The sequence below is a fragment of the Diadema antillarum genome, unplaced genomic scaffold (genome assembly GCF_040938485.1).
Source record: "Diadema antillarum isolate AM-2024a unplaced genomic scaffold, OU_Dant_1.0 seq00000263_RagTag, whole genome shotgun sequence".
NCBI classification, from domain to species: domain Eukaryota; kingdom Metazoa; phylum Echinodermata; class Echinoidea; order Diadematoida; family Diadematidae; genus Diadema; species Diadema antillarum.
In genome coordinates, this window is record NW_027271301.1 from 1,108,473 (window position 1) to 1,386,472 (window position 278,000).

The following is a 278,000-nucleotide window of genomic DNA, read 5'->3' on the forward strand; positions in this document are numbered from 1 at the left end:
ATGTTTTGTTGTAAGAATGAAAACAATGAATTGATTGTACTTTGGATTTTACACTTCTGTTATTTTTTTTCTAACTGAACTTGTCTAAAATACATTGTTCAAATCTCACAATGTTTGTAATGTTCCAATTAGATATATAGACTACACGTCTACCAATCAGAACACACAAGGGGAATTATCTTCAATCGTGAAAATTTGAAAAGACTCAACAGGCATGTCCGTGATCACCTTTCTAAAAGTACTATGATATTCACATTTCTTGTAAAGTGAGAAAAAGATGAACCTTGCATTATCATGATGTTTAAATGATGTGCACTCTTTTATGTATTTACAGTACATGGCTTTGTTGGTGCTGTTGTACTGACACATGCCATGCCTGTAATGTATTTCAAAGTGGTAAATGGAGTGACAGCCTCAACAACTACCTAATTAAATCCTGTCCCTTCCCCCACCCCCATAGAGAAATCAATGACAAGAGTGCAAATTTTACCCTCTTGACCTCTGGGGGCTAAACAGCTTACAGAGACTTTGTTTCACCGAGCAGTTATTTCATTGCCTTTAAGCTCTCCCTTTTCTCAGTGGATCTTCAAATTGATTTGTGTGGCTAGCAAAGATAACTTTGTAGAAATGGAATAGTGCCCTCTATTGATTTTTCCAGGTAAATGTCTATGTGACCACACTGTGTACCAGGGTAAGTTTATTCCATTCAGTGCTCAGGGGTGGTCAGAAAAGTTTTATCCGTTGCTTCTTGTTTGTAATGGGTAGAGAAAAAAGGCACAGATTGGAAGACAAAAAGGTTCTGATGTGTTTGTGGGAGAAATATTTATTGTGGTCCTTGAGAAGAGTTAATATACTCTTGAAAAAAAAACAACAATATTTTTGTAGGCTAAAGGACCTACAGTGTACACTGATCAAAGATGATGACATAGAGGCTCATACAGTGAATACATTTATTCCAAAAATGTATCAATTTAATTCTATTACAATACCACTTGTTTAACAAGTTCACCTATGTAGAATTTATGCATGCTCCTGCTTCCTTGACTGCCCAATCACACATTCTTATGTGTACATGTAGCTGCTGTGTCATCATCCTTGTTCACTGTGATTTGTTATGAAATTCAAAAACATTCCTATTTCTCATCCCAATCACTCTAAATCCTGAATCTCTGTGCCCAATATAACCAATTTATAGATGTTAAGATGCAAAAGTCTAAAAAATTGATTAAAAGTACGTCTTCTGTAGATGTGAAAACCCCTTTCTGTCAGAATTGATATTATGTGCCGGCAAAGGTTTATTCAAATATTTTCTTCTTAATTTAAGCAACAAATGCACAAAATACTGGTCTACACACATCATATTCCACACTTCAAGCTTACAAACATTCCATCAAATAGAGAAAGGGCTACTCTGCTGGAAAAAAAAAAAGTCATATCCGAAATCAACAGTGTTGTCCTTTCTTTCCTGGTTCCTTTTAAAATCAATCCACGGGCATTTTATGGGTTTTGTATTGCATGTCAATTTCACACTAATGCATGGACACATACACACACACACACACACACACACAAAACCCCAAACAAAATGACAACAACAACAAAACAAATCACAGGCACATTTGAATGAAATTACAATGTACATGATTTTTCGATCTGTGTCTTCCCAAGTACCAAAACAATAGAGATGTACAAAGTGATTACTCCAATTCAAGCATTTGTGATTTTTTAGGGATAATTAGGATGGTTGATGGTTATTAAAACAACAACAACAACAAAACCCAGCTGTGTTAGGGAGGAAACTGAAGAAAGCAAAGGGTATGATTAATCCATTAAAGGATGGGCTGATTTTGCTACAATACGCATCTAGACATCTGCCCGAGTATACTCGGGACTCATCCTCAATGGGGTAAGGTCATCTAGCCAGAGATCAATTGCATCAAAGGAAATTTAAAAACAGTACCAGTTCAAGGCAGTATGAACAAGACGGAGCAAACTGACATTGACACTATCATTTTGTCTGCATATCAGCATTTATTGCTTAGATTTGGCTAATAGTAATTGTCATTAAACTCTACAATACAGTCAAATTTTTACTCTTGTGTTGCTTAGGCATTTGAGTGCAAACCTGTCACAGGAAACTGGTGTGATTCACAAGTCCAGATAATGATGGATTTGGCTTGATGTGATTCCAAGCATTCTAATTTCAAGATGACACAAATGCAGTTGTTGGTGGCATGATCTTGTCGGTTGATGATGAGGATGATGGCTCAGTCTGATTTTGGTGATCCTCCAAAAATGCAGGCTTGATGCGGTCCACGCTGGCATTTTCTTGTTTTCCTTTAATGTCAATGGTGAAAAACTTGTCATTGCGGCGTATCACTGCAAAGGGGCCTCAGTAAGGAGGTTGCAAAGGCTTATTCACGGCATGATGGAGAAACACATGACGTAAAGAGTGCAATTCCATGTGGATCCGCGATGTAGAGTGTTGTTTCCGCGTGGGGGTGGGGCTCAACTCCTGCATCAGCTGCTTCAAACGATGACCATGTAGTTTGTGGGGTCGATGAGCTCGTTAGGCTTTGTTGGTGCAACGAATTGGGCTGGTAACTTGAGTGCCATTCCAAAAACGAACTCAGCATCGGAGCATCGGATATCCATCTTGATTGCTGTATGGATGCCTAGTAAGACTAGTGGTAACACCTCAGTCCATCGTGTGTTGTTGTGAGCCTTGATGGCTGCTTAAAGTTGACGGTGCAAGCGTTCACCTAAACCGTTCGAAGCAGGATGGTACAAAGTTGTACGTATACAATTTGTCCCAAGCAAGTTTGGGAGTTCATGGAAGAGTAATGACTCAAATTGTTGTCCTCGATCAGTGGTTATCATGGTAGAAGCGCCAAATACCGCTACCTATCTGGCCACAAAAAGTCCGTGCAATCGTCTCGGAAGTGATAGCCGGGATCGGTATTGCTTCTGGTCATCGTGAATAGCGATCAACACATGTCAAAAGATAACTGTTGCCTTCAGAAGGAGGGAGAGGTCTGACAATATCACTATGGACATGTGAAAACCGTGCATCCAGTAGTATGAACATGCCCAGTGGTGCTTTGTTGTGTCTGTGCACTTTACACTTCTGACACTCAAGGCAAGTGCGAGCCCAGCTTCTGACGTCACGATTAATTGATTCCAGGCCAAATGAATCTTTCAGTGATTAGTTTCTGTGTGGCCCTGATACCTGGGTGAGACATGTCGTGAAGTGCATGAAAAATCATACGACGATCGATGCTTCCGTGGTACAAAGGGGCGTTGATGTCTGTAGAGTCATCGCACCAAATGAGACCGTCATCAGCTGGAAGAGGGACATGCTTGAATGATAGAGAGGGTGATTGACGAATGTCGTCCCAGTCCTGGTCATCCTCCTGTAAGTGGCTTGTGATCAGTGTAGAGTGTGAATGCCCATTCCTCTAACAAGTAGCGAAAATGCCGTACGTTAAGGTAAGCAGTGAGTAGCTCCCTCCCAAACGTGCTGTATCGCATCTCCCGAGGTTTCAGACGCTGGGAGAAGAAGGCGATGGGCTTCCATACCCCATGTGACTGCTGTTGAAGTACACCCCCTACAGCTGAATCCGAAGCATCCACCATGAGACTTGTGGGGAGGTGAGCAGAAGGGTGAACTTACATGGCTGCATCAGCGAGGACCTGTTTCACATTGTCGAACGCTGTGGGCTTGGTTGACCGTCTCGGTAGATCTCTCAGAGCATCAGTCAGTGGAGTGAGAATGTCAGCTGCCTTGGGAATGAAGCGTCTGTAGGAGTTGATCAATCCCAGGAACCTGCGGAGCTGTCGGGCAGAAGTAGGGTGGGGATATTCACAAATTTCCTTGACTTTGTTGCTGAGAGGGTGAATACCGTGCTCATCAACCTGATGGCAGAGAAAGGCAAGGCAGTTCACACCGAAGATGCACTTCTGGAGATTGATGAAAGCATTGTATTCTCAGAGGCCTGAGAATAGGGTGCAAAGATGGTGCTCATGCTCCTTGTGCGTGTCGCTGGCACCTGGCACCACGTGTGGTGATGCGATGTGTAACAGAATGCTTCACAGCTGTGTGGTTGTAATCGGGGTGTGTTATCCCAGAGAATTGCTGGAGAATAGCATCGTATGGTGAACCGCTATCCAAACGTGAAATCACTGGGCTGATGAAGGGTGAATCATAATTGATGCAAATTCCATGTACACTCAATCACGTAGTAGCATCATGAAGTTTGCGATTCTTGATGTCCACAAGCAGATTAAAGTGTGTCTCAGAAAATCTGCACCAATGATGGGCTGACTGATGTTAGCGATGATAAACACCCACCTTAATGTCTGCCGTAAATCTAAGTTCAGAGTAATAGAACGTTCTCCATACGTGGTAATGGGTGAATGAATAACAGCTTGCAATGTAACAGACGCACTGGAAGCACGATGTTTGTCTGAAGTAGTAGGTGGAATAATACTGACTTCTGCCCCAGTATCCACAAGTAAATGGCTGCCAGAAAGTTTGTCAGTGACATAGCACAGGCGACTAATGGGCTGTCTGCTGGCTGCGCTCGTCGCCGCTAGTTGCCGGCCGGCTGGTTTCCAGGTGCCGAAGAAGGGTGACGTTTATGCCAGGAACAAGGGGGAGTACACTTGTATATCTCTTAGCCTTCTCGCCAAAAGACCAGTGATACCAGCATTCACTGTCTGGATGTCGTTGCTGTGGGCTTGGGCTCTTGCTGCGGCTGGACTTGCGGGAACGCGATGAACTGCGACTGCTGACCGTCATTCACCGTGGCAGTAAATGCCCGTATTTGCGCTGTAAGCTGGCCTACCTGTGCGGTGAGGCGTTGCATGTCATCGGGGGCGCTTGCTGTACACACTTGCGGGACCCTCGTCAGTGTGCTAGGGGCTAGTAGTGCTGGCTTTGCTTCCATGCCAGTGACTGAGGACGGAGCTGCCGCCTCCAAAATATGGTCGGCCAGAGCTGCAGCCTCGTTGATGTCCATGGTCTCGCTGATGGAGGCAAGAATCAGCTGCACATTCCTTGGGAGGTGCTGCACAAAGAGGTGTTTAAGCATGCTCAATTCAAGCTTCTTGTTGCCGAGGTGTTGTTGCATCCTACGCAAAAGTTGAGTGTGGTCCCCCAGCTCTTCACTGATTAGGAGCTTATTTAGCCGCTTTTGCTCCGATATTGACATGGGACGAATGAGCTTAGTTTTCAGTTATGTGTACAACTCGGAAGAAGGCGGATCGACAATTAAATCACGGATCTCCTTCGCCACATCTGGTTGAAGCGAAGAGATGACATACGAATAATGCATCTTCTCCCGGAGGATGCTATTGGTATGGAAAGTTGCCTCAACCTGGGCGAACCAGACTGCTGGGTCGCTGGCCAAGAAAGGTGGCAGTTTCAAAAGACCAGCGACTTGTGTTCCAGCATCAGCGCCAGCAGTGGGGTACGTCGGCCAATGAGGTATCTACTGCCTTCGTGTCATCGGGTTGCTCCCAATGACTCATGATGTAGTCACTTCGGGGTCACCAATGTAGAGTAACGGTTAAGGACACTGCGTCTACATAGCGTTATTCTACTCACTGAGATAACGTAGACGTCTTGGCGTAGACTGGAGAATGTCAGGAGTAGGCAAGACTGCTATGCTATGACACAGGCTAAGGGTAGGAGGCCAGCCGCAGAAAATCCCGGGCGAACTGATGTGTCACCGCTGGGAGCAAAACGTCTGCTGGATTAGCATCGCGATGCTAACACGTTAGCTAAAAATAACCATGTGGGTTAAGTCTACAGATATTGCACACTCCCAGTAAAGATCCACGAAAAAGAATGATGCATTTCCTTTCGTGTGGGGAAAAATGTAATCCAGAATATGAATATTCCGAAACACGGCGAAATCAGAACAGCGGCTTGAGAGAGGACAGTCTGTCCAATAAGATATCAGGGTTCGAAATTGGCGATGGTCCGCTGGCCATTGGCCACCCAAAATCACGTTGGACTAGCTAAAAATCATCAAATTCTGAAGTTACTAGTCCGTGTGGCCAGCCAAAATATTGCTCCAGTGTCGTTCCCACTTCCCAGCATACTGTGACGCAAATCGCTGCGTACTCCGTGTGCAGCGCGCGAACGGAGCTAGTCCGTTTGTGCATCCTGTAAAGGAGTCTGCGCCAAGACTACTACATGCACCACCCTGGCACGGTCTCATATATATGGGCTGTGTTGTAGCTTCTCCCTGGAGAGGCTGCAGTGCCAGTGGTGCGTGTTGTAGTCTTGGCGCACGCAGACTTTTTCCACGACCTACAAGGGTTTGTGCTGCAAACTAGCGGACGCCCATGGACCCTGGTGTTTACATCGATCGCCGTGGTATCTGCATGTATACCGATTACCGGTAGTTGTATTGTGTGTCTGGCCAGCCACATGCACATGCTGCTACATGCATTTTGTCCAATGTCTGTTTCTTTTCTCTCTCTCTCTCTTCTTTGCTTCTTCATCCGCTTATTCCCCTACCTCCCAAGTATGAACTGACTTTTTAGAGTGTTGTCTGTGTGATATTTACGATGTTATTGCATCATTTTTCTGCAATTAAGAGGTGAGTTTCTGTTCATGTGTTGCATACTTTGTTTGACGATGTGCAGGTGAAAAGTGTTCGAACTTTGTGTACCGTGGAAACTTGATATATAGTTGTAAATATACAGTGACTAGACCTTCATTCGCCTTTGGAGATCTGATAATATATCTAAATACCTGAAAAACAAACTGATTTTTCCGGTCCCATTGAATTCATTTCCTTTGTTTTGTATTGTTTATTGACTACTGATATAAACATTAGGATTACAAAGAACAAATTGTCTCGGTCCCAAAGGAGCTCGTCATACCCCGAGTTTCCATTGTATTTCGCTTGGCGTTCGGTGCTGCAAACTTCCGCTAGGGCTTATTCTCTTCAATGGTTTCTAATACTGTTACTAGTTTGGTACGATTTCTTTCGTTTAATGTCACTCTATTCATTCCCTTTATATTTCAAAGTATTTAAAAGTGATTATTTAAAGTGTCTGGCACTGTACATGCTTTGTCGTAACGGCGATTTCTCCGCTTTGCTGCAGTATTTCGAAGGAAGTTTGATCCCAGCTGTGTGTGATCTTTTGTAGAGTTTGTGTTGTCGGGATGTTGTTTGCGTAGGTGCAGTTTATCCCGAGTGATCATGTTGGTCATGTTTCTGAATGTTATAGGACAAGGGCCGAATGATCTGAGTGATGGTGACGATAATTACTGACGCTGGTGTAAAAGACAGCTTGCTGAGCATACTTCTTCTTTCCCCTCCGGCCCATGAATGATGAAAAAAAAAATACATACACCTCACAACAAGAACCACTTGCTAGATAGCAACCTTCGTAAAGTTAAATCTAAATGTTCATTAACAGCAAAGGGGAAAAACACGACAGTAAATACAAGCGAAGAGATTGTGTATGCAGTCTCTGGTCTTACGAGAAACTTGACACCCCACCCCCTCTCCCCTTGTGGAAATTTCCACAAAACCAGGTGCCAGACCCCAGCTAGGTGCCAGACGAAAGAATGCGCGCACTGGAATAAACAGCGTGTAAATATAGCCTGGAAATATTGATCGAAGAACTAGCTCGTGAGTTGAGTTCAAGGAATCATCGCAAAGATCATGATTCTATAAGCAAAACATGGTTCTATAGCCTTTCTTTTGACCCATAGTAGAAATATCGAACAGTCGATTACACTATAAATTATAATGGTGTGCGTAATCGAGTATTTTAAATGTTTACTGAACTGTAGAAAGGGATTGATTAATCACTCGATTAAAAACTAAATCACAGAAATATATGAAAGTTCTCGTATGCCGAGACAAATTCACTACCCGGTTAGACAGCGGGAAGAGAATCTAACCTCCCTGGGTGTCAGAAGTTTTCACAAACTCCAGGATCACCCCTTCCCCCTGCCAACTCCAACATGTTGCTCCCAAACGTGCATGGTAAATGCATGGCGTCTCGATGTCACCGTCAGGTACCCGAGGCTGCTTTGTTTTTGTCTTGGATTGGAATATTGATTCATTTCTTGTCATGACATGAGTGTAGTAATCTTTTTGCATGACTATGTAAAAATTTATGATACTCAACTTGTCTTTTTGATGTTTTTCTTTCAGTCCAAAAGGAAGACAAGATCGTATTATGACGTTTCAATTGTTCAAAAGGTCTGCTTTTGATAACTCACAGACTATCAAATCACCCTTGCCTGTTCCCAGGCCCTAGCTCCACCCTCCCTGCTCCACCCAATCCTGCAATCTACACGCGCGCGCAAATTTTGCCATGTGGTTTTGCCAGCCAGCTGTCGGAATGTGCTTTGAAGTTACATGGCAGCCTGGCCTGGCTGGCATGAATGGGTGTCGAGTTTCCAATCAACATAGTACTGTTGTTTTATTCTTTCACCTGATAGAATCATGGAAATCAGGAAGGTGTAGGGAAGAGGTTTTTGTTGTGTGTTGCAATATGTGTGTGTGTGTGTGTGTGTGTTTTCTCGTTGTTTTTTCTTCTTCTTTTTTCCAATGGGATCGAGGCCAAGGTGTGGAAAGATCAGAGTGAAATGAGTACAAGTATACAGTGAAAGGAGTCAGGTAGAGGGGAGATGGAATAACCAATTACCAGAAGCATTTTATATATTGAAGTACCATTATGTGAAAAAAAAAAATAAGGAGAGCTACACCTATTTTAGTGCTCCTGACAAGGTGTAAAGGAGCGTGGTAATAGTCCTAAAAAATGAAACCCTGATTCTCTTTTTCTCTACCTCAGCTGTTTATCAACTTCACTCTCTTTTTTTTTCCGTTAAAACCTTGACATACTAGTGATTTTTTTTTTCAATTATTTATATTTTCTGATTTTTTTTTCTGTTCGGGCAAGTGTTTTACACTAATTTGCAAATCTGCTTGCCCGATTGGGCAAGTGATTAAAAAAAGTTGTGTAGCACCCTGGTTTATAATGGTGCCTCAAAAAGATGCTTAGCTTAAAACAAATCGACCATTAATTAGGCCTGTATTTGTCACTACTGAAACGTTTGTTTGGAGATAAAAAAAGAATGAATAATCGACCTGTTCTTCACTTCTTGTGAATGTCGTGTTGGTGTGATTACGGCGTGCGTGCGTTCGTAAATATCAACATTTCCGAGAAGGCCTGTAGGCTGTATGTCTTGCCCCTGACCCGCAAGACAATTTAATCTGTCACAAAACAGTTACAAAACATAGTGATGATGTATGATGATAATGAAGTAATGATAATGAATATGATATATGATATAATAACTGAAATGTAGGCCTACTTGGGGCCCTCCCCAAATTGACATTAGTCATGCGATTAAAAAACAAGACGGACTAGTCAAAAATTTCTGTTGGCCAGTCAAAAATTTTGCGGACTAGCCAAAATTGAATCTAACTGGTCCGCGTGGCGAGTTAAAAAAAAAGTTAAGCGCGACCCCTGGATATCCACGCAAAATGAAGATAAACAGGTTCCTGTTGATAGTGATACGACTAAACTCTTATAACGTGACTGCAGGCCTATGTGAAATGATGAACATCAAGAAATGACATCGCGAGCACGACCTCAGCAATAGGTGACCATGGCCAAAAAACAAAGTTCATTGGTTACCGTAAAAATACGCTGATTTCTTATTGGTCCACGGTCTTAGTGAAGGTGGGGCGAACATATGAAATGTTGAATGTTGACACTCGCTAAAATGTAACATTGGCATGCGGAGAGTGCTAAATTAAGATCAAAACGCGTCTACCACGCGTGTGAACACCGGAACTTGAATATAATGGAAAACATAGGAAGTAGGTCGTCTCCTGACCATACTGTAACATGCAGTCAGTATGTACAAAAATGCAAAGTCACTACACAGTAATTTAGGAAACTTCATTTTTACGTTATGATTACAGCAGTCTTCATGTCCGACCAGTTTTTCTTGATTTTGTAGTAACCATTTACCTTAGTTGTGACTGATATCATTCATTTGATACTTGGGTAAATTCAGTGGATGAAATTCTAATTAGAATTGGAAGACCCTTTCCCTTTCTGTAAAGATTTACATGTGGTTGTAAGATTTAGACCAGTTGTAAAATAGATAAACAGTCGGTGAACAAACTTGCTTTGGCTGATACAACTCTCCCTCTGGAGCACTACGGATTAGACACTACAAAGTGATTTAACTTTCCCTGGAAGACATCTTAGGATCCTTGGCTTGTGTATGCAGTGATAATGCGCTGAGAAGTGTTTTAAGATGCTCCTCTCTACTAGTAATTATAATGTTCAGCCTCCATATAGATGATTTATCATCTCCGGAGATAGCGTACCCACCTTTTGCTGGTGGATGGAAATAATATAAGAAACGATGAGGAACCCACCTCACCTCATTATGTTTGAACACTTAGCCTAAATATTAAGTGCTGAGTCTTCTCAGTTTGCCTTGTGGGACCATTAACCTGAACTCAAGATTTGGCTCGTGTGAGCAATAGCGCTGATGGATGGTCTCTTTTTTCTTTTTTTCTTTGTTGTGTTTTTTCCTCGATGCAAGATAATGACACTTGATTTTGTGAAGTAGAGACAAAAATATGGCAGTAAGTGTGAAAGTGGAGATAATGGAAAGAATGAAAACTTTAAGGGCTCACTGTTCAAAGGAGAGTTTGCCCTCGTTTTTTAATTCAATTTTGTTAATTTCCTTAAAATGTCATTTTTCATATGCCTTTTATACATGTTTGAACATTTATGAATTCAGAGAGCAGAATATTTGTTTCTCTAATTCTACTTTTGTTCTGATAGTTACAGTTTATTATTTTAAAGGTTTGTTATTCTTGAAGGTTCATATTTCCAAAAATGAAACGAGGTTTACTGACACCAAAGGTTCGTTAATCATCAAATGAAATAAGGTTCATAATTCTTCAGGTTTGTTAATCCTAAAATGAATAAACGTTTGCTGTTCAAAAGGTTCATCAATAAAGAGTAATAAAGAGTGTTATACAAAGACAAATGGCGGGGATGCATGCTCACAACAATTCACCAAATTGTAAATTTTTATTGAGGCATCCATGATACCCCCACATGTGCTAAACATGTTTCCAAACATGTTTCCAATATATCCACACCTGCAAGAACATGTGTATTTAGACCAAGACTTGCTAGTCAGTGTCTAGGACTAATAAAAGTAGCAATAGTGGAGCAAGATTCTTTCATTTTTTTTGTTAATCAATGAAAGCATGCCACTGGCAATGGAAGAGATCATGCACACTGAATTTATAGTACGTAAATAGATTAGATTGGGAGACAGAAGTTTACACTGTATGAAACAAACTGGAAGTAGAGACATTGGATGGATGGTAGCTCTAAAACAATGTTTTGAAAGATTTTATGTTTACAATGTAAATACTGTAGTATTCAATTCAATTCAATTCAACATAAATCAAACGAGAACATGCAGATGAAAAGTTGAAATTGCTCATTTTACAAAACGCATACCGGTACGACATTAAAAAAATACATTTGTTGAAATTAGCTATCAATATGACGAAAACACTGTACAAGTGGTAAAAAAACAATTACAAACTATATAATAACCTTATAAAGCATGGCCTGATTGGGTTTCTAAAACATAAAATGATTAAATTTCAAAAATTGTTTAACATGAAATCTTATGAATCATATACACCACAAAACAGGTTATTATATAAATAAACAGTAGAAATGCCGCTATGGTGACTGGCAGTATGGCGTTGCAGTAAAATGACATGTCTGTCAAGTGCCCCCCCCCCGCAAATAAAAGAGCTCTAGACAAAACAAAATGAAGCAAAAACAAGGCTCAATAATTACAGCACCAAACAATAAAACCTTAACATTTTAACTTGGCCTTTAATCCTTGGCCTTTGATCCCAGACCCCAAAATTGTCAAGAAATCATCGACAAACAGTACATGCATAGATACATATTTTCACTTAGCCTTTCACTGTTTGACCCTCGATAAAATGCATGTATTGAAATTCACAATCAATAGTACTTTACAAAAATATTGCACATTATTAAAAACAAATAATTACAAACCATTGTGTAACTGAAGGAAGCACGGAATAATTGAGTTTCTGAACAATAAAATAATTGAATTTGATTATGAATATACATCACAAACAAAATCATAAATGTAAACAAACTCAAAGATGTCGCTATGGCAAAATGTGTGGCTCTCTCAACAATATGTAATGACAGTTCAAAAAAATTGACAAAACATCAAAACGACATACATTGTATTTATCACAAATGTGTTGAGTGCTCACCCCCCCCCAAAAAAAAAAAAAAAAAAAAAAAAAAAAAACAGGCCTAATAAAAAAAATCCATGTTATTAAAAAAAAAGAAAACAGATATCTAAAGATAAAAAAAATTATGACTTACACCTAACCCTATCACAAATTCATGTGTCAAATTATTTCGAAAAATACAATTTCAGCACCAAACAACAAAACCTTAGCATTCCAACCTGGTCCTTGACCCTTGACCTTTGATCCCATGACCTCAAGATTCCCAAGAGAATCACTGACAGACAGTACATGCGCAGATATATACTTTAACCTGACCTTTGACTTTTTTCAACTTCAACAAAATACATCTGAAATTAACTATAAAAAAAGGAGAATACTTTACATATGGTCAGGAATATTGCACATTGTTAAAAACAAATGATTACAAGCCATTGAGTAGCCTCACTAAGCATTGATTTGTTGAGTTTCTGAAACATTCTGTTCTGGCTCGGGGGATGTCGATACTCGATGAGTTCCTCAGGCTACGAGTTGTGAGTTGAGAACGCTGAAGTGGAAGCATGTCACTGTGGCGGGTAGAGCTAGGAAGGAATTTCCCAAAACTACTGAGAAGGGAATTCCTTCTTTCTGTTAACAATTCAATGTTCATATCACGAAGAGCATCTTCACAGTGGACATGTAAGGGGTAGGTGATGAGGCGGAGAGCTCTCCTCTGCATCTTTTCCAAGATTGGTGCACCACACCGGGCAGCAAATTCAAAAAGGGGGCGGATGTACATGGTGTAAACAAACAACAAATCATCATAGGTAACTCTGTTTCTCATGAGTGAGCACAATATGTAATGTTATATGGGTACTTTTCATTTTATCTTATTTTCTCAAATTTTCTTAGCAGCATAGCAATCTTTGAGATTCTTTGCTGATGTGCTTTTCTGCTATGTGCTGGCATTCAAGACATGTTAACTCATTGTAATAATAAACATACAATGTAGGGTGGCGTTGAAATTGTATGATGATGATACCATCTTGAGAGCTTGTTCATGAATCGGCTTTTGAAGGATGATGCTCAAAATAAACTGGAATGTTTGCTGAAAGGTTAGAATGCCTGTTGAATTCTGAAGATATTTTCCTCTTTGAAAGTAAGTGCACATTATCAAAGAGAAGATTTTTTCTTTTTTCTTAAACATTCAGTTTTTGACCATTAGACAATGAATTGGACCCTTGCCAGTCTTGTCTGTGAAAGTCAAGGGAGTCCACGGCTTGTAAACATTGAGCTTTATATCGTCCGAAGTGACTATTTATGAGCCTGCCCTTTGAAGAAAGTACCCATTAACAGGCAGTGCACTCACTCTTGCTTCCACACCAAATTGGCCTGGAGAAGGTGATAGTTATAAATTCAGACAGAAAAAAAGAAACTTTAATGTGAGTGGGTGGTGCCTGTAGTGTCAGGGTAGAATAAAAAAACACATGATGATTAGTTTTTCACTCATTTTTTTTTAACTACTGAAAGAGGTATAGAATATCAAATTTATTGATTATTTCAAGCAAATATTGACGAATGGATATCCCGATGATGAACTCATTAGCACTGTGCAAAAATTATGACACACACAAATCACACATGTCTACTGAAAACAAACACCATGGTTCTGTTGTCAGAAGAGTTCTTTGTACCTTGTTTGCCATCAGTGGTTTTTTTTTTTTTTGTGTGTGTGTAAGTCTGTGTATCCAAAGATCAGACCAAGTAGCGAGAACATCTTTAACGAATTTCATATTCACTTTTCCTTTGGATGCTCTCTCTTAGCTGATTCTTTTGTTGTTATTTTTCAACTTTTTGCTAAAGTTGAGCTACTACATTTTCAACTTTCAGTCAAATTCTAGTATTATGTCTGTTTGAACTTAGTACCATTTTCAGTGTTCATCCTGTCTTATGTAGGAAGAAGTGCTGCCATTTCTCGACAGACAAGATTTTCTGATTGTTATGACAGTATGTTGTACTCTGTCTCTCACCCTTCATTAAGATGCAAAGTCCACATGGATTTGTCTTATGAATAGGTGAGATTTGACAGGGAAAGCAGTCTTGATACACCAGTCATGTTCCCTGCTGCTCTGTCTCAGTATTGATGTAAGATATTAAAATAATGTTTCTGCAGCATATTTTGAAATGCAAAGTTTGCTAGTCCACAGATGTTTGTGAGATCAACATTGTGCAAAAATATTGCTGCTTGTACATACAGTGCACTCCCGTTACAACAAACACGGTTATAATGAAATTTTGTTATAACGAAGTAAAACTTGTGGTCCCAAAATTATCACCATCAAAGTCTATGGTACAAAATTCGCTTATAACGAACAGGGTTATAGCGAAATGTTCGTTATAACGAAGTGTTTTTCAAGCACAACTGACAAAGAAAGAATAAAGAGATATGCTCCGTTATAACGAAATGCAAATTGCTTTCGAAAATACGTAGCGAAACAAGTATTTATAGAGTCTCTGCATGGGCGAACGCTTCACATCACTGTATGTTCGCTCCGTGTGTCACGCACAGTTTCTGAGGGGAACGTGCGTTTAATATTGTAATACAATAATCCCATCCCATTTCACATATCTTTCCGGTGTATGATGAGTGTTCAGCAAGCAGAATATGTATGCGTGGTTTCCTTGTTTTTGCTATATATTGTATTTGTTCGGTTATTACGAAAGAAAACTGCCGGTCCTGAGCATTTCGTTATAACGGGAGTGCACTGTACATTGTGTTCAAATCCATGTTGGAAACCACCAATGTTTCTTGCAAAAAAAAAGGGGGGGGGGGAGAAACTTATAAGTTTTTTTTTTTTAGTATTTGATCACTATACTGGTCATTTAGTATGAATTTGAAAAACAGTAAATGGTGCCTTACAGTATTGTATAAATGAGCAGATACATCTTCCTAATGATTTTGAGTGCAAAAACTGACACTTTCAGAGAATACTCCCCTTTCTATTTTTACCTTTGAGCTATAAATTCAATGTCACTGTCATATAAAAATTTTAAAGCCAAGATTACAAGTATGTTGGTAGATTACCCCCCTGTATACTGGGTTACGTGCAATATTCATAGAGCCTTGGTGACTGCTGTTTCAGAGGTACACCTTTGTAGTTGTTCCATTCATTTGATTGATTAAAAATGAAATGATCAGTGAAGCTTTTTGCAGCAAACATGCTAAATGTCCGAAAATAGTTCTTGCTCACAGTAATGAGCACTGGCGTAGCACGAAGTTTTAGTCATACAAATATCTGATATAATGTTCACACAACACTCTACGGAGGGATGTGAGAGTTTAGAGTTTAATCTGATGTCAAATTATTTTCACTCTGTCCAAAACCTAGTTTTGAGACTTTTTGGCAATTCAAATGCCTCAAAATGTTTACAGTTGAATGGACTTTGGAACACTATTTTTTTGGTGTAAGTTTCAGATTTTATCAGATTTTTTTTCTATAATTACTCTCACACTCCTGAATGCAGTTTTTGTTTGTAACCCTGCATTGTTTGGCAGAAATTGGTGCACATTCTCTCATGTTTGATTTGGGCCACTAGCATACATAGAAAATGTCATATGTTAGATAAGTGCCAAATTTCACTTTCATATTCAGGACTCCAGGAATGTTCCATTTATTTGTGCCATAGCATTCCAAAGTCCTCATGCATGTTTACTGCTGTAGTGCTGAAAAATTGCAAACTCATGTTTACCCATGACGTGCTACAGAATTTCAGGAAATGCTTTATTTCTCTTACTAACTGCAGAGAAAAAATGTTTTGTTTTAGTTTTACATCTGCTGTTTTGTCAGTAGTCATTTTCTAAGAAAATCTGTGATCAAAGTCAGTAGCTCTTGGGGGAAAAAAAAACACATCAAGTAATATGTGACAGTAGTCAGAATGTTAGAGGCAGACGTACCTCCCTCAGACTAGTGATTCAGACTCTTCAAGGTTTTGTCATTGACATTTAGTCAAAGTGTATGACCATTATGGCTGGAAGTAAACTGTCTGATTAATGACCCTTCTGAAATGCCCTGTACTTGTGTAATGGTGACTCTGAGACTCCAACCCCTGTTTTCTCACTGTCTTTACAACCATTCTAGCCACACAAATAACATTAACTATCTCTCACATCTTGCAAATGTCAGACAATAAAGGGTTATTAAACTCCTTGGCGTCACATGCATTCTGGAGGGAAATTAGAATTTATTTGTGTATTCGCCACTGAGAAGCAGGTTTCATTGAACATCGATGTCTTAGGCCGCTTTCACACCAGTCGAGAAACATAATTGCAATGCTGAATTACAATTACAATATTTTGTCTTTTTCACTGGTCATTCTGCTTTACTGAACTTGTCTGCAAGTCTCCTGAAGGTTGAATTTATATCTCTCATATTTCCTTAGCATGATGCCACCTCTGCTTCATCTGCAAGTGTCTACATGTAGACTTTAACTTCTTCTCAGTACTTTATTTCCTGGTATCACCTTGCCTCCTACAAATAGAGATTTCATTGCCGCAAGTATGAACCAGTGATAAGGAAAGTCGTGCATGATACCATGAAAGGGTATCGAAACAATGTCAGCAATCAATTAAATGTAACACTAATTATACATTATATATATATATATATATAATTCAAATCATTAAACATATCTGAAGTTCTCAACAGTTTTTCAAAATGGAGGAAGTAGAGAAAACAGAAGAGATAAAGAAAAAAACAATTAAGTTTATGCTTAAATTCCATAAGAATGCCTATTAAAATCTATCAGCAAATAGAGTAATGCATATACCCTGCAGTTACAAACATTACACAATTCCACAAATACTTAATGGAACTAAAAAATGATTAATAGCACTGATTTTTTTTAGGTCGATTTCACTATCATACCATAATTGTTGCTCAGATGATAACGTCAGCCTTATGCCAAAAGGCTCTTAACACCTTAGACTTTCTACACTATTAATGCCCTTTTAGCATAAGGCCGATGATAATAATAAGTTTTTAAGTACACATATTGAATCATGTAAAAAAAAAAGAGATGCTTTATAAACAATGCTTACTGCAATAGGTCCAGAACTGCAACAATTAAGCTGAATTAATTTGAATGTAATTTGATTTCATGACTTTTTTCATTCCATAATGATTAATATAAACCTAGTTAGTCTTACAAAAATGTGTATTATAGAACATTGATAAACTTACCTCGAAAAAAATTAGACGAGTCTCTATATCCATTTGTACATGTACATGTTTATAATACAATACTGTTTCCTCTTCATGATGCTTTTCATGATGCAATTCATTTTTCAAGTATAAAATTGTGTGTACTTGTTGAAATATAGAAGGAAATACATGAATAAAAAATATAAAAGAGAAAAAAACAGAACAAGTTTAAGAAGTACAGTAGGTTAAGATTTGAAACAAATGACTGTTTGTAGGTCAAATGGTTGTTTCTTCAACACAGGCCATAACCTCTTCTCTCCACAAATTCTCAATGAACTCGGAACAGGCAGAGTTGATGTTTCCACCTTGCCAGGCATTGTAGTAGCGGGATTGCATGCTGTGGCTATATTGCATGAAGATAGCCAGTTGTTGGGCTTCTGTGGGAGGCAGGAGCTGTTGGCCTATCGAGTGAAAAGAAATCAATCAGGAAATAAGGGTTCACCAGTTGCATCACATTCCAAGTTGTAACAATAAAACTTTACCCAGTATCTACTGAGATTAAACAGAGAAGAAATATACTATCAATGACCACCATACCATGAAATGTTAGAATAGTTGACATAGCTTTACATATTTTGCAAACATTGAGAGTGAAACAAAGAAATGATACTTTTTTTTTCATGATGCAATGCTTACATATATAGATAAAAGACTTTCAAAATGAGAAATTACTCTTATATTTACACTGTAGAGGTAACCATTGTTTTTTTTTACTTAAATCCTCTTGTGCACTAGATGAAGGAAAGCAAAGGTGCAAAGACAACTAGCTGCTTTAAAAACAATTTGAGTTGGAAATAAGTCCTGACTGGTATTTTTTTCTTACAGAAAAATGATTGCAAAGTAGGTCTACACCAGATAACATAGTACATGTGCCTGTTTAGACAAATATTGTTTACCTTCATACAAACTGTTTAAGAAGATTCCACGGGAAAAACGTGCCCTCATTTCCCATCCCTGTCCATAAACCATCAAGCGATGGTCCGACATCAGATATGCATTTTCCATTTCCGGTGATGAACAGTGATTGGTCACTGGTTTTAGTCAATTACCTCACCTCTTGGACATAACACTTCAAGAGAGGAATGGCCTCTGTACTGAAATAGACCTCTATGGCCATATCACCAGGATGTTTTGTGATTCTTTACCTTTTATGAATTATGGAGGAAAGAAATCTCAATGTCAGTCATGTTATGAACATCAGCAATCCTCAAAGGAGAAAAATATGAAATGAAAAATATGTGCTGAAATATTTTCATCACAAGTTATATACTATACATGAATGAATTCAACAAATCTACACATGAAAATGTTGTTATTTGTTCTACATTATGTGAAATTATATAGAGCATATTATTATGGAATGTCCCTATTAACTGAAAGGTTGTCTGGCACAATTCATTGAGAGAAATTATTGCAACCTTTCTTTTGAAAATTTGTGGATTTAGTTATTATGAAGTTGTCACAAGTTGACATTTTATTTCCTTGTACCACTGAGGTCAATACACAATGGCAAACTGTTACGACCAAAATCACACTGAGAATGATCGCACAAAAGAAACAATCAACTAATGTTCAGGCGGTTTATTAACAGTAATATTGTGGGTACAGACTAGTAATCGGCGTCATATCAGTACAACAATGATCAATAGAAACAATTACAAATCGGTAATGGAATCACTTACATGCGTCCAAACTATCACAAAGTCGCTACAGTTCCCTGATAGTGTCCAGATACGATGTTCGATGCACAAATGAATGATCCGCGATGCACCGATGAATGATTCCTGCGACGTAAATCCGGAGGCACAGGTTACAATAGTCCGCGTTATAATTCCAGGGTATGTCCACAATAGATCCACAGTATAATGTTCCCAGCGAAATGTGCAGAATCCAACGACCACGTCCAGTCGATGCGTTGAATGATGATTCACTTTATATTGTCCAGCTAGGAATCCAGCCCGTCACAGCTTTGCCGTAGCAATGTCCGTTGACATTAAAATATGGAGTCCAATGAAAGCACATTAATTCTCTGCAGGCAAAATGTCTCCCAGGCCAAGTATCTCCACAAACATAACAGGTCAGCAGGTAACACAGGACTGACTATTACAAGTCGCTTCAGAGCCAGAAGTGACGTAACTCTCAGAGTAGAGGTGTTGGGTACTCTGCCTACTGCAGAATTTCTCTGGCTTATATACTATCCATTCACCCCCTTCTAGCACATTCTATAACTCTCTCCAACCTACTAGCCAGTCCAAGTTCCAGGAAACCTGGATGACTCACTGCCTAACTATGTACAAAACATCATTACCAAAATTAACTACCAATCACATTGGGCTACAGGGACAGTGCCTCACTCAGCCAAATAGGTTAGCACTTCCCAGAACATTCTGGAAATGGGTGAAATCATTCTAGATTGAGTGAGCTATAATGTATTTCCTGTTACATGCATGTACTGTATAGCTACATTGTATACCACCTAGAAAATTCTCCACTTATCTGGTCAGCCTGTATGTACTATATCTATACCACATAGAATGTTCTCCATTAATCTGGTCAACCTGTGTACATACACATTAAAACAATCATGCATGCAGTACATCATACATGTACGTGTACATAACTACTAGTGTGTACATTTGTGACACCATCCCCCATGGGAAAAAGAAAGCCTTGCCGTAGCAAGGGTTTCTTTTACCTTCACAATTTCTCATTATTATTTACAATGAATGTGAGGTAAAATCCAAGTCAAGCTACAATAATCACATACTATCACATGCCTTTTGGATAGCTGTATTAATTCCATGTTATCTTTTCATGGATACCATTTACAATGATATTGCTTGGATTCTCGGAGCTTATACAATCATATCAAACTGTTTTGCACACATTAATGAATATGCTTAACACATACACTGGAAATGATTTGCGGTGAAAACTTTTCACCTTTGATACTCTCTTCATGTTACACTCTTGACAGAGCGTCGGCAATTACATTGTTTTTGCCTGCCACATGTTTGATTTTGAGTGCATATGGCTGCGTCATCATGCTCCATCTGAACAACCTGTTGTTCTTCATTTTGAACCGGTCTAAAAAGACCAAGGGGTTGTGGTCAGTATAGACCGTGATCTCCCCTTTGCTATTTGTCAAGTACACTTCGTATTGTTGGAGGGCAAGGATGAGACTGAGAGCCTCCTTCTCAATTGTGGAGTACTTCTTCTGGTATGTGTTCAATTTTTTGGAGAAGTAGCTAACTGGTCGTTCAGTGCCTTCTTCATCTTCTTGGAGCAAAACTGCTCCCACTCCTACATCGCTAGCATCTATTGCCACCTTGAATGGCTTTGCGAAGTCAGGAGCTGCCAAAACAGGCTCATTAGCAAGGACTGCCTTTAGTTTCTCGAAGGCTCTTTGACACTCATCAGTCCACGTGTACTTCGCCTTGCCCTTCAGCAGGTTTGTTAGGGGGGTGACTACAGTGCTGAAATTCGGTACAAATTTCCTGTAGAAACCAGCCATGCCCAGAAATCTGAGCAACTCCTTCTTGGATTGGGGGATGGGAAAGCCTAGTATAGCCTCTACCTTGGCTTCTCTTGGCAATACTTGTCCCTGACCGACTACATGCCCGAGATACACCACTTTGGCCTTTGCAAATTCACTCTTTGCCAGATTAATCACCAATCCAGCCTCCCTGAGTCGATCAAAAAGTTGCCGCAAGTGTGTAATGTGCTCCTCCCACGTGTCACTGTACACTAGGATGTCATCAATGTATACTACACAATTGTCAAGTCCGGCAATGATTTGGTTTGTCAGCCGTTGGAAGGTGGCCGGAGCATTTTTCATGCCGAATGGCATTACTTTGCATTGGAACAAGCCATCTGGTGTAGCAAAGGCAGAAATCTCTCTGGCTTTGTCGGTCAAGGGCACCTGCCAGTATCCCTTAAGAAGGTCTATTTTACTGACATATGCAGAATTTCCGACCCTGTCAATGCAGTCTTCAAGTCTAGGAATGGGGAAAGAATCTGTCTTCGTCACGGCATTCACCTTTCGGTAATCTATGCAGAATCTTTGAGACCCATCCGGTTTGGGCACCATGACGATTGGGGAGCTCCAACTGCTTTTACTCGGTTCTATTATGTCATTGTCTAGCATGTATTGAACCTCTTCCCTTACTTTTTGCAGTTTGCTTGGGTTTAGTCTGTAAGGGTTCTGCTTGATAGGGTCAACATCTCCTACATCAACATCATGTACAGCCAGAGGGGTGCAGCCTGGTTTGTCTTTACACAGCTCTTTGTACTCATGTAACAGACTAGTCACATCTTTCCTCTGATTTTCAGGTAGGTAGTTCAGTGCCTCATCTACTTTCCCTAACATCTCTGAGTTAGACAACCTGGCACTAGAGGGCTCACTTCCATTCTCATCTCGAGCTTCTCCCTCTTCATCTACTTCTTCTACTACCACCTGAGCTACGCCTACCGGCTGACTAGCCTTTCTCTCATAGTACTCTTTCAGCATGTTTACATGACACACCCTCTGATCTTTGCGTCTGTCTGGCGTACTGATCACATAGTTCACATCATTGAGTTTCTTTTTGACATAGTACGGGCCACTGAACTTGGCTTTCAGTGGTTCACCTTGTATGGGCAGCAATACAAGAACTTTGTCACCTGGGTCGAAAGTTCGGGCTTTGGCATTTTTGTCTGCCTTTCTCTTCATGGAGTCTTGTGACACTTTCAAGTGTTCCCTAGCTACCTCACAAGCCTTTGAAAGCCTTTCACGAAACTTTGACACGTAGTCAAGTAGGTGGACCTCATCATCCTCAGTCATGAATTTCTCTTTGATGAGCTTCAGTGGGCCCCTGACTTCATGACCGTACACCAACTCAAATGGGCTGAAACCCGTCGACTCATTTGGGGAGTCCCTCGTTGCAAACAGCAGGAAAGGGATGCCCTTATCCCAATCCTCGGGATACTCCTCACAGAATGCCCTAATCATTGTCTTTAGGGTCTGGTGGTAGCGCTCCAACGCACCTTGGGATTGGGGATGATAAGCTGACGACTTCAGCTGCTTCACACCCAAACGATACATCACCTCTTGAAATATGCCTGACATGAAATTTGACCCTTGGTCAGACTGCACTTCCTTGGGCAACCCATACCTAGTGAAAAACTGCACTAGAGCATCTACCACAGTCTTAGCAGTGATATTTCGCAATGGAATAGCCTCTGGAAACCGTGTAGACATATCCATGATTGTCAAGAGGTACTTGTGACCCGACCTAGTCCTAGGCAAAGGTCCAACACAGTCAACTAGAACCCGACTGAATGGTTCTTCAAACGCAGGTATCGGAATCAATGGCGCCGGTTTCACTGAATGCTGTGGTTTACCAGTCACCTGACATGTGTGACAAGTCTTGCAAAACTCAGCCACATCCACATTCAACCCTGGCCAATAGAAATGCCTCATGATCCGATCCTTTGTCTTTCTGACGCCTAAATGGCCGCCAACAGGTAACTCGTGAGCAATCCTCAAGATCTCACCGCGGTAACTAGGAGGGACAACAACTTGACGGACCACCGTCCAATCCTCATCAGCTGGCCTATGGGGAGGTCTCCACTTCCTCATCAAAATGCCATCTTTGACATAATAGCACTCAGGGACCTTTTCAGCCTCAGCCTCAGAACACGCCGTCTGAGACAAGCCTTTCAACTCAGAGTCTGCCTGCTGTGCTTCAACCAAGGAAGACTTGCTAAACAGCCCATCACTGTTAGCCTCGGAGCCTAATACAGCAACCCCATCATTCAAATCCTTGAAAAAGGTTTCTGCCAACCAAACACCGGAATTCTCCTCCACATCAACAGAATCCGCATCATCTTGAACAGCTCTACGAGCCTGAGACCTAGTCACAACACAATCTGGGAAAATCCCAGGAAACTCCTCCTGCAACTGCTCAGTTTCAGCAACCACCACTGGTTTATCCGAAACAACTGGAGACGCAACCACCTTGTCCCCAGCCAAGTCATTCCCCAACAGGAAGTCAATGCCTGCCATGGGCAACTCAGGAACAACTCCAACAGTCACAGGACCAGAAACGAGGTCACACTTCAAATCCACTCTATACAGTGGCACTGACATATAACTGCCATCAACAGTCTGAATCAAGACTTTTGCATTTACTGCACTATCTGGTGGAAAAGTCATACCACCATCCACCATCAACGACTGAGAGGCCCCCGTATCCCTCAGGATAACCACTGGCTTACCTGCCTCACCAGAAGTACATGGGGTCACCTCACCATCAAACAAAAAGCTACGATAGCTCTCATCCACCTGCTTCATCCTATCTTTGAATTTGGGAGATTGACTTTCAACGGCCTGTGTTTCACTGAACGGGACACTGTTTTCGGGTAGGACACTTTTTGACATGACAAATCCCATGTCCTTCTTTGTTTTGTTTTGCAACTTCCAACACTGGGACTTTACGTGCCCTGTCTTGTTACAGTGAAAACATCTGATGACATTTGCACTTGTACTGGACCCTTTATCAGATTGAGGCTTTGGTGCCGATAAAGTTTCAGAACCCGTGCCTTTTTCAGAACCAGCATTCTTTGGATTGCTCGACTGAATTTTGTCTCTCTTATTTCCAGAGAAATTCCTGAAAGGTGGTCTGTTGTCATTTCTGTGGGTCAGCTCATACTCATCAGCCATCAAGGCTGCTTTATGCAAACTTGTCACTTTGTGATCATCCAAATGTGACCTCACACTGAAAGCAACACTCTTTTTGAATTCTTCCAAGAGAACAACCTCACGTAGGTTATCAAAGTCCTGATCCACTTTCAGGGATCTGTACCACCTATCAAACATCATTTCTTTTTCACGAGCAAATTCAACATGTGTCTGGCCTGGTTTGCGGTACGAATTTCTGAACTTGTGTCTGTACGCCTCTGGCACCAACTCATAAGCATTCAACACTGCTTTCTTGACTGTAGCATAGTCACGTGATTGCTCTTCAGAGAGAGATGAGTACACATCGGCTGCTTTGCCGACAAACACACTTTGAAGGAGCATGGGCCAAAATTCCTGTGGCCATTTCAAACTATTAGCCACCTTCTCAAATGACACAAAGTATGCATCAACTCTGTTTTCTTCAAACTTTGGCACCAATCGAATGTTCTTGGCCAAATCAAATTCAGAGGGAGTCCTTTCACGATTTCCAACAGTCTGTGCATGAGTCAATTCCATCTCACGCAATTTCAGTTGTTGCTCCATTTTCTTCTCTTCAATTTCAAGTTTCCTCATTTCAATTTCTCTTTCTCTCTCTCTTTCCTTCATTTCCATTTCTTTCTCCTTCAGTTGCAATTTAGCAAGCTCAAGCCGTGTTTGATCTGAAATTTGAGCTCGATCTGGAGTGTCAATTTCTTCTTTGAGCTCCATGTGACCAGCTACCAAGTCAAGAATCTCTGCCTTTCTTACACCTTGTGGAACATCTACACTTAAATGCTGTGCAATAGCAGTCAAATCACATTTGCGTAACCTTTGCAAATCTTTGAGGGACAAATCTGTCCTCTGAACAAATGCCTGAACATCCATTGTACTGATTGACATTGTCACAATGTATTACACACAATATACAATTGAACTATCAACTCAACTGGTATTTTGTCTGTACCAATATTCTGGATTCCGGAACGTTCCAAATTCTAAATTTTGGCTTAAATTCACTTCCCGGACACAAGCCCCCAATTTTGTTACGACCAAAATCACACTGAGAATGATCGCACAAAAGAAACAATCAACTAATGTTCAGGCGGTTTATTAACAGTAATATTGTGGGTACAGACTAGTAATCGGCGTCATATCAGTACAACAATGATCAATAGAAACAATTACAAATCGGTAATGGAATCACTTACATGCGTCCAAACTATCACAAAGTCGCTACAGTTCCCTGATAGTGTCCAGATACGATGTTCGATGCACAAATGAATGATCCGCGATGCACCGATGAATGATTCCTGCGACGTAAATCCGGAGGCACAGGTTACAATAGTCCGCGTTATAATTCCAGGGTATGTCCACAATAGATCCACAGTATAATGTTCCCAGCGAAATGTGCAGAATCCAACGACCACGTCCAGTCGATGCGTTGAATGATGATTCACTTTATATTGTCCAGCTAGGAATCCAGCCCGTCACAGCTTTGCCGTAGCAATGTCCGTTGACATTAAAATATGGAGTCCAATGAAAGCACATTAATTCTCTGCAGGCAAAATGTCTCCCAGGCCAAGTATCTCCACAAACATAACAGGTCAGCAGGTAACACAGGACTGACTATTACAAGTCGCTTCAGAGCCAGAAGTGACGTAACTCTCAGAGTAGAGGTGTTGGGTACTCTGCCTACTGCAGAATTTCTCTGGCTTATATACTATCCATTCACCCCCTTCTAGCACATTCTATAACTCTCTCCAACCTACTAGCCAGTCCAAGTTCCAGGAAACCTGGATGACTCACTGCCTAACTATGTACAAAACATCATTACCAAAATTAACTACCAATCACATTGGGCTACAGGGACAGTGCCTCACTCAGCCAAATAGGTTAGCACTTCCCAGAACATTCTGGAAATGGGTGAAATCATTCTAGATTGAGTGAGCTATAATGTATTTCCTGTTACATGCATGTACTGTATAGCTACATTGTATACCACCTAGAAAATTCTCCACTTATCTGGTCAGCCTGTATGTACTATATCTATACCACATAGAATGTTCTCCATTAATCTGGTCAACCTGTGTACATACACATTAAAACAATCATGCATGCAGTACATCATACATGTACGTGTACATAACTACTAGTGTGTACATTTGTGACAAAACTGAAACTATAACTTACTGTTTCCAAGCTAACATGAATAACATCAAAACAAATCTAAATATTTGACAATTCTTGGGCAATTTATACATCGGTAGGTGCATTACAGGTTACTATACATGGGTTGAAATAAGGGTGGGTAGATGGATGCATACACATGGACATTGCATTGGCTAGTAGGTCCACTTTTTAGAATTGCCTTTTTTTTAAATTCATGTGAAGGTCACATTAATTGATATGAAAATATTAATCTACATTAGATTTTGGTCCTCACATAAATTACTGCTTAAGGAGAATTTAGTGGCAATTGAAAGTGAAAGAATTTGGTCGCTCACAATTTGAATTTACACTTACTTTGAAAACAAAAAATAAGAATGTAATAAATGATATACTGTAGTACAGTTTCCTAGAATTTTTACACATAGCAAAAGTAATGAAGTGTGTATTGACCTGGTAACAATAGCGTCATGGAAATTCACACACTTAAATAGCAAAGGTTTCAAAAGTGACCTGCTTACATTGTCTTATAGGTGGAATGTTTATTGATTGATTTAAATTTATTTCCATTAAAAAAAGAAATTTGACACAAATATAACCAAGTTTCAGTGATTATTACATTCATTTCTATAGAATAATATTTGGCTAATTTTTATGAACTAAACTTATTGAAACAATAATATGTGTACGTGCACTAATAATATTACTTGCAACACTTGGAGTCATAAGAGCCAAAGTATAGGAGACTAAACCAAAAGCATCGCCTGTATTAATTGGCCCCCCCTCCCCCCCCCAAAAAAAAAAAAAATAATAAAAAAAATAAATAAATAAAAAGTTGTCACATTCCATCACCTCTGTTGATTTATTTCATGGCATTGTAGGTTCTGAGAGCTTGTGGAAAGTATTTTATGTAAAATAATGTTTTTGGATTGATCATGAAACTTTCCACAACCAAGCACAGAAGTGGCTTTTACAGATCAGCAGATGTCCACATGCAGACAACAATACAAAGAAAATATAAAAAGAATTCCACAAAAACTAATTTTCCATAAAAATTACACATTCCATCAACTTGATACTGACATATGTTAATGGTACCGTAAACCGGGGTGGCTTTGGACAAATTTGAACTATTTCTATTGATATCTTCATTAAGAACAAAGGAATTCTGGGGTTAATGTGGGGGTTAACAAGTACTAATAAAGAGGATATCATGCCATATAGAGACTTCTTCAGTTTATTCTATTTCATGTTAATTTTTTTTGGTTAAAGTTTGTCCAAAGTGCCCCCGGGGTTCGGGGCAACTTTGGACAACCATATAAACCTTGTCAATATACCCTGCAGGATTGTTGTTTGTCCAAGGATTAATTCTCTATGGGGGAGTTTAGACTACTAACAAGTTTTTTAAAAAGTTTTAACAACTCTAACATGTATAAATGTTTCATAACAAGTTTTGGAAAAAGTTTTAACAACTCGAACATGTTGAAATGTTTCATAACAACCAGCAAGTATCAAAATACATGAATGATTTATACATTGTGTGTGGTGGTTTTTAGAAGCAAAATTCTGCAGTAATGAACATGTGAAGAATTTAATTCTAAAGAGGCATTCACAGATATTTGGTTGCACAATTTTTTTCAAGATACTAGTAACAGAATTACTGGTACCCCTACATTTGAAAATCTGAATTTTCAATAAACCTAAATATTCATAATAGTTTCAAACAAAAATGAAAAAGGATGCTACTTAAACAAGGCACTGCATGAATTTTCTTGCAATTAGGATAGTCATCAAGTTTGATCACATGGATAAGTGAGGTATTGTACATGTACTATCATTGAGTTGTCCAATTCTACATATGTTAATTTACTATTTAAATGGGTCATGAATCACTTTCAACTCATTTTAAAGAATAATTTGGGGTTTTACCCCAAGAAATGCATGTACACATGAGGTTGGCCAGATTAAAGTACCGGGGTATGTACAATGTAGTTCTACAAGAAAATTTTGTGATTTCCTTTGAATGTTGTTCATTGTAACTTCAGGTCAGTTTGAAATGTTTGCAAAATAACACATTTTTATTTCCAAAAAAAAAATGCATTTGGAAAGAAAGAACAAGACCGTGTCTACTGGAAACACAAGGCTTTTCTTGGCCCTATAGTTATCACAAAAGCAAAACCAATGTCTATTGGAAATACAAGGTTTTCTTGGCCCTAGGAATCACAAAAGTAAAACCAACTACAGGAAATATTTGCTTAAATTCTTGGACCTAGGTTCACAAAATGAAAACCAATGTCTACTGGAAATCTTGTGTGCCTGTGTGCCGATTGTTCAGTCTGTTACACAAGTCCCTCTTTAACGTTAAATTCTGCACATGCTTTCCTGATCCACATTCCATTTTTGCAAGCTTTCACAGCATCTTTCATGCTTTCTTCTGGAAAATTTCTATAGTCTCTTGACCCAGATTGTCTTTTATATGATCTCCCCGTCCTAACTAATTATCTCATCTGTAAAAGAAAGAAAAAAAACATAGCGCAGCCGTCGAACATTGGTACTTCTTTGGTGTCCAAAGTCACCCCGCAAGTGACCCCAAATCCAGGGGTGAAATTGGACATGACCTTTTTTGAAATTTGTAAGGATGGTCAGGTATCCTGAGTATACAGGTGGGTTCATGACCACTTCATGTTCACTATCCAAGAAATAGGCTTGAACTTTCATACTTCTGTATTCCTAGAGTACCAAAAGTTCAACGGCCACAAAATTCAAGCATTCCATGGACCCTGCAAAGAAAAGCTCCAAAAACATATAAGGTAATGCAATATACAAGAGAAGTGCAGTCATTCAAATATTCACATATCCCCCTTTCATAACCTACAAAAATATTTTCAGAAAAATCAACAGCAAAAAAAATGTAAGTGAAATAATCTTTTTTTTTGAACTGTCCAAAGTCACCCGCCTGTCCAATGTCCCCCCAGTTTACGGTAGTAATTATTCCCCCTGCTTTCTGAAAGTGGTTAGTCAAGCACTCTTTCATTATGCTTGAAAAGTGAATGCATGTTGAATTTTCTTTATATTTTCCTTATATTGTTATCCACACATGATGTCATAAACTCAACTAGAGTCCTTATCCATTGGTTCCAACACAAAAACTTTTAAAATTCATTACTTTTGCATCGATTGTCCAATTTCCCTCAAACTTTCACTGATGTTCTCTACTAATGTTGCTACTTTCAGTCAATTCACATTTCTCTTTAGGTTTTGTTTTCCTTCAAGTAAGTGGAACCAAACTTGATAGGCACAACTTCATTCACACACACGTACATATGCCGATAAAGAAATATAAAGCTTCCTTCAAGAAATGAACACATCAGAAGGTTCTAATACGTTACCTGCTATCTGCTGTCGCACTTCTACCTCCCATCTTTCTATCACCTTGGCCACGCCTTCCTTGTAATCCGACACTCTGTCCAGAGTTTTCCTGATGAAGTCGTCAGGAAGATCAGGGAAATAGGGCAATCCCACGTGGGAAAGTAGGAACTTTCGAATTCTGTGATCGTATCAAAAAATTTGTGCTTTGTCTTAGGGGCCATCTGTATAAAAACAGATATAGTAGCATGAAATTATGAAATGAGATTTGTTATCTAAAAAAATGAAAGTTACAATAAAAAGCTAAATACTTTATAGAGGATGGACATTTAAACTTCTACAAGGCAATAGTGTAATAATAAAGGAGCAGAAATTATTGACATGAAAATATCATAATCACTTAATCATAGAATGTAGGGGAAATTTCATCAGGAATGTCACTGTTTAATAGCAAATACTTTAACTTGGAAGCCTGTGTTGTATTGCCTATTATCCCTAAAACTTGTACAGTCCAACTTGATAACAGTAAAGCACATACTTTAAAAGAATGTTATTAGGAAACAAAAGAGGATACATCAGGATTATTAGGCTCCTAACTGTTTGAGTTTGAGATTGAGTTTTGAGTTTATTTATAACAACATACGGATATGAAAGTTGAACACATAATGGTAATTTGACACTACACTTTTGTGTTAACATCAACATTAATACACAGCACACATAACTGTCTAAACATTCTGAAAACATCTTGAAGATATAATGGATAATCTAATCTGAGTAATCTAAAGCTGTCTTATCAAAAAGTTGATCAAAAAATTGATAGTAGTATTGTACACAATGATGTTGCTAGAAGAACCAAGAGAAAGCACAGGTGCTAGTAGGTGTTGGTGTTGATCTTTTCTATTTCACTTGAAATGTACTTCAGTAATTCTAACATCTGAGAATCAAGGTTGATATAATCATGTAATCTAAAAAAAAAATTGATGAAATACCTGAAAATGAGCAGAATCAACAGCAATGTTTGAATACTCAGCTATGACACATATTGTTTAAATCCTGCACCATTAAAAGTTGGCCCTCAGTCTGTTCAAATACTTACCTAGAGGCATTATAGAATAACCTTACACCAGATAAAACAAATTTACCATCAACCTGTACCTGTGAAAATTTGGCAGAAATATAAAGCTTCATTCAAGAATTGAACGCATCAGAAGGTCCTAATACGTTACCTGCTATCTGCTCTTGCACTTCTGCCTCCCGTTTTTTTATGGCCTTTGTCAGGCCTTCCTTGTACTCGGACACTCTGTCCAGAGTTTTCCTGACAAAGTCGTCAGGAAGGTTGGGGAAGTATGGCAATCCCATGTGGGACAGGAGAAATTTCCCAAACTTTGTTACCGTGTCCAGGTATTTGTGCTTTGTCTTAGGGGCATACCCCTTGTCTCTCATTTCCAGTGTGATGCTTGACGAAAGAAGAGCGTTATTATATAAATTTCTTTGAAATATAAAGACAGCATGAAATTATGAAATAAAATTTGTTATCTTCAGAAATGAAAGTTACAATGAAAAGCTAAATACTTTATAGAAGATGGACATTAAAGCTTCTGCAAGGCAATAGTACCATAATAAAGGAGAAGAAATTAGTTCACATGTAAATATCATAAATACTAAATCATAGAATGTAGGGGAAATTTCATTAGGAATGTTGCTGTTTTAGCAGAAACTTTAACTTGGAAGCCTGAATTGTTTTGCCTGTTATCACTCAAACTTTAGTATGGTAATAAAAGAGAAGAAATTAACAACATGAGAATATTATTATCACTAAATCAGAGAATGTAAGGGAAATTTCATTAGGAATGTCACTGTTTTAGCAGATACTTTAACTTGGAAGCCTGCATTGGATTGCCCATTATCCCTAAAACTTGTACAGTCCAACTTGACAACAGTAAAGCATATGTATACTCTAAAATAACGTTATTAGGAAACAGATGATACATCAGGATTAACAGGCTCCTAACTGAGTTTGAGTTTGAGTCTATTTATAACAACAACATACGGACAAAAAAGTTGAATACATTATGGTAATTTAACACTAAACTTTTGCGTTAATATCAACATTTATACATGTCACACATAATTGTTTAAACAATCTAAAATCATATTTTGGATAATGGATAAATGATTAAGTAATCTAAAACTATTTATCAAAAAAGAGCTTAATTAAACATACAATTGATGGAAGTTATAAACGTACTCAATGAGGTTGCTAAAAGAATCAAGAGATAGCAAAGGTGCTAATAGGTGTTGGTGTTGATCTTTTATTTCACTTGAAATGTACTTCAGTAATTTGTGACATCTGAGAATCAAGGTTGATGTAATCATGTAATTAAAAAAAAAAAAAAAAAAGACTGATGAAATACCTGAAACGAGCAGAATCAAAAGCAATGCTTGACTACTCAGATATGACACATACAGTTTAAACCCTGCGCCTATAAAAGTTTGGCCCTCAGTGTGTTAAAATGCTTGCCTAGGCATTAGAGTAGCCTTACACCAGATGAAACAAATTTAAGCAAATACTTATGTCGCAAGGGCATCAGAAGAGGAGAACATGTCCTCCAGGCCAACAAGTCTCTCAAAGGATTGAAGGATGGAGTGGTGTTGCTCTGCTGTTTTCACAGCACCACTGTCACCACTACTTTTCCATACCAAGTGAGAGAAGAAGTCGACTATAACCTTTTTGTTGGCAGTGTCAGCTTTGAAAAAACATATGTGGATCCCGTAACACTTGGCAGTTATAGTCTTGTTAAGTCATACTGTACAAAGCATTGAAGATCTTCACCTGATGCTTTTGAGAGATAATTATATGCCCATATCAAGAAATTGACACTGCCATTGTTACATGATATAAACTAAAGTCCTCTATTGTAGTGCTTCCATTTCAACTTAATGTTCAGATAGAGATAATACATTAAGCATTTTTCACAAAGTTTCATTGAATCCTCCTCCATACTTATGATGTGAAATTCTGTGAAGTTCCTTTATGACATAGATGAAGTCATTTATCAAATAAGAGATTGAGGTATTGGCACAATTGGACGTGATCTGTTGCATATCATTCTACAATTCCAAAAAGTCATAAAAAAGACATCCTGGTTATGTTTGTGCACATTACTTCTCACTATTCTAACTTGTGAACCTTTTCGCAATGTTATGAAAAAAAGAGCCACATTACAAATTCTGAACATACAAGCCCTGAACGCTGACCTCAAGAAATTAACATTATTTGTTAACACACAGCCCTAGAATTGTTATGCACACATCATACATGTGATTTTTATTTATGAGCTACTATTGCCATTAACTGTGATTGAATTCCCCTCTTCCTGATCCCTGCTCAGTTTGGTCAAAATCCCACCAGCCATTTTAAAGATAAAGATGATAAATATATGGGAAACTACTCATGAAAATTTGGAATCAATGGTCCACATCTTAGGAGTACTTATGGGGGCTAGCTAGCACCATTATTTCTACAAGCCATGATTTTCCTCACTATTGCATGATTCTTACTAAGCTTGGTAAATATCCAGCCAACAAATTTTAAATTAGAAATGCCACTAAAGTGACTGTATGACTCTGTCATAATACTTGCATGGTTCTCCCAGACAAAGTGAGATGACAGGTTTTACATAATTGGGAAAAAAGGATTAAAAACAAATAAAATGACATAAAATTAAAATGATATAATGACAAATGTTGTGTTTACTCCCTTGAACTAGGTTTTATTTGGATGGATAGCTAAATGTTTTACGAGGGCAGGTCAAGTGGCATTTGAACATTTTCCTTGACCTTAGACCCCATGGCCAAAATCATCCCTACAGAACCATTGAGCAGTAATGTGTGTATATATATATATATATATATATATATATATATATATTTATTGTAGTTCCGCGTATTGGCAGTACTAGAAATAGCACTAATAAAGTCACAACAGAGGAATGCAGGGAATGCATTAATAGCCAATCTTGATTTTAATGAATTATCCAAATTTTCGAGGATCCTTCCTCTTCATCAGGGATGACAGTGCAAATTTTTAAAATGATTATCAAGAATAATAATAATTATTCTTGATGCTTTGTCCCATGCATGCAATTTAAATAATTATTTGCTTTTGTGAAATAATGTGTAGTATAAATTTAATTAAAAGGGAAGTAAGGCCCAAAATTAGTGTAATCAAATTAGAAAAGAGAAGAAATTTCCCTATACAGAATGGTTCAAAAATTATGAAAATCAGCTAAGAAATAAGGAAGATATGGCATTTTTCAATTTCACACATTTTCAGACAACAGTTCTTGTCCAGTCTTTATGAACATCCGATTGATGTCATTCCCTCACAATATTTTTACACTTTTCATTAAGAGAAATGACAAATATCTCAAAATCTAGACAGTAAAACTTACCATCGACATGTAATACAGGGATATGGTTTCACCTGCATTTTTTTGCAAGAAAAAAGAAGTTAAAATTACACGTACAATATATTTCTGAAAAATTGTGAGGGGATGACATGACCAGCTTACTTATTTGAATATTCATGAGGACTAGACCAGAAATGTTTTCTGAAAATGTGTTAAATTTCCTTATTTCTTACCAGACTTTCCTATTAAATTTTTCCACTATTCTGTAGGAAAAATTTACAATTGAATCCGAACTGTATTACATATAACAGTAGGGATCAAGATGTATGTAAATTCACCTTAAAACATTAATAAGCTCAAATAACAATTAACATTCTAAACTTACTTAGCTAATTCCTTCAATATCAATTGTCTCAAATGGATTTACATAAGTACATTTTCATACTGCATTTTGGTGGACAAAATGTTTGACAAAAGAATTTACAAATTCCTGCTTAATTTATTGAATTTTAAGGATCCATCTCAACTGATGACAGGGGACCATCTCAAGAGACTGTTCAAGTGAGATGGACCACTAGACTTCTTAATTTACTCTGATGTCACATTTTCGTAACAAAGCGCTATGTCGAAGTATGCCATCTGAATTATATATGTGACCCTGCACCTCAAAACAAACAAAAAGTCGCCAGACATGAATTTTTAGTTACGACCATATTATGAAAGAGCATACTTTAAGCTTTAAAATGATGTATAACTTATAATGATGTGTAACAAAAAACAGGAAGTAAACCACCAGAGTAACAACAATGAAGGGATTATCAAATTAAACTGAAATTAAGCATGCCTCATTAGCACATTCTGTCCATAATTAATGTCAACTTTCAAAGCAGTAGCACTATCCTTTCAAAAGTTATTAGAGTTGAAAGTGAAGAGTGTAGACAAGGTTTTTCACAAATGAAAAAGGGATTCTAAAGACACACCTAATCACACTATTCTACCAAAAATGTTCGAGATAAACTGCTAAAAAACACACTTTCCTGCCCGTTTTATGACACAAAATTTTAGCATAATGTAAAAGAAGACCCACTCTTTCAGAAAATATGAAAAAGTCAAGTTCGGCTAGGTTGACCCATTTCACTTAATTTTCAGTCCTCACGCAAAATCAGTGTGTGCAACTTTATGTTCGTTTTGAGGTGCACAGTCACATATATAAGAATGTCTTAAAGTTTATATTGATTTCACATGAATGCTTACGGTGCCCATCTCCACTGAATCTATCCTTCCTCATGGGTTCAAGCACATACTTTGGCTGGAAAACCAAAGTTTTTTTTTTTCTTTATAGAGAGTTTCATAAAGTGCATAGCCACAACGTCATTGTGAAAACTAGCAACAAATCACAGCTCAATAAATGCGATGGACGATGGCTCAACAACAATGTGGGAGTGATCAAAATTAGGTAATCTTTGTTTCATGGCAAAAGTATTCAGGAGAACTTAAACTTTCTTCGTTCAATTTAAATTATAGCTGTATGCCAACTATCTGGCAATACATTCTTTATCATCAACGTGACATATATACAGCAAACAAGCCAAAGACAAACAATAAATAAATTGAAACTGGCAATTTATAAAACTTGAAATATTGTTTAAATGTAACAATGCAAGTGCAAAAGTGAGGCACACACATAATTCAATAATCAAGATTCAAACATTATGCATGATAGTACCTTTAAAGGAAACATTGCTGCATTTACTTTCCTTATTGTGTTATTTTGAATTAAGTATGGACAAAAAACTTAAAAGAAAACTTTACTACGTACTCATCAGGCCATGGCAGATATGCTTCTTGTGTGCATGGATTTGTAGCTCAATGTAAGTACAAAAGTGAGGCACACGTAACATGACTCAATATTAAGGATTCAAACATTATGCATAATGGTACCTTCAAAGGAAACATTGCTGCATTTTACCTGCCTTATTGTGTTACTTTGATTTAAGAATGCACAGATAGATTAAAAGAAAACTTTGCTGCACATCAGGGCATGCCAAATATGCTTCTTGTGTGTGTGGGTTTGTGGCGCAATGTCGGAAAACTTTACTAGCACCATATACACTGACGTGTTCTTGAAGTTCGTAGCTAATGCCCAGACCGAAGCCCTCACTTGGGATTGTAGCAGTACATTGTAAAATATGCTGCCACAAACTGATAGAATGCTTCTAGCACCCAAGCATATTCGACAATGAAGACATAGTGGGCTTTAAAGAGTCTGTCAAATTCTTGCTTCCAGTCATCTCCAGCCTGGACTTAGTATGGTCTTGTCCAGGATGAGAAAGTGCTAAATGTACATCTTGTCACTACCTAATATGACTAGGTAGGGCTTGCTGAAGGTGGCATCTTTAGCATCATTGAAACTTCGCGCTTCTCGCTCGTGATGTGTGTTTCGCGCAGGTGAACTTGGCGTTTCCCGTTTGCTAGGGCTTTCAGGCGGGAGAATCTCCAGATCAGAAAATGCTTGGGATTGGAGTCTCTGCATCAGCAAGGCCTTGAACATTGGTTCCTACCTGAAAAGAGATTAAACACGTATAGTACTAATATATCGAACTAAATTTCACTTGAAACGTGTGAGCAAATAACAAAGGCTACAATTATATCAAGTAAACTTTGCATCACGTAGAGGGAAGTTCAGTTCTCAGTGAGAGGGCACTCTGGAGGGAAAATTATTTTAAAATACATTTTTACATATTGATCTTAAATACTAACAAGATATTTATCACATACCTTTTAGTTTGTGATGTAAATATTTCTGATATATTTTGGAAGATTTTAAAACATTTTGTCTTATCTAGTAAGCCTCAAACCTTGAAAAAAAAATCCCAGAAATCAGATTACTTTTTTGACATCATCGGGTTGGGGCCTACTGAATATCTACATGTCCCAGACTAATAAGATGTTTGATGTACACATTATTACAAGTCAATAGAAGTCAGAATGCATTTTTAATCCTTAATTGTCCTTTAACAATTTTAAAAGAAAACTGTCAAAATAGATACACAATATTCATTGCTGAATGTTTTAAAGTTTGTTTGAGAAGAATCGCTTCAAAAACACTAATATATCAGAAAAGAAAACTTTGAATTTCTCACGACAGCATGAGAAATTCATATTTTTGAAATCAACTTGTTACATGCAGATTCTACACGAGTCTTGCTCTTTAAGATACAAAGCTCAACGAGACATGAAAACTCGTCACATTGAGGACGAGTTAGGTGATACGCTTGTGGTCATCAGATGACGGTCATCTGCGATCGACAAAGAAAAGAATGTGATATAGGCACCTTGAAAATATATTGAGCGTGCATGCCAAACCGTTTCTGTAACCACTCGGCCACGGGTCATCCACGGAAATGGTAAGACAAAAAAAAAATACACACAACAATGTATAGATATAACAGGGGGAAAGTCAATGCCCACTCAACTATTAAACGTGGCCGTGTGAACATCTATTGCATTGCTAGACGGAAAAGCGGCCTTGTAACGACTGAGGTCGCTATGCCATTTCTGGCAACTTGGGAAAAATACGTCCCGCAGACATAAAACCTATAATCGGCTGGTTTTTGATACCTTGCCTTTAATCACGCACGTGTGCAACCTTACGTCTCTGAGACGTCGCCTTTAACCTCTCAGTCATACGTCTCGACGAGAAAATATGAGGAACGTAAACTTATATGTGAAAGATGACTCAGGAATCGTTTCGTCCATCTTCCATTCTCATTTTCAGTTTTATGCTGCAAAATACTCAACCTGGTGAGAAGATTAAAAAAAATAAAATAAAATGTATGATTACTGCAGCTTATTGTCTCAGCTACAACATACTTAAGTTTCAGAGGAAAGCAAAATCAAGTGAGGTAAAGGTGCTCGAGCGTTATCGAGTCAATGCATGGATAAAAAACAAAAATCCCCTTTCATAGACATAACGTACAATCTTCGCTGATTTCGATATCTCGCCTTTAACCATACCTTCTAGCATGATGACGTCATCAAATTAGAAAATAACGATATGGACTTGAAAGTTGTTCAATGTATAATATATTCATCGTACGTTGTCAGTGTGCTATTGACATGACGATCGATCTCAGGAACATGAGGCAGCTATTAGTACCTGTATGAAATTATTATAGGCATGGTTATCAAATTCCCCTAAAATTTCCTTATAATTGCTTTATTTTTACACACAGTTAAGCTATCCCTTTAAACTCGTCACAGTTTAATTAGAATCATTAACATCATACATTAGTACCATATTCAGTTCCATAGCTGATCACGTTTGCTAATTAATTAAGATTAATTGTCTAGAATGTGTCATATGGCCAACCTGTATACACACGTACACACACACAATGCTAAATGTATGTATCAAACCTCTGTAACACAACTTTGAACTAACTGTAGGAATTATCGCTGTACTTATCATCTATACTTTTTATCACTATCTGAAACTCCACAAAAACCACTAATTGACAAATAATCATCAATACAGAAGACTGACTTAAAGGAACAATTCAAATACCTTTTTTACAATGTATAGCTTGTTCCATGTATAAATCAGCACAAAGTAACCACGACTACATTGTGTTACTGAATTGATATGAACAAATTTCATTTTATTACAATATTTTAAATCAGTTTGAAAAGCCCAGCCTGCAAAATTTTGCAGCAGTCGAAGTAATGCAGTCTCCAACGCAAAACAAAGGGATACTATGTGAGTGTGTGCGTATAGTTGTGTTTACATGCGAACGTGATTTCTACATGGACGAAGGTGTAGTACTCCATTGAAGAAAAAACAAAATAAAAAAATAATTATTTTCTTTCGTGCTCTTGTGAGGTTCGAACCCGTACGTGTGCAACCTCACGTTTCTGAGACGACGCCTCTAACCACTCGGCCATACGTCTCGACGAGAAAATTAGAGGAACGTAGATTTATGTACGTGAAAGATGAATCAGGAATCGTTTCGTCCACATTCCATTCTCATTTTCAGTTTTAAATTGCAAAATTGTCAACCTCATGAGGAGATTTCAAAGAATAAAATGCATGATTACTGCAGCTTATTGTCACAGCTACAACATACTTAAGTTTCAGAGGAAATGAAACAAAATCAGCTGAGATAAAGGTGCTTAAACGTTGTTAAGTCAATGCATGGTTTTAAAAAAACTCACCTCCCATAGACAATACACGTAAACTTGTCCGATTTTGCGTCTTTACCTTTAATCACAATTTAAGGTATGATGACGTCATCAAATATCAAAAGCATGATATGGACTTAAAAGGCAAATGTTCAAAGTACAACATATCTGAATTTGGGATAATATTGAGCTTAAACAACAGAGATACGAGTAAATCAATGACAGAAACAGTACCTCAAAAAAATTAATTCCACTTTTTTGATTTCAGATGATGATATGATGACGTCATGAGTTTTCCTGGCAATATTGGTACTTGAAACGTTATTTCCAATTCATATGCTTTTGTAATATGCAATAGAAATATAGGGTCAATGGACGATTTAAAGAGCTATGCCGAAATAAACAAAGACATGTTTTTTCACTATATTTGCAGAAAGACGCGCGCGCGGAATTTCAACTTTGACGCCAGTGCATTTCTTTGTTATAGGTCAACATCGATCGGAAATCAATGGATATTGTTACTCAAAGTATCAGGAATCCAAATCAGTCAAAAAAAATGCATTTTCATGTTGGTTACGCCCTCTGCGCGCGAAATTGCGCGGACGGACGCGCACGCGAGAAAATGTTTGAAACGCTTAAAATTGTCTGAAACTTCGAGATTTCCCATTGGGAAGTCGTTTTGAGCCTTTTAAAATTTTGACGCGCGCGTACGCGCACGTAATGAAGACCTGGATAACTAGCGTTAAAAAGTAAGATAGAGCGTGACCTGAACTTTATGTCCACCGAAAATGATACAGAAATGATATCCAGTTATGAAGTTATGATCGATCATGTGACAAGGTCCGAAAATCACAAAATGGCGCCTAGATGACGTCATAGATATGTTACTGTCATGAAAACCTTATTGTGGCTAGATTTTGTCATGAGACATGTTGACTGAAAATGTCATGTTATTCCGTAATGTCATTGTTGAGATATTGACGACACAAAATGTGGCAGAAAGAAAGAAGAATAAAAAAAAAGAGAAATTTTGGCAATCACAATAGGTGATACGCTGATAGCGTATCACCTAAATATTCTTCTCTAAACATGAGCTGGTACTTAGAGCCCAATGAATCATCCATATTGATAATTCTCAAAATTTGAAGCTTAATGATTTGATCATAAACTGATTTCAAGTCTACAAACATAAATCATCACTGTACTTACAGGCACATTCTACACCAGGTAGTGCTGGGCATCCCCTGGGGAGCATGAGAGGTCCTCTCCCTTTCTTCTACTTGTGGGTCTGTGAAGCATCACAGCAAGTAGTGACAACCCACACAAGTCCTATAGAATGCAACACAATACAAATGATTTTTTTTTTCAACTTCAAGTATTTCACACATTATCTTGAAAATAATAAATATGATGTATTGTATCAGCTATGACAATCTTTAACATTCAGTTTTTGATTTATTATCAAAATTAGTCTATGGAGAGCAAACTCGTACACATTTACCTTCCTGGAAGGTGTAATAGCAATGAAGCATGGACATTTGAGTCTTACTATTACACTTTTGACAGAAATTGTTCCAATAATTAACCATGGTTTAATGAAGGACCTGATTCATTGCCACAAGATCTATAAGGACTTACTGTTTCCATCCATACGACGTCTTCATATCTTCTTCCGATGTCTTGCAACCTAGGGTAGTCACGCTTGGCAAGTGCAATATTCTATCGACGTAAAATGGCCCCCATCTCTTCACCATCTCATCGCACTTTTCTGGGTACAATTGGGCAAAGTCCGCATTGATCTGAAAATAAACAAAAAACTGTGAAATATCAGTGATAAGGAAGTGGAAAATGAAAATCAGAAACTTTTGAAAAAAAGAAAACAATCATGCATCGGGGGTATAAACAGTCACCATAGCAACATTTCTAGCTTTTTATGTAATGAATTATTTCTTATTGGTCTCGACGATTGTTTTTCATGCTGGGGAAAAAAAATGAGACCAATATCTCTGATTTTTGTGAGAGATGATATCGTTAAAATCAATTTTCAGAAATACCAGGTATGTCTTGCATATCTAAACACCAAGAAGGGATAGTCCTGAGAGAGTTTGTATCTCTCGGAGTACAAACTTATACAATTTTATTATAACAGGTAATTTTCATTTCCTTTACCTTTAAAAGATATTAAAAGTAAAAAAATAAAAATGCTTCACATTTGTAAAACTTCACGACATTCCCTCACTGATGTATGTGATGCCTAGTGCATATATCTCAGCCAGAAGTGTAGATCTGTACAATTTCTTAGTCTAATACTAGATCCTTCTACTCAAACGCAGATCATCACATTGATCATGCTACAAACAGAAAGACTGGAGTAGAATATCTTTCACCAAGTGCGAAATCTTGTTCCATTGCACGAGTAAATTCCATACACTATTTGTTTCATACAACATCTTCAACTATAACTGACGTAGTTCCAGAGAGATTCTTGAATTCAGTACAGAAGTGACAATCATTAGGCCTAACGTTAGGTGTCTACTAGTAGGCCTATTTTCATGGAATGCAAATGAGTAGCACATTCACATTACGTAGGGCCTGCGCGAAGCCAAACGTATAGCATTGAAGTTGTTTACTCCAGTAAAATGAGTGCCAGCTGGGATGCGCGCTTATAACTGTTGAGTGCACACGCCAAAGGTAATTGTTTATGGTGACATCAGACTCAGTAGTCGTGCAATGGAACAGAAACTGTTTAACACGTACTAGATGTATATGGGAGTCAATGGAAATTGGTGATGTCAGCCATGCGATATCCATTTTTGCTCAAACAAATGACTTTTAAGTAGTGAACTAGTCTGAACAACATAGGTCTAAGTACCAAATGATCCAATGCATGTGTTGTTAGGTATTCACATTATTCACAAGCGTGTACTACTCTTGTTACCATGTAACCAAAATGTGAAACAAATTGAGATCTAGTAGAGGTCTTTAAAGTTCAAAGCTTGATGCCACTGCACTGGCACTGCCATAATGGCGCCCTAAACCCCGGGGCGCTCATCGTGTTCGGGCTGGTCGCAGCTAGTGGCGCCCATACTAATGTTAAGGTATAGAACCTCTAGACCCATCTAAACAGTTAGACGTCTAACGTTAGGCCTACCGTCATACATTGAGCATACATAGGCCTGTAGAGGACAGGGAACAAGTACAATGTACATGAACATGCAATAAGTAACATATAATAACTCTAAATAAAACATGGAAACTACAAAAGACCAGGGTCGTGTCAGGGTAGTTCCCAACAAAAAGAATAAGAGGAAACAATATTGCTTTACAATCAAAACATTACAAAAAACAGACGCTCACACACACAAAAATACATTTTCGTTATAAAATTAAGTAATGGTGATTAGTCATATAAACCTCTAGAAAACAAAAACCACAAAATTATCTATAATCATCGTGTATTTCATAATGGCGACTCTAACCATCTAGCAAATATCTTTTAAGATTCTTCTGAAAGATATTTGTCGTTGACGAATTTGTAACTGTATCTGGTAAAGAATTCCATAATGAGGGTCCAGTGTGTCTGAGTGTGTGCATTTTGTAGATCTTTTCTACTTTAAATAAATGATATTTAATTGTTACTATTTCGTGTGTTGTGACTATGAATCTGATCATTAGATTTAAACATACCAGAAAACATCAAGGCAAAATTTCGTTTGGTAGCAAGTCCTATTCATTTTGAAATGTTTTTTACTAATTTATTATTTAGAGAACATATACATAAGAATATTTAACCTTTAAATTGATATATATTCAAAACATTCATTTTCAAACACACAAGGCATTGAAGGCACTTTATAATGCAAGTTTGTACAGAATCAATTTGCTCTTTTTTGAAGGATGAATGTGTCATGTAAATTTGATTGATGAATATTTGCCCATACAGCATTACAATATTTCAAATTTGATAAAATTAAAATGCTATATATAACAGAATCAAAACCTTCATTGATAAAATACCTTTTAGCCTATTAATTACTCCAATATTTCTCGAATTTCTTTTATTCATCATGGCTATTTGTTTTTTCCAATTCAAATTGTAGTCAGTATAAACCCATAAGATTGTGTACATTCTACTTCAAACAATTTCACATCATTCATCTTTACGTCACAAAGTTAAAAATCTGAAATCTTTTTCTTACCTTTAAAAAGATACATATAATTTGATTTTTTACTATTTACAATCAATCTGTTATCACAAAACTATTTTGACAAGTTAGATAACTCATTATTCAAATCATTTATGAACACATTTAAATAAAAATGAGAAATTAATAAAGTAGAATCATCAGCATATAAAGTGAATTTAACAACACTTGAAATATTACATATATCATTTATAAATATAAAGAATAACAATGGCCCTAATATGGAACTCTGGGGGACTCCACGTAAAACATCACATCCATCATATAAGGTATCTTTGTATAATTTAACTTTAATTGTGTCAATTATTCAAATAAATTCTGAACCACTTTAATGGAAGACCTCTAATACCGTAACAATCAACTTTTGAATCAATATTTCATGACTTATTAAATCAAAAGCTTTAGACAAATAAGGAAAACACCAATAACATGCAAATTATCATTTAATGCAGTAAGAATACTATCCTGCAGATCTACAAGAGCCATTTCAGTTGAAAAATTAGTGCAAAATCCATATTGAGAAAGTCACATAAAATATTGTTATGTGACAAATGGTTATATACATTTTTTTAAAGGATTTTTGAAAAACATAGTAATATTGATGTTGGTCAATAATTATTCCCCTGCCACACATTGTGTGAAGGGGGTATATAGTTTCTTATGAAATGCTTATCTTCTTTTTTAAATACTGGAATAATTTTAGCAACTTTCAATTTTATTGGAACAATTCCTGTTATTAATGACAGATTAAATACATGAGTTAAAGGCTTCAACAATAAATATTTATTTTCGTAATCAAAGCCAGTGGAATACTGTGTTCGATAAGAAAGTTAGCCATTAGAGTTTGGGCTCTAATTACAGAGTAATCAGTTCTGTGTTGAAAATACTGTCCAATGTCATGGCTACTTCCAGTACATTCGGCTATATCAATGTGTTTCTTTCTCTTTAAATGGGCTTGGATATCATACGCTCCCTCTTGGGCAATGTTGAAGTCGCATGAACACACTTGACACCATGCGGTAAAATCATCCTTTCACGATCGAATGATGTATTGCCATTTCACAGAGTATTCTGAACAGAAATGTTGCCTTATTTTGGCAGATTTTCCACTCGAAGTCGATGCCATTTACTTTTCAAGGACGTCATTTTTAACATCGAAGTCTTCATATCCGTGGTACTGCAGATTGAAATGGTCCCAAAATGATAGATACGCTGTTATGTTGCACACATGAATACTACCTAGAAGCTGCAGCATAACAACACGCAACGTCACAGACACATTACACGTTGGTCGAGTATCACGGCGGCAGCATGGAGCTGTTAGAGCACTGCACTGTGAAAAACAGTATGCACAGTGTTCGAGCTTACTGTTCGGTACCAGTTTGTTGTTTGTACCCACACATTCAGTCACCTGACTGTGTGAATCGCACTGCTGCATACAAAATAATATCCACTTTTATTTCAGATCCCAAATCGAGAGGTGGCTCTACAGCAATCGATGATCGTTACGCACGATAGTACATAATGCACACCAAACACACACAACATGTTGTAATATACACACACTGTGGAAGAAAAATGTAAAATTTATAAAGAAAAAAAATAATGCCGTAATTATAAAAAAAAAAAGTGATTACTGAGAAATCATAATGGTTGGCATCTTTGTAATATCACATTCAAATTCAACCAATTACATATCATGATATGAATGTAATTATACTTTTGTTGATGTTATACATAGCATGCATGGTGTCTTGAGCTTTGAGCTGCTCTTCTGATTTTGTGTGTTTGGTTGTGATGTTGGTGAATTTTCCCATATTACATAACAACTCTGAGAGACAAGTGAACCATTCCACTTTCACACCCAATCAAAAATTGATTGGTACTTATTGTACAACAACAAATGTATTGATTCTGAAGAAATAGATTGGAATAGAAAGTTCATGCTTTTTACTTTGTAATTTTTAGTGTTCTCTCATTCCCAATCACCAGGATTTGCTCATAGGGAAATATGATTAGACTTGCAAAAGTGATTGATCAGCAAACCCTCAGTAATGGACAAATACTGTTATGATGGGGCCATTGGCCACTTGTGCAAGGCAAAGACAGTTCATGACCCTTGTCTATCTCTGGCATGCTGTATAAGGACCACGTATAACCAGTTTAACAGCGTGAGGTGAGCTAGCTGATGATTCATCTCATTTAGATGGCCAATACATTTTACAGTACTAAATAAGCAAGATGTCTCTCAGCTTGTGCGGCTGATGACTTGGTGCGTTTGATGAGAATGTGTCCATCTGTATTCATTGCAAAAGAGTGTGAAAACATTGGCCCATCCTACATCATGCTTCTAAACTACTGTGGTATTATCATCTTGCTTTGCTCATCCCACAGTAGTTCATATTTAGGATGAATTGAATGGACAAAATGTGCCCTGGATTTTTTATTCTCCCTCAGTTTCTTTGCCAAGTAATTTATAAAGGGGTTCTCAATGCAGCCATTATCAAGCCCCATGCCTCAAGCGTTGACCTGATATGAAGTATTGTAGCTTTCAGGTTGCGTTTAACATGTCCCGAAATGTGTGCCATTTTAGGATGAACTGAACAAAGAAAACATGTAGTACTATTCATGCTATTGTCTCTCACAATCTTCTTTGCGAATTGAGGTGCTCACCTTGCACATGTAGATATAATGAACCTTCCAACACTCAAAAACATTGACCTGGGACAAAGTATTGTGCCTGTCAGGTTGAGTTAATCATTTTATCATGTTTGTGCCTTTGTGGAGCTGTGATTTTGGTTCAGAGGCAGTCATTTAAAGCTATCACTTCATGCAGTGTATGCGGCAGTCTTTATTTGTCATTGATTACAGGTTATTAGCCAAGCCTGCCTCATCCCTGCCCGAAGGCTAAGTGGCTGGGCTGTGACTATCACAGCTTATTGAGTACCCCCTGCTTTCATTCCTCAATTCTTCTTCAAATTGAGCTTAATGGATAGTTAAAGAATTTTGTTTACCGGTATCTGCCTGGTGGAGAGGGATATACCTGCATGACATCCTAGATACATCCTGCTTGATCTATCTATGTGTGTGAGAGAAAAAAAAACTGAGAAAAATATAGGCAGGAGATGATAAGAGATGGAGAAAGGGAGGAGAGAATATAGGCACTAAGAAAAAGAGTTTTCAACCTGTGAAGTGTCATAAAAGTTCCTTGTCAGTCTTCAGATGATGGGGAAATTGTTTTAATCAAGGGCATGCAGGCTTGGCAGTGCCAGTAATTTCTGAGTCTCCTCTCGTCCTGGCTTGTTTTGTCTATCCTTCTCATCCAGTGGAGTTGTCGTGCCTGACAGTCCAAATTGGTTGACAGATGTATGCCCTGTGTACGTTACCATGGCAATAATGATAAACAATCAGCCCAACATCGCCAGTTATTTTTAATGATTTTGTGCGTGGCGGTGGGAGGGGGTAGGAAGACGTGACAGAATCTATCTACCCTAGAGTCGAGATCTTCGGGTGCTTAGAGGCACTTTACCTATTTTTTTTTTCTTTTTTCATGCACTGAAGCATATCAAAGGAAATCAGGTTATACGAATGCATTTCAGGAGCACATGTAAGTTCTCCTTCTTTCTTTTGTTTTCTCATTTTCTGTTTGCTCAAACTTTAAGGTAGATCTGTAAAGCATATGATGTGAGCTGTGGTAACTGCAAAAAGAGCCCTATCTCTGTGGATAATATTTCATTGGAGGTGAGGGTGAGTATCAAATATTGTTCCTATAACAGGTGAATGCAGATATTTATAGCAGCAATATATAATGGCAGGAATATTTTGAATGGGAATGCCTCTACCACAAAGTGTCAGCTGAGTAGTTATGTTTTTGGGTTGTCCATCTGTCCGTCCTTCCATCCATAATTTATTTGTGGACGACATAATTAACTAATTAAGAACTGTTTGGGGTATCCAAATGAAACTTGGCCTGTATGTATGAGTGGACAAAGTTGTGCCTATCAACTTTAGGTTGCACATGCTCAAGTTCAAAGGTCAAGGTCAAATTCTTAAAATTTCACTATTTCGCCCACTGCAATGCCTCGAGGTTTTTTCTTGAAACGCAGTGTATACACATATTACCAGACAGAAATTCTCTCAAGGGAAAGTATTGGGTTATGGAGTTGAACGTCTAAGGTCAAGTGATCTGCTACAATTTCATGCTTTTCTCCATATCGTAGAAGTGGCTCAAGTTATCTTCATGGCATTTTGATACATGTGTACTGCCTGACAGTGATTCTTGAGAGTTTTGGGATCATGGGATCAAATATCGAAGGTCAAGGTAAATTCTCAAAATTTCACTGTTTTCCCCATATCAATTGTAATACCTAAAGGTAGTTTTGATACATGTATTACCAGATGAAGATTCTCTGGGGAAAGTTTTAGGTCATGGAGGTAAAAGGTCAAGGCTGAAATTATACATTTTCTCCTTAGAGTACTACTCAATGTGTAAATTTAAGAAAACTAGGTATACATGCATTACTACACAATGATTCTGTGTGTCATTGGGTCAAAGGTCAAGGGAAAATGTTCAAATGTCACAATTTTTCCCATATTTACCTCCGCCAAGGGAGGAGGTTATGTTTTCGTTATCGTTGGTTTGTTCGTTTGTTTGTCCGTATGCAAAATAACTCAAAAAGTTGTGCACGGATTTTGATGAAACTTGCTGGAATGGATGAGAATGACATAAGTAACGAACGATTAACTTTTGGTAGTGATCCAAGAATTTTGGGGGAATTTATGAAGGATTTTTAATATTTTGGCAGGTAGCTAGGGTCAATGAACTTGGGAGTTCAGGCTGCGCGTATTTGAGGTTTGCATGCGCGTACTAAAGTGCGTGCTTTAGTTTCTGCTAGGGCGAGGCGTGTGCAGCTGAGGGTTTATGACATAACAAAGGCTTCTATACTGGGAAATCGGGCGACTTTCAGCACACAATGCTATAGGTATGTGTATGGGTCACTGATACATGTATCTCTATGAAAGAACAAGATAAGTGGTGGGAATGATCTGTATGCTTGGCAGAGGTCTGTGCTCTCAGGGTGCTTCTCTAGTTTTAGAATACAATGTAGATTGAAGTACACTTGTAGTATTTTCTTAAAAATTGATGTTACCAATTAGTAATCATTTGAAGAATTGTGGGCTATGGGGTCAAAGGGCAAGGGTCAAAGGACAAGGGAAAATGCTCAAATCCCCAAATACCTACTCTCTTGAAACATTTTAGCCATTCATTCGATCTAGTTCAAGGAGAGTAAACACATATGTCACAAACATGTTTGTGTAAACATGTTTGTGACAAACGTGTCATTTTAATTTTTGCCGATTATGTGAATCAGTCGTCTCACATTGTCAAGATGTACTCAAGACCTATTAGGAGAACCGCGCATAATGGTAGAAGAATACCAGTTGTAATAGCAACATTTCTAGTTTGTTCATGTTTTTGTTGCAGGATGTGATTGAACCTTGCTTCTATATATATCAAAGTTGTCACAGAACTCCTTTCTTGTTTAGCCATGGGGAATGACAGTGTTCTGTCAGTGTGTTTTTGGTTGTTTTGTATTTTTCATTACTAATGTTGGCTTTTCTTGACTGTACAATTGATTATTGAGCTTTTCATCTAAAAGCATACACTCAATAATGGAATGACGGTTCACATTCATCTCACAAATTGTTGCTAAAGCCGTCTTTCTATAGATTAATCAACTTGTTGCCCTTGGCTTGATGACTGTGACATTGTTTGCAAATCACTCAAGGACCTTTTTTTATGAAGGAAATAGTACAGAATGATAAAAACCACCATATCTTGTCAGGGAAGAGAGTGTCATTACAATAAAAACATCGTGAGGCAAAGGTTGCCCGTCAGAACAACACCATAAAAGTTAGATTTCCCTCAGTGGTAATAGCCAAACAACTAATTGTATAAATGCTAGTCTACTTTCTCCTAAGTTTCAAATGTGCATCATGACCTTGAACCTTAACAATTATATCACTTTTAATGACTGGCAAAGGGGAATTATCCTGCCCTTTAATGGAAATGATCATCATGAGGATTGCTACAATATCAGCGAATACTGTATGTGAGGCTGATGTCATGATGCAGTAAGTGGTGATAAAGAGATCTGGAATCGTGCACAGGTTATATGTGGGTCGTTTAATGCTGCAAGAGTACTAGTTATTAAGAGAAGAATTTGATCACTATAGAGCCTTTAACCGAGATAATCAGAAACCAGTACCTAGGTTTCAAAGAGAATAAAAAAAAAAACCAAACAAACAAAAAACCCACCGAAATTGTATACTGCATACTATCTTATTGGTATTATACGTAGCTCTTGTTCTCGGCACTTCTTGTTTTTATAATCAAACAGTCTTTTTAATCATTATAATGAAGCACTTGTGCACTTGTTCAGTATCAATATCCATACCTTATTCTCTTTCTTTCTTTTGGTTAGTTCTGTGTGGTATTAAGTTGCAAAAAACCATTTTGTGTAACTTCCATTCTTTATAAAAAAAAGCTGGTTGTTGTTGTTGAACCTGTTCTGCAAACTGATATGTTGCTCATTATGACGGAAGAAAATTGATGTGATACAAGGTGTGAGGGGACAAACATTTACGACATGCTCACTCGCATTACACTGGCAGGCGCCTACACCAATGTTATTGCACCGGCAGCTATCCAACTCCATGTGGAGCATTTCCAGGCCTCCATGAAAATTGACTTTCTCGCTTGCATGATTTTCAATATGCTAGTGTGCCAGGATCCATTGGGCTTGGTGCCACTGTTTAGAGCCAATTTGAACCGGAGATGGGATGGGGAGTGAAACATTAATATTTGAATTGGTCTGAAAAATGGATTAATTATGAAATCACTTCAGCTGCTACATTGTAGATGACCCCCCCCCCCCCCTCCCCCCCCCCCCCCACACACACACATACCCTTTGGTAGTTGTGAAGAAACTTTGGAGCAGTGCTTACAATCTCTCTATTATTGTGTGTGTATGTTCATGAGTAACAATGCTGTCTTGTACACTGTCTTGTACATTATTGTAATGACGCAGGAAATTTACTGCAGCAGACACACCAATGAACCTATGGTTTGTCACTGTAGAAGAACAGCCTCGGTTCAACAAGCAAACAAACAACATTATGAAGGCAAAGTGCAACATCATCAAATTCAATTGGTGTGAAATGAACACATCTATCTCCATCTTATACAAGAAAATGATACAATGATCAAAACCATCAGGTCCAGTCATTTAACAATATAAGAAAGATGTGTTTCAAATTGTTTATTACTGTCTCCCTTAAAGAAATCAAAACTCACTTTATAAAGAAGAAAAGCCAGTTCTCCGTATCTACACACAGCATACTGTAGACCCTTGGCTCAAACTCACACTTTGTATTTCCAATAGCCTGCATGAGCACTGCTTCCAATAATACCCGTGATTTGAATCAGGAAATACCAATTATAATAAATGGCATATGCCTACATTCTATACTGTACTCCATCAACCAACTATCCCTTGCATACTTTGCTACAATATGACGCATTGCTACTTTGTCCATTAGGTTCTTCCACATGAGAACCAATACCAGCAATGCACATTATCAAAAAAAAAAAAAAAAAAGGAAACAGATGCACAGATAATTATGCATTTATTCATATAAGCACCCCTACCAAATGAGAAATCTCACACCATTACTAACAACATGTTACTTAACTCACAAACATGATATAAAGAAACAATAACAATATAAAGAAAATTCCACAAAAATTCTTTTTTTTAAATGAAAATTTCCCATTCCATCAGTTCCCCCTGCTTTCTGAAAGCGGTTATTCAAGTGCTCTTTCATAATGCTAGAAAAGTGAATTTTTGTGGAATTCCCTTTATATTTTCTTTATATTATTGTCCACTCATAAGTCATAACCTCTAGTAGTCTCCTCATCCAGCGGTTCCAACACCAAAAATTTAAAAATTCATAACTTTTGCATCGATTGTCCGATTTTCCTCAAACTTTCACTGATGTGTTCTACTAATGCTGCTGCTTTCACTCAATCCACATTTCTCTTTGGGTTTGGGTTCTCTTTAAGAGATGAAAAGTTGCTATCAAAAGTTACTAGATAAGTCTATGACACTTACATTCAGTGGTGATGAATTTTGAACTGTAAAAACTGCCTTTCAACTCTACAGAAGGTGGTTCAAATGCCATCTTTGTCTCGAGAAAGTCTTCATCACTTGCCCATTGATTGTTCCACACAACCAATTGTCTGGCTGTGCAGTGTGTGTATTGAAACAGTGCATTCAAAATACTTTATACACACACACATATTTGTATTCCCAGCCCCCAACTGTGTGATAGCCAACCCCAAGTTCATAACAATGTGAAAGAAAAAAAAATTGGTATTAGTCTATGATACTAGACCCCAGTTTCTTGTCAACTGTACACCACTACACTATACTTTCAAAACAAATAATGCGCAATCAATGAGTGGTACTCTTTACCATCTTCTAGAGACATAACATCCACAGTGCCCTTTCACAAGCCATGGTAGCGAGCTCTATACTGTGCAGTGAGACATAACAGAAGAAGAAAAAACACACACGAATAAGAAAGAAAGAAAAAAAAATAAAAGATCTACCCAATTTGCCTCCCCTCTCCCCATAAAAAGAGATGCAGTTATTTTGTAATACAGCGTTTTCTAATACCCCATCTCAGGCTGAATAAGGTATTGAAATGTGAAATTTGGGTCGCAACCAGGGCCGTGTCTTTTTGATTCATCTTTCTCACTGAAAAATGTCAAAACGTGGGTCATGATCACTTGCAAAGAGCTAATCTGCGCATGCATCAAAATTGATCCGAGGTCTACCTTGTACCCCCTAAGCATGCCCTTTCAAATTTTCTTCCTCTTAATGGAAGTTCTTTCCACCTCAAAAATTTTCTTTCTTCCAAATGTTGATCAGACTTAAAACTCTCTTCTTATTTCCAATACACTCCTATGTCACTCTCGGCTATCAATAATTCATTCAAATAAACTGAGAAATGTTACAAAATCTATATATATACCCATTGATGAAAATTCTGAATCAAATTTAACAAATGTCATCTTTAAAAACAACAAGTAATCAGAATGATTGCCTGCAACATGTACATGAATATGTCCAGAGACTATAGAATATATGCCTGTTCCATTTATACAGTGACACACCACAGCTGGCAAAATGCAAAGTAGCAACACACGTTGTGCATTGTGAATAAAATTGTGACTTTTTTGTGGTCACTGTTCAGACCACAACTTTGTGTCGTTTTGCAAAACTGACACGAATCATTGCAATTTGAAATCAAGACCTAGATTTCACAAAGTACTGCTTCACACTGTAACAATTTTGAAAGATTGGTCATGATAAGGATCACAATCTGAAATAATCTGTTTCTTTGAACACAATGGGGACGTCACCATAATGAAAGCTTTCACGTAAGAGATACTAAATTTCAGCATATAAACAATTTTCCTGTCATTTATGCTACATTAAGATGAGATAAATATCTCATATCAGTGGAAAGAGGACACCCATTCTACGTGAGAGTTGGCTAATGATGCATCTATTAAGTGTAATGACCCCGGGGTATTGTGATATAACCACCTTTTATTGTTTCTTTTTCATGCAAAAACATGTTGAAATGAGAGGGAATTATGAATGAGGTATTAATCTCCAGATTGTACCCACCAATCATTTTGTACTAAACTACATATTGGTGTAGCAATTTAATGGTAAAACTTAATTAGGCTTTATTGATGTGTCCTAATGAGAAAGCCATTTGGCAGAAGTCCAACCCTTAAAATCCGCTGCCTCTTGGGTCATTCTGTGCTGATGGGTTATAAACTGTGAAGTCTATAGCTGAGAAGCAATGCCCTCATTGCAGCCATGAAAGGTAAGAGCAATATAAAATGCTGTCTTGTTAACAATGGTGCAACAGCTTGTGATGCATCTTTCCTGTTTTTTTTTTTCTGTTATGTTTTCTGGAGAAAGTGTGGTTAATTTCTTGATCAATATTTAAAGAAGCAAAAGTTTATTCATAAACTTAAGTTTAAATGACCCACCAGATGATTAATTTCAATGGACAGGTACCTCTGACCCTTGACAGCCAGCAGCCCCCCCCCCCCCAAAAAAAAAAAGATAAATTCCATGGCCCCTATGGTTACCAGTTTTTGATGATTTTTTTCAATCATTTTTTTAATGTAAGCAAGGCGTTCAATAGGCTCTCTATATATAGTCCTCCATGAGTATTGTGCTTGGAGTGGTAGCTCAAGAATTGCGATTAAGGTCATACTGCCCTCACTGGGCCTCCTCCTAACAAGTTCATGGTGCAAGGGTACAGCAGAGCGTTTCTCCACTTCACTTTGTGTGACACATTGAACTTACTGCCCGTGGAGCTCACTACCTGTGAAAAAGACGTGAAAACACTTGACAGGATAAGGAAGTAAAAACTCCTCGTCAGGTTACTTGTAGCGACACAAGAGTGCTGCCCTTACGTCTAGGGGGCAGCGACGATGGCAATCAGTCTGCAGTGTCTTCCTCTCAGCTCAGCTAAAGAAGTTTGATAAGAGTTTGGGATTTGCCTTTCTCGAGGGGGATCCTCTAAATCTGGAATAACATGTTTATTATGCCTCTGCGCGAAGGATGCTGGAGGCATTTTATATTTTCAGGTTGTCTATCTGTCCATCCCACCTTTCATTGATTTCAATTTATGAAAAAGTGTTTCAGTAACAGATATTATTGGTACCAGAGCCAGGTATGCTACATGAGGCGCACATATTTTGAGTAGACTAGGGAAAAATCTGAACTGAACTTTTGCTAGACATTTTCAGCTGTAGGCCTAACATTGATAAAGAAAATACAGTGGTAATGTAATTTGATAGGAAGGATAGATATAGGTGGGCACATAGTATCCATGAAATGATAGTGAAGGTAAAATATCAGAGTCAAAAGTTACTGTATGTTTCAGAGGAATATGTAATTGATAGGTCATAGTTCAAGGTCTAAAGTCAAGTTCTTTCATGAAAACTGTCATTTTCCAACCATATCTTCAGCTAAGAGTGTGCCTTGGTAATATCATAGGGTACTCAAAGAATGATAGAATAGAATAAACAACCAATTTCCTGAAATGGCAAGTTTGAAAGTTCAAAAGTCACCAAAATTTAGCTAAAATATTAAGTGGTGGGTAGATTGTAATAGATTTAAATCCAATAGTGACTTTATTTACTGAAAGATAACAGTTGGTACTTTCTTTGTGCTGAAAGGGGCATCAAAGGTCAAGCCTTCATGTGTTATCAAGATCAGCGACTTTCATCAAAATGTAAATGAAGGGCCATGTCCTGCATTCAGATAATAATTGCTTGCTAAGTGGCATCCTAGTGGACTGCTCACAGCAGTTGAATTGCTTTAGTTCAAGTGAGCTAAAACATCATAACTTTTTGTTGCATTTTTTGTTTATTGAGTATCTCTCACCTCCAATATACAAATACAGTAATGATTGGCTTGCATGCTTATTTACAGTAGATGGTAAAGTAGTCCTAATAGCAATGTTTTAAAGTACCTGTAGGCATCTTCTACAACTCAAACGTGAAATGCTGAATTCTCTATGCTAGCCATAGCTTACTCTCTAAAAAAATTGAGTGAAAATATTCACTCTTAAAGGAGTGAATACAAAAAAGAGTGAATTTAGAGTGAAATTGGAGTGAATTTTGAGTGAAAATGCTCATTTTCACTCATTTTGGAGTGACCTCAGGGATCACTCGAAGATTTAGGAGTGATCCCTGCGGTCACTCCAAAACGAGTGAAAATGAACATTTCCACTCAAAATACACTCCAATTTCACTCTAAATTCACTCTTTTTTGTATTCACTCCTTTAAGAGTGAATATTTTCACTCGATCTTTTTTAGAGAGTATACATTGCTGCATTGTGCACCTTTTTTTTTGAGAGAGAGAGAGGGTGTTGCTCTTGGTATAATATTGTCATGTTACACATGCTCTAATTTGTCAGAAAAGATAGTGACTTTCTTACATATTTGCTCTCCGGCAGTCAGATGCAAGGATTTCAGGAGCTTATGACAGTTTGTCAGAAAAAATATCTTACAAAATGCATGATGAAATGCCTCCAAGAAATGTCCAATTGACTCTGCCTTTTTTCCACCATCCAATTCCCAACCCAATGGAAGACCAGAAGTACATGTAACAGTCATTATCACTTCTGATGATGGTATACCCACAGTATTTTTTTTAACATGTAATGATTATACTCTATACATTTTTGTGTATTACATTGTAATTGCAGTAATTGTTATATTTCTGTATATGCAGTTCTATGATGATTTCATGCTGTTCAGCATTTTTAATGGTTTCCCATTTCATTGTGCCTCATTTCATGTCAAAGTGCTGAAATTACTAAGAAATGAGAGTAAATGTTGTACAATATTTATGGACTTTGAAATTTGCACAGGGTATACATGATATCAAATATCGCATTTTGCTTGGAGAACAATAACAGATTATTGTATTTTTACCAAAATCACCTTCCCTTGTGTAGTCTAGATTGGCTTCAAGGTGTACATATCTTTATCAGGATAGTGTGTAATCCACTTTTCCCCTCATGACACAGTTCCTCATTCAGCCTTTAGCAGATTGCTTCTGGCATCATGTGTGGTTGTTAAAGGCATAATTTACCATTTGCTGATGAAACTAAACCCAGCATTAGTGCTTTAAAATGGTTCTAAAATGTGGGTTAGGGATAGAAACAACCACTGTAAAAATTTGAATCCATATTATCAATGTTAAGTGTTATTAAATACACAAAATGTGAACAATAGTTATAATAGAAATGTTTCCACACTAAACCGTCTACAGTTATGGTTTATTAAGAAAAATACTAATAGATATCTCCTTGTGTTTAGGCTTTATTGCAAAAATTTTATATGGTGGGATGTTTTGTGATACAACTAACCTACACATATGCATCAAATGTGATATCTTGACAAATCTTTAAAATCACTGCTCCCAAAGGTAAGCTGGATCTTTAATCTCCCCAAATCATAATCCATCTCATCTACTTCCCCTGTCAGCCAGTCAGCTTGATACCCAATGGTATTTTGCATGCAAAGAAACCCTCAAAATTTGCTGTGAAAATGAACCTAAGAGGCAACGTTCATGATAAGTAGTTTCTGACCAACCTTGACCAATATTCCTACTTTTGCTCCTAACTAACTGACACCAAAAAAAGAATTAAAGCTTTTTTATTTTTTATTTTTTTGCTTGTTTGAGAGCATGAGATTGACCAATGCTGGATGTAATTTTCAGATTCCTTTAAAGGCAATATACTGTATTCACTCATGTGGTATGATGATGGTTGTCACCCAGTAAGGGTTTCCTGTAAGTGACTTTTGATGGAGGCAACCTTGGTGAGTTCTTTGTAGATTTATTTCCATGCGACGCAGAATGCTGCGTTCTCCGGAGGGGCTAAATGTGCCAAGGGGAAATCAGTCTTGGAGGAGAAAAAGAAAGGGAACATCCCAGAAATGCAATTACTTTGAGAGATGTAGATGCGCAGAGTGCAGATGAAGGAGGAGGTTATGTATCCATGGAGTATGAATGACCTGGTTTCACCAACACTTACAGTAATTTGTTTAGAGCACAGAGCACAAGCTGTGGTATCTACCGATTGTGAATTCAGAGCAGGAATGGTAATTGGTGAGGCGACCTTTTCAGTCCATTAGAGGTGTGTGGGGGGGGGGGGAGGGTAGGGGAGACACTGGATCACAAGTGTCCTGTCCCTAAATTGAACTTTAATTTGTTCCCATCGGATTCAGAGAAGGATAGTTCTCCGGTGATCGACACTCCATTGGCAGTTGTTCAGTATGTGTGTGTGTCGGAACAGGGAGGTGGTCAGATGCCTGTGCATGTAAAGCATTGTTTGTTGGGGCTAAGAGAACTAGGGGTAGGGTAATAGAAAGCTCTGGGGTGGAGTTAGTGTCGGGGGATCTTGTTCAATGAAATTAGTACTGTACATGCTAACAAAGAGGAAGAGAGAGAGAGAGAGAGAGAGAGAGAGCAGAGTTGGTCTGAGAGAGCACTCACAATAGTCCTGACACAGATATTTCCTTCCTCTTCGCCACACTTATCTTGTTTTCCATCCTAGGCAATCGGGAGGAGAGGTGTTTGTGGTAGAATTCTTTCATCGTTTGATTGCACCAGGGACAACCATTGATTGACTTGGGTTGAGATGGCTTCTGTAAAGGAGAATATCTCATGAGGTTTGGCTTCAGGTGGTGCTCTTTCTGAGCAATAAATCATTTTGAACTGGTCTCCCAGTAGGGGGAAAAAAACGTACGCACATATTGTTAAGTTATTTACAATTAATCAGCTGCTGTTTGCCAAATTTGTTAAGGCAAGAAATCAAGTTGAATTCAATACTGGAAAAAAGCAGACTTCATTTGTTAAGAAAAGAACAATTTGTGTCTTGTGTAAAGAGTGTACCTTAAATTTTTGTGTGGATGGTGCAAATACAGGCAAGGGCAATTACTCTGTGAGTACTGTGAACTCTGGGGATAATGGTTTCTTTTTAAATAAGGTTTAGAATTAGTTTCTGTTGGGATATGTGTGCAAGCAGTAAATTGGCAACTAATTTGATAGCTGCTATCTTCCATGTCCACTGTCATTAAGCTCAAATACACTTGTGAGTTTAACTTACAAACCATCTGTTTCTTATGTAACATTATGTGGTGTGTTCCATGCAGAAGAATATGTACAGTTATAGCTGAGACCCATACCCGTTGCTTCAACCTACCATAATGAGTTCTATAGGCATTATACTGTTTTTTTTTTCTTTCTAGATATCAATTATTTTTTGGCAATACAAGCATTCAATTAATTTCCCCTTCCCCCATAATGGAGTGCCGCCTTTGGGAAAGATTGATAAAATTGTGAAACCCGAAATTATAATGTAGAAGCTGAATTGTTCGCTCTGTGGAGGCGTGAATGAGATGTGAATCAATGGGAATGGTATGTGGATGAAATTTGAGGATGATGGTTTATCTTGTGGTGGAAATATTATCTGCTCTTTCCGTATGCTCTCTGCTCACAGGGTGTTGGCATGACATTTGCACCATGCTTTCGCTCCTCAAATTAACGTGCCATGACAAGTACGCAGGTATTCTGTTCGCAGTGAAATGTAAGCTGAAATATTGATGCCAGCACTTTTTTTTTTCAATTACAGCAATCTGTGCTTGTGCGTGTTGATGGCAGGGAGGTGGTGTTCATGTTTTATCTTTGAGTTTTTTGAACTGTATAGCATTTTTATTGGATTTGTTCTTGTTTACCTACTTTGCAGTTTGAAGGGAAATGTATGAATGGGGCTGGTTTGTTAGTACTACTGTAAAATGATCCAGCTCACTCTGTCCTGTCATATTTTATTTCCAGGAATTTAGAAATCAGGAATCAGGAGCTAGTTGGCATCTCAGAAGTAAAAGAATGCATAGTTCATTGTAGCCTTCAGCCTCATAATTCACTCTAAAAGTGAATTATGAGGCTGAAGGTATATTGAATGACAGTCAAATTGCTCTGACCCATTTTGGACCCAGTAAGTAGTAGTTTGCTTGATGATAAAGCAGCTTTATTCAGAAGAGATATGGATTGTGGCAGATATACATATTTGAATACATTTACCTTCCACTTTCACTTGAGAGATGTCCCTGTGTGCTGTCACATTCCTCTGACTTTATAAAATGCATTCACATTCTGCTGACACTGTAGAATGTATTCACACTGTGCTTACACTATAGAATATATTTACATTCTGTTAACACTATAGAATGCATTCTCATTCTGCTAACACTAACAGTACAAAATGCATTCACATTCTGCTGACACTACAGAATGCATTCACATTCTGCTGATACTAGAAAATGCATTCACATTCTGACACCATCTTCATGCATTCACAGCCTGCTGACACTGTAGAATACATACATTCTGCTGATACTGTAGAATGCATTCACTTTCTTCTGATACTCTAGAATGCATTCACATTCTGCTGACACTCTAGAAGGCATTCACATTCTGCCTACATGCATGCACCAAAGAGATATTCATGATATTCATAAATTCACATTCCACAACAAATAATACAGAGATGTTCTTGTGATATGCCATCACATTAGACCGCCACAACTTAGTGCTTACTTTGAATGTACCTATATTAGATGTCTGATACCTTTTGCCATGCATAGCTAAAAGGTGTCATAGAGTTTACACTTTCTTTCTATGTGTAGATTTTCTTGAACTGTAATTTCTGGTTATAGATTTCTCAATTATTCATTTCTGCAGCTACTTATCATATGTTGCATTTTAGGAAGTATTTTGCCAAATGAAACTATTATGAATTTAAAAACAGTTATATATGACTGTATATCTGTGTAGTTTTCCTTCCTTATACAATTTGGAGGACCAGACTCTCAGATTCTGGTGCTGCCATCATAGGGAATATATATGTTATATAAATTTTGGTTGGACTGAGTGAATTGGATCAAGTAAATGCAGAAATATTACAGTAACACATCAGTAGACTTTGAAAAAAATCAGACAATCTATTCAAAAGTTATAATTTTTTTGTTTTGGTGAGATCTACATGTTGCTGGAGAGAGACACAAACTTGTTCCTAGCTTAATCAATTTAGATGTATTACCGATTTGAATTAAGCATGGAGTGGCTTGGAAATATCCTGAAGCTGAAACGAATGGTTCAATGTAGAACAACAAAGGGCTCAAATTAAAGGGAATTCTTAGTGTAACAATGAATAATAACAATTTTAATATTACCACAGTAACATTTTTTTCTGAAACTGGATGGGTTGATTGGTAGAGGTTAACACTGCAAAAAACCTCAAGGTGATAAAGGTTTAACATATAATTGACATTTGAAGGTCAAACCTGCTACCTTCTGCATCGTTCTCACTTTGCTACCCTCTGGCTATATATGATGCATCACGCGTTACCCCGGCTTACCGCGTTGTGTAGTGCCACCTCACATCCACTCAAGGACATCCGCACAGAAATGCATGCACTGTGTGTGCGTGTACATAGTCACTCCCATGCCACTGCATGTAATACAATGCATGCATGGCACGCTGTGCTAGCAATAGCGTGTGCTTCAGTGCACTGCAGTGTAGTGGCTAGCGCCGCTAGCTCCAGCACTAAAGTAATTTCCACTTTTTGGCAACCCAGGGTGCAACCTTTTTAAAAAAATAAATAATTCAACAAAATGGCTGATTTTCATTTGGTACCCCGTGATACCATTTATGTCATCATATCATGATCAGCACCTTCGTTGTGAGGATAAAAGGTTACTTTTTTTTAAAATCAAAAGACCCATGTGACAAAGTTTTCTACTTGATGAGTGGTCATATTTTGTGACGCTAAGTTTGCGTACCTATTGGTACAGGAACTCCCACAATGCAGTGCAAATACATTGAAGAAGCAGCAAACTCTGATGAGATATTTCTCATGCCTGAAAATTTTTGTGATAAGTCTGTCGTGCCATGTAATGCTGCAACTCTATATGAGAGTATCCCTCAAGGTTGTTGTACATGTATCACATCAGAGATAGTATTGCTTTTTATTGATGTAATGAGCCGATTTCATATCCATCGATGTTGGGTTCAATGATTATTTTTACGGTCATTTTCACCGCGTGAAATGATTTTATAATGAGGGACATGTTTTCTTTTGGGGGTATATGATATCCGGCAAATGCTGGCATTGGCAAATGTGGCATAGTGTGAATGGCAGCCTTGTGGCCTGCAAGTGATTAATTTTGTGGCACCCTCTAGGGCTCAATTATCAGCGTACCATTCTGAGAGACTTTGTAAGTCCTTTGCAGACATCAACTTTGCCAAATGGAGTAAATGGCCCATGTGAGCCCCAATTAGAGGGCATTGGATGTCAATTAATTAGGCATTAATGGGCTCCAAATGAGTGGCATGTTTATGACACATTTACATGTGTATGCTTGTGTGCTTGTGTGTGTGGGGGGGGGATGGTGCATTTGCTTGTGAACTTTAACAGGGTAAGTGTGTTTCTATTGTAAAGGCTTTTGTTTATGATGAAACAGTGGAAGGTCACATGATGTACATGGAAGAACAAAGGTAACACCTTCACATTGCAGTTACCAGCAAAATGCAAGTAGTATCAAAACAAAATTTAATACAGCAATATAGTTTTGAAGTACTCAAAACATTGCTTTGCACAGATGATATTTAGAGCAGAGCTACTAGTAGCAGATTAAGGGCATTTTAAGCCCACTTTTGTCTGTTTTGGTCCAGAAATAAAAGGAAAATGGGTTGCTAATTTTCTTAAATGACAACCACTGAATTATTTGTTATTTTCCTGGTCCAACACATGACATTGCAATTTAGAAATGTACTGATTCCCCAAAGTGTTTAAAGCCTGAAAGATCCTTAGATGATTGTAAAATATCACATTGATTTCAAAGTGGTTGATGACTTCACCGTATGAACATAATATTAGAAATTTGTCTCAACAAAAATGAGTGTGTTTCTTAACTCTGAGGATGAGCTCATTTTGCTATAACACACATTTGTCATAGACACCTGCCTGAGTATACTCAGGACTAGTCTTCAATGGCTTTCAATAGTTTTATAGATGTGCTTAGTGATGAGCAATCTGAAATAGAGTATTGGTTTTGTTAAATCTAATGAAGACAATGATTGACTGAATGTGTAGTCACAGAGAATAGTGTACTTTAAACTACTAAGTGCTTGTAGACAAAGCTCTCATTGGAAAGATCAGGAAGAAAAAAATAATATCCTGACTAGATGTGACTTTAATAGGCACTCATTTCGAGTGTATGATTGTATAACATTTGTCAAATCTTGTAAAGTTTTTCTGATTGAATATATGTCTAGTATTATGTGTAGGCATAGAATCAGTTTGTGAAGCAAAAAGTGGCTATTTTTGAGCCTTGAGTTATATTTTAAGTAGTCTCTACATGGCAGGAGTGGAGGTAGTGGAATTTTGGGTGCTGTTTGGGCAGGAACAAGTAGAGTTTCACTTGATGGATAACTGTTTCATCCAATATAGTCCAAGTGAGGTGATTAATCAGTTGAAATGAGGAGAGCCGGTCATTCCAAAATGAATGTTGACAGATATCATATGGCACTATGATGGTACTCCACCAAACACTCTATGGCCTAATTTCTTTCTGATGCGCATCGTGATTCCAATTTTGGCCTGTCTGTTGAATTCAAAGAATAATCTGTGAATACGCAGTCAGATATAATGAATTACCACAGTTACCCATATCTAAGCTTGCTTCTCTTTATAGACATGTTTTAGAATCACAGCCACTGTTCTTTATTACTCATGCACTTTATCTTTTTTTTTTTCACATACAGTGTAGGAATTACAAGGTATTTTATAGGGGCATTCCAGATGATTTTCATCATTTCACATCATGTAGTATATAAATCGACAACTCCATGTATAGATTTGTGGAATTTGTTGTGGTCCTTGAGCAGAGAAACAACACTTTGAAAAACCCTTAAACAAATTACACTGAACAAGGATGATGACATAGGAGGCTCATATATTTTAGAAGTGTAGCATTGTAATTCCATTACAATACTGCTTGCTTGCGAGTTCACCTGTGTATAATCTATGCACGCCTTCATCTTTTGTTAATTCTGCTTCCTTGAGCCCCAACTCATGCATTCTTATGGTGACTCTGCCATATGTCATCATCCTTGTTCATTGCAATTTGTTCTTGATTTTAAAGATATTCTTATTTTTCATCCCAATTATCATACATTCTGAAATTCTGCCCTCAGCATAACTAATTTATAGTTGAAAGAAAGTTATTATTCAGAGGGGTGAAGGCTCAGGTTTGAGTTTCTTCAGTTTGTCTCCCTCTACAAATGAAAATTTGTTAAGATCGCAACTGCTTATCTGTAGATTAACAAACATGTTGGAAAAAAGGAACCAGTGGGACTTGAACCTGTCATCTACTGCTTTCCGGGCAGCGACACTACCACTCCCTGGTTGCCGGCAAGCTGCGAGATACCGACATTGTTATGTTAAGTAGTTGTATTTGTTCTATGTTCATCGTGTCACTGCTGGCAACCAGGGACAGCCTGTAGGTGGTAGTGTCGCTGCCCGGAAAGCAGTAGATGACAGGTTCAAGTCCCACTGGTTCCTTTTTTCCTACATGTTTGTTAACTTACAGATCAGCAGTTGCGATCTGAACAAATTTTCATTTGTAGAGGGAGACAAACTGAAGAAACTCAAACCTGAGCCTTCACCCCTCTGAATAATATCTTTCTTTCATTTCTCCTATGCCTTGTCCGCCTTGGACTACTTAACATAACAATGTCGGAATCTCGGAGCTTGGGTATTTGTTCCATGTTCATTGTGTCACTGCCGGCAACCAGGGACAGCCTGGTGGAAGTGTCGCTGCCCAGAAAGCACTAGATGACAGGTTCGAGTCTCCACTGGTTCCTTTTTTCCGACATGTTTGTTGATTTACAGATCAGCAGTTGCGATCTTAACAAATTCTCATTTGTAGAGGGAGACAAACTGAAGAAACTCAAACCTGAGCCTTCACCCCTCTGAATAATATCTTTCTTTCATTTCTCCTATGCCTTGTCTGCCTTGGACTACTTAACATAACAATGTCGGAATCTCAGAGCTTGGGTATTTGTTCCATGTTCATCGTGTCACTGCTGGCAACCAAGGACAGCCTGGTGGTAGTGTCGCTGCCCGGAAAGCAGTAGATGACAGGTTCAAGTCCCACTGGTTCCTTTTTTCCGACATGTTTGTTAATTTACAGATCAGCAGTTGCGATCTGAACAAATTTTCATTTGTAGAGGAAGACAAACTGAAGAAACTCAAACCTGAGCCTTCACCCCTCTGAATAATATCTTTTTTTCATTTCTCCTATGCCTTGTCCGCCTTTGACTACTTAACATAACAATGTCGGAATCTCAGAGCTTGGGTATTTGTTCCATGTTCATTGTGTAAGGGTGGGATTTCACGGAGCACGCGAACGATTTGTGAAGGACGCGAATGACAAAATCCAACATTCGGAAAAGTTTTTCTCCGAATGTGTTCCGACAATGAAGCCGAAAACTATTCTTGCGCAATTTGTGCAAAGTTTCCACGACGTATGTGCGAATGTCGTGTGTCTCATTGCTAAAGTACAGCATGTTACGTACACGAAGAACACGCGACGGAAATGCGAACAACAAAAAATTTTCAATAATCATGGTAGAAAATGTACCCAAGGAGAGGTAGAAACTGTCTTGAGTTGATTTTTTTTTCTTTTCCTCTATTTCTCCTTTCTTTTTCTCTCATTTCTCTATCTTGTGCTTGCCTACATTTTGTTTTCCCTAGGACCTATCTCCACTAGTAAAGCATTTGATTTTTTTTTTTGCAGTTCCTCCAACACATAATCTCTATAGAAGTCAAATGAAATTTTACATACTTTAGATTAATTTTAAGTGTATTCTGCGATTTCTTTGTGTGTATCAAACATGGAATAATTCTTTCTCTTTGCTAGTCTTTAATTAGGTGATCCGAGTATCCTTCGGATCACCTTCTGTATCTGTACTGATTCTTTCTTTATTTCTCCTCAAAAGTTGTGCAGAGGTTAGCTCAGAAAGTGCATTGCCTATCAATGTCAAAATTATACCATATATGTATCATGTCCCAAAGACGACGGGTCAAGTAAAATCGTAGTGATCAGTCGACCGTGACGTCACTATGACGTCATTATATGAAAACACATTTTCAATCATATCTCATTAATGGAAAGGAATTTTTCAATGAAATTTACGTCACGTAAATTTCAATTCAAGGGAATTCTACTCATGTTTTCAAAATTCATCGCATTGTTAAAACGTGCGCGTACGCGCGCGTTGAAATATTTGTATGCTCCAATCGAACTCCAAATTATTTTGCATACGTTTCAGACCATTTGGAGCATTTTTTGAAAAATTAAAAAAATTGGACGGACGCGTACGCGCGCGCACATATACGCACGCACAGCTCATATGCAATAGAAATTTCCCGTTTTTTTACACTTATCGGATGCCTGAAATGTCAACGAATATTTCTACCAAGTTTCAAGTCAATCCGACTCAATATGACGTCATACGGGCCCGTCAAAGTTGAAATTCCGCGCGCGCGTCAATGGCGATATACAGTACAACTATGCCAAAAAACTGTCAATTTTAAATCCGATTTTACTCGTCAGGATGGACGGTGACCCTCCATTTTCTGTACATATTTTGAAAGCTGATGAGTTGTACATGTCATTTCATGGGGTGGCAATGCTGACAAAATGATGAAAAGATATCAAATTTCTTAATAAAGTAAAAAAAGTAAATTTTCAAAATGACGTCATCAAATTTCAAGTTCATTCGAGCGTATCTCACTAGTCCTTTGTCAATTTTCACCCAGATTTCAGTATGATGTAGCTTATTTAATGTTCTTTCAAACATAAAATTACAATATTTTGATTGGATAACGGTATCACCTCGTAAAAATGGATTAAAAGTAATCTTGTCAAATTTGACCAGTTTACGTGTTATCTCTATGGGAGTGCAGTTTTTCTGGAAATGAAAATTGACATGACTATCTTTATCGAGCACTAGCTCACTTAAGCTTCGGTAAATTTCTCCCAGATTTTAATATGTTGTAGCTGAGACTTTACGCTACCGTAGGTGTGCCCTTTGTTTTTTCATACGATGTCGGAATCACGTCAAAAAATTGGGTTGAAATTCAGGCTTATCTTCGATGTATTGAGATATTTCTTTCTTTCTGCAACTTTCTTTGCAATAACTCAAGAAAAACGGCCTCTATCACTTCCATATTTTGCACATGTTTAGTTCATGTCACGTACATTATTTCATAAAATAACAACTACTTGATCGGACACCATCTTGGGTATGTAAAGTAGGGTCAAAGGTCATAAGTGTTTCACCCTGTATCTTAGTGAATACATGTCCTTTCTTTCCCATATTTTGCACACGCAAAGACCATGTTACAAGAATTATTTCACAAAATAACCACTTTTTACTCAGATGCCATCTTGTTGTTGCAAATTGAGGTCAAAGGTCATATGTACTTCTTTTTGTATCTTCGTTATGACGTGTTATCTCTATGGGAGGGAATTTTCTTTAATGTGAAAATTGACATGATTGTCTTTATCGAGCACTAGCTCACTTACCCTTCAGTGAATTTCTCCCAGATTTTAATATGTTGTAGCTGAGACTTTGCGCTATCGTTTTATTTCATTTGTTTTTTCATACGATGTCGGGATTACGATAAAAAATTGGTTGAAATTAAAGCTTATCTTCTATGTATTGAGATATTTCTTTCTTTCTGCAACTCTCTTTGCAATAACTCAAGAAAAACACGCCCTATCACCCCCATATTTTGCACATGTTTAGTTCATGTCTCGTACATTATTTCATAAAATAACAACTACTAGATCAGACAACATCTTGGGTATGTAAATTAGGGTCAAAGGTCATAAATGTTTCATCTTGTATCTTAGTGAATACCTGTCCTATCTTTCCCATATTTTCCACACGTATAGACGATGTCGCGAGAATCATTTCACAAAATAACCACTATTTCATCAGATGCAATCTTGGGAGTGCAAAGGTGGGTCAAAGGTCATATGTATTCATTGCTGTATCTTCGTTATTCAGTGTATACAGAATTTGGTACCAAAGATGGCAGATATGACTCCCTTTTCTAAATGAGAATGCAAACATCACACGGCCAATGTCTCTAAACACAGATGAAACTTGTATGGTCATGCCTATTGCGATCAGGACTAGAATCATTGATATAAAAAAAAATCGGATCACCTTAATTTGTCAGTGATGACAAATTACAATCTCTAGTTAGGTGATCCGAGTATCCTCTCGGATCACCTTCTGTATCTGTACGGATTCTTTCTTCTTCTTCTTCTTCTTTCTTTATTTCTCCCCAAAAGTTGTGCAGAGGTTAGCTCAGAAAGTGCTATGCCTATCAAGTTCAAACTTATACCATGTATGTATCGTGTCCCAAAGACGGCAATCGAACTAAAATTAAAGTGATCAGTCGACCTTGACGTCACTATGACGTCATTATATGAAAACACATTCTCAATCATATCTCATTAATGGAATGAAATTTTTAAATGAAATTCACGTCACATTTATTTCAAGTTATGCGCATTCTACTCATGTTCTCAAAATTCACATTTTCTCTTGATACGCGCGCGTACGCGCGCGTTGAAATATTTGTATGCTCAAATCGAGCTCAAATATTTTTTGCATACGTTTCAGACCATTTGGAGCATTTTTTGAAAAATTGATAAAATCGGACGGACGCGTACGCGCGCGCACATATACGCACGCACAGCTCATATGCAATAGAAATTTTCAGTTTTTTCACACGGATCGGATGTCCGAAATGTCAAGGAATATTTCTATCAAGTTTCAAGTTGATCCGACTCAATATGACGTCACACGGGCCCGTCAAATTCAAAATTCCGCGCGTGCGTCAATGGGGATACACAGTGCAACTATGCCAAAAAACCGCCAAATTTAAATCGGATTTTACTCGTCAGGGTGGACGGTGACCCCCCATTTTCTTGATATATTCTAAAAGCTGATGAGTTGTACATGTCATTTCATAGGTTGGCGATACTGAAAAAATGATTACAAGATATCAAATTTCTTAATAAAGTAAACAAAGTAAATTTTCAAAATGACGTCATCAAATTTCAAATTCACTCGAGCGTATCTCACTTAAATTTCGCCAATTTTCACCCAGATTTCAGTATGTTGTGGCTTATGAAATGTTCTTTCATTAATATAAAAACAACATTTTGATTGGATAACGTCATCACCTCGTAAAAATGGATTGAATGTATCCTTGTAAAATTTGACCAGTTTACGTTTTATCTCTATGGGAGAGCAGTTTTTCTGGCAGAGAAAATTGACATGACTATCTTTTTCGAGCACTAGCTCACTTATCCTTCGGTGAATTTTTCCCAGATTTTAGTATGTTGTAGCTGAGACTTTGAGCTATCGTAAGTGTGCCCTCCATTTTTTCTTACGACGTCGGCATCACGTCGAAAAACTTGGTTGAAAAATTGCATGTGGCTTCGATGCAGCGTCATTTTGCTTAATACACAGGGCCTATGGAGCATGAAATAGGTCATTGCATAGCGCATCCGACTCGTAATCCTAAGGTCCCTGGTTCGATGCTCACCCCTGCCAGTTTTTTTTTTTAATTTTTTTAAACACTTTTTTTTCTTCTTTTTCTTTAGTTAGTCTGAATCTCCTTTCCTAACTTTATCTTTTTCTGATTTTTTCATGCTTCTCCTTCAAATTTCTATAAAAATAACATAATTTTTCTTTGTTTTTCTTTCTTTCTACTACTTTCTGTGCAATAGATGAACAATAACAATGGCTATTAATCCCATATTTTGCACATGTTTTTTTCATGTCACGTATATTATTTCATAAAATAACAATTACTTGATCGGACACCATCTTGGGTATGTAAATTAGGGTCAAAGGTCATAAATGTTCCATCCTGTATCTTGGTGAATACATGTCCTATCTCTCCCATATTTTGCACACGCAAAGACCATGTTACAAGAATCATTTCACAAAATAACGACTTTTTGCTCAGATGCCATCATGTCTGTGCAAAGTGGGGTCAAAGGTCATATATTCTTCTTTCTGTATCTTCATTATGACGTATTATCTCTATGGGAGTGCAGTTTTTCTGCAAATGAAATTTGACATGACTATCTTTTTCGAGCACTAGCTCACTTATGCTTCGGTGAATTGCTCCCAGATCTTAATATGTTGTAGCTGAGACTTTGGGCTATCGTATTTTACCCTTCGTTTTTTCATACGATGTCGGGATCACGTTAAAAAACTTGGTTGAAATTAAAGCTTATCTTCAATGTATTGAGATATGTCTTTCTTTCTGCAACTTTCTTTGCAATAACTCAAGAAAAACAGCGTCTATCACCCTCAAAGTTTGCACATGTTTAGTTCATGTCACGTACATTATTTCATAAAATAACAACTTCTTAGTCAGACACCATCTTGGGTATGTAAATTAGGGTCAAAGGTCATAAATGTTTCATTCTGTATCTTAGTGAATACATGTCCTATCTCTTCCATATTTTGCACACGCAAAGACCATGTTACAAGAATCATTTTACGAAATAACCACTTTTTGCTTAGATGCCATCCTGGCTGTGCAAAGTGGGGTCAATGGTCAAATATACTTCATTCTGTATCTTCGTTACAGTGTATACGGAATTTGGTACCAAAGATGGCAGGTCTGACTCGCTTTTCTAAATGAGAGTCCAAATATCACACGGTGAATGTCCCTAAACACACATGAAACCTGTATGGTCATGCCTAAATTATGTATTTGTTGCTGAATCTTCGTTATCTAGTGTATAAGAATTTGGTACCAAAGATGACAGATATGACTCCCTTTTTTAAATGAGAATCCAAACATCACACGGCCAATGTCTCTAAACACAGATGAAACCTGTATGGTCATGCCTATTGCGATCAGACCTCGAATCATTGGTTAAAAAAAAATCGGATCACCTTAATTTGTCAGTAATGACAAATTACAATCTCTAGTTAGGTGATCCGAGTATCCTTCGGATCACCTATTGTATCTGTACGGATTCTTTATTTATTTCTGGACAAAAGTTGTGCAGCGATTAGCTCAGAAAGTGCTGCACCTATCAATTTCAAAATTATATCATATATGTATCATGTCACAAAGACGACAGATCTAATAAAATCATAGTGATCAGTCGACCGTGACGTCACTATGACGTCATTATATGAAAACACATTCTCATTAATATCTCATTACTGGAACGGAATTTTTGAATGAAATTTACGTCACATATATTTCATGTCAAGCGGATTCTACCCATATTCTCAAAAATCATCTACACCTTAAGACGTGCGCGTACGCGCGCGTTGAAATATTTGTATGCTCAAATCGAGCTCAGAATTTTTTTGCATCCGTTTCAGACCATTTGCAGCATTTTTTGAAAAATTGAAAAAATTGGACGGACGCGTACGCACGCGCGCATATACGCACGCACAGCTCATATGCAATATAAATTTCTCAGTTTTTCACACGGATCGGATGTTTAAAATGTCAAGGAATAATTCTACCAAGTTTCAAGTCAATCCGACTCAATATGACGTCATACGGGCCAGTCAAAGTTGAAATTCCGCGCGCGCGTCAATGGCGATATACAGTGCAACTATGCCAAAAAAACCGCCAATTATAAATCCGAATTTACTTGTCAGAATGGACGGTGACCCCCCATTTTCTTTACATATTCTGAAAGCTAATGAGTTTTACATGTCATTTCATGCGGTGGCAATGCTGGCAAAATGATTAAAAGATATCAAATTTTTTTAAAAAGTAAAAAAAGCAAATTTTCAAAATGACATAATCAAATTTCAAGTTCATTCGAGCGTATCTCACTAACCCTTTGCTAATTTTCACCGAGATTTCAGTATGTTGTAGCTTATGAAATGCTCTTTCATTAATGTAATAACAACATTTTGATTGGATGACAGCATCACCTCGTAAAAATGGATTGAAAGTAATCTTGTCAAATTTGACCAGTTTACGTGTTATCTCTATGGGAATGCAGTTTTTCTGGAAATGAAAATTGACATGACTATCCTTATCGAGCACTAGCTCCCTTACCCTTCGGTGAATTTCTCCCAGATTTTAATATGTTGTAGCTGAGATTTTACGCTACCGGGAGTGTGCCCTTCGTTTTTTCATACGATGTCAGGATCACGTCAAAAGATTTGGTTGAAATTAAAGCTTATCTTTGATGTATTGAGATATTTCTTTCTTTCTGCAACTTTCTTTGCAATAACTCAGGAAAAATAGCCTCTATCACCCCGATATTTTGCACATGTTTAGTTCATGTCACGTGCATTATTTCATAAAATAACAACTACTTGATCGGACACCATCTTGGGTATGTGAATTAGGGTCAAAGGTCATAGATGTTTCATCCTGTGTCTTGGTGAATACATGTCCTATCTTTCCCATATTTTGCACACGCAAAGACCAAGTTACAAGAATCATTTCACAAAATAACCACTTTTTGCTCAGATGCCATCTTGTCTGTGCAAATTGGGGTCAAAGGTCATATGTACTTTTTTCTGTATCTTCGTTATGACGTGTTATCTCTATGGGAGGGAAATTTCTTTTAATGTGAAAATTGACATGGTTGTCTTTATCGAGCACTAGCTCTCTTACCCTTCGGTGAATTTCTCCCAGATTGTAATATGTTGTAGCTAAGAATTTGCGCTATTGCCAGTGTGCCTTCCTTTTTTCATACAATGTCGCGATCACGTTAAAAAACTTGGTTGAAATTAAAGCTTATCTTCTATGTATATAGATATTGCTTTCATTCTGCAACTTTCTTTGCTATAACTTAAGAAAAACAGCCCCTATCACCCCCATATTTTGCACATGTTAAGTTCATGTCACGTACATTATTTCATAAAATAACAACTACTTGATCGGACACCATCTTGGGTATGTAATTTAGGGTCAAAGGTCAAAAATGTTTCATCTTGTATCTTGGTGAATACCTGTCCTATCTTTCCCATATTTTGCACACGTATAGACGATGTCGCGAGAATCATTTCACAAAATAACCACTTTTTCCTCAGATGCCATTTTGGGAGTGTAAAGGTGGGTTAAAGGCCACATGTATTTGTTGCTGTATCATCGTTATCTAGTGTATACAGAATTAGTACCAAAGATGGCAGACATGACTCCCTTTTCTAAATGAGAATCCAAACATCACACGGCCAATGTCTCTAAACACAGATGAAACCTGTATGGTCATGCCTATTGCGATCAGGACTCGAATCATTGATAAAAAAAAAATCGGATCACCTTAATTTGTCAGTAATGACAAATTACAATCTCTAGTTTCTTTTGTTACTATAGTTGTTAATAATTGTTTGATGTTTAGATGTATGCTTCGATGTTTATTTGTAGAAAACGTATAGGTCATACATCCCCCAAACGTGTGCTAAACATTGGCGAGAATGTCTCAAAAGGTACGCGAAAAGTTTGCGATTACGTCGTAAAATGATCGGAAAAACTTTGCAGATTTCGCGTAACATACGCGAGACATTCTCCAAAGTTTCGGGGTCTGTTTGGGGTTTCACGAACATTTTGCGAACATCGCGCATATCTTGCGAAGGTCTTGCGCATATGACGAGGCTTTAAAGACACTTTCAAGAACAATTCACAAGCAAATCACGACCAAGTGTGCGGAAAAGGTTCGCAAAAAATTTCAAACTTTTTTGAAATTCTCGCCGAAGTAAAAACGACATTCACGAACAATTGACGACGCTTCCGAACCCTCACGTTGGTTTTGCGATCTTTTGCAGACTAAAATACAAATGCTGGATTTTGCCATTCGCTTCCTTCGCAAATCGTTCGCGTGCTCCGTGAAATCCCACCCTAACTGCCGGCAACCAGGGACAGCCTGGTGGTAGGGTCGCTGCCCGGAAAGCAGTAGATGACAGGTTTGAGTCCCACTGGTTCCTTCTTTCCGACATGTTTGTTAACTTACGGATCAACAGTTGCGATCTTAACAAATTTTCATTTGTAGAGGGAGACAAACTGTAGAAACTCAAACCTAATTTATAGTTGTTCAAATGTAAAAGTCTGAAACTCATCCAGAGGTCTCCTTTGATATTTTCCTTATTTATTCATTTTTTAACTGTACTGTAACAGCTGCATTTTTTTGTAAGTTACACAATTTGCATTCCTGGAAGTTGTGAGCCTTTGAGCAAGTGTCAAAATTTGCAGAACTCAGGTCTTTGTTTTAGATGAAGAGTTCTCATAATGCTGTACTAAGTTTTTATCTTGATAGACCTCAGATAGCAGTGATTTCTGCCTTGTGTAAATGTATCTGATATGTGGACTTGTATGAAAATCTCCACAAACTATTCAGTACTTATTAGTATGCTATCCTGTGAAATATTTTACAGTGGCTAATGATCTTATATGGAATTTATTGATCATAGTGTGTGCTTTTGTGTAGCTGCATGCAGCCATATATGCATGTAGGGACATTTGTAGGTAAACTATGTATATAGTTGTTTTAAAACATGATGTCGATCACTCACGTGTAAATGCCATGAATGTGCCCAAAAGTGCAGTGTGAAGAATTTGTTGATTACAGAGTTAAGACTTTACCGAAGAACCCTAAGTCTGAAGGTTATTTGTGTCATCAAAAATCATAAACCACTTTTCTGTTCTTTGGCGCTGTATTCTCTTTTGTTTGAGACCTTTGTTGTTCATTTACATTTGTTGTTGTTGTTGCTGAATATTAAACAAACCCCCGTAACTGCCGGTTTCTAATAAAAGCAATTTCTTTATTGATAAATTCGTCTCTGCTTTTGTGCGCGTTTAATGAATTTTAAAACTTCCATGCAATTTTTCTCCAATATGAAATTCAGAGGTGCCCATTTTACATGAAGGGTTAAGTGTTGTGCTATTCCCAGGATATAACTGACCAAAGTTTGGTGAGTGCTAAGCACCAACAACAACAACAAAAATCTTGTGACTAAATACACTGTATACACACTGATGCTTTATACTTCTTAACAATGTGTCAAAGACACTATTTATCAGTGAGTTATCTCAATTTAAAAAAAAGAAGAACTTGGCAGACGGAACGATATGATGATGTTCAATTGCAAGAAAAAAGCACTCCAGCATTCAAAAGTTTTTATGATTATGCTGTCATCATCAGATAACACCGAAGTAAGCATACTGAATGGTTGCCGCTTGTACCTCTAAACTCTTGTCCTTCTAACATCTTCTTCTGCTCTAAGCTACAAATAGAACTACCACTCCTTGATCTAAGGCTATACTGTTTTTTTTTTCTTTGAATCACTGCACATAATCCACAGCATTCTCTGTTCCAGCTGTTTAAACTTTATTTTTTTTTTGGTAGTTTGTAGAAAACTACATATCTCCAAATATAAGTTATGAGATGCGACAAGAAATTTAGAACTCACTCTTTGCTTGTACTTAATGTTTCTTGTCACATTCCTTGTTTTCCCGTTGTCATGTGTACTTCACCTGCTTTTATCTCTTTAGTTTTCTTTTTATTTTGTCTTCAGGCTTTTTTTATGTTTCTGCTGTCTCTCTACCCCTGCCCCCACTACTTTTCCTGTCACTGTTCTCTCTCTAGAAAGTAAGAGTCCAGAGATGCAGAAGCACGCCTTGGCATTGAAAGGATTGGCATTGGGGTGGTGGCGTGAAAATGGATGCCACTCTGCCGATCGCTGGTATTGATTACGACGTACTCACAAACATCCTTGGTAGTCCCCGGCTCTTAGGAAATGCCTCCTATTCTGATTGGATTATTTTTCTGCATTCCTTTGGTCTCGCATGAATTTGGATTCAGGCATGTTGTGCCTTGTTGGCTGTGGTATGTAGTGCTCGTCTTTGTTGTCTTCTCCTGGCTGTTTTTTCAAATAATTCTGACAAGGACCGTGGATGCTCTTGAAGGGTTACTTGCCTCAAACTCATTTTGTTGAACAAATTTGAACAGAGATGGGCAGAATTAATTGACAGCCTGTATGGGTTATGTTTCAAAGCAGTCAATCCATTATCTTAATGTAACATTTATCTGATTAATACCCTCAACCTGCAACATGAAAAAAAAACCACCCCCCCCAAAAAAAAAAAAACACACACACACACACCTTGAAACCTAAAAAACTATTGTAACTATATGCAGAAAATGCACAGGAACTCAAAGAATTCTTTCAATGGTAATGCCATCCTCAAGCGGGAAAGTATCGAACAACACAGACTTTCTGTGGACTGAATTCATCAGCTGAAACATGAGTACACATCTTGGAGGACACTTTCCTTGAAAGGATGGCAATGCTTACATGCATGTGGCTTACTTTCCCTTTGAGAGATCAAGGCTTTAGAAGAGGACTAGACTTATCCTGTGTGGCTGCTGTGATGTCCTTCTTGATACCTATGCTGCATTCAAAAGTTCCCCAGGTGCAGTGTGATAATTTATTCATGATTTGGGGGAGGGGGGGCTTATCCTTCATGGTTAGAGGCTATGGCCTATGTGTTAAACACAATGTCTTTGAGCATTGTGCCATTCTTGTATGGGCCCCCTTAGGGGCTGGCCGGACTAAACTGGAACAGAAGCTGTATCGGGCTTGTACGGAAATCACAAAATCCTAGTGCAGCTGCTGTTCAGTCTATGCAGCCTCTACGCAGACATTGTGCGGAGCCCTTGCAGAGCTTCAGGAGATGTTGAAGTGACCGTGATCAGCCTCCAAAGCGTGCACTGTGCGAGGGATTGAACACTGCCACCTACAATATGTCTACGAGCTGTGGACGTAACAATTTTTTTTTTCAAATCTGTACAACTTCCCACTGAACAAAAGTTAAGGCTTGAGAGCCCTTCAGTCTAAACAAAAATCTCACTGCCGCCTCCTAGTGCTCTCTGCCTGGGGGCTGTACAGTATGGGAGGTATACGGGCAGCATACAGGCTCCTTAGACCCCGTTTACAGTGCGAGGCTCTGCCGCGGCCGAGCCCGCCTTCATTTCAGTGTAAACGCGTAAAAGGCCAAATGCGGGGCCAAAATTGGCCGTGCATTTGGCCACGCTCTGGAGGTGGTCTCAGCCGCGGCCGAGCCTGGCCTTTTCTCAGTGTAAACGCAAACTGGGCCAAATGCATGGACAATTTTAGTCTGGCTTCCAAACCCTCTGCCCGTACTATTTCGTAATTCAGGATATTAACCCCCTCAACGTGGAAAACTAGTATAGTTTAAGGTGGTTTTGTCGTGCAAAGGATTTTTCCTTCGGCAAAGGCCTTGTTGCCCGAACGGAGACTTCGTCGCCATGGAATCCAGTTGGCAAAGGGTCTGAAAACCAGACTATACCAAATTGCGTTTGTTTACAAGCAGAGTGCCACTACGACAAAATATTGAAAGGTTTGAATTTAAAAGTGTGGCCGAGCCCGGCAGTGTAAACGGACAAAATTACGGGGCTCGGCCCCGCAATTGAGGCTGGGCTGGGCCGCAGCTCGGCCCAGCCCTGCACTGTAAACGGGGTCATAGACCCTTTGTAGACCAAATGTGAATATGGCATTACATTAATATCAACTTGGAAGGACTATAAGACCTGCATGTATGGCAATGGAAAGAATAGACTGAATGCAGACGCTAGCTTTAAATACAATATACAGTGTACCCTACTAGCTTAAAAATCAGAAAGGAAGAAATAAAGATACGATGGCTCATGAGAATGCAGAGGAAAATGAATTATTCATAGAGCAAAAACTAACATCTGACATTCTCCTTTAGCACCCTCTCTACAGCAGACATTGTTGCCACTGTCTATTTTTGGGAACTTGATGAATGCAGAGTGGGATGAATGGTCATAAACGGGATGGAATAAATCTTGATTGAGATTTGTTTACGTTCTGACTTCAAGTGCCAATTTGATGATCGTCAACACACCGTATGGTGATCTGTATCTCTGATGTGTCTTGTCAGATTTTCCTTGTGCATTTCCCCCCTCCTTCAAACTTTACTGCACTTTTTACTCATCCTCATCCCTATGTATAGTCTGATCAAGTATTCATGATGTATTCTTCTTTTCTCATCAGTCTATTATACCTCATACTCACATATGGTAGGTGACAATAAAGAGAAACTTGTAGGGAAAAAAAGTGATCCAAAAATGTTTAAGCAGTTAGCTGTATATTTCTTTCTCAAAATGTCTCATGAATTTTAGGTTTTTCTTTAAAAATCATATTAAGTTTGGAAATAAACTCTTCCTTAATGGAAATATTGAATGTTTGTGGAGAAGTAACTAAGAAACCCAGAAAGATTCAAAGGGTCTAAGTTGTCGTGAGTGAGGAATATGTTTTCTTTGAAAGAAATTTCATCTTTATATCTACACTTCACAAACTAGCATGACATATGTTTGCCAGGAGTGCTACATTAGAGTAAATCCTGAAAGAATTGTTGTATGTTAGGCATGATCCTATGACTTGCTTTTTGACAAGACAGATAACCAATGTTCTCAGTTGACTTAGGTCTTTCATAGGGGTTAAGTCAGAGCAATATCCTTGTTTCTCACCTTCGTTTAGGTCTATGATCTCGCCTGTATCAATAGTGATAGTAATAGATGTAGCTAGTTTTTATATAGTGCATTTCACACTTGTTAAGTATTGTGTTAGCATGTGACTATGTGTGCATGACACAGGGTTAAATATCATAAAAGTGATGTTGATTGCAGCTCCACCTGTACAATAAATTGGCCTGCATGTAATTTTGTATTGTTCAAGCACAATGTATTTCACACACATGCTTCAAGAACAAGATATGTACGTGTCTGTACATAAATCATGGAGCTCCTTACTTTTTGATGATACCCCCCCTCCCCCTCCCTTGTAAACAACCATGTAATTTGGGCAAATGTCAGAATGAATTCAGGGCAATCCTCTTTATCATATTTACTGGCTGTAATGTTATAAATTTTCTGGTCAATGGAAGAAACTGAATGTTTTGTGCAAAAGTGATTGCTGATGCCCTTTAACTGTCTCCATCATATGGAGCCAGGTATCCTAGTTCTGGGAGCTGGCAGATTAATCAGTTTTATCGCCGTCTGTTCATGCCTTAGCGGTAGACACTGACTGCACAGATGGTCTTCATTGCTAGATGTACTCATTCTTGATTCTTCAGAGATACATGCATTACATTGGGGGGGGGGGGGGTGGTTTGCCAGGGGGAGTCAAAATATGAACGGCCACTTGTCTCTCTCACTCCCTCAGAAACTAAACACACTTCTGCCATAAATATGCCCCGTTTATCGCTCCAAGAACAATTTCGCAGATGATAATCTGTCACAATGAGTGTCTGCCTCTTCTCTAAACATAATTTCCCCCATGCAGGAAGTTCATTTGCTTTTTTTTTTTGTTTTTTTGGTCAATTTTCCTTTTCAAAGACTCACACGAAATCCAGGAAAGGGAGAAATATGTGTGATTGATGAAGAGCTTATATGATAGATGTTTGAATCAGGAAGAATGGCAGAACTGACCAATTATGCATGCTGGTGGATCACTCACTACCACATCTTTTTCGTCTTGTACCGGTGATTCATCAAGACAGATACTCATAGAAGCACAACATGCTCTTTTTTTTTTTTTATTTCTCCCCCCCCCCTTCTTCCCAGTTTAAAGGAGGGAAGGAAGTGATGGAATTTGAAGGGAGCATTGCTTCATTACCCACGCCGATGTAATCGGCAGGGGGTTATGTAAAGGGTTCCGTATGTTTGTTTGTTTGTTTGTTTGTTTGTTTGTTTGTTTGTTTGTTTGTTTGTTTGTGTACAAGATAACAAGAGAACGGGTAAACGGATTTGCACGAAATGTTCAGGGAATGTTTGGATAATGACAGGAAAGAATCGATTAGATTTTGGTGATAATCGGTTGACCCTTGCAAATTCTGTGTGACCTTGAAGTTTTGACCCCATGGTATAGTGACCACTCCGAACATTTTCCGTTTCTTTGCGATTTTCCGCTACCATACAAATATGGCGCGCCATTTGATCAATAATGCCGATTAACTGTTCATCGCCGAAAAACACTGTTTATCGGCGATAAACACTGAAAAAACACTGTTTATCGGCGATAAACAGTGTTTATCGAACGAAAAACACTGTTTATCAAGTGATAAACAGTGTTTATCGAGAAAAACTATGTTTATCGACCAAGTGATAAACAGTGTTTATCGAGGAAAAACTATGTTTATCGATCGACCGATAAACAGAGTTTTTTGTGATAAACGGTGTTTATCGAGAAATATTCAGTTTATCAGTTGATAAAGGTGTGATAAACAGAGCTTCATCTTGATAAACAGAGTTTATCGCTCGGTAAACAGAGTTTATCGCTCGATAAAGTGTTTATCGCCGATAAACAGTGTTGTTGGTCGATCGGCGCGCCATATACAAAAGCGTATCTCCCAAACGATCCGACTTCGCTGCATGCAACTCTGTTCGTAAGACGATCCAACTTCGCTGCTCAACACCATTCGTAAGAATTTCGAAATTTACGTTTATTTGAGGAACTATGTCCTTCTTGATTTATGAAAGTTCGGGGTTCGCTCTCCGTCGTCACAAACTGTCCCGTATTTGGTGATTTTTCAAATTAACATTGATTCTTTTTTTGTTTGTTTGTTGGAGGAGCATTCCTCAATCATGAAATAATTTTGCTCGGTCCCAGTCACACTGCACGATATGCGCACTCATTGTCAATGCGTGTTCAAGGCCGGTGAAAATGCATCGCGCTCTACCCTGTTGGCGCAAAATTGCATCGCGGACGTTGCGGCGCTCGTTGGTGACCGAATACTGGTGCAGTAGATATTTGCATTCAACCCTTGCATTGAATAATTGCCGTAGGGGGGTAATTGCCCAGGGGGTACGTAAATTTTGTTTTTCTTTTTACCCACGCCGATGAAAATCGGCAGGGGGTTATGTAAAGGGTTCCGTATGTTTGTTTGTTTGTTTGTTTGTTTGTTTGTTTGTTTGTTTGTTTGTTTGTTTGTTTGTTTGTTTGTTTTTTGTTTGTTTGTTTGTTTGTTTGTGTACAAGATAACAAGAGAACGGGTAAACGGATTTGCACGAAATGTTATGGGGATGTTTGGATAATGGCAGGAAAGAATCGATTAGATTTTGGTGATAATCGGTTGACCCTTGCAAATTCTGTGTGACCTTGAAGTTTTGACCCCATGGTATAGTGACCACTCCGAAAATTTCCCGTTTCTCACTTTGCGATTTTCCGCTACCATACGAAAACATAAACTCCCAAACGATCCGACTTCGCTGCTCAAATGTTCGTAAGAATTCCGAAATTTACGTTTAGGCCTATTTGAGGGACTATGTCCTTCTAGATTTATGAAAGTTCGTTCTCCGTCATCACAAACTGGCCCGTATTTTGATGATTTTTCAAATTAACATTGATTGTTTTTTTCGTTGGAGGAGCATTTGCTCGGTCGCAGTCACACTGCACGATATGCGTGCTCAATGTCAATGCGTGTGCAAGGCCGCTGAAAATGCATCGCGCTCTACACTGTTGGTGCAAAATTGCATCGGGGACGTTGCGGCGCTCGTTGGTGGCCGAATACTGGTGCAGTAGACATTTGCATTCAACCCTTGCATTGAATAATTCCCGTAGACACTAATCATAGGGGTAATTGCCTAGGGGGTACGTAAATTTTATTTTTCTTTTGCGCTTTTGTGGATACAATCGTACCATCAAAGATCGTACACTCATACGACCTTTGATATCATCACACTCTCGGCTTGCTATAATCAAAATATCCCGCAAGAAAACGGCATATTTCTCGATTTTTAGCGCTTTTTCCGCGACCCGTCGCGTAAACAATACTCTTAAAACTGGACTTAATTCGCGCGCGCTTGGAAAAGTTCCGATTCTGCACTTTTGACTGTGGAATTTGGGATTTTCGATGGATTTTTGGAGGAGACTTGAGGACTTTCCTGTACGTGAATGAGTGTTAATACCGTATGTGTAATGATGTGATTTGCGTGTGATGTGACTGTAGAACCAAAGATCGTACACTTCAGTGTACGATCTTTGGTAGAACTCACTGGCTGGTGATAAAGCACACTGGCAATTAAGTGGCCGAATTCTGGTAGATGACCGAATGCACACTGGGTGATTTCAAGTTCGGTGCTAGTGCTAGTGCTAGTGCTATCTCAGCACTAGCACCGGCAATAAAACCGAACTTGAAATCACGTCGGTGTTGGGAGTTGACCTCAAAATTATGACGTATTTCCGGTTGCTGGTGCTGGGCTTGGTGTTGAATGTCGTCTGCTGAACCGAGCTCTGCCGATTGTGTTAGCGATTTACGTGCTTTTTCACCATTGACTAACACTAGCCCCTAGGGATTAACATTTTCGTCATTTCAAGTTCGGTGCTGGTGTTAGCGTTGCCGTGCGAGACTCAAATTCACGTCCATAATAGATGCACGTTTTACGTGCAAAGTCTATGCTAATGCAGTGGTCGCCCACGTAACGTACACGAACACTCTCGACATGGCTTCATAAATCTGAGCCTGGGAGCAAAATTAAGATAGTTGTATTTTGGGGAGTGGATGAAATTTGTGGCATTTTAATATTTCTTCCCCACTATGTCCCTAAAACTAAGCAATTTTGGCTACATCTTTTAATATTTGACTGTAATCACGCGCAATCACTTTTTTCGTCGCGCAATTCCCGCGGAGCTCGCGGTGCTGTGATTCCAACACCTAGTGCTGGTGATCGATAATTTTGATCGGTATCGCCTCGTTAATCTGACCGTCGGTGTTGGAGCTCAATTTAACGCTGTTATTCGGGGGCTAGCACTAGCACTAGCACTAGCACCGAACTTGAAATCACCCATTATGTTTACCCCGACTTTGTACTTAGGCGTGGGTCTGCCGCCTTTGACGGCCCCTCTCTAGTTGTTGTTTGTCAATCGATTTTGAAGTTTCAGACCTGATTTGGGTATTTGTCCGTTGAGTTTATAACAATGAAAGCTTCAAAATATTGTGCACAAGCTGCATTAACTTTTGAGGCTGCTTTCCATCAATTGATACGAGTGGTTCCCATGTTATAGGAAACATTTTTTTTGGGGGGGGGGGGGGGGTGTAATACAGCTTGATTTTGCAGTCCTTGGATAAAACAAACCATAAATGTTGTTTTTTTTCTCCTGTCTTTTAGAGGATTCTTCATTGGCCCAGAAAACATGATTATGATAGTAACCAGCATCTTTATAAACAGAAAGTGTATGAACATTGCATCCACATGCAGTAAACTTCACATACTGTTCTCTGGGGAGCATGGGTATGTTTAAAAAATACCACCGTACAATATTATATTCTATTGAGCTAAATTGAGACTTGATCAATGATCTGTTTGTGATCTTTTGAAAATGTTCTCTCTTTAGAAGTTGTCTTTCGTAAACTGCTGTAACCTCAGATGTATTCATCAAGTGTCATTGCTCAAGGCAAATAGAACTGTCATCAAGCCATTTGTGAACAAAAATTTGCATTACACTTCAAGTGGATTCCACTTTGTGCAGAGATGCAGGGATGAAATCTGAAACTTAAACTGCTGGGAAAAGTCTGGTTCTGTGTGATCAGTAAGAAAGTATCCTTGGTGAAAGATTTCATGAAATGTGAGTCCAACAGACCCATCAATACTTGATACCCGCCAATCCAATGCGATCCATGGTGACTGACCGAGAATCGGTACCCTGTCTTTGAGAGATCAGTGGGAGATTACATGTCGCAGTGCTGCCCTTTTCTCTGCCGTTAATAGCCGCAATCAAGTCTCACTTGTCTGCTACTCTCATGCCATGACCACAACCACACGCTGAGTGACGACATTGATTGCCACACAGTGAAATTGATGCAATTATCAACCAGTCCCCGCCAGCCGTCTTCGAATGGCTTTTGGCAGTGAGAGGCTTTCCTCGGCCAAATCAGTCAGTGTTTTTCAAAGCCGGGACTATTACGGGTCATCGCCTGATTGCATTGTGTTGATTAAATCTCCTCTGCAAGACTGATGTTATTCAATTTGATGAAGCATGATGACTTCACAGTGTATGCATTTTTCATTTTTTTAATGTGTTTTTCACCTCACTAACGCTGAATCATTTGGCACAAGCTCAAAAGTTTGCTCGCTTTAAGGGATGCCAGCAGATATTGTGCAATTTTCTCAATTTTTTCAATACTTCGGAGCTACTTTCGGTATTCTTGATGCTCCAACAAGCACGCTGCTTGTCAAAATTAATCCAAAACAGAATGAAGGGGTGTTTTTCCCTTGTTCTTTTAAAAATGTTTTTGAAGGAGCCTCACGACCTTTATGTCAATTAAAGACATAAAGGTAAAATAATGAAACAAGATATATTTAATAATCAAGCAATGGAGATATTTTGAAGTACTGGTACTTGTTATCTTGCTGAAGCTCTTTCTCGATTTGTCGTATGCTCCTTGTAATCTCATGGCAATATATCAAATTCAACAGCTAATAGTATTACTGATCTACTCCAAGGCCTTCCCACATATTCCATGATAACATTTAAGCTTATAAAGTAAAAATATAATGATTGATTGTGTCGAAGGCCATGGAAAAGTTCAGGAAAATACCAATCAAGTGGGAGTGATCATCAAGTGTATGATGATCCAGTTTATCAACAAAGTTCAGCAATGCTACAATTGTACTGTGCTTACCCCAAGAGCCAAATTGACAATTTGTAAATGTGTAATGTAGTTTCAGAACATTATTCATTATCTCATGAATTATTTTTCTTTTCAAATATGAGGATGATAATGAAAATGCTTTATTCTTATGGACATTCAACCATTCATCCTTTCTGAAAATTGGAATTACTTTAGCAAGTTTTATTTGATCATGGAAATTGGCATATATATATTACATACATAGGCTAGTGGATCAGCAGTAGAGGGTATAAAACCTTATAGAATAAATTTATTTACCTCATCATAACCACAAGGAAGATACAATGTTAATAATGTCAAGCCTATTCATAAGAGTCAAAACATAGACTTAGGGTTACACTGACTCAAGAATCTTGCAAACTTTTACCCATTTGTGAGAAATAAGAATTAGAAACATTTGCAATATTTACAGAATCATTCATTATTCAATTTTTCTTCATCAGTATCTGAATTTTACTCAGGATATTTAAAGCGTACTTTAAACCATGGCATACATCTCAATTATAGCTTAGAGTAATACTTTTTCTTTTCCAAACATATGTTATAGTAAAGGTTTTCTGTATGATGTGTAGCTGTTTATTGACTGTTCATTTTTCCACTTGTGATAAAGTTGATTTTTTTTTTCTCTTTTAATTGCAAGAAGACCTGAGTGTGAATTTCATTGGAGAATAGGAATCCTTTCATAGTTTGGAATCATATCATCTAGAAAATGATTAAAGTTTGTCATAGAGTAGAAAGACAAATTAATATCATCACTTACTCACATGTGACTAATAAGTACAGTGCTCACCACTTAATTTGGAGGGGTCGGGAGTTTAGTTTTTCTCCCATTTAAACGGTGCTCCTGCTTAAGCGATGGCTGGTATTGGCCCCCGCAAACCACACAATATGAAGCCCAGTATGTGGGCATTACACTAAACCACGCACAGTTATCAAACCCGCCAATAACCACAGCTATATGGGTACACATGCGCTATTACATGCAGACACAAAACGGTGATAAGAAAAGGCACAGCAGTCTCACAATTTTGGCAAATGCATCATCGGAACAAACCTTTATTCATTTGATCCACAAAACCCTTTTGTAGAGTTCAGAGTTCATATCAAGTCAAGATGCCTATGACCATATTAATGCAGAGAAAGAGGCAGCTATGCTAACTTCCGCATGCTGTTTAACATGCTGACAACATACACATTATGACGACACTGATTGCGACAGTCCCATGAACACATTTTTCTCATATTTGTGCCCCCTTGTTATGCTGTCACACACAAACAAGCGCACTGCATGCATACTACTCAAACAGTGAGAGTATGGGCCGCACGCGGGGAAGCTGACTCTCCACATTGCACTTATGGGATGGTACGGTGTAGAATCTAAGTGCATGAGTAGAAGCTGATGACGCTCGATAGATGCTGCCTCTAGCTGTGCTACATCTCACTGCCTAACGGGAAACATTTAGACTGCAGTCGGCATAATCTGTCGGGAACTGGTTAGAAAGTAATCCTTCTGGTAAGGAAATGAAATCCCTGTAATTATTTCTAAGGACTATTGATTATCATTTTTATACATTAATGGCGGACAATGGAAGTGTTTCAGCCAGATTTGTCCCGATAAAGTGGTTCATTGTACCGATTAAGCAGTGGAAATTACACATGAAAAATTTGCTACATCAAGTTTTGTTGCACTTGACTGGTTCCATACTGAATTCTGAAATGCCCATAGATTTAATACGCAGGCCGCCAGGTTCCCGTACAGAACAGGTTAAGTGGGGTTCCTGCGAAAGCGGTTCCCGATTAGTGGGTGAGCACTGTATTGTCAAGAGCTGCCTACCAGTGATTAACAGTAAGTCTGAAGCAACTCCGGTCCCTCTTGTTGCAGTCGAATCATTGGAATGTGCCTTCCAGTCGCCTCCCCCCCCCCCCCCCATCCTGTCTCTCCCTTTTTCTCGGTCTTTCTTGTTCCTTTTCTTTTGCTGGGTCGGTAGAATGGGGTTCAAGTAATAAGTCTCTGTTTAACACTCATTGGCCATCAAGTGTTACCTGAAGAGATATCTTGAGATAGAGGGAATGATACAGCTCGGATGCAATGGAGATATTTGATCGGCACGGCCTGAGGCTGAACATTTGGAGCGGTAATAAGTTGGGGGTGGAGTTATGGGGAAGTGCACTCAATTCTCTCTGGATGTAGTTCTGGTATGCCACCAGTGACACAGGGATAATGCTGGTGGAACTTGGAGAGCAGTCGTGGTCATTCCTTCTGTTGTCACAGTCAGTAGAAAGGAATGGAATTAGGCATAACATCTATCTCAGATAAAGGCATATAGACAGATCTTCTGTTTTTTTTTTCCAGATTTCAAAAACAAAGTTGAACATGATTTTAGAATATAGAATACCACAAAAATGAACGTTATTTGATTGAAAAATGAAAAATTTGATGCATGTTCACAAACTGAGACTTAAATATTTTTAGCGAAGATCTCCTGTTCATAAATCAGAGTCTGAAAATATTTTAGAAGGAAACTTTATTTGTAATTTTTCAGGAAGTTTGTCACTATTCTGTTTAGAATGTACCAACTGTGCAATATGCAGTCATTTTTAGGTAGGGCCTACATATGGGTGATAGAATATAGCACTACGAGTTATAGACAAAAAACACAAACAAAACAAGTACAAGTAGCAGCGAACAAAATGGAAGGTAAAATAACTTAAAATCCCAGAATAGCATGTCCTCCATGGCCAGCAATTATCCCTCTTGTTCTCAAGTTTTAAAAAATCAATCCTGCCTCTTCAGTACCAAAAAAGCTCCAGTTTTCCACTCTCTTCACGGAGTTGGCACGTCGGACAGACCTCCGGTACCGTCGTTTTTTGTGGCAAAAAAAAAAGCGACTCCTCTCTCATCCTGTCACGTAGGGGAGCTGTCTGGAATTGAGATGGAAGATGCCAGGATAGAGATGGAGTGAGAGAGAGGAAAGAATGCATCCAAACATAATGAGAGGAAGCCAGGAAACAGGACGTGAAATGTGGGGGGTCCTCCCAACAACTCCATTGACGAAGAGGCTGATGGCATGGTTTTCCCCTGTAAGGTGTGCAGCGGTGGTGAGGAAGGCCACTTAAATGGGGGTAAACAGTCCCTCGGCAGTTTCCTCGTGAGTTCTCCGGCATTGAAGATGTTGCCTCATTTGCCCATTGGGCCTCGAGATGCATTTTGATTAGATGGCCCAGATCCTTGTTGCATATTTTCGGCAACCATTAATGAGGCAATCATGCACTAGGCTGAGCTGCGCCAATCTTGGTGAAGGTTGGTAATTTGAATACATTAACACCAGCAAAAAGAAGAAAGAAAAATGCTTTTGCTCTGTGCGCGAGGGGCACTGTGTCTTGGAACTGGAGATGTTAGGTCATGAAAGCTATTGCTGTAGTAGAGTACACTCAAGTGATGTTATTTCCTGATGCAAGCTGAAATTATGTGATACAAAGTCATCTTCACTGAAGTTCCCAAGTCTATCCTGTGCAGATATTACTCTGTGACATCAACTCATTCCACACCAACCATGTGTAATGTGAAAGATATGTTAAGTAATTGGTATCAAATTTGCAACCACATTCATGAACAGACAAAGGCAAGGTACAACAATCCCATAGGAGTACTGTATGTGCTTTGTAAGATGTCAAAGTCTTTGTGAATGTATTGATATTGAGCTAAAAATGAAATAACATTGTCACATTTATAGTTCAGCAAAAAGCATTTCTAATCTTAGAGTGGAGAGAATGAAAGAACCAAAGACATGCATCTTACAAAGAAAAATGTGTTCCACATTGCTGATAAGAAAGTTGCATGCAATATCGGGGATATATTTATATATTTTTTAAAAGAAGAGCAATTATAGGCTAATATCTACACACATGTATATAATTATTAGGGTAGGTGAGGATGTAAAAAGTAAGATTCTAAAGGGTTCATTTGACACAAGAATAGTAGTGTTCAATAAAGTTGATGTGTGGATGGCTCTTACCACCACACCAGGCTGTCTGTGCCATCCAGACAATTTCCAGGAAATAGGCTATCATTCCTTCTCCATTGGTACTATAGCAGTATCATCCTGCTGGCTTGCATCCATTAGGGCCAAGAATTTGTTTTCAAAGATCCGATAGGAGAATGTGATGGCAATATCTCTCAGCCGTCATGTTGCTGTGAACGATGACTTACTACAGAGGTTTGACTTTCTGTAGGGGGCGCTCCCTGCTTGGATGATGCCTCCTACTTCAAGACATAGTCACAGTCTTTATGATATAGTAATTAGGGTAATGTTCTTCGCATGTTTATAACACTTTACCAGCTACCTCAAGATTGCATTCTGATTAGACATGTCATTATAGATGTCATCATGTCTCATTACTGAATTGTGGCATTTGTGAGTGACTGATATTTTGTTGGCTAAGAACCAGAAGGGCGATATCGTAATTTTGGGGGGTATTGAGTTATTGGTATCCCGTTGTAGAGCTTAACTCCTGTACAATCTCGTGTCAATTTTGAATTATTTTCATCTTCAGTAAAATGTTAAAAATCAAAACAGCAAGGGCACTACTTTACCCAATATTTGAAACAATGTTTATAGATATACCCACTTTTTATCAAGTAAATGTTTTATTTCATAGAAATTGATTGTTCTATTCTTATCTATGATCAGATATTAGAATGCGATAGTGCCCTTCTGGTTCTCAGCTGACAATATATCTTTTTTTTTTAATATATACACACAAGTTCAGTGGTTTCTCATCATCTGGTCTCTTAGTTGATTCCGTTTGAGTCATCCCATCTGTAGATTTCACTTAGACATCTAGGTATCTGCCATGCCATCAAGGTGAGAGAGTAATCCTTTTTCTGACAGTTTTTTTTTCTTGTTATTTTGTTTTGCTGTAAAATTAGTTTCCAATCCTTGATCTGCCTGTAACTCCAGTTTTGTCAGGAACTCATAGGTTCTGTTTGGAAATGCTTCACTATGCAGTCAAGTACTCATTTGATTCAAACATAGCTATGACACCGATTTGTAGAACCCTAGCTTCACTTTGACCTACAGACTTTAGCTTGATGTTTTATGTGAGGAATCAACCAGAAAATAGTGAGAGAGAAGAAAAAAAGACACCTTGTATTGTGCATAGATCCTTGGCTAGTGTGTCAGATATCTCCTTCTGTATATTTTTTTTTTTCTTGATTAAAAATGTTAACATCAGATTCTTTGAAGTTGGTATGTATGGATGGCCAGTTTAAAACACAGTAGCCCATTGATGATCCAACTTACTCTCTTTCTCTTGCCCACAGGAAAGGGAATGCACTGCGTGACAATAACAGTGCAATATACCCGTCCTGTTGTGATCTGGCCCCTAACTCTGATGTCATGGGTATCCAATAATGGCAATGCCATAACATATTGGATATCAATCCTTTCCCATCTCTTATATCTTACTGGCCCTTACAAAAGTCATTTTTTTCCCTTTTTATTTCTAATAGTACTGAATATAATGGTGTCAGAACACTGTTGTAAGAGAAATGTGGTAGTTGAGGTGAAATGTCTAAACAGTTCTCTTTCTCATTCCTGTTTACGGAGCAGCCTGGGTGTGTATCAGAGTCTCCCAATAATCATATATGTGTGTACATGTATGTGTGAATAATGCACTGTGCGGTAGGTGGTTTTGGTTTGAAATGGCATAAATTTATATCTTGGAGGTATGCAGCCAGGATGTACCAAACCAGGTCGGTTATCATAAGGTTATATCCAGTTTGAGTGCTGCATGAATTAGTCTGCACTCTCTCCAAATTGTACATTTTTTGCGATATGGGGCTAGAACACACACCACCCCCCCCCCCCCCCCCCCCGACAATAACCCCAAATACATTCGGCTGGACTGTAATGATCGCAAAGTCTATCCACCGCCAAAAAGTGCAGTGAGGCAGAGCAGAAATCACCAGGGGGCATTGACTTTACTCCCAGCGATGGCCATTCTGTCGATGATTCCCGTACTCTGTGTTTACGCCTCGCAAATGACGTTGCCGAGAGACAGCGTGAAATGCTAGCATGTTTGTCCCGAAATCACCTTCGCTCTCTCTTTCGTGCATTGATCGCGTCCTGTCTGAGTTTCCCCCTTGGAGGTGTCAAGTTCCTCTGTTGTATCACAACATTTACTCATCACTTAGTGATTACAGCACTGGGCTACCCCCATCATACTGTCTGGCTGAATAAATTGTTTCCTCAAATGTTGACCAAGCAGCTACGTTTGGCAAACGTTGACACTGAAATCATAACAAAGTCCTCCTTGTGCAAGAAACAAAGTCAAGAATGTGCTGAGTAGCAGAGAAGTGGTTGTTATTGGCTCTGTAGTTGATAATTGTACGATAGATTGTGCAAATCATTGCTGTACTTCCCAATATGTTCCAAAGAAACAAAAAGATAATCGACTCTTTATTCTTTTGAGGCTTACACCTGGCTGAATTCTTGCAAGGAAATTCATAGACTTTTACCTTACATTCACTTAAATTACCTGTCTTGATGCACAGGCAATTGAATCTAGATATTTTTATCCCTTTCTTTCTTATGCGGGCACTGGGGATGAATCTCGCCTCAGAAAAGACATGTTGAGTGATGTCGAATTGAGACTGTTTATCTGTCTTTTTCTAGATATTTCTCAAATGTCAGCATTTGTAGTGCTTCATAATTGTAGTCGGTTGCAGACATTATGGTTTTGTTTTGTCATGGCCATTTCCATGGCAACTATTTGCTAAGAGGAGGCGTTCTCTCGAAGTCAGCGCCATATCACTGCAGGGATGGTCGTGGATGTTTTTCTTCTCTCTTTTTCAGAATCGGCACAATCTTAGCTTAATTGCTGCCATTTAGAGAAGAAATGTGTATCTTGGAACAATGTTTCAACCTTCATTACTAGCGTCACACCCTCTGTTATGCCTGTGCAGCACAAGACTTTGCCAATTATAATTCTCCGTGGATTTGGTCGCTCCTTCCTCTTTGTAGCGAGTTAGAAGTTGTCTTCCCTTATTAGCTCTCCAGAGTAACCCACATGTTTCTTCTTTTGTCTTCCTCCATCTCTAGTTATATTAACTGCCTGTTTTTGTGTTTTTCTTTTTCTTTTTTAGGGAGGGGTGGTTCTTTTTTGTCTTCCTTTGATGTGTTCAAAGGATTGTCATCCCTCTTTTTGTCAGGATACAGGAAAGATCTGTGCGCTTTGACTGCTTGGATATTGAAGCCCTGTGCTTAAGTAGTTGTCGCAGACTTAAGTAGTCTAATGACGTGGTATATTCTCTCATATTCTGTTCTGTCACAACAGATTGACAAGAATTACATTCACTTACAGCTAGTAAAGGTCATGGGATATATCTCTGTATACTACAACACACAAGCATGCGCACACACACACCCTCACACTGTCTCATAAGAGTTGAACCTACATGAGTGTGTTCATATCTACAGCTGATCATGTTCATCTCAGGTAGATGATTCACTACAGGTGTACCCAGTTTCATGACAGTACATTTAATTTTCTCCTTTATTTCAGAATCAGAATTATTCAAGTGAGTGATCATGATGATATTCTCACAAAACACTTTTCAATTTTCAGTCACTGTAGACACTTGTCTATTCAGCTGCCCATTTACTTGTTTGTTCATTTTTGTTGAGTTATGTATTTCACAGAAATGTCCTTTCTAATTCCTGATGGACTTGAGATTTATAACCTTGTCCACACTTGAGGTGTATGAAAATGATCTGATGATTATTTCAAATCATCATTTTTTTTTCCTCCAATTTCCTGTTTTGTCATTGATAGGTGGATCAAACTGGAGAGTACATACAAAGTGACTGCAAGAGACGACACAATCCAGGTAGGTATGTTCACACTCCTAGATAATTTCTGGTGTATATTATCAAAGATGAACTGTTATACAATGCACAAGGATGGATGCAGTGTACACAGGAGAATGATGAGAAAATAGAATACATTTTAAGTGTCCTTGCTGTTCAGTATCGATACATATTTTATGAAAGCCATCTAACATTTATGAACATGGTTGTCAAGTGAGGCTCATTGAGGACGGTTTGATTTTGCTACAGCATGCATTTTCCATAGACGCTTGCCGGAGTATACTCAGGACTCATCCTTAACGAGTTAACAAGCACTCACAACATTTCAGAAATACTTGTTATCTGTGGTGCCTCTCTTAAAGCTAAAACATAGTTCCCATAAGGGCTGAATATTTATTTTCCACCATCTGGATCTTGCTTGCAATACACTGAAAGGGTCTACCAAGAAACATACCTGGGTGACATGATATGTCAGGATGGTGAGTTGTTTTGGAGTATTTGAGATCAAAAGCGTAGAATGAATTTGATCATATGAGTACATGAATTTTATTCCAGAATGGCCATCCCTGTTCAGCATTGTGGGGAGGTAGAATGATATGTGATAATCAATCTTGCCCTTGCAATCATAATCTGTATGCCATTCATTCTAGTGTGGAAGATCAATGGATACTGCTGTGGCTCGATTTGCTGATTATTTATAATCAAATATGAAAAATATAGCAACCACAACTGAGAAAGTTCTGAGATTGTGGACTTCTGGCAAACCATTTTGACTAATATTTTGCATTTTTGTTGTTACACTACTGAAATCGTGTTTTTATTATATTGTTATTATTTCACCCATTATGCATACACATTTTGGATCAATAATTGACAATTTTGGAGGCATATGAGAGCTTTGTTTTAAAACAAGTTGTACTGCTGAGGCAATGACAATTATAAGGCAATCTAGGAAATCAGTGCCTGCTTATATTGCAAAGGTTCCCCAACGCTTTTACAATAATGGTAATGGTATTAATTTTACTATTTCTCAGCTGGGTTTTTCTGGTTTTTATTTTTGTGAATCTTGTGAGTCGAGTACTATCTAACAACACAAGAATATATTAACTCTGATTCAGACATAAATGTGACATGCACAGGTACATTTCTCCATTTATTACTGTATTCCATGATTGCATATTCAACCACTCACAAAATTGTTGGGAAGTCCATTTGCGAAAATTAGACTCTCTATGTATGATGCCGTATACAGTGGTGAATAGGACTCTAAATACTTGTGAACAGAAGGTCTGGGAATCAATCCTGCCCAGTGCATTCACCCCTACACAAGACTTTCTCCCCACATAGTATATGTCTGTCTTTACCTACATGTTTATGTAGGTACATGTACCTGGATATGCTGCGTAATAATAATGGCAAGACCCTGTGGGAGAGCTATGCTTTAAAAAACACTAAAAAGAGGGTATCCTGGATAAATGAAACTATGTTACTACTAGTATTACTACTACTACTACTTCTCCTACTACTACTACTACTACTACTACTACTACTACTACTACTACTACTACCTACTACTACTACTACTCCTCCACTATTACTACCACTACTACTACTACTCTACTACTACTACTACCACTACTACTACTACTGCTACTACTACTACTACTACTACTACTACTACTACTACTACTACTACTACTTCTTTTACATACTAGTTACTACTACTACTACTACTACTACTACTACTACTACTACTACTACTACAACAACTACAACTACTACTATTACTACTACTACTGCTACTACTACTATAATTCCTTCTATAATATATTATTATTATGAAAATATTGTAAAAGGCATGAAAATACCTGTCTTTTTTCACTCACTTTAAATTTTCATAAACTTATGCAAGTTATATGTTAAAACACCACCCACTATCCCAATTCTTCAACTTGCATGGTTTCATTAAATTAAAGATTATATTTAGAGTCTGACTCTCTGATTTGAATTTTTTAGTTAAAAGAAGCAAAATGAATGCAGAAGTTGAGCATGACATAATTGAAATTCTGGTATGACCTTTTTAAAATCATGATTTTGTAAAGGGAAAAAATTGTCTGCGGCACTTCAAAACAAAAGTCTTGGTTGTATGGTTTGATGTCTTACTATTTTTGGCAGCACTCAACATTTGTTTGCTGCATTAAAAAACAAGATTCAGGGATTGCAAAACTGAGGGGGGGGGGGGGTGCTGCAGTCCCCACCACACTGGCTTATGGCTCTTAAGGCAGACAGAAAAAGAAAATATTGAAAAGATTAAAAAACATGAAAAAATGACTTTCTGAGAGTTCGCTTCACGATTCTTATCATTGAAGGGGGAAGGGAGCACTGTCCCTAGACTCAACCATAAGCACTCCCGTAGATACCCCAAGGCCACAGGTGCCCCCCCCCCCCCCACAAAATATTTGTCAAACCCATGGATTTACTTTCTTCCAAGAAGCGCTCTTACATGACTGCTCATTATTTCTCAATGGGGATATGTTGATCTTATTTTCCAGGCATTGGGATTGGTGCCAAGTAATAATCAGCAACATCTCAATTTTTGGTCAATCATGCAAACAAATATTTAAATGATTGAAAGTTTCTTTTAAGTCTGAATGAGACACATTGATATGTGAATGCGGCAGCCCTTTGCAGATATGTGAGACTCAATGATCGAGTGTAGAGATGTGTGGAAGATTTTTTTTTTTTTTTTTGTGCTGCCAATGGTTTACAGGGCAGTCCTATAGACTCATCTGCTAGCATCTTGCAGCTGGATGTAAGCAAGCCTGGTAGGACTATCACATTACCACCAAATTCAATCTTGTGGCAAGGCGCTCTCAGCAGTCCATTTCACCCACTACAAGGCTGACCTAAAAAGCGGTAATTCCTTTAAATCTCCCTCCAAGCTGGAAGCTGTCGCTAATCATGTGCGGTTGTTTGTGGCAACTGCAAGTGATATGGGTGGGACTAAAGTCATTAGTGGGGTGTTGTTTTAAAGTGATTTGCAGGGAGACAGATTTGCCGGAATGGCAGAGGTGTGATCGCAGATATTAATTACTGACTTGATCAATTCTTTGATGACGTCAGGAAAACATCTAGACTGAGCTTTCCTCTCGCTTTGCTTTCAAATTGATATGCATCTCTGTGGTAATAGAATGCTAAACTTGGCATTGGTATTTGATCAGTGAGCTAGAAAGTATGTGTTTGGTTGAAACATTCTGTTAATACATGTATGTTATTGTTTATGTTTTTGCCAATGGAAGTGTTTTTGCTGTTTTCACTGATAATGGTTTTGTGTTATCTGATGATTTTTTTTTCTAAAATTTCCCTCTGTGTCTGGAGGGTAATTTCCAGCAATTCTTTCTCTGAATGTGACCATTCATACTTCACATACACTGTAACATGATGAATTCTCCTTGCGCTGCTGTTGCCATCTTTTTCCCATACTCGGCCTAATTCTTTACACACATGCATCTATTTGTGTGTCGTTCATCTGTGCAGCGCGGGCTGTTATCTCTGCTGCATAGGATCCAGTAGACATCAAACGTCAAACCATAGCAGATGTGTTGACAGGATAGAGGGGCGTCATGTTCTCAGGCTGCAGTGTAGCCATGATAAGAGAGTGCATCCATGATGTCATGCGATCCGCTGCTGATTTGGTCCACCGTCTTGCGACTAACGGGGAGTAATCCCTCTCGGTACTCCCATTTTCGTGATGAAAAGTACTAAGCCGGGTACGACAAGTGCCGGATGGTGTCCAGCCATTTTAAGTTTATGGTGTTAAAAATAGTTTGAGAGTACACTGCAGGATTCTTAACAGAGATGATTGAAAGAAAGCTGTGCATCTAAAGGAAAGAAAGAAATCAGTATACACTGTGAGCACCATGAATTCATAGATGGAATTCAACAAGGCTTATAATATTGTGTGTGTGTGTGTGTGTGTGTGTGTGTGTGCGTGTGTGCGTGTGTGCATGTGTTAGTAAAAACTTTATCTCAAAGCATAATGTATGATAGCAATGATGATAACGAGAAGCTCTTTCACCTCTATTTACATCATGAGATTGCTTATAGTCCCTTTTTTATTTGATTTGAATTGATTTCTTATACGTAATGGCAAAGAGATCAGTAAATGCTGTCTGCAAGCAACCAAGGGACCTTTGGTTCTTCGTCCCCTCCCAAGAACTCTAAGCATTAGGGATAAAGTGCTGTGCATTATCACTGCAGCCATGGGATTTGAGCCAGGCACCTCATGACTGGTGTGTAATGCTGTATATACCAAAACAAAACAAAATACAAAAAAGCAGCTAAGCTCTGGAACTTGAGCAATTCTACAGGAATGCAAGTTAGGGAATCCCCCTTGCAGAGGGTGAATGATCTTCTTATACTGTGTACCACATTCACTCGCCTGACGTCCTTGCCCGAGTCGACAGCTTGCCAACTTTGCATATTTTGCTCAAACACACAACCATGCACAAACTGACCGATAAATTGCAATATACCCAGTACACTGAAAGCTTCATTACAGCAAAGCGTGCAATTTTCTCTACAAGTTTCATGGACTGGATTTTGGGCAAGTTTGTATAAAAAGTTGCATGACTTTGAGAACAGATAGATATTTTCAAAAGCGGTTTGTGCATTCCGGTCTCAGAATAATGTAGCTCACATGGGGTTCAAACCATGGCACACATAGAGTGAAGTAGATGTTGTTACCAAATGAAAATGCAACTTTGTATCAGTATGGCTTTGAAATCATTGCTTTTCAAGGTGCATTACTAAACATCATTCATTTTTTTATATAATTACAGTCATTTCTTCTAAGGAGGAGTTTTGTACACAGACTGATCTGTAAATATGCCTTACAGTTTATATAGCCAGGTTCAACTCATTGATAGTAAGAGCCGGGACTTCTTACCTGCTGGGTTACTTTAAATTGATATTTTCACACGGTTTATTTTCTGTGCTGAGCTACTCAAAAACATTTGCGGGTTCTTGAGTTTGCGCAGCCCGAATGCTTTATACTCGTATGTTTTCATTCAATTTACGTAAAATGCATGAAAATTGATGTGGTGTGTGATCCAATGCACGGTCTGCTTAGAAACTGCTGCATTCACATATGCACTAAATTGAATGATACTAATAGCACTTTGGCACATGTAATACACACAGACAGACAGACACACACAACACACACACACACACACACACTTGTACCATGGATTAAAGTTGCACTGACGAAGAGCGCAATTAAACCTGTTCAAAATATGCAGAGAAAATTTGCGAAGATATTTTTGCAGGTTATAGAACTTGCGCTATAGCCAAATGTAGCGTGAAATACACACACATGTAACACAAAAAACATAATGTGCCGCAAATATTTAGAGCTGCTTTTACAGTAGTATTTCTACCTTTGTTTAATCCTTTCTCATGACAGTGGGGTGCAGCTTAGTTCTGAAGATTTGAGGCAATACAAGAAATGCTGAACACTGATTCTCTCAATGAGAACATCTATTTGTGATGTATCAACAAGTAAATAGGAAATTGTCAAAGGTCTTGCACGTCTTTCTCTACGTATGAAAATGAAAGAGTTTCAGATTTTTTTAAACATTGGGAAATGTATGTAATAGCATGTCTGTATTTAAGGTCAATGTTTTTATGTAACATAATGGCTTTTACCCAAATTGCCATTTGAAGAAAAATTTGGAATTCCTGGAATTGTCTTACACTGTAGCAATAAAATTGTATCTGATTCCCCCGCAATCAGAGTTGTGCATGCATTGTTCTGAAATAGTTCTGACCTTGCTCGGCCTAACAAATACGGTTATCCTGCTCAGGCATTTTATATCTGTGACCACATGTGATGTGGGGATGTGGCGCACAGCATGCGAGAGCTGTGGTGTCATAATTGCGGCCTTGTTTGATTAGGGCGACCTTCACTGCATGAGCCAGGGGAAAATGCGAGGAAAATTGGCCGGCGTAATGAGCCCCGTTAGATAGAATAATCTGTAAGATAATAACCAGTCCTTGGTTGCCAGTTAATGAAGTATGCACAATTAATGACCAATTTTACTTCTTTCCTGTTACCAATCCCTGATATTTCTGATTACCAATTAACCTGATTATTTACCCCCTGCGTAGATCTCTTTTTTACTTTCTACACATGTATGCGGTGCGATAGAGTCAAACCATGCATGGGACTCAGTGATTTGGGAAGCCTCTTATGTGGATGAGTTAAATAAAATTGGCTCTTTTGTAAAACGTTTTAGATAGTTGAGATTGAGAACTCTTACTTTACCAGTATTTATTTTGAGTTTCTTGAAATTCAGAAAGCACTTTGGTTTAAATAGTCTACTTATAAAATCTGAGGTGAGAAGTTCTGCACTAAGAATTATATTAGTATATAAAATAAAAAGCCAAACCTCTGGAAAGGAGTCTCTCTTGCACTAGGAATGTATATCAAGCTATTAAAAACAAATGGAATTGATGGGATGATAGGATTTTACTTTCCATCATTCTTTTTTTTTTTTGGTATGAAGTTTAAAAATGACTTTCTCTATCCTGTGGTGTATTTTGTTTGTGTGACAACTGTGGCAAGTAACATGTTTTCAGGGATCTGATTACCAAGGAAACAACGTGTGTGTGAAGCAGGCATCGAATGCCCTCATTGAGATGGCAGTTAAAGTGTTAACTTAGGATACTGATTCCAAACTGTTTTCTGTTATTGTTTTTTATTCCATCATTTGCCCAGTCTTCTGAGGTTGCTATGGTGATGCTTTTTGCATCCTCGCAAATTATCCCACGATAGTTTTTTTTTTTTTTTTCAATAAATGAATGATGAAAAGTGTAATGATATCTACCTGATATTCTGGATTCAGGTAACAACACCCGGTGATGATGACACTGAAACTTAAAAAATGTATAACTTTTCAACAGATTGATTTTCCTCAAACCTTGCTGCTGTCTTCTGGTAATATTGCTGCATTCACTCAAACCATGTTTATTTGGCTTTCATTTTCCTTTGAGTGGGTGCCAGACTGCTAAGTAGGAGGTGAAGAAAGCTTGGCATACTACATGCTCCACATGCTCTCTCTCTCAACAGTTGGTTATTGGTTGGAATATACAGTATAAAAAGGGCCATTTTTCAAAGCAAGCCTAAGATGAAAAATTTCTGTGCCAAAGGAGCGTAGAGAGAGAGAGAGATGTGGGTTTTTTTTTCTGTCTGTGTGTGTGACAGTACACATGTTTATGAGATTTGATGAGTTTCATATACTGTACCTACATGTATATATGTGACCCTGCACCTCAAAACAAACAAGAAGTCGCCAGACATGAATTTTCAGTTAAGACCATATTCTGAACGAGCAGACTTTAGGCTTTAAAATGATGTATAACTCAAATCAAATGGACTCTCCTAACCTATCTAAATATTGGAAAGAAAGCACAAACTCAGGAAAAGTGTGAACTGAGAAAAGAGGCTCTGAAGTACAGTGTCTATTCAAGCGCTTAATCTTTACCAAACCGTGCTGGCTGTGCGATGAATGGGACAAAAAACAGGAAGTAAACCACCAGAGTAACAACAATGAAGGGATTATCAGATTACACTGAAATTAAGCATGCCTCATTAACACATTCTGTCCATAATTAATGCCAACTTTCAAATCAGTAGCACTATCTTTTCAAAAGTTATTAGAGTTGAAAGTGAAGAGTGTGGACAAGGTTTTTCAGAAATGAAAAAGGGTTTCTAAAGACACACATAATCACACTATTCTACCAAAAATGTTCCAGATAAACTGCTAAAAAACACATTTTCCTACCCGTTTTATGATACCAAATTTTAGCATAATGTAAAAGAAGACCCGTCCTTTCAGAAAATATGAAAAAGTCAAGTTCGGCTAGGTTGACCCATTTCACTTATTTTCAGTCCTCACGCAAAATCAGTGTGCGCGACTTTATGTTCGTTTTGAGGTGCACGGTCACATATGGTATATTAAGACACTCTTCTTCCATTCTTTTGTGGCGTTTTGAGCATGGTTGATACCACCTGTCAGGTGTGAACTACTGTAAAACAAAACATGAAATTTTCGCGATTTAGAAGCAGTGGTCTTTTTTGCAGCTTGAAATTTTCACGGGTTGCCTCTAACATTCAATGCATATAGTGTAGATGAGAACTTTCGCGTGCATTTTAATTTCGCAAAACCTAACCCCCGCGAAATTCATGAAATTAAAATGTATGTGAGCATTCCTCATTTTACAGTATCTATTTGATGTATTTATGTGTTATACCATAGAGATTGAATATCCTTGGAGGGGATTTCCCAGCAGACCTATTGATTTATAGGGATATCATTGCAGAGAAGAGCAGCGTAAATGAATGGGTAGTCATGACTAAAGGATTGCAAAAAGGATTTTGCATCATAGGATTTTAAAACCTACATATTGAGAGTACAGTTTGGTCTTTACAAGATAGGATACTGAAGACACAATGAAAGATATAGATAAGGAGCAAGCTGTACAGTGTAGCTGGAAACCTATGTGATTAGAAAGAAGGTTCAGGAAAAAGAAATATTTGTACCAGAGAAAGCCATGACCAATACCTGCACTGTAACCTGGCAATTAAAGGATTCTTAGTTACCTCATATAAGCCATGAGGGTCATCTTCAATCACCTGAGTTCAGTGTTTAAGGGGATGGTATAGTATTGGTAGAGTTGAGGATTCAGCATTTAACTTTTTTGGGAGATACATGTACTTAGAATCCACTTTATGAAGTGTTTAAGAGCACACAATTCTGAGAGGAATTCAAACTTTGTGAGATGAAAATCCATTTTGATATGGTTGAGATATCCAAAAACTAACACAGTAACAAAGTAAAACAAAGTAATCCTAATAAAAGTTGGGTCCTACCTTTTATTAGGATTGTTTTGTTTGGGATATCTTGGCCATTTCAAAAGCAATTTTCATCAAATAAACTTTGAATTAATTTTAGAATTATATGCTCTTTCTTATTTCATAACGGGTTTCTCATTATCTCAAAAACATCATCATCAAAAAACATAAGAAACCTGAAGCCCCATCTCAAGCGAAAACTGTACCATCCCTTTAATTGTACTTACCACTTCTCATACCTCATCCCTATACTGTACGAGCTAAAATTTTCGCGTACAGATATTTTCGGGAATTGCTACTTAGAGGACATTTTCGCGTGTTGTTAATTTCGCGGTTACGAGGGTCTGACTAAACTTAGTTAATCGCTCGTTGTTATTTTCGCATGTTGTTATTTTCGCGGTTCGAAGGTGATTCACGAAATTCGTGAAAATAAAACCACCGCGAAAATTTCAGCTCGTACAGTACTTCTCACAAAGTGTACTGTATACACCATGTATAGGGTCACCTGAGAACCAGAAGGATGCCATTGCGTGCTAAGGTTTGAGCGTAGATTAAAGGAAACAATCAATTTCCATGAAATTAAAAGCTTATGTAATCAAAATTGGGTAGATTTATGAGCATTGTTCCAATATCGCGTAAAATAGCTTCTTTGTGGTGTGATTTTTCAAATTTTACTGAAAATGGGAATAATTTAAAATTGATACCATAATGTAATGGAGATCAAGTTCTACAATGTGATACCAATAATTCAAAACAGTGCCCCCGAAAATTGCAATAATGCCCTTCTGGTTCTCAAATGACGATACATTCAATGAGTCCAATTTTACATGAGTTGGGATTTCTCAACAATATTGTGAGTGGTTATATTCACAATCGTGAAGTACAGCAATCAGTGGAAGAACATACATAAGGCCCCCCCAAAAATTGTTGTATTGGCGTTACCCGCCCGACCCTAAACCCCCCCCCCCAACCCTGAACTTTTCAACAACAAAAAAGAAGGAAATACATCGTTTGTGAATTATCAAAGACAACAACAACAACAACAACAGCTGGTGTCGGAAAATGGCCGCGCAGTACAGCGTGTCAGCGACCGGCAAGTCCGGTTCAAAGATTTTATTTAATATTATTCGGAGAATCAATTTGTCTGTGGTGCTGGGTGATTTAGCCCAGGAATTTGTTCGTTCGTATTCTGACCGCCATGTCGTGATGGCTGTTAAAGTGGGGAAGGCGGAAACAGGTCTGTTATAAATTTCTAGGGAAAATCTTCTAGAGATCAGTCTAATCTTTTCTTTCTTTTTTTTTTTTTTTTGGGGGGGGGGGCTCTGACCCCCTATCTATGGAAGAGTTTTCAACAGACCCCCTCCCCCATCTACGAAAGAATTTTCAATGGACACCCCTATCTACAGAAAAGACTAAAAAACACCCCCCCCCCTCCTTCATAAATTTCTTGGGACAAATCTTCCGTAGATAGATGTTGAAAACGGGAACACACATGCCGTCTCCTATGGGTTCGAGTGGGGGGCCAAGGTGTTTTTCCATGTCCAAAATATGATTCTCTTTTAATATTTATTGCTTTTAGACCGGTGATATAACAAACTTTGGATGCAACAGACCCTCTCTATTGAATGGGGTTTTGTTAAATATAAGTTTTACACGTAAAGTACAGGTAGCAAAAAAAAAAAAATCCGCCCTCCCGACCCTATTTGAAAATCTCATGTTATGCCAATACAACATTTTTTGTCGAGCCCACCGGAGGCGTTGGGAGACTAAGGGATCGCCTGCGGCGTCTGTCCGTCTTTCGTCCATCCATCCGTCGTCTGTCCGTAACGCTACAAAAACTTGAATAACTCTCTACTGAGGATTTCAATTTCAATCAAACTTCTAGGGAAGAGTGGTTATACAAAGTTACACATTTTACCAAACATGAAGGGCACCTCAAGGTCAAAGGTCACAGGCAGAGGTCAATGAACTTTAGGGCTGAATGTTAAGTTTTTAGGGCGTGTTTCGTTTATGGCTCGTAACTTTTGATGTATCTGTCTGTTTGTGACCAAACTTAGATGGTATAATGTCCCTTGGGAAGTTGAAGGTTACCACAAGGTCAGAGGTCACAGACAGGGGTCAACAAACTTTTAGGGCCCAATGTTAAGTTTTTAGGGCGCGTTTTGATTATGGCTCATAACTTTTGATCCCTTTGTCCGTTTGTGACCAAACTTGGATTGTAGATGTCCCTTTGGGAGATGAAGGGCATCACAAGGTCAAAGGTCACAGACAGGGGTCAACAAACTTTTAGGTCCCAATGTTAAGTTTTTAGGGCGCGTTTTGATTGTGGCTCATAACTTTTGATCCCTTTGTCCGTTTGCAACCAAGCTTGGTTGGTAGATGTCCCTTGGGGAGGTGAAGGTCATCACAAGGCATAACTTTTGAAAGGTCACAGAAAGGGACAAGGTCAAAGGTCACAGAAAGGGGTCAACAAAGTTTTAGGGCCCATTAAGTTTTTATTGCACTTTTCGATTATGACTCATAACTTTGATCCCTTTGTCCGTTTGTGACCAAACTTGGATGGTAAATGCCCCTTGGGGAGTTGAAGGTCACCACAAGGTCAAAGGTCATAGGTGGGTCAATGAACTTCTGGGAGTTAGAAAAATATTAATTTCTTGTACGCGAATGGGCGAGACACAATTTGGCACTTGCCTTGTTTTTGTTTTTTTGGCCTCATGGCGTGTAAGGTAGTTGGGCCTTAAACAAAGAGAGAGTGCATGCACATGCATGGTATTTAATCAGGGACCTTGCATTTCTGTTTCAGTGGCGTGCTATCCACTGTACCAGCTCACTTCTCTACCTTTAACAGTCGATTACAATTCTATTGTAGATACCCTGGGAACCTGAAAGTGAGCTGTATGAGTTATTAAGACATACAAGTCTGATCTGTTCCCTCTTGAATTCTTGGTATTGCCAATTACTGGGTGCCATACAGCAAGCATCACTTAAGATGCATTATGGGATAGCTCAGGGGACAAATTTGCATCCGGTTTTGGCTGCATATGCACTCAGGTCACGTTCCATCTATGTCCAGGGGTATTTTTGAAGATTTCTTCGCTTTCCATCATGTGACCAGCACATTGAAGCCTCGCAGTAGTGAACCATAGCTCTAGTGACCTTATATCAGTAAAATCTGAAAGTTCTACCCGAAGAAAAAAAAGCAATGAGGGAAAAGCAGACAAAATTGCATTGAATTGCATGGGAACTGAGACACGGGCAAGATCACAACCGGAAGCAACAATGCCCCAGAGAAATCCCACAGTGCATCTGTGACAGGGCTCTGCAGCAAGAGCAGAAGTTGCTGTTGTTGTTGTTTTTTTTTCGCATTGCCGATACCGAGAATTCTGATGTTTCTCATGGTAGCCATTCGTTGGCTCTTGACTTGACCCTAAGGTTTTGCTAGCATCGTAACACCAGGGTCGTATGTCTGTGGATAATTAATGCGTAAGATGCTCCGAGTCACTCCTGTGTGTAAAATTGGCAAGATCAATTAGAGTAGAATGGCCCATCAGTTAGATTTTGAACCGTCTCAGCTCCCGGGTTGTCCTTGCTCAGGGGTTTTTAGTCTGACTCTGTCAGGCATAAAGGACAGATTCGCTAATCGGGTGGTGAGACAGCTTCTCAGTCATCACTCACACTGCTAATCTCTCCCTTGACAACTTCCATGTTATCTCTCCCACTCTTGCTCTCTCCACCAGTTTGTTTAGTCCCACGTGAGCTGGACGACTAATATGCCTTCTGTAATTTGGCCTGAGAAATGGAGCCTGTCGCTTTCTGCCGGAACAGATTCCCTCACGAAAGACGGACATGTGACAGCGTAGAGGTGATTTGTGTACCGTGTGTACTGATGCATGATGAAGATAGGGACAATTTGGTGCATTAGGGAACTGGCTGTTTAGGTCGTTTCAAGTTTGCATGATGTTCAGCGCTTGACTTTTCTCCAACCACAGTGCAGTCACCTGACCTAAACAAAAGAAGTGATGATAAGTGATACGTGCCAAGTTGCACTGTGTCTTGAGTTGGCAGATAATCAGATATAATAAGATTTACTTTGAATGAGACTCTTCTGTTATGCTGTAAATTACTTTTATCTCCACCATGCTTAGCTAAGTGAACTTCCCCAACATTTAGAATGCATACGTGTGGCAGGCAAATAGTGATACAGCCTACAACTAAGCAAAAGAAAAGATTCCACTTTTAATTGTGTTAGCAATGTAACTTGAACAGGTTTTTAATTTTTTTTTTTCACTATGGGCAGTGATGCTAACCAATATCACAAAACAACCACAAAGTTGTACAATTAAAAAAAAATCACACACACATGAAGAGATATCTGCAATGTGAGTATCTAATTCTTTGATCAAACTATACAAGAGATTGTGACATGAAAGCAAGATAATTTCAAGCAGAGGGATGAAGGTTGAGATGTGAATTTTCTTCAATGTGTCTCCCTCTACACATGAAATTTGTAAGATCGCAACTGCTAATCTATCTATAGATTGTGACATGTTTGAGTTTTTCAGCACTGGTGTCAGTGATATCTTAACAACACTAGCACCGTGATCAATCCCAAACTTGAAATCAGTGAGCAGGTTGATCTCAAAATCATGCAGTTCTAATAGCTGGTGTTGGGCTCAGTGCTAAATATCATTTATTGAACCAAGCTGCACTATTCGTGTTGGCTATACACCATTGTAGTTATTTGATTTTTCTCCCTATTAGTAAACACCAGCCCCTAGAGATTATCAAACTTGTGGTTTCAAGCTTGGTGTTGGTGTTAGCATTGGAATGCTTGTGCATGTACTGTAAAAGTGGATATTTTTGGCGCGACTAATTTTTTGCGCTCTGCCAGGTAAGAAGAGTTTCGCGTGTTTTTAATTCGGCGGAATCAAGACAACAACTACTGGAATATATGGCAAACAAAAATATTCGCGTGCTATTATTTTTGCGCAAGTTTCTGGTTGCGTGAAATGCGCAAAAATTTCAGCACTGCAAAAATTTCCACTTTTACAGTACATGGGAGACCAACATTCACGTCCATGGGTGCATGTCGTTCCCACTGACATCCAGTATATATGTATGTGCATCTATGCCTACGCACAAGTCACCAGAAGTATAATGTGATGTTAACAGATTTGTGGCATTTTAATTATTCTAGCACATCACGTATAATAATGGATGCATCTACTCGTATTTTGCTTGAAGCACAGCCACTTTTTGATGTATTGTGCGATTCCTACACGACTTTGCCGTTGTATGAAGATAGACACCAGTGTTTGGGATCGATAATTATGATTGGTATTGCCTGCATTAATCTGACCATCAGTGTTGGAGCTCAATTTGAGGCAGGTGTTTGATAGATAGCATCAGCACCTTTTAGCATCGTGATTTGCTGAAAATGGGTTGCTGGTGCAGCTTCTGGCAGTAGCTGCCACCAGGTTGTGAGGTGTGTGTGACGTTCCAGGCACTACATGGGGATGAGAGGCATGTAAGCTTGATTTCATATGCAGCCTCAGCACAGCTAGTTTGATTTCTCTCCGTGGTTACTGGAAGCCTCCTCCACCTCTGCACTACTAAATATTCACACCTGTCATCTCCACTTGAACTGTAAGTTGTAATTTTGCTCTGTCTGCAGTATCCAAACCATTTCAGATTTTCAGTGTACAGCTGTTATATCATGCCAAATAGGGTATTTCATTTTAAGTCAGGTAAAGGTGCATAACAATGTGACATGTATGCAGGATACTCACTTTTGAAATAAAGTGGAAGATTTGGTGGGGTTTTTTTTCCAGACAAAATATGAAAGGAAATATTTGAAACTGTCCAGGATTTAAATGGCAAAACATTTTCTTCTAATTAGATATGACAGTGTCCCTGTCATGTGTGTGAAGGCTTAATAATGTTAATTTTTGCTGAGTGTTGTTTCATGAATAGAGTGATTCAAGGAAAAATCTGATTATGAAGTAGTAGGAGAATGGTGTAATAATAATAATGATAATAATTAGACAAATTTGTATAGCGCAGCTACTATGTGAATTTATATACTCTACTGCGCTGTGATGTAACAGAGCTCCTGACATTGTTACTGATTAGACACACGAAAAATAGATAACAAATTAATCAAAGGCTTCTGAAAAAAGGTAAGTCTTCAATGAATATAATGGAAGTGTTGCAAATAGTATTTTTTTTTTGTGGATAAATCATACAGATGTGATATACTGGTTCTTTGCAAAGAACATTTTTTTTTTTTTGGAAATTCATGGCAGGTATTACATTTTCTGTTTGGGACAGTACTTTAAGATCTGTCGGAAATTAACTGCTGTGATAGAGATGAGCTGAGCTTGTAGACATCTCGTATGATTTTATGCATCTCGTAGACTGCACCTTGCAGATTTATCAGCTCTCCAGATTTACCAGCTCTCCTTTCAATCTCCACTCACCATCTGGCCCCTCCTCCCCTTCAGATTTGGACTACTAGTGTAAGTTGTGCCTGCACAGCACTGGAAAAGATAGACTTGGTAAAGTAATATAAATGGTGATGAAAATCCCTTAATACTGTTCCTGAGACTGGACAGTGGTGAAACCCTGCGTTAGAAAAAGTAAACTTAAGGGGGAATTCCGGACCACTTGAAAGTTAGTCTGTCAAGAAAGAGTAGAATTTCATTATAAGCAGAACAGTGAAAATTTGGTTAGAATTGAATAGAAGAGTAAAGCCTCTCTTACATCCCGCCGTGCGTGTTTAGAGATCGTGCGGACTCGGAGTTCCTGTCAGTCGTGGAGTTGTCGCAGGGTGAAAATTAAATCGGAGGGGAAGTATGTAGTAAGTACTTAATGAGTGGGTGTGTCTTGCTCAAAAAGTGAGGCCCGCAAGTGGTCTGTATGCCTTTTTGGAAGTAGGAAGAAGTAAGGAGCACGTAAGATCTCCACTTCTGTCGCACACAATGAGTGGGATAATTGTACGTGAATTACAAGTGAAGCGTAAGTTTTCAGAAATCGTACTTACGAAGTAAGAGAAACGTAAAAGAAACGTAAGGAGCACGGAAGTGTTAGGCAAGACAATCGTGCGTCAAATTGGAAGAACCCACGGATAATCACACTAATATAAAAGGGTACATGCACCGAGTCAATTCATCAGTCATGTGAACTCACTGCAGAAAATGTAGATGCAGAACTGAAAGTGCGCTGTCCGTATAAGCTTTTATATAGTAGCACAATACACCTGAGCATGTCTCAACATAGTACTTCTGACGCACTTTTTATCGTGCTGATCAAGTTCGTCATCTGAGTGTGACGTACCTCACAAGTACGGTAGTAGTACTCACCACGCATTTGGTAGTAGGTAATACGCACGGAGGAAGTGCGCTCACCTCCCTTTTGTTAACACAAACATTGAAAGCAAGTGGAAAGTAAGAGCCTCTTGCGTGGTAAGTACGCCTTCGTGGGAAAATGCCCTTCGAAATTGTTGCATGTTTTGCCTGCATTACACGCACACCTATCGAACTTACTCAGTACTTTCCACTTGCGTGCATCTCACTATTTGGCCCATTTTTGGCATGCAAACCACTCGTAGGAGCACGCACGACCTGATGTAAGAGAGCCTTTAAGTAAGTTTGAAATAGTAAAGTTTTGCTAATTTTTACAAAACAGTTTGAGAACATTCAATATGAAAATAGAAATGATTGAGTTGATTGTGTAATTTCCTCACATATTTTTTTTTTTGTACACGAACTCTTGAAATTTTCATTTGTGTGTGTGTATATATGTTTAGAGGCAATTATGCTCCAGTCTAATATCTATCTTATCATTTGAACTCAATTTGTTAAAATGGGCACCATGCCCCACCCAGGGGGCCCCCAGGGGGGCCCAAACCCCCCAAAATTAAGGAATCTGTAAAAATCTTCTTCTCTAGAACCAGAAGTGATAGAGCTAAGTTAATACTATGAGTTAGTACATTGATGACTGTAGTTTCAAGTTTGTTCATGGCAGAATCAGGGGTGCCCCCCTTGGGACCCAGGGGAGGGGGGTGGGGAGAGGTTCTAATGGGGCCTAAATTGTACATTTTCATCTTCTTCTTAAGAATCCCATGACCCATTTTCACCAAACTTGGCAGCTAGCATCCCTAGGGGGTTAGGAACCCAATTTGTTAAAATGGGCACCATGCCCCACCCAGGGGGCCCCAGGGGGCCCAAACCCCCCAAAATTAAGGAATCTGTAAAAATCTTCTTTCTAGAACCATAAGTGATAGAGCTAAGTTAATACTATGAGTTTGTACATTAATGACTGTAGTTTCAAGTTTGTTCATGGCAGAATCAGGGGTGCCCCCCTTGGGACCCAGGGGAGGGGGGTGAGGAGGGATCCTAATGGGGCCTAAATTGTACATTTTTATCTTCTTGAGAACCCCATGACCCATTTTCACCAAACTTGGCAGGTAGCATCCCTAAGGGGTTAGGATCTCAATTTGTTAAAATGGGCACCATGCTTCACCCAGGGGGCCCCCAGGGGGCCCACACCCCCAAAATGAAGGAATCTTTTAAAATCTTCTCTAGTATCAGAAGTTATAGAGCTAAGATAATACTATGAGTGAGTACATTAATGACTGTAGTTTCAAGTTTGTTCATAGGAGATCCAGGGGTGCCCCTCGGGGAGGGGGGGGGGGGTGGTTGGGAGGTCCAAATGGGGGCCTAAATTGTACATTTTCATCTTCTTCCTGAAAACCTCATGATGGATTTTCGTCAAACTTGGCAAGTAGCATCCCTAGGGGATCAGGATCACAATTTATCAAAATGAGCACCATGCCCCACCCAGAGTTTTTGAAGTTATTCAGCCAGAAATAACATGTTTTATATTTCTTATAGCAGGAAGATATATTTTTGTCATTTTATCTATTGTATGTGATCAGTGGAAAATCATGAGTTGATAACATCATCAGGTGGTGATATCAGCAGCTTTCTCATTTGCATATTCAAATCATCTGTTTAAGAACTGTTTGGCAAAAATTAGCAAAAATGTATATTTTCATAACTTCTCTAATTGTTATCCAATTCAATCAGATGGTCATTGTTATGCCTCCGCCACGAAGTGGTGCCGGAGGCATTATGTTTTCGGGTTGTCTGTCCGTCCGTCCGTCCGTCCTTTCCTCCGTCCGTCTTTCCATCCGTCCGTCCGTCCGTCCTTCCGTCCGTCCGTAATAAATTTTGTGGACAGGGTAACTATTAAAACCTTTTAAGGTATCCTAATGAAACTTGGCATGTATGTGTATTAGGGGGTGAAGTTGTGCCTATCAACTTTTGGGTGCACATGGTCAAGAGCAAAGGTCAAAAGGTCAAGGTCAAGTATGTAAAATTTCACTATTTCCTCCATGTCTATGCAATGCCTGAAGATATTTTCTTGAAACTTAGTGTATACATGTATTACTCAATTAAGATTCTCTGGTGAAAGTTTTGGGTCATGAGGTCAAAGGTCAAAGGTCAAAAGGTCAAGTTAAAATATTAAAACTTCGCTTTTTTCTCCGTACCTTGGAAATTGTTCAAGGTATCTTCATGGAGCATAGTATATATACATGTACTGACTGGCAGTTATTATCTAGAGAATCTAGGGTTCATAGGGTCAAAGGTCAGGGGTCAAAGGTCAAGTGCAACACTTCAAATTTTACTATTTCCCTCATACATATATTTATGTAATGCCAGCATTTTTTTTTTTTTTACACTTGGTGTATGCATGTATAACCTAGATTATCTGGAAATTTTCTTTTTCTCTTTTTTTTTTTGGGGGGGGGGGGAGCGGGGGTTTGCCTCAAAGGTCAAAAGGTCAAAGATCAAGGGAAAGTGCTGAACTAACTTTTTCCTCCATATCTCAGAAGTGGCTCAAGTTATCTTGAAACTTACTACATATTTATGCATGTTCTGCCTGACAGTGATTATCCTATGAATTTTAGGGTCAAAGGCCAAAAGAAAATGGTAACAGTGTACTTTCCAATACAGAAATTACACTTTTTCTCCATACCTTGAAAATTGCAGTATTCATACACTTATGAATGGGTCAAAGTCAAGTTTAAGTCCTTGAATCCCCAAATACATGCTCTCCTATTCATCTAATTAAACCTAGGTAAAGGAAGGTGAACATTCAACACATTTGTGACAAACATGTAATTTCAATATTTTGCCAATATTGTGAAAATGTAATCATACATTGTCCACATGTACTATAGACCTATAAGGAGAATCATGCATTATGGCGGAGGCATAGCAGGCGCCTTAGCGACATTTCTAGTTTTTCATAATGGTTTTACTCTTTCTATTCTATTCTAGACTAACTTTCAACTGGTCCAGAACTCCATAGAGAAACAACAGACCAGGGATGGGACAAAAGAAGAGGGAAAAGAGGGTGAGAACTAATGAGAGAGGGATGAAGAGGAAGAGGATGAGAATGAGAAAGAATAGAATGTTAGGAGAGTAGGATCTGGAGAAGGAGAGATAGTAGAGAGGAATTTTGAATATATGCAGAAAGAAGAGAGCCTTTTAAGGCATAGAAAAATATGAATGACAATGAGAAATAAAGCACAAGTTAGATTTTAAATGTGTAAGCAGGGCACATTGAAAGAGAGCACCACATTAGATTCAATTCATTGGGACTGAGTGATAGTATGATAACTCGTGTGTCTTAGTGGCCTGGAGGCATCCTCGTTACAAGGGGCTGTTTTGATATGTGTAAGCATTGGATGGTGATGCACTGAACATTCCAGAGTGTGAGGAGTCATTCATCATCATTGTGGCACGATCGATGTGGTACGAGGAAAATTGTTTTTGCATGCAGAGATTGAGACTTGTGCCATAGAACTTCCAAGCTTCAGATATTAATGCCATAAATGATGCAATGCATATGTGAATGATTGTTGTTGTGGACATAGCTGTACCCAAAAGTTTTTGAATGTAGATGATCAGCAGCTGCATGCGTTTTTTTTTTTTTGGGGGGGGGGGAGGGTAGGGGGGTTTCAGCTGATAGAGTCCAGAGAAATGTGCATCTCGCTGGGATTGGATTACAAGAACTAGGCAGAAGTTCACAGTGTCTGGAAGCCCTTTGCATAATACATAACAGCTAATTTGACGAGACTTAGGATGGATCACGAATCAATGGTACGATGGTAGCCACAGAAATGTCAAAGCAATGTTTGTCATGCGTCGAGAAATGCTAAAACTGAAATGTGAAGCAGGACATACCATACAGAGGGGAGCAGACAATTTCATTGGCCAGGATGGGTAGGTAAGCAGGACTCAACTGGGTTAGTGTAAATACGGGAAGTCTGCGTCATACATTAGGGGCCAATTACGATTTCACGAATCTACCGCTGTCTTTAATAGAAGTAGTCTCAGAGATCACTGTGTGCTGCTCTTGTTGAAATGCCTCAGACGTCTCCACGTCATATTTACTTTTTAATGAGTGTAAATGTGATTCTTTGCATTAGTGCCTAATCTCAATGACCTGTGTGGGACTAAAGCTGAGTTTTACACGGCTTTGATAGTTTATTTCTCTCTCTGCATGTAAAATTCTTGTACAGTTTCTTTTTCGTTTTTCTTTTCAGTGGACTTCAGTCGACTCAGTGTATTCTGTAGGTTGCAGTCACCATGCTGTCACATGTATTACGTGAAATATGTGCTTAAGGCCTTAAGCTAATGCTGATGGATGTTTCCTCATAGTATACCATGGAACTCAAGAAAGTAAGTAGATGGTTTGAGAGCTTCCAGGGAGAATGTGAGGGAGAGAGAGAGAGAGAGAGAGAGAGAGAGAGAGAAAAGAAAGTAAAAAAGCGAGAAGTGGGGAGAGAGAGGGAGAAAAAACATCTGTCAATTTCTTTTGAAATGTGTGGATTTATTTTTTGTTGGATCGGTTGAGGTGACTCGACTAAGCATCATAGACCTTTGGAATTTAAATAGCTTTCTCAAGATATGAAATGCTTGATATCAAGCTGTTTCTACAAGCAGGAAAGTCTTGTGGGTTTGTTTGTGATTGGATCATTGTATGTTATTGGTATGTCTTATTCTATTCTTCCTCTGGTCAGATAGCATAAGCCTAGAATAAATGCTTGTATATATATCATAAAGAAGTCTGCAAAGAACTTCTGACGACTATGATAGATACTACTTTATGAAGACAAGATTGTTATTTCTTTGGATAACATTGTTTTCCTTATCTTTCCCCATGGAAAAGTGTTTCTTTACTGAATGCTGCTATGAAGTTACAGGCAACTGGAGCTTAGATAGCTCCAGTCGGTAAACCCTGGCTGCCTGTGGTGGAGTAATTCATCAAACCAGGGAGGTGGGCCACCTCCCTGATCAAACATATCAACCTGTCCACGTAAAAGATCCTGCTTCATTCATTCATCGCAAAGAGCAGGGTGTTAAACCTGGTGAAGTGGTACCACCTTACATCCAGCTGGACTCCATGGAAGACCAGCTTAGTGTAGCTGAATATGGGCTATCCAGCCATCTTCTCAGGTGGAAAGTGAACAAACAAACAAACAAAATACAAACAAAACACTCACTGAATAATAACTGTAGATGGTTTAGTCCAGAAGCATTTTTATTATAACTTTTGTTCACATTTTTTTTTTCAAATTTAACAATACTTAACATTAATTACACTGATCCAAATATTTACATCAAGTTGTTTCTATCCCTAACTCATATTTTAGATCTATTTTTAAGCACCAAAGATGGGTTTTGTTTCATCTGCAAATGCTTGATAATGCCTTTAAATATTAGCTCATTTATAAGTTACTCATCATAGATGATAAAACTAAAACTTCTGATACCAAGTGCCACTCGATGTAAAAACACACTGAAAAAACAATAAGTCCAATGTGTGTCGGACTGGTCATGTTTGCCAGAATCACCCATAGTGAATGCGCATTGGATTCTTTGTATTTTGAGACAGTTGTAGTTTGTCTTAAATAATTTACTGCTTTGAAAATCAAATTATCAGCAGTGACGACAGCATCTAGTTAAGTGTCTTGAGTTGAAATGTAAAGAGAGAGGAAAGAGAAAGAAAGAGAAGGAGGGAGAAGTATTACCACAACCACACATCACAGTCAACTTGTGTTTATTGACCCTGTGGCAAGACTCTGAAATTGTTTTTGAAAGCCTATTCTAGCACCTGTTTAAACAAGACCAGAGGAAATAATTCATTTTTCCCTATAGATCTTAATTAATTCTCCCTACACACAGTCCCCTGCCACTTGTATGCCATTACCTGTTAACAAAACATGTGTTGCCCTGCGCGCGGCAGACCAAAGGATCCTCTACAACGTGTGCAGAGAGGTACTTTGTCAGTGTCAAGTGGATAATGTGCAATTCCGTCCCCGCAGGTACACCCCAAAACACAATCGCCCCACACGTGCTCCCTTCGCACCCCCCTCCACAAGCCACTCCAAGTTCATCAATCTTTCACTTGTGCCCTCTTAATACATTTTCCCCCGATGACCCCGCAATCACTTATCAGCCCCTGCTGACATGGTATAATTATAGTGTCAGAGAAAACACTGGGAGACTCCTTTTCTCGCTTTTCTTCTCTTCGGCTGTCTCCTTGCTCTGATTTCTCCCCCATGCCAGCTTTGAAGGCTTGTCGGTACACCGGTGCCTCTCCATTTACTCCCGGCCATGCATGGACTGGAGCACCCCTAGAGTTTGCAGATTTAACATCAGACAATATTGGGCTGGCTGCGCGGCATCCCCATCCGGGCGGCCATTGCCCGTGTGTTGCCCCCGGCAACCGCCTCTTCACAACATCCTGTGGGTGGCCACATGCACAGACGGCATCTCACACAGCCTCTGAGAGCTCTGTCTCTCTCGTTTCCCTTCTTTCCTCTCTCCATTTATTTCCTTCCTGTGCTGCTCCGTTCAGCCCAGCATATCTTCTTACCCTTTCTATATATCACTCATCTTATTCACTTCATCTCTAGCATACCGCTCTCTCTTTTGTATCTACAACTCCCTCTCACTTACTTTCCTTCAGCAAAAACCCTCTTCTACCACCTTCTACCACCCCATTTTGTTCATTTTTTCTTCTTTCCCATTCTTCAGTGCAAACCAGGTGCTGAGCTTCATCGTGACAGATTTGTTGCATATCATAGAGTATAGAAGCTTCTTTCCTCAGTCTTAGTTATAAAGACTGCACTTTGATAGTACTGTTATGTTATTTCATGAAATATGGTTTAGAGAAATCCGCAGTCTGCAATTCATTTTGCCAAATAGTAGAAATGTGGTTGTTTACTCCAAAGACAGCATTGTTAAGTTTTCAAGCCAGTCAAGTTGGAGGAGAAAGTTTGTAAGTGAAGTCTAGTCCAATATCCAAAAGGAAAAGTTTCTTCTGATTTGCCTCATGATAACAAAGTTACAAAATTTATATGTGTCACATATTTTCATGAAATAGATATCCTATCATATGAGGTCTCCCAAGATTCCCATTGTAAATATTCACCAAATGTCGTTTTTAACATGATTCAAGAAGATGCACTCAAATCCAATGCAGTCAATTCTTTTTGGTTTTCAGTGATGTAACAACAGAGAGAGTATTGAGTCATGGGCGGAGGGGAGACTTTAATAGCTGAATTAATGACCATAGAAATGTCGGGAGTTGATGATGTCATTAGTCCTGTCCAATTTCTTATACATTTTGTAAATGTGACTAATATCACCATGTGCAAAAGCATGCAAGACATTTAATCCTTTCTGTGCCAGGGACTTCAGACATTGTGTACAACGCTATGGGGTGTCTGTGCCAGTCGGCATCCAAAGCACACCAAGGCTTAAAGTGATGTTTGTATGACATTAGTGAATCTTTAATTCTCCTTTGTATGGCTTTACTTTTTGTCGAGCCCACCAGAGGTGCGAAGAGACTAAGGGATCGCCTGCGGCGTCTGTCCGTCCGTCGTCCGTCCGTCCGTAACGCTACAAAAACTTGAATAACTCTCTACTGAGGGCTTTAATTTCAATCAAACTTGGAGGGAGTGGTTATAAAAAGTTACACAATTTACCAAACATGAAGGTCACCTCAAGGTTAAAGGTCACAGGCAGGGGTCAATGAACTTTAGGGCCTAATGTTAAGTTTTTACGGCGCGTTTCGATTATGGCTCATAACTTTTGATGTATATGTCCATTTGTGACCAAACTTTGATGGTAGATGTCCCTTGGGGAGATGAAGTTCATCACAAAGTCGAAGGTCACAGACAGGGGTCAACAAACTTTTAAGGCTCAGTGTTAAGTTTTTACGGCGCATTTCGATTATGGCTCATAACTTTTGATCCATTCGTCCGTTTGTGACGAAACTTGGCTGGTAAATGTCCCTTGGGGAGTTGAAGGTCACCACAAGGTCAAAGGTCACAGGGGGGTCAATGAACTCTCGGGAATTAGAAAAACATTAATTTCTTGTACGCGAATGGGCGAGACTGCATTTTGGCACTTGCCTTCTTTAGTTAATGTCAACTTTGCGCATGGATTGATATTTCCCTTTAACACTTTGCTTCCAAAATTCAGCAATATCATACAGAGCAAAGAGGAAGTAGGTACAACTGGAAAAGCACTCTGTGAGTGCAGACCTCCACCAAGCAGGTTTTTCCACCACTGATCAGTGATTGCCACTCATGTCATGCATGCTGAAAATAGCCCACTTTCCCAATATAAGCCTCTTGTTACGTCATCAACTTTCAGCTGCGCGGTGCATCGCCCTAGCCCTAGCAGAAACTAGAGCACACACTTTAGTGCGCGCATGCAAACCTCAAATATGCGCAGCTTGAACTCCCAAGTTCATTGACCCTACCTGCCAAAATATCAAAAATCCTTCATAAAATTCACGGTTCACTACCAAAATTTAATCATCAGTTACTTGTGTCATTATCAACCTTTCCTGTAAGTTTCATCCAAATCCATTTTCTACTTTTTGAATTATTTTGCACACAGACTAAAAAACAAACAAACAAACCAACGCCAATGAAAACATAACTTCCTCCTTTGGCGGAGGTAAAAATCCAGATAGGCATAGTGAGAGTTCCACGAACATTTTCATTCCTCCATGTTTACCGGAAGACAAGTCATCAAAAATTACCATCCACAGGTGCCAGCTTCACAGAAGTAAGGAAGGCAGGCCAGGAGGGGGTAAAAAGCCTTTGAGAAACCGTTCCTCACACTGATAAAGAGAATAGATGGCTGGTCTCATTTATCAGGCAAAAGAGTGACAAATGGCTGCCTCCATCTATCCCACTGTCCATTTGTCCCCAAACTGTGTGTGCTCTGCTCTATAGTGCTTCTAGATGACAAAGCACTCATTGCACAATATTTGTCATCCTTGCATCAACCGTTCTTTTTTTTCAACTTGCTTTCACTCTCTTTCTCTCCCTCTCTCATGATCTCTCTCTCTCTCTCTCTTTCTCTCTCTTTTTTGTTATCTGTACTATATGTACTGAAGAGACTACCCTGTAGAAAGAAGACAATAAAAAATAAATAAATCTCCTTTCCTATCTCTCACTCTCTTCTTTTTTTCTGTGTCCTCTTATCCCTTCTCTCTCTTTCTGTCTTTCTATACTTTCTCTTTCTTCTATTTTTTCATTCCTTCTGTCTCTCCGCACACAGTTTACACTTCCCACTCATTCTCTTCTCCTCCCTCTTCTTCTACTTGCAACCTTGCATCCCATCATCCCTCCCCCCCTCCCCCCCCCCCCCCCAAAAAAAAAGGCTCACATATTAATTGTATGGTATGCCTGCAAAGTACACATTTGGTGTCACCGACGTTGATTTCCTTATTCCAAGTACTTACCTTAAATTGTTGAGAACAGACTGATTTTGCTACAACATACATTTCCCATAGACACTTGCGCAAGTATGCTCTAGACTCGTCCTCAACGGGTTAAGGAATAAAACTTTTGTTATGAGAATCTTAGATTTGCAAGAACAAAACTAAGTGAGTGAAGTATTTCTACAATTGTTGTTGCTTGATTTGATTACAGAGACTTGGCAATAAAGTAGCAGTAGCAGTGATACATGGAAATACTCTTTCACTCAAATGTGTTGATTTCCCTGTCTAGTTGCTCTCAGCATAGTTTGGTTGCATCCATTGCTTCCATGTCTATCTCTTCTTGATGTTACATTCTTTGGAATCTTCTTATATATACCCAACCCTTCTGTGTGTTTGTAGTCCTGTTTCTCACTTTATTATTGGTCTGCCTTCTGCCTACCTTTTTCTGCCTTCATGAGTCTCCCCCTTTTGTCAGTTAGATATCAGCACCAAAGATACAGTGAAAGCTACTCCTCTTGTGAGCACAACTTGCTATATTGGATATGATCTACAGCAATATCCATGTGGATGTGTAGCAGATAAAAGGTTGAACCACATTGATGCCACTATCGCTGTCTGAGCTTTGCATCCAAGTTTATGACTGCTGTTTAAAGTAACAAGACATCTCTTTTCTCTCTCTCTCTCTCTTTCTCTTGCCATGATTTTTTGGGTTATGTTTTGTTTCCAGGTGATTTTGACAAGAAAAAAAAAAGGCAATTTCAATTTTCATTAGAAATACAAGATGGATATCAGCTCCCTAAACGTTGAGCACAGTCGACTTCTGTCTTGTTATGACATGAATCTCTGTTATTGTCACAAAGGCATGACACATTCCATTTCAAGCCACTTATTCTCAGTTCAATTTCTTGAGGATGGTTGAAAGATCTTGAGTTTCACTGCCAAATCCCAAGGACTGCTGTTGGTTGGTCCTTCGTAGGCCATCCATGAATTTGATATTTTTCTGTATTCATAGAATCTACTTTGGGTGATTTGGCGATGCCATGATTGCAACCCCTGGGACAAATGAAGCCGCTCTGAGCTGATTCGCTGAAGTGTGCTTTGCAGTGTTATAGATGGTAGGATGAGATGGTTGAAAGTCTGTTATCAGAGCAGGTCCAAAAGTTTGCCGCGAGGGAGCTATTTGCGTGATGGGACGTAGGGCTGTGTCGCCATAGTGCCTTGGGTCTCATGAAATATGTATTTGGGACGCACCACGTTTCTGATTGTTTTTTCCCTGTTGCACCAATCTAAAATGTCAATTGTTTACTGTATAACACAGATAGATAGATTAGTTGTAGTAGATGCAGAGATAAGACGAACAGAAATGAATTATATCTGTCTGTATGTGTGTGTGGGTGTGGGGTGTGTGGTGTGTGTGTGTGTGTGTGTGTGTGTGTGTGTGTGTGTGTGTGTGTGTGTATGTGATTGCTTGTATATTTGTGTACGCCGTTAGTCATACGTCTGAAGTAAGTTGTATATATGCATGTGTGTCCATGTACGAAAGATGCACAATCATACACTTATTGACTATACTTTATGTGATGAAGGACCCATTCCACACCAAGGTTTGCAATTATAGGAAATTGAAAAAAGAAGCCCTCCAAAACCCAGTTACCACAGTAATAACAATAATACCAAAAGGGTATCCGTTGCTTCCTGGCTACTGCTATAGCAGCTGCAATTATTGCACTTCAGAACATTTTAAAGCCTCATTGTTTGCTGTGGTCTTGAAAGAAAAAGTAGGCAGATAGACTTAGTCTTTTACATCATTCACTTTTGTGTGTGAAAATATTTGATGTTATATTCTGCAAAGATATGGATAATATCTCGGATGATAAATAGTGGATGAAGAATTCTTACCTGTCATTTTCAGAAAGATAGGGATTATATCAAACTCCAACAAGGTCTTCACCTTTTTGTCCCATTGTCTCAGAATTACTTTACATGGTGACACCCCAGCCCCCTCTCAGTGATCTCCCTTACCCAATCTCCCCATGCTATAGCACATAGAGCTCTCTGTAATAAGTCTGTTGATTCATGTTCACATCAGTACTGCTCTTGCTTGAATAAAGTTGAGCTGTAATGGGAGGAAAGATTGTATAGATTATACAGCCCTTGTGATAATTCCAAGGCCACATTGTAAAAGGGATTTTTTTTTCTTTAATTCTGAGAACTTGCAATGGTTTATAAGATGCCTCCTTTTTTTCTGTAAATAATCATCTTGCTCCTGCAATCAAACAAGGAAATAATTTCTTGTTACTTTCCTGCTAGATTAACAACACTGAATGAGTAATGATATTGTGTCTTGTTCATCTAATGAAGATATGAAAATATTGTTATAATCTCATCCTTTAACAACAACCAAAAAAAAAATCTAAATAGAAAGGAAATAAGTTTTGATCTCGATCAAAAACCCTCAGGAACCATTCATATCTATTACTCGGAACAGCTCGCCTGCTGTGAGCTTAGCTTAGCTTTAACTTGTCACCCATGATTTCCACCACATGTTTACTGATTGTGAAAGACAATTCACTTTGACATGAATCCTGTAATTTATCACTTGGGGAATTCCACTTTGATTAACCCCTGTCGGAGAAAGGAGGGGGAAAAAGTGGCAAAGCCCCTGAAAATCCTCGTAAGGTAGAATGGAGACTTTTTAATCTCTTGTTTTTTTGCCTCAACGTCTATATTCTGTAGCCCCAATTGGTGATTTATTTCTCTGAATAGCTGTGCGCAATATTCTCACAGGCCATTTGATATTGTTAGCCAGAAATGGGATTCATAGGACTAGTATGTATTCCCTCCCTGGTCAGGCAGATGGGTTCATATTTGACTTCTATCACATGTCAAATATTGTTTCTTTTCACTCCACTTGAAACTTTGGAGGAAATTGGATTTTTGTGAGTCACTTGAAGTTGGGAACTGGTGTCATTGTGTGTGCATTCGGGGGGGGGGGGGGGGTGGATGGGAGGGGAAGGGGCTCTATGTAATAGAGTCAAAAGTGAAATGTAGGGTTATAACCATACAACTAGGATGACAAAAGCAGAGAAGTCCTGTGGTCTTGTAACACATGTGACTTATAAACATGTGAAATTGAAGGTTCAAAGGTTCTGCTAAGGCTTCACAAAGCTTGCTGAGCCCGACATGCAACTGGCAATTAGTTTTCAATACTCAGTGCATGGTAGCTGTTAAACCAGAGATTTTAGCATGCATGAAATTTTCACGAATTTTGCAAGGAACCACGATTTTCGAAAAATTAAAATGCACACAATAGTTCCTATATTCACTATACATTGAATGCCAGTGGCATTTTGTAAAAATTTCATCCAGCAAAATAGGCCATCAGCTGCAATTCTCGAAAATTTTGCGGCAAATGTTGCTGGTTTTACAGTATAAGCTTGGGGCTATGAAGTCAATTTCTTCAAGCACTTGTCCAATAGTTGCCTACAAAGTTTACTTTCCAGGGAATGTAAATGTTGCACATTTAGGAACTGGACATGAGTGGTATACAACTACAATTGTTGAAGGTATAATGATAGGTATGGGACCATACTTTGGAAGAGTTATGGGGTAAGAAGCTGTATTAGAATCGTTTTAGTAGCATTGAAATGAACAAAAAAATGTTTTGCTCCCAAAAGATGGAAAAGTGGGCTGAGAACTATAGAACGGAGGATAGAGTGACCTTTGACCTGCCTGATGATGAGGTTCAAATTTTGTGCAAATTTGACATGATTCATAATATTTAAGACTACCCAGGTTAATGTTTTAATTTCTCTCTATTCAAACCTGTAAGAGGCTAATGATTGATGTTTAGCAAACACATTTATATCAAAACTGTCTTTGTCAGAATGCCATTCACTTTGTATGGAACTTTATTATCAAGGGAATCCGTATGACATTACATTTCAAAGCTCCACATCATCTGCACGCATGCACTTCATGCATAGCATTGAGGTTTAATAGGATTTTATCGTCTTTGAAGAAGAATGTGAGTGTGCCCATAAGTTTCTTCTAATTTAGAAGAGGAAAGTAAATATTACGGCTGCTTTTGGCTCTCAAATATGTTTAACTTCTATTCACAATGAATGTTGCATATATAGATTCACTGATTGGATTGTGAAAGAGAGAGAGAGAGAGAGAGAGAGAGAGAGAGAGAGTGTGTGTGTGTGTGTGTGTGTGTGTGCAAATGTGATGAATAATGTTTACCTTGTGTCATTCAGCATGCAGTTAAGGGAGAGTTGGCTGCATTATATGAACGAGGAAAGAACAGAGAAGTAAGAGCATTCTTTTTTAATGTGATAATGATTTGTGTAGCTTCCAGCAAGCTCTATCCTAGGTTCACAGATCCCGAGTCATGTATGTGAATGTTTAATGTGTCCTGCCCCTACCACCAGCCATTTCTGAACAAGCTTATGTCTTTTAATTTATGATGCAGGAACGCAAGACAAAATTGGCCTAAAATATCCTCCTGCTCCCTCTCTCAGTTTCTGTCTCTCTCGTTCTCATCTCATAATTCTTTAACATTTTTTTTTTCAAGAATCTGTATGATTTTGTTTTAATCACTTAGACAGGCATAAATATTCTCTTTGTACTGCATAAATTTGCTCTGGTTGGTTAAGCCCTCATTCCACTGACCATCTGAGGCTCATCTGATCCCCAAAATGCAAAAATTTTGGCATTCTGATTAGATCCGATGAAATCTGATCTGACATGCTCCAGAGACTCACACAAAGGCTCTTCGATAGTGATACCGTCGCCAAAAGAGCCCCAGGAGCAAGACTTGAGTTAACCTGTCCAATGACTGTTTAATATTGTCAAAACTCAACAGACTGTTACAGGACGGCGGCTGGGCACACCCGATAGTCGCACAACACGAGTCCAACACACATCAGACTGACTTGACACTTGTCCTACACTGACACAACTTGTGACTGGAAATGGCATCCAGTGGCAAACTAAGCTCTGAGCTTAGTTCCTTCATTAGAGGATCTTGCCTGACATGTCTCATACTGACCTGATTGTCGACCAACAAAAGTCAGATTTATCAGACTGCGATACGATACACTTCGGTAGGTAGCTGGAAGCAAAGAAAACTTTGCTTCAGACGAGTGACTGATGAGAAAAAAATCACTGTGGAATGGGGTATTAACCTCTGAGTTTTTATCTGAGCTTGTAGTTGGTGGGATCTTTTTTGGCCAGGAGCAGCTGATGTATAGATTTGAAGGGCAAGGAGCAGACACACAGATCCTCTCTGGTGATATTACATGCTGCAGCTGTGAACTTCCTCTATTTGCATTCGAGTGTAAGCCATACCAAGAAAAAAAAAACTATACTGTATGTATGTTGGACATTGATTCCTTCATGTCAGATATATGGCATGATATGAGAAACTGCAAGCTATGATGCCAGAGTGGTACATAGCATTTCATCGCAAGGACGACACGGCCTCCTTGAGATTTGCAAACAAGAAGTGGAATGACATGTAGATATAAGCCAAAAGTATTATGTATTAATGTAGCATCGGAAATTGGTACAAAAGGTGCTCCGAACATTACGGTTTCATGAGAAACTCTCATTTGTGTGTTTGTTTTTTAAAAGAAGAAGCATGTTTTATTGTGATTGCAATTCATTGATGATTAATTTTAGGATGAGATTGAACTTGGAAATTTTATGGACTTAGGTTAATCTTATATCAGAATATAAGTATGTTTTGTTGCCTCTGTGAAAGAAATTGTGTCACACACAAGGGACTAGGTAATTGCCACCAATATGACCCCAGCCAGGAGTAGAGAAAGAAAAGGAGTTAATGAATACATGACCATTTGTCTTCACAAATAAACTATCATGACCTGACTGGCTTGAATTTCAAAACTTTAGAAGTGTTGGGTAGGGAACAAAGGAAGGGAGAGGGGTGACAAGTTTCAAATCTATCATTGTGATGAAGATTTGAAATTTCTGGGAAAGACAGCAGATATATTGGAGCATATTCACTGTGTGGTGACAGCCAGCAGGGATCAGTGTAGTGAGACCTGTATTAAGAGTGGTAAGGATGTCTCTTTTTGCAGTTTTCTGCAGTTTTGTAGTCATATGGTTGGTTTTTTTTTAAAAGTAAAAGTATTTGCGTATGACCTTGTAGCAGTCCATGGTCATGGTCCATGGTCCTTATGTTCTTCCAAGCAGAATGAAGAATTAATAAGTAATTGATATCAGCTCCATACTGTTTTTTTCTGTTTTTTCAAATTCGTATTTTACATGGATACAGTGTTGTGTTTATGAACAGTGTGCAGTTTAATATTTGATGCTAGAAAAAAAAAAATCCACAAACCCTAGAGCCAGCTTTGGGCACTGTGTTCGATATGTGTTTCAACATGATGCACCTGGCCAGGTTGGGCTACATGGCTGCCATATTGGTTACATCGCTCACCGTGCACCAAAAACTTGCTGGCACGTGCTCTTACAGGAAAGATAATCCGACGAGCTGAGCGGGGAGAAATATTGCGGCACTTAGCGAGACTTAATGCTGTTTGCAGTGGAGTGGTGCTGGTAGGATGGTTTTATGTTTCCAATGTACTATCTCTTATAGGGGGGGGGGGGAGAGGGATGGTTGGAACTGTCTCACTGGTGCCAATGAATTCTGGTTTGTGGGAAGAAAAAAGGCTGCAGTGGGATTTATGGGCAACATTTAGAGGATTAGGGGATGAAAGCTATTACTGTGATCATGAATTTATGGGAGACTTCACATTTATGTGCCTTTAGTAAGGGAAGCATTCACATTTTATAAAGATCCTGTGTGAAGAAGAGAAAAATGATGGTCTACACCAGTCCTCTCCTGTGTCATTATACTGTCCCATTTTTCCAATATTTAGACAGACATTATCCAGTTTGCTCACTCTTTTTCTCCCGGCTCTGCCCCTGTAAAACAAAGAAATGGATAATTTTATTGCCCTGAGTCATGGTCATATATTATCCTTTCACTTGTATGCCCATGTGCTAGAAATCATGTCTTGCAGGTTGATGAGTCCCCACATAAAATCTGTGACCCTGCATCACAAAACCAACAAAAAGTTGTTAGACATGGATTTGAAGCTAAGGACAGAGTCTAACACAACTCAAGTGGACTCTCTTAATCTACACTGTATTTAGACATACGAAAGAAGGCACACACTATGGAAAAGTGTGTAAAAAGTTAGAAAGTGTAGCATCTATTCAAGTGCTTAATCTTACCAAGACGTGCTAATTGTTCAGTGAATGGGACAACCCCCCCCCCCCCCAAAAAAAAAACAAACAAAAAACAAACAAACGGAACAAAAACGGAATGTAAAACACCATGGCAATATTAAACAACAAAGGAATTATCAGGTTAAGCTGAAACTAAGTATACATTAACACATGCTGTCCATGACTAATACTAACTTTCAAAACAGTAGCACCATCCTTTCAAATGTTATTAGAGTTGAAAGTGACGAGTGTGTAAAGGATTTTTAAGAAATGAAAAAGGCCATCTAGGATATACCTACTTAGACTATTTTACAAAAAAAAAAAAGGACACACCTTCCCATTCATTTTATGATCCCAAACTTTGAAATAATGTAGAGGAAGAATTATTCTTTCATAAAATGTGAAATACTTTGTCTAAGTTGACCTGTTTCACCTTAAAATCAGGGTGTGCGACTTTTGTTGGTTTTTTTAAATGTATGGTCACATATACACGTATGTTGCTACACTTGTCCAGTGAAAAAAAATAAAAGTTAGGTTACCTTTATCTTCTTCTTCTGTTTTTATCCTTCTAGTTGATATCATGAGATGTGGTTATCATCTTATTTATAACTTATTAGCTTGTCAATTGTTCGTTTTACACATGAATTTACTGCCATCAAAACATAGATCTATGGATCATCACAGTTCAATCTTACACTGACTCTTTAGCCAACTTTCCACCATTTTTGCTATATATGGTAAAAGTTTTCTCAATTAGTATAAAACCAAGTGTTCAGTTTGTATATTATTATCAAGGCTTTTATAGATAACACTTCATTCAACAAACTAACTTTAGCCTTGTGAGAAAACAAACCAAAAGGTCGGTTTTCACGCAACATTCAGGTTGGCTTAGATACAGCTTCATCAGGAAGGCAGTGTACCCAAGAGGTGAGAAGCCTGTGTATATATATTCTTTGTATTTGCAGCACGAACTTGTGTGATCTGAAGCACGTAATCATCTTTAATTAATACCCCAATTCCCCTGTTCTCCGGCCACTCGAAAGTTTTCGCTCCAACTCCCACCACCTGAGCATCTCCTCCCAAAAGTGCCGACTCCATCCTCCGTAATGAGTCCAATCACATTCCTCGCCTCTGTGGTCACACACTTCTCCCCTCTCTCTCCCCCTCCCTGATTCCTCTCACACACACACTCCTTGTCAAGTGTAGTCTGTCGCTACGCCAGCCACAAGTGTGCTTGACGAGCTCCCCCTCAAAGACTCATCGTCATTCATCCACTGATGGCGAAGCGAAGCGTGACGAAAGTTCCTCGCCAGAATATCAATATGGCTGTGCTGCCCACTTCAGGGTGGGTGTCTCTTTAGCAGGTGCTTTCAAGGCTGGAAATTTGTCATGAATTTTTCATGTAGTATTTTTTTTTTCATTTCTTTGTCATTCTTGTACTTTTGTTTGATATATTTGAACCAAGCTAAATATGAATGTATATATTTGGCATATTTCACTATTCCAAAACAGCTTTTGAATACATAAACATATATTGTGGTTAGTTTTCCAATATTTTTCTATTTCAGAATATGTCTTTGTATAGTATTCTCTTCTCATTTTTTTTTTTTTTTTGGTATTTCAACATTTTACTTTGTGCCAAAACATAGCATGAATTGATTTTCTTGATGTTGTTATAAACGAAAGAGAGAGAGAGAGGGGGGGGGGGGAGAGAGAGCAAATGCAGTGTATATGTTGCTCAAGAAAATGATTTTGAACTCAAAACAACCCATAAATTAGATGAGCCATTTTTACCACATTGTGTGAAAATTTGTAAGAATCATGTGAGAATAGTACAATCTTCACAATATTTTCTCCTGCACTGTGCCTTCAAGAAATCTTTCTAGCACCGAAAGAATTTCAAGGCTGCAAAAAGCAGTCGCTCTCTACGAGGTGTTAGCCACTCCATCTGTGCTATTTTTGAAGACTGAGCCAAGAGGAAATCGAAGACTGAGCATTTGAGATTTGTGGATAGATCGATGCATAATGGCGAAGCGAAACAGTGCCCTAGTTTGAGTGTGTTTAACAGTTACAGCCACATAGCCAAGTACTTCAAAGAGCATAACATTAGAGTAGACTGGTTTGCTAACATATTCACATTTTATTCATGCCATATACATTAAAGGAAAACAAAGCCTGAATATGAATATGGATTGAGTAAAGCAGCATTATTAGTGGAAACGTCACTGAAACTTTGAGGAAAATCGGACAATAGATTCAAAAGTTATGAATTTTTAACTTTTCACTGTTGTAGCATAATGGAAGTGCATTTGACTTAACCTTCTTCCAAGTTTTTTACTTCTCTCAGTTATGCAAAAAAAAAATGTTGCCACACACACACACAAATTTACAGTATTAAGAATAGGTGTATCAGATCACATAAAATCTTCGTAATCTGGGCAGTCAACCAAAGATTATGTGTGTGTGTGTTTATATGTGTGAATGTGTGACCATTGGATGGCATGGTGCAGTTCTTTTACTGTTTGTTTTGTTTGCACCATTGATTTTCACAGTAATTCTACACTGGCTGACAGTGGGTCTTTCATGTGCAGTACTCCTAAAATTGATGACATGTTATGGCAGGTGTCTCCCAAATTGGATTTATCTCACTTTCTTTGATGTATTAAGCTGTATACAGTGTTCATGACTGCTCTTATACGCCATGCTTTGGCCAGATAAGTCCTTACTTGTTGCTGTTTAGCCAAGGAATGAACCAGTTTTGTATTTGTGATGAGATTGACAAACCTGCCTGCATGTATGATATCCTCAGTAATGGCTTGTTCCCACTCTCTTGTGATCCGGCAATCCAGCATGATTGGGCCATTAGTTTTGTTTATTTGCATCACAATTTGCACCTTGATTGAATTCATGGTCTGAATCGTGGAGTAATCAGGGTGATCATACCAGATCTTGTAGTCAGTTGGGCTTGTGATTATAGAAAAGTTTTTCGCAGTTCAAAAAATTGTCTACAATCAATGTGATTGCCACGACTGGCCTCAAGATCTGATCAGATCTGAAATGATTACTGTTATTACTCAAGGATTCAGACCACAGTGGTACAGATTGTGATAGACATACAATGTAAATGAAAATTCCATGCTCAACTAAGGCCCAATTGTGGCGTGCTTAGTGGATCACACAACAGTGGGAAAAGGCCTTAAATATTTTTTATGGCAATTGTTGCAGATGGAGATAAGGGAATTGTTTAATTATTGGTCTTATAAACTCCAGAACTAGAATGACCAGTGTATTCCAGTTTTAAGCATATTTCCAATGAAACCAAACACTTTCACAAATACTTTGAGCAAGAGCAATTAAAAAGGAATTGACAACTTTATATCATGAATGGATTATCTTTAAAACATATACATAAACCTCAAAAAATGTGTTTACATTGACGATGAATATATGTTTTGGTTTTCTTTGGCTGGTGAGGACTTCTTTTGTGAGAGAAATGTCAGGTAATCGACATGACACTTTAAAGTCTTGATCACAGAAGAATGCTGCATCAAAAACTAAATGTTACATTACCAAGCTTGAATTCTTCCTTCCTATAAGAGATAAAAACTTACTGTATCATGCAGATGATGCAAGATGAGGTCTCAACCATGTACAGTGGCAATGTTACTTCTTTATTATACAAGTTTATAACAGGGTGAGAAGAGGAAGGATGCATGCAATGGACCTAGCAACCTTGCTACATCATGCATCTCTTCCATGCATCCATATCAGGACAGTTATCCCCCCCCCCCCTATACATACCAGTTACGAATATGTTTAGAGTAAAGATTAGGGTTAGGGTTAGATGTAGGGTTAGAATTTGGGTTAGGGTTAGGATTTGGTTTAGGATTAGGATGAGGGTTAGGGTCAGGGGAAGGGTCTGGGGTACTTGTCCAGAGGCTAATTGTCCTTAGAACCCATGCATCCTATACCTCTTCTGACTTTTGTATAGTGGTAAAAGTTTGAAAGAGAGGTGTGAAATAAGTAAAGCACTGCTTCTTTGGGACATACATGCCATAAAGGTACATAAAGTTCAGGATTTCTAGCACATTCAGAGAAACTTGAGAGAAGTCCAGAGTTCACAGTATATCACATAGTTTGTAAACATTTCAGAAGTTATTCAAATGATTTGTGTAAAGTGTAAGCTGACTTCGTGCTAGTTTTGACCTCTTCCATACCAGTGACAGTGAAACAGCCATGCCATTTGTGACCCTTCTTGTAGATTGGTAGAGATGGATACAAATTGAAATTGGTTAATATATGACTTTATGACTCTTGGACCCCCTCTTTCTTATTCTTGACATATCCATTAGTAACTAATAATCAGAATACAAAAGTCAATCCATTTTTACATTTATGCGTCTCATACTAAATATATCACGTCGGTGCCTTTGAAGAAAAACCCCAGAGAAACAAAAGCAAAGTTGTATGAAATGTCACAGACTTTGGAAATATGACTAAAATAAGAAAAGATCAAAATTCTGACCTTGGTCATAAATCAGGCAGTTGAAATATGAATACTTTGTGTAGTTGGATTTTTTTTTTGACATGTTACAGACATGCATCCTTTTTAGGGTTGGAAATGAAATGGATCTGTGCCAATCCAACTGAGCTTGGCGTCTTGTGACGAGTCGAGCCATTACCCAGACTGCTTTTTAACCCCTACTGGATTCATGATTACTCTCCGTAGAGCGACTGAGGAGGTGTATATGCAGATTTTGATTAGTCTGCAGAGGTTTCTCATAGCAGCGAGAAGAGATGAGGGCTGACGTTTGATGCAAAGGGAGCGTTGGGGACTATGATTGGTTAGTGAATGTTTTATGTCTTCTTCCCATGTGAATTATGCTACAGTGAGTAAGGAAAAAAGCTAAGGATTACCGGTATCTCCTGACAGGAAGCATGTTGCTGTTAGCAAGATTACACTCTTCCAAAGAAGCTCAAAAAGTTAAAAGAGAAACAAATAACAGCACAAGTTTGATAAGGCCATTGTGCTTGAATTCATCATGAATGCTACTGAACTTGTAACTATATCAAAGTATACAATATCTTGACACTTTCACATAATGTATAGTCGTTGACTTTACAGTGATCAATCAGCTCAACTTCCAGATTAAAATCTTCCTTTCTCTATTTCTTTCTCAGTGTCAACTTTTGACATGAAGGTGAGATCTAGATTAAACTGCATTATTCCATCTGTCAAGAAAAGGAGAGAATGTTCAGCCAGATATTCCTACAGGTTAGTCTGAACTTCAGGTGCGTGTGAAGGCCATAATTACTTTGCTTCAGGTTACCGACAATTATGGACGTTAAAGGGCCGTCCAAAATGACAAATAATAGCAATTACTTTCACCCTCAGTATATGAAAAGGAAAGAATGCTGCCACAGGGGAAATCACAAACTCTCATGCAGAAGGTTAATCTATCTATGTAATCAGTGGTCTCAACCAGAGGCTGGGAAGGTTTAATTGACTGCTCGACCTGACACGGGTGCTGCCAATTATCGCCCAAATTCCTTGGAAAATGAAAAAGGCAAACGTCTTGAAGACTGTCCTGGACAGATTGGATTAGTCATCACGAGGAGAGGTATTCAAGATAAACCAATCACTCACAACTTGATAATGGTTAGCACTCACATGATTTGTGTATCATCCTGTAGAAGCATCTGCTAAAAAAAAAAAAAAAAAAAAAAAAAAAAGCTTGCATGTTAGCTCAAGTTTTAAACATGGAAGGAAGTAGGGGCGTGGAGACTGAAACATATTTTGGGATGTCAATCTTAACTTGGCAACAATTATCCCTGTGTCAGCATTGTACATTTGTGGCAGATTGTCTATTTATGACCCTGCATCACAAAACTTTCGAAAAGTTGCCGGACATGAATTTTCAGCTAATTGCAGATTCTAAAAGAGCATACTCTACTAAGCTTCAAAATGATGTATAACCTAATACAAATGGACCATCCTAACATGCATAGATAATAGAAAGACAGAACATGCTTTGGAAAGTATTGAACACTTCATGCGCCATGGTGTAAACCCCCTGTGTGCCACATTATTCTGAGACTAGAACATAGGCATGCTTTAGGAAAACATTCTGTTTTTTCCAATTCGTATGACATTTTACAGATTTTTATTAGACTGGACATGTAGTGAGCAAACTTGTAGAGAAAATGGCAATCTTTTCTGTGATGCTGATTTTATGACAAATCTTTGATTATTTTTCTTTCAAATGGCCAGTAACTACTACATGTATATTGTAAAGGCATGATTTTTATACACAAAAAGTGACAGAAACTTGGAATTTACTTGCAAATCTGATTTACTCGCAAATCCGTTCAATATTTAATCATTACATAATGCAAGTTACAAGTGACAGGAATGGAATCGCGAGTGAAACTTTCACTGTACTATCGCATTTGGTGATTTATCGATCATTTGGTGGAGTTTGTACGTGAGGGCAAAATGTGTGAACTTGACTCGCCGTCGACTGAGTGGGGCGTGCGAATGTGGCACTTAAGAGTTCATGAGAAAAGAGGCTTTGACGTTTAGGGTTTATTCAAGTGCTTCATCTTACCAAGCTGTACTTGGTGCAATGAATGAGACATTAAAAAAATACAGGATGTAAAACTCTGTAGCAACCACAATGAAAGAATTATCAAATTAACCTGAAATTTTACCCACTCTGTAAGCACACTCTATTTATAACCAACTTTCAACGCAGTAGCATTCAAACTTTATTAGACTGAAAAGTAAAGAGTGCGTACAGGTTTTTTAAAGAAATAAAAAGGGGCCTCTAAGACATACATAATCACACACAAGTCTACAAAGCAGTAATCTAGAAAAATTACAAAAACACACAATTTCCCTTTTGTTTTGTGATCATCAAAGAGAAATGCATATGACAATCTTTCAACTAAAAACTGACAGCAATGTTTCCAAATTTTCAGGTCCTTTTAGTGCCTCCCCTCTCTATTAAAAAAAAAAAAAATCCACCCTAAATGGCTGTACATGGCTCCTAATGTCATATCACTGCTGGCAAAAAACAAAAATTTTAATTAAATTAAATTTTAATTCTTTTTTGAAGAATTTTGATCTGTCAGTCCCACACATTGTTTAGGAGATTACTGCAATGCAAACTTTATGCTTTTGCTACTAATGTATGACAGATAAACCACTCATTAAAAAACCCCCAGATACCATCACTATTTCCAACTAAAAAAAAAAAATTCTTGCTGACTCCACAGAGGATGCATTTGTAAGATCTTTTGCCGCATCGACACTGTAAAGTAAACAATACATCTTTTGGTGCAATTGATATAATAGAGAGAAAAATTTCACTGGCCCCTGCTTGCACCCAGTCACGACCACTCTGCTTGCATGTTGATAATGTACCTCGTCTGTACCTACTGTATATGTGACTGATGCTTTACTATTATCAATTCCATACAGTGGACCCAATGATTATAGGAACAATAAGCATTGAACATTTGTGTATCATTACAATGCACAAAATGTGAAACTTGCACGTGGAATTTCCATTTAGTAAATTGAATAAATGCCATTTGTTATCACTTGGTATATCTCTTCATGAAAATCATACTCATATGCCATGGATATTTCATTAGCAGGTATTTCTAAAGCAAAGGCAGATAAACAAGTCTTAACCTGGCAGTTCCCCCAAGAAAAAGAGGGAGGGGAAAATCCCTTTGTATTCCAAACCCAAATGTGAAGCCGGCTCCGACTGACTGACGTCACTGTTACATATTGAATGCCTGTAAATATTTTGTCTAGTACTCTGAATGACAGATTTAATATCAGGTGGAATTTGGTCAGCTTTTCACTGTCATTTTTATCATATATTCCTGCTTTTACTGCCTTGGAAGAACCGTCTCAGTTAGTCCATAATGGTGTCAGTGCTGATGACATTATAAAACTGTAAACAACCCTCTTGAACTTGCTGCTGCTGTTATTTTTGGTTGAGGCAGCTAGGATGCATAAAAACATCAAGATAAATCTTTTTGTGCATGGATCACCATGAAATGATGCATGTAACCTTTACTTACTGAGAATACAGAATTTATTGGATACAAAATTCATATTTCTAGACATTTCGTCCTTTCTTGGAAAATAAAAAAGTGTTGAGAAACTGTCGTTTCTCATGTGTCTAGAATGGGTAATATCAAGGCAGCTTTAAAAAAAAAATCTCCATCATGGTTTAAAAACTTCCAAGAATGAGGTGTATGAAATCCACCTTTTAGATGACCTGCTGTAAGGCACAAGATGTACGTTAGGCACAAGATGTTGTCTTTAACTCAATTATTTATTCTTTTTTAAAATTCATTCTATACTTCAGGGTTGGCCCATTCAATTTTGTAAAACTTCTTCCATTTATGTAGTAACTATGCCTTCTTCTATATCATTGCAAACCAAGAGTCATTTTTTGGGGGTCAATTTTTTGTTGTTGTTATGACAGAGCACAATGTGAATATTTTCTTCTATAATGGAAATGTGAAGTAGGAAGTGTTGTTCGTGTCACTGATCTAAATTTTTAACTCCAAGAGTTTGTCTCTCATGGATGTAAAGTACTGATCATGATTTGTATGCATATGTATCCCGACTTGACGCTAACTTTTTTTTCTCAAGGAGCCCATTGAGGCCACTAATATCTTTGAATTCAAAATTTTGGTGGCCCGAAATAAAAGGAAACATAACGATCCATTTTCAATCCTAGTTGCCCAATCGGGCCACCGGATATTTGTCGGTCCAACATCAATTTTTGACGGCCCCGGGGCGCTAAACCACCTTTAATGTTGAGCCCTGTATGTGTGTATGTATGTATATATATATATATATATATATATATATATATATATATATATATATATATATATATATATATATATATATATATATATATATATACATATGTGGAATGAGTCTTATATTCCAGTTTGAAGTGTATCTTTGGCAAAAAAATTAATTTAGATATGTGAAAGAGACACATTTCAGTAATCCATTGCACCATCTTTAAGAGAAAATGGGTCATTAATTAGTGACATAATGCATCTCAAAGTTTCCAAACACACTGTGTCTGGGAGATTCAGGAACCGCTGTGGTTCCATAACCCACTGCAAACAATAGGCTTTGCTGTAGTCTTGCCTCCCAGACCCATTGTGTTTAGAAACTTTCTGATGCATTATTTCACTAATGACCCATTTTTTCTGAAAGTTGGTGCAATGGACTACTGCAATGTGTCTCTTTCACATATCAAAAAAAAAAAAATTGGGGGCAAAGATACACTTTAATCTTTCATAGCATATCATTAAAGCTTGACTCATATAATGGCTTAGCGCAGACCTGGAAGCATATTCAGTATGCTGACATGAAAAAAAAGGGGGGGGGGGGGAGTGCTCAAAATCATCCCTTGAGGGAAGGCTTTATATTCACATCATGGAGATAATGACATGATTATTACCTCCTATCAGAGCCATGCATCAAAACATCCCATGCCTGTCTGCATGTTATTAATTAGCTGCCTTCATTTTCCCCCTAAAAACCTCTTTATCTCAAAATAACCTGCAAATGTTTTTTTCTCTTTTTCCCATTTTCCCATGAATGGGAAATAAATGCGATGTGATTCTGCCAGCTAATTAATCATCCATTTAGGTCAAACCAGAGAAACCAGAGGCCATCTGGATGGGGCTTGGTAGACCTGAACATCCGGAAGAGTTGTTGGTGGAGAGGCCCCATCAATTACAGTAGAGTGGGAGGCAGAATGTATGAATATCTATTTTGGAAACACAAAAACAACAACTAGGGTGGAGAAATGGATTGGTGGCAAGGGGCGTAGGAAGCTGGAGCTCAGTGACTGTATGGACAGCATGCATTATTGAGCATCTTCATCTGGGCATATGACTTCATGTACAGCAATATGTGAAGAAAACTAGAAGTGGACTCTCCTAGAATCACAATGCATCATAAGGGAAAACACTGAGGTCAAATGATTTGTAATTTATGTATTCAGAAATTGGCTGCTAGAGAGTGGAGGCTAATAAGACAGTATTTCATCACTCCACACATGCTGACAGACATTCACAGTGAAATGTATATATTATCGCTGGGGTGACATGATCTTGTAACTCTAATTTGGTGAAAAATGACTTTTTTAAATTAATGGTCATGATAATCAGTTAAGTATGTCCTGGCCAAACCCTAGCTGTCTTGCCGTCAAATGAAGCCACCATGGCATGTCAAAGGAAAGGCTATCACATTAGATATAGTACTTTGGCTTGCATGACTATTTTTTTTGCTCTCCTAAACATTTGACATTTTTGAGATACGAGGTGTTGTCACCTCAGCAACGATAATTATGGTTTTAGCTCACCTGAACCGAGTAGCTCAGGTAAGCTATTGCAATCATTCGCCATCTTGTATCATTCATGTTGTTCACCATGCTTCATGTATTGTGTGGTGTGCAGTGCTCGTCATGCATAAACTTTTTTTTTTCACATTTTTAATTGGGTTTTGACCAAATTGTGCAGGAATCATTAATGGAGAGAGGGGATCAAAGTTTGTACAAATGATGGTGGTGCCCCCTTTTAGGGGGCTGTCAGGTCCAGCCCAAATATACAAAATTAGCAAGTTTTTATAACTTTTGACATTATTCCTCATTCTTGAACACTGGTGTCCAGACTTTGTGCAAACTTGGCAGGAATCATGGGGGGGGGGGTTGTAGTTTTACCAGTTGTGATGGTACCCCAGCAGGGCCCAAATACCACAAGCTAGGATGGTGTTGCCCAAGGGACTTGTAGTAATCTAAAATCTTTTGAACTAATTTGCCTCACACGAGCACTAGATCTGTGGGTCTCTTTTTGTTCTTATAACTTTATAAGATAAGACGGAAGGTTTCACATTTAAACTGAATACACCAATGCCTGTATTCAGTGAAAGTTGAACTTTGACTATCACACAGCACATGGAGGACTACACACATGTGTACTCGCACAACACCCCCCCCCCCCCCCCCCCCCCACACACACACACACAACCACATACATTTGCAGTATTCATTTTCTGATGCTTTCCAAATTAACCAGGGTCGTAGACAGTGCCCAGAATTTGAGTAGTTGAACTCGCAGAACAATGTCTAAATAAAGACTGGGGCATTGAAAGTAAAAACTGTTGTAGAAAGTCAAGGTCACAGTGAGATTAAATCTTATATCACCAACCAGACGTTTATTGAGGACGGACTGATTTTGTTTAAACAGGCATTTCCCATAGACACCTGCCTGAGTATTCTTGGGACTTGTCCTCAATGGGTTGATCAGGACATCAGACGTGTGTGTGTGTGTGTGTGTGTGTGTGTGTGTGTGTGTTGCGTGTATGTGTGTGTGTCTGTGTTTGTTTGTGTGTAACTATTTAATGCTAAAATATTCATATATTTCAAATGTTGATAGCTGCATATTTGCAATAATCTCTTGGTTCTTATTATTCTTTTCCCAGTGCATAAAATCCATTTGCATTTTGACAGACTTTATTTACATATTTTGTGTACTCCACATAGGACTTGTCATTACACCTGTGCAAGCTGATCTGATACACAAATTGACAGAGGGCTGTGGTGAGTATGCATTTTTATCAACCTTTAAAAATTTGAATTTCCTCATCTGCCTGACTGAACTTGATTATGATTGAAAAGGTCATTGCTTTTCAGGATGAGTTTTGACATCTTGTCGGATGTTTGGCATGGAAATTTTGACCACCATTACCTTTCAAAGATACACCAGATGTTATCGGTATGAACATTCTCTCTATATATTTCTGTATGTTCTTATGATGTTACACTGCTTCCCTTAGTATTGTCTGTCAGCTACCATCCTAATGCACCACACCCCTGTGCTGCTTACTTTTCTGTTACACAGTACTCTGTATTCCTTGTAAACTGATAAATGTGTAGTGAAGGATAGCGAGTGATATTTGTTGTTGTTGTTTAGTTGAAATAAACTTGTTCAGGTCACCATGGTTACTGCTTGTTCGTGTCATGTGTAGGGATACGTCATTTTTACCGAGCCTCCTGCAGGCAGCTTAGGCATTATATTTGCCCCTCCTTGTTCCAAATATAACTCCTGTGTAAATTATTGAGTGACTCTTGACTATCTACCATCAAACAGACCCTGTACTCTCTTTCTATAAAGTTATCTCTCTCTTTCTATCTCGTACTCTCTGTCTCCAGTTTTGCCTTCCCCTTAAAGTTTAGTGAAGTCATTGACATTTTGACTTTGAAAGAAAACTCCTCGGCGTAGACATTACAGCTCACTTCTAAGGCGTGGAGGGAGTTAAGTGCAAGTGTAGACATTTGCAGGTGTTTTGACATCTCCTGTTCGACGTATCTGTGACACGTCGTGTGGTGTTTGGTTTGCACCATCTGCGGTGCGAGGAGCCCAAAGAGGTCCCTGTGTCCGCCTGTGATGAGGTGGCAGTGTTGATATTTTCCCTATTTCTGGTGTGCATGTTGTGATACGGCAGCCAGGGAGAGCCTAAAATAAACAAGTGTGCCATCCGTTGTGGAGATATGAGCATCACCGGTGCACTCGGGTGGAAAACCAAGTCAGTTCATATCTCAAGTAGATAGAAAAGAGAAAGAGATCGTCTAATATTTTGCTTTTGATTTAAATTTAAGATGTTGCCAAACCTAAAAAAAGTTTTCTCCGCTTATCATTACATATTGTGAATGAGAAACTCCCTTTTCAAGCCTAGTTTGGGAAAAATACATTTTTTTTTTTCTCTCTCTCTCCCGATAAGAAAGAAATTCTCCAGCTGCACTTATGTGAATTAAATTTGTGCTTCAAGCACAAGTTTTGACCACGTGTGTGTGTGACTGAAGTGGTGTTTGCCCAGTGTCGACCTGCATGTGACTCCAAGAAGGAAGAAACATTCAGGAGGAATATCATCCATCATGTGCCTGCTGCAATAGAGTTTTGTTTGTTTGTTTGTTTGTTTGTTTATTTGTTTGTTTTATTCAATCATGGGTTTAAGGGTCATCAATCAGCCAAGTGGCTATTTTTCAGAGAGGCTGAGAAAAAAAAAATCAATTCAAACGTAGAGGTTTTACAGATATCAACAAAGAAGCAAAACACAGCATAACAAAACAAAGAATAAATATACTTTGAAAAGAAAAATATGATGATATAACAACAATCATCTAAGGTGTTTAACTTCTTCATTTTGATATGTACTCTGAATGCATGTATGAAAAAAAAAGTGTGGCATCATCAATTTGCTTGATGTTGGGTAGCTGTATTGTTACAAGCAGAATCAGAAGAGAGCAAGACACACTGGTCCAATCATGGTGTTGTCTTCCTCAGTTAATTGCTTTCACTTTTATCTGTAAGTCAGAATTGGATTTATGTGCTTGACTTCTGAATGGAAATTGAATTCATACAAAGAGTTTTGTTTTTGCAAGTGATTCTTGTAGTCAGATACTCGCTGTCAGTGGACTGAAAAATAAATGAACTAGGTTAAATTCCACTAGCAATGCAGCTCAACAGGATATTTTCAGACAGCTTAAAATATATTATATCTTTATTGGATATTTACAGACGATTGAGTTTCTGGGGCTGTGTTCAGTCAGCCACGAGCATAGACATGACTGAATGAAAGGCATCTTGGAGGTTGCAGAACTTCACTTCGGAAGAAGGAAAAAATAGTATCTAATACTGGAGCGATTCATAGGCATGAGTGCATTAGCAGGAATCATACAGACAGCATTACTCTCAAAACTTTGATGAATTCATAGACGAGAGGCATGTATGGCTTCATGTAATTTAGACAAATGCAGTGTTACTCTAGATGGTTTATGCATGTATGACAGAGAAAAAGCCCACTCATTTTTTTCTCTTTATTTATCAGATTATGACATTTCAAGCTAACGTGTTGGAACTTGCCGACTTCCATTATGCTCATATACAACACACAAACACAGTGCAGAAATATTCCAGAGTGCACAATATGTGTGAGTGAATCATTTGCTGCGGAAAGTAAAGTTCCGGCAAAAAGTGTGCATGATGCAAACCACAAACATGCACATATCACAAACTTCCCATACAGGCCGATTACTTAAGTTTCCTGTGATGAAATTCAGGTAACGCACAAGTCCTTATGCATAGGATGCAAGGTTTCACAAATTCTTGTCTTGATCTGCTAGGCAGGCATCCAATGGAGAAAATTTCCATTACATGTTAATGACAGGAATTTCTGTGGGCCATTTTACAATTTTGAGTTGGAAGCATCCAATTCTGTAGGATTCTCAAAAGCAAAGAGCCAGGTGAGAGATACGTGTGTATGCATAGAACACTGCAGGGAGAAAACCTACGCAATTACAGAGAGCTTTACGGTTGCCTAGGTTACCTATTTTTATTTTACAAGAGCGATTGCTAGAAATGAGCTTCATGCAAATTGGAGATAAGCTAGAGGTCATTACCAATGCATTTTTTTTCTCCCGATATGACAGTCCGTGAAAGATGAATTTTCTATGACTTGACTAGGTGATTGTTTGTGCCTTTGTCTTGTTTTCATGCAATGCTAAATCACTCATTTGGGGGAGTTTTTTTAAACATTTTTACGCAGTAAAAAAATTCAAAACGGCCAATTTACAGTCTGTGAATGGCATTTGGGCGTCTGTACCTTTCCTGTCAATTAGAATTGTGCTTGCCGGTAAATTTCAGTCAGATAATGTCTCAACCCATTGTTCATAATCACAATTTCAAAGGTGGTATTATTGATTTTCATATTAAGTCGATATTAACTTATAATGTTATAAGTCTTTCACAGCTTACATATTTTGTCATAAAAATATATTTTCAAAGATGCTTGGCTCTTTCATTTGAATTAAGAACATGTAGGCCTTAGAGGGGAAGACCGCTTTGAAAACATATGTTTGTGGGAATAGAAGAAGAAAAATTAGATGTACAGGAAGATGGAAGTTTGATATAAAACTGTAAAGGTAGCTTGGCAGGAATGAGGGAAATTCCATGGCATTATGTTATCCACTATCTATATTCAAAGGAGGCATGATTTTGATGGTCATTATCTTCAATTCAATTGCTCAATTTGCTCCCTAAATTGTAACGTGTGTCCAAACCATGCCTGGGCTTGTGTGAGCTAAGTCAGTCGATGAACAGAAGATCTGTCAGTAGACAAAACCTGAAAGTGTACTGCCTTTGTGTGTTGGATTTTTTAGAAATACAGGCAATGCCAGTCCATGAGAAGGCACCATTGGACCGAGTAACCCCTACTGCAAGCAGTCTTGCCCCATGCACCCACATTTTTGTTGGTACCGTTTTGCATTATCAAAATCATAGTCAGTTGATATTCAAGTACAGTTTGGGCACTGAGTAGTTGTTTTTGTTGTCTTTTTTTTAATCAGCAACAAACACTCGAACACTATTCATGATTTATGATATTGTAAAGGCTGCAAACTCCTGATATTTCAATGTCAGGCTAAACTTCTATTTCTCTGTACTGAAAGTTGTTTGTTTCTTTTTTTTCACACAGCCCACAACCATGCCTACCGTCCTGGTATATCAACAATCTCAGATAGGGAGTTTACACTGCAAATTCAGCTTTGAATTGTCTTTTTGTCCACTGTAGTATGGAATACACTTTTCTAGCTGCTTGGTCACCTGTGCTTGTTCAGTTGTTGCAACAAAAAAAAAAAAAAAAATGGGTTACAGGAGATAATATTGTCTTTCTTTGACTTTCTCTGTATGTATTATTTTTTTCTCTCTCATTAAGTAGAGATTTGAAATGACAAGCTTGTAGCAAAGTTATCAAACACTGCAAATTCTGCCATGAGGTCAAAATATTTTTGGCTTGACTGACATCTCAACCCCATTCTTATTAAGTTGGGATGTATCAACTTGCACTTAAAATGGCCAAAAACAGAGAAAATAATAATAAAACATGGTTTATTTTCAATCATAACTTCAAAAATGTTCTCTTTTACATTAAAAGACATGTATCACTGGAAATGTTTTAGTTTGCTCTATCTGATGATGGACTTAATTTTTATGCCTCCGCCAACGAAGTGGCCGGAGGCATTATGTTTTCGGGTCGTCCGTCCGTCCGTCCGTCCCGTTTTGTTTTTGTCGATATCTCAAGAACCGTGAGGTGGTTTTGCATCAAACTTGGTATGAGGGTATATCCTGGGGGGATAATACTTCGTTTGGATTTTAGGGTCACGGGGTCAAAGGTCAAAGGTCACAGGTTAGTTTGTGAAAAAAAGGTTGAAATTTCATGGTTTTCTCCATATTTCGCAAATGGTTCAAGGTATCTTCATGGAACTTAGTATATATGCATGTACCAATGGGCAGTGATTATCTAGGGAAGTTGGGGGTCATGGGTCAAAGGTCAGGAGTCAAAGGTCAAGGTCAACTCCTCAAAATATCACTACTTTCCTTATATTTATGCAATGCCTGAAGGATTTTTTTTTTAACTTGATGTATGCATGTATAACCCAACATATATGCAGTGGGAAGTTTCTTGCCACAAGGTCAAAGGTCAAAAGGTCAAAGGTCAAGTGAAAGTGCTAAATTGCACTTCTTCCTCCATATCTCAAAAGTAACTCAAGGTGTTATCTTGAAACTTACATATTTATGCATGTTCTACCTAACAGTGATTCTCTTTGGAAATGTGAGGTCAAAGGTCAAAGGCCAGGTTTAGATAATACTGTTTTACCATTTGATACTGAAATTATACTTTTTCTCAATACCTTGAAAATTACTCAATGCATAAACTTGTAAAAGGGTCAAAAGTCAAGTAAAAATCATCAGTTCCCCCAAATACCTGCACTCTGACGTTTTAATCATTCATCCAATTGAACCTAGTTCTAGGAAAGTGAACATTCAGCACATATGTGGCAAACCTGTCATTTTAATATTTTGCCAATTGTGTGAAATTGTCATCACACATTGTCAAGACATTGTACTATAGACCTATTAGGAGAACCATGCATTATTGCGGAGGCATACACCAGTCGCCGTAGCGACATTTCTAGTTAAGTATTGAAAAATGGCACTTAGCCCATTTTACGATCAAAGTCTTCATATGTTCACAGAGATATGATATGAAAGTCTTCCTGCTCAAAGTACTTAGCTTATAAATGTAGATAAAAGAGGACTTTTATGTGAATATTTGTATGTGATAAGAAAATATAGAACAGGTTTAATTTTCCGTTAAACTGTGTTATAAGACAACTTTTTTAACCCCCTATCAATATGTTCCCTGCAGTTATGCAGCGAAGCAGCTATCTGTCACATTTAAAAAAAGAGGGAGCTGACTTCTGTTGACAAGTGGCGTAGATGCTCGTGGGTTGTCGGCATCATAGATCACCGTTGAGATTAAGACGCATTGCAAACGCCAGCTAAACGCAAAATGTTGTTCCTGTGTTTGCACAATGTGTTGCCTGATGAATGTGTCTTGTCACATGCCCATTAAACGTGCCCCATTCCATGTTCGTTGCTGATAGCTTCCTCACCCCCATTTCACCCCACTCCTTTTCCAGCTCCACGCTGCTCCTCCAGATGTCAAGTCTGCCCTGACTCCTAGCAACAGAGATAGGCCTCTTCTAATGGGGCTGTAGAATACAACAGAAACAGTTTTCTTTAATTGCATAATGATTATGTGTGTCACTCAAGCTTAATAAGGAAATAAGCTTTTCATTATGTAATTGAGCCATCTCTTTTAGTTAGTTAGCTTGTTCAGCTGTTATAACATTGCATGCCTTTGTTCAATGCATGTTGAAATCAAATTAACATCAGTAAAAGGAAGTACCCATAAAACGTTAGCTGACATTCTTCTTCTAAGTGCTTTGGATTGAAGGACATGGATATTCAGCTGAATGTCTCTGAACAGGTCTGGTAGATATTTCATATTTACTGTTGTCTGATGCTGAAGATGTTATGCAGACATGAAATCATGAATAGGTATTGTTTGTTTCATTCAAAGAAGGGAATGAAGAAATCATTCTATCAGATGCTTGTGTACATACAATAATGTTTGTTGAAAGGAACAACAGTTTTGATATTGCCAGTAATACAGTCTTTAAGCAATTTATATATTGATTCAAAATCATTTGGATTGCTCAATAACCATTTGCTTTAAGTCATGATTATATTGCAGACATCAGTGTGCTATTAGCACACTTTACAGACTAGCCTTGGGCAACTAAAGGTTGGGCAGGTTATATGTAAGGGCACTGGCCTGTTTATGCATGGGGCATTTTTCCAAAATCTTAGTTTGGCAAGTAGGTAAAATATCTTTTATAATGCCTTCATGTATACTCATCATATCATTATTTCAGTTTATTATTCATTTTTGCATATTTCACATTTCATATGATTTGACATTTCATTTGATTTCAAGAGAGAAGTATAACACAAAATAGTCAATTTGATTTGAAAATAAACAAATATATAAGGAAATGTGAATAATGTGTAACATGAGGAAGTGAAAGTACTTTCAAAGTTATTCATGTTTGATCCAGGGATGGTCCCATTGGGGCCAGTTTTTATGTTAGCTCTTTTTGAGTATGCATAGTCAGATATTCTACAGTCTTGGCAGATATTTCTGCCAGAATACTGTAAAACCAGAAATTTTTGCGTGCATGAAACTTGTGCAGATTTTGGGAGGAAATATGAATAATGTGTAATATGAGGAACCTTCTAAAAAGCAGGAGTGTGTAGAATGTAGGCTCATATCATGCAGGATCATATCAGGAGCACATCAGACATGGAGAGGGCTAAATCATCTTTACCTGTCAGTGCAGCTACCCTGTGAATTTGAAAATATCACACATTGAACCAGATGTGACAGCATGTGTAGCTAAAAAGACTATCCCCCCCCCCCCCAAAAAAAAAAAAAAAAAAAAAAAAATCCCTGTAAGTTTTATCTTTCCTCAGAGACCAATTTGTGACTGTCATGATGTAAGAATTGTAGAATTTTACAGTACTCACAATACATTTAGAATTGCCATAGATATTATTGTAATATATTCATTGTGGTTAGTTTTGTTTGATCCTTCTCTGTGCCTACTGATAAACCATTACTGTGGTTTTTTTTCTCTAATTGGTGCATATAACCTGAAACTCACTGACATTAGATAATCCACTTCAGCCTTAAAGTAGCTATTGTCTTCCAGTAGAGCACCTGCATTATGTTGCCATAGTGACTTGTCTAACTCTTGTTACCAGTAGAGTTTTCATTTCTTTAGTTTTGTGTTATAGAGGGAGGGAGAATTATATAAATGTTGGTGAGATAGGCAATGTACTGCAAGGTGCATGGGCACATACATGTAGGGGTAAAGTGGCTTGGCTGTGGGGCAATAAGCTTACAGTGTATGACAGGCAAGATTTCTGTGCAGTGTGTGTGGTCATTATTAATACATCGGATGTGACAGTGAGTTTATCATCATGCCCTCCATCCAAGAGTGAAATAGATTCCTTTCCTCAAACCTGGATTGCCCAGAAAATGACCTTCTCTTTGTCAGTCACACTAGGATCTACAGGCGTATTTATGTCTACACTGATAGGACAAAGCTGAAAAAGTAATTTCATTGTCTCGATCCATCAATTGTATAATAAATTAGGATACGTTGTTTGAAAGTTAGGATACCTTCCATTTGTCTTCTGTTTTTATTAGCTCATCTGAGTATGTCTATACTGATTGGAGAAAGCTGAAAGAGCAATTTCATTGTCTTGATCTATCAATTGTATAATAGATCAGGATGCATTGTTTGAAAGTTTAGGATGCCTTTCATTTGTCTTCTGTTTTTATTAGCTCACCTGAACCGAAGGCTCAAGTGAACTATTGCGATCATTCATCGTTACATGCCCAGCATGCATTGTGCCTCATGAGTAAACTATTTACATTTTCATCTTCTTCTTAAAAATCTCTTGACAGATTTTTCTCAAACTTGGGTCTCAAACCCCCAGATCAAGGGATCTTTAAAAACTTTCTTCTCTAGAACCATTAGTGATAGAGCTACATTAATGCTATGAATAAGTGCATTGATAACTGTAGTTTCAAGTCTGTTCATGGCAAGGGGGGCCAATGTTTTACATTTTCATCTTCTTCTTGAAAATGCTTATTTAAATTTTCACCAAACTTGTCAGGTATTAGTGCTAGAGTGATAGAATACATATTTGTACAAATTTGCACCATTCCATATTTGAGACCCCAGGGGCAATATGTGGGAAGGGGAGACAAACCCCCCAAATTAAGGAATCACAACAAATCATCTTCTCTAGAATCAAGAGTACAGTACAGTTAGTAGAGATTAGTACAATGAGTCAGTTGATTGGTGTCTGTGGTTTTAAGTTTGTTCATGGCAAATTTGGTCTAATTTTCCCATTTTCATCTTTTTCTTGAAAGCTCATCATCAAATTTGTCACCAAACTTGGCAAGCATTATCACTAGGGTGACAGGATATTTACAGAGTATCGAAGTGTGATGCCATAGCCATTCATTGCCATGGAAGCTGGTTCGAAACAACCTCACCTGGCCCAAATATCTGCGAGCACAAGGTTGCTTACCATGCTCAAACAAAAGATTGTGACATCATCAACACTTTGATACTCTGTTTACACAAATTTGCAGCATGTCGCCTCCTGGAACCCCCAGAACCCAAACGTTAGAAAATTTCAATAAAAGATAAAAAAGAAAAGTTACAAAACTTCTTTAAGTTTTTGTCTACGCAATGCATTGAATGCCAGTGGCAAATACCAACAGTATCATGCCGTGAAAAAGGCCATCGGCTCCAATTTGCAAAAGTTTTGTGCTACAAAATAATGGGTCTGGTTAGACTCACCCACAGAAATATACCATATATTAAGAGAAGTGCTGCACCTACAAAAAGTTTTACTCTTTTAAACATCATTGCTTGACAAAATACAAAATTCAAGAAACCAAGTACCTGCCATATTTACTTCCACTCTGCCTTAGCAATCACATAGTGGTGAACCATGAAGACTTTTATTTCAAAATGTGCAATGTTAACCCTAGCCTGATTTTGATTAAGATACATCCAAGAATTGTGCGAGGAGAGTTTCCAAATGCCTGAAAAAGAATTTTAGAAACGTCTTTGGGGATATGATTGAGTATCGCAGCGAGACTAAAAGTCATCATGGGTGTCGTAGGATTATGAATAATGGCTGCCTCAATCAGACTTTTGTGCTGATGGCATCATTACTCAATTTACAAAGGCAGATAGGATCTTGCATCCATGCGTGATGAATAACTGAAGACCAAGCCATATATAAGAAAAAGAAAATATGTCAATTTGATTATCATTGATTATCAAATCTTTCATGCATCATACATTGATCCCTCCCAGGATAATTCAAACTTAAAATTTCGAAATATTGACTTCAGTGTGTGGCGTCTTCAGAAAGTGTTTGCATTTTATGCTTTTCATAGTTTCACAAATGTTGCTAATATATTGGTCATAAACAATGAAATGATCCAGTCAGGGCCAAGCTTAACTGTTCATCACTAAGGGGTGAGGGTTTTATCAATTGACATGAGGCTTGATTTCACAGTGGTCAAGGCTAGCATTTAACCACTGGTGCAGATGTTGGTAATTTTTGACCTGAGGTCTGGAACATCTTACATATTAATGAATAATGATAATGATAATGATGAGGGTAATAAGGCCTTAGTTACCCAGGGTATAGCCTCTTCAGTGTTGCCACTACTCTACCAGAGGGCCCTGCCATTATTTTTACCCTAGCATTGCCACATACCTGTTATACACCTGGGTCGAGAGGGACATGGTGGGTAAAAACATCTTGTCCAAAGATGTAACCACTGGGTGGAAATTGAACTCGGGGCCCTCCGATTGGGAGTCGATAATCAAATCCACTATGCCACAGCACCATCTGTGAGGCAAGATAGAATATTCACATGACTGTGATTCAACCATCTGTGACTGGGCACTGGCCAGACCTAAGATTGACCCTAGATGTGCTCAGCCACTTTGCTTAAACTTCCCATGCTTTTTCATCAGCATTTACTGGTACGTGATAATTCATCCAAAACTTGACCTAGTCAAAGATCAGCTATAGCCCACTCAGATGTAACAATGTGTCTCATTACAACAGGACGGCCATGATGATACAGTAAGGATAAGGATTTGCATAATCTCTACTGATTGGCAGATAGTTTTGAGACATCTGTGCCAATCAGCAATGGATGCAATCCAGTACATGGATTTTTCCATTTGTGTTCAATGCACAGAGAGGGTAAAAATGCAATGAGTTGGTATCTAGTCAAGGGGATGGGGAAGAGTTGAATTCATGGAATAAATTTGTTCTAGGCCTACTTTTTAAGCCCTCTGTTTCATTGTTCACAATCTTTGGCTACTCTTTTGCTTTCAAACAATCACACTTTAAAAAAGGGGTGGGGAGGGGAAGAGAACTTACATGAATCCAGCCTCTAGTGGTATGAGGAGAATTGCTTGTGACAGGCCAGGGCCACCAAGGACAAAAAGATACCAACTTCAAAGCCTAGATAAAAGCCTATATGATAATGTGTATAAATTTTCCTATATGCAATGCCATACCATCTCACTCCAGAGTATGACGAGATACAAAGTTAAAGTATGGTTACATTCCCGTTTTATTTCTCTGGATGCATCGCCAAGATTCTGGAGCGCAGCACTGATGCGGCTGAAATTAAATTCTGACAGGGAATAATGCTTGCCAAGTTCTTGCAGCTTGTGTCAAAGTCAGATCAAATTGTCGTCACAATACACCATGAATCGTGCTCCCATTTTGCTGACAATTTTTGTTTAAATCCTTGTGAGTGCATCAAATGCAAGCAATGTCGAATATTGTTTCTTGTTTTATGATATTGATACCACAGAGTGTCCTTGTGCACTGCAAAAAGTGTTGTCCTAAGATTATGAATACTTTATTATTTGACAATATAGTTAACATCAGATAATTATTGTAAGGATTTATTCAAATTGCAGACTCATTGTTGGGATGATGAATATGAAAATGTCAAATTGAATACATGGGTTTGACCATCACAAGTGGCATATTGAAATATGTATTGGAGGAAATTCATCCCAGTTGACAGTAATTGTAAATGAGTGTTTTGTAACAGAAGCTTTTGATCAGTTCAGTATATCATCTAGCATCATCCTACAAATATGAACTGTATAACAGAGCTGCCCAGTCTTCCTGGCTCTAAGAGAGCCTTCCAGAAAGCTTCAAAATCTTCTCATGTCTAGATGAGAGACTATAAATATATGTCTGATTTTTGCATTGCTTTGCCCATTTCAGTACATGTGACATGCAAATACCCACATAAATAAAGGACTTTCACTGATTTCAATGAATGAATGCTGGCAGCCTTGGTGTGATCATTGAATGATCATCAAGTTACTAATCTGGTGTCCGTACAGCTATTAATTGTGACCCGCTACAACAAAATGATCCGAAAGTCGGGGGAAGACAATTTTCTGAAAATCAAATGGCAGTATTCCCTTACTCTTCTACTTTAATTTCATATATAGCACAACTCATAAAAGTACTCGGTTGCGGAGATATCGATGATCGTCAGTGCTTGTCAAGTGGTTGAGGAAATCAGAGTTTCGAGAAAAACGCCTTCAAAGTTTTCCTTCTGACGCTAACATGATCAAGGGGAGGCGAGACATTTTTTTACCGCTTCACGATAGAAGGCATGCTCCTAGCGACCTCCGCAATGTTCATTCAAGCTTAGTGCCAGCGGTCTACGCACGATCAATCAGTAGTTAGGATGCCACGCACTGACCAATAAGATCACTCCCTCGTTGCTATGGGCGGAGTCTAGCTGGGGCACTAAATCCAAATCTTCAGACACGTTTCTCTTACCACGTTGAAAGTCAGAAAATCATGGAGCAGAAAGACACTTATATCTTGCCTTTCCTTTACTCATTTAGCTTCGAAATTGTAACAGATGATAGACAAAACATTAGACTACAAAATTATGCCGAAAACAGAAATCCGATTTTATTGATCAATTTTGATGATGTGACTTCAAAGTCGATTTTCTCGGCTCAGCCATCAGCGACTTTAGGATCCTTTGATTGTAGCGGGTCACAATTGTCCTTTATTCGAGAAACTTTCACTTTGGAGTAGATTTCCCCTTTCATTATTTGCAGCCATTGCCTCTACCATTGTGTCTATCAAACTGATAATGTGAGCTTTTCTCAGAAGTTTGCTTCTGCACTTTAGTTATTGTCTACTTCATTGACTTCGATTACTGTCACACTTTTGCCATGACAGTACTTTTAATTGCTGATGAAAGTGAGGACTCGGCACAGATTTGTGCATTTGGTAATTGTAAAGAGAGGTCCAGGGTTTCTAGAGCTGGCACAAGTGTCATCAAGAACCTTGCTAAAAGCATGGAAACTCTTCTACCCAATATTCCCAATGCAGCTAATGGTCATTAGTAAAGGGCTTTTTACACTGAGCACACACTGGATGATTTACGAAGGAAGCGAATGTCACAAAAATGGCAAAGTCCAGCATTCAGAATCTTATTTTCTTCATTAGTTATGTGTCCCGACAGTAGAGCTGCCTGTATACCATTTTTGTGCTGTTTTGCATACATTGTTCTCACTACGTATGAGTTGTTTGTTTGTTTATTCACTCTCCATCTGAGAAGATGGTTGGATAGCCCATATTCAACTAACCATATTCAACTACATTAAGCTGGTTTTCCATGGGGTCCAGTTGGATGTGAGGTGGGACCACTTCACCGGGTTAAACACCCTGCTCTTTGCGATGAATGAATGAAGCGGGATCTTTTACGTGCATGAGTTGTTACTCTCTCATACACGGGACCTCCATTTTACTATTCGAGGGACAGAGTGTTTTGCCTCTTGCTAGAGGGGACGGTATGCTTACACACAATATTGCTCAGTCCAGACTCGGGTTCGAACCCGGGCCGCGTGATTGTGAGGCAGACGCACTACCTACTGAGCCAACTCACCGCCCATTGAGTGAATGTTCTGTGTACCATTGCTGAACAGCCAGTCCACATAAGTAAAGAACACATGACTTCTGTATTCATGACCAGTGCAAATGTTCCAAAAATCAGACAAGTGAAATGTTTCCCAGGGAGGTGATAGCTGCTGTGAGTTGTAGTCAAATTTGTTATCTTATTTTCCTTCTTTCTCTCTCTTTCATTTATCTGTGTTATTTTTTTTTTACTCATGTTTGCCTTTGTGTATCATGTGTGTATGTTGTTTTTTTTTTCCTGAGAACCTACACCCGAAAGCATCTACTTTTTTGTTGATTGCCCTACACATTATCCTGAATGTCAAATATGAATATGGTGTATTCTATGAAGTAGACCCATACTTCTGTAACTTAAGTCATGATATAAAGTTCATTCTTTTACAGGTTTATGGATTAAAAAAAATATTATTGTTTGATGTGTAGATGAATATTTTGATTGCAATTTGTAGAAAACCTACCAAATAAAATGAATTGGACTCAGTATGACATTAGACATGTCTGCCGTATACTTATTTGGGTCAGACGTCAAATAGTACAGATTTCTCTCCAAACATGTACCAAATGTTTGTATGTCTGCAAACAGTTTGCATATTTGTTGAGAAATGAACAGATGAACTTTGCTGCATGACAAAGCTTTCAATACATTTTTGAGAACACATTACGAGCATATCATGGTCCAGGATGCTCGAAACATTCACAAGAAATTTGACTTTTTTTTTTTTTTTTTTATTCCTGCGGAACTAGAAACCATGCCCAGGAATAGAGGACGATTCTTCTGCACCCTCATGCTGGTTTGATGATCTTTTGCAGCCTAAAATATGAATATGTGACTTAGCCATTTTTTGACATTTGCATCCTTACAAATTTTTTTCGCATACTTTGTGAAAATGAACCTTAATTTAATCATTTGTTTATAATCAGCCATGTACTTACTTCAAGTGGAAATCAGTCAAGGAGGAATAAACTTGAAAAAAGCAAATTGGAAAATCTCCAGTGACTCATTATTCATTATATATTCTTATGGCATGGTTTTTCTGCCTTGTGTATGTTATGTGTGCATACGTATGTTTGTAGTTGTGCTTTGTCCAATTTAGGGGGTCTTTCCTGCAGCATTAGATCTCTGTGTTTGCAGTTGTGGTTTGGTACAATTTATGAGGTCTTGCGGTGAATTTTTCTCTGTGTGTCAATGTAATAAGGACAAAACATCAATCAGTGTTCTCAAATCCAATTATTATGGCTCCCTTGAAAATTTAGTAATCTATATTTTGATGCCGCTATCCAGGCAAGCATTTCTGTTCAATGCATCAAGGGTGGTTAATATCCAGATTGGTCCAGCTTCGGATTACTTAAGGCAGTTTCAAATCTAGTTGTTCTTGCTTCCTAACAAGAAAGAGAGGGGGTGCAAGAGAGAAGGAAAGAGAGAGGGATATCTGCTTAGGTTTTTTCCTTGTAAATCTCAAGTACTGTAAATGCTCTCGTCAGTAAAACACAAAAAATGATTCATGATTACAACTTCAAATACCTCCAGACTGGACACACTACAGTTTTTCAGGTATCTCGTCCACATGGGGTATGTAGACATCAGAGGAGGAGACAGACAGACAGACAGACTGACAGACAAAGAGACAGAAAGAAAGAGAAAAGGAAATAGAGAATGGGAAAAAGAAAGAGAGGGACATCATGGGAAGGACTCTTTAACAGCAAGCCTAGCACTGCTGATTGAATGGTGGGATTGAATGGTGCATCTGTAGGTAAGATTTTAGCCAGATTGAAAATTTATGGTATGGAAGTCAGTGCGTTCTCCTTTTTCAGTCAGTGCTGAAAAGTGCTGATATTTCTAGGACACTATTTCTATGACATTTATCAGGTATTCTCTGTGCATAGACTTGCCGCCAGATATTTGCAGTTGATGCTGAGCTTTGCCAAGCAATAGCATAGGTTCTGATTTGGTCCGAGTTACGTACACCAATCGAGCAAAGAATCATTCATGCCACTTGATGACAGTGTACTTTGCAAACCTATCCACATCAGCATAATCTCATGATTTATTCATATTTCATCAATGTGGGTGTACGGTCTGAAGTAATTGGGCTGTTTTTTATGTACAGCGACAGGTGCCTATATCCACTCCATTTGCACAAAAGTTCATTATACCATGTTTGCTTGTGTGGAAGAGGTTGCACAGAATCCAATGGCAGCAAAAAATGGGAGGATATTAAAATAATTTGTGAATCCAAACCATTTTTCTTCATGTCCTCATCCTGTGTGGCGGGGGCGGGTGGTCTTGTCACGTCATATGAAAAGAGGGCATTGATTTTTGTTGTCCTTGTAAATATGGTTTCTCAATTTCTCTGACTCCTGAGGATAGGAAAGCAGCTGCAGAGGGCATTAAATCCCTAATTTCTGCTGCCATCTTGTTTGTGCATAATGGCAATGGTATTTGGCGTTGGCAGGCTTGGAAGGGTTAAGTTAAACTCATAACATACCCGAAAGTCTTTGGAAGATAAAGATATTTGGTTTGGTTCTCCGTGGCAACCAGCTTTCCACCACTATAGTCTTTGTCATCAATGAACTGAATTATTGCTCACTTGAGATAAATAACTAAACAGTATCATGCATTTCGATAGAGATACTAACATTGTGACCATAAGTTTCATGTCACCCGCTGCATGCTGATTTTCCATATTGAGCAAGAGCCATCCATTTTATCATGTCTCAGCCACTTCAGTCTTGCATTTGATTGACCGATTTTCTTTCTTCTGCACATTTTGGATAAAGTTAATTGAATGATAGCAATACAGTATTAGAAATATTATGCTATTTGATTTAGATTATGTCTATGTTGAGAGTAACTAGTTAGCTCTGTGTATTCAAAATTAACCCGTTGAGGATGGTTGATTTTGCTACAGCACGCATTTTGCATAGACGCTTGCCTGAGTAAGCTGGGGACTCGCCCTCAACGGGTTTCTAGAAATTTGTGTTGCAGAAGGCATGCTGAACACAAAGATTAAAGTGGTTTGTTTATTCATTACTCACAGAAATGAGAAGGAACCCTGATTTTGCTTGCTTCTCATGCAGATAAGAGTATATCAGCAATCTGGCCAACATTGAACACATCCACAATATTCACAAAAAAAGAAGCAAATCTTTTTTTTTTTCAAAGCACCAAGAAAGTAACAATATTGGGAGAAAGTTGCTTATTAGAAACAAGCTTTTAAAACCAAGCCAAAGTTGTTTGGTGTGTTTGTGTATTAGTTTCTTCTTTTTTTCTGTCACTGTAAGTGATGTTGCTGTCACGTGTAATATACATGCTTTTTTATCGAGGTGAAAGCAAAAGTCAGAGGCATCCATGTTAAGAGCATGAGCTACAGCCTTCATTTGGAGTATAGCTTTTGAAATGATGGGTAATCCATACATTAGTGGCAAGCTGTCAGAAGTTATGTCAGCATGAAGAATTAGATATATGATCTCAGTGCAATCATGAGTGAGATAATCAATTTCACAATGGTGATCATGGAGGAAGCAGTAGAATTAAGATGATTTATGTAGGTCATCCTTCTATGGGGGGAAAATGCATTTCGTTGCCTGCCTGACAGAAAGGCCCTAGTATGAAATTTTGACCAAATAATTGAATTTTGGTATGTGACATAATTTGACAGTTTTTAAAGCTCTTGCATAAATATGTAACCATCATATTCTTTTTTTTGGGGGGGGGGGGGGGGGGGGGGGGGTGGTGATGTTTCATTTGCGAAAGCCTTAACCCATTGAGGACGAGTCCCGAGAATACTCGGGCAGGCGTCTATGGAAAATGCGTGCTATACCAAAATGAGTCCGTCCTCAACGGGCTAATGCCCTTCTGCCGGGCAGGTGACGATTTTAACCTGGGAGGTACATGAAAATATGTATCCTGATATCATACATAACAGGCCCTCCTGCATGAGAGAATATGAGCACAGTGTCTTATAGTAATAGCAAGGACCAAACCTATTGTGCACATCCAAGGAGCTGTACTGATGGTACCATTGATACTATTATATAAAGCCACTTTTATTCTCACTTTTGTTTTGTTTTATGTTTTTTTACAAGCTGGACATTAATAACGTGGCAGAGATTATGATAATGAAGACCTGGGATGGTATTCTGAAAATCTTCCTAAGTTTCTTCCTAAGTTTCTTCCTAAGTCAAAGAGTTAGGAAGTGCCTAGGAAAGACAGAATCGGTATTCTGAAATTTCTTCCTAGGCACTTTTTAATGCAAATTATGCCATCCTTATCCCCGCCCGCGTCCTTTCTTAAGCCAATACGAAATGCCGTATCATAAGGAACCAACCAATGAAAATCGCATATTTCTGTATAACATAGAGTTAAATACACATGTGTGCGCCATGTCCCCTTTCTCATGCCCATTTCATGCATCAAAGTACACATTGCGCGCAGTGAATGACATGCGCCTATCACAATGTTTGCAGCTTGCTATATCTTAATAATGAACCCATTTTATAAATCTTAATACGTATTTGGGACAGGGGTGGAGCTTTCCTCGATATCCTCCTAAAATTCTTTCCTAAGTGCATTCTAGAATACCAACTTCTTCCTAAGTCAGAAATTCCCATACTCCTGCCCCCTTTCTAAGTTTCTGCCTAAGTTTAGGAAAAAACTTAGGAACAGACTTAGGAAGAAACTTAGGAAGATTTTCAGAATACCACTTAGGAAAAAATCCTGACTTAGGAAGAAATTTCTTCCTGGGAAGGATTTCAGAATACCACCCCTGGAAGTGAGACATATAAAGTACAGTTCAACACAGTTATGATATGCCAGGAATATTTTCTAACAGTAAAATTGGTTTGACTTGAAAATTGTAGCTTTCCTCGTTTTCATTCCTTTATTGTTCGCAGTAGGTACGTAATCCAATTAAAGTCTAGATGGATTATTTTACATGCATGTTATGTCATTGTGAGGCACATTTCAGCAATGTACTATAGGTGTATCATTTAGCCTCTTTTCTCCTGAACACAGGATCACTATGCAAGTTTTGTAGTCAAAGGGGATGAAAATCAACAGGCAGAGTAAAGTCGTGGGACTGAGGTGCAAATTGAAATGAAGTGAATTATGTAATCAAGGCTGGACATGAAAGGTTTGAAGTTACAATTTCATCAGGCCACAGGGTGGATAAATATTCAGATGTTGTAACCGTAATGGAAATCATGCTAGTGTAAAGGAAATGTGTGTTTGTGTTCAATGCCGAAGGGGGAGTTAAGTTTAAAGACAGACTTGAAAGTTGTGTAAAATTATTTGTATCCCCTTGGAAGATCGTGTGTACACACCAAAAGAGGGTATTATAAACTCACTGGTAATTGTGTCTACATTGCACACACAGCGAAAATGGTATTACCTACCCTTAATTAATCTGGCAACATGTTAATACGTGCAAATGGGAGGTTTTTGTCATCAGTGCGGTGCTAAGTGCTCTGCAGTGTGCATAAAATGGCATCTGACCATCTATAGTAGACACTGGAGAGAAAAAGGAAACAATTTTCCACGTATGTACTTTGGTCACTTAAGCACGTACCTAGGCGACTGTGCTTGTAGACAAAGAGGAATACGCCGTTGTCATGGTGATGTCATATACTCACCCCAGAACAGTTTCCATGGATACCATACTGGAATGAGACTTCTCCCTTTAAGTGTTTGTCCAAACAGGTGAATGCCCTACTGGTTGGGAGTGTATCTCACTTGACAGAAAGAAACAAAAAGAAAAAAAGCTCTGCATGCAGCCCCTCTGTACGAGCTGTAGTGTAACTGAGACAATTGGATTGGTGTGAAACTCACACCCTCGCCTGACGTCTTTATTTGTGCCCCTCTAGGTTCACAGTCAGACCCTTCCAGTAAGTTGAATGAATTATGAGACTAGTAAAACTGTCCTTTCCTCTTAACATTTGATATTCCTTGCTTTCCGAGCAAAAAATCAATAAAAAACAATAAACAAATTGCCTTGTGGAAATACCTAAAATCATCTAAGATGCTGTATGATGCATATGCTGTAGCTTCATTATCTTCAACTATCATTTGTGACTGCCCCGATCAAAACACACTAAAAGTAATTCAAAGTGAATTATCTGTTTTTTGCCTGCTTTTGAAGGGCAAGCTCTGAGCTATAAAGTATGTAACTAATTAAAACTTGACTGTATCAACCCCTTCAAAAAGTGAATGAAATAAGAGAGTTTGGAGATACAGTTTCATAGAAAAGGGAGAAAAGAGGATTTAAAGATTGAATCACTCAGGTGTGTGGTGCAGAAACTGTTCACATACAGATATTTTCGCAAATGAGGAGGTCATGCACATTTTTTTGTGAGATGCAAATTGACAAAGGGGCTATCGTAAAATGCACTATTATCCCAGTACATGGCAACATTTTTACGCGTTATATTCGCGGTCCAACAGTAATTGTGAAATTCCAAAAAATTCAACCCTCCTCAAAATAACAGCTAATACAGTACTCTCCCAGGTAAGCCAACTTTAAATGTAAGTTGTCCAACCCAAATGACATGTTCTGGTTCGTTTTACAGAGAATCCTAATCTGCAACTTTTTATGGGTTTTGAGCTGGGCAGTCCCATTTGTGATTTGTTGTCATGAAATAAGCCTGAAAAAGTCTTGACATCAAGTTTGCACTTTTTAGGTGTTGACATTTGGAGCTGTCAGATGATTATTGCAAAATTTGTCTCATTTTAATTTCTACAATCTACTACTGAAAAAGCTTTGAGAAAAGCTGGTTAGCAGATGAACTTAGTTTTAAGAAAATGAGCTTTAAAGTTTGATGCAATCAAGCAAACTGGAGATAAGCCATTCAAATACAGTCGATTTTATCAAGCAAACCAGAGATAAGCCATTCAAATACAGTTGATTTATTCAAAGCACCATACAAACATATTTCACAAAAAGCCCAAAATATGTATTTCTGAACATTTTTACTAGTATATTTTTATAATTTAGACAAAATATAAGTAGTTAATCCATCAAACTTTTCATTTTTTGAAAAACCCTAATGTTCACATTTTTCACCATTATCAATATATATGTCTGAGCTGTATGGTTTGTGACTATATTGGTATAACGTGACAGGTTACATTCAGTTAATGAGACCATCTATAATCTCCATAAAAACATGACAAATCAACTGAGGAAGCATGCTCAGTCAGTTACTGTACTCTTAAAGATGTTCCATGTGGGGGGGGGGGGGGGAGGGGAGGGGAGGGGAGGGGGAATAGATGGTCACCCAGTTTATGAACCCATCAACCACTGGGAGTGATAATGATGATGAACCAGCAGGGAGGTCATCAACTAATGGAAAACAGGGAACATTGGATGAGGTCTCTCTGTAGTCTGACAGGTCAACCACCGAATGGCCACATGTCTAGATTTGTTTTTTTTTTTATTGTGGGGGGGGGGGGGTGCATCAAATTTTGCTATTATATTTCATGCGTAACTTCTTATTAGTTAGGCAGAAAACACAGTAATGAATAATTATGATAATAATGATTATAGTGAGGAAGGTTGATGCTGTGTGTTAGAGCTTTTCACCAATGTATCTCACCATCACAGTTGACATTCGGCATTTAAGACGTAGATTTCTGTTAAGATTTATCTTGAATGCAGTAGCTAGACCAACCTGTCCCAGTTTTGAAGGTGCAGCTTTCCAATTATTCAGAGCAATGATATAAAAATTGTTGTCCATCAATTGTCTGTAAATGGTCAACCTGAGGATTTGTGTGATTCCTTTAGGGTCTTACTTTGCACAGATTGGATATGGAGTCCCATGAATTGAAATGCAGTTATTTTTGTATGAATTGCATTGATGATTAATTTCTTACTATGTGAATGAATCTGAGGTATTGTATATTGCTCTCTTGGAAACCACTGAAATGGATTTTAAAAAAAGCATGAAAAAAAAAAAGATTATCCAGGAATTCTTTTTTATCTCTCTATCTGTGATACGTTGGCCTTAGGGGATGTGTAATGCCTGATTATTTTAGTCTTGGGAATCACAATCAAATTAGGGGATCGTGCTGTCGACATTTTGGTCAGTTAGTTGGGTTGTTCATGTTGCCCTACATTTCAGTTGTGCAAGCTCGTCGCATTTCATGCATGAGGTGATGTGTGTGTATTGCCCAATTTTATATTGCCCAATTTTCTTGGTGATGACATTCCGAATAATGTGATGACATTTATGAATACAATCAGAGAGAAAATTTTAAGTACATTTTTACCTGCATTACCAAACAAACTACAATTATGACAAGGAAGAAAGATACAGGAACTCATTGCTGATGACCATAACTACTTGTGTTAGGTCAGTGTACTCAAGTTACTTCATATCTACTTTAGATAAGGTACCAAACACGATGTACATTAAAATATCCAACATCTGTAACCGGAAATAGAGATGCTTAGACTGAGGGGACACAATATGAATCTTGCTGTAATGCTGTCAATTGAATGAAAATGAATGTATAAAGTATATGTCTGTTCTTTAGACCTATGGGGCACAGTGTATCACAGCCCTTGAATTCTTTCTCAACAGATAACAATCTCTCTGTAGGGGACACATGATTGCAATATTTGCACAACAAAGCCCATAAGGCCAATAAGGCTGGGTATTATTCGATTTGAAAGGGGCAAAAATGAGATTCTGTGCATGAGTTGTGTAGCCCAAGGAGCTGTTTGTAGACCTGCTGGCAGTGATCTTCTCGTCCGCTCGGATACCGGGTCAGAGATACCAATCAGAATTGATGAGTTAGATTTGACATTCTCATCATCCTGATACATCATAGCAACGGGAAATGTTTTCATTTTGGTGGACCTGCCCTGCATTCCTCCTACAATGAACATAAATGGAGAAAGAGAGAGAGAGAATGGAAAGAAATGCAAAGAGAAAGAAACCCTTGGTAAAATCACACTCATCCCATCATCCCATCTCGGTCCTTACGTGTCTCGTTGCCATGGTGATAGGCTCGTGAGGGATGTTGTGTTAGTTCTGCGGAGGGCAGTTACATACATTTGTGTTGCTGGAGTTCTCTGGAGTGAGACATGCCTGCCGCTGTGTGCCGCTATCCCATCGCTCTTTCTCTTTCCCACCAAATCGCCCCCTACCTGATTTCATCTGGCTGACTCTACCGGGGGTGCAACCGGCTGTGCTGTTGGGTAGCACAGCGTGGCGAGGCTCACGATAAGAGCCAGCAAAGGGGGATTTGAATACCAGTGGCAGATGCATTGTGCTTGTCATCTTGGTGAAAGCAGCATTCATAATAGAGGAAGGACACATTTTTATGTTGTCATCTTATTGTAGCTGCTGTTTGGAGAAAAAAGAAAAACTCCCCAGTGGCTGTTTGGTAAAAGTGGGCTGAAATACAGGAAATACCTCCACCTGAAGACCCCACTGTTTGGACGGTTACTCTATTTTCTGAGCTGCCAAGACAGTGAACTTCTCTTGCAGCGGCATGAGTGCTGCCTCTACACTTCAGGAGGTTACTAACCTGCTCTGTAAGTTGCTTCACCGAGATTTCCCCCTCCCCTCCTTCTCATGTTTTTGCCATTAGACTATCAAAGTTCTTTCATTGATGTATTCTTGTCACGTAACGATTCCACACATCACAGCTATATGTGGAAACATCAGTTTACATATTCTTATTGTGTTCTTGTATTTTACATACATTAATGATACTTCAGGGAATGCAGCAGATAATGAAAGGGAAAATAGGTAATCAAAGTATTTGGAGCTTTGGATCCTTTCTGTCTTGAATTCGTAGCTTTAATGTTTGAGATTTATATACAGAATCTGATACAGGTGTGTCCAAATCAAAGCTCCTTGGTTATTCGCAAGATATCGTACCAAATGTAATCACAGTCAGTGTTTGCATGGACACATGGGATATATCTCTTTCATTATTGGTGTTTAGTCAGAGGACTTTACATTTCAGGTATACAATGTTTTATAAGAGGGCTAAAAATGAAGAAATATGTGTTTAATTCACAGTGAAGAGAACACTGGGCAGTTTCCAAGTAATAAAGTAACAACAACTACAGAGTGACAGATTGGATAAATCTGCAAAGTGGGAATTTGTCTAGCTTTGCAGTAATTCCATGCAATTCAGATTAGATAACTAGAGCAGGAGTGATTCAATTCATTTGGGTGGATTATGTGTGTTAAAAGTACGACAATGTACCAAAAATGGCAAGATTGCTTTTGAATGACAATCTTCAAATATGTGAACAGCAATAAAGTAGGGCAAAATAATACATTTCATTACTCCTGAGTGATATGCAAAGTGATTTTTTTTCCCTTCAAGTGTTTAACTTATTTTTTCATGAATGTTTCCTTGAAATTTATGAATCTTGCTTTTCTGTTCTGGGAATGAGAGGGAGAAAATATTGATGCATTTTCTGTATTCAAGCATACACATTCACCAAGAAAAGGGTAAGGAAATTGAAAAAACAAAAACAAACGAATCACAAATCCAAATCTGTTGTTAGTTTGGTGTATAACATGGTAGACATTAGGAAGTCACAATCTTATACTAGATTGGTTAAAAAAAGAGATTGCATGCAAAAAGAAGTGCTGCTATAAATGTTTTTGTGTCTGTCACTTCCTTTGAAATCGCAATTTTCTAGGTATCATGGATGAAAAGTGTATTTTTTGCTTTGCTCACTAAATTGTTACCTTCAGGACAGCTCATTTGACTAGTATATCCATACAACATGTTCAAAATTGAAGGGAAATTCCATTCTGATGCCATATTGCTTTGTATGAAAATAGAAATAAAAGAGGTAAATGTGAAAATTTACAAAAGAAATCTCAGACACACAAAGAAAGTTATGATCTGTTAAAGTTTAGAGACCAAGGTAAGTTAGCAACTCTGTCTGACATATTATTTGAGCAGCAATCCATTTGGTTTGTACACAGAAATTTACCAATTTTCATTTTTGTCCCAATAAGATTTTACTTCAGACGTGTTCTTGGTATATGGTAAGAGTAATCTTTGCGTGTCCTCATCAACGAATAAATACTATGTCAAAATATTTGCAAGAATGAAATTAAATTAGAGAATTTCTTTGTATACAAATGAAATCAAATGGAGAGCTGGTCAAAAATTACATCACACAGAGTTGTCAATTTTTTCTTACTCTCTCAACATAAACAATTCATAAGTCTGGATTTTCCCTCCAAATTTTCACTGATCTGCTTCTCTGATATTTTCATTTTCATGTAATGCAACATAGTATGAGGATGGACTTTTCCTTTAACCTGTTGAGGACAAGTCCCAAGTATACTTGGGCAGGTGTCTATGGGAAATGTGTGATGTAGCAAAATCAGCCCACCCTCAACAGGTTAAGGATTCTACCCACAAGGAGTGAAAGATATTAAGAGAACATGCTCTTTAACTGCAAAAAGGTGGTCATGCTTGTTAACAAATCCTCACAACTTGCAATAAAAGTTGGTAAGAGAATAGCAATCATAGAGTATAGTTATGAGATTCTGAGTCAACACACATTAGCTGCATTCTTTATTGAAGAGTAGAAAAGAGATGTACAATCCCTAATGCCCATGTTTACCCATTATTTTGTAGGTTGGTGAGGTCTAGTCGTTTAAGAGCCAAATGTTCATTTCCTGACATAAATGGGATATTATCACTCCAAAGTGTATGCTGTTAGACATGTGTCATGTCTGATGATTTAAAAAAAAAACACATTTCTATAAAGTTCCCCTTTTAATGGGAAACGTACAAGGGTGGAGAATGCCATTAAATCATTATTCTCTCAAATTTTATGACTCACCAAGCTGGGAGGGAAAAAGCAATCTGTTTTTATGTCTTGAAATAAGACCATAGTAAGAATATTAGAGAAAACTTGCTGCACAGATCTGCAGATGTGCAGATTTATGTTTTAGAATTATTCTCTGTTTTATCAATATGGGTCTGAACAGGACAACAGGAAAAGAAAAAAAAAAACAGAGCATATTGATGTGTTCAATGAATTCACAGTAAGATTTTGCAGATAACTCTTACATGTATTTTTTGTTTTTGTTTTAGTTTGTCAGTCTGTGGCTTATTTATGATTTAGGAGACATCCACATCAACTGACATTCAGATTTTGCAAGGACACGCAAAGTCAATATGGCATATATATGATATTATGAGCAGAAGTAAAAGGGAAAATTTATTCATGAAATGCCATGAATAAATTCATGTTGATCAGACTGTACAATCCCCCTAGATGGCAGGAAAGTTTGTCAGTGCCATCGCATCTGGGTAGGTATGCAAGGCTTGATGGAAAATAATTGCTGTCGTATTTTAGATGTTGAGGACTGCTGTACATTCTCCTTTCAGAAATGAAAATGAGATATTAGCTCAAAGCAAAAAGATATTTCTCCAGGTACAAATTTGCCATCTTCCGTAAGTTTCAGCTCCGTTCTGCTTTGTTGTCTTGCCAACAGAGACGTCATAGGAAATCTGAAACAGTTGTACCCAAACTGATCTGCCTTGGACCTAGCACTTGCTTATGTTCTTTCGTAAGTGAATGCACAGCCCAGGCTATATGGTATGATGTATTGGTAACCAAAATTATAGCAGCTGTAGATGTTGCCAGATATGGCAGCATGACAGATGTGTTTCTTATCTGATCATTTCCAGAGCAACTGTATTGCAAGGTGTGATTTCTTGCATAATGAGAGGAATTATCCTTTCTTTTGACTTGATCTGGGACATATCTGCATGTACTATGCCAAGAAGCAAGTCTATATAATGTTATAGAGCCATAGATTGCAAATTAACACTGAGATGAATATTACCTAGAAGTATCAGTTAACATTGTTTTCAGTAGAGCAGAATTGTAACCCTAACGAAAATGCTACACCAGCATACTGTAGTTAGCCTTAAATATTTAATGCACCGGTATTATATAAACTGGTTTCATGCATCACACATTAGTTCAAGGCCCATCATGCCAATCTGATATAAACACAGTGTTCTTGGTAGATAGTTTCTTTGTTTTTTTTTGTGCATGTGTTTATGGCTGTGTCATATTGAATCTTGAATATAGGCTGATAGAGTTGGTGAATAAAATCGTGGTAGATAGTACTTGTCAAATAAGTATGTATCTCTGACATACGTTGCCCAGTACGCTTTTTCAGGGATGTGTTTAATATGATGGGAATTCTCAGTAATACAGTACAAATCAGTTTTGCCCATCAACTTTGCAAAAAATTTTTGTCAAAAGTCTGGTATAAGACTGCTTGTTGGTTGCATTTCACATGATCTTTGTGCCATTACAGATAATGAGAGATTCCTGTTGCTATGATACTGGAGGAGCATAGCATCTTTGCAGGCTTATTGGGGTAACTTAGGGATACAGGAATTTCTGTCCAGAAGGCATCCCTCCTAACATTTCTTGTAAGGTTTCTTTACGTTCATATTTGGATGATGTATGTCAGCAGGATTTGGACATGGTTTTATTGACGAACAAATATTTTAGTAAAGAGAGAAGGACAAAAAACAAATGAAATGTATAGCGTGTGGAAGTATTCATCCCTCCCTTTTCTTCTTTTTCTGTTGTATTGTAAATGCTTTTCTCAGTGTTTCATTAGTATCATCTTCTATTATCTCAGCTAACTTGTAGTCTGGACTAGGTTTTAAAGATCAGTCTTCATTCATACTTTATTTGTCCATCCTATAAAGGACAGTTTATCACATTGCAGTGGTAGCTTTGTAACCTCCAGTTTTTGCAAACTTATACCCTTACCTGGTATTCAGTAACTTATGCTCCTCTAGTGTTGGATGGTCTATAATTCTTTTTTTGTAATCCAAAAAAATGTAGAAATTATATTTCACTTGCCATCTGAATCTCTCTCTAATATGAACTGACTGTAGCAAGATTTAAAAGACAAATGCAGGCATGTTTTTTTTTTTCTGTTAATCCTCAGACTTTAAAAGTGGCATATAAAATTTTTGTTTTTTCATGTTACCACGCAGCTTGCAGGTTTGGATAATTGCTTCCTATTAACTGATTAAACTGTGCAAAGCATTTCCATATGATCATAAATACAGGAGTAGAAATTTGATATAATATGTGATGCCGGCTAAGTGTGTACGTGTGTATAATGACAGAGCTTCAGCCATGCATGTAATACCAATGCAGTCTTAATTTGCTTAGCAGGGGGGAAAAAACGCGGAAAGATAATGACATCAGCCGAAGCAGATACAAGATAGCTTCTTCTACTATTGTGCGTGTGTGTTTATATGTGTGCATGAGTGTGTGTGTTTGTGTGTGTGTTATGTGTTTGTATGGAAAACTACTCACGTATGATTGATGTCATCACAAATGCATGGCGCTGGGGCACCTCTGTACTTTTTTGTTGTTATTTCAATCTTTGCATGCATGCACCTCCTCTCATCTACATGTTGTGTGCACATATTCGGTGAATGTAAAACAACAAGACATTGTGCTATTAAATGAAAATGCCTCTTATGTTGTATAGTAACTGTTGTTTTTGCCCCATTCCTTTCAGTTGTATCCCCCTCAGTTTAGTCATGTCATGTTGTTCTGTGTCTGTTGTTTGTTTCATTTTGTCTTAATTATTTTTGTGTTTTTGATGTACTTACAGTAAGTATTTTCAAAGAAACTCTTGAGTGGTCCACAATCTACAAGCATTGCTTTTTAGTGGACCCCTCAGTTCTCTTTTTTCCCCTCTAAACATAACTTTGTATTTTCCAGTATGTATGCATATCTTTATTAGTTTGTTGACTATCGTTTTGTTCTATGTACTTTGTAATGTATATAAAACACTTGTTTATGATAGAATTCCTTGATTTACTTTGTGTTATGTTTTGTTGGAAGAAAAAAAAATGAGAATGAAAAAAAAGATAAATGAATAGAGTAGTGCACACTTACAGAGAGTCTGTTTGCTTATAGATACAAAGAGAAATGAAAAAGAGATACAGTTTATAGTAGTTGGCAAAAGCCTAGCTGTATTTCCTGCGTCCGATCCTGTCATAAAGTTTGATTCTATTCCCTTCAGAAAACCAACCTCTTATCATGAGTTGTTCTCAGTATGTCAAGGTTTCAATGGCGAAATGAATCAGTAAGAAATGACCAATTTGGCAATAATTTAGAAAGCTACTGCTTTTGTAAAACATAGCAACACTAGAGGGTAATAATCAAATGTATGGGTGAGTTGTCAACAGCGTAATTACCATTGACTTTGTGAACAAAATTTCAGTAAATATTTATTTTTCCCAGATTTATATGAACATTACTATCTCAAGATTGGACATTGTTATATGACAAGGAAATAGGTATTGCATGCTATATCTTCATTCCAGAGAAGGAGACTTTATCTGGTGTAAGGAAGGTTGAAAATACTAAAATCTCACTATTTCTCACAATGATCACTGGATTTCAAAAAGCTGAAACTTCCCTACTCCTTGCCCAGTTTTGTTTAAATTTTCAATGGTTCATTTGCAACTCATAGCAGCTCAAAGTAGCAAGAGAGGGGGGCCCTCACATTTCTGTCAATATGTTTATTTGGGTGGGTTTCTGTCATGTATGTCCATGTGTTGGATGTGACTTAATGAAAATGGGTGTTTTTCTATGCATGGTTCATATCATCCCTTTTTCACCATACTCTGCAGTGTGATGTCAGGTACGAGTGTGAAGTTTAATGCTACCTTCAGTTAGTACTGCAATACATTTCTTGGTGCTAAAAGGTTAACTTCACTAGATGATGGCGGGTGATGAGGATGTTTTGTAGATATGTTTGCAATTATTGTTTGCAGATATACAAAAGAAATGACTTGGTGCTGATAATCAACTGCTATAGCAACTGCAATTACAATGAATTGTGAACAATGAATTGTGAAGGTAGTTTAAACAGATGTTCTAATGAGACTGCACAAATATGCTTGATAATGAGATTAGATGTACTGTGTGTGCGATATATTTTGCATGGTTTTTATCTTTACAAATTTGAGAATTGGATGCTATTCACAAATTTTAAAACAAGCAAAAATATTGATTGTGATCCCAACATGAATGTGACATGCATGTGTACATTTCTCCATTTATTGCTGTACCTTACTATCATGAATATAACCACTTGTAAAAGTCCCGATTCACAAAAAATTTGACTCGCTAGATATGTGGCGTATACAGTGTAGTTATATCTGCAAACTATTCCATAGAAGACACTCAAACAAGCTTGGACCTACATGTATGGTATGACATTTTCTTTTAAAAATTCAAACCATCGTGTATGGTAAGAGTGCACGAGCTTTCCAACCTTGCATGGCCAAATTCATGATATTTAGCTTGAAATATATACACGTTTCATTTCTATCAGAGTACAACTTCAACAATTCAGTGATGACGTCAACATTTATAAAGTGTTCTCATGATTGCAGAGCATGGCAATGGCAAGACCTAGAGTTTTACAGTAAACTTCTCTCACTATTGACACCGCTTCCATGGATCAACATCTCTGCCTGAATTAGAAGTAGGCTGGTTCAATGATCCCACAGCCTGCAGACAGCCAGGCTGCATGATTGTTGTAAAGACCCTGGAGTAAAGGATCCTGCCACCTGCAGTGGTGATACTTCTCAAATAACACAGTGGGCTTTGAAGCAATTCTACATATTCCCTATAAATGTAAACATTTTGTCGCTAGCAGTCGGGTCCGTATGCTGGCGGTACACTAGGTGCAAATAATGAGGTTATGTCACGCACTCATGCGCAATACACAGAGGCTAAGCGAGCTCAGATTTTCTGACTTGACTTTTGCACTTCCGGTAATTTGGAGGTGATGCAACTTATGCAGCAGGCACATGCAGAGTATATGTGCATGCATGATAGTGATTACCTTTTCTCTTATCATATTCTGTCTCCTACTTTTCTACCAATTTTCATCATGAATTCAATTTTTTTCATTGTAGGTCTAAAGTCTAAAACTTGAAACGTTTTGAGGTGCAAGCAGCTGCAATGTAGGACATGATGTAAGAGTTGTGCAGCCATACTGAAAACAGAAATCACTTCATAATAGCAATATGTTTTCAGAGCTTACAGCTGATATTTCTTTTCCCAAATACACAATTTGCTGAGAAAATCTATAAAACTATGGTAGCTAGGAGGTCGAGATAGTGCTCAATACTTTTTAATTCGTGACCAAATAAAGTGCACGCTGTACACCGGCACAGTGTATTACAGTCAAAACATTATTATGGAAATTAGTTAGCACCACCACTATAGGAGTTTTTACATTTACATATGATAGCGACGGTTTCTGTTAAACATTCCTGTTAGCTACAGTATGAAAGAAAGCTCTGATGCAGACAGTTTTGCTGCCTGTAAAGGAGAGCAGAATTTGACTTTGAATTTGGATTTGATTTTGAAGGCCCTTGTTTTACATAACTACTAAGGAAGTTCTCTCCCAAGGATTAGACACTGAGTTTAGAAGAGCCATGCTTTTGCCCCAATCACATAATGCTCTACTTCTGGTGTTACATCCAAAAAAAGTCCTCTATTTTTTCTGCTGATTCCACAAATCCCTTCCCAGAGGTGAAAATTTTCCCACATGGTCTGTGTCCAAGCTACATATAGTTACGTTCACTTACGGATAGTTGCATTGAGCTGTGGTTACTTGCATAAGCCTGCATCTGTGGTGACTCCCAGCAAAATTTTGAAAATTTCAAAACTTTGCAAGCTGGGCGCCATAATTTTGTCTTTCACTACGGATCAGTTACAGACAGTTACGTCAACTTTCAACCCTGAGGATGCCTGCGTCCATGCTGCGTCCACTTATCCGTATCTAACCGTGGTGCACATAACTCAACGTAAGCAACTGTGTGACTGGAGCATAAGGGGCACACCGACTGCATCCAGGGGACTTGAACCAGGGACCTCATGATTGATATCCCCTGATCTTATCCACAGAGCCACCAACAATCCTCTGCCAGAGTCTCTGTGCTTTGTGCACACAATCTGAACATGTAGTCCCATTCTTGCATATCTGTGTATGTATACTCTCTCTCTAGCTGGGATGAAGGTTTACGTTCTGCAACCATCATCCAAGGGAAAGATTATTTTATGTGCTTTTGTGAAGATTCACTGCTATCATGATGACCTTTATGCAGACAAATATACGTCCACGTGTTTGTTTGTTTGTTTGTTGTTGTTGTTGTTGTTTTATTTCAACCAACATGTACTTGCAAGCTATGAATGTTTTTCATAAGGTTTACATTCTGCAACCATCATCCAAGGGAAAGATTATTTTATGTGCTTTTGTGAAGATTCACTGCTATCATGATGACCTGTATGCAGACAAATATACGTCCTCATGTTTGTTTGTTTGTTTGATTGTTGTTATTGTTTTTTTATTTCAACCAAAATTTACTTAATGATGCAGACCGATGCAGCTTATGTGTTTTCTCTAGGGAAATTACTCTCCAAAATGCTTCTGATTAGCTATTACTTGCCAGCTGGCACATGCACTATGATAGAACACTCTGCCACTCTGTCTGATATGTTTGCATTTTCAGATTACTTTCATCCACCCATCAGAAGAAATGGTCACTTACCATCATTTTTTTCTTCCTTTTTTTTTTTGTGGTTACTTCATTCCAGGAAAGTGGCATGTCTGTAGGCCTGTCTAGAGACAGGAGACAAAATGGTGAGACTTCAATGATACAAGCAGCTATTGATGCCTTAGTCTCGTACGTCTTTTTTTCTTCTTCTTCTTCTTTTTTTCTGTTGTTTCAGGCTACTTTATTGTCCAGCAACATAATTGACCAGGTCTGGGAGGCATGACTTTTGCGGACATGTGCACAACTGCAATAGAAAATTGGAATGTGCTAGAAAAACTCATTTTGAACACCGCTATTCAATCACAACGCAAGGCAAGCTGTCTGCGTGCAGAGGGAAGCTTTCATTGTATTGAATTGAATCACTGAAAATGCACTGGTCTGACACTTCAGACACAGTGAACAGTTCCAGCTGTTTATTTTCAAATTTCACATCACATCAAGTCTGTACATGTAGTACTTAACAAAAAAAAAAAAGAAACAAAAATATCAACAAGCAAATTAGCAAAATGCAAAATATAATGTAAGGTTGGTCATTACAAGAAAGTGTGTCAGTATATGTACATAAAAGACCATTCTCTATACTCTCTAAAAACAAAGTCGAGTGAAAATATTCACTCTTAAAAGGAGTGAATACAAAAAAGAGTGAATTTAGAGTGAAATTGGAATGAATTTTGAGTGAAAATGTTCATTCTCACTCATTTTAGAGTGACCTCAGGGATCACTCCAAAATCTTTGAGTGATCCCTGAGGTCACTCCAAAATGAGTGAAAATGAACATTTTCACTCAAAATTCACTCCAATTTCACTCTTAATTCACTCTTTTTTGTGAATATTTTCACTCAATTTTTTGTAGAGAGTAGCATGTGAAATATAAAGGAACCGCAAAAGCAAAGCTTGTAACTGCATGTTTCAGGGGGGAAAAAAAAAGTATCAATGTAAATTCGTTTTGCAATGGAGAAAGGACACAAAGTACTAATGACGAAACTATTTTGAAAGCTAAAACAGCAAGGTACAAAGAGCAGAAGAAGTATTGTAAAAGAAAAGAGAAAGGAGAGGAAAAAAAAGGAGAAAAGGAAGAGAATAAGTATTGTTTATAAAAGATAGCACAAAGTTACACTGGTATGCGAGCATGACCTGTCTTGTGGCATGAATTGTGTTGTGGCATTTGGTGATTTATCAATCATTTTTGGCGGGATTGTGCATTTGAGCAAAATATGTGAACTTGGCATACCGTTTACTGAGTCAGAAGAGTTGCGAAGGTGGCACATAAAGAGTTACCATCTTAATTTGCCAGTACTGAACACCCTGGGTTCATTGAATCTATTATCTCAAAATCTTCTCATTTTCATTTTTTTTTTTTGTAAGCATCATCTCATTGTTGTGCCTCAGTATATTCTCAGATAAAGGTGGTGTCAAAATATTAATGAGAAAAGATAGCACATGCATACCAAAAAGGAAAGGCGGATTAATGGACAGCTAAAACACAATGGCTGCATGATAGAGTGATGAAAATGAACTGCATTGGAGATGAAAATGAATGCTTAAGAATTTAGATGACATTGATGATCTACAAAGGGAAAATTGCTGCAGTAACAGAGCAATTTCAATTCCATTATCAGCTTTACTACATTTCTGTTGCGTGGTGAATTAATTTGCAAATTTGTGAAAAACTATTGATGAATTAATACCAACCTCATTTGTGGTATTTCTGTTGAGCAGTTTTTGTTTTTGTTTGTTTGTTTTTTGTCTTTTGATGATTACCATGGCTCTTGGTGATGGATTCTTTTTTAATGGCGTCCAAGTTTGAGTTCCACAGAGCCTTTGATGTGTTTTTGAGACAAAAAAAAAAAACATGTCACTAAGTGCTTTCTATAATACATGCACGAGGAAAACTACAACTGCAGGTAATCAGTTTGTTGGAAATGTTTTTCTCATAGATCTACTTTTGTTCCAATGATGTTCTGAAACAAAATCCTTCACTGCAACAGGGGTTGCTAATTTTCATACCATTATACTATATGCCATCTATTGAACAAAAAAGAAAATAAATCAAACAAAGTGTTAGAAGTTTCATTTAATTCTGCATAGTCCATTGTTTCAATGTAATATTAAATTCTACATCTACGTAGACCATTATGACATAGTGATATTAAATTCTATGTAGACATAGACCATTATGTAATGGTAATATTCATCATATATTCTTAGAATGATGCTAGTCTCAAATTTGGAAACTAGATGATTTAAAAATATCAATGATATCACAAATTTCAAAGTTGTTACAAATGCACAGTTATTTCATCTGAAGGACACAGTTACATTATTCTCTTCACATGTATAGATTTAACCCCCCCTCCCAATTAAACTTCTGCTATCCATTCCAGTTAAGTTTCTCTGGTCTAGAGTTCACATATAACTCACTATGTAATTCTAGCTTTGTCTTTGGCTCTCAGTGCCAGTTGTATTCCTACCAAAGAGGGGACTTGGCTTATTCAAAGAGTTTTGATCACCATATGGACTTTGTACTAAAACTAGATCAGACTCACTTTAGCAATTGCTTAGCAGCACCTTCCGCTGTGGATATGGTTTCATCGTTTCATCAGAAGAGGTTAAAGGCTCCGTACCGTATCTGTATTTATTTCTTTTCCTGGGAAGAAAGCCATCTCTCTGAATTTGATACAGGAATGAAACCTGAGTGGGGAGTTTTATTGCATTTGGCCGTAACTGCCTCCAGGGGCACGACCAAACAGAGTCGCCGATGTCAGCATATCAATACAAGATGACTGAAGCACAAGATATGCTTTGAAGCAAACACACAAACCGTTTGATAGGGTGTTACTTTGTAAGACTTCATCTACATCTACATCTGTCACACGTGAAGTTTGTAAGGAGATCCTTGGAGAAAATGTTGCAGCGTATGAACCTCATTTAATTGAACAAAGTCTACTTATAGTATCTTCCAGAAATGTTTATGCTGTAGAGTTTATCCAGTTGTTCCAAATTCATTATTATGCATGAAACCGTACTAACTGTCAGCATTCGTGGCCCTAGCTGTATATCAAAATTTTATGCCAGAAAATCTAGACCTGTTTGATTGCTTGATTTTTTTTTCTTTTTCTAGCTTTTTCTAGCTTTTGTTATTGCTGTTGTCTTTCTTATATTTGATGAAGATTAAGCAATCCTGCTATGTTTTTATATAGCATTTAAGTTTGTGTCTACTGTATGGGTATCCTTGTAGTTTTTTCTGCATTTATTGCCTCTGACAGCTCTTGATGAATTAATGCAATTTGCGTGGATTAAGTAAAGACTTGCATGCAGGTGTGATAATGACCCATTTAGCACTTTACAGTTCATTATCTTGACCTAGTTTCAGGGGATGATGGATGCACTTAATCAAAGAAGAGTTGAGGTCTGAGAGTTTGCAACATTGACTGGCTGATAGTCTCTTTTCAAGTCCTAGCTATGACACGTTGGGTCCATTTATTTGAATTACAGATGACATCATCTTCATTTTTCCAATCAAACCAGATGGATAACATGGGTAACTTTCATCGATGAGCAAACTATTCATTAAGGGATCATGATGTAGTCAAGACTATATCAGGCCAAAATTCACCAAGGAAGTTTAAATAAAGTCCATGGCTTTAATGTGATAGGTAGGCATACTCTTGCGCATGCATGTGTCAGCATGCATTCATTATGTAATGTCTGTTGATATATGTGATGTGTCATGCACATTTATGCAGTCAAAATTTGCATCAAATGGATGGACTAGACTAAAACGACCATTGTAATTGACAGCCCATAACTTTACCTCATTTAGCATATATCAACAACAACGACAATGATTACTGCAAGTTGTATTTTGGAAAATGGCAGCATCAGCATTATTGGAAATATGTGACCCGCAACAATGGTTTCAGGCAAAAGTTGCAAGAGCAAATTCCCTCCTAGGCGGGGTACAAAGATTTTGACCATTATTTTTTCAGAATTTGGATTTTTGCGGAAATAGAATCCTTGATTTTTTTTTATACATCTACACTAAATTTCATAGCATAAGACTAAGTTTTTCACATCGAAAATGGAATTATAAGCACCCTATGTTGGATGGCACTTCTCAGTTTCGATCTTCTTTCGAACGCCACGCCAATATGCCCAGTGTTGCTACGGCGCGGCACCTCGCGTGCGATTGGATAGTGCGTAGCACACATTGATGTAGTTCGGCTTTCGGAGATGCGTCTAGCAACGTTTCCGAAATGTTTTGTCCACGCGTGCATGCTCCATTGTTGTATGCTACAATAGATAGCAGTACTCTCGCTCTGTAGTGTATGCTCTTCATATGGCTTTCTATCCGAGCTTTTCTACCGCGCAATGTTTGACAACGGAAGTGAAACAAAAAGTGAATAGCAACATTAGGCAGCAACTTCCAACGTGAACACAGATACGATAAGGAACATGATTTGAACGTATAAGAGTCGCAAATCACCACACAAATCGTGCAACATGCGATCAGAAACTCACTTTTAAATTGTGCTTGTAGTTTATGACAGCAGGCTGACTCAAAAGACAGCAGAAGAGAGGAAAGGAGCAGTCATAAATGACCAACAGGCCCTATTCAAATACTAAACGTCAAAAATTGCACCAAACTAAGTATAGTTGTGTTTGTTTGTTTGTTTGTTTGTTTGTTTGTTTGTCTCACAATGCAGCACATGTACGTCTTGAAAAATAAGACAAAACAACAGGTAGCGTGACCCTTGCCGTCTTTCTGCATTTGAAAGAGTCCCAAATGATGAAATTTGCAAGACACATCAACCGCAATGAAAACGTGATTTGTAAAGATGTGGGTACGAATGCGCCATCCGCTCCTGTGACGTGTACACACGGGCATAGCGTGTGGATGCATTAATTGTTTAATATGTGCATGTACACACCACAGAACTCCACAAACTCTCTGTAGAGTTCTGTGGTACATACCCATACACATATTAACCAGCAGGCTTGTAATTATCGTATCTGCCATCTTGAAAGATGTACTTGGAAACAAACCCGAGTGACACGCATTGTGTATTCGGCTCCATACACTGAGTTCCGAGGAAGGTACCCGGAAAATTTGACTCTCTCAGTGAGCCAATCAGAAGCTGCTGTGGTTTCTATAGATGGAGCTTAATAACGATTGGCACCATCGTACGGATGGGTGATTCTCACCTCGCATTGCCGCTGGACATTGTCTTCGAGCAAGAGGTGTATCTTCAAAGCCTGTTTTCTCACAATTTTGTCAGGCTAACAAATCAAAAAGTGTGTTATATTTTGCTTTATATGACCACTTGCGGCGCCGGAGAATACAAGTGTTTTATATCAATGCAAAGCTTAGGAAATGGGCAATATGATTCAGTGAAAAATTACATTTTGAAAATGTTGTCGCCGGTCACATATCATGTTGTCTCTATGTAAAAGTGATAGCCTTCATTCAAGGCTTAGGAACTATGAAATCCGCAAAAAAAAATAATATATTGAATTTTTGCTGTTGTCTAGCTATACATAATAGACAGCCCAGGAAACAACACATTTGGCAAACTAAGCCATAATTGAGATGAAATCTATAACTCAAATAGCATTATAAAGTATTATGATGCATTTTCAAAAACAATGTTTGCCAAAATTGGTGTGTGACACACTCTTTGTTAGACCATAATATAATATGAACTGGCCTTGAGGGGGATACGACATTTATTGCCCGAACTAGAATTGTATTGCCCGAGTCGAGGACGAGGGCAATACAATTCTAGTGAGGGCAATTAATGTCGTAGCCCCCGAAATTAGACAGTCCATATCATTATTATTACCGTACCTATTTCAGGCATCTTGAGTAGCAAAATAAATCATCACAATGTCATTGTTTTTTACAACTTCCCAATTTACGATAACAATTTTCCACTTGGCGCCAGCTCAAGCTCTACACTGCACTGTGCGCTGCATCCCTATACACAGCTCAGGTACGCGGCGCTTGTATAACAGCCAAAAGGGATTGTCCACTATTTTTACGCGTTAACCGATGGGAATTTGCCTTCTGTCGCGAAAATCGTGTATGCGGCATGCGTAGAAACAGCAAGGCGCACACAGTAACAGCGATCGTCCTCTAGTTTTACATTTTAACCTATGGGAATTTGCCCTTTGTCGCGAAACTACTCTGCAAAAAACTGTCATCAACAGCAAATTTTCCTCACTGGGAGCTCAAGTACCCGGATGCTATATTCCCCTCGTTTTTAACATGCAAATCCCATAGGCATTTGCCAAAGCGGGAAATAAGGAAAATATTTGCTCCTCTTCTCCCTGCTGGCGTGCAATCCCGGGCGTAAGATGAGGGGAATACAATTTCGAAGAACCACATCTAAGATGCGTGAGATGGGTAATGATTCATGTTATATCTGAGTCAGATTTTTTTTTTTTGTTACAGAGCACATAATCGAAACTGACCCAGACTGTCCAAATTGTCTTTTCTGCAGTCATCTTGATTTGTGGATTTTTTATATCCTGCATGAAAGTAAAATAGTTAAGATTCTTTTATTTGTTTAGTGCTTAAAAAAAACTTTTAAAGCATTTAATGAAACTGCTGACAAGATTCCCATGAAATAACATTTATATCTGTTTAGCAGTCAATCTATGAGGAATAACTGCAATTTCAAAATATGAAACTTAACCCAGCTTGCAATAGGAGATTGTAAGCTTCAGAAAAAAAAAAAATCAATATGGAAGAGAACTCCAGTGTAGGAGGCGATATGTATAGAACTCGAGCCAAATCCATCCAATTTTGGGAGCATATTTGCAGAGATCTTGATAAATGGCAATGCTATTTATCACCAGCATTATCGTGGGGAGCTAACCATTTCATTTGGTTTTTGCAGCGAATTTGGTTATCATCTTTGTAGTTTTAGTTATCGCGGTGTAGTTTTTCTTCATTTCATGCTATCCAGGGGCATTGTAAACGTCAATTCCAGATTGGATTGGATGAATAATAAAGCCATTAGGACTTGTACATGAAGTCTGCATAAGATCGCTTCTTTTGTCATGTAATATGTATTGATTGATTTGCCCAGTGTACAAATTGTAAAAGGCTTTGCTTAATCAGTGATGCAGATAACCCATGTTTAGATCACATTCATGTCTGGCCTTGCGTGTAAGTTTTCAAGGATTATCGTGAGGAATGAGGATAAATGGGACATGTTTAATAGCAAAAGATTACTGTTACTTGTACTATGTAGTAGTGTCTGCATGAAGCACAAGAATTTGGTGCATTTGTTGGCCACAATGTGGATTTCTTTTTTTCCTCATGAAGAATTGAAGCATTTTTATGTGTGTTTCCTTCACATGAATTTGATATTGTCGGTGAGCACTTGCCAGAAGGCGAATATTCTGAAATGGCTTTTGTCATGCAAGGGAACCGCTTGCGCAATTTTCCAAGTAGAATTCAATTTGCCGGTAATGGGGGCAGTGTAGGCAGGCACATGACTTGCCGTGATCCGAAATCTCCCCAAATGAATATTGATGATCACTTGGTGGGAAATTAGAGTTCAGGGTAAACGCATGTACTTTGTGCTGCCTCCAGATGAAACATGACATGATGGTCCGGTGTCAAAACTTGTTGGAAGTCATTCAGTACTGGTCTCCACAATCATAGCGCGTGTATCTCTCCAATGAAGCCAAAAGTACAATTTTATTGTTCTTTTTCCCCTCATATCAAGGACACCACTCTGAAGTGAGACTCTGAATTAGTTCAAACTGCACATTAGATTGGTTTGGGTTGTTTTCTTTTTTTTTCAGCCATAGTCATTACTTTGACAAGATTTCACAGTGAATACATTTTTTTTTTTTTTTTTTTTTTAGTCTTGATGGTGTCTGGAATCATGTTTTTTTTTTTTTACATAACAGATACAGATCAACATTTATAAAAACAATTCATCAATAATCAATGAGGAAATTAAGATGCCACAGCTGAACAAAATACAAACTCTGTAAGTTTATCAACTCATTTTTTTTTTCCGTGATGCACATAAAAAAAAAAGAAAAATTATCATACCCACGCCTTATATCAACACGTATGCTAGTCGTATTTGGATCTCTGGTTGAAGACAGGGTAGACTAACTTGAAGCCAGTGATTAACTACTGTGCAGTATATCTGACAAGGAGACTGTCACAGAAACAAGTAGCACATTAATGTTAGGCTAAACTCCTTCTATTATGGTTAAAGTTGTGTCGTTAGCATCTGACGATATTCCTGTACAAATTTGAAACTTAGAAACTCCATCCAAACGACATTGTGCCACACAGTTGTGGTACACATGCACAGAAAAATGGAACATCTCTTGTCTCAGCCATCATTTTTCTCTTCGGGGTAATAAGACAGATGATTGTTGTCTGTCCCAGAAATGCAAAGGTTAAGCACGCAATTGGTCAGTTGTTCTAGGTTCAGTGAAGGGGGCATAATGGGGGGAAATAAGCATGATAGCACAAGGATCTTTGCTGTTTTCCAAGTGCTAGGTGGCTAGTGTATTGACTTAGTGTCACTGTGTATTTGGTGTTCTGATCAAACCATCAACACACAAAGATACTTGATAGCGCTCTGTGAAGACATCCACTGAAGACCCATCATGTTAAATATGGACAAACTGAAGACCTTATCATCAGTGAGATGCACGAGAGAAACAAAAAATCAAATCAGATATGGACAGGCAAGTGTCAAGATGTTTGTTCCATGCAAACTCCTCATACTCATCAACCACATTAAGTAACCATGTGAATTTCAGTGGCAGTAAAGAAATTGTTTGAGACAAATCCTGTTAATTACGGCAAGGGGTAATTTGTAGGCATTTGATCAGTTGATGCTCTGTACTCAATAAGGAATGTGACATGAGGAAGGAGGCAGCTAGTCTGCTTTGGAATACATGAGATGTAATTATGTGCTGATTAAAAGCCAATCTTCATTTGGACTACCTCTATGGAAGATTTCTGGGTACTGTTTGCATTTTAGCTGAGAGAGAAGTTGTGTAGATGGTGAGCCATGCCATACATGTGTTTTTGTATCAAGACTTAAGTGACTACCTCTTGCTGAAAGTTCCTTCCCATGGTAAGAAGGTGAGTGGTCAAATGTTTTGTTCGGGCACTTAACACCTCTTGTTCATCACACAGGGTATCTCTGTCGCATTAATGACCTTTTGACATCTAGCAGGTAATCAACTCCACAGTGTGCTGCGCATATACGTGGGTGAACGTCGAATGTTTTAGGTAGCATGTATGGGCAATTAGCAGCCTCGTGTGTTTTTCAGGGTGCTGACAGGGAACTGTAATTGCATGCGATACTCGTGGGGGGATTGCAAAATTCATGTCGACAGGGTAAGATCTCTCCTGAAAGTTCTTTGCACTTTGCTATACTTCTGGCAGTCGCCCTTAGAGACAGTCACCATCTTCTTTAGATGCCATTGCAGGAGCTTGGCTCATTGTTACTCCAGGCAATGATTCACGTAGTGGATATGCCAATGCCTTCATTTCATGATGGTGCTGTAAAATTTACAAGTTATTTGAACTTGGTTTGCAGGAGATGTGACTGGTATGTGTGTGCTTTGGTAGTGTGACAGCGTCTGCTTGCGCCAAAGCTGAATGAATGCTTTACACCATGTTCTTATTACGCCTAAAGGTATCAAGGCTGTGTCATCCAAGAAAGTCATTTGTTTTGCTGATGTACCCTAACACACTTTCATTTTTGAAGCAAAATTATCAGTCTTTTAGTCTGAGATTTTTAATCAGGCAGATGCATCTGCTGAAAATCAAAAGGGTTAGATTGGTAGCTATGACTTCTGAGACTCTTGATTGGATAGATGTATCTATGGGAAATAAATTGCTCATATTGGTAGCCTAGCCTGTTACACTTGCAGTCATGCTGGTATGTTCTAAGCATTTAAGATATCACTTTGAAATGGCAAACCTAATGTGTACTTGCCACCACCATGCAACATATAATTTATATCTTTCTGTTAAGTCTTTTTCTTTTGCTGTTGCTATGATTCACTTTGTCTTCCCTTCTTCTATACTCCTGTCATAATATCAAGTGATTCTTTCTTTGCATTAACACCTGCATGTGTAACATCTCCATCTTTAAACCTTTATAAACATTCCTCCAGCTACAGAGACTCCAACTCTCCCGTTTTCGACGGGAGATCTCCCGACGAAAACCCATTTTTGCAAAATCTCCCGTTCTCCCGTTTGAGATTTAATTTCTCCCGCCCTGGCTCAATGTCTCCCGTTGGAAAGGATTTCTTACTTGTATTGCTATCGTATGTTGCAAACATAAGCCTTAGATAGCACCAGAGAGCATCTGTAACCCTAGGAACTTCACGCTTTGCACACATAAACTTGGAGTCTCCCGTTTGCTAGGGGTTTCAGGCGGGAGAATCTCCAGATCAGAAGGTGCTTCGGGTTGGAGTCTCTGCAGCTATGATTCAAGTGTTGATTTGTGGATTGACCTTAACAACAAAAGACTTTTCATGCATCATTTACTAGAGTATGTCTGACCCAGGTTCTGCTGTTTCATGACAGGAGAATAAGATATTTGGGGTGGAGAATGTGGATGTGACAGTAATATGAGGAGGAGCCAGAGGGAGGTCTAATTGTGTGTTAGCTGGAACCCAGAGGAGTAACTTAGCACTTCAAAGCCATTGCCAAGAGTTTGGCAGACATGGGATTTGTGTGTGTGGTATTAACTTTTCATGTACTGTATGCCATATATGATTCCACAGGATCTTGTAGTGCACAAAGTTTGAGGATGATCAAAGTAGGACAGGCAGTTGGATTAGGGATGAGATGTTTGTCATGTGTGGTTGAGTGAGGTCGGAGGAATTCTTTGAAGCGAGATCTTTGCCATTTGTCACATGTCAGCAATGGCACACAGGGACCCAGCATTCTAGGGAACTACAGATAAATGTGTGTCAGTTTGATATACTCAATGGATGAGTCATAGGCATCAATCCTACCTACATATAGTCCTATTGTTTCCTGGTAGGCATGAAGTTATGTATGTTGGATTAAAGTGAAAACATAGGGGTTTCTGGTTTGTCCCCATGTACATTGTAGGGTATTCAAGACAAAAGAAAGAGTTTGTGCATGTGTTTGTGTGTGTGTGTGTGTGTGTGTGTGTTTGTGTGTTTGTGTGTGACAACTTTATTAAAACTTTATCAAGTAGTCATCAGTAGCATTGATACTTGGGCAGTTTTTAACAGAATGTGCTTAATTTATATTGTTATTACTGCCTCCTTCCAATTTCTCAAATGAAGATTTACCCAATATGTGTACATACAATGTATACATATGTAGGCATGATATCCACAGATACATGTATATCAAGCATATCAAAATTCAACAGATAATCAGAAATAAACATAGATTGAAATCTTTTCCCGAATCTCAGTGAGCTATAATGTGCAAGCTGCTATTGGATCACTTGATAAAAATGTTTTTTTCGCATTTCTCTTCGCTGTAGATCCTAGCACATAAATCAACTTGTATTTTTATTCTGTGGGGTTACAAGGTGAATTGATGTTGTGTGTTTCAATGCAGCATCGTGCAATATCTGTACAGTGCCTCAGAACAATGAGTGTTTGGGGAATTTCTTGACATTTACCTTGATGTATTCATTTGTCAGCATCCTTCAGCAACTGGCTTAGTGCAGGTTCTTCCAAAAGACATATAATGTTTCCCTGTAATCCTGGTTCTTTTCAGCGGAAGTGAGCAAGCTGCGGAGGAGATGTTGGATAATGCCGACGGCTCTTTGCACAATGCTTCAGGATGTGATCATGAAATGATTATCTCTTTCCAATCTGCCTTTCCATCTCCGCCCCACCCCCACCACCACCTGGACATCGGTCACATGATACTTCCTTATTAAAAGCTGCAGCGAAAGAAGACTATTTATCTTTGGTTGAATTGTGAGGGCAATCTCTGAGAGTCACTCAATAGGAATATGATATGCATCAGTTTGCAACATCTGACGTTGGTGTATTTGAACCTATGAGGCAACTCATGGACTGCTGATGACATGGTAGCATGACCCCACCACAGTCCCTTTCGCCCCTCCTCCTCCTGTCTATACTGGTATTTAACCCAAACCTCCCCCACTATCTTTCGTCTTTCCCATCCCTATCTCCTCTATAGTTTACTCTGCCCACCCTTCCTCTACTGTCCCCATTCCTTTCTCCCCCTATATCTATTCCCATCAATCCATCCCTCTACTTATGTCTCCTATCTGTCCACCTTCCCCAACCCCACCCACCCTACCCTCTTATCTATGTCTTGACTGTGAGCCCCCCCCCCCCCCCCCCCCCACTTGATCTGTAATGTGTGGGCAGTTAATCCATTGGGAGGTCAAGGTGCTTTCAGTTTCTTCACACCTACCTCACAAATAAGACCGCCAAATACCTAGTGAAAAAAACATTGCAAGGACAGACCAATGCTTGTGATGTATACTTTATACGGCATATATTTAGTGAGTCTGACTTTTTGCGAATCGTGCTTCAAGACAAATTTGCGATTGTGGAGCATGGCACTCAACGGAGAAATGTATGCGTGCACGTCACATTCGTATCGGGATCAGAGTTAATATTTTCGTGTGTTTTTAAATTCATGAAAATAAAATCCTCACAAAATATTTGCCATACTAGTATACAGTAGTCTTGTCTCCTATAAGGAACCAACATTCCATATTTGATTCAGTGCAATCAGAGTTAGATGTGAATGTAGAGGTTAAATGTTCTCATTCAGACTTTTATAGCAAAATCTCCCTTCCACCTACTTCTGAGTGTCTACAAATGCATAGACTCACATATTGTGATTTCTGCTGCCTTTTCATTCATCACAATTGTTTGTTACACTGACAAGAAAATCCATACTAACAATCTCAAGGTCTTCACATGGCATAAAATAATAACTGTAAACATCACCTCTCTAAATGTCCCTCCTACTTTATTCTTAACTTCTTCTTTTTTGCAACTTCCTTGGCAATATTGTCCATTTTCATTCATTTCTTGTCTAGTCTGCCACTTTGTCTCTGTCATGTTTAATGTCATTTTGTCTTAGAAAAAAAGGTTATTTATTCCTACATCACAGCCATTACCCAGGTGGTTCTTGTTCAAAAGAAGACACTTTAGTGGAATTAACAAATGTTAAAAAAATGAAATAAATGAATATAAAGTCTTCTGAGCAATGTTAATATCATCCTCTCTAACATACAAGTGCAATAAACTAAAGATATAAACTGAAAGCAGAAATATTGTATGAGGGGGATAAGAGAGCTCAGAAAAAGATTCAAAATGATGCGATAGATCCCAACTTACGCTTGTTATCATTTGAGATTTAAAAAAAGAAATGAAGGTTAAAAGCTTAAAAATAAGCCAGGAGGGGAAGAGAGAAGGAGCTACTTGGATACAAAGAAAGAGAAGGATCAAAGTCTCAGATTAAGATGAAAAGAAATGGAGAGACAAAGGAGGCAGAAGTGAAGCAAAGACAAACAATGAGTGAAAGCAGCTGAAGGTTATAAGAAGATGATATAGTAGACATCACAGAGAGAGAGAGAGATGGAGAAGGAGGAGACTGGAAGACAGTGATGAGTGAGAGAAGAAGAGAGAAGACTTGTCTAGAAGCATGCCTGGTGTGGTAATGGAAGATGGAATGCTCATTGTTTGTTTTCACAGTGACGGTATACGAGCCCATGTGATTGCGAGGTGGCTTTCATTTCACGCTTGAGGAGCGAGTCGTAGCCACGACCGGCTACCCGTGCGGGCTTTATGAAAAGTCGCCAGCTCCGCCGTTTTGGCCGCCTTTAAGGGAATTGTGTGAATCGTGTGATTGGCATTTTTCATGTATCCTGCAGTATCACGATGTTGGATTTACATTACCCCTTGCCATATTACTGAGGTATGGAAAATGATCCATTTGAATATTGTATGTATGAATGTGTGTGATAGCACATATATATGTGCATGTGTTTGTGTGTGTTTGTGAGTGTGTATGATAGTTGATGGGTAGGTGGGAGGTTGGGTGATATCTTTCACTTGTGTGAAGCTTCGGGCTGTTCTTGACAGGTGTTAAAAAAGTCTTTTGATTTGTGGAATCATAAGGGATGTTTTCATAACACGGTCTCAGACGGTGATTCTTGTTTCTTTAGCGTGCATGAGTTTAGGCAAGCCCAGGATATGAAAGAAGAGATAATAGACTTAGCAATAAAGTATGTCTGTCTCAGTCCTCTTCTCTCTCTCTCTCTCTCTCTCTCTCTCTCTCTCTCTCTCCCTCCCTCTGTCCGGTTTCCATGGTTACCCAGATATTCCCTAAGGTAACAAGCAACACCTACACACCCTAATGCTGTCGTTGCTGGGCTAAGCATTAATCATGTGTGGGAAGGAGGTAACGTTACAATTTTCTGGATTTCACGACTCCGGATATTGAATCATATTAATTTACATGTACAAGGACACATGATCAGAGTTAATGGTTAGGATGATAGACAGAATATGCTGCTGGTGATAGCATTAATGGAGTTGAAAATCATAAAGTTGTAGCTGTCAGAGATGATTGCCATGACGAAAGAAACAGCCAAAGTAATGAGTGTAATGTTGATGACATTGATAGTGGTAATTACATGCATGACAAGTGACAAATGATCATGAGTCTGATTGTGGTGAAGGATTAAAAAAAAATCCAAGCATCTTGTGATACTGATAAGCCACTGCAATTAATGAGAACTACAGTTTGAGTAATGTGTACCCGCGTGTTGTTACTGGATTAGCACATGTGACCGTGCATCACAAAACCAACAAAAAGTCGCATGCCCCGATTTTATGTCGGAACTCAAAATACTGTTGGTGAAATGGGTCAGTGTGGTCAATCTTTAGTTTTTTATGTTTTCTAAAAGAGACATTCTTCTACATGATTGTAAAGTTTGGAATCATAAAGTGACTGGGAAATTGTGAATTCTGCACTTTTCCTACAACATTTTATTGTAGAGTAGTGTGATTGTGCCCTATTTCATATCTTAGAGACCCTGTACACACTCCTCATTTTCAAGTCTAATAACATTTGAAAGGGTGGTGCTACTGCTTTGAAAATAAGTAGCAATCAAAAATAGAATGTACTCATACGGTGTGGAAAATTTCAGCTTTATTCTGATAATCCGTTCATTGTGGTTTCTGAGGAGTTTTGCATCCTGTTTTTACCCCATTCATTGCAAATGAGAATTAAGTGCTTGAATAAATCCCTTGATTTAAAAAGCTTTTCCAGAGTGTGTACCTTCTGTCCATAATTTAGGTAGGTTCGGAATGTCCATTTTTGTACTGAGTTACATATGATTTTAAAGCTTAGAGTCTGCTCTTTCAGAATCTGCCCTTAACTTAAAATCCATGTGTGGCAAATTTTTGATGGTTTCGTGATGCATGGTTACAAATGATGTTTGGCTGAAAAATATGAGCAAATGTTCATAATATGCTCACTACTCACCCTGATGCCTGTAGGCCAGTTGGCCTGTTACTGTAAAAGTGGATATTTTCGCGCGAGTAATTTTTCGCGCTAGGCCGGGTGAGAAGAGTTTCGCGTGTTTTTAAATCCGCGGAATCAAGACATCACGCACAGGATTATATGGCAAGCAAAAATATTCGCGTGCTTTTATTTTCGCGCTAGTTTCTGGTTGCACGAAATGCGCGAAAATTTCAACACCGCGAAAATTTCCACTTTTACTGTAGTTGACAGCCTCTTTATCAGCATTCTCCATTGTGTTCTATCAAGGCCCAAGGTCTTGACTTCCAAGTTTCCTTCCACCCTTTTGGGTTATCTCCATGTTTTGGTCCTCCCATTGTTTTCTGGGGTGGCCAATTGGTCTTTTTGCTTCTTAGGTTTCAAATTGCACATTCGCTTTGTATGTTCACAATATAATCGAGAATATTGATTGCTTTTATGTATTGCAAGGAGTACTCAGTGAGTATTCTGAGCAAGTTGGTGATTTTTTTTTTTTAAAGGGATATGAGTGTCGATGATGCTGAAGTGACCTACATTTTCACACGAGACATGTATCCTGTATGGTATTGGAGGCAATCAGATAACCATGTATCTTGAGTAAAGATGCAAAGATCCTTGAGAACTGGAAAGACAGAGAGAGAGGAATAATCAGTATTTTGAACGTGGGAAAAAACAACAACAACAACATAATGATGAGCAGAGCTGATATGCCAGAATCAATACCCAGGGGAAATGCGGGTCGCTAACTGGATCGGTAACTGTGTCAGCCCTTCAGCTATAAAACAGCCACGGAGGAGCATCGGGCTCTATGTTTTGCCAACAAATGAGTCCACCGATCGGATCTGGGAGGGCTTTGTGCAGAGGTTGCACTGGGTGGCCAGAATCCAAGCCGAGGGAAATGTCTTAGATTTTTAGACCTTTGCTAAGACAAGTGAGGTTGTCTTTGATTTTTTGTTTGCTGACTTCTTCACCGAGCTTGGTACAATGGACTTGATTTGGAACAGAATTCTCACATTGCAACTTGTATCTACAATAGAGAGGGATCATGGTGAAGGTGCGCTCAACAGTTATTATGAAGAAATTTGTACAAAATTGTTTTTAGAAAGTGATGCATTGGGTGTGTTTGGGGTTTTTTAGGGAACATATTACATCTGTTTAATGAAGATGATAAAGACAGCAACTGCAAAAGCCATTTTCTTCTTTTTGAAATTAAATAGTGAAGTTTACAACCACTATTTGTGTAAATAGCATGGAGTAAAGTGACAGATATTTTTACTGTTTACTACAATGTATCTTCTGCTTGAAATCAGTCAAATGGAGATATCACTCTGATATTACATGTGGTCATTGGTATAAGTTGAAGCTGATCATGTAGGAATAAGCTTGAATGATGTGAAAGGAAATGATTGAAAACTCGGTAAATTTTCTTATGTTTGTCCATATTCTGTAGTTGGATCAGCTTTATTTTCAGACATATAACTTCACTCAGAAAAAGCAAACAAACAGAATTTTGTAAGTTTGTCATGCATTGTGAGACTGAGGTTTTCATAGAACTATTAACTATGACAGGTGATTGCAAATGTGAATTTCACATTGACAGATAAATTCTGACAGTTTGATTAAAGTGAAATTTTGTTTTAATCCGCACACCAGCTCTTTCAATAGTTGATAAAGAAATTTCATAAACATGAAACATTTGTTTGTGTTGGAAAAGCGTTAAATCATAAGTTAGTTAGTGTTTCCTTTTATGCTTCTTATTGCATTAATGTGTATGATCAGGGCTTGTATGCAAGCTTTATTAGGCATAATTGTGAAAAGAACATGCAAAACATATAAGGATGTTCAGTAATGAGAGAGCAATATGACATTATTACTTTTCTGTCTGTTAAAACCAAAATTTCCAAACATTTCAGTTGACAAGTGCTCATGATTAATTACCAAGATTCTAAGATGGTCAGAGTGTGCCTAATACAGAGAGAGAAGTCAATTCCTTAGCACATGCAGGGAGAGGAAATTGAAAGACATTACCATGGCTGCCCATCAACACTGAAATTGTCTCATAAATATCCATATTTGTGATCTGTGGACAGTGTGCCATGAGCCAGTTGTAACACATCTTATGTGTTCCCTTTTCTTTTAAACAATGTGGCAATCTTGACAGTTTTGCATTGTGAGCATGTTTCATGTGATTTTGAACAACATTGTTTTATATAGATTGTACACTTACTAATTTTCTTTTACCACTATTCTGTCATACAGTTGAACCTCTGTTATCCGGCCTCCCTTTATCCGGATCTCTCTATTATACGGACGCAATCTCGCCGTGATTTAAAAAAATAATAATTACGGGAGGAAAGGGGGATTCCCAACTCCTTGAGATCTCCTACACAAACACACATGAATTACATATACTTGATACATTTCTTAATGTATTATTTAGGTAAATCATCCCAAGAATTTATAAAAGAAAATGATTTCATCCTTGCAAACACGAACCTCTATTTTGGGGTCTGTTACTGAGTGTAACAATGAAAAGGTTGCAGTATACACATTACTATATGTGGTACTACAATGGGCTACATCAGTACATGTGTATGTATATGTACATGTTTAAAGCATTGAGTCTCCCGTATCCGGCCACATCCCTTATCCGGATGAGCCCCGGTCCTGACTTGTCCGGATACAAGAGGTTCGACTGTATATGGCGGATCAAAAAATTAATCCTGTAGTGATTGATTTAAAGAGGTTCTAGGGATTTTATGTATTTTCAACTATTTCAGAATGTTGGCTTGTTCAATACTCCATCGTATACTATTTGGAAAATGATGTCACTGCTTATAAAAACATTTTCCAAATAGTGCACTATATGAGAAGTGATGTCTTAAATTCTGACATTGCGCGCTGCTTCACATCCACCACAGGACTTCTCGCCTAATTTTCCCTTCTTTTGTTTAAATTTTATTCCAAAAATGAAACAAATATGATACTCTTCCCAGTTTTGAGTCTCTGGGTAAAGCTCTCGGCTTCAGTGTCTCCAAAGGTACTATTTATTTTGGGGCTGTGCCCTTTAGTGAATGTTACTATTTTGGAGACACCTCTGCCCATAGTTGTAACCAGAAACTCTCAAGGCAAAGTTTATTTGTATACTATAATGTTGCTTTGTCATAATTGTGATATTTAAAAAAAAGTGATACTGGATATATTTCATTTGAATTTGAATTTTTATGCCTCCGCCACGAAGTGGTGCCGGAGGCATTATGTTTTCGGGTTGTCCGTCCGTCCGTACGTACGTCCGTACGTCCGTCCGCTTTCGTTTACGCGATAACTTGAGTAATATTTACTGGAATTTTACCAAACTTGGTCCAAGTATGAAGTATGATGGGGCAACGATTTGATAAGATTTTGGGTGAAATCGGCTAAAGGTCAAAGGTCAAAGGTCAAGGTCAAATCATGAAATTGTATCCGTTTACGCGATAACTCAAGACTGTATAGAGCAAATTTCACCAAACTTTGTTGGAGGATGATATTTGATGGGACAATTACTTGATTAGTTTTTCAGTGAAATCGAACAGAGGTCAAAGGTCAAAGATCAAGGTCAAATCCTAAAATTTATCTGTTTATGTGATAACTCAAAACTGGATGAAGCAGCTTTCACCAAACTTGGTCCAAGGATGATGTATGATGGGACAATTAGTTGAGTAGATTCTATTGACATTGACAAGAGGTCAAAGGTCAAAAGGTCAAGGTCAAATGCTAAAAATGTTGCTATTTCCCCCATATCTATGCAATGCCCGCAGTTATTTTCTTGAAACTTAGTGTAGACATGTACTACTGCGTAAGGATTCTCCAGAGGGAGTTTCATGTCATAAGGTCAAAGGTCAAAAGGTCAAAGGTTAGGTGAAAATGTTGCAATATCACTTTTCTCGCAAATGGTTCAATGTATATCTTCATGGAACTTGGTACAAATGCATGTACTGACTGGCAGGGATTATCTAGGGAATTTAAGGGTCATGGGTCAATAGTCAGGGGGTTCAAAGGTCAAGGTCAACTCCTCAAAATGTTACTATTTCCCTCATATACTAGTATATGCAACGATTGCATTATTAGTTTTAAAATTTAATATATGTACATGTATTACTTGATGGAGATTCTCTTGGAAATTTCCAGCCAGAAGGTCAAAGGTCAAAGGTCAGGTTTGAATAAAAAATATATATATTTTGTACTGTAATTACACTCTTTCTTCATACCTTGAAAATTATACTCAATGCATAAACTTATAATAAGGTCGGTCAGAAGTCAAGTAAAAATTTTCAATTCCCCAAATATGTGTACCTGCACTCTTTAATAGACAATTATAGCAAACCCAGTTCGTGGAAAGTGAACATTCAAGATATTTTTGACAAACCTGTTATTTCGATATTTTGCCAGTTATGTGAAACTGTCATCACACATTGTGAAGACATCGTACTATACACCTATTGGGAGAATCATGCATTATGGCGGAGGCATCAGTCGCCTTAGCGACATTTCTAGTTATATTCTTTATCATATTCAAAAATAAATAATAGTGTGCAAGCATTTGAATCAGCTGAAATCCATGGTTATTTTATCCTGGACATTCTATATTTAGCACTATGCAAAAAGTGCATATTTGAGTACTGGTACCCCAAGTATAGCTACAAAAGTATACACCTTCTAATGTACTGGTATAGCTGTAACGTGAAATGTCTATGCGACTTTCTTATGACTTGTGCTGCCTCTGCATGGTGACTTTTAAAGGCATTAGTTACCATTTGCAGATGAAACAAAAACCCAGCTTAGTGCTTCAAAATAGTTCTAAAGTGTGATTCAGGGATAGAAACAACCAATGTAAAAATTTGAGTCAGTATAATCAGTGTTAAGTATTGTTAGATATACTAAATGCGAACAATAGTTTTTAAAAAAAAATGTTTATAGACTAAACTGTCTACAGTTATGGTTTAGTGGGGAAAATAGTGATATCTCCTTATAGTTTAGGCTTTATTTTGAAATTTTTTGTACTTAAGGATGTTTTGTGATACAATTTACCTACACATATGCATCAAATGTCATATCTTGAACACTTTTCATATCACTGCTCCTAGTGGTAAATAGTACCTTTAAAGTTATATGTACATAAACAACAGCCCTAGATCACATTACGGTATGAATATCAACTAATTTGTTTTTGTCAAAACACTATATTTTATTGATGCTCAGAGACTTAAAGAACAAGATGAGGAGTGTTGGGATCAGCCCAGCAGTTCATCGAAATTTAGAGTGTGATGAGATCTCGAATTTGATAAGTAACACACTGATACCATGCCCCCATCAGCTGATGAGGTTTTATTGAAATTGGGTGGATGTGGAGGTGGAAAAAAATAGAGCCCAATTGCCCTCAAGCTCCAGCAACCAGAGAATTAATTCATCTAGTCAGGTGACTCACGCTAGGCACTGACCTGCACGTTTTCGCGATTCTTAGCAAACACTGGACTTGGTGCCAGCATGGAAACATGGTCAGCAAAGCCTGGGTTTAAATCATGGACGAACGGCTTGTGTCTTACCTGTGTCATTTCCTAGAATTGATGCGAGCTGAGGCAATATCTAGCCAAGAGGGACAGAAGGGTCAGTAGGAATAGATGATGCTGTCAAAAATTTATGATGTGTGTACTTTGACACAAGCGGACACAAGTGATACATGTTTTATTAGAACACTATTTGTGTTGCCTTGACATAGCCATCTAGCCATCCATATTGGAAACATGATTGAATTTCCTCTTCCCAAATCTCTAGTTTTTTGCCTTTCTGTCTCCCAGTCATTATGGTTCACATTTGTGGCAAGTATATTGCATTCTTTCCCTTCTTCCATTTGTAACCAATGTCTGTCAAGCCAACTCGATATCTTCGAAGTACACAATCTTTACCTTTGATATTTTTCGTCAGTATATAGAGCCTATATTACATCCAAGGTGTGTTACACAATCGGTTTTTTTTTTCCCATCCTTCCCACCACTCTCATGCTACCCAAATTGTGAGAGTAATGTTGCAATGAAAATAGAAAAAATATTAAATCAGGTTCAAACTTAAAACCACTTCCAGATATGTTATTTTGACAGCTTAAATTTAAAATCAATCTGATCATAAGATTTCTGTACGTCTTTTTGTTTTTTGTTCACTCTTCCTTGAAGCATAAAAACCAACAAATTTTAGCAGCTCTTTCCATTAGTGGTAATGACGTTTATTTGACATGAAGGGTACTCTTGCCTCAGCTAAACATGTTTACTATGATACATTCATCTCAATATACCTTAGTAAGCAATGGGAGAGACTATGGTTTAATCAATGCACATGGTTCAACCAGCTTCAGGTATTGACACATCCAACAGTCATGGCATACCCTTCTTTCCTTTTTTTTTACATCAAACAAAAGTTGAAATGATGAGTAAATACTTGATTGTGTTTACCTCATTTCAGCTAAAGTTTAGTACGGGGGAAACTTTTTGAACTATTTGTTCACTAAGTGATTATGCAAACTCAGAATTTTAGGTTTTTTTACTATGGTGTAAACTCAAAATGAATGCCTTGTTGATATTTGCATCCAGAACAGTAGATTAATACCTTTATTTTTCAACGTCAGAACATGTAGCTATGGCTTCAGAGGAAGGCATATTCCTTTTATGGGTTAGGTGAAGTGTATTTCATTTTCCACATTGACTCTGGCTCTCCTTTGTCACACTGCAAATTACCTTCCAATATCATGTTCCTGCCCCCTCCCCCCCCCCCCCCCCCCCCCCCGGGTCCATTATTGTGTATTCTCTCCCTCTCTGTCTCTCCTGACCAGCTATAGATGAGAGTCTTGGTTCGGTGGAAAGATTCACCCGTCTTACGCCAGAATGCTTTGCAGAAGAGGCAGTGACCTATCCATTATCATGGCGGTGTTTTCTTTAGTCCTCCAGTGGAGATACAGCATTTAATCTGTGCAAAAATATGTCCTGTATGCTTTACTCCTTATCAAATTGGTTCATGGCCTATAGGCCTGCACGCAAGGCTGGGTATATTTTCTTTGTCTCCTGCAAGATGAGGAGACACGGAAGTTCATTAATAGTCTCTTTCTTCATTTCTTCTTCTTCATCTTTCTCTCTCTCTCTCTCTCTCTCTTCCCCCATTTTTCATGGTATGTAGCTGCAGGGCCAGTCTCTAAACATGTCCCCGCAATATGCAAGATATTCATTACCTGTGATTATAGAGGTAGCTCGCTGATATTGGTTGCCAAGATTGCTGTAATGGGGGCACGGAGCACAGGTTGCCCTAGTCCTGCCATTTTATCTCGAATTAATCTGCTTGAAAATAAAGGAAATGCACACGTGTGAGATCAGTTTCCCAATCTTCATGATCATCGTAATTCAAGGCATTTCTGCAACCACCTCCTCCCCCACCCCCCCCCCCCACAAAAAAAAAAAGGAACCTATGTTTCCTGTTATTCCTTGCATATTGGCTCATATAAAAAGTAGCAATTTAAAAGATAATGTGATTAGAAATGTGTTTAATTCTGATAGAGTAATTTCTGTAAGTTGAAAAGCAAACAAAAATCACTTTTCTCCTCAAAATATTTCATGATTCATATTCGGCCAATTAAGTAATGTATGTTTCCAAGGAGTTTTCTAAACAAGTTTTGCTCAAATTTTCATGTGTTCTTGTAATCTGAGTAGTTTATATTATCATATACGTTGTACGTATTCTCTTATTTATAACACACCAATAGTTTTGTTTAATTGACAGTTCACACAGCATTTCTATGGATTTCTGTTTGCAGTGTATAGTAATCAGCCATGATACTCCCTTCCATATGTGAATGCTTCATAAGTCATGTGAATGGTTCACAAATCTGTAACACTATGGTTGTATTTTATACTAAACTTCTCTGGCAAAAAACAAAACAAAACAAAACAAGAAAAACAGTTTTACATTCCATTATAAACAGTAGTCATGATCACAAACATGGTTTTGAAACATTGGGTTTTTTTACACATAAGGAGGTGCAATTCAAAACTGTGTTTCACTAGAAACAAGGTTTTGAAAGTAAGCATATTTTACACTTTTTGTCATTGCTTTTGCTATTATTGATTAGAGGGTGTTCCTCAGATTAAGATCCAGGAGAGACACTCAAGGATCAACTCATCTATGATTGCTGGAAACCAAGCAATGAAAAAAAAAGGCTAATGACTTCTTCAGTTGATTCTGTCTAAAGTGTACTATTTTATCAGTTGTATACATAAAAGAATCAAACTTTATCTGTGTCTGTTCCCCCTTTTGCAGGGTGAAACTTGTATGGTTATCTGGCCGGCTTGGGAGGTAAAAGTACAGAGCACCACTCCATCTGAGAGGAAGATTAGGGGCAACGTCTCCATTCTGTAAGCTGACGACATCCCTGTCATTTTCAGCACGAGGAGTTGAGGTAGAGGGGAGCGCAGTGTGGATGAGCAAGAAGTAAGGAGGGGCGAAACCCAACTCTGCCATCCTTCCAGCTAGACCAAATCCTCATCAGCAGCAAGTGTCTTGTCTCATCACTTATGATCGCCGTCTCACTCCCCCTTTTTTTTCATCAAGTTGACAGTAGAAGGTGGTGAAGACAAGCACAGTGTGATCTAGAAATTGGAGAGCACTTTAGCATGTCTTAAATCATTGCGTACGTGAGATACTATACAAGCCAAGGAATAGAGTGCAAAGGTATGTTGGAGTGATGTGATAACGAGCAAAAATGTGAGCAGTGTAGGGCGGAGGGAAAAAGGACATCCAACAGGGAGCATTAAAGTTTGATCTAGCCATAACTCAGTCAGGAGCTACAGGCATCCTCTCTCCCTACCAACCCAGCTTATGTTTGCAATGCAGCAGGGGGTAGCAAGTATACTTTATCACTCTCTGCCAGCTAGTGACTTCCTAGTAGCTAGAGAAATGTGAATATCAAGAGTTGCCACCAACTGTGTTAAGTGAGATGCCTGAGTGTGAGCAGGGAGACAGGTAGACACAACCAGTCGACAGTAAATCACTTGACACGCCGGGGCGGAAACACGGCAAATACATTCCCCTTATTCCTGCTCCCGCTTCTCTGGATTTGTGCGTGTACATGATTCCACGAAAGGCACGTGCGTCGCCCCCCTGCTGAAATCAGACTTGCACTCCCGATGCGTGGCTCAGTCAGCCGTGCCCATTAAACCTGTGCACTGCCGCTGAGTGAGCCCTCGACTGCTTTTACGCCAACCTAGTGGACTGAGTAGTACCCTCAGCATGGAGCAGGAGTCTCCGGCCGGAAGATTTGCCTAACGACCAGAGCTTTGATTGATCAATGATGCAGCGGAGCTGGATGGTATCGGTGTCAAGGGGGAGATGGAGGCGGTGGAAGAGGGCTTGGACGATACTCAGTGTTCTCCTCCTCTCCCTCTCCCTATTAGTGGAAGAAGTCATGCCAGCTTTCATCAACACTACAGAACCAGTTGAAGGTAAGGCTTCCTCGGTTTTAAGGACAAGTTCACCTTCATAGACATGTGGATTGAGTGAATGCAGCAATATTAATAGAACACATCAGCAAGAGTTTGAGGAAAATCGGACAATCCGTTTAAAAGTTATACCTTTTCGAAGTTTCTGCTTAGTCGCTGCCGGATGAGAAGACTACTACAGCTTGTGATGTCATATGCGTACAATGATATAAAGAAAATATAAAGAAATTCAAGATATTTTCATTTTTCTTGCATAATAAAAGAACACTTGACTTTCCTCTTTCAGAAGGCAAGGGGGAATAATATTACCCTTATTATACGTCAGTGACGAGTCGAGGAAATGTGCACTTTTATCAAAAAGTAAGATTTTGTGAAATTCTCTTTTTATTTTCCTTATATCGTTGTACGCATGTGACATCATACATTGTAGTAGTCTTCTCATCCAGCAGTGACTGTGCAGATACTTAAAAATTCATAACTTTTGAACAGATTGTCTGATTTCCCCAAAACTCTTTACTGATGTCTTCTACTTATACTGCTGCATTCACTCAAGTCACATGTATTTGAAGGTGAACTTGTCCTATAACTTTACCCAAAACACTATGTAGTCTTAACCATTTATCAGTTGTGTATTCTGTTTTTGTTTCATTTTAATGCATGCAATCATATGCATATTCAATCTGTTTAACCAGCAAAAGGATAATGCAAATCTAACATGCTTGTAGAGTATGAGAACATTCACAATAAGACATGGGCAATTCCTATTGTTACTTCGTTAAATCTCTTGTAGCTACATAAATGTCGGTCTAAATTTTTGTTCATGTGATTGAAAACTGTGAAGTATAAATTTTGATACTAACAACCCAAACTCGCTTCTTTCTTTTTGCTCTGAATTCTCCCTCCTGTGTCTTATGCTCCTGATATGGCTAGGATTTGTTCGCCAAACCCAAAAATATTTTGAAATTATGCATCAGTTGGTATAGAATGCAGGTATTTATTGCTACTTGTTGTTTATTAGAAGAGATGAAACAAAAACAAGTTTAATTCATTTATTTGTTGTGAAAGGGGAAGAGAAACAGTTATTTAATACCCACAAATTCATTGATATTGATGCTTGGATATCTGACTTGAAAATCCATTGGATTTCTTGTGTGTGTGTGTGTGTGTGTGTGTGTGTGTGTGTGTGTGTGGATCAATATCATCTGGTGTATTGATGAGTTAGTAATGCTATGATACAATGATATATTTAATGTGATGCGCTCCTATCTAGCATCACAGGGGCGGAATTCTTTTATGATGTCACACCTTGCTTTATGTATTCATATGACTTTCTTGTAGGGTGAAAGGGTTGCCTTTCTTTTTCTTTTCTTTTTTTTTTTGGGGGGGGGGGGCTACGTATTGCAAAATATATTACCAAGACAATGAATGTCATTTTCACACTTCAAGCAAATTTAATTGTAATGTTGTAGTGGCCCAAGTGAGATGTGTGAGTTAGATTAGTGTCGATTTTAAAAATGGACAGGTCCAGAGGTTTGAACTCTACTGGTAAGCTTTGACATCAAACCTGGATACGTATAGAAAGCATAGAATAGCAAAAAAGGGGGAAATCTTGTATATCATAACATTCTCACAAAGGCTGTGTGAATTTGTGTTCCATAAGAAGCATGGCATTGATCACTGGGAATATACAAATCTTGTGCTGATAATCTATATCAAATGCAGATTTAATAATTGAATCCTCTGACTAGCTTTAGATGGAGATTGAAAGCTACACACTGGCATAAACTATTTTCAAGCAAAACTTGTGTGATGATGCTATATACCACTAGACAATTCCAAAACAGTGTCTGAAAGGGATGACAATACTTCTAGTTGAGATGGGGATTCAGGTTTTAACTTTTTTGTGAGATAATCAGAAACCACTTATATGAAATATTACAGAGCTTATGATTCTAAGAGCAATTCAAAGTTTATTTGATAAAAATGATTTTTGAAATGACTGAGATATCAACCAAAAAAGTGGTCCTAACAAAAGGTGGGGGTCCCACCGTTTATTAGGACCATTTTTTTCTTCTTTTTTTCCCTTGTAGCACAAAATGGCAAAAGCTTAAAGACCTGAATAATAAAGATTCTGATAGGTCTTTTTGTTTGTCTTCAAACATCATCATTCAGCATGTGTACGAGAGGACAGCAACTTTTATGCCGTGCACACCCATATACATTTGATGATACAGTATGTATCATGACTATGAAGAGTCACTTTATTGTCCAAATCTTCACGGAGGAACCGCAATTGCTGACAAACAACAGGTGCTGATAACAGAATTAGTCATTTGTTGGTCAGAAGGGTTTAGATCATGTATAGTAAGATATTTCCCCAAATAAAATGCTTTCTCTCAATGTGAAAAGTGACATACTGATGATTGCAGTTAGTGAGACAGAAATTTGTTGTGATGGTATTGGAAAAGACTTGAGCAATGAGCAATGAAGTAAAACAAAAGTGTACTTATGCAAAATGACAGCTTGCATCTTAGAGGGCAGTAAGTGAAATTATTAAAGTTTGGACTGTCAGAATGTGTTTTTGCCTCTCTGCTTCAGAATACATGACAACTTCAAATGTATGACATGACAATAAAGACCATCACAGATCTTAGCAGAATTCCAATGAAGTTTCAGAACAGAGCAGCATGATAAGTACTCCTTTAGAAGCTTACATGATATACCCTAGTAGTCTCTTCCATGTGTTTTCTGTCAAGTTCAGCATAAAGACAAATTGTAAAACAAACAGGTGGAAATGAGACAGTTGCAATATACAGACTCTTTATCAGGGGGTAAAGTGATGGTGTCATAAAGTGATCCAGCACTTAATACATTACCAAGCTACATTCTAGATGTCATCATTAATGATTTTTATTCCTATCTGATGGCTCCTAAGAATTTTGACCTAATGGAAATCATATCTAAATGTAGCAGTCAAATGGACTCCTAGTCATTGTCAATCGATGTGTTCCAACTGGAGCAGATGAAATGGGCAGCATGAATTCAAATATACTCTGTTAAGTGATGGATACATGACGTGCATGGTAAATGGATACATGCAAGCATTGTATATCAGTATATGAAAAAGACAAATGTACTCACTGAAAGGTCTCAGTGAATTAAGCGTGAAAGTGCTTAGAGAATTTTTAGAGTACTTCCCGAAAGTTTTTTTTTTCTTTAATTTTTTTTTTCCACTGTGAAGTGAAGTGAAGTCAAACCCAATAGAATGGCAAAGGAGTGAGTGATACTGACAAATACTATGATTAGAAAGTTTTAGCCAAGAGAATGTGAACAAGGTCACCATAATGAGCAAATAAAAGGCCCCCACCAACCCCCCCCCCCCCCCCAAAAAAAAAAGAAGATAGATAAAAACACTTGGAAACAAAGAACATACACACCAAAAAACAAAACAAAACAAAACAAGAAAACATGCTGGCCTTGGGCATGGTGGTCATGTGATCAATATTTCTTGTTGAACCTAGAAATCATATAACTCATTTATTCATCTTTAATGTAATCTTTCATCTATTCATTCCCAGTCCACTTCTACAAGGTCGCGGATGATGCATAAGGTGGAAATGACCATATGAAGGGTCAGTGTGTCCAGTACCATATTGTCACATGACTAGCTAGATATGGCTGTTGTGGTCACATGTTTGTGACATCACCTTTCTAACATCAAATGTCAGTTTTTCTGCTTGTCCAATTCATCTTCAATAGAAAGATTTTTCATGTCTCAGGATTATCTAGGATGGTGTGTTCTTCATATGCGTCATCAAAAAGCATAGACAGTAACAACCTTCAAGTGAATTCAAGAAGGATCATCTTTCTATACAATACAATGAAGGAGAATTACACACTGCTACCATTGTAGTCACCTGACCAAAATGGCTGTTTTTGTGCAAAAGTATCATTATGAGTGGGACCTTGGAGCATTTTGGATTTTTCTCTTAAAATTTGGCAATGTCCACTTTTTCTTTTAAAGGATTCTCACTGATCTGCTGCTGATTGACAAGACTCCTTTCATTGAAGGAAAATCAACATCTGGTTATGGTTTCTTTTAACCCCATCCCTACCAGATTTTTAGATCTTAAACAATTTCATATGGTTTCCATAGACAATGGGTAGTAGGACATAAGTGAATAACACAAGCAGTGTTAAGTGTAGCTTTCATGGTGCAATCTAGATCTACCTCTCATACATACCTCTTAGATATTTGATATCTAGTTACTTTTCTAGAATGTATACATGTAGCATTTATGACACCTTTTTTTTTGGGGGGGGGGGGATTTCAGTGAATATGATAAAGCATAGGATAGTGAGCAAGTAATCTGCTATATGTATCTAAATGATTTCCAAATATCATAGAGAAAAGAGGGTGCACCCATTCAAAATTTACAGAATTCTTCTCTTCCCACTTTGGCATATGATGCAATATCATAAAACATATTTGTCTGTGCCTCAGTTCATTTACCAGTGTCTGATTTGATCCCTGATCAAGAGATTAATAGTATTTCCTTTTTTGCACTTACTGATTTTACTCATTCTGGCTGTGCATGCGATGGACTGCTTCCCTTTGCCAGAGTAAGCGTTGAGTTTGTCACTACACCCGGGCATCGCTCCAGCTTTTATCACCCCTATGCCTGGTGATCCGACGCTGAAGTCAGGTTATGCAATTCTGTTATCAATTCTGACTTCCTCCTCTTCTTCTGAGGCCGACTGCCAAATCTGATCAAAATTTGCATCCGCCATCAGCCATCGAGCTGATATTGGAGGAGTTGCAGACTTTCATGTTAAAAGCGGCCAAATTGACCGGCAGTCTACCAAAGTTAATCCGCCCTTCCTGGCACGATGAAAACAACTTCTGTCGGTGATTTTTTTATTTTTGTCTCCCCAGTACTTTATACTCTTTCACATTTCCTGCACCACACAGGAATGTGGGTTCAAAGACTTAATGAAAATGTCATGGATTATCTAAACATGATATCATGATGTTGCACGCACAGAGTTTCTTATGTGCAGATAACAAAATATAGATATGACAGGGGCTAAATTGGCAACAAGCAGCGGGAATGAAGGAATGAATACCTCAATTTGATTGTTTTTGAAGGAATTCATCATGACATGCCGAAGAATAATGTTCCTTGAATCTACATTTTCTTCCTCACTCTTTGTGATTAAGTAGTAAACTTTGGGCAGTAAGGGAATATGGATAACCCATAGATGCCATCTAAAAAGAACATTGTTTGGTCTGAGAAAAGAACCAGACAGATTAGCTGATTAGATCAGTATTAACCTATCAGTTTCTCAATTGCTGTTTAGCAGTTCTTGACTTACAATAAAGCTTTTGGTTTTGGATTACTAAAAGCTGGAAGGTACATGTACAATGTATGTAGTGTTCATGGCTTCAGAAGATAAATATAAGAAATCCATTTTGCAGATTTGGACATCATGATTTATCTGAGGTTTATCAGAGCAGATGACGATTGATGTGAAACACTTTTGGGATTGAAAGTGAAGTAGCTGACTGGATCAAGATACATCTAGGCATTACTCCTAGACATTTTTCAAAGGGACTACAGTGTAAGGGTATGAAGAATGTTACTCTATTGACATTTGAAGTAGTAAACTGAACCACCACAGACCAACTTTTGCATTATTTGATAAGCCTTTCCATGCCTGAAAGATGAATAATCATAAATGGGATGGGAGGGAAAATGATGATTAATGACATCTTTGACAGTTTTGAAGGCAAGCAAGAGAGACACATACATGTACTCTTGCGTTATACTCGTGGATTATATGATAGTATATAGTGGGACAAATATTTTGATGATGTTTTGATTTGTACAAAATAGAAAAACGACAACCCAACCCCCATGTGACATCATGCTTTAGTAGCTACGTTTCACTTTTGAGTCAAGTATATTCTTAAGAGAGAGAAAATCAATGATATTTGTTATCCAGTGTATTGATGTACCATGTATATTGAAATCAAAGCACAAATCAGTACGTACAGTATACATACACATGCATAGATTGGAGTGTTTTCTTTATGAGCATAAAATGGAGTGCTATTTTGTAGTTTGAAGCCTCAGTGGTAGTTAAGATCAGCCGGCTATCTTCTGAAGATAGTCAGACAGGTGATAATGGAATGGCTCATCAGTGGACTATGAATATTGCCTACTTAGAAAGCATTAGGTGATTCTGATTCTATGGCGGTATATTGAGGCCCATCATGACGTTGGTTTGGGCATATAATGTGACGATTGATGATGTGGCCAAGGTCACCATTATACAGAAGCCTTTGACTGCTGCCGCATTGTCGGCATGAAAACAAACTCACATAATATCATATGTGCATATATATGGCACCATAAAGGGAATATGGTATTCTAGCTTTGTAGAATAGTCTGTGCTTTTTGTTTTCTCTAAGAAGTTTTGAGAACCAAATAATCATCATTGTTAGGATGAAGTTAGCTATAGTAGTCAGAATAATGCTCACATCGAGACTTGTGCAACATGCAAAATCTCTGTGCATTGCACTGGCTGAATTATGAAGGATGACATTGCATTGCTCACACACACACACACACACACATCACAGGTAAATCAATGGTAAGATGCTAAAAGTTGCTGATTATGTATTATCAACACTGCTCATGAGTATTAGGGACGTTGTAATTGGCAAAGTGAAGGTGACTAAAAATCTTAAATCATCTGCTCGATATTCATGAAAACATGCACTCTCTGAAATTCTTTATTTTTTTCAACATCATTAAAAGCCCAGCTATAGTAGTGACTGTATACAGAATTCCCATGACATAGCAAGTTATTTCTACCGCTATAGAGAGGTTTGAAAATTATTTTCAAACATCCTATCAAATAGGTTACATTCTTTTGAAACACATGAAAAACTAACCAGATTATCTTTGAAGTCCAGATGATGCATAAATCCTCATCAGTGACAGAATTTCCTTAAATTGATATTTAAGTAAATGCATTGTTAACATTAGTCTTAAGATGATGATATTTGTGCAAATCTGCAGACTTTCTGGGTCATGTCATTCATTCCCTCGTTTCTGTTTTCCATCTCCAAATCACGAGCCGATAATGTCCGTCTTTCTTCTAGAGTATGGCAGGAGGTTGAAGGATGGAATTGAGGATTGGCAGGCGAGTGGGAGTTTTGCAACGCTGCCTGTTTTTCCAAGCTCACTGCTCCCCAGAAAAAGTCCTCCGGCTCATGGGGGTCCAGAGGGAGAGCTGAGGGTGTGGAGAGGTGCCTTGGGTACCTGCCTTTTGAGCCAGGCCTGGGGCTTTCTTTTTAAAAAAAAAACTTCACAAACAACAAAACAATAATAACATAACAAGATGTTGTCTTATGAAATTGAAAGCAATAGCAATAGCAAAACATACTTGGCACTTCAGCCTCAAACAGGGAGGATAAAAAACAACAGTATTTTGTTTTGGATTTTTTTGACTGAGATGCCACATTTAGCACAATAACTTTTTAAATCTTTCTTATTTCATTTATTTGTTTCATTATTGTGACACTTATGATCTTGGGATGCCCGAACGGGGCAACTTTTTGTTCTGGCTTGTTACACATTGTCCAAACTGGTGTCTTGGTTGGCCCTTTTGATATACTGAATATGCCATATATTTAGCAAGTCTAAGTTTTGCAAAACGAGACTTCCCGACGATTTAGCGGGTGGGTAAATTCGTAGTCCTGGAGTCCTGTACTGAAAGGAGAAGTGTTATGTATACGACACATTCATATCGGCATTAGAGTCAATATTTTCGTGTGTCATCAATTTTGCAAATAGCAGCTGACTCGCAAAATTCACAAAAATAAAAACCTTGCGAAATATTCGGTTGTGGGCAACTTTTGTTAACCCTTTATAAGCTATGCATGCACAACCTATGCACAAACTATAGCCATCCCAGCGTGTGGGCAATGCAGGGCAGTACGTGTGGAAGTACACGAGCCAGTTAGAACAAGTCTCGTGACCAAAAAAGAGAAGAAAAACAAGTGATCACTGCAAATTGTCTTGGAAGTGAGTACAAATGTGTAAACATTATGTAAGTATGGCCTAAACATGACGTGCATTGCGTGTTCTGAAGATTAGGCATTTCGTATTTACTATTCGTAAATTCAACATGACCAAAAACGGACTACGTGCCACTAAACAGCTCACACTGGCACGGCATAATGCAGGGGCAGTGTGAAGCCAAATTCATGCAAGTGTCAGGGCAGCTGAAGATGATTCATGTTCTCAAATGAGAGAGAGAAATTTCATATGTAGAAATCATTAACCTTTGAAAGCATCCTCATTGTCAGACAGCATACGCTAGAAAATATTTTATTCTTAAAGTTCTATGATAATAGTAATAGTGTATTTTTGCTGTAGATGAAAATGCAATTCCAGACTTGGTATTCTTAAAGTTAGGAATAAAGTTGCCTCAGAGTCACATATGATAAGTTAATGTGTGGAAGTCCTTTTTCCTCAATTAGTCTGCAAGAAAATTTGAATAAGATATCTGCATGATTGATTATAGTTGTAAAAATCCATGAATCTACATTTCTTAATCTGCAGTTTGTTGTGTCCAGATTTATGTAAAGCTTTCCTTCCCATTAATTTGTGGAACACAGGTATTTCTTGTGTGTGTTTCTTTGTAAATCTGTTGCTATTGCTTCAGATTATGTTGGTGTTTTTGCCTTCTAGTAGAACACATGATCATGTAGTGTATTGATTGTTTCCAGCTGTTTACTGGGAAATGGTCTTTGAACTTTTTTTTTTCATGTGGCTGAGACTAGGTAGGAAATGTAAACATGAGATAAGTTTCACACCCATACCTGCTATGTAGGGCATGATCAATGATGGTGAGCTCCATACCCTCCCTCTCTGCTTTTCCTTAACATCCCACTTTGTGAACATGTGGGGAGGATCAAAGAGAAGAAAATCATTTCCTGCATCGGTACCACTATTTATCAAATTTGAGCATTGTCTTAAGGGATGTATAGTTTTAGTTGAGGAGCTTCAGGTTTCCAACTTTTTTTGTCAGATAATGAAAAACCTTTCATGAAATATGAAAGACCATGCAATTCTAAGAGGAATTCAAAGTTTATTTGATGAAAATTGGTTTTAAAATGACGAAAAGATGCCAAAAAAAACATTATCCTAATAAATGGTGGGACCCACCTCTTATTAGGATCACTTTGTTTTACTTTGTTTTGGGATACTTTAGCAGCTTCAAAACCAATCTTTATCAAATAAACTTGGAGTTCCTCTTAGAATTATGTGCTCTTTAATATTTCATCAGTGGTTTCTAATTATCTCACAAAAAGTTAAAAGCTGAATTCCTATTTCAACCAAAACTATACTGTTGCTTTAAAGGAGAATTCCCAGATGATTTAGACTTTACAGTGTACATGTGAACATTTATAAATTGATTATACTGGGTACAGAGTTTCAGAATGTCAGTGATTAGGATGAGGAATAAGAATGTTTTCAAAATTCGTAACAAATCACAGTGAATGGGGATGATGACATTGCAGCTTCACATAAGAATGCATGATTGAGTGCTCAAGGGAGCAGAACAGAAGAAAAAGCATGCGCAAATCCCACACAGGTGAACTTGTTAGGCAAGTGGTATTGTAATGGAATTACATGACTGGAATATGTGAGCCTCCCTATGTAATCAACCTTGTTCAGTGCATTATGTTTGGAGGTTTTCAGAGTATTGGTTTATCTGCTCAAGGACCACAATAATTCCCCAAATCTGTACATAGCACTACTGATTAATGTTCTGCATGATGTGAAATTAAGTGAATTGTTTGGAATACCCCTGGAAGGTATATCTGCAGTATATCACACCCTGTTTAAGGAGATACTATTGGTACTGGCATAGATAACTCTCACCTTACACTGAGTATGTGTGCTTTGCATTTATTCTTTTTTAGCAATTCAGATTTATTTCTTACAAATGATGATGAATTTTCTATATATATGCTGATAACATTTTATGATTTTCCCATAAAGTTGTCAATTTAAAGTCATTTTATTAGATCAACAAGTAAGTGTTATTGCATTAAAAGTGATAAGTGAATGTTTATATGGAAGCTTTGATTGTCATTGACGTCATCGTAGCCAATATTTTTTTCACAACACTGGATTACAAAATGTATCAACATTAAACGTTATACTTCAATATTCTCATATATGAGAAGTTTTTGGAATGGACACATGCACATGACTTTGTTACATTTTTTTTTTGTCACCGTAAGTTTTAGAAAAAGCATGTCTATTGGTTAGTTGAAGAATGTGAAAAATTTGTAACAATTTCTCCCTTCAGCTGAATTCACTTCTCATACATTGTGTTCTAGCTTTCAATATGTATAAAAAAGAAAGGGGGAAAACTGGTCAATAGAATGAGATGCTTCCAAAAATATCATAAATGACTTTTATAATTAGTCTTCACTCTTGCAACTATGCAACGTTAAAGTGTGAGTCTAAATATAGTAGAGGGGTAATTGATGGATAAATGGTGATTGTGGGATTTTCTATTTTGATCTCTTCTGTGCTGCATCACTGCAGTATGATTGAATGGCATGCTCTCTTCAACTTAACTCATTTAAGCCAGAGAACAGTCTTAATAAGAACAATGTCAGAGAACAGTCTTAATAAGAACAATGTTTGTTAATGATTGATTAAACATTAAATATGAATGCAGCACACTTTGGTATTTAGTGGGCAAACTAAGAATAGAGTCAAAATTCATTTTTTTTTTAAAAAGAGATACACCAGTTTTTGAAGGACCATGATGGCTTACTTCTACGTGTAAGAATATTGATATGTGGACTGGATGGAACTTATTATTTGCAGGACTTTTCAAATATGTTTTGCTGTAAATAAAACATTTGTCTGTACTTCTGTCAAATCTTTTTTTCTCTGTCTGAGATAGGAAATTCCTACACGTAGCCAAGCTCAGCTGATATTTTTCTGATTCTGCAAAACTCTTCTTGAGATTTAAAGAAGAGACAAGTTATTTCCATGGAGTGCTTATGGTTTTTGAACGTCTGACTCAAAGAAGAGGACTCAACAACAGATTGTTGCATTGCAAGTAAAGTTTTTGTTACTAGATGTACCAAAGGTGTGATGTTCTAATATTTGTGGGATAGAATGCTAATGAGCTAACAGGGGGCAAGTAAAAATGCTGTTACTTGTGGTTTGCAGATAATGCAGTTGTAAAAGATGCAAGACAACTACCAGAGACTGATTTTGGCCAGAATTCTTAAATATTCAGATTCTGCTATCAAGAGATGTCTTTTTGAGAGATCAAATAAGAGAAATACAAGGGTAGGGCAAATAAAAAGAAAATGGAAGAGGGAGAGAGAGAAAAAAAAAAGGAAAGAGAGAGAAGGAGACAGAAGGTCTTGTGAATGGGGCAAAGTTCCTCTATTTATAGGCTATGGGATGCACACACACAAAAATGAAACATGAAATGGCCATTAAGTGTGACTTCAAATAATTTGGAATTCCTGAACAGCTAAAAAGATGAAACTTGAATAAGAGAGAGATAGACAGAAAAAGAAAGAAACTACAAAAGAGAAATAAAGTGAGTGAGGGAGAGAGAGAGGGGGAGAGAAGGGTAGAACTGATGTAGGGATGGTGTCAAAAGGAAATGCAATCTCCGGTAGAATCATTTAACAAGATTCAAAGATTGATCCCAAGTTCCTCTAAGGGGTCAATTTCCACAGGAAATTGAGGGAATCCAGGAGAAACATGACAGAATCCATGTCCGACTCTTCACCAGCCATTTGACTGTCATGGTCCCTCGCCTTTTATGGAAAAAATTTCTCTCGCTTCGCCCCTTCCCCTCCCCACCCCCACTCCCACACATACACCAATGCATACACTCCCCCACCCCCCCCCCCCAAGCTCACTATCACCAACACCATCCCTTCAAATACATGGCAGTTCAAACATGCAAGCGAGGTGACCAATAGGGGACTTCTGAAAACTCACCAGGGTATCTTTGTATTCAGACAAGGCAGTGATAGACAGGTTTTGAGAAGTTTGTTTGTTTTTGTTTTTGTTTTGTTATTTTTTTATTACTGGTATTACTGTACGTATACGCTGTTAGTTTCGCGTACAGATATTTTCGTGAATAACGAGGTCATAGACATTTTCGTGCGATGTTGTTTTCGCGAATCGATGCCGTCGCTAATGTTAATGCTCTATTAACACGGTGCATAGAGACATTTTTGCGTGTCGTTAAATTCGTGATCCAACTGTGATTCACGAAATTTGTGAAAAGTAAACCCTCGCAAAAATAACAGCGTATACAGTACTTAGTTGTCGTTTTGTTTTGTTTTGTTTTGCTCTGGTTTGTTTTGTTTTTTTGAAGGGCGGGTCTATGTTGAGTGGCCTTCTTGCCTTCTTGTCTGTGACAAGGCATCTGGGTGATTTTTCTAGCTTTTTCATACTCAACAAAGCACCAATGAGGTAAATTTTGAGTAGCTACCTTCTAGCCTTCTCATCCTAAAGGAGACATCAGGGCAAGTTTGAACAAGTCTTCAAGACAAGTTTTAAGAACTCACCTTCTCACTTCCTCATCTTTAAGCAAGGTGCCTTGTTGAGCAGCTGCTTCAACCAGTTTCTCCAACTGCACTTTGAAGATCCTGTACCTTTGCATCAGTGCAATACTAGACAGGGAAAGGTCATGCCTTGTAATGCCACACAAATTTGTATGCTTTGCATGGATACCATTCCTTTCCCATGATATAAGCCAAAAGGTGACATTATATCTGCAGTTTGTGTGGTGTGGTGGTGCCAACATAGCCTTTCATTGCCCCAGTCACCAATCTTTATGTTTTCCCAAGTTCAATCAGATGAAGTGAGAACTTTGCGCTATTATTTGACTAGTTTCAGACAATTATTGTGTTATGGCTACGGCTTCAAGTGGTAGCACTGTGAGCTAGGATTTGCAAAACTGATGTCTTTGTAATCTGTATGATCATATATCCTTCTTGTTTTAGGAGAAATGAGAACTATCTTAGGTCACAAGAGAACATGAAGGCTGAGATTTTCTCCCTCATGATATTTTCCAAATGAAGCAAAATCATCGGACTGAAAGTTTCTGGCATTTTAAGGATAGACTCAGTTTAGAGTACTTAGGAATGTGTCATTTCCTAGTCAATACAAAACTCAGTCCATTGATTTTAGATATTTCTTGACATTTTTAACTCAATCAACTGAGAAACCAGCCGCCTCTTTGTCTGTCTTCACAGAGATCTCCAACAACACCTGTGGCAAGTAAAGGAAGGACTATAAACTTGATATAGCGATGGTTGCAATCGCTTCTCAACATTTTCCAATGTTCTCCCTGAGGACCCTCAGAATAAGAAGAAAATGATTGATTTTCTTTTGTGTGTGTTTCCCACTCCTGTCGATGCTGTAAACTTTCAAGCATTGATCAAAGGGATGTGGTGTCGGTTGAATTTCAGCCTGCGTGCGGTGTGAAATCCGTCTAGCAGTTGTCGCTATTGATTTTTGTACTGCGTGTCCCATTACTGCCGCAAACCAGGAGCGACAAGGCAGTGTCAGATTCTGACGAGGCCATTACCGGTCAAGTGGATTACCCACAGCGGCACGTGGTGCGCATTCCAATGCGAAACAAAATGTTTGACACTTGTTTTAAATACTCTTCAGCGAGGGGCTGGCACCATGAAATTACATTCAGGAGGAGCGCAGCGAGAGAGTGGGGGAAAGGGATGGTTACCTTGTGACATGCGTGAAAGGAGAACGTGAAGCAGACTAATCAAGAGAAGATTTAAAAAAAAAAGTCAGTTGAGGTGTTTCTGTTGACTTCCAGAGAGAGTGAAATTGAAATATCACAAAAGGACATTGCCACTCACTTTAAACACTACCAGCTTCTTCAAAAGTTGTTTGTTGAGATGCTTCTACTTCATTTTCTCTTGTGAAAGAGTGGGATTAAAGTTTATGAGTGTTGTTGTTATCTAGTAGGTGGAATTTATATTTCAAGGCCAAAAATCCATCTGGTGATTGTACTTTATCTCCACAAAGTTTGTCTTATTTTGTTCAAATTGGATTTTCAAGATTGTAAGATGTTTTATCAAGTAAGGTCCATTTTACTGGTAGAGATCTGAATAGGTTGCAGAATTTTACTGAGTTATGATGTACAAGGTTTTAGAATGTATGTTATTCTTTCAGGGAAAATCCTATGAGAGAGTAAAAACAAAAACGAAGCACAGAGCTATTTTAGAAAAGAATAGACAATAAATAAAGTTACAAAATTTTCAATATGTAAGAGTTAGTAGAAACCAGACAGTTAAAGTGACAGTTTATGTTTGGGAGCAGTGATTCCATAACATGTTCGAATTTCCACATTTGATGTATATTATATGTATGGTTCAAGGGGATGTAAACACTGACAATACATTGATATTGATATTGATAAATTGAAAAGTCCAAAGTAAGAATTGGGGCTCCTACATTTGTTGCCTATTTCTGTTAACTGTTGTTTGACTATACCTTCTATCATAGGCTACTATAACAGTTTAGCAGTTTGTGTGCAAATATTATTTTGAAATATGAGTGTTGACTTATAGTAAGCACACAATGTTTCATACCCAGTCTGTTCTCCATCAAATATGGCATGTTCGTTACTGTTTGCTGCAAGGCACTATGCTATCCACAATTTCTCATTGCATCTTCAATTTGTGCATATGAAATTTATGTTACAATAATTATGTCACATGCAATTTTCCACACCTGGCAATGTAAAATGATGATATCATACAGCTTGATTGTTCTAGACCCAGTGGTCAGTTGTGATTGAAGTGATGCATAGTCAGCCCTGTTTAAACAAAGATGTTGCAATTTTTTCCAGAATTAAAAATTCCTTCAATAAATAATTAACTTCTATTGTCCTATGAAGGGTCTTTAAGACATTGATTTAATCGAAGGATTGATTTTGTGGGCATATGTGTGTGTGTGTGTGGAGGGGGGTGGTGTACTGTATACGCCAATATTTTCGCGTACAGATATTTTCGCGAATCGCGGTATCAGTGGCATTTTCGCGTGTTGTTAAATTCGCGATTGATACTAGTAACGTTAGTAGTAGGGTCTACTGCCAAGCCCAAGAAACACGTTCAAACACTTGCCAACGTACTCGTAACGTTTTTCCATTTGCATTGTGACTTCCCAAACGTGACAATAGAAAAGACACAGTAGAAGATTTATAAAATGAAACAATTACGGGAACTTGCAGTGAGAAACTCACACACGGCATTCACAAGTACCTACCAAATGTTGCAACAAAATGTAGATGACAAATTTTCAGAGCTGCGCTAGCGCTAGCGAAAGTTTTACATGCATCCCTTGGCCTCACCCAACCACGTCGAGCCGGTGTTCGTTCGCGTAGGCAAACGTAGCACGTAACTGCGACCAGCAGCCCCGTGCGCATAGCGTATAATGGGGCTGCGGACTGTAGCATTCAGGATCATGACAGGGGAATATCGCGGACAAATATCAACTTGAAATCAAAAAATTTTTCAATGTGAAGACTTACTTGTAAGGATGAAGTATTGAAAACAGGGTTCGTGCAACGTTTGGTCCTGCCAATAGTCCCTTTCTGTTCAAATTGATGACTTAATGTGACTCGGTCCAGAGGAACCTGGGAGAGCTACACTGAATTGACGGCCAGCGCATACTCACACAGAAATCTGTAAATTTGTGCGCATGTGATGTGTGCACATGCGCTGGCCGTCAATTCAGCGTGGCTCTCAAGCTCTCCCAGGTTCCTCTCAACCGAGTCACATTAAGTCATCAATTCGAACAGAAAGGGACTATTGGCAGAACCAAACGTTGCACGAACCCTGTTGTCAATACTTTAACTTTACTGGTAAGTTTTCAAATTGAAGAAATTTTTTGATATCAAGTTGATATTTGTCCGCGATTCTACCCTGTTGTGATCCTAAATGCTACAGTCCGCAGCCCCACGGCCATAGCGTACGTACTAGTAGGAGCGTGTGTACGTACTGGCCGGTGTAACCTAGCCGCGTTGGTCTGGCCAGCGTTGGATGCATTTTGTCATCGATTTGTACATAAGGTATGACGGGGTAATATTTTCGCGTGTTTTTAATTTCGCGATCGGCCCGAAACTCGCGAAATTCGCGAAAATAAAACCCTCGCGAAAATAACCCCGTATACAGTACTTGATCTGTTGCTCCAAATGAGCAAAATCATGTCAGGATATGGGGCCTTAATCCCACTGATAAAGTGCAAAGACATTTGACCACAGGGCTTGATGTCAGTCAACCTCATACCACACTTGATCCACCATCCTCTCAAGGTGTCAAACTGGTTTAGCTTGAGATGGAAAACCTGTCTTGGTGTTGACCCCAAAGATTTTGTCAGGCAATCCCTCAAAATGCTGGCAACCATGCAGTCTGTAGTGAGTCGGTGTAGATACACCACCACAGCTTTAAAAAGAGCTTCTTAATTGGCAGCCATTGCTTTCTCCCCATTACCTCAAGCAGGCTGCACCCTGCATCAATATTTCATACTTGTATTAAATTGTACAGCAACCCGTAATAAAAGTGTTGCGCTTCCCCAGATGTATAGTGCATTACAGATGTGGGCATGTTAATGCTGATGTAACATACGACTATTTAATGATAATTACCTCAGTTATGTCAGACCTGATTTTAACAGGAGTAGAATAGCAAATGGAACACTTTATCTGCATAAACAAGATTAACCTGAATCTATAAAAGGAAGAGGAATTGACAGTTATGAGAGAGAGAAAGAGAGAGAGAGAGAAAGAGAGAAAGAAAGAGAGAGAAAGAAAGTGAGGGATGAAGAGAAAAACAGAATTCCAAATGTCATATCAATCTGTCATATTTCATCATCAGTCTGCTTTTTGTTAATGGATAGAGATTACCTTTTTTTATTAGAAGTATTGGTCATGACAAAGTAGAAGTAAATGGTACAGTCTTATAGAAATATTAGACATCTGTCAATGAAGTAAAACACCCATTCCAAGCAATCTTTGTGCTCTTCTTGTGATACAACTGATTATACATTTTGCATCCACTGATCATGTCCTTTCAGAAAATTCTGGATCCAGATATTAAAATGGTTAGCCCATGAAATAAAATAACAACTGATTACATGAATACAAATAGCTTAAAATTATGTGCACAGTTCTTGTGCTGCTATGATCCAGACCAGAACAGCTCAAGATGAAAGCACGATGCTAGAAAGCATTAATAATAACACATAATATATTCTATAACTTGTCCACATAAGCCCTGTCAACAGTCACTTGACTCCCGGCATGGGCAGTGTGCCGTGTATTTCCTAGTGTTTGTGATATGTGCTGATAGAACCTCCTGAAAGAAATCTAAAAAAGAAGAAAATTTTACTTCACAAATCTAAAAAAAAACACCTGTTGATACCTCCATGTTAAATTCAGTTAAAAGTTTTGTTTCCTTGAAGATGAAGGGACACTGCATTAGGTATGCTCCAGAGAAGAATGATCTTGATGTTACGATGATGGTGGTGGTGGTGATGATGACAATGGTAGTGGTGGTGTTGGTAGTATTGTTGGTGAGGATGGTGGTAATGGTTGTGAATGATGGTAGTAGTGCTTATGATGATGGTGGTGGTTGTAGTGATTGTGATTGTGATGATGATGATGATGATGATGATGATGATGATGATGATGATGGTGATGGTGGAGATGAAGCTGGTGGCCATGGTGATGATAATGATGATAGTGGTGGTAGTGGTTGTGATGATGATGGCAGCATTGGTGATGATTTTTATTTATTTATTTATTTATTCATTTCCATTCATAGGGTGGATAGCCCTTTCAGCTCAAGACTGATTTCCAAAGGGGTGGTGGTGGTCATTCAGAGTGATGGTGATAGTTTTGGTGTTAATGATGGTGGTAGTGGTAGTGATGAATTCCACTTTCATAGTAATGAGGATGATGGATATGATGGTGGTGGTGATGATGATGCTTACTCCTGCCCATACTCCTCAGGGTCAGAAAAAGTAGGGATGGGTTGTAAGAGGTGTCTTCAATGAGAGAATAGGGTGTCATCTTTCATTCCTGAAAGTGGAATTCATTTACAAATCCCATAGGTGGTGGAGATAGCTCTCTCACTCTTTGATTGCACGTCAGGGGGCTAGTCACGATTGTTAAAAGGACTGGAGTAGAAATATGAGACATCACACTCATCTACATATTCCAGACAGAATTATGCCCTTTCTGGTTCAATGACTGATGACTGATATCTGCCATAGAATGTAGTATGTAGATTTGCATGCATGGAAGCACTTTAAAAGAACATGAAGAAAATGGGGGAAAGCTCTGTCATTTTTTTTTTTTTATTCTTCCATTTGTCATGAAATGATAATTGGAGGGGGACAAAAGAAGTTAACTTGTTTGGCAAAACATGCTTGGAATATTGCAGGTTATATGTTGTATCAAAGCATGCTACTAACCATCAAACACAAAATTTGTTGATTTGATCAGTTGTGTTAGCCTTTCAGGATGCAAACAGTCAGGATGTAAAAATGGCCAACAGTTCTGGTCTCCAACATTACTAGGTATGCTACATGCCCAAGGATGATTCACCTGAACATTTACACCATATCAGAAACCAAGAATGATATTTTATCAAGGTATTCTCAGTTAGACATACAATTTTCTCCAGACCCTAAAGCCCTGCTGATGTTGTTCTGAAGATTTTTCATTAGTATCTGGTCATGTGAAGTGCTCATTCCCATTTTCATTTATGTCTGGTACCTTTTCAGACTTTTGTACTGTTGTGCTAACTAGCTGAGATGCAATTTCCTTCATTTGAGAGAAATATCCATACTTTCATGACGTATAAATACAGGGTCGAGGTTAGGTTTGCATGTACAAATGGCTTAAATTCATTTTATGTACTAGTATTGATATTATCCCCTCCCCCCTTTCTCTTATCCCTCATTCAGATTTTTCCATCAGGCTTGTACATGGCAATGTCCCCAACGAGGGTCTGCTGCTAGTCTATGTCCAAGGCACCTGGGGAAAAGTTTGCGGCAGCCAGTGGAGCAGGACCACTTCCAACACTATGTGCCGCCAGCTGGGCTATCCCGATGCTGCCAAGAGCCCGGAGCTCTCCCAGCCTGACTGGGCGAGAAGCTATCCCATCATTCTTGACAAGGTGGAGTGCGTGGAGAATGACATGCATCTTTCCAGTTGCCAGTTTAACGTGTCCAATGGCCGAGATTGCAAGCATGAGAAGGAAGTGTACATTCACTGCAAGCTTCAAGAACCAACAGGTGTGTATGAAAGACGGCGTCAGAGGTCATACAGAAAACTGAAAGTGATGGAGTATAGATTGGATGAAGCTGCAAGTTTGCGCTGTATCATGTTTCACAGAATATGCATCTGTGTTGTCAAGGAGGAATGATTCCATAGTCATAAAATAAAGCTGAAAAACTGAAAATATGTGCCAGTATCAATTTCTGCATGATGGTAGTATCCTTAGAGGAACTTCACCCACAATCCTGTGTATGTTTTGTTGCTGTTGTTGTTGTGGTGGTGGTGGTGGTAGTGGTGTGGTGTTGTGTTGAGTTGTGGTGTTTTTTTTGTGTGTGTTTTTTTGTTTTTTTGTTTGTTTGTTTGTTTTTTTTTTTTGGGGGGGGGGTTGAGTGACACGCCATGCTGTGTGTAACAGATGATCAGTACATCAAAAACATTGGAGAGACCATGTTTGAGATGTACAACTCTGTACCTGGTACTCATTAGGTCTTCAAACATTTCTGGCTTGCAGACATCTGGTGCTGTCCCTTTATCATCTTCAAGTTCATATGCATCTCATAAGAGCTTGAACAAGGGATAGGGAATGTGGACAAATTAATCTCCAATAGCTTCAAATGAAGAGGTTCTCGCACTTTACCTTCTTTGCTTTAAAAAAAAAAATGAAGGGTAGGTTGGGCAGACTGCCACATTAATGAGAGGGAAAGTGATTGCAGACATCTCCCATATTCCTGACATGCCCTCTTTTGTAATGTGACCTGTTGTGGAGAGTTTTCTTGTTAGTGAATGATTTCGTATTGTGTGCCAACTTGAGAAGGACTGAAACTGGAACTTGGACCACATGTTAGGATCGATAAAGTTAAAAAATTACTTCCACTTGAATTACAAGAAAACAAAAAATTACTTCTCTTGCCTTGAAAATCACCCAAAATCCCTAAATCACCCTATGCGAAACTTTCATATCTCCCTAAGAAGTGTCAATTTGAAGGCTTCCTTCGGGGAGAAGCCAGTGACATCGCAGCAAGCCTCCTTCATGTGCTGAAGGGTTTCAATATGTATGTGAGCAAAGAAAGTGGTTGGACAGATGTAGTAGGGGTCAATCAAAAAAGAGGCAGATCCTCATGATTTACGCAGGTGTGTATCCAGTTTAAGAAGTGTAAGAGTTGCAGGGACACATAGCCTACAGGCATGGACACCCAAATTTTCTCCTTCTATGTGGAGTGAATCTTGAAGGAGTGAGTGATTACATTGTTTGAACAGCTGTCTGTTCTGCAATCATTGCTTCCCTCGAACATATTGTCCCTGGGTTCCGTTACATGAAGGAACTTTTCACAGTTAAGGCGTTGCTATATTCCCAGCAATGGGTAAACTGATTAATGTTGATGGTACCACTGGCACCACTCTCTCCTTCAGTCATTAACCCATTGAGGATGAGCTGATTTTGCTACAGCATGTTTCCCATAAACACCTGCCTGAGTATACTCTGGACTAGTACTCAACAGGTTAACTCTGTATGTGCCGTTGTGTAAACCCTCTCCATGCCATATCATTCTGAGACAGCAACGCAGTCATGCTTTGGAAAAACATTCTGCCTTTCAAATCTGTGTAACTTTTTAATACATTTTTGTTACCCTGGATATGCAATGAGCAAAATTATAGAGAACATGTAAATTGTATGACAAATCTTTGATTGTTTTGCTTTCAAATTTCCAGTAGCTACATTATTGTAGAGGCATGACTTTTACATACAAAACAGTGACAGAAACAAGAAGTTACTCGCAAATCCAGCAGGGAACACCGCTTGATAGTCGATCACCACATACGATAATAATAATAATAAGATAACCACATAAAATGCAAGGTACATTTGACAGGAATGGAATCGCAAGAAATGCTTTGATTGTAGTGTTATCAATTGGTTTGGGCAGGTTTGTGTGTTTGAGCAGAATATGTGACCCTGCACCTCAAAACAAACAAAAAGTCGCCAGACATGAATTTTGGGTTAAGACCATATTCTAAAAGAGCAGACTTTAAGCTTTAAAATGATGTATAACTCAAGTCAAATGGACTCTCCTAACCTATCTAAATATTGGAAAGAAAGCACAAACTCAGGAAAAGTGTGAAGTGAGAAAAGAGGCTCTGAAGTACAGTGTCTATTCAAGCGCTTAATCTTTACCAAACCGTGCTGGCTGTGCGGTGAATGGGACAAAAAACAGGAAGTAAACCACCAGGGTAACAACAATGAAGGGATTATCAGATTAAACTGAAATTAAGCGTGCTTCATTAACACATTCTGTCCATAATTAATGCCAACTTTCAAAGCAGTAGCACTATCCTTCCAAAAGTTATTAGAGTTGAAAGTGAAGAGTGTGGACAAGGTTTTTCAGAAATGAAAAGGGGATTCTAAAGGCACATCTAATCACACTATTCTACCAAAAAAGTTGAGATAAACTGCTAAAAAAAAAAAATACTTTCCTGCCCGTTTTATGATACCAAATTTTAGTATAATGTAAAAGAAGACCCGCTCTTTCAGAAAATATGAAAAAGTCAAGTTCGGCTAGGTTGACCCATTTCACTTATTTTCAGTCCTCACGCAAAATCAGTGTGTGCGACTTTATGTTCGTTTTGAGGTGCACTGTCACATATGTGAACTTGGCATGCCGTCGACTGAGTCAGCCAAACATGGCACCTAAAGAGTTAAGGAGTAAAAGTCTGTCATGCACTCTGACTTCTATTTTGCTTATTATGAAACATTTTCTGTACTGGACACTCTGCTTCTGGTACATTGTTTTGGTATGTATGAATTGCCTGCATAATTATACAGTGTATAATACAGGGCCATAGACATAAATGGTGTTTGGTGGCTCGATGGCCCTCGGCCACTAAAACTTGATGTTGGGTCACCAACTTTCCAGAAAGGTTGAATATGGTGGCATGCTCGGGTACTTAAGATTAAAAATTGGCTGTTTTCTTTCCATCTATGGTATTTGGGCCACTTACCAAAATACCTCACTTTGTAATATTGACAGGATTACATTTTGCAAATCAATCGGAATAATGCAGTGATTGTTGGTCATGGCTTTGTAGACATGTTTTAATTCCTAAAAGTGTTCACACACTATTGTTCAGAGTGAAGCATACCTATTCCTCTACATGCACATCATTAAGGTTGTATGTAATCCAGGCAGTAAGACAGAGGAAAGGAATCAAGGAAGAAATTTGCAATCCCTGCAGTATTCAACAATGTCCATTGCATTGTCATGCAACTTCATTGGGGGCCTGTGTGGAGAAATGATACAGATGACTGACATTTCCTGAAGAACACTCCATCTTGCCTGTTTGAATGTACCCAAGGGTGTGCGGCATTTATCCGGAAATGAACGCCGTATTAATTCATCATCTCTGCATTTCATTCATTATCCACAGATATCTCACAATATGTCTTACATGCTTCTTTACTTCACCACAGCACAATTTCAGACAACATTGATTGATGGAAATATCTTCAAATTTAGCACAGTTTTATTCAAGGACATGGCTTTCTGTGAACATGTGATTCAGTGTATAAGTATCAACAGATTTTCAATGTCAGTAGATGTTATTTCATAGTCATGTAGATAATAGTATGATTACATATTTCAATGTGAACAGTTCAAACTCATGAGCACATTAAGATGCAATTCAGTAGGATCATTTAAAAAGAAGCATAACTTAACAATTTCCAGAATTTTTCACCCAGACAGTGAGGGAATTTTAAATTTTGTGCATGTTTTCATGAGGCATTGACAGTGGTCACAATGACTCCTAAGTTAGATGGGATGACAATCACGTCATAACCTCACAAGTCTGTTGACCTTTACTCCAATGTTCATCACATTGCCACTTTGTGAACAGGCTAATCAACTATCAAATGTCATGTTCCGTCAGTGAAGAGGCAAGCCAGTCATTAAGAAAATCAAGGTATCACACAAAAATGTCGCAAGCACTCCTCTTCAGTAACCAAAGGCATGGCAACAATTCTTAAGCACTGGCCTCCTGTTGCCAAAACACCCAGAGAGACATAGAGAATCACTCACATGTAAGGCACCTCCTAACCTTTCATCCAGTCTTCCAGAATTGTTTAGATACTGACCCTCCATGTAAAAAAGAAAAAAAAAAGAGAAATGTGAGAAAACTGGGTTGAGAGCTAGAAATGGATCACTTCTCCTGAATCTGAGAGTCTGCCATTGATATATAAAGCCTTAAAAGTGGACGCTGTTTGTCCCAGGTTTGAACCATCGGAGAGTCACTATCATACACTGAGTAAAGGACTTTGTAACAAGAGGAGACCTGTTTTGGTGATAGATATCTTGTCCAAAGTGGAGCATGAAATGGGCGGCAGTGAGCAGAGGACCTAATTCAAACTGACCAACGGAGGCGGAATGGGCTAAAAGTTGTAGGGTAGTAGAAGTGGTATTAATTCATTCTTATTTGAAATCTTATCACCCAAGGTAATGATATAATTCATCAAGTTACAGGAACATATACACCAGACAGACACAGAGGTGTCAAGAGAAGAGAGTCTGTAGGACAGTTAGTTTGACTTGTTTAGTGGAAGTTACAAGTGGCTTGTATCCCAAGAAGATCAATGAGTGTAGTGTGCAGGTGGCATAAATGTGCAGAAGGATCAAAGAGAAAATGTTGCAAAATGAGCAATAATTTTCTCTGGGTATACATGATGATGTTTGGACAAATTGGTGATTCGAATTCATTTTCTTAATTATTTACCACATAAACTAGATTTATTGTAAAAAGGCATCTGGATATTGCAAACACAGAACTGATCATTTCTGTTGTTAATTAATGGTGGAAAGTTTGTCTGAGCATCATCAAGTATACCCAAAACCTTAATATTGCTGTGAGTCTACCCATTGGATAACAAATGCTTGTGTTTACTGGTGCATAGCTGGTGCTTGCTTGCATTGCTTTGATGTAACACAGTCCGCTTGAGATCAATCTACATCTTGTAAGCGCAGTCAGTCAAGTGCTCTATGATGGCATGAATGCTATTAAATGTGACATTGTTTCATTGATTTTGCTCATTATATTGACAAGTATATCAGAAATTGTACAGTTGGATAAGGAATTGCTCAAGCTTCTTAAGAGGATAGGCCTACCAAACATGATGGCTGTTATTCTAATATAACAGAAATATTGGAAATTTCACTCTCTAAGACTCTCATCCAACGTTAGCATCCGTGAATGTAAGCCCTAGTTGATGAGACAGGACAATATAATATTACCCCTACCTCAACCTAGGAAAAGATAGAATTAGAACACAGGAAGACATTGGAAGAGGAAGAGGAAGATATTGGGAGGATTTTATTGAGAAGTAATATGGAGCAATTTGGACTGTATGGCAGTGACTTAGCCTGTGGCATTGAGAACATTGCTTAGACATTTGCGATTAATAGGATAGTGTGGCAGAGAGGGTGGACTGGGTGTCATATCACCATTGGTCTCTGGAGAACCAGTGAATGAATCTCTTGAGGTATTGAGCATTGGGAATTTGCCCTCCATAAAATCACTTATGGTATGTACAGGGTACAGAGTCATAGAAGGGAAATATACTCCAAGGGAAAGCAGTAAAGGTGTGAGAGAAACAGACGAACATATATGGAGGAACAAGGAGTGTATAGAAAGTAAGGTATGGTGTTTGATACCTAGATATGATTCAGCATGTCTCAGCTAATGAAATAAAGAGAGAAAAAAAAACAGAGAGTAGGATAGGCATAGAGACATATAGAGTGAAAGAGAATACAAATATGGCAATATTTGTGAAGATTGTTAAATAATTTTTGTTTTATGCATTGTTGCTTTCAGTGTAAGTTTAAGGCCGAAGACATGGTGGACACACCTTGTATCTCATTTTTAATCGGTTATTTTCATTTCTTGGCTTCAGCTTTCCATGATGCAGTGTGTAGCATCTCTATCTCTCTATATATACAAGGCTTGACATAAGCGGTGGCCCACGGCCACCAGAGATATATTTTAGGCCACCACTTTTTAAGAAAGAATATGTTTTTGTGACCCAATTGGGCCATCAAAAAAAAAAAAAGGTTAGCATCGAGCCTTGGCTTATATATTACAAAATTTTTCTATCTATCTCTTGTGATTTACATTGTGAACAGCCTTATTCTCGTAGACAATATACTGCAAGCAGTCAGTGTATGTGAAGGCTTTAGGGCAGACTAATATTTGGAGTGAAACACTTTTAGGGTTTACTAATGAATTGCAGAGTGGCTGAGCATTTCTTGTTATATCCCAGCACTGGGGCTGCTTTAAGACAGGAACATGGTGCACTCTCAATCCTGAAAGACATCATATAATGGTTTCAGAAATGATGATGACAACCGTTCCCCCAGCAGTGCTGTTTCGCTTGGAGGAACTTCGCTTGAGAGCATTCCAGGGTTCTTTCAAGTTGCCGCAATTTTTCTGTGACATTGCAAATGTGTCTATCTCGAGGAGCTCAACCATTCTCCTGCTGATGTCCTGCTGTGGTATTTCGGCAGGTAAAGATCTCATCAGTACCATCTCATCAACATGCACATCACTCTTGTAGGTTTACTAATAGATATCAACTTGTTTGTATGATGCCGTCATATTGACTATTTGTGACCATGCATCACAAAACCAACAAAAAAGTAAAAAATCAAAATAGGTGAAATAGTTCAACCTACATGTAGTCAATCTCAAATTTTTCATAATTTCTGGAGGAGCAATTCTTCTACTACATTATTCCAAAGTTTGGGATCATGAAAAGAAAGGGAAATTGCATTTTTTACTAGGTATGTCTTAGAGTTTTCTTATCGTTTCTTAAAAATCATTTACACACTCTTCACTTTCAACTGTATTAACTTGATAGGATGATACTACTGCTTGTGAAGTTGGTATTAATAGTGAATATAATGTGTTCATTCTGATTCAGATCAATCTGATAATCCCTTCATCGTTGTTGCTAGGGTGTTTTGCATCCTGTTTTGTTTTGTTTGTTTGTTTGTGTGTGTTTTTTTGTCCCATTCACTACACAGCAAGCACAGCTTGGGAAGATTAAGCACTTGAATAGACCCCAAACTTCAGAGCCTCTTTTTTTCAGTACCAGTACACACTTTTCCAGAGTGTTCTTTCCAATATTTAGATAGGTAAGGAGAGTCCATTTCAGTTGAGTTATACACCATTTTCAAGCTGAAGGTGTGCTCTTTCAGAATCTACCTTTAACTAAAAAGCCATGTCTGGCAACTTTTTGTTGGTTATGTGATGCAGGGTCACATTTGATTCACAGCATGCCATCATACCCAAGGTTACAATGTTGTATAGTGCCATCTTGTTTCTTAAAACATAAGGCTACAATATTGTATATACACTGCTATCATGGCTGCCAAATCAACAATTGGCAATAGCAATTTATGCCTGTTAATTGTGAAGTGTGTATCAGTACATTGATAATGATAATGATTTTTTATGACTTTCTCAAAAAGGGTTATTATGATTTTGGACAGTAATTCAGACAGAGGTCATTGTAATCCACAAACTACGTTCATGATTACTTATTTTCAAGTGGTGCATGGTGCTGCTGCAGCTGAGCTGCAAATGTATGCACTGCCTATACTGCCACTAAATAAGTAACCAGTAGCTGTATATTCCTTTTTCAACAAAATGTATTTGAATAATGAATTCACATAATGTCCATCTGGTTATACAAATACATTTTGTTGAAAAACGAATGTCACAGCTACTGGCTACTTATTATTCAGGTTACCCATTGACCTGAAGAATATATAGTTGACATCTTTGACATTCCTTTTTGTTTTGACAATCCATAATTGAACATTCAATGTTACATAATCCCTACCTATCAAATCAACTTCAGTTTTGTAAGCTCCAACAGACTCACCTCTCGCAAAATTGGAAGGCTAATTCCTGTCATGCGCAGCCTAATTTTCATACCCTTTACAAAAGTAAGCAGTGCTCATTCAAGCATGAATTATTTTTAGACTTTTTGGTGTCATATGAAAGTTGAGTCCATAAGCTATCCATACATATAAACTTTTTCCCCCAGAATCATATATTTCTTATTAGGCAGCCATTTCAAAAGTGTATAGTTTTTTTTTAAGACACACAGTAGTGACAGTGTATTAGTGTTATACTGTTGAGGATACCAATAATCAGAGAGAAAACAGAAAATTATTAAGTTACTGGTACAGGGTTTATTTGATGTTTAGCATTCATTTATTGCTGTATCACTAATGCAATAAAAATCTTTCATAATGCACTAGAAATTGTTTTCACCAATTTAGTTAACCCAGGGTAAAATGCTAACAAAAACAGACAAAAAGTTATTTGATAAAATGGTGGATTTTTAGTTGGTACCCCAGGGTACCAAACGCTGCATCGTTTTCCCATTTAGCACGACAGTAAAGTAAATACAGTGTTACTTTTTTTTCCGGATTGATGTTCTGCAAAAATATTATACAATTTTTTTTTCCGGATTGATGTGTTTAGAAACATCAGTATTAAGCGCTATATAGATGTTATTCATTATCATCATCATTACATAACTACAGAACTGTACACTCACATTTGCTGGTACTGTGATTTTCCATTGTGCCAAATTATGATAAAAAGGCTAATAGCAGATTTGAAAATGTTTGAGATCTTCAAATTCTTATGTTATCCTTTTTTTTCCTTCTGTAAGACAGTTTTCCCACTATGCCAATGGCAAGCATTATTATCCCAGTATCCAATATATTTGTGATATGAAAGTGGAACATCATTTTTTTCCCTTCACAAATACATCTCCCATCTCCTGTTTCTCTTGCAGCATTCCTTTTCTATCCCACCCCCCCCCCCCATTACGTTTCCATGGTGACATCTCATATTTCTTTTTAAAAAATCATTCTATGCAGTCAATATCCTCTCATTGTCTCTAGCTTGTAAATTCTCCCCTCCCCACATGACCAGGTGTTCTGGTCCTTTCCCATTATCCAATTTTTATCCCCTACCTTTCCCTCTCATACAAGAGATGGTCTCTGCAGATAACCCCTTTTATGATAACATACCATCAGGTGAGGGGCAAAAGAGCATTAAGTCTGCATAGAGTAAGAGCAGATCAAGCCTTTCTGCTCTCCAAACTGATGACATGACTGCAGTGCTGCAGTTTAGTCTGCCTGCCTACTAAAATGTATTATTCATACAGGGTTTATTTTGAAGCGTTTCTGACGTCTAGATATAAGGGTCGTGCAGCCTGTGGTGGTGTATCATGCACCCTGACATTTTGAGGAGAATACACACCCCAAAGAGAACCTGTTTTCCTGAAGAACACAAACAGACAAAACAAAGGCACCACAAAATAAAAGCTCCAGCAAATAAAATTTTGACCAACATTTTTTAAGAGAACATATTGAGTACACTGAATATCAATGGGGTCAATTAACATGATGTCCCCTGGCTATCCTGAAATAGATCCCTCGCGTGCTTAACTGTGACTCGGATGACATAGCACTCTGGTACTCTGCTTTTAGTTTGGTGCTGAAAAAGTCAAAACTTCATGTTTCTAAAAAAGAAAAAAAAATATTCATGCTTTAAGTGTCCCGTAATGGAATTACAAAGCTAGCCATTTGAGATGATATACTGATGTTGTAAAGGTTGTGACTTCCTTCACATGTGTCTGATTTTTATCAGCTTTCCATTCATTATCTTCATTGCTGACATCAGAACTTTTTGAGTCGAATTAACTTTTTCTTTTTCTTTTTTTTTTTTGGTGTGTGTGAGTTCTCCTCTCATCAAAAGTACAAGTCAGACAGTGATGGGTTCTGGTCAGGACCATGGGGTAGTCATAGAAGAGACACGTTTGGTGCTCAACGAATACGACTCCCTTTTATCATCATGTAGTGAGAGGCAGGAGTAGTTTTACATCCGGCCTCGGCAGCGGGGAGGAAAGTTCAGCTCTTTGAACTGCTTCAGGACCGAGTGATAGTTCAATATCTGGAAGGCAGACAAACTAAATAGAGCTGTTTATTCCGTGGAAATGACCCTGAGTGAATGATAGGCTGGCGTTCAATCAATCCAATTCTTGAGGTGAATATATTGCCATCTCTTTGTCGCATTCCTGTGTGAGGCTAGACTTTGATGAATCACCCCCAGGAGACTTGTTCACAGTTATATATCTTGCAGCTGATTAAAAACTGCCACCCAGTCGTAATTCAAGCAATTCAAACCAATTTCACGTCAGTCGCAAGTGTTGAAATGTCTGTATGTCATATGGGAGCTTTCACTGATTGAATTTGCATGGCTTTTCAAAAATGTTGAGGGCCAGGAAACTAATTGCACGAGTGTGCAAGTGAATCATGTCAGCCAAATCAATTTTAGACTTGCATCTTTTGTTTTGAAATGTGTAATGTTGCACCCCACTGCATGCGCATACCCAAATTTAAAGTGGAAGTTCTGTGGTGAACTGTGTCCCATAGTTGTGACCAAAATATCTGAACCGTGCATGTGGAGGGAAGACAGTGTCTTTTGTTAGTCGATTAGTAACATGGAAACATACGAGTTATGGTCAATCTAGGGCAAGGTATATTTTAGTATCTTTTGTTAATCATATTAGTACCTAAGCAATATGATTGACAGATGATGTCACTAGCAGTATTTTTGTTTGGAAGGGTTTTTTGTGGCCTTATCCAAGTCATCTGAAGAAAAGTTGTTGAAAAATTATTGTAGTATGTGGCACATATTGAGATATTCATTTTGCCATGTAAGGGATGTTGAGGTATCATGAATTAATACAAGTCAAAATTTGCATTATTTATTTAACTACTATTTCTATTCTACTATTTTGACAGACATGGTGAATGAAATCATTGTATTAAGTGCTTCCACCGTTTGATTTGTGCAAACTGAGAGTGCTTTGTTTGGTGAATGCAGACTCAATTCTTTTCTTTCTGTGCCAACAGATCCTCCACTCTACTCTCTGCGATTGCAAGGTGGCCGCACACCAAGCGAGGGCAGGCTTGAGATATTCTACCACGGCATATGGGGAACAGTATGCGACGACTACTTCTCAGCAGCCAGCGCCTACGTTGCCTGCCGGGAACTGGGCTACCACCAGGCCCATTTGCAGTCCAAGACCTTGCCCACATTCACCTTCAGCGCCGGCCACAGCCCCATGATCCTGGACGACGTCCGTTGTCATGGCAACGAGTCCAGGCTGTGGGACTGCGACCACCTCTCACCCTGGATGCACAACTGTGATGAGAAGACGGAGGTTGTTGGCATCCGATGCATTGCTGAGCATTCTGTTCCTAAAGGTGAGGAGGCAAGCAACTGAAAGAGAGATACATGAGGGGGAGGATAATATTGTCTTTTTTTGTGTTTCCGGAGTCTCTTGATGTGGTAATGTGTTAGAAGTGCGTGACCTTCAACCCATCAAATCCTGTCTTCTTCAAATTGGCAAGTCTTTAATTTTACTGCATGGCCAGCATATTGTGAAAAAAAAACAGTAGATGGAAAGTCTGGTCAATTTCATTAAGTCTGCACAAAATCAGCTTAAAAGAAAAAACATTTTCTTCTGAAATATTATTTCAACTTTAAGGATCATGCAGTTGTAGAGGCTTCACTATGAAAATATGGCTATGATGAAAGTTCTTATGGAATACATCAATTGGATAATAAGAGAATTAATAAAAAGATTTAATGGGTTAAAGTGATTGATCATGACATCTCTTGTTCAGTTGTTTTGTTCAGTAGTTTGTCTGTAGTTAGCCATTTCCAATCATATTATGTCAGATATCTTGAATACATCCCAATTTGACCCTGTTACAGTATCATGTATTTTCAAACGTGGAAAATGTATTCAGGTGTGCTAAAGTGTGTCATATGTATATTTAAAAAAATGTATTTCTCATTTTCAGGGAAGAATAAAATATTGAATCTATCAGATTATAAGTTTGGTTCTTCATTGTATTTTTAGGAGCCACATGATCTTATCTTGAGTAGACTGTGTGATCAAGGGGAGAACATTCTCTTCAATTTTAAAGACAATTCTGAGATAGTCTAATAGGAATACTGCTAACTTTTGGTAATTTTACTTACTCCTAATGTTATGTAGCAAGAGTAATGCTGAGCAAAGGGAATCAGGTGGAGATATTATACGGCGGTGTATGGTGGAACGTTTGTGCTGATTCTGACTGGGATAGGCAGGATGCCACTGTTGTCTGCAAACGACATGGCTTCTTGTACGGGTTGCCAGGGAAACCAACGGGATGTCTGGGGGGCGTTGAGACCTGCCACGCCAAATTTGGACAATTTCGCTGCAAGGGAACGGAAAACTTGCTTGAAGAGTGTGATTATACCATGGAAGACACAGGAAATAAGTGGTCCTGTGGACATCGCTATGCTGTGGCAAAGTGCTTGAATTTCACACTAGCCAACCACCAAAGCAATCTTACGGACCTCCACATATTCAATTCCACCCTGGTAGCACATGTCAAGAAGCAGAAATACTTGGGTAAACGAAATTTGCTTTTCTGTATAACTCCCAGGAGATCTCCAAAATATATATGCATCTCCCTACTTCCTCGTGAAAAATGAGTTAGATTTCCTTTGCCTGCAGCCATCAACAAACAAGTCTTGAAACAATAACCAGAAAAATGTGTAGCATGGTAAGATAATAAGATTTTCTCGTTTTCCACCATCTCATCAGCATGAAAAACAGGGGGGGGGGGTGATTTTCTCCCCCTTTGAAGACGAGACAAGAACACCAATCTTCTTAACTCATTGAGGATGAGGAGATTTTCCTGTAACATGCTATTCTCACAGACACCTGTGCAAGTACAAATTTGTATGCTCATTACTAATCTTCGACAGGTTTAGACATCTTCCACAGGGGTTTACTTTTAACTAATGTTTGTATTTTTTTCAAGTTGATAACCAGATTATAGCAGTAACAACTAGCATAGCATAGTGAGCATCTTAACATTCCCAGCTGAAACATCAGAAATGTATGTATACTGATGATTACAGTTTGTATGAATAGATTATTTTCTTCATTACATTATTATTTTGACTTCCCCTGACTCACACTGAGCACTCGCCCTTACCAAGTGGTCTGATCACCTCACCTATTATGATGGTTTCAATTTTGCCTTGGCTCAGCACCACCTTAACCACGTTTCCTGTGTAAAATTGCGTGCTTCGCTTTTGTATGAACTTCTGTGTGCCTACCTTTGGCATTATATGTTACTGTTAACAGTATAGAAATGAAATGAAAATAATTGTTGTTTGTAGAAGTTTGCAATATATGTGAGCACATTTTTCAAAACATTCATGTTAGACTATTTCTGGACTTTGACAGAGGGGGATGTGAAGCTGGCTAATTCAGTGGAAGACCACGAAGGCAGAGTGGAGATTTTCCACAACAACAAATGGTATACAGTCTGTGACGATGGCTGGGACATCAATGATGCCAGGGTAGGTTTACTCGATCCTCCTAGTGAGGATCTTCTCATTCTATTTCCAGAAAGAGATATCCACTTTTTAGTCTGATTTCTTCTTCTCTTTCTTCTTCGTCCTGCCTTTTTTTCCCTTCTTGTTCTTGTTCTTCTTTTTCTTCTGCAACCTCCTCCTACTCCTCCTCTTCTCTTCTTCTCCTTTTCCTTCTGTTGAATTTTTTTTCTTCAGGTCTGAAGATGTGACTGAAGATGTCTTGTGTGTGTGTGTGTGTGTGTGTGTGTAAATGGAATGCTGTGGAAGTGGCTATTTTTGGCTAAGTAATTTTTCGCACCCAGCCAGGTAAGAGGAAGTTTGCGTGTTCTTTATTCCACGGAATCTGGACAAAAATTGATAAAACATATGTCATGCAAAAATATTTGCATTCTTTTATTTTTGTGCTGGCTTTTGGTTGCGTGAAATGTGCAAAATTTGCACACCATGAAAAATGTCAAGTTTTACAATACTGTCTGTGGCAGATTGTTATTCCTCTCTCTATTGGAATTGCCTTTTGGAACAGAGCTATCATGCTAGTGGGCAGACGTTCATTTGTGCCATTCTTTCCATCTAGGTCGTGTGTCGTCAGCTCGGCTTCCAGGATGTCCTCAAAACGTGGTCACAGGGCACCCCGTTTGGTCCCGGCATCGCCGACATCCTCCTGGACAATGTGGACTGCAAGGGCGATGAGTCCAACCTGCTTGAGTGCGACCACAGCGGGCTGGGCGTCCATGACTGCACTCACATGGAGGATGCTGGGGTCATCTGCAAGGCAGAGGGTGTCTCTGCCAACCAGTCATCGGGGCCAGGAAACCGTGAGTTCCATCCCCCTCACTTTGTAGGTTTTGATGTGGTTCTTAGTTTTGGGAGAAGAATTTTATTGTTCTGTATTGTATCACAAGGGCGGGTGGCATGGGCATATCCAACAATTGTGAGGGTTCTTCACCTGGTAGCACTCTGCGTCAGATTGACTGTCAAATTATATGATTCTAGTGGGTTTTCTGTGAGAAGCAGAAAAATTCTTGCAGGATTGCCCATTGTCCCAGCTTACTGCTTTTTGCATCTTGCTGATACAAGCAGATTATTATTTTTTTCTTTTCATTTAATTAGTGTTGCATCATGGCTTGAACCAGAAATTTATGTGAATTACATGTGTATATTCATAGTGGAATATGCTATTATTTTAGGCATGGATGTGAGATATCATATTCATTTTGGTTGGTGCGAGGATGAAAAAATATAAATTGGGAAATATAGAGGAGAGATTATCTTCTTTTAGAGCAGGTGGCAGAGTTCATGTTTTGTATCATCTATGGCACAGTATTTTCTTGTAATATCAACATATTGTCCCAGTTTCTAACCCTAGTACCATTGACACTTTACTGTACCTTGTGTGCTGATTGGCACGCAGCCAAAGTGCATTCATTCAATTGACACAAATATCTGGAAACTAACTGTCAGTGAATGAAGAATATGGGATTCCCCTAATCCCTATTGAATCATCATGACACTTATATTGGAATGATGCATGTTGTTACACATAAGTGGGCTTGCTGAATTTACAACTAGGGCAAGTTTGGAGTGATTACTGAATGCTTATAAATCAAAACAAGATTTAAGTTAAGCTACTGTAAGTGCCTGGCACATAAAGGGTTGGGATCAGTTATTACATTATATTCTTGATGTATGTATGTATATGTGAGCAATTGTGCAATGTGTAATTTCTCAGCTGTGATATGAGTTAATTATGACTGCAGATTGAAACAATCTATCTTATCATACACACGAAAAAGAATAAGTAGAAATAAATAAAGGTTGTATATTGATGGCAGTGTGATACTCTTTGAGCTCACAAAGAAAGTCAAAATGTTTCCCGCTTTCCATCCTCAGAGCTACCACCCGGGGCAATAATTGCAATATCCTTGATATCAGCATTCTCCTTCATCATCATTGGGGGCGCCCTGCTCCACTATGCCTGCAAGTCATGTGACAGGCGCTTCGAGGAGACTGCCTCATCTCCGCCGCGCTCCACACCAATGGTGGTCATGATGGTCCACTCATCGCGGGCCAGGCCCACCAGCGGGGGCTTCTCACAGAGCCGGCGCTACGACGCCCTCCCATTCACTATCTGCTCCAGGACTTCCATAGCCAGCAGCACCACCAGCCCCGTCTCAAGCCCCGTCTCCCAGGACGGGACCATCTGTGAGGAGCTGGAGGCCCTCAGCGGGGGCGGGGGACCGCCCTCCTACGAAATCGTGCTGCGACACCCAGATGCCTTTGCCCAAATGCTACAGAGTGAACATTTAGCACCGCCACCATCGTATAACAGCGTCTCACAGCAATGACGTAAGGTACTCATCTGGTCAGTCATTATCATCTTCCTCGCCTTGGTTACACTCCCATGGATTCCTCTTCTCGGTGCTTGAGCACCTATCAGTTTTTCTAACAATATTCCTGCTTGTTTGTTTGTTTGTTTGTTTTAATATGAAGTATTTGGTGATGTATGTGTCCTTTCTGTTTTATTTCATTAGCATTGCTTTTTAGAGAGTAAACAGTCTGTCAGGAGGCTGTTTTTAAGAGTTCTGTTACTGACATCATATGTTCATTGATAGATGTAGGGCTTTGGGTAAAATTCCTCTTTTGTCCATAGGAGCTACTATTTTGACATTTTTCTAGTGTACATCAAGATGAATGCTTTTCTATCTTCACATCTTCCTCTCCACTTATCTTATGAAGCGATACGTTGGCTCTAAATTATGTTGGATTTTTTTTTTTGACTGACCAGATGGGTACAAATGCTGAAAAAAGAAGTTTCATATCGACAAGAGTTTTATAAATTATCTCGTGGACTTGCCGCACGTCACAATAATTGTGTATATACATGAGCGATTTTGTCATGCAACGTCTTGGACGATGTATATAACCTTTTTTTGTAATCCACTCAGTGCTGGAGTTAGAGCAAACTCTGGTACATACATGTACACATCTTTGTATAATGTACTATTTCTGTTTTTCTTTCATCAGTTATTTAATGAATATACATGTATACATTGTGACAGAGTATTTTCATGTTAAAAGTGCAGCAACGTTAGAAGGTACAAAAAAACATTGGTTTCCTGTACTTTGAAGTATATCAGAGGAAGTACTTGTGTGATTGTGATGAGTTGTAAATTTGCCACTATTTGTTCACGGTTATGATTTATGACTCATTAAATGATTATGAAAATCAAGTTAGGCCTAGATATCCCTCACAGTTATATACAGGTAACTATTGGGACAATGGACTTAGATACCACCGTCCTTGATACTCATCAGCAATGCTCAAATTCATAAACTGAAAACTTAGATGCAAATGTGACTTCTAGGTTTGTCTCTTCATTCTAGTTTTAATGAGAGCTCCCCCCCCCCCCCCCCCCCCGTTTTTTTCCCACTCATTTGCTTTCACTTTCTCCTAATACCTTTCCCACAAGATTCTCCCCTCCATTGCATGCAATAAGTCGATGCCACAATTAGGACTCATCAGTAAGTGAGTGTTTACAGGACATATACAAAATGTAGGGTACAGGCTCTAAAGGCTGAAAAAGAAAGACAGAAAAGGATGATTAATTGAAGTAGTGTCAGATATTCCAGATTGCTTTCTTAAGCAGCAAGCAAACCAGTCATTTCATTCACAGTGGGAAAATAAAAATAAAAAGAAAAGGAAGCAGCTGATACTAGCTTTATGTGAACTAATCCAGAAAGCTGCTTGGACAAGATATTCATACTGGTAGCTACTTGGATGCTAAAAATATCATTAAGTTTACCTGTCCATCTGGACAACTGTTAGTGATACTCTACAATAACTAGATACAGAAATGTATGATTTAAACAATACGTTAAAAGATGTGATATACATCAAAGCTAGCAAAGATTTTATTGATTGAAATATTGATAGTGCTGCAAAAGAGATATTGGCAAGACATGTAGTGAGTATATATTTCTGTCATGTCCAGATTCACTTTGGCACTACACATAGTTGGATCCAGTTAGACATCTAAGTTTGTAGATCCACTGGCCAGTTTTGGCATTAGGGAATTTTCGTTGTTGTTGCTGTTGTAGCTTCCATCTCTATGTTGAAACAATGACCAATTGAAAGCCTGCTTGTTTGTGAAGGAGAGATTCACTGGTAGGTAAAGTCTGCTGCCAAATTAATGATAGGAGGAGTGGGATGTCGGTGGTGGTGGGAGAGTGATGTGGTCATATTGATGTAAAGTGTCTACTGGTGTATGTCCTCATCTTGCCAGTCTTTATCTTGATTGGTATTGTTTGGGTATATTAGAGCAAGATCCTCTTTACAGCTTGGTCCTGGTGGTACTTTTATCATTTATTTTCTACAATATGATGAAATACTTTTGAAGTGTAGACTTTGTATTTTGTTATAGTTTTTGTGGACGAATGGAACGTCAATTGAACTGGAACTAAAAACTGAAGTAAAAGAAATACATAATTCATATTCAAATTTTGTTTGAAGAAATGAAAGCGTTAAAAAAAAAGGAATGGAAGAAGTAGGTATCACAAGAAACATTGGTCAACATAATGCACTCTATGGTAGCTCATGATGAATGTTAGAAATTTAAGAATGATCCCAAATGAAGATATCCTGGCATCATGTCATTTTGTGACCACAGTGCAGATATACACAGATTGTACAGCTGTACACAATAGATTGGTGCGCAGCCTTTGAAAGAATGGTTGTACCTTCTGTTTGATGTTAGAAAACATATCCTAGGGGAGTGCTGAGGTGCATTGGGTAGGGATCGGGGTACTGGGTTCAAACCATGTATGGCCCTCCACATCTTTACACACTGTGTTTTGTGGATGTTTTTTTTTTTTTTCCTGTTAATACATTGTTTTTTGTGTGGGTTTGTTTGTTTGTTTAGCTGATTTTTTCTTTCCTACTGGCACAGAAACCCTGTTGACAATAATTGCAATCTTTGTGTAATGGAGACTCTATAATCTTGCAAAATCTACCTTTTCCCACAGTACAGTTGGTAATTCGACATACGGCTGCTAGTTCCCAGTGGCATATCTTGCTTCTGTGTATTGGTCAGGTTTGATGAGCCTGCTGTATATAGCAATGAATCAATTATTCTTTTCCTTTTCAGACTGACACTGAAATTCTTCAGAGTGGAAGAAATTTTTAAAAAAAAGTTACTGAACTTCAAAAATATACTTGGTGCTATGTGAATAAATTTTGTATGTCTGTCTGAAAGATTACTGTTGTTGGTAAGTGAGCAGGTGTATGCAGAATGTATCAAACATTTTGCTTTTGTGGGTCACATGTATTAACCCAAATCTCTTTGGCTTTGGCACAGTTTGAAAACCTACAGCTCTTTTGTACAGTGTTTAAAGAAATTTCTGTTCCCATGTTGTTTGCCTGTGTCTCCAGTTACAATCTCAATCAATGTATTTTGCCAGCTGTATATTATTTGTCATCATTTTAAGAAGGCATCTTAAAAGTGAAATATTCCAGCAGCAAGGAGATTTTCTGTGTGTATGCTGTTTTCATCACGTGTGAAAATTAATACAGAGTACACTGTTGACACCATAGAATTAATTACATTACCCATCAATGCAATAGTGTTTACCGATCATTTTTAGCCTGCCATGAAAAAGGTGTGTATGGCATGCAGATGCAGAATGGACGCATTTGGGCTCGGCAAGAATATTTACAGTTGGCATTGTTTTATCAGATGTTCATATATAATATGTGTTTTTGTATATATGAATTTACAAGGAAGCAGTATATCTCTGCAAGCATATACTGTGGTGGCACTTGTCTACAGGCCTCCTAGAATTTCCACCAATTTTCACCTCTATGAAATTTGTTCCAAACGCTGCACAAGTTCAAATTAATCAGCTTCTTGCTCCTGAAATGAAGATTGTATTTTTTTTTTTTCATTTCTTCCTTTTATTTTCCCTGTCTCTTCTTCTGGTGCTTTCCAACCACTTCAAGATACGAAGTGTTTCTTTTCTTTACGTTTGTTCAGTTGTCTGTCAAAGGTCTTGTAAATTTGTTTGAATGTGTCCAAGAAGTTTAGGAACAAAGGACATGTTTGAATGGATACTCAAACACTCACATTGACAGAAAGACACACACATCAACAAACAAGCTAAATTCTGATCATTAAATAATTTCTATGCTTGAAAATAAGATTTGAGCATAAATAAGAATGAAACAATCCATTTTCATAAGATAAATATTTACTCAAAAGTCGGTAGATTTATAAGCATTGTTCTAAATATAGGGTAAAATAGTGCCCTCGTGGTTTTCTTTTTTAACATTTTACTGAAAATGAAAATGACTTCAAGTTGACACCATAATGTAAAGGAGATCAAGCTCTGCAACTCGATACCAATAACTCTACACCCCCAAACTGTGAGAAAGCCTTTCTGATTCTCAGCCAAAAAATAGACTTCTGTGTTATTAAGTCACTGTTTATGACAGAAAAGAAATAACCTGAAAGCGTGATGTGAGACTTGTTGTCACTAATGTTGCTGGTATTTTAGCATTAGTGTTCTATTCTGTGTTTTGGTTGGACTGATTGTTGATTAGTGTTGGGTTTTTTTTATGCTATCTCAACAAATGATATGTGTGAGATATTTGGGTAAATTTCTGTATTCCTATCTTTTTAGAGAACACTGTTGACACAATGTGGAAAGAAAAGCAATATATGGATTTCTTTGTTCGTATATTACAGAGAGAGATGATTTTCCACTACTTTATTTAGCTGGTCTTTTATATTACGTTTACAACAAGGTACCAGTAAATAAGTTACATGGTAAAATCTGCAGTCCCTGCAATCTAATTAATGGGGTGTCCCTGTGCTGCACATTTTTCCTCTGCTTGATCTGAAATGTATTGAGACAGATGTCACTCTAGCAATTCATATTATAGATGATTAATTGATTTTTAATTCAGGTTATCTTATGGAAATGGAAGCAATTATTGAAGATTCTCTGACAAGGCTTCTCAAAGTGTCAAAGGCAACTGGGACAGTCTAATTGATAATGTGACAGTAATTTTGGATTCCATTGGCTAAGATTGAGATTTGTTTGTGGCTACGTATGCAAATATTTTAACTGTGTATTAGGTGCAGCACCTCACAACGTGTCAGAAAGTTCATGTGTGGGTTCAATGTTGGGTTTAAGTCAATCACTGCCAGGCTGCCCAGTGGATGGGAGGAAGGAAGTTTTAGAGGGAAGATGAACAAAAATCAATTTGCCACAACCACCTCTAGTGCAATATGGAAGCAATATATCTAGTGTTGTGGTGTCATAATGGATGCCATGAATGTTGCTATAACAAGGGAAACTTCTCACACTTCCCCACCCCATAGAAAATCAGTGCCAGAACAATTGAAAATACTGGCAAGTTCTCCTAGAAATGGGTTCATCAGTAAATATTTCCATAGCAACCAGTTCTCAAAAAATTAAGTCAGACATGCAGAGAATTCTCCACTGTGATGACTAGGCTGTGGTCAAAAGCATAGATGTTTGGTTGTGCAATCAATTATAATATGAATTTGTGCAAGTATGATTTTGTGTGAATTTTGAAAGACTGCAGTATCATTTTCTTGCCCTTCTCACCAGTGATCTGTCATGAAGGCCTGTTGGAATGCTGGGGAGAAGCAAATATTTCTGCTCCTCCCGGCATTTTTTTGTCGCACAAGTCAGAATTGCAACAGAGCATTAGTAGATTCAGCATTGCAGTAGATATACCTTGCAATTATTTTGTGATGTGCGTACATACACTCTGATATGTTTTGCCATTGTAAATGATGTACTTTATAAATATCATGTAAAACTTTTCCATTTCTTTTTTTTTTTTGTCATTCTGCTCTACCACCATGTATTCTGATGAATAAATCATACTGAAACAGAATGATGCATTTGTAGTTTTGCTTGTTTTCATAGTCGTCTGAAAATTCAACAAATTCAAATGAAATGTACTCTTCCCTTGAGTCATGAGGCACTTTCAAATCCCAGTCTCATTGAATGATTACATAGGTAACACAAATACAGCACTCATCAAGTTGTCACATATAGATGCACTCTTTGATTTAATTAAACAAAAAAAACACTGACTCTAATCTCAATAGCAACAAACACACGATTGTCAGTACACATCAAGGTTCTCCCCATTTGGAGACTTCACTGGAGAAGAATGTACATGGTCATGGGATTTGTTCTGATCATCGTTTGGACTAACAAAAATTATCGCATCATATTATAAGTACATTCAAGAAGTAAGTCCCTTTTGATGTGGGAAAAACACATCCTCAATGGAAATCTACATGGTGGGTGACATATCACCAAAGTGTTACACTTAACACTTGCCAAATATTATATGTTGGTACACACAAAAAAGGACATTTGATTGTGGCATGTCTACTCAAAGTAAGTACTTGGTGGTACAACTTTGTTCCAGTGAAGAGTACCAGCCTCCTTACTGATTTTTCAATATCACAACACTTATTGGAGTCTTGTTGACAAAGCATAAAATGCACACACCTGCCGATTGTTTCCTATAATGGCAATCTAAGCCAATGCATACCAGGAGGGGAAAACAAACTTTTGATTCCCACAAAACTGCCATGGCATTATGGTGGTATATGATTAAAATATATTACTAGAGGTAAAAATTAGCTGTAAAAAAACAGTGTTCGAACCATGACTAAATATTGCCACAGTTGGAAACTGGCTATAAAGATGTCCTTTGTATTGTATCAGGTACTGAGTATTTTGTAAGAGCAGCAGGGGGAAGTCAGGTAGGATGAGCTGGTGAGTAAGTTGAGCTACCCCTTGTTGCTAGGAAACCACAACAATTGAAAGCTGTTTTGCACCCTATGGAAAGTACATCACACTACATCGCTGGAACTGCCTCTGTGACATGGGGGAGAAGGCTATGAAATTATCATTATTTTCTTAGTTTTCACAGTTTTCTGCTATTTCATAGTTTTGTAGATATACATAGAATGGTTATACCTTCTCATCTTGGATCTATTAAAATTGCTTCTTATGAATTGATGATATTGATTATCATGGGTTTTTGTGTAAAAACCTTTGAGCCACATTGAACAGTAAAATAGAATCCTGGGTGAAGTTTTCAAAATAGTGTGCATTGGGTTGGATGAACCTTTTGATTGGGGCATATTGAGCCATGGCTCAGCTTAACCCTATGCCTGGCTCATCCCTTATCCCAATGTGAATTATTGTACAAATTTTTTAAACATTTAAGTCAACAAGGAATAAAAGATAATAATACATGAATTACATGCTTAGATGTACATGTCGTGCCATTTTAATTTTTTTTTCTTTCTAAGATACCAAAAAGCCATGGAAATACATAAAAAGAAAGAGCGGAAGGAATGCCGGAGAAGATGTTCTTAAAAGAGCTGCTGAAGAGGTGCAAAGCGGTAGTTCTGTGCGATCGGCAGCTTGGGATCTGACCACAGACCACATGGCACTCCACCGGTATTCAAAGTATCAGTAAGAGGGAAGTGATTTGTTGTTTGGCTGTGCAAATCTTGCATCACCTATACAAATCTTCAGAACTACCATCATGGAGAACGACTTGGCTTGCCACATGAAGAAGCCATATTAGCATCCATGCATGGTTTATTTGATTTACACTGGATTTAAACTGGAACTGGAACATCGAAAGAGAAATAATACATTGTACATGCATTTTACTTTCTAAAAGTTCATTTTTATGGACATTGAATGAATAAATGAGTGATTCTGATTCATCATATAGCCCGTACTCTTCTGAAAGTTATGAAAGTGGAGATGAGATGAGCATTATTGAAATGTAAAGCATTTAATAAGTAATGTTTGTACGTTGGGGTACACACTATTTTCATGCTAGGTTTATTGACCACAACATTTTTGCCAGTTTTTTATTTTTGTTGAACATTAGACTACAACAGGAAATACAACAGTCATTGGTTTTAGGAGCATTTTAGCATTGTGCCTTATGACCAATAAGAAAATTAACCAACATTCATAGTCTGCACCAACACCTTAAAGTTTCATTAGTGGGTTGGCACTTTACTCATACTGACATTTTGCTTCAGAAGGAAAGCTTCCTTGAAATTAATTAGTAGTTAAATGATTTGTCAAACATATTGCAAATGTAGATCTTCATTTGTTATGTGTGATTTTATCATTGAAATGACTTAACTATTACAGTAATAACTGTATTGTCTCTAAATGATTCCCCCCCCCCCCCCCCCCCCTGATCTACATGTGATCTAAAAATGTTCACATGGGTTAACAAAACGTTCATATGGGTTAAAAAAAATGCTGGATATTTGGACATGTGCCATGTCTCTTTAATAGTGAATTTCACAAGGTTAGATCAGTAGTGGAAGGGATTTGAAATTGCCATTAATCTATTCGTAACTGTATCTATTTTGAATAAAATGCAATTCTGCTATGCTTTTACGACCATATTTCAGATTAGCTGTTGACAGTAGAAAATGGATTTTGAAAAAACATTTTTAAAATTGATTCATTTATTTCAAATTTCCAGGACAATCCCCACCTCTGTCAATACAGCAGTGCTTCCAAGTAGTTTCTTATATGACAGAGACACTATATACTTACATGTTAGACATCCTGGAAAGGATGTTACCTTTATATTAATACATTCAAACTTTCAAAGGTTATTTTTCAAATCTGAGAAAAAAAACATGATGATAATGCTGTCGTACAAAATTCATAGTTCCACTAGTTGCTAGTTGCTAGAGAAGGAGAGACAACTACTGCTCTCCTTTGAAGTCATGCGCGGCAACGCCGAGAAGTTATGCGTTCAACTACAGGTATTACCCATGTGCTTTGACAAAAGAGAGCATCAATAATCACGACTAGCGCTCTCACATCTAGAAATACTTGCACCTACTGCAATTCGCTCTCTCTTTCAATGTGATGGCAACAATGAATTTGTTTACCTTGAATTGGAGCAGCGAATCATAATGCAGTGTAAAATTGACAATTTTAACAGCAAATAGTTTAAAAGCACGCTGGAACACGCTTTAGCGGAGTACTTTACTTGAAAGATCAAAATATCCCAGATTAAAAGATAGAAAACTAACATGCGGAAATGTGCGCATTATAGAAAGATATTAGGTTTTTTAGAGGGCCTAATTTTCATTTCACTTCGATTTGCGCATTACGAAGAAACTAGAAATACATGTTTATAATATTGAATTCTTTCCTAAACTATTCTAAATCAATTCCAGTATTTCATTTAAAATTTTACGGTGAAATAAAGCTTGTAATTCAACGAAAGGTAAAATGCATTCTTCATCTCTAAACTTCGTCTTGCAACTCGAGTGGTGCCGAGCATGACTTCAAAGCGTAGAGGAATGCTAGACATCCCATTGTAACACCTTGAACCCAAACATGTGTTTGCATGAATTACGAAGAGTTGCCACTCCATCTCTGTAACACCTCCCTGGTTCCACATTGTGGATACCTCTGCAGTTTCTCAATTTAAACAATTAAATATTGAAAGCAATCAAAGCATATTTAAAGCATCAATTCTGATGGTGGTTGCTTTTGTTTGAAATTGAAATTTGATTTTGAGTCAATAGCACCCTTTATTCTACTACTGAATAAACCCTTTAAACTTAGCATTTTTCATGCATTTTTATTAACAACTCTCCATGTTATTGTTAGACAAGAAAAAATGACTTTGCTGTATTCTGTTACAAATTTCAGAGTTATTTTTCATGTTTGGTTTCAAAAGATTGCTTCAAAAGGAAAGCTTCTATGAAATCATGTGAGAGTCAAATGAATGGCGAAACGTATAGAAAGTAGTCAGTGTATTCTTTTTTCCATGTTTGATTTTGTCATGTATTAAGATGGTTTATAGTATCTACCATATGCTCCTAAATATTTTTCCTGATCCAAGTGTGATCTAAAAACATTCACATTGGTAAATATGTAGAGATAGCAGTATGTTTGAACACAGTTTGCTTTTTCCTCTTCATGAATCTTAAGTTTAACCCGAGCATTTATCATACACTAAGAAATTTCCATGTTGGAGCGAAAAATGACTTTGCTGTTACAAATTTCAGAGTTATTTTTCACATGCTTGTTGATTTGGAGTTTTGTGATTGATGAAACTATCTCCTTCATTTCGCTGTACTTACCTATCGATATGATAATTGCCATTCTAATGCCGATTAGAATTGCCCCCGGTAGCTAAAATTTTCTTTGAACCTCCCATTGCCCCGGCAACGACAGGGAAACCCCTCACACACTCCCCTATATAGGTCTGTGCGCGGGCGATCTCATCCTCTTTCTTCTGCCGCTGCTCATGACGAGTACTTGCCCACCAGGAGTAGCTCCACATGACAGATAAGATCGTTAATTTATACCTTTTAACCGGTTTTCAATCTTCTTACAGTAGTTCTATCCTACTTGATCTATCGGCTCCTTCCTTAGCCAATTCTTGGTTGATTTCATGTTTAAACTATTGAAAGCATAGATTTTTCGGATCAGTTTCTCATGTATGATATTGTCACCGTAATGGCTCTGATATATTTACAAGTTTATTGTTTCTAAATGATCTTTATGATCCATGTGTGGTCTGAAAACATACATATGGGTAAAATGTACGATACATACCAACTGGGTAGGTACATTGTCAGTTTCCAGCCATCTATTTTGGTCTTATTCAGCACATTGTATTCCAGCATGTATGGTTCATACAAATATAGGCAATTTATAAGTGTTCAGACTTCTAAAGAGATTTATAAATTAATTTTTTTTTTTGTAATTCCACATTTTGGAATTGTTCTTTTTATGAAATTTTTGTAATTAAGAGTTAGTCATTCATTTTGTAATATGAACTTTCCTGCATAGTTTCACACTGTTGCATTTAACAATGATTATGGAGGCGGGGTATTCACTGAGGCCTGCACATCATCCTCATACAACACTTTTTTCTTTAAATGCATCCTCATACAAAAAAGGATTGTGGAGTACTAGTGGTGATTTTGATACCCGAAACAAAAAAACAAAAACAAAAAACAATCTACCCTATTAGCAAGGCTTTAATGTGTACTTAATGGTATTTTACTCCCTTTGTCAAAGGACATCATAACCTCTGGAATAATACTGATACCCTTTTACTCATTTTTTTTAATGATTTAGATACTATTAATGCTAAAGCGCATTACATGCATGATGCTGAAGGAGGGACCCTTTCCATGCTTTCAGGTACACGGAAGATGTACAGTCCCCGATGAGACATAACACCCCCCCCCCCCCCCATGACAAAATTACGATTCTGTATGTGACTATTATGACAGTGAATGCTTTGTCTTTTTAAAACTTGAATTGTTGAATCAAAATCTCTGTATTTCAAGATGTCTTTAAGGGTATGATTGATTCTGTGCTTGTTTGAAATATATGCAAAGTACAATGTATGTCTTCATAAGTTCCCACAGATTACACATTAGAGACAGGTAGAAAAAAGTATATATTGTTTTAATTTCACTTCACAAAGGAGGGAAACCAAAATCTTACATTACTTTTCCATTTTAAGCAAAGAGGCATTGATATTTTGTGAGTTTTCACAGAATAAAGAATATTTGTATATAATGGATTTGGCTGCAATAAAGTGCTCAGCCACATATTTGAAATGTGATTTTAAATATCCTCTTTAATCCACCAAAATATTAATTAGTACATTTCTACAAGAAACTATTCAATCTTGAGTATGTAAAGGTTCGTGTTACAAACAATTGGCCTTCTCGAGTCACTAACCTGATTTAATGGATTTTTTTAAACTTTCAAAAGCATTTATTTCAAAATGACTATTGTGTGGGTTAGCTATACTAGTATATTGCACCAACCCCCTCAGTTAGAAGTGCGTTGAATTTCATCTGCGGTTCTCAAAATGGCAGATGTTTAGATTCACTTGACTAATGACATGGTACACCTAATCAAAGTATGGGGGGAAATGGTGATTAAAAAAATCTTAGATGGCCAGATGAAAAGGAACGCATTTGCTCACGACAAAATCACAAACGGAATGCTTGAGAACTTTCCAGCCGAACTGGGCAATAAAGCATTCAAAATCGTGAAAGGATCTGTCATCAATAAAATGAAATCACTGAAAAGTAAATATTACGAGGCAGAAAAGAGAAACCGATCAGGGGCTGGAAAAGATACTCTCCTTAGGGCATGCCCACAGTATTTTGAACTTCATCAATTCCTGGGAGATCGTCATCTCACACAACCGCCATGCTTAGTTGATGCTGCTGCCGATCGTCGGGAAGAGATGAAAGCAAATCTAGTGCATTAACTAGCTAATCAAACCAGCCGCCATGATGGATGTCTATTTACCCACAATGCACTAAGCCAACTTTCCAGACGTCTGGTCACAAGTACATACAGGTGCAGAATCGGATACTAACCGATTACACGCTTTTTGTGGAAACAAGCAGGGTCTGCGTTAGCGCAGTATTTAATTCCAGGTTTACAAAATTTCAGGTCTATCGGATTCTCTGTAAAAACATATAAAGAGGTCAGGGAGAGCTAGATGGGGCTTTTCAAGACCCCGCAAACTACAGCAAAGTTGACTGGTTCTGACCTGACCATTCCATTGGTTGACTGGTAATGTTACAACTAGTGCATGCCCGAGCATAAATTCCATACAAAGACAGGTTTATACACAATATTTCAAACTTCCTGTCTGATTTGGTAGGATTTGCTATATTACAAATTAGACAAACATACTATCCCTGTCTAAATCAAAGCATCAGGAGCTGTACTTAGATTTGTTATGAATATTTTGTGACATGTTCCTTAACAAGATAAGTTTGATATTGTACTATTCACAGTTGAAACTGCGTTCAGATTGCCCGTACTTCTCGCTTATTGGCAAAATTTCATAAGGTTAGTCCTAATGCTTCTCAAAATCCTTCTCAAAATTCATCAGTTTAATCAGTTATAATTTTTTTTTTTTTCTGGAGGAGCACACAGTCAGTTATTGATTATTGTATCACTGAATCACATGTACTGTTTTTTCTTCTTCTTTTGTGCCTGTAATTTTGGTATTGCATTGTCCTAGTGTTATTCTATTTTCTAGTCTTTTTGTATGTATATAGTATAAAACACCATATAAACGCAATTATTATTATTATTATTATTATTATTATTATTATTATTATTATTATTATTATCATTATTATTATTATTATCATCATTGTTATTAAGATTAAGATTACATTATTATTATTATCATTATCATTGTCATTATTATTATTATGATTATTATTATTATCATCATCATCATCATCATCATCATCAATAGTTGTAGTATTAGTATTATTATTATTATCATTATTGTTACTATTATTATTATTAATAAACCTGCATGAGGTATCTGATAAAAGAAGAGACCAATCCAAATAAGACCAAACTTTACAGGTCTATAATTTTAACCTAACTGAGAGGCATAAAGTTTTTCTGTTTAACCCAACATTATAATTTCTATTTGAAAGATGAGTGTAACTGAGAGTCTTCCAAAGACCAAGCTTTTGCTACCTGTTGTTTTACAGACATCAACACAACTCTTTTACTTCCATTATAATTACAATTTTTCAAACACCACTTGAACCACGGCTAAAGCTGGAACAACAAACTCAACAGTGAAATGTATGGTCCTTGAAAATTTTGAGGAAAGAATTTCCTCCAAGAACAAACAAGCTTTCCTAGTCTGGATGATAATTAAAGAAAAGACAGACAAAGCGACCACCTGCTATGCGAACAACACCACAGAAATGCCAGCCCTAGCCAACCATCTCAAGGCATTATCAGTCAACAAGCTTGCCATCATCACTGGGGTGGTAAAGAGAGAAGATTAAGGAACGATGCGATTGACGGACCAATCAAAGGTGTTGACTAAAGTAGTAAACTTTGATATCAACATGGATGCTGTGGAAAAAAAAACATATGAGGTCTGACGTACTCAGTGTTGAGGAGGCTAGGAGTCGTCCAAAAAAGAGGAGGCTGTCAGTACATGGAACAACCTCGGAGGTTTGGGAGTTTAATACTGGAAACTCCCAACATACAGGAGGAGGATGTTGACCTTGGGAAGCCAAGAAACCAAGGAAGACATACAAGTTCTATGGGAAGAGACTGCAAAGAGACCAATAAATGCATAAGGTGATGTCACCATCTCCGCACTGGTCGTGGAAGATTGTGCAAAACTTTCAAAAAAAGTGGAGTTCACTGAGGAAAGAAATCAAAAGTGGGCTGATTGCTATTGGCTATAAAGGTGGAAAGTTCACCTCTTTATTTGTTCTCGAGGATGGCAACACTTTGTTAGTGCCACACAATATGGCTGTAGACATTTTACCCAACCTGGAGCTACCCGTAGAAGTGGCATTTACATGTGGAATAGATGGCACTGTCATGTTCTTCCAGTTGAAGTAACACTTATGATTTACAGTGACATCAGGGGTGTAGATTAGAAGAACAGAAACACTTCTCACACCATGTGTGTAGGGCTATATGTTGATTTCGTTTTATACATGTACATTTTTTAATGCTTCCCCATGATATATCACCAGATGCATTAACTTCTCAGATTGACCATACATCTACCCATCCATTAGTCCATTCATACGGCTTCCTATGTTTTCTGCTGTTATTACATTTTACATATAGCTGCAACATCTTGCCTTTCTAAATGATGTGATAAAGTATCATACTGTTTTGCAAATATATTTGGACATTCTTCATTCTTTAAACTGATTTGAGAATTGACCAGGTGTGGCATTCTAACAAAAGCTGACATCACCTGCCAAATGGCAAGCCCATGTACCCATCCTTGTGCAAAGTTGCAAAAATTCTGATCATTACATATCACAGCAATGCTGACTGTGAGAGAATATCCAGCCTTGTCAATAAAAACAAAACTAAATTTCATGCCTCCTTGTCCACTCGCATGTTAGGTAGCCTCATGATCAGATGCATGGAATTACTTGCTTCAGACACACTCCATCACTCTGAATAACTCGAGTGGATTGTTTAAGAAAGCTAAGCGTGCTACTGCCTGAGGTTTGGCTAGCTCTAGCAGCCAGCTATAGAACTGCTAGCTGCTGAGGTCAGAAGGCTTTTGTTTTAAATGTTCACCTATACAATCGCTTAGCTGGTTTTGCTTGTTTGTGTGTGACAGAATATGAAAAGAAAACATGCAGAGAATGGCCCCTCCTAACCTCTCCACAAAAAAAAAAAAGTCCCTATCATGGGAGAGGCGACACTCCTCTCCCAAACCCATCCCACGCATGTACGAGGGTACTGTGTAATCAAAGGTAACATTTGTGCAATGGATCCCTAATCTTCTTCATCAAAAGTTGGCAGGTATGACAGTAGTTGAAGTAGCCACAAGCAACAACTGCTAGGTTCTGATGCTGCACAATTTGCATTATCATGATTATGTTGGCCCATATCCAGTAAAAGCTAGACTACAAACTAACAAAATTTCATGAATCTTGAGAGTCATTATAATCACAGTTACATCAGTCTACAATGTATGCTGCTTGAATTGGCAGCAGATGTCTCATTCTAGACAAACTCATATCTTTCATGTCAATAAACACACAGGATTATCAGCTGTACATTTCTATGTGCATTATCTACGTGCATTTGTTGTCACATTTAGGTAAGTGGCAAAGATTTATGGAAGAATGTGACAAGGACACTTGCTCTTACAAAGTGTTAGAGCACCCAACTTGAATTACAATATTTTTCTCATTTACTGTAAAAGTGGATATTTTCGCGCGACTAATTTTTCGCGATTGGCGGGGTAAGAAGAGTTTTGCATGTTTTTAATTCCACGGAATCAAGACATCAACTACTGGAACATATGGCGAGCAAAAATATTCGTGTACTTCTATTTTTGCACTAGCTTTGGGTTGCGCAAAATGCGCAAAATCGTCAACACCGCAAAAATTTCCACATTTACAGTAGCTGATTGCAGGATTTTAATAATCATAGATGACCATGATGGCTGGCACACATCCTATTCTTGGTGGAAATCAACACAAATAACACACAATGCATCATTCAATTATGAACTGACAAACATGAAACAACAAGAACAACAAAACAGCAAGAACAACAACACACCAACAACAAAGAGAACTTCCTCCAGCTTCTGTCCAATAGATTACATAACATATGTACAATTCAAACAAAGGCATAATTTTTAAGTCTGTACACAATCAAGGTGAATTCACTTTTAAGTACATGAATACAATCATTACGAAAGTTGATTGCTTGACTTGCAGACACCCTGTGGCCTGGGCTGCACATTTTCACTTTAAGTACATGAATACAATCATTAAAATAAATTGATTGCTTGCTTGGCTTGCAGTCACCCTGTGGCCTGGGCTGCACATTTTGCTGTGGCAAGAAGCCTGATTTCACAGAGCACAATGCAGGGTAAGGTAGTCTCAAAATACAAAAGATTGAAATTCCAACAGAAATCAGATCAAAAACCTCTCGTCAACCAGAGTCTTCCGCGCCACATTGGACCTTCCTAAGCCATCTCGGATCTTGATAAGCATCTATGAGAGAGAGAGAGAGAGAGAGAGGGACAGAAAATGAGACAAAAACAGATGTGATAATATAAAAATATCTGGAAATACTTCCAGAAAATGAGACTTGTGTGAGCAGAATGAGAAGGTGAGCTTATGCACCCCAGTGACATTTTTTATTCCTAAAGAAAAAAGTTCTGATAGATTTGAATGTTTACAGTACCAAGTATTACACATTTTTACCATTCACTCATTACCAATGCTCACACATTGACATATGAATTGATTGGTTCACAGGGTGCAAAATTCTACGCTCATGTACAAACGATCATTTCAGCACATTTACAGTAATTTATTAGACCTTCCTGGCTCACATGATCTTCAAATGTTGTTTTACACACATTGGCACAAAAAGAAGCTCTAGAAAAAGACCATTTCAAAGAGTATACCTGTATTAACCAAGCAACAAGCATCCTTTCTCCATTGAAATAGGCATCACACTTGAGCTCCAATATCTAGTTGCTACTTCATAGACATTCTGTATCACTAGACCTCTTTTCTCGTTGACATCAGTTGTCAGAACTGCTTAAAACAAAGATTTTTACCACCTTTCAACTATGCTAACTGCAAAACAATGCAACTCCACTAAGAGTATCTAGAATGGATCTTCAGATAAAGAAGATGGAAAAAGAAAATGATGCTAATTTCTCAAGAACATCCTGTATATAGAGAGAAATGAAGCTCAATGTACGCATAGAAGACTCAAACTCTGATTACCGTGCTGCCAAGATATGTGATGACTCCCGCCAAGACATAATTGGTGAAGATGAGGTCGACGATGCAGAAGAGGAGCAGTTCAAAGATGATGAGGGTGGACTCGTTGCCGTAGAAGATGGCATTCTGGAAAGCGTGGCCATCGTCTGCAGTGATTTGAAAGGATGGGCAACCGTTTTCATTTAAAGGATTTCAGAATAGCAAACATTCACACTACTAGCTTTCAGAGAGGCTGGGTTACTATTCCTATTCATCAATCCTCTAAAGAGAGGAGTAACATACTCTTTTAGGTCTTCACATTTATTAATTTGTATATATGATATAAAGGATTAATCATGGGAGAAATATTGCTTCTTGTATACAGCACCCTCTCTCTCTCTCTCTGTTGCTCTTTGAGGACAATATCTTACTATAGTCTACTTGTGTGAGACAAAATTCACATTCAAACAAAAAATATAAGTCCCATAGTGGATGGGAGGATGGATGACTGAATGGCTGGGTGTGTTGGTTACAAGGTATGAGGATAAAGAAATCCATCAATGGCAAAATGGATGGACGCATGGAAAATAGGCTGTATGCATCACTTGTACACAAGTGAATGAAACTACCAAGAGATAGATGGTTCAATGGTTAAATCTTTTTGTGCCTTATCATTCTGAAACTGCGATGCATGAGTACTTTTGGTAAACATTTTTGAAGCCATGAAACTTTTTTTTCTTTTACAAGCGTTCATGCGGAAAGTGCAGCACATGAAAGTTAATGAGAAAAATTGCAAGCTTCACCATGATGTAGGTTTCACAACACAGCTATGGCTACGTTTTCAACGTACAGTACTACAGCTATTGCGATTTATTGATCAGTTTGTGTGCCAATGTGCATTTGAGCAAAATATGTGAAGTTGGCAAGCTGTAGACTGAGTCTGGTGTGCACAAGTGGCACATGAAAAGTTAATGAATAAAGCATGGCGGCTAAATGGACAGTGAAATAGGTGACTGACTATATTGGTGAATGAATGAATAATGGATGTATGGATAGATGGATTGGATGTCTTGATACAAAAGAAGAAAATGCATTTCTAGGTGTTTGTCTGATCAACAGAATAAATTGATAGAAATAATGTAGAAAGAAATACACTTACCATTGAAGAAAAAGCCCTTATCAGTAGGATCGTAGAACTCCATGTCCAAGATCTTTTCCAGGAGGAGTTTGTCTTTAACGATGTAGTCAATATCAGCCATCCCCTGACATCATGATAAAGTAAAGTCCATGAGAATTGAACATAGCGATCAAGAGCTATCAAACAATAATTGCTGTATCATAAAAGTATCAATCACTCATTTTAAGTCTCTGCTGGCACCAAACAGTCTGCAGTGCAACTGTATGTCATGTTAGATAGCAATCACATACTGAATCTGAATGCCACATGAAAGGGAGTGAGAACACTTTTCTTGCAACTTCAAAGGTAAATTTTAAATACATAAAAACTACAACAGCAAACATTTCATTTAGACTTTGCATCCTAATGATATGACAGGTAATGTAGTATTTCCAGCCATGTGTGTGACTTCATATGACATGATCGCTACCAAGCATTAATACCTCTTTCAATTTGCAATCTTGAAAGAGAGAAAAAGAACAAACCCAAAAGTCTATTCATGCTCATATCTCCCAGTGCCCCCCCCCCCCCAATCATTTGGTTACGTTCCCCAAATAAAATGTATTCCTGCAGTTGAGAAACTCGTCTGAGAGATACATGTACTTTGCATCTTTACAGATCAGTCAATTATTGTTGTTCACTAGCAGCATCAACTGCCAGCTGCCTAAACATTGGAAGATCTGTTCATGGGATCATGTTTATAATACCTTTGTGATTGATGTTTGACACAGAAATAAATGAAAAATATAACTTGAGACAATTCTCACATGGTCGATGAAAGTAGAAAGGAATTTATTCAGAGAGACGTAGGCCTCACTAATCTTTTCATCACTGTTGCCAGCCCCTGCACCTGATGAGGATGACAATGATAGAGAAAACAAGGTATACATGGTAGTTGCTTTCTGTCACTAATATTCCCATATGGAGATGGCTTTGGAAATGGCAGTGTACAAAGATGAGCTCATTCATTTCCAAAGCTATATACCAAAAAGCCTTTCATTCATGTGATGGCATGAGAATGCTGGATAGACCTTTAACTTCTGAACTCTCTCCCTTTAAGTCCAAGACAAAATCATATCAGACACCCTGATATCTTGCAAAATGCAAAACGTACTTTGCCAAGTTTAAGCCTTGTGTGGTGCCGGCCACAGCAGGGTGGACCACGTTGAGATAATTAATTACTTGCATGACATTTAAAAAAAAATCCTAAGTGTGGAATATTGAGTACATAATTATTAGTGTAAAGCACCTGAAAAAAAACTTAACAAGATAACGTAATAGAAAAGAAATCCAAGGTTTAAATTTAAGATTATCAGATATTATCTTCCTTTCTTTTTGCCTACATGAAACTATTATATTATGTCCAAAAGATAGATAACAGCAGGCATAAAAACCATTCCAGTTATTATCCTGAATTTATTCAAAAAAAAAATCATTACTGCAAGTTCTTTAAGCACTATGGGCTCTATGAGAAGAGTGTACTATTTAAAATGGAAATTGAATTGTATTGTATTGTATTGTATTTTCAGTTCCATTTTCCCTCCACAGAAAAACATTAATTGAGCAAGATGTAGTGCAACATTGATAACATTTGAACTAATGTCTGCTGCACAGTAATTACAGGAAATATGAATATGAAAAAGGCCCAAATAATTCCTATACATACCTCTTGCTGCTCCAGGAGTCCTCTGTATTGAGGAAAAACAGAAAGTTGGTTGATATTAGCATTTCATATGCATATACTGTCAAAGAAAATTAGGGGGCTTCATCCTGTTTGTTTGTTGTTGTTTTTTTTAGTTATTTACAGAGCAAGCAAAAAAAAAAATGTAGTGTGCAGACTTAGATCACGACACCTTAAACCTCAGGCTGGACTCCATTAATATTGACTATGGTAGCAAGGCAGACAAAGAGTTAAAAAAAAAATCCAAACACACTGCCACCGTTACTGTGCTCCTTAAAAACTACTGTCTGTCATATCCCTTTGTGCCATTATCAAACTGTTAAATGACTACAATTGTAATTTTACTTACATTACCTCCAGCAATTACTAATCATCATTACCATCATCACACCCAAAATCATAATCATTAGCATAATCAGAATGATGAAAACGCTACTCACAAGGGGGAGAACAATGGAATTATATCTCTCCCTGAAGGATGATGAGAGGAGAATTTCAAAAGTTTGCTGGTCACTGTTTGGTTCCAGACCTCTTTGACCAACCAGATTATCCTGCAAGGAAGAACAGGGGGATGTGATGGGAGGTGAGACATGAGGACATATCAACAAACTATGATCATTAGGGGGAATGAGGGCAAAGGTGGAAATATATAGAAAACAAACACAGTATGCAAATTGTTCAACTACATGATTACAGTCAATCACACCAGCTTGTCTCAAAATATCAATATTTGCTTACTATATTTAAACTTCAACAAAATTCAACCATTTTCACAAAACTTTTCACCGATCAAAAACTTTGACATGTCATTGATTATTATTTTCTTCTTTTTTTTATACCTGGGAGCCCATTCAGAAAGTGCATCTTTACCAACTGGCGTTAGAAAAAAAAAATCCAAAAATGGCCCTGATCAAATGGCCTTAATCAAATGGCCCTGATCAAATAATTAGTCCAAAGTTAGAGCTCTGTACAATTAATTTGTCGAAATATCTTGAAATACTTTCTTGGTTGCCTTCGTCTAGATGTGCCTCACTTGCAAATGAGGTGTTAATCTGTGGTCTGAGTGAAGTATTTTAAAACTGTTGGCTGGTAAAGACGTAACAGACATCTTCTTACACGTACATCACAGCACGTAGAGGTACACAAAGTATCATTGTGGACATATTCAGTCCACACAGTCTGCTCTGTGACAGTCATATCATTTTCATTAACACATACAATGTCTCACTGTCAGACAGTGTGAATGACGGCAAAGTTTTGCTCACAGCGTTCATAACAATTCCAAATGAGTACATTGACACACACAATCCAGTTTTAAAGTAGCAGCTACACAGAACCAACATGAGATCCTTCAAACATGAATACACTTTGAATGAATGTATGCTAATTATACAAGTTGATGCTCTGACTGGCACTTCCATATCAATATTCACACATTCAGAGTCATTAACATGAAATAAACATAAATCACTGACCCATGTAAAAACTCTTAGTATTGAATGAAGGCTTTGCTGACATGGCATGAAAAACAAACCAGAATAAGAGAATATGAGAGCTAACTTCAGCCAACAATGCATGCACATACACACCTCCTCCCTCTTCAACTGCTGCTTGATTTCCTTCATACTTGTGTCTGCAAAGCCGTGCACTGAACGACCATGAATGTAGTAGCCATAGTTGCTCTGCATCAGAAGAAATACACTGATCTATGGAGGGGAAAAAGGAAATGTGGAAAATTTTATCCTGACCTTCATACCCTTGGATGATTTATGGGGCTGCCATATAGTAAACTGCCCTGCTCCAAAATTGCCTCACAATTGAAAATATGCAACAAACTGTGTCATTTTGTATTTGTTGAGCTTAATAGTCAATATAGTCATTAGTTTGAATATTGTATCCACTGCACACCTTCAACTCACATCGGCACCACGCACCCGTACCCATTACGGCAACCGTGCCTTCAGTGTTATTGCACCTACACTATGGAACAACTTGCCCATCCACGTCTGTGAAGCTCCAACAGTAGACTCCTTCAAATCATCACTGAAAACTCATCTGTTCTCTCATGCCATGTAATTTGTATTGATTTATTATATGCAGTCTGTATATATGTTAAGTTCGTTCTATAAGTTATAACTTACAATGTTTATTTTATGTATTTTGTATCTTGTATTGCGTTTCATCGTATCTCAATTTGTATATATTCCATAATTGAATCTATTTTTCCTAATTTTTCTTCAGCACTTACAAACATTGTAATAAGCGCTTTATAAATGATATTTATTATATTATATATTATATATATTGTATAACATTGAGAACTTTATTGTACCATGGCTATTTATGTGGGTAGATCAAGAAGCTTTAGAGATCTTAGTACTTCGCCACTGGATTAGATGTTAATTTTTGTTTCATCTCACCTAAAGCAATTCCTAGCTTTTTCAAACCTGTGTAATAAAACTGATAATAGTCTATAATTTCATGGATGAGGCATATGTCAGAAGTGATTCAAACTATCCCATATTGGGTGTGAGATGTGGCACATTTACACAGGCCATATGATGACATACTTGTATAACAATCCATGCTTTGGCATGCCATTACATAGCATGGTACAACCTAGGTGACAGTTCTAATTTGCTATTGATATACAGGCACTATGTGATTTGCATTCCCAACGAGTCATCCTAAAACTTACATTTGCCATGGAGCAGAGATCCACAAAGTTTCTCAGCGCATCCTCCACAAACCGCTCGTAGAACAGAGTGTAGAAGAGATACTGCCAGGATAGGAGGGAAGTGCAAAAACTATGTGAGAAGGTGGATCACACTTAAGAACAATCATTCAACGTGAATAACATGCAGTGACATCCAAAGAAAGTGTTGGATGATGTCTCTTGCATTAAAGAGCAATGACATGTATTAGAACAGCTATCATATCATCATACTATTGTCACAGCTTATTACAACAGAAACCAAGGAATCATCAATAACTGCAGTTCTAAATGCTGCCATATACAAACGACCACAATAACAACATGAAATTAAATCTCTCTGGCTGGACTTACTTCTGAAGTTCAAGGAAAGTACAGATCTGTGACTAGTGTGAGTCATTTCTTCAGCTTGCCAGCCATTCAGAGGTGGAAAAGTGACTCAGATAAGTCTTGACACTGTACTCTCTCTGAATTTCACACAGAGGTCCAGCTGGACAGATTCAATTGCATTGTTGTTATTGTACTACCTGGATGAATCAAAATCTACATCGATATAATGAACACAATACATATACCAAAAGCGACACAATGTACTAGAACAGAATATCTGGGAAGGGGATAGGGCTGTAACTTGCCACCTTTCTTTGTTGTTGTTATTGCTGTTGTTTCAGTTTGGTCAATAACATCTTTGCAAGAAATGAAAGCTTAGATTTCCTTCTCCTTACTCAGTTACACGTGTGAATTTCCATGTCCCAAGAATGTGAATGTACATACTAGCTTGCCTCTGAACTACAGAAAGATGAATTCTCTTGCTGTTCCTACATACTATGACTGAATGGCCAACACTCACCGGGAAGGTGAATGTGTTTTCATCACTTACCAATGTGAGGAAAATGGTCTCACTGTATCACATTTATCAATCAATCCAATGAATTATTAACAAAGTAGGCATTTGTTTGCAAAATAATTTCTGTGAAAAATTCATAAACTACCATTATTGCACGATGGTGAGTGTTCCAACTCTATAAGATAAAGGTATAATTTGCTAGCTTCCTTGATGGGCCTTGAGGCTCATACAATTTCCATCCTCAATCTCTCAATTTACATATCAACAAAAGGGAAAAAGTTAATGATTTGTACATGCACACACACACCAAAAACAAACACACAAACAAACAAACCAATAAATGTATATCAGTTACTCCCTGTTAGTTCTTATATCCCCTTTCACAACCGTTCCACTCTTGCTCAAATGACTGCTCTGGGTGTGAAATTGACCAAGGTTACAATTCATGCTGACTGAGGATGTCATCCTGTTCTCTCACCTGTGCAATACCCACAAGGAGATACAGTCCAGCCGCCATACCAAACCGTAGAACAAAGGCATAGTCTCCAATGTACCCATCAGAGGACGGGTTCACTGTACTGTGTGGGTCAGTGGTGGTCAGGTTCTTCAGTCCAACAACCTACAGGATGATGACCAAGACATACAATCAATGTCAGTTCAGAGGGATGTTATTGATCTCTATGTACGAATAGGAATATACTGCAGGCATCATGCGTCACAATATAGATGTTATCAACCTTTTATGCTTGAATGTAAAGTTAATGCATCCCAGGGGCATCACTCACTTCATTCTACAAATAGTTCATAATTGTTCCCTCTTGTGTTACATTACTCTGCTTCACAATACCTTTTAGGAAGCGTCATCATTTGTGTCACCTTTGAAAACACTAGTCCATAATTTAGATCAATGAGAAATACAGTAACAGTACTGGTGAATTTCAAGGATATCTAGAGCACTCGCACAGGAGACCCATTCGAGCACATATATCCCTCGAACCCGTCATCCATACCCCAACTGGATTACTTTTCAGGCGAGAATGTTGTATAATATGGCAACTGTTGCAGGATACAATAAAATCCGACGAGAAATGAGGCTGGTATATAGCACATACAAGAAATATGACATGTTATCCTATAAAAGTTTGAACAATGAGAGCGCTGGCAATGAAAACTTTTGTTACCTAAAATAACTCCCCATCAACCTCAATAGCAAGTTCGAATAAAATCCTACAAGAAATGTGACTGGGATCCAAGTTGGAGCACTGAGGGCACCACCACCATAAACTGTTGTGTCCTTCATGTAGAATGACTACCCATACACCTCCTTTATAGCAAGTCTGAATAAAATCCGTTGAGTAACAATCAAGTTATTGCATACGATAGATAAGCACTTTTGCAAATTTTGACATGATCGGGGTGACCTTTGACCCTGTAAAAGGTGGAACAGTGAGGGCAGCATTATCAATACGTGCAGGTGTATAAATTTGACTATGATACATTTACATACCAAATTTGAAAAAAAAATCGGTCAAGAAACAAGGCCAGCGTTGTAAAAACAAGCAGACCCTGTAAAATTTACCTTTTCGTGTATAAAGACGGAAAAAGCAAGGACGCCATCACCAAAAACAATAGGCGTCTTTGTTTTACCATAATACACCTTCATGCCAAATTTGAAGATGATCTAAGAAGAACTGCAGCCAGTAGAGCGCTCACAAGAAAATCTCTGCGGCGGACGCGGACACGGCGGCGCAACGAGGCCAAATCCATAGTGTTTTCCGAACTCTGTTCGGGGGATACAATAAAGGTTATAATGTCTTCTCACAATTAGAATGCTTCAGATCTGTGATGCGAACGCTAACACAATGCTAATTAGGTCAAACATGGTGTTTTGTACATGTGCAAGTTTCCACTTTCTGTTTCCATTGTCCAACCTGGGAGGCTGTGTTGTCTGAGCGTTCATGTCGCAGATCTAAAGCCCGCTAATGCTGATGAGGAAGGAGACTGTGATTTTAAAAGATACTGGTATTGATCATGAAAGTGTTGGTGGTAATGATGATGAAGGATGGTGATAATGGCACTGCAGATGATGACAATGATGGTGAACAACAAATGAGAATAAGTACTGGTAGAAGCATCACCACAAAAGTTGCATACCTCCAAGAAAAAGAGAACCGCCATGATTTGGAACACCGGGTTGGATCTCCTGATTTCCTACACAAAGGGAACAACAGCAACACATGCAAATGAACCACAATTATCATTTTGATATCAGCAAAACCATAGTATTTAGGAAAAAGGAGGGTCTTCTACAAACTGGTTCGGTAAGAGTGGGAATGCTCAGAACACACATACAGAAAGTGATGGCTTAAGAATGCAAACAGAAGAAACATATGCTACAGCTCCCTATCTTCTTTCTTCAGGGTTGTATCCTCAAGAAGGAAGGATGGCATGACAAACACACACAAACAAAAATAACCACAAACTTGTATGACTATTAAACAATGAAATAAGGAAAAATACATACAAAAATCTTTGCATTGGCTTAAGAAAATTGGAAAAGAAAAAAAATGAAGATAGATAAAACAACTTGGCAAAGCATATCATTCATTCGCTCTTACCTGGAGTTCATTCCATTCGTTAGCAACAAAAAAGGACCTCCAGGCACTGATGGGAGCTACAGACGCCTTGGAGCCTGGGGCAGCACTACCTTGCACCAAACGACCTCTTGATCTCTCCCAGTCTATGAGGAAGATGTCTGTCCGACACTGTACAGCTAGCAGGTGGATCACATCGATGAACTGGGGGGGGGGGGGGGGGGGGGGGGGGGGGGGGGGGAGGGGGATGTAATATACACACATTAGATAAGGCAAAAGTGTATATCAATCTATCAATGATTCAACTGTTGCAAGAATAATACTGCTTTAATGGCATGACTACGATGCACACACACACACACAAAAGCAAAACAACTATGTATAGTATTTTAGACATTCTGTAAAAATGTAAACACAAGATTTAACAACTAGAAGATGAAATCTAATTCCAAATAATATCACCTTATGCTCAGCACACCAATTAGATTTAGTTAGGATCAAATACATGCTAAAAATATGTTGTGACTGAATGAGTGATAACAAATGGGATTAAGAAAGGTCACTGCTTGCCACAGCTGGTTTGATGGTGAATATAGAAAAATTTTGATCAAAAGATTTTTGTTGAGTTTTAGAAATGGAATGTAACATTGAACAACACACTTATGTTGTGCTGGAACAACATTAGGTCGATACAAATACGACTCAGTTGAATAGAAATAAATGTTGCACAATGTGAGAACATCAGATATACGGACTTTACTTTTAAAAAAAAATGAGGAAATAAACTGTGATTTTTGTTTAAATGTTACTCACTTTCATGACAAAAGCAACAATGACATACGCTTCAAATGAGCCGGACTGTGCAGGAGTTGGCAGAAGGAGATAGACTTTGTCCTGGCGCTGTAATGTTAGCAAAGAGAGAGGCAGCGACAATTATATACCTCTTTAACGCATTGAAGACTACTTCTGAGTATACTTGGGCAGATTTCTATGGGAAATGTGTGTTGTAGCAAAATCAGCCCATCCTCAACAGGTTAATGCGTTACATTACTTTCAAGGGGTAGGGTGTACTGTACTGAAATTTACTCTGACCAAATGTTACATTCTTACACTGTTACCAGAAAGAGTAAAACATCATACAAATACTGCCTTTTAAGAGGTGCAACATAACACTTGACATCCCCACAGGAATTTTTTTTCCCCAAGAGATAATGATATATATTTTCCTCGAGTGCTCAGCACTGAGAGAGAATATTGTCACAAAGAGAAAATACAATTCCCAAGGGATTGTCAAGTTTTATGTTACAACAACAGACAAGGCAACATTTATTACACTATCATGGTCTACATGAATATGCATCATTTCATTCCAGCCCCATCGGCTAGTCAAAGTCTGGAATTACATTACCTGATGAGATTTCACTGTAGGCAATATAACAGAATCGATCCTCGCTGTCACATGACTGCATTATGACCAATCATTATCCAATATTTACATAGGCCATTTCATATAAACTGTTTTACGACAAGAATATGTGTATCTGTTTACTCTGACACACAAACCTTCGGCAGAAGTAATGATACTTTGTACAGCCTGTATGCAGCCCAACAACAACAAAATGACAAACATGACAGTTTTCAAACACTCCTGGAAAATGGTATCAGATCACAGTAATCAGTCAGCTTGACTTATGCCACATGACAGTGGATAAGGACAAAGGAGCAAGCTGTACCTTGAAGAATAGCAGCCAGTAGAGGGATACTCCAATGGTGACAATCACAAATGCATCAGCAATCAGGCCACAGGCAAAGAATAGGAACTTGAACATGGACTGCAAAAAAAAGGATGAATGTCCAAAATTATGATAACAATTATAAAAAAAATATAAATAAATATCATAACAATTGTACAATACCGGAAATCATCATATTCAGTTATCATCATTTTCAATGGCAGCAGAATTACTTCTACATTTTCTATTCTTCTTTCTTTCTGTTTAATTTACGTATTTCTTTCAATATTGCTATCATTTCTACATTTTAAGGAAAGTTCATGTCAATGTAGCTAACAATAGTCATATTATTACCTATATTATACAAATAATGAATGTTTCTGAGCAATGCAATGGATCCATCGAGGCTTCACCTCATCGAACATTTCATCTTTCATCAAATGAAATATTCTGTCCATTGCACGAATGAAAAACATTTATTATTTGTTTTATGTAATGCCTAAAATAGTTCCTGGTCATCTGATATTTCACAAATTTAGAAACAAGAGAGAATCTGAGATCGCGAGAGTGCTCATTAAGCGTATTACGCTAGCGTGCTGTCGCATACTGTACTAACACTACAAACGCAAGCATTTTACACGCGTAGTGTGCCGGGCTCCCAGCGAGCGTGCAATGGAGCAAATCGTATGGATCCAAAATTGCACAGTAAATGGAGCCACAATTGCACGGATGATGACCTCATAGTGAAATGGGCCAAATGATCAATGTCAAGCAACCAATCAATTGACAAGGATCTCTTCAGGCGTTAAATAAATCTGTCTTATCAGTTGTGGACTACATTGTAGGACAATGGCACAGGGAGTGCCAAACGGTCCACTTCCTAATCACACACAGCACCAAGTTCCACATATTTTCAAAATGGTGTCAATGTGAACTGGGCTGGGCACTCACCACTACATCAATGATGATGATACCAGCACGCCTCCTCCAGGCATTGGTCTTGAACATGGCGTAGAGGAGGAAGAGGGCACAAAAGACCCCCAGAGCTATGGAGATTGAGCGGAAGGTCCCCGCCTGGTTCATGGCATATGACACTTCAAACGTCACCTGGACACAGGTTTCAATCAAAACAACAACACCATAGCTACTACCACTTCACATTTTGTAGTTTACAATGTTCATATCTAATTTCTCCATGTATAAACCATGCACACTGGTACAACATGAAATTCAACTTTTTTCCAGCTTTTTACCATTGTTGTGTTTTGTTTTGTTTTGTTTTGTTTTGTTTTGGTTTGGTTTGGTTGTTTTTTTTTTTTGGGGGGGGGGGGGGGGGGGGGGGAGTAGGGGTTGTCATCTCCTGTAGTAGCCATTTACCAATAGACAGAGGCAATATCAATTTCCATGTCTACAAAGGAGCTCTATGACAGAGACCGAGGTTGAAAGAGACAGAAAGCACATACAGACAGACAGACACTGACTTAGACTGGTTAAAGACACAGAGTAAAATAGAGGGGGGAGAATAGAAGGAGAGAGATCAGAGCAACATATATATTCCAAATATTATTTATTCAAAACACACTAAAGAGGAAGAGACAACACTGATCTAAAGATCTTAGACGAGTAATGTTATCTTAATAGATAAACAGAGAGAAGAGACAATTAAATAACACATGAAATGTGGAATGGGCAAAGGTCATCTTCATAGCCATCTTCAGTGTTTTCAATACAATCTTGTAGTTTACCAAATTAGATTGAGAGCTGTTTCATATCAATCATCACAGATATGGCTGAAAGAAGAATGTATTTTATATTTCAATATTTTCAGCTATCTCATCCATATCCTAATGACAACGTCATAATCCGAGAAAACCACATTTTCACTCGGATATGAGAGCAGGAATCATATAAAATAGACAAATTTCATGGCACATCCATGGATTTTTTTCAGTGACAGACACAAACCAATGATGATCTACACAAAACCGATACACTGACACTGTAACACATGATGCATCCTCAGACCAGCATTCCTGGAAGAGCCGCAAGTATACAGTGCCTTTTAACATGAGCATGGACACTTGTAATACAGTACAGTGTAAGAGTACGCAGGGGAAAATATTGAACATTATCTATCATACTGAACCAAGTGAAAAACAAAAAGAAAGAAAATTAGACATGCAAAATGTTCATAGCTACAGTATCAGGTTCATTCAGTTGGACGAGGCACGTACAGTAGCAGAGTTTTCAGCCTCGTAGTCTTCATAGGCCAGCTGAGAGTAAGTGATTCGTAGAAGCGGTGGGTAGATCATGCCATCTGTTCCATCTCGAAGTGTAACCCTGCCAAATAATGCACATACAAGATGAGGAATCAATGGCGCAACATTGCACATTATTCTATCTTCTGTAGCTATCATACATCAAACAGCTTACTAATAGGTATTGTATACAGACATTCTTCAGTCTGCCCCCCCCCCCCCCCCCGTCTACCCATCTTTCTTTCCCCTCCATCTCTCTCTCTCTCTCTCTCTTTATTTCTATCTATCTATCTATCTATCTATCTATCTATCTATCTCTCTCTCTCTCTGTCTCCATAATTTGCTTGTTTCATGTTGTTTCATGTGGTGAAAAAAAAGAAAAAAGAAAAAAGGCTGATGGCTCCAGTGAGCAAAAAATGTAATGCCTTGAATGTTTTAGTGACTGAAGAAGGCAGTAAACTTTGCAAAAATCTGTTATTTTGGGATGGGTAACCACATCTCAGCTATTATACGATGGTGACTCACTCCAGTTTGATACTAGATGCATAGCGAATGGCACTGGCTGGTGTGTCCACAACGTCTTGTCCACTCAGGTTGTCCACCAGGAAGAAACGACGAGTCAGTCTCCATTGAGACCTATCACTTCCTACAAGGAGAAACCAATTTGTACTCAATGTTTTTAAGAGAATCATCATACTTTCTGCAGGAGTTTACATTTCCCCATCAAGCTACCATACACTTTGTCTTCCACATGGAAAGAAAGCATTCCTTTCCCTGGACCTGGTTTCACATTACTTTTTAGTCTTGATGTCTTTTCATCTCTTTCCCAAATCCTGGACTAAAATGACTCTGCATGAACAGGGTTCGAAATTGGCGATGGTCCGCTGGCCATTGGCCACCCAAAATCATGTCGGACTAGCTAAAAATCATAAAATTCTGAAGTAACTAGTCCGTCTGGCTAGCCAAAATAATTCGTCAGTGTCAAAATTGATTCTAAGTAGTCCGCCTGGCTAGTTAAAAAAAAGTTAAGTGCGACCCCTGATGAAATCCTGATATGGTTCCCTCAATAATGTCCCTTTGCCCCCCCCCCCCCCCTCAAAAAAAAGGGGGTGGTGTAATAATGAATTAATATATATCATCACAAAAATTACATGCAATGAAAGACTAAAACAAAAATCTTAATTAAACAAAAGGAAATGAAATGAAAAAGAAAACTAAATTGAATTAAACCAAATATGCAAAATGAAATGATATCAAAGCAAAATGATAATAAGGGTTATTGCTGAATAAGTACCATCTGTCATGTGACCTTTGAGCATGAGGGTCTTACCTTCATTTGCAGGGTCAAAGTTGGTGATGAGAACAGGAATGTCAAAGAGCTTATTAATCCCATTGTCATCGAACTGCATGTCTGTTTATTAGAGCTAGGAGTCAAGGAATGCAGTATCTGGCATTACAGTGTAGGTACACTGGCACACTGGCCTGCAAAGGTGCATCCACACACATGTTCATACAAGGACTAAATTTCCTAGTCCCTTCACCACTATCGGTAGATTAGAATACACCAAGTTTTAGAAGAGTGACATCATCAACCCTCTGAAGCAGATTACAGAGTTTACAATGTCAGTGTGGTGAAACCAATTCATCATTCTAAGAACCCTATCATAAGTTGCCATGATTTCACCAGTTTTGCTCATATTGGTACTAGGAACTGTGCAGGGCTGCAAAGTATGCTATTCAGAAATATCATGATTTTCTTTTCAAAGGCATAAATCATCATATGATTCTCCTTTTGAATGACAGAAAAACATGTGAACTATGATACAAGAATATCATTGGCAGGTCTACAAAAGTATTGATACTCTGCAGTTACAATTCCTAGTGCATGCAATGATAGGAAATAAAGTTGAACTTCAGATCTTTGCATCCTTGCAAAGTGCTGATTCTCATTAGAAATGCATAAAACATTTTTGACAACTTGGCCATAATCAGAACCATCCTCTCACCTAGATTTACAATTTTGAAACTTGCCTCGACACGAATCTTTGAGAAAGCTTCCAAGTTACTGCTCTTACATGCTCATTCATTCAATAATAATCAACTTGCTGATCAAAAGGATACACATGTCAAAGAAGACTGTTTCATAGGAGTCCCAAAATTGTCTCGCTGAGAGGGAACACTAGATAACACAGACAAGAAAAAAATCCAATAGCACTGAACACACATTTCACAACTAATTGCATAATGAGGGTTGGCAAGATATAAGTAAATTGTATATTTGCCACATGAGAGAATGTTAAAAGCAGCTCCAGCAAGTTTCAATATCAAGTAAGTTTTAAGTTGCTACAAAATCAGTGGGCAACAGACCACTTTAAACCAAATTAATCACAAATGTAGACATGAAGCCTAAATATATGATGATATACCATCATGTGACATGACTTACACAGTACTATAAGACATAATTGGTTCTTACAAAATAATGGAGCAGATCCTACTAAAATAACTGGTTGAGAGCATATACATGACCATGCATTTATTTTGTCTAACACATAATTTTGCTTATGACAGTCATATAAAGTGACGTATAACTGGTCATTAGCACTTTCTCATCATGGTGGTGACCAAGTGAGATTTCATAATTTTATGTACTCTTGAAAATGGCTGACTCTGAATTGAAATGTCTACATCTGAAATTCTTTTGACTAAGAAATGCAAGAGCTTTTTTTAAGAGGGACTGATGATGCTAGTACCAAGAAGAGCAGTTTGACTTTCTATTCCAAACTACACTGCAAAGGTCAATCGTGGTACTGTTCTATTCCAAACTACACTGCAAAGGTCAATCATGGTAATGCAAGAAACCATGCAAATGATCATATGACATATAGAGACACTTTAACATTGTGATGGTGGCCAAGCAAGATTTCATCTTTTTATCTTCTTGCATAAACGCCACTGCGGAATTTAACACCTTTATTTGAAATTCTTTTGATGGAGGAAATGCTAGAGCTGTTAAGTGGGACTGATGCTGCTAGGGATTATCAAATAGGTCTTTTCAACCTCGATGTTGGTGTTAGCGTTTCTATGTGTATGATACCCACAATTACCTCCAAGGCTGCATGTTGTCCCTACTCACATGAAGTATGTTGGTCCCTGCAGAGCTCATGTTAATCTATCGGTCACCTTTGAAAATTACACAATGTCTTAGGATAATTGCAGTTTGAAGATGTTAAGAAATCTGTGGCATTTTAATCCTTCATCAACATCATTAGCCTTATACAAAGTATTCATGGCTGCATCTTTTCACATACAACTTGAACCAAGCACAATCACCTTTTTGTTGTGGTGTAAGCATAACACTAGTGTTGAAGATTGGTAATTATGATCAGTATTACTTGCATTAATCTGATCATCGGGTTTGGAACTCGAATTAGAGCAAATGTTTAGGAGGTAATACCAGCACCTGTGCTAGCACCAAACTTGAAATCACCAAATGTCTCTTGACTTTAGAAAAGGCAGAAGTCAACTCACACTACTCCTGTAGGTTGTGGCAAATGAGTAAGCTGCATCCATCCGCTCTTCAGTGTCTTTGCAAAACTTTGGGAGAGATATAGAGATATACACAGAGAGAGAATCGTCAGCTGATTGATCCACTGTTGAGATACCTGCTCAAGGAATGTACAGGAACATCAACAAAATAATGAGATACAACCCCCCCCCCCCCCCCCCCCCCAAAGCAATTCACATAAAAATGAAACTGAGCATACTCTTTTGAAATGAGATCCGGCTTCTCTGACAGATGAAGAATTGATGTGGTTTATTTCCGGAAGGATCCAAATTGTGATAAACAAACAAACAACCAAATGGACATGATCATCAAGCATTTCCTATGTAACCTGACAAAAAAAAAAAAATCAAAATGAAAGAAAGAAAGAAAGAAAGCACAGAAAAAATACCACACTGTGTGTCATATAAACCTGAACATTCACAACAAAAATAGGAAACCCTGTACTCACTTAGATAATCAATGTTTTTTGACCTTCTGCAATCTTCAAAAATAAAGATTTTGGTGAAATGTTGCTATCCCATGTAAATTCTACATAAAAAAAGGGGACTTACCACTCGACTAGCTCTGACGAGACCATTATCAAAATATGGTTAAAAGGTTACCTATAAAATTGATATGTATAGATTCAGATGCATGTGAGTAACACATCCTAAACCAACCACCCCCCCCCCCCAAAAAAAAAAAAAAAAAAAAAAAATCTGACTTTGACTGCAGTTTAAAAAGATAAAAAACAAAACAAAAATTGAGTTAAACGTGTTACAACTGTCATTAGTCCCGTTATTTCATTTGAAGTGAAAAGTTTATCATTCTGCAAGGAGAGAAGGTCAATATGTCAAATTTGTGTAGCACCAAACACACTGAGAGCAGTAAGATGCCTAGCAAGCTCAGCAGATGGATCTCATCCATTAAACAGACTGCTTGGCTTCCTACCTGTAGTCTGCCTCCTGTCACTGAGTCCACACCAAGGAAAGTGCCATTGGCCGTGTACTGGGCTACTACCAGTGTGAGTTCACTGTCCTATAGCAAACAAGAGTACGAAAAAATTAATCATTGTGCTGATGGGCAAAACAACCATTGGCTAGAAGACAAAAAAAATATAAACAAACACATCCATTTGCCATTGATGCAAACGACAAAATCAAAATCACGCCATCAGCAGACATCAAATAGGACAGAAGCAACAATATGATGAATGTTGTTTCAAAAGCCCCTCACAGATCTTGATCATATTGTCTTTTTCCACAGCACCTGGAAATGTACTTAAGATTGCATAACAGTAACATTTATCCCATTAAAGTAAGAATTTTTGCGTTGAGTTGTTTTTATTGCAACTGATTGACAATCTACCCTTCATCAACGTAAATAAGCACCAGTAAGTCAGTATTCTCAGTAGTTACGTAGCCAGTTGCAACATTTATCTTGTTTATCAAGTCCTCACTTTCATACCCCAAAGTGGATGACCCTGTCCGAATTTCATAGGAGGTCCCACCTACGAATACAATAACTTCTACTGGAGCTCAAATATTCAAAACACAGGCATATACATACATTATATATTATGTGTGTGTGTGTGTGTGTGTGTGTGTGTGTGTGTGTGTGTGTGTGTGTGTGTACAAGATCCAGGAGAGCAGTATAGAATGTGAGGAAGTCATTGATTACAAGTTTTGTGTTGCTTCACTTCCAAAAAGCCTACTTACTGTTGAAGAGCTGTTAAAAGAGAAGACTTTGTTCAGGTCTGTCTGATCAAGAACCTCCTCTGTTGTCCCATCTCCATAGTACAACCATGGCATATTAAGTGGCCTAGACAACCAAGAAAAATTCAAAAATGGTTAGAGTATGGAAGCATATGACATTTAAAAGCAATATACCATTGAAAAAAAAAAACACATAAAAGACTGCATGAGCATGTCCATTCATGCTACAGACTTATAGAAATAGAAGAAAATGTGAGGGGGACAAAATGTTTTTTGTTTGCATTGGAATTATGGAGGTCCTACTGGTTTAACCCTAAAAAGGCCAGGGGGGGGGGGTTGAATCAACCCCCCTCGACATTTTTCGCGACTACTCCGCCGCGCAAAATTTTTTGACCCCACCGTTCGCTGACTTTTTACTTTCAAGTCTTGCGCATCTTTCGACACCATTTTCTCGAAAATCGCGCATACCGTTACGACACTGCGCGACCTTTTATACATGCCTGTCAGACCGAAAATGGCTCAAAAACGTGATTTTGTGTATAAAGTCTATGCAAATGGAGTTTTCTCTTCTTATTCATAGAGATATGATTATTTTCACTTTCAGAGGCTGAAATTAATTAATTTTAGCATAATTATGCTTGAAATAGGTTCTGTCATAAATTTGAGAAAATATAGGTAAAAAGATCAAGGTCAAAGGTCAAAGAAGTCAAAGGTCAAAATTCTGTGTAGAAGTTTTGAAGCCCTCACCTAGTGCCATCACACAAAGCAAACGGAATCGAAATCGGGTTAGAAATGGCGAAGGAGTAGCATTTGGTAGCAAAATGTACAATACAGGTCAATGTTCGAGGTCAAAGGTCAAAGAAGTCAAAGGTCAAAATTCTGTGTAGAAGTTTTGAAGCCCTCACCTAGTGCCATCACATAAAGCAAACGGAATCGAAATCGGGTTAGAAATGGCGAAGGAGTAGCATTTGGTAGCAAAATGTACAATACAGGTCAATGTTCGAGGTCAAAGGTCAAAGAAGTCAAAGGTCAAAATTCTGTGTAGAAGTTTTGAAGCCCTCACCTAGTGCCATCACATAAAGCAAACGGAATCGAAATCGGGTTAGAAATGGCGAAGGAGTAGCATTTTGTAGGCAATGTACAATATAGGTAAAAAATCAAGGTCAAAAAAAAATGATAAAACAAAAGGTCGAAAAAACAAAGAAATACATAAGAAATTCATAAAACAATAAAATACATAAGAAATTGATTTTGATACCAGATTTTTTTTTCATGTACATTGTTTGGAATGCTACAAAGAATGTTATCACTAAAAATTAGGATTCTAGGAGCTTTAATTTCTGATTTACAGCAAAAAGTATTATTTTACGCATATTTCAACATAATTAATTATTATGATGAAAATTTCAATTTTTAAAAAAAAAATAGTTTGGTAGATTACGCGACAGGTAATGTATGTGCCAATTTTCATGGTGATTGCGCGAGCGACGGCAGAGATCTCGGGGGGGGGGGGGGGGGGGGGGGGGGTTGAATCAACCCCTCCCCGGCCACAGAACACCAAAAAAAGCCCGGCCTGGTTAGGATGAAGAGCTGCACAGAAATTCCACAATAAGAAAATGATACAAATTCTTACTAATCTACTCCTCTGTCCCCTATACCTTATCCTACTCAGATTAAAGGTGAAACATAAGTCAGCATGTATTGAGACCATGACTCAATGGGCATACCAATCATCTATGTTGTTGGCCCCAAAGATCTGAGCAGCCCCTACACCAGCAGCACTCCTGTAGTTCTGACACGCCGTGGAGTCAACATTGTACAGCTGCATCACACACATGTTGCCCCACGCTTGACATGCAGTGAAGTTGTAGTAATCCTGAAAGGGCAAAAAACACACATACAAAATTCATCATCGAGGCATTTTAAACCTTCATTATACATATACATTGGACTAGACTGAAACATGTGGACAGTTTTCAGCATTCATTTCATTCGATAATTTGTTTATCTTTATAAACAACTGTGACACTACCCCGTACCTATCAAGTAAATATAAAACACAACTGCTACAGCTAGGATGATGGTGTAGGTGATATTAGGTATTGTGCAACAAATACAGGCCTTGAAATCACAAAGATGGACATGCACTGGCTGTGTACTCTCATTTCTTGATATTGTCACAGGATATTTAGGCAGCACTCGCAAAGCCAATGTGCAAAGCAGTTCATCCTAATAGCTACTATAAATTCTCATTTTGCTTCACTTTTGTTTTTCTTTTTGATATTGAGATAGCCCAGGGTAGAAGTGACAGACATTTGTGCAGATATTAATGTATCATGGTTTATTCATCACACACATTACAGGCTTTTTGATGGATTTTTGTTCTTGTTGGTGTAGGCCTAAATATGAATAGTACATAATGCATGTTGCAGGAAATTGCAGCTGAATGAGAGACACAACTGAATTCAGTTACCTGGCAATGTATGTGAAATAAAGAAGGAAAAAAATTCATGTGTTATATATTGTTATTTCCACAGAGGCCAGCTGCTCAGACAGAGCATTCTAACATCTTATGGTTAACCTCTCCCGCTTACCTCGCATGATTCCTGCACTTCACCAAGGAATTCTGCTAAGAACCAAGACTGACGCACAGGAGAAGTAAGAATCTGCAATGGGATTTTGAAAAATGTAATATCACAAAGTCACATTACTGGTGCTGGGAGGTACTTCAAACTGAAGTAGCAAATGATCTGCAAGTTAAATCAATGAATAAGTTGCATGCATAAACCTATGACTTCTAATGTTTCTCAAGTGTTAAAGATTGTCTTGTGCCAGATTGTCTGCAAGTAGAATCTTACAAAGTTTTAGCACAGTCAGAGAAAAGTCGATCTATTACACAGATGATGTCACTATCTGTTACAAAACTGCACAAACACCATCACACAATTTCATGCATAAAAAAAGAACTTACATATCTTTGCATCATATTATTCTGGAATTGTAATAACTTGGCAATGGTAATGTTGGGAATAACGGCTTTAGCTGCTTAATTACGGTGAAAGCACCATTTCGAAAATGCCTTTCTGCATTACAGTGGGAAATTTGTAAATGTTATCTCATCGTCTTATATGCATATGTGCTTTACTTTTAATCAACGTTCCATGAACACATGAGAAATATTGAAAAATTAAATGACTTTATTTATTTTCTTCTTTTTTTTATTTTGGTGAAATTTGCACTGTTTGCTGTACCCTAATTTATTCAAATTTGAACATGGAGTTGAGCTCCCCTTTAAGATACAATTCCGCTACACCAGGATTGCCATTTCTGGACATTCCTTGGACAAACCTCTGCAGGCTGTTTTTGTCCTACAATTCTCATGGAATACAATGTCAAACATTATACTGGTCAGTCAACAGACAGAAACTGGTAAACATGAGAATGTATTTGTAGAAATAATATGATAAACATGGTGATGATGTAACATTTTGTATGATCCCTCCCTTGTCAGTAATCTACAGTACAATGTTAAAGGGATGGTATAGTTTTGGTGGAGAAGGTGATTTAGGTTTTAACTTTGTGCAAATAACCAGAAACCATTTATATAAAATATTGAAGAGCATACAATTTTAAGAGGAATCAAAAATATTTGATGAAAATCGGTTTTGAAATGGCTGAGATATCCAAAAACAAAGAGGTCCAAATAAAAGGTGGGACCCTCTTTTATTAGGACCACTTTTTATGCTTTATTTTTGGATATCTCAGCCATTCAAAGCTGATTTTCATCAAGTAAACTTACAGTTCCTCCTAGAATTGTATGCTCTTTCATATTTCATATAAACAGTTCATAATTATTTTGCAAAAAGTTAAAACCTGAATCCCTACCTCAACCAAAAACTATACCATCTCTTTAACACTGAAGGTGAGTAAGTGTACTTACATCAAACTCCACGTTGAAAGCTCCTTGAGGCAAAACAGGCAGAGGATCTGGGAAACATACATTGCCTTCCTGAAGTGGAAAAAAAAACAAAAAACAAAAACATGAATTATAAAATATCTTTGTGTTGACCAAGAAAAGTTGTTTGAGGACAGAGGATGTAATTCCCAAGACAATTCAATAGAAACTGTTGATGCAACTTCAAATGAATACTGTCTTAGCAGGGGCGGATCCAGGAATTCGGTAAGGGGGGGGGCGCAACTAATATTTCTGGTGCCACTTCCGGGTTTAATTCAATTTTTTTCTTTTTATTTCTTTTGTTTTTAACAAAAATAAAGGGGGGGTGCGCCGGTTGCGCCCCCCTCTGGATCCGCCACTGCTTAGTGCTAGGGAAATGTTTCTCATTCAGCATATTGCATTCATATCTAAATGATTAAAAAATAGATGAGGCATTTATTCAATTCTTCCATCAGAAAAGTCTTGCCAGTCTATTGAAGGTACGATTCACTTCAAGTAACTTTTTAGATCAAACATAAAATGTACCAGCACACAGTCCATTACCCTACCTCCAAACATCCTTGTGACAAAGATAATACTGAATGAAGATATTTAACACTCACAGAAAGTCTACAGAATTTTGTTTTAAAATGCATCATGCGCAATCACTTATATATCTGCTCAAGCCAGGACCGACAGCAAGCAGCCTACCTGTGGGCAAGTGCAGGTTCCTGTCACAGCAATGAAACTCTGGTGGCAACGTTCACACCTGGAATCAAACAGAGAGTTTCAGTTTGAGTAACATGCATTTCTACCTGTTCTCTTTTGAAAGGGTGGATGAAAGTGAAAAAGGAATTTAAAAGCTTGAGTCAGATTTGATATATATTGTGGTGAGATTGATTGGTTCAATCATTTTTATATTTTCACATTGATTCTTCCCTCAGGCTAGCGTATATCCTTTTTTGATGCTGGAGAATTCATCATGGTAAAGATTTTCAATGTTTCATATGATTACATTTATACCATGATATCTTCTACATATAGCCCACAAATAAATATTACTATATAATCATTTGCACATATGTGTGTGTATATATGTATTTATACACACATACATACTACATAAAATCATCTGTGTTAGCTAAAGGAATTCATCCTCTCCCTTTACATAAGCACCGATAACTTTAGCATTGAAAAGGTTCAGGGGCATTTGTTAAATGCAACTGTCAACAACGCTATAGTAAGCTAGTTACACTACTGAAACATGATGCCCAGCGGTGATTCTGCACAGTTGTACAGTGGAATTGAAATCAGAGGTCGCTGGTCTCTTTAAGCAGGTGGCCGCTATACACAGGTTCTTAATCACAGTTTTCTCTGCAGGGAATTCCCATGCGGTCACTATAGGCAGGTTGCATTATACACAGGTGGCCACTAGAGCAGATTAGACTTTAGTTGTTTTGAATATTAAAAGGTAAGCAGCAGATCTACATGTATGACAACTTTATAGTGACCTGTAAAACCCCAAATTTTCATGTGCAAAAAAAAAAAAAAACTGTCATGAATTTCGCGAGGAGGCGGGATGTGCAAAGGTAAGATGCACGCAAAAGGGTTTGTCTAAACAATGTGTTGAATGTCAGAAGCAATTCGCGAAAGTTTAATGCCGCAGAAAAGGCCATCAGCTCCAATTCACAAAAGTTCTATGCTACCAATGTTTCTGGTTTTGCAGTATGTGGTGTCTTCTGGAGTGTCAAAAAGTTTGGTCAGATGAAGAGAAAAACTGGACTCACTGCAGGTCCTCACTATCTGGCTGGGTCTTGGCTGCACATAGCACACATGTCTTGTTGGCTTGAAGCTCACCAGTGATGCTGTACTCCACTGCAAAGAAGACAGGGAAGAAAAGTGAAATCTGCTGCCATTGACCAATACTATTCCAAACAAGGAAAAGTAGAAATTACGCGGTGCGTAATATAATATGTCCCCGCTGGAAGTAGCATTTTGTAGCAAAATGTACAATATAGGTCAAAAATCAAGGTCAAAGGTCAAAGAAGTCAAAGGTCAAAATTCTGTGTACAAGTTTTGAAGCCCTCACCTAGTGCCATCACACAAAGCAAACGGAATCGAAATCGGGTTAGAAATGGCGAAGGAGTAGCATTTTGTAGCCAATGTACAATATAGGTCAAAAATCAAGGTCAAAGGTTAAAGAAGTCAAAGGTCAAAATTCTGTGTAGAAGTTTTAAAGCCCTCACCTAGTGCCATCACATAAAGCAAACAGAATCGAAATCGGGTTAGAAATGGCGAAGGAGTAGCATTTTGTAGCAAAATGTACAATATAGGTCAAAGGTCAAGGTCAAAGGTCACAACTGAAATTCTGTGTACAAGTTTCAAAGCTCCCATGTAGTGCTATCATATAAAGCAAACAGAATCAAAATTGGCTCATAAATGACAGAGAAGTAGCAAATTGAACATTTTGATCACACACGAACGCACACACATACACACACACATACACACACACACACACAGACACACACACGTACGGAGCCCGTTTCATAGTCCCCTGCTCGAACTCGTTTGGCAGGGACAACTACTGCATCAAGACAACACTTTTCTATGCACTCTTAAATTTCACAAATTGTGAAGATTATGAATAGGTATTCATAAAGTTCAATATTCATTAGAAGACTTCTTTGCATCCATTTGTAGTCACATTCTGAAACTTGCCACTATCATACTAGAAACCAATCTATGCTTTGCCTGTGAAGAGTACATCAGTTATTACACATCATATTTAAACTTTAAATTCTGTGTCAAAAGAAGCGGTCTCCTCCTTGCTATATGACAAACACTGGTAATAAATGAATATGAGAAAAAGGCAGTACAAACAGGGCTCAATATTAGGGGTGGCCCAGTGGCCCAGGGTCACTAAAAATTGATGTCTGATTACGAAATTTCCAAGAAACACTTAAATTGCAAAATGGATTACTATGTTTCCATTTATTTTGGGCCACCAAAATTTCAGATTCCAAGTTTTTAGTAGTCCGAGTGGGCCACCAGAGAAAAAATGTCAGTGTATTTACAGCATGTGAACCCCACCCCCCTCCATCACTCAGAGCATGATCTTGCAAGTGAGAAAATCTACACGTGCAGTTACACCTTTTTGAGCAAGAATGTTGAATACTCACCACCAATCTCACTGGCTCCACAAGAGGCACACTGTGTGGTGACCGGGTTGATGGTGCATCCAATGCACTCCCACCCATCAGATGTAGCCCTCTGAAGAGATATTTGTCATTAGTACACATTTAATTATAAAGAAAAGAGCACTCTTAAGTCTTCACCTTTACCTTTTCCGAAGATACTGAAAGATTGCTGCATAGCAGCAGTTGGGCTTCCAAGTCTATCCTCTTCTGTCTCATCTCTATCATCCCCACTTAATGGTGGGTGGTTACTTGTCCGGTTCAAAAGAAAGGCAAGGCAAGGCAGACAGGCTGTTTGTAATTACTGCTCATCACAGGTCAGAGTTGACTATTATGTTTACTTACATGACCTTCGGTAAATTAAGACTGAAAACCAATAACTGTACTCTTTCAAGATTTGATTAGGAATATTGCAATCCAAACTAGGTAAATTTAGGATTGGAAGAGTAATCCTCTACCTACATTAGTTGCAACCATGTGAGATAATAATTGTGATGTTACACAAATTCTAAAAGCAGCTTTAAAGATTTGACCCCCTGAGTAAATTCAGTTTGCCCAAAATAAGACGATAAATTCCAGTACCCAAGGTTTAAACCTTGCTCCTTTTTGCCTTTTCATGATGGGCAATGATTCCTTTATGTCTTTGCTCTACAATTATGAACAGCTGTCCAATTCTGTTGTGAAAAGTTTATCCATATGATCATCGATGTTAACCTTTTCTGTATGAGATACTCAAATCGCCTCACTTTTTCATTGGATTCACAATGTATGTTCCTGTACATCATGGGTTAGCAATATTTGCAAAATGATATTAGCTTGGTCAGTTTACCCGAACAACACAAGGATCATGAATGAAAAAATGAAAGTAAAACATCCTACCTCCCCAGCTGGACAGGGTGTGCACACCACCTCTGGTCCTCCATTATTTGAAGTCATCTTGAAGTAGGGCGTACACTGACATGAAAACCCTGGAATATACAAATGAGAACATTGTAAACTTATGTAGCAAAACTGTGTGTCAGCTGTCCTGAAAACAGTAGGCTGGACATGGCTGGCATTGCCTTTTGTATTGCATGAAGAACAAGTTGAAGTAATTTAATGCAAATTCTGCCTAAGATTGATGATTTCCAATGGTAAGGATTTCAGCTTTCAAGATCTCACTAGTCCCACCAACGTCGGTAGTTTAACAGTGCTCACTACAAGTGTAGTAGTAAATTTTACATCTCAACATATGTGGATATACAGAGCTCTAACGTTAGATCTACTAGTGTAGTGGGCCGTAGTGCTACAATTTTTACGCACTTTAATTTAAAGGTTTACCTGACCGCACCAGCAACCCTAACCTGTACCGAGTCGGGGTCGCATGGCAGCCCTATGGCTATTGAAGAACCGCGTGATATAGCTTAGCATTTTGGTGACCAGAGACCAAAATACAGGGTTTTACACTGAAATTCGTAGCCATACTGTTAAATAGATAAGATACGTACAATCAGAGGCGCGGATATCGATTTAAGAAATGATCTGTTTTAAGAGCCCAGATTAGCGCATGCGCTAACAGCCTTGCTGTCGATCAGGTATGGATAAAATGTAGCACATATTATAATACACAATGTATGCGTATGGAAAAAAACACACAGGACGCGGACGGCTAGCTGAGAACTGAAATGAATATTCATTCGCGCATGCGCAGATCATTTTATTTACGTGATGTGTTCAAAATGGCGATTCGCACCTCAAGGAGACAGTCTCAAAGATGATGACAATTTATCTTGTTTTCGGAGGCAATGGTGAGGGATACTGTAAAAGTGGTTTCTTTCGCGGTGGTTTGATTTTCGCGCTTTTCGCGCTTTGAGGTTAAACCGCGAATTTAGCATCACGCGAAAATTATTTGAACTCGTTGGTTGTTACAATGCTATCATTACCGACCACGAATTTAAACACAAGCGAAAAAGTCGGCACCAATGGAAACCGCGAAAGTTTCTGTACGCGAAAGAAACCACTTTTACAGTAGGGTTGGGGGTATCACGTATCGTCACCCTAAGGATCTGTAGCTTGTTTATTCTAAAAATATAATACAAATCTGCCTAATTCTTACCTCAAATATGCCATAAATACTGCAGTTTTGAATGTCGTGACCGTCTCATTGATTATGAATCTCCATTTTAAAATAGCGCAATTTTAGTGCGTGCGTTCCGTTTTCTTCGCGCAGCTAAAAAGGGAACCTTGCGATCGGCACCCCCTCCCCTCCATAGGTATACACGTGAATTTCACAGCATACGTAATACACGTGAATTTCACAGGCCATAGGTAATACACGTGAATTTCACAGACATGCGTCGTTACTGAGCGGATGTGTAATTTTTAGCTTGGTTTGTTTGAGTTTGATTTTCGTTTCTTCGTTTTTGTTTTTATAGCTAATGACACTTAATCCCGCGCGTACTTTTTCGTTCTATACGCAAACAGCCATGATACGCAGGGTGCCGATGGGAAGGTGCCCTGCCGATAGGTGGTGCCCCAACCATACATAAGATAACATATAACAACAATATGGTATTACAACATGTGATTTTTCGTTGTGAATCCAAGTGTTGTTTACTGAATTGCAAGCATCGCAGCGCACTTGATTACTTCACTAAATTGCATACAAGTTGTCGGGGCGCTGTTACTGGTTACAGCACCCCGCGCCGGGGTTAAGCAAAGGTTTGCCGTGTGTTGTTATGCATATTTCCTCATTAAATTTAAATTAATTTAAACTTAAATTTACTGTAAATTATTATGTACACACTCGTCACTAGACATCTATGTCTAGTGGCTACATCTACGAACTACATCACTGAAATTCCATGAAATTCTGCTAACACCAAGGGCAAGCAAAAATGCTCAAGATTCTACAGGAATCAAATATTCAGTCACAAATACCGAATTTCGTAGCTATCGTCATGAATGAAACGAGAACGATGTCAGTTAGTTGTGCGCTAAAAATCCATCCACAGCACAGGTCGCATGATCGCAACATACAGGAAAATAAAGCAATGGGACTGACAAGTGAAGGTCTGAGTAATACTTTACCATCAGTGGCTGGCACTTGATTCTCGCCACATGCATCACAGTTTAGCTCCACAAAGTCGTAATATTCTCCATTATCATTACACTGATCTTTCGTTATATAAGGAAACGAATAAGATGACACAGTCGTTGTTAAAACCGCAATTGCAAGAAAATATTTCACCAGAAATGCCAGCGAAGGAGCCATTGTCGCTCTAAATTGTTTGGATCTGTTTGTGTGTAAAATCAACTGCGATATGTTCTCTCCACTAAGTACTGCCAAGGAGGTACTAAAAGTACTAGGCAAGCTTGCCTAGTACCTCCTTGGTACTGCCAGAGCACCAGCAGGAGGTACTAGTATGGTACAGGTGTAAGGTGGGAAGCTCTGTCCCACCTCCCACTGCTTTGCTAGTCACTCACTTCCACAGACAAACCCATCCTCTCTATCTGGAGAGAAGAGATCAGTGAGACACACGTGTAATGAATAAATTAACGAATAAATAGATTAGCTAAAACACGAGTATACAGGGAGACACACGTGTAATAAATAAATTAACGAATAAATAGATAAGCTAAAACACGAGTATACAGGGGGACACACGTGTAATAAACAAATAAATGAATGAATAAGATAAAATACGAGTAGATTCAAGATTCAAATACGGTAATTAAATTGTTATGCTCTCAGGCATAAATATCATCTTAACAGTCTCCAAATATACAAACATGCAAATATACAAAAGGGAATAGAATAGAGTAGCCTATGCAGAATATTCATTGGAATTTGTTTTTTGTTATTATTTGTCTAGTGTCATAGGCTGTATGACTCGTGGATGGGCTGTACGACTGGTGGGTGTCGAACTTATGACGTTGACCTCATTCAGTGGAGATGTTCTTTAAGTTATAAATCTAGGGCATCCACAAAGGTGTGAGGATCTCGGATGCAAAAAAAAAACACACAAAACAAAACAAAAACAATGATTTAGTTGTCTGAAAAGCTAAAACATTGGGGGCATATTTATGTCATTATGTACGTAATGAACAACAGAGACCACAGTAGACTGCCTTGGGGAACGCCACAATCTTTCAACCTACACAGATTGTTTGCTAGAGGTCTGACCGAATAAAGAAACATATTGTTTGTGATCTCTTAGGTATAGCTGGTAAACCCATCTATTTGCTTATTATACCAGTCACAGTATAAAAGAGATGTTCACTTTATCATAAGCGATAAATTGTGTATTGGAGTCTGTATATATACAAAGTGAAATGAAAAATTTTTAGATGTCCATCAGGGTTTGGGTTGTTACGGGTTGGGTCATCACGAGGTCACGTTACCCAGCCTTCACGACAAAGGACGAGACCAAGGCTGTTAAGGCATTTCTATTGTGCTGCCTGAATACAGCTAACTGGAAAATGAAAAAACAAAACAAAACAAAACATTAAGGTACTTTTTTGGGGGGAGGAGGTTACATGAAAAGTGGACTCTATGATTCCTTCGTGTCTGATCATGTAACGTTCGTATAGTCCAATCATCTTAATATACTGAAGGTGTGTTGCAAGGATAATCGTATTTCTCATCAAGACAGAAATTTCTGTATAGTACCTCCAGTCATATCAAACAGAGTTAATTTTTTTTTAAGTTGTTGGGTATTAAATATATAAAAATGATATGCTTTATTGCCATTGCTTGGAGCAATTTATTTTCAATGCATCCACAAGAAACATGGAAGGATCTCTAGGATGAAAGATTTCCTTCTAAACAGTAGAAAATTTTGATCCCTACAGACCAAACAGTCATAATGTGTACGTGGCTGATAGAAAGTCAGGGCGAAAATCTGTTATGATTGCACGCATGAAAACCTGGAACCGAGGTTGTTACTTAGAAGCGGGAAGCGCGTTGATCCAAAAGGTTGCGCTGCGCTGTGGAAGCATCGTTATTTCCTCTCGATAACTGCCATTAACTGGTGCAAGCTTGAGTGAAAGATTATGGGTGACATCTTTGAGGTGAGATAATTTACAACCACTTCTCTGACATTTGGGTCTTATGACCAGAATCGGCAAGCTGTTCTTAGAGTAAAATAAACTGGCGATGTTTTGTGACATTGGCACTACGGTTATGTCGGATATATACTGTTCAATTGTATAGCATTATGTTGTGTATACCCGCACCGGCGCACCTGCACCTGTTGGTAGATGAAGAGCGAACAGGTGTCTCCCCGCCCCGCCCTCGCCGCGCTCGTGCCCTCGCCTCAGATACTATTTTAACTACCAGTTATCTTTGCTTGCTTTAGCACCCAGTATATACTGTACCACAAATGTATGTTCTGTCGTCGTGGGTGATGTGTGTAGATTTTGAAGAATATGGGCTCGGGTTTTTGTTGTAAAACTTAAAGAATCAGGCGATCAAATTTTTGTGCAGTGAGCAGGTGGCAGTGCAGTGTACATGATGGAAGTCTCCATGGGCTAGGAGAGAGAGCGAGAGTGATTGTACACAAAAAGGCATGGTAAGAGTAAGACTAATTACTTCTTTAGCTGATGTAATCACAGGGCAACCAATCTCTCAATTGCGATATGTTATCTTGTTTGTGGTGTAAAGAAAAATGATGGGAATGCCTCACAAAAAAGGATATGTATACCCCAAACTGAAAAGGGTTGAACTATAGAGGATGAAAAAGATCAAGCACAAACAATGTGACAAAAAGAACACTTACGTAGTATATACTGTCGTACCTACCCATCAGTCGACATTTCATACTTTTCAAACAATATTTCCACCTAAGGAGTGAGATAGATTTCTGGCAACAGCTATATTCTTGTACATCACCATGCATCACTCTGTTTAGGACTAACTGGCCGATCAATGTCGCAACACACCAATAATCAATGTTGTGTCACAGACCAATTTATTCTGTGTGTAGTGAACATCCAAGGCAACTCTAATCTTAACCCCGGCGCTGGGCGCTGTAACATAATTACGGTACGTATTGGGGTCGCTGCTGCGGTTACTCTAATCCTAACCATTATAAGACTGAAGTATTATAATCATAGTGAGTTTCTCTGTCGTTTACCCTAATTTAATAGATCTATATCATTCTTGGTCATCTTCATTTTTTTTTCATTCTCTTTCAAAATGTTGGCAAATATACGTAAAGGCAGCCTACAATGTACATGTATATAGCCAAATAATGAAAAGCAAAATACTTGCCCAATAAACTAGACCAGTATTTAAAGAAATTTCCACCTGTTTTCTTGTAGCATCCTACTCCCTTTTAACTCTTCAGAATTAGAAAGATTTATCATACAAAAGTATGGAAAAATAAAATGCATTGGTGTGTGAAGATGAAAATTACAGTCTAGGGCAATTACCCCCTGGACAGTTACCCCAGTCCCTTCCCCTGACCCTAACGGTTCTAACCCTAATCCTAATCCTGAACCTAATCCTAACTCTAACCCTAAATCTTGCCCTAATCTTTACTCTAACCTTACACTAACCAGTATTTAACCTGGATGTAATATTGTCCTTGGGGATAATTGCCCTGATTACTAAAA

At 38.2% G+C, this 278,000-nt stretch overlaps 2 protein-coding genes and 1 long non-coding RNA gene across 3 annotated transcripts; 2 read left to right on the forward strand and 1 right to left on the reverse strand.

Moving 5' to 3' along the window:
* The first annotated feature begins 91,940 nt into the window (after positions 1-91,940).
* On the forward strand, positions 91,941-192,903 carry LOC139729750 (uncharacterized). Its single transcript, XR_011710884.1, has 3 exons — positions 91,941-91,992; positions 136,565-136,621; positions 192,568-192,903. It is a non-coding gene; the product is annotated as an uncharacterized lncRNA (long non-coding RNA).
* A 694-nt stretch (positions 192,904-193,597) lies between these two features.
* Positions 193,598-229,433, forward strand: LOC139729784 (scavenger receptor cysteine-rich domain-containing group B protein-like). Its single transcript, XM_071640717.1, has 9 exons — positions 193,598-193,748; positions 207,375-207,444; positions 211,675-211,886; positions 212,822-213,151; positions 224,120-224,473; positions 225,274-225,672; positions 226,519-226,634; positions 227,224-227,464; positions 228,540-229,433. Exons 1-9 carry the CDS (start codon positions 193,598-193,600, stop codon positions 228,992-228,994), a joined length of 2,328 nt encoding a protein of 775 aa, XP_071496818.1. The 3' UTR covers positions 228,995-229,433.
* Positions 229,434-245,169: 15,736 nt separating this feature from the next.
* LOC139729785 (meckelin-like) lies at positions 245,170-274,656 on the reverse strand. Its single transcript, XM_071640718.1, has 29 exons — positions 274,473-274,656; positions 272,283-272,371; positions 271,389-271,479; positions 269,994-270,081; positions 268,918-268,975; positions 268,213-268,281; positions 266,867-266,938; positions 266,000-266,148; positions 264,276-264,378; positions 263,509-263,595; positions 262,542-262,607; positions 261,132-261,189; positions 260,341-260,421; positions 259,536-259,656; positions 258,987-259,092; positions 257,704-257,859; positions 256,753-256,851; positions 255,833-255,919; positions 255,044-255,223; positions 254,580-254,636; positions 252,904-253,044; positions 251,564-251,644; positions 250,455-250,571; positions 249,306-249,416; positions 248,851-248,872; positions 247,952-248,034; positions 247,167-247,269; positions 246,032-246,174; positions 245,170-245,284 (listed from the first exon to the last, which is right to left on the reverse strand). Exons 1-29 carry the CDS (start codon positions 274,654-274,656, stop codon positions 245,204-245,206), a joined length of 2,883 nt encoding a protein of 960 aa, XP_071496819.1. The 3' UTR covers positions 245,170-245,203.
* Between the last annotated feature and the right edge of the window lie 3,344 nt (positions 274,657-278,000).

Bases quoted from the DNA above. Each gene is read 5' to 3' on its own strand.
- LOC139729784 (XM_071640717.1), top strand. From the start codon at position 193,598: ATGCAGCGGAGCTGGATGGTATCGGTGTCAAGGGGGAGATGGAGGCGG. The intron at 211,887-212,821 runs GTAAGAGGTGTC...TCCCTCATTCAG, and splicing joins AGAAAAAGTAGGGATGGGTT to ATTTTTCCATCAGGCTTGTA. The intron at 224,474-225,273 runs GTGAGGAGGCAA...AATGTTATGTAG, and splicing joins TGAGCATTCTGTTCCTAAAG to CAAGAGTAATGCTGAGCAAA.
- LOC139729785 (XM_071640718.1), bottom strand. From the start codon at position 274,656: ATGGCTCCTTCGCTGGCATTTCTGGTGAAATATTTTCTTGCAATTGCG. The intron at 257,860-258,986 runs GTACGTGCCTCG...ACCTGTGTCCAG, and splicing joins AGGCTGAAAACTCTGCTACT to GTGACGTTTGAAGTGTCATA. The intron at 248,035-248,850 runs GTATGTATAGGA...CATCCTCATCAG, and splicing joins GACTCCTGGAGCAGCAAGAG to GTGCAGGGGCTGGCAACAGT.